The 288,358-nt window shown below is 43.2% G+C and overlaps 1 protein-coding gene and 1 non-coding gene across 2 annotated transcripts; one reads left to right on the forward strand and one right to left on the reverse strand.

Annotated features, from left to right (window-relative positions):
* The first annotated feature begins 17,179 nt into the window (after window positions 1-17,179).
* LOC126335231 (inter alpha-trypsin inhibitor, heavy chain 4-like) lies at window positions 17,180-222,904 on the forward strand. Its single transcript, XM_049998274.1, has 17 exons — window positions 17,180-17,390; window positions 120,741-120,913; window positions 140,059-140,169; window positions 140,268-140,406; window positions 154,261-154,375; window positions 157,958-158,118; window positions 165,036-165,236; window positions 169,002-169,167; window positions 175,979-176,358; window positions 196,435-196,652; window positions 199,189-199,375; window positions 201,269-201,350; window positions 203,652-203,711; window positions 211,173-211,382; window positions 214,250-214,374; window positions 214,496-214,638; window positions 222,311-222,904. Exons 1-17 carry the CDS (start codon window positions 17,190-17,192, stop codon window positions 222,378-222,380), a joined length of 2,742 nt encoding a protein of 913 aa, XP_049854231.1. The 5' UTR covers window positions 17,180-17,189; the 3' UTR covers window positions 222,381-222,904.
* Trnat-ugu (transfer RNA threonine (anticodon UGU)) lies at window positions 67,042-67,115 on the reverse strand. Its single transcript has one exon. It is a non-coding gene; the product is annotated as a tRNA-Thr (tRNA).
* Window positions 222,905-288,358: the final 65,454 nt, after the last annotated feature.

A 288,358-nucleotide genomic window follows, 5' to 3' on the forward strand; every position in this document is an offset into this window, starting at 1 on the left:
GTGGTCCTCAGTCCCCTAGAACTTAGAACTACTTAAAGCTAACTAATCTAAGGACATCACACACATCCATGCCCGAGGCAGGATTCGAACCTGCGACCGTAGCAGTCGCACGGTTCCGGACTGCGCGCCTAGAACCGCGAGACCACCGCGGCCGCCGAATCCTGCCGGGATCAGCCGCACAGTCCACGACTGCAGCGCCTTATACCGCTTTTTTTATCTCATTTTCTTGTTTATGGTTCGTTGAATTTGTTCGGGGCGGACGTCCGATGACGGCCGTTCAGGTTCTTCGTTGATACGTTCACTCAGTTTTTTTTATTACAGAGGGCAACTAACCCTCTGCGCAAACACGCTGAACTACAGTGCCGGCGACCGCTAGGCTAAACCTGCGCGGCTGAGTTTGTTCGATTTTACGAACTTTTATAAGCTGATGTCCTCATTGACTGGGCATGTATCTTTCCTTTTTGTCTTATTACCCGTTCAAGGATATTGAAGTTTTTACTTATGTATTCTGCAGACAGAACAACAGAGTAGCCTATCGACAAGGGAGCAAATGTGCGTTTTAATGGTGCTAACGTGAGAATTTCACACGCGTACAGTTTTGTAAAGGAACTGTGTAGTTTGCGAGCCAAATAAAGCAGACAACTGCCTTTCGGGAGTGTTGAGAGCGCAAAATCACGTTAACCAACTCGACCCGTGTGCCGCCGGTGTTGTGCGTCGTGACGTTGGATTTCCCGTTAGCGTTCACGTCAACGTTAGCTGCCTCGTCCCGAGTGGCGACGGCTTAAGTTAACTTCAGTATTGCTGTGCCTGTGTTGTTCAGAAGTATAATGCAATATTCCTTCAGACATGCATTCCTGAAGGAATATCGATTCGTACTTCTGAACAGCACAGACACTGCAGTATCATTTTTATCCGCTGACAATGGCTAAACTACTTTCAGTTAAATATCTCCCCTGTACAATGATATGCTTAACGAATGTACGAGTGCAGGTTGTCGACACGTGACTGACGACATAAGGAAGTTTTGGTCTGGCCGTGAGTCCAGCCCTGATAGCCTAATGGGGAATTCACTGTCCGAGGCCAAGCGATGCGGACGCAGCTGTTTACATCCTCGCCGTGGCGGGTGCCTCGCCCTTGTTTACCTAACAGCGGTATTCGCGCGCGTTACAATCAACCATAGAATGACTGCGCGACTAAAAGCACTCACCGTCCAACAACTCCCGAGTGATGAAGTGAAGATCCCCATGAAGACATGATCGGAATACAGCTGCCGGTCGTTAGTAGCGTGGTTTATGCCAAACTGACAAATGGCAGATATTGCGACAAGATCTTAAAACGGACGAAACATGGCCTCTAATTCCGGTATTCGGACTGCTACATCGGCCCAGTAATTACTGAACATACCGGCCTGGTATTATGAACGACCCGTATCTTCGAGATTCCGTTCGGAACGCCGGCATAAGACGTGATGGCCGCACTGCACCCTTATGGAAAACAACTCGGGCATGTAGCAGAGACTGGGCACATTTCACTAATATCCAGTTTAGAACGGAGTGCGGCAAGTCCGCGTTAAGCTAAAGACATAAGTCCCGTCCTACCCCTTCATTGGTGGTTGCTGGATCATCGTCGCTCAAAAGAGGAAAGGCCGCTGGACCTGATGAGATACCAGTTCGATTTTTCACAGAGTACGCGAAGGAACTTGCCTCCCTTCTTGCAGCGGTGTGCCATAGGTCTCTAGAAGAGCGTAGCGTTCCAAAGGATTGTAAAACGGCACAGGTCATCCCCGTTTTCAAGAAAGGACGTCAAACAGATGTGCAGAACTATAGACCTAAATCTCTAACGTCGATCAGTTGCAGAATTTTGGAACACGTATTATGTTTCTGGAGGCTAGAAATCTACTCTGTAGGAATCAGCATGGGTTTCGAAAAAGACGATCGTATGAAACCCAGCTCGTGCTATTCGTCCACGAGACTCAGAGGGCCATAGACACGGGTTCCCAGGAAGATGCGGTGTTTCTTGACTTCCGCGAGGAGTTCGATACAGTTCCCCACAGTCCTTTAATGAACAAAGTAAGAGCTTATGGACTATCAGGCCAATTGCATGATTGGATTGAAGAGTTCCTAGATAACAGAACGCAGCACGTCATTCTCAATGGAGAGAAGGCTTCCGAAGTAAGAGTGATTTTAAGTGTGCCGCAGGGGAGTGTCGTAGAACCGTTGCTATTCACAACATACATAAATGACCTTGTGGATAACATCGGAAGTTCATTGAGGCTTTCTACGGATGATGCTGTAGTATATCGTGAGGTTGTAACAATGGAAAATTGTACTGAAATGCAGGAGAATCTGCAACGAATTGACGCATGGTGTAGGGAATGGCAATTGAATCTCAATGTAGACAAGTGTAACGTACTGCAGATACATGGAAAGAAAGATCCTTTATCATTTATCTACAATATAGTAGGTCAGCAACTGGAAGTAGTTAATTACATAAATTATCTGGGTGTAGGCATTAGGAGTGATTTAAAATGGAATGATTATAAGAAGGTGATCGTCGGTAAAGCAGATGCCAGACTGAGATTCATTGGAAGAATCCTAAGGAAATGCAATCTGAAAACAAAGGAAGTAGGTTACAGTACACTTGTTCGCCCACTGCTTGAATACTACGCACCAGTGTGGGATCCGTACCAGATAGTGTTGATAGAAGAGATAGAGACGATCCAGCGGAGAGCAGCGCGCTTAATTACAGGATCATTTACTAATCACGAAAGTGTCACGGAGATGACACATAAACTACAGTGGAAGCCTCTGCAGGAGACACGCTGAGTAGCTCGGTACGGGCTTTTGTTGAAGTTTCGAGAACATACATTCACCGAGGAGTCAAGCAGTATATTGCCCCCTCCTACATATATCTCGCGAAGAGACCATGAGGATAAAATCAGAGAGATTAGAGCCCACTGCGTTCGCAGGTTCGAATCCTGCCTCGGGCATGGATGTGTGTGATGTCATTAGGTTAGTTAGGTTTAAGTAGTTCTAGAGGACTGATGACCACAGACGTTAAGTCCCATAGTGGTCAGAGCCATTTGAACCATTAGAGCCCACACAGAGGCATATCGACAATCTTGCTTTCCACGAGCAATACGAGACTGGAATAGGAGGGAGATCCGAGAGAGGTACTCAAAGCACCCTCCGCCACACACCGTCAGGTGGATTGCGGAGTATGGATGTAGATGTAGATGTAGATAGTCACATAGTCATATATAATGGGCAGCCTAAGACTTTTTCTGTATGTGGTAAAAAAGAGTAACATACAAAAGAATGGAACAAAAAATTGAGGAAGTGCTAGATGACGATCCGTTTTCCTTTATGACAAGTAAAGGCACCAGAGAAGCAATCCTGACGCTGCGGTTGATAATGGAAGCAAGACTAAAGGAAAATCAAGATACGAACATAGGATTTGTCGACCTGGAAAAGGCGTTCGTCAAAGTAATACAGTGCAAGATATTCGAAATTCTGAGAAAGATAGGAGTAAGCTACAGGGAGAGACGGGTTGTATATAATGCGTACAAGAGGCAAGAGGGAAGAATACGACTGGACGACCATGAACGAAGTGCTAGGATTAAAAAGGTTGTAGTCTTTTTCTTGTACTGTTCAATCTGCACATCAGAGAAGCAACGATGGAGATAAAAGAAAGGTTCAAAAGTGAAATTAAAATTCGAGGCAAAGGGATATCAATGATACGATTAGTTGATGATATTGCTGTTGTTGTTGTTGTCTTCAGTCCTGAGACTGGTTTGATGCAGCTCTCCATGCTACTCTATCCTGTGCAAGCTGCTTCATCTCCCAGTACCTACTGAAACCTACATCCTTCTGAATCTGCTTAGTGTATTCATCTCTTGGTCTCCCTCTACGATTTTTACCCACCACGCTGCCCTCCAATGCTAAATTTGTGATCCCTTGATGCCTCAAAACATGTCCTACCAACCTATCCCTTCTTCTAGTCAAGTTGTGCCACAAACTTCTCTTCTCCCCAATCCTATTCAATACCTCCTCATTAGTTACGTTATCTACCCATCTAATCTTCAGCATTCTTCTGTAGCACCACATTTCGGAAGCTTCTATTCTCTTATTGTCCAAACGAGTTATCGTTCATGTTTCACTTCCATACATGGCTACACTCCAAAAAAATACTTTCAGAAACGACTTCCTGATACATAAATCTATATTCGATGTTAACAGATTTCTCTTCTTCAGAAACGCTTTTGCTTGCCATTGCCAGTCTACATTTCATATCCTCTCTCCTTCGACCATCATCAGTTATTTTACTTCCTAAATAGCGAAACTCCTTTACTACTTTAAGTGTCTCATTTCCTAATCTAATTGCCTCAGCATCACCCGATTTAATTTGACTACATTCCATTATCCTCGGTTTGCTTTTGTTGATGTTCATCTTATATCCTCTTTTCAAGACAATGTCCATTCCGTTCAACTGCTCTTCCAAGTCCTTTGCCGTCTCTGACAGAATTACAATGTCATGAACCTCAAAGTTTTTACTTCTTCTCCATGAATTTTAATACCTACTCCGAATTTTTCTTTTGTTTCCTTTACTGCTTGCTCAATATACAGATTGAATAACATCGGGGAGAGGCTACAACCCTGTCTCACTCCTTTCCCAACCACTGCTTCCCTTTCATGCCCCCCGACTCTTATGACTGCCATCTGGTTTCTGTACAAATTGTAAATAGCCTTTCGCTCCCTGTATTTTACCCCTGCCACCTTTAGAATTTGAAAAAGAGTATTCCAGTCAACATTGTCAAAAGCTTTCTCTAAGTCTACAAATGCTAGAAACTTAGGTTTGCCTTTTCTTAATCTTTCTTCTAAGATAAATCGTAAGGTCAGTATTGCCTCACGTGTTCCAACATTTCTACGGAATCCAAACTGATCCTCCCCGAGGTCCGTATCTATCAGTTTTTCCATTCGTCTGTAAAGAATTCGCGTTAGTATTTTGCAGCTGTGACTTATTAAACTGTTAGTTCGGTAATTTTCATATCTGTCAGCACCTGCTTTCTTTGGTATTGGAATTATTATATTCTTCTTGAAATCTAAGGGTGTTTCACCTGTCTCATACATCTTCCTCACCAGCTGGTAGAGTTTTGTCATGACTGGCTCTCCCAAGGCCGTCAGTAGTTCTAATGGAATGTTGTCTACTCCGGGGGCCTTGTTTCGACTCAGGTCTTTCAGTGCTCTGTCAAACTCTTCACGCAGTATCTTACCTCCCATTTCGTCTTCATCTACATCCTCTTCCATTTCCATAATATTGTCCTCAAGTACATCGCCCTTGTATAAACCTTCTATATACTCCTTCCACCTTTCTGCCTTCCCTTCTTTGCTTAGAACTGGGTTGCCATCTGAGCTCTTGATATTCATACACGTGGTTCTCTTCTCTCCAAAGGTCTCTTTAATTTTCCTGTATGCAGTATCTATCTTACCCCTAGTGAGATAAGCTTCTACATCCTTACATTTGTCCTCTAGCCATACCTGCTTAACCATTTTGCACTTCGTGTCGATCTGATTTTTGAGACGTTTGTATTCCTTTTTGCCTGCTTCATTTACTGCGTTTTTATATTTTCTCCTTTCATCAATTAAATTCAATATTTATTCTGTTACCCAAGGATTTCTAGCAGCCCTCGTCTTTTTACCTACTTTATCCTCTGCTGCCTTCACTACTTCATCCCTCAGAGCTACCCATTCTTCTTCTACTTTGTTTCTTTCCCCCACTGCTGTCAATTGTTCCCTTATGCTCTCCTTGAAACTCTGTACAACCTCTGGTTCTTTCAGCTTATCCAGATCCCATGTCCTTAAATTCCCACCTTTTTGCAGTTTCTTCAGTTTTAACCTACAGGTCATAACCAATAGATTGTGGTCAGAGTCCACATCTGCCCCTGGAAATGTCCTACAATTTAAAACCTGATTCCTAAATCTCTGTCTTACCATTATATAATCTATCTGACACTTTTTAGTATCTCCAGGATTCTTCCATGTATACAACCTTCTTTTATGATTCTTGAACCAAGTGTTAGCTATGATTAAGTTATGCTCTGTGCAAAATTCTACCAGACGGCTTCCTCAGTACAAGTGAAGAACAGCCTAATGAGTACAGAATATAGATTGAGAGTAAATCGAAGAAAGGCGAAAGTAGTAAGAACAGCGAGAAACTTAACATCAGTATTAGTGAGCATGAAGTAGATGAAGTTAAAGAATTCACCTACCTAGACAGCAAAATAACAAATGACGGACGGAGCAAAGAGGACATCAAAAGCAGACTAGCGCTGGAAAAATGGACATTCCTGGCCAGGGAAGTCACTAGTATCAAATATAGGCTTTAATTTGAGGAAGAAATTCGTGAGAATGTTCATTTGGAGCACAGCATCGTATGGTAGTGAAACATGGACAGTGAGACAACCGAACAGAAGAGAATCGAAGCATTTGAGATGTGGTGCTACAGGCGAATACTGAAAATTTGGTGGACTGATACGGTATGGAGTGAGTTTTTGCGCAGAATCGGATAGGAAAGGACGGTGGAAAACACTGACAAGGAGAAGGGACAGGATGACCGGAGATGAAAATTTGGTGGACTGATAAGGTACGGAGTGAGTTTATGCACAGAATCGGAGAGGAAAGGAATATGTGGAAAACACTGACAAGGAGAAGGGACAGGATGACAGGGGATCTGTTAAGACATCAGGGAATGACTTGCATGATACTAGAGGGAGGAGCTGTAGAGGTAAAAAACTGTAGAAAATAACTGAGTACGTAGGCTGCAAGTGCCGGGCCGCATCAAATCAGTCAGAAGACTGACGACTCAAAAAAATAAAAAATAAAAAATAAAAAAAATAAAGGACATGTGCGCCGCAGAATTACACCGCCTTTGCACACATCTACGTGGCGCCACTGAGAACCGATGCCCTTCAGACGCCTGCAGGGCAACTTCCACACGATCTTTCACAGCTTGCAGAGACAGGACGAGACGAGGCCGACCGTTTACAACAACGACCGGCTCCACCCTGGCGATCCTGGTGCCGAATGAGATCCTGACAGACGTGAAGGTGACATGGCTCTCGATGGCATGGGTGTGCCTATTGCCGCCTTAGTTCCTCAACGTCAAGACTCCATCCCGTTGTCCGACTATGAACCATAGCCGAGCAAACATAGGTCACCAAAATTAGGCAAGAAGAGGAAGATGTCAACGATGGCGGAGTCACATGCCGATGTGACGGTTTCATCTTGGAAACACGATATTATGACGATTTTATTTCATATAGTTTGTCACCCTGTATGTGTGCATAATCAACCTCCGATGACAAACAATACGACGCAGGCGGGGTTCGTAGAAATTTAATGTTGCCTACTTACAGGAACCAGAATGTCGACAAACGGTCGCTATCACATGGGAATCCTGCGAAAGAAGCATCACGGAATACTTGTCCGTACTATTTTACTACGTGATCCTCCGGGATCTTATAAACACCCGCCATCCCCGGAACGTCACGTCCAGGTTCAACACGTCAGTGCCACGGTAACGGCTCTTACTCAGCACCGATTCGAAGGTGTAGCTCAAAAATGGTTCGAATGGCTCTGAGCACTATGGGACTCAACTGCTGTGGTCATCAGTCCCCTAGAACTTAGAACTAAGTAAAGCTAACTAACCTAAGGACATCACACACATCTATGCCCGAGGCACAATTCGAACCTGCGACCGTAACGGTCGCCTGTTTTCAGACTGAAGTGCCTAGAACCGCTCCGCCACAAAGGAAGGTGTAGCTGTCCGAGAGTAATGCCAAGACAGCGGCGCTGGAGAAACGTCCCCAGTGCATCATGTCGTCGAGGATCTCAGACGCCATCGACAGGCGCTGATCTATTCTTTAGATTTGCGTGACGACCGATGGTTGGTATCACAGGCGGACATCGCAATAGCTTTCAGAGCTCACTATCGGCACTTCTATTGCGAAGGAGATCCACGTTGAGGCACTTACAGATGTATTACAGACGGTCCATCGTACCTTTGGTGGCCAGGCGGCGAATTTCCTTTTAGCAAACATCTCCACTCTAGACATCACTGATCCGCTTGCCAAGGGGGCCCTCAATCGATCGCCAGAAACAGACGGCCTACCATTAGAACTTCATATCACCTTCAAGGACTTAATGCTGCCGCGATGGAGAGAAATCTACCATGATCTACTGCCCCCTAAGACGCCGCCACATACAGCTTTTCTGGAAGGTCGAAATATTCCGATACACTAACCTAATCCCAAAGAAAGCAGGTGTTGACAGATGTGAAAATTACCGAACTATCAGTTTAATAAGTCACAGCTGCAAAATACTAACGCGAATTCTGTACAGACGAATGGAAAAACTAGTAGAAGCCGACATTGGGGAAGATCAGTTTGGATTCCGTAGAAATGTTGGAACACGTGAGGCAATACTGACCCTACGACTTATCTTAGAAGCTAGATTAAGGAAGGGCAAACCCACGTTTATAGCAGTTGTAGACTTAGAGAAAGCTTTTGACAATGTTGACTGGAATACTCTCTTTCAAATTCTGAAGGTGGCATGTGTAAAATACAGGGAGCGAAAGGCTATTTACAATTTGTACAGAAACCAGATGGCAGTCATAAGAGTCGGGGGGCATGAAAGGGAAGCAGTGGTTGGAAAGGGAGTGAGACAGGGTTGTAGTCTCTCCCCGATGTTATTCAATCTGTATATTCAGCAAGCAGTGAAGGAAACAAAAGAAAAAGTCGGAGTAGGTATTAAAATCCATGGAGAAGACATAAAAACTTTGAGGTTCGCCGATGACATTGTAATTCTGTCAGAGACAGCAAAGGACTTGGCAGAGCAGTTGAATGGAATGGATAGTGTCTTGAAAGGAGGATATAAGATGAACACCAACAAAAGCAAAACGAGGATAATGGATTGTAGTCGAATTAAGTCGGGTGATGCTGAGGGAGTTAGATTAGGAAATGAGACACTTAAAGTAGTTAAGGAGTTTTGTTATTTGGGGATCAAAATAACTGATGATGGTCGAAGTAGAGAGGATATAAAATGTACACTGGTAATGGCAAGGAAAGCGTTTCTGAAGAAGAGAAATTTGTTAACATCGAGTATAGATTTAAGTGTCAGGAAGTCATTTCTGAAAGTATTTGTATGGACTGTAGCCATGCAAGGAAGTGAAACATGGACGATAAATAGTTTGGACAAGAAGAGAATAGAAGCTTTTGAAATGTGGTGCTACAGAAGAATGCTGAAGATTAGATGGGTAGATCACATAACTAATGAGGAAGTATTGAATAGGATTGGGGAGAAGAGAAGTTTGTGGCACAACTTGACCAGAAGAAGGAATCGGTTGGTAGGACATGTTCTGAGGCATCAAGGGATCACCAATTTAGTATTGGAGGGCAGCGTGGAGGGTGAAAGTCGTAGAGGGAGACCAAAAGATGACTACACTAAGCAGATTGAGAAGGATGTAGGTTGTAGTATGCACTGGTAGATGAAGAAGCTTGCACAGGATAGAGTAGCACGGAGAGCTGCATCAAACCCGTCTCAGGATTGAAGACCAAAACAACAACACACTAACCCACTGGAGGCATGTGATTTACATCTATTGACCCGTCACTTTACTCCTCAGAAGTTTAGATTTTTACGCGCTTCCTCGCGATGCGTTACAGACGAGTCCTGCACTAGGTCCTGTCGCCTGCACAGACGTCCATGGGAGGAGATACTATTACACAGTCAACGCTATGTTATTATAGAGACGTCATTGTCATTAAAACAGTCTGTCGACTGCAGGGAGTCATGATTTCCGTGGATTTCGATCAAGCATTCGATCGTGTAAACCGCACCTTCCTCGCGAAGATGAGGGAACGGATGGCTTTCCCACCTGCCTTCGTCCTCTTACTCATGTGCTTATTTGGTGACGCTTTGTCGAGGGTGATAGTCAAGGGACGGATGACGACACCAGTATCGATTGCACGATCAGTCTAAACATTCATGGTGGTGTCTGTTTGTTCTATATCGTGTCTCCCAACCACTTTCGCGCAACGACGCTCTGAGCGTGTTTTTTAGGGAATTAACTAGTTTGAACCTGGGACCTGTTGCTGGTAAGGAGACGCCAGACCACACATGACATGTAGAATTCAGAAGAGTTCAGTGAGACTAGCGATGATATAACCAAATACTTAATTATCTCAGCGTCAGCTCCACTGCACTCCCTGTAAAAGAATCTTAATACTAACTAAATTTAGTGGAAGGGGTTCAAGGCTTTCCTATTTTTAGTTAGCTGGTAAAATAACGCCGAAAAAGCAGTTAAGTTTACCATTGGAAATTTTATTCTACTCACCAAACATTGTTTATAAATTGCACTATTGATAAAAGGAGATGTTTTAATACAGGATGGTAAAAACCAACTGCGTTCAACAAAAATGTGAACGAATATTCCCTGAATGGGTTTCCAAGTTCTAGAATCGATCGAAGGATGACCTATGCCATATCACATCTATAATCTAGGTTTAAATTAAGTTTCACTAAAGAGAAAACTATCAAAATGGTCTACAGTGACCATCAATTATCTTTAATTACTTATCTAACTTGTCGTAAATTACAGTGGCTGATGTGACTTCTCAATAACTATATAAAAGAAAAATCATCGCGTTTTAGATCTGTTCTTCAAGTGGAAAATGTGAACACCATGAGTTTTAATTAACGATCGACACTAGTATTACGCAAAAAAGGGGGTCTAACGGATGAGACTCTGCAGTTCTGAGTGAAGCCATACGCGCTCGAAAATGCAGCATCGCGTGCGTTCATTACCTTGTCGGTGTTTAGGCAGAGTCAGGGCAGCGGCGGTCAGTACAGCTCCGCTCACCTCGCCATCTCGGAAGCAACTCCCCTAACTTCTCCTTACTACAATTTACCGAAGTTGGTTTAAAAAAAAACTATCTGGCTGTGTTTTCATCTGACCAATCAGGGTCTCAATGTTAACCTTAAGCTCTGCCTACAAAACTTCTGTCTATCCAATGAGAAACGTTATACTTTTCGTGGTGGGGCAATGTTTTTAAAGTTTGCAATGTAGCAGAGACGTGAAAAAGTCTCACGCTAAAACCTGCAACTAGTGTGGTCCTTTTAGCGTTATCGTAAGATCTATACTGTTCCTCTGGAGGGCTCTATCTTTTAACATGGGCTGGGAGGTGGTCCGTGACGTAACAGAGACGCGTAAAAGTCTCACGCTAAAACGTGCGGGTGGTAGTCTTAGCGGTAGGCTGCGACTGGGTGTCCAGTCCGTCCCTTATCGTAGGGCCTTCTAGCTTAACATGGTTCAGCTCTCGGCTTCTGTTCTCGTTTCTCCCCTCGGAACTGCGTCGGTCTCACGGTGGGAAGGTACGACATGCATTTAGGCATTCTTGTGTTAGTCTGTGGTATTCCATTTGCTCACTCGTTACTCGTATTATTTTGGTTAATTTAATGTCACGATTTATTCGGAGCTATGTGACATACTACTAGATTTGTTTATTATGTCAGGGTTTTCATGGAAGGTGTTGGATTTGCCTGACACCTTACAAGTGTTGGTCCCTTTCATCGATCGTGTACACCATCGCACTACAATCGCCTCTCAGAGATCTTGAGCGACGTTTATCAGGGATCACCCGGCGAGGATACACATTCAAATGCCGCAACTATGCAGACGATCTCGTCTTTATGTACTTACCCACGAGCATGTTCAAGAGTCAATACGGTGGACCGAACAATACGGGAGCGGTGGTGCGGGCAGCCATACGAACGTCGTGAAATCCTGCGCAATGACTTTGATGAAAGTACGGCTCCGTTCCGGACTATGGAGACTGTACGCTGTCTTGGAATCGATTTTACACGAGATACGGCCTCACCACGGCGATCAGCTTCTGGTGTCTTCTTCATAGCATCAGGTTGGGCGTTGAGTTATTGCTAGCAATGGACATGTTAAAACAGGTGCAGTTTATTAACATTTACATGGCATCCCGCATAACTCACATCTCACAAATTTTACCTAACTCTAGCGCCCTTCCGTTATTTTGTCAGTACTGGTATGCCCTCTAGTATTACGAGTAACGCTAAAATATTTCTGTTTCCTGATGACACTAGCATAGTAGTAAAGGATGTTGTGTGCAACATTGGCTCGGTTCCAGATGGAGCAGTAACTTCGCGGCTTGTAGAAAATAAACTAACACTACATCACAGTAAAACTTAGTTTTTACAGTTTCAGACACACAATTCAACAAAATCTGACATTTAATTTCACAGAAGGGGAATATGATTCGTGAAACTGAACAGTTCAAATTTTTGGTTGTCCAGATAGATAGTAAACTTTCATGAATAGCTCACGTTCAGGATCCTGTTCAAAGACATAACGCCACCATTATTACTATTTGAGCGGTATCTGAAGTATGTGATCGTTCGACACGAAAATTAGTCTACTTTGCTTATTTTCATTCGCTTATGCCGTATGGTATTATATTTTGGGGTAACTCTTCTCGTTCTAAAGGGATATTTTTGGCTCAGAAACGAGCGGTTCTGGCAATAAGTGGTAATAGTTCACGAACGTCTTGCCGACCCCTGTTCACGAGTCTGTATTTTGACACTGGCCTCTCAGTATATACATTCGCTACTGTTATTTCCTGTTAACAACATTAGCTTATTTCCAAGAATAAGCAGCTTTCACTCAGCTAGTACTCGCAAATATCAGACCAGAATTTGCATCGGACTTCGTGAACTCTTGTGCAGAAAGGTGTGCAGTATACTGCTACATTTTCAATAAGCTACCACAAGAATTCAAATATCTTAGCAGTAATCCACGCGCTTTTAAATCGAAATTGAGTTTCCTCGTCGGTCACTCCTATTCTGTCGAGGAGTTCCTTGAAACGTTAAGCTCATTCTTGTTGTATTGTTTATTCTGCTTACTTAAACTTATGGGTTGACTTTTTTAGGGTACATAAACATTTTATTTTCTTGTGTTATTACTTTTATGTTGTAATTTCATGTACTGACGCTTTCCATGACCTTGTAGATTTGCTCCTCAATTTGGTCCTACGGAACTTGACGTGTAAATACTGTGAATAAATAAATATTCAAGGTCAAGTATGACAGCGTCATACTCCAAAAGCGAAGAGGGGATCTCGCTCTAGTCAGTGTCCACGCGTGCGATACAGCTCCTTAAGTATGTTCGATCTTGAAGTTAAGCAATCACAGCCTCAACAGTATCTCTGGACTTTTCGTCGTTGAACTCTCACCTACCTCATGTCAACCGCCGTTCGCCCTGGCCCACATTGAACCAGCTCTATCATTTATCAAACTTTTCCTTATGGGCTATAGTTACGTCCATGCAGACTTTCCTCGCGCTAGGACTTCCACTAAGCCATATATTTATCACGTCTCACTGCGCGCGCACCCCAGGAATGCTGTCGAAGAACGTCACCCACACGTCAGGTGACTTTACGCGCAATTCATCAACCATACTTTACCACGAAAACAAGCGCCATCTGGTACATCGTCGTTACTGGTAAATACCCCACGCTACGCAAACCCCATGCCGTCGCCCTGGCCGACACCTTCTCTGGCTGAGCTGTAATGTGGACGACACGAACGAACACAGTCTCCTCTGCGACACGACGGCGGACGTATTGTTTCTTATTCAGCAGAAACTGGCCTTTTATCTTCGAATGTCAAAGCACATAACGATCCCCAGTATGGCCCTGTTTCCCGACGAGACGTATTTTCCATCCTCAGAGATGCCTGTAGTAAGGGTATAACTGTCCTTTATCTTTTCAGAAATGGACACTAGAAAGTGATCGATTTTTGGACGTTTTTGCTAACACAAATCCTCATAATGAGATGACACGATAAATAGCAGTCCACTTTTCCTAACCATTTTGGGAACATTTTTTCCGACCCACCCTGCACCTAGCTGTAATATCCCCAGTGACCAGGGTTGACAGGTGAAGTTACAATCTCACGGTCACCAAAGGCTCGGCATGTCTCCAACCGACGTCTTCAACACGAGCGGTTGCCGATTCGTTTCCGCACATTAGGAGCATCTGTGATTTTTTTCCTGCTTTCTGTGTTAAATAAATGAGATGACTGGTTGGTTGATTTTTATTGGGGGAGGGGGTAGGGGGAAGGGCCCAAACAGCGAGGTCATCGGTCCCATCTGATTAGGGAAAGATGGGGAAGGACGTAGGATGTGCCCTTTCAGAGGAACCATTCCGGCATTTGCCTGAAGCGGTTTAGGGAAATCACGGAAACCTAAGTCAGCATGGCCGGTCGCGTGTTTGAACCATCGTCCTCCCGAGTGCGAGTCCATCGTGCTAACCACTGCGCCACCTCGCTCGGTAAATACAAGACTTTTCTATTATTCTTTTTACACTGTATAACTGAAAAATACCCAGACAAAACTTTTCCCTTCGTCACCTGTATTCTCTATTTTCGAGTCAATGGATAATCTTAAGTTTGAGATCAAATGATGTTTCATGAAAGAACCATGATTATGTTCATACAGATAAATCTGTTTTGTTATCAGTGTTCCTAACAGAGGAATTGCATTCTGAAATGCTGGGAAACCGTTCTTGTAAGATTTAAAAAAATTAAAAAATGGTAAGGCAGCCGCTCGCGATAAGCGGTAAATCCAGGTTCGAGCCCCGGTCTGGAACAAACTTTTACCGTCGTCATTCCCTTATACAGCTGATGGTTGCGTGTAGTCGCAACTGCAAATACGTTTCATGTATTAAGGCAACTTGCTCTTGTATCAGTCTCAAAAAACGGATTTCTTGTTTTCAAATGGCTCTGAGCACTATGGGACTTAACATCTGAGGTCATCAGTCCCGTAGAACTTAGAACTACTTAAACCAAACTAACCTGAGAACATCACACACATTGATGCCCGAGGCAGGATTCGACCGTAGCGGTCGCGCGGTTCCAGACTGCAGCGCCTATAACCGTTTGGCCACACCGGCCGGCTTCTTGTTTTCATATTAAATCGATACTTAGTGTTTGTTTGAACAAAATTGTGGTTAAAAGAACTGAATTGGCAATCAGGGAGCTGTTTAAAAATCAACTTAAGGATCTCTCGGTGAGCGTCCACATTCATGTTTCTGCTGCTTTCACCTGTGGCCATCAGACCCCTGTTCGGGAAACATGTTGTACACAACTGTTTTTCAAGTTGACAGCTGTATTACAGGATACGCTTCGCAATGCTATTCTGTTTCCGTCGTATATCTTTGGTTCTGGAGCGTTGTTTTCCTCATAAACGTTTCTGTAGTTTGAGTTGCTGCTCTTTTGTCATTCTCAATTTTATTAGGCCTGTAATTTGTTTCAACGAGGTGTGTGAAGTTCTAGAGTTGCTAGAAATGTATTCTGGGTTTAGTGTAAGAGAATCACTGTTGGCCACTGATACCATGAGAGTGGCCGAAGTAAAAAGTGGGTCCTTGGTGCAACTAAAGACGCTAGAATAACAAGAAAAAAGAAAGAAAAAGGAAAGAGAAGATAAGGAACATGTAAACCAAGAAGAATAGGCAAATGGGATGTATTAGAAACAACAGAAGTGTGTCGGAGATCAAATATAGCTTTGAACTGAATTTACCGAGAGTAAAATTTTCTGATATGTTTATTTTATGCACAAAAAATCTATTTGAATTAGAGGTCTGAAATTGTTTGGGCTGTTTCGGGGCACTGTTTGGCACGAAGTAGACTGATAACACTAACGTATTATCAAGAGGAAGGAAAATACATATTTATTAATTATAAAAGCAACTAAGCAAGACAGACCGTCAGTGCATAGATTTCAACTATGGACCGGTGTATAAAAATCAAATTTACTGATTTTCACCAAAAAAAATTGAAATAAATTCAGCGTGAGAGCTAATGTGATTATATATCAAAAGGTTCAGGAAGAAATATTCCTGTTGTTCTATATCTACAGTTTTCATCCTACTAAGATTTCGTCTTTTTGGTTAGGGCCGTGTAAACTTAATGAAAATGTTATATTAATATTATGAAAATGTTATGAAAATATTATGAACATGTTATATTTATGAAAATGTTTATTTTTCCAGGCGTTCGCAGGTAAGCTGCCTTAGCAGTGCGTGACGAATGGCTGCATTCGCATAGAAATAAAAAAAAAAAAACAGGAAAAAATCAGAGGTGCTCCTAGTGTGTGGAAACGAATTGGCAACAGCTCATGTTGAAGACGTCGGTTGGAAACATGCCGAGCCTTTGGTGGTCATGCGATTGTATCTTCATCTGTCAACCCCGCTCACTGGGGACTAGCTCCAGGGTGGGTTGGAAAAAAGGTTCCCTAAATAGTTACCAAAAGTGGACTGGTATTTATTGTGTTGTCTCATTATGAGGTTTTGTGTGCAAAAACGTCCAGAAATCGATCACTGTCTGGTGTCGCTTTCCGAAAATATAAAGGACGGCCATACCATTACTACATACATCTCTGATGATGGAAAATACGTCTGGTCGGGACACAGGAGCATACTGGGGATGATTATGTGCTTTGGCACCCTAAGATGGATGTGCTTTGGCACCCTAAGATGGAGGGCCAGTACCTGCTGAAGAGGGGGACTCGGAGTGACGACATGGAAACTCCGAGGCACTGGCAGAAGAAGGAACGTCTGAGCGTCCCTTGGGCAAATGAACCGGTCCTGCCTATGTACGCGGTACACGCAGTACATATTCATCTAGCAGATTGTCACAGTAACGTGACTAGACTGTGTCGGTCCACACATATTCGAAGGAACTGGCGAAGACGAGCAATGCACTCTAAACAGAAAACGAGGTACGATCCAGAAATCGTTTCTCCAGTTGCAAAAATTTACCGAGAACCTCGCACCGTGAATTATTTGACATCACATCACCAGAAAAAATAGAAGGGGGAGGAACACTCCTCGGGCCGATGTGTTACCCATTACAGGCGCAGGACCGTGCCGACTTCAAAGCTGCCGCCGGACACGGGGCACAGGTGGCGTCCGGCCGTGTAAACAGAGCTTTCTCGGAAGATTCCCGCGGTGGCGTTCGCGAGCGCGAGGGAGGGGATGGAGGGGGGGAGGGAGAGAGGGCCTCGCCTATATAAGCTGGCCGGCGGCAGCGCGCCCACCACTCGCCGTCATGCTCAGTCGCGCGCCACAGCTGTTCTTGATCGTGCTGGTCGCGCTCGCGGCCTCGACCGCCGCCGACCAGGAGTCGACCACGATGCCGCCCGCGACCACCGCCTCCACCACCACGACGCCCCCGCCGCCCGCCACCCTCGTCGCCGTCGCCGCTACCGATGGCCCGACGCCACCCCCGCTTCCGGAGACGACGGAAGTAGTGAGTACCACTACGCTGCAATTCCGCCCTGCTCCGCGGCATTGTAACAGCCACCTTGTCCGCGATGTCGTTTCAGTTTTATCTTAAGCCTGAATTACACGAGCGACTTTCTCAATCGACTACTTGTGCCAAATGGCTTTTCTACAGCGCTCTCGACACTTCACTAGGTCGCCCAAAGGTTGTTCAAATGTGTGAGAATTGCTAAGGGACCAAACTGCTTAGATCATCGGTCCCTAAACTTACATACTACTTAAACTAACCTGTGCTAAGAACAACACACACATCCATGACCGAGGGATGACTCGAACCTCCGGCGGGAGGGGGCGCCCAAAGGGTATTAAGAGAGATGACGAACATCTGATCACGATTTTAAGGAGGTTTAAGAGATATTTGCTTGCAATATACTTCAGCTGAACAACAATGTGGTATTTTCTTGGAATGGTTAACTTAGGAGACAAAAATATTTAAGGAAATTGACAGTTTTGCTTACATTTACTCTTACATGATGCGGTACTATATTTTAGGTCACTCCACAAACCAAGACGCAGTTTTGAACAGCCTAAAAGCATGTAAACAGACTCATTTGTGGCATAAATTCAGAAATTAGTCTTACATTCAAGCGTACTAAATATATTTGTTAGGCTGTATTATGTCTTTTGAGATGTTCCACACCTATGGGAATCCCCTCATTTTTGGGTCTATGGAATGAACAATAAATCTAATCTAATCCAAACAAAACAATAATATACGATTACAATCGCAATAAAATTTAACAACTGTGCACCCTACAAGTACTTACTTAAAGAAGCTGCAGAATTAAACTCTTTGCTATTATCTTCAAAACTGATTTTAAACATAAGCTCTCATTTAATAAGTTCTATGCGGCTGCTGTTTCTCTGATCAGTCAACCTATTGTTCATGAAAGAAAAAAAAACTCTTTAGAAGCATTATGAAACGTTGTGTTGTTTGAGTCAGCTGAGAAATAACGTAACGAGCGTGTTTAAACATGAACGTCTTTGATACTGTTGTGCGAGTTCTTATTACTTCCGTCTGTTGTTCATATCGAGAAACGAGTAAACATTAACATTCCCCCTCTCACGACTCCTCTAGATGTGTAGGCCGTGTCATTCGTCCTTCGCTCCGCGGTTTCTTTCCATAGAAGCAAAAGCAGACAACACTGTATGTCGACAATAATGTCGATTATTATACGAAAACTTTTCGTGGCGTGTCGGTCATGAAACTTGTACTATCGATGGTACTTCGTGGAGTTAATATTTACAACAGTGATTTCTGACGAGATACGCGGGAGAAACATGGGTCACTAAAAGAGCAGGGAGGGCTTAAAAGGAATTGCTATAATGCGGGACTTCCCGGAAAACACGGAAGACTCCTGCATTGTTTTTCGCTTGTCACGAACTATCGTTTTCGAGTACAAATCAGAGGCAAAATTGCGTGTGTTGTACCGTTTAGCGCCTGAATAGTGAAACTGAGATTAAGAGGAACTACTTGTTTTATGAATAAATCGAAATATAGGAGCAGAAAGTAGGAACAAGCAACGATAATAGATTAATGACAAAAGTTAAATCAGTAGTCGATATTCCTGACAAAGGTCGTATGGTACACCCTCCACATGCCTGATAATTGAAATTGTCCAGGCGTTGTAAAACGAAGATAATTTTGTGTTCTCATGTAGCTGAACGCTAGTAGGAAAAATACCAAGTCCTTGTGCAACCTTTCCATTGTGTTACGGAAACAAAAAGCAAAATAGCAGAGAGCCCAGTGAATACAAGTTAACTTCCGACGTTTGCAGACGAAGCTACAGGCCCCTTGTTCCTGCGCATGCGCAGTATGCAGCATACTCAGTATTTTAGGACTCGCGACGTTGTTGGCAGCTGATTACGCGTACTTCAACGAGTATAAGACTTTGACCAGGAAGTCTCTCGTGCAAAACAGGTTTTACGAACGAGCCGGACGGCTTCGAATTGTTCGCAGATTGTGTCATTAACTGCAGAGGGACAGCACGCTGTTGATAAACATCACAAGGACGTGAAAAGCATTGGCTACTGGAGCAGCGATCAGTAGCTGGCCGTAAACCTAAATAGACGTTACCTGACGTGTGGAATAATTTGTACATTCCAGTACTGTTATGCTGCCATAAATGGAGTCATCTGTACATTCATAGCCATAGTGATAGCCAGTGTCATAAATGGAGTCGCCTTCTTTTTTGTCGATTGGGGCCTTCTGTGGACCACACAAATATTTCTAATATCCAGTTTCTCAAATAACATTTCTTTTTGTCAGAGTGTCATTGTTTACAAATTCTTACAGTTCTACTGTTTTCTGTTTTTGTTTATCATTGGACTCTAAAACCTTCTTTGAAAGGTATCGCTGTTAAGAATTTCACATTTTTCGTCTCTTTCAGATCCTACGTCATTTCTTACAACCACTTGCACAAAGGAAATTTTTTCCAGTTGACATGTTCAAAATCTGTCTCACATATTCTGATTCCATCTCCCCCAACCACATGGCCATAAGACGTTTTCTCGTCGTTGCATTTAGTTAAGTTCTTTACCGATTTTCATTATCCTTCCCGTATTCACCGTTGTCTACCGTTCCAAATAGTATTTTTCTTAGGATTTTCCTCTTTTATTTCCATGTATTCTATTCCTCCCTGCCGCGCGGGATTAGCCGCGCGGTCTAGGGCGCTGCAGTCATGGGCTGTGGGGCTGGTCCCGGCGGAGGTTCGAGTCGTCCCTCGGGCATGGATGTGTGTTTTTGTGTTCAGGATAATTTAGGTTAAGTAGTGTGTAAGCTTAGGGACTAATGACCATGGCAGTTAAGTCCCATAAGGTTTCACACACATTCATTCTATTCCTCCCGCCTCAGTCAAACGCAGTCATACAACTGCATGTACATTCTGATTCTGTTACTATAACATAATACTGTAACGTCGTTTGAGAAGAGATGTCTTATTATACACATATTTACTAAACTAAAGGGCCTATCCATCATCGCCCTTACCCTGACTTTATTAGTCTCACCATCACGGCTGTTCTTCTGTGTTAGTACACTCCTGGAAATTGAAATAAGAACACCGTGAATTCATTGTCCCAGGAAGGGGAAACTTTATTGACACATTCCTGGGGTCAGATACATCACATGATCACACTGACAGAACCACAAGCACATACACACAGGCAACACAGCATGCACAATGTCGGCACTAGTACAGTGTATATCCACCTTTCGCAGCAATGCAGGCTGCTATTCTCCCATGGAGACGATCGTAGAGATGCTGGATGTAGTCATGTGGAACGGCTTGCCATGCCATTTCCACCTGGCGCCTCAGTTGGACCAGCGTTCGTGCTGGACGTGCAGACCGCGTGAGACGACGCTTCATCCAGTCCCAAACATGCTCAATGAGGGACAGATCCGGAGATCTTGCTGGCCAGGGTAGTTGACTTACGCCTTCTAGAGCACGTTGGGTGGCACGGGATACATGCGGACGTGCATTGTCCTGTTGGAACAGCAAGTTCCCTTGCCGGTCTAGGAATGGTAGAACGATGGGTTCGATGACGGTTTGGATGTACCGTGCACTATTCAGTGTCCCCTCGACGATCACCAGAGGTGTACGGCCAGTGTAGGAGACCGCTCCCCACACCATGATGCCGGGTGTTGGCCCTGTGTGCCTCGGTCGTATGCAGTCCTGATTGTGGCGCTCACCTGCACGGCGCCAAACACGCATACGACCATCATTGGCACCAAGGCAGAAGCGACTCTCATCGCTGAAGACGACACGTCTCCATTCGTCCCTCCATTCACGCCTGTCGCGACACCACTGGAGGCGGGCTGCACGATGTTGGGGCGTGAGCGGAAGACGGCCTAACGGTGTGCGGGACCGTAGCCCAGCTTCATGGAGACGGTTGCGAATGGTCCTCGCCGATACCCCAGGAGCAACAGTGTCCCTAATTTGCTGGGAAGTGGCGGTGCGGTCCCCTACGGCACTGCGTAGGATCCTACGGTCTTGGCGTGCATCCGTGCGTCGCTGCGGTCCGGTCCCAGGTCGACGGGCAAGTGCACCTTCCGCCGACCATTGGCGACAACATCGATGTACTGCGGAGACCTCACGCCCCTCGTGTTGAGCAATTCGGCGGTACGTCCACCCGGCCTCCCGCATGCCCACTATACGCCCTCGCTCAAAGTCCGTCAACTGCACATACGTTTCACGTCCACGCTGTCGCGGCATGCTACCAGTGTTAAAGACTGCGATGGAGCTCCGTATGCCACGGCAAACTGGCTGACACTGACGGCGGCGGTGCACAAATGCTGCGCAGCTAGCGCCATTCGACGGCCAACACCGCGGTTCCTGGTGTGTCCGCTGTGCCGTGCGTGTGATCATTGCTTGCACAGCCCTCTCGCAGTGTCCGGAGCAAGTATGGTGGGTCTGACACACCGGTGTCAATGTGTTCTTTTTTCCATTTCCAGGGGTGTATTTAAATTTATTGACGCCTGAAATTTTTCCGTAAATATTGTTTATATACGTCGGGGCATATATAATATTTGTCAAATATTCTGTCTTTGTGTACAATATTGAATATTTGAAGACAAGTCTTCTTTCCTACGATTTTGCTAAAAATTCTTTTTTTTGTTGTTACCATTACTCTGTTTCCGGACTTTTTGCAAGACATGCTACAAAAACTAAACACTGAATTGTAATATTCTTATGTTTACAGTCCAGTTGTACGTGGTCATTTACTGAGGACTTTTCGAATTATTCTTTCAGTTCTCAAATCTCCTCCCCAAGGACACAACTGAACAAAATAGCCGAAAGATCGTCTCCTTGTGTAACTCCTTTTCGCACCCCGGAAGCTTCAAGTATCTCTTATTCCTTAGAGCCACTTTTGTTTCATTCGTATCTTCCTTTTCTTCTGAGTTAAACCCACTGTGGCAAAACCTATGGCAAGTGATCGTCAATTAATGGATTCGCAGTGACTTTAAATCTGGGCTCTCGTGCGCTCTGCAGTTACGGGTAAAAAGTTGTATTTTAATTGTCATTAGGCCACGTGTGAGGCATAGATTGAGAAAACTAGCCTGCCAACTGCCTACAAAATTGTGGGTAACCCCCTAATACCACACTCAATGGTCGGTGTACCAAACCAACAGCCGCTAATCATGTGTGTAGAGCTACGCGGTGACCTTAACGAACTGGTCTTCAGTAGTAGCAGTAAACTACCAGGACTCACTAAGTGAATACGAATACGAACACGAAACGGACGAATGGCAAGAGTAATGTCTTTCGAAAAGACGCGAATCATCTGTCTCAGGCCATGATTACGAAATTTTTACAAAATGTTCCCTAATTCTCAAATATTGTTTTAAAAATAGATACAAATAACGAGCTGTAAGAATGTGATAAAGACTCTTGACAGTCTGCAACTATTGGAGTTGTTTCCTTAAACGCGAAGCTTTCACTTCCATGTTACCGCGCGGGGTAGCCACGCGGTCTGTGGCGTCTTGTCGGAGGTTTGAGTCCTCCCTCCGGCGCGCGCGTGTGTGTGCGTGTGTGTGTGTGTGTGTGTGTGTGTGTGTGTGTGTGTGTGTGAACGTAAGTTAATTTGTTAGATTAAGTAATGTGTAAGCTTAGGGACCGATGATCTTAGCAGTTTGGCTCCATAAAGCCTTACCATCAATTTCCAAAACACGTCCAGGTTAGCAAGTTATTACCTATTAGGTAAAAATCAGTATACACAAAGATAAAACCAGACAAAGAGGAGTGGGAGGCAGTGTCTGAAATATGCTGGTAACGCACTATTATGATCTGTATTTCCGTCGAAGTTGTTAGTTTGGTGCATAAGTCCGTGGCGTTTTGGTTTTGCATGTTGGTATTACAGTTGCTGTGGGTTTACTCGTCAATTGTCATTATTTATTTGTAGTTCACTACTGTTACTTAAGTCCACATTTGTCATTTTGTCATCTGTAGATTGTGGGTGAAGCTGTGGACACTAGAAAAGGAGTACAAAGCGGAAAAATCGGAACATTTCCGACGTATTCTTCTTTTTGAGTTCAGTAGAGAGACGACAGCAATGGAGGCAGCGATAAACATTTGGAGCGTGTGTGGGGTATCATGACTATCGCTTAAACGCATTAATTCATAATGACTCGATAACTGGCAAAGGTGATAAAATGTGATCATTTCACCATCGTGCGACATTTTCGTGTAATGAGGAAAGTTCAGAAATTAGGTGTGTGGGTGGGTACCTCATGTTCTGAGCCAAAATCACGAAAATCTGCGTGTAACCATAGTGCTTCCTCGTCATCAATTGGTTCAAGAACAACAGCGACCATTCCTATGCTGTGTCGTTACTGATGGCGAGGAACGGTGTCTTTACGCTCGCATAAGGGAAAAAAATGGAATGGTTGAGCCTGAACAAAGTAGCTACTCTCCATACAAAGACCTGCTCGCATCCACAAACGGTTATATTATGTATCTGGTGGAATAGCAACGGTGTGATGTATCACGAATTACTTCCCCGACGTGTAACCATCACTGTTGACATTTATTGTCAATGACTGATACGTACTGTAGACGCAACCTAAGAACAACGACCCAGAAGAATACGCTAAATTATGCTACTCCACCTTAACGCCCACTCGCATTCTGCTAGACTGACAAAAACTTTTCACAAGAGTTTGAGTTGGGAAGTCATTCCGCTCCCAAGTTATTCTCACCTGATCTAGCGCCCTCAGATTTTCACCTTTTCCGCTTTCTATTGACAACCTTCAAGGAAGTTCCTTCCCGGATGAAAGTACGCTTCCAACATGGATCGGTAAGTTCTTCGCATCACAACTACGTGATTTCTACTGTCACGGGTTCGAAAAGTTGCTCCATTGTTGGCAGACTGTTGTGAATAGCGAAGGTGAAAATATTATTGACGACTGAAGTTTCTGTTACGTGTATCCCTTGTGTTTACTAAACTTATAGGAAAATGCAACAAATTAGTACTTGCGCCGAGATGTACTGATAATCATCCACCCCACTCCTTTTCCTCCAACCCCCCTCCACGCACATATGTGCTCAAATCGAATGGTGTGTGTGTGTGTGTGTGTGTGTGTGTGTGTGTGTGTGTGTCGTCGGAAGATGGTAATGTCGTCCATTAGTCATAAGAGGTTCAGGAATAGCATTGTATGACTGTGTTACGTAAGGGCCGCACACCGTTACACGTCTCTACAGCACAAGCACGGCCGACTGCGGAGCTGAAGCAAATTTCCTCGATTTCCCTGCCGACGTCACAGTGGTTCCCCGTGGCTGTTTGCCTCGTGGTGGACGCATTTCGTCAGCCTGCTGCGGACTACCACGCTTCTCAGAAAAAAGAATTAGTTCTTTGACAGATGGAGCCCATCTTCTGAACGAACACATTTAGTTGCTTTTTCTGTTGTTTTCATATATTAATTTACCAACTCCTAGGTTGGGACGATTCGGAAATAAACAGTACGAAAAACTGTTGTTTAGTACTCACTCTTATACATTTATGCACATCCATCTCATAGTCAGGTGCTTTTTTATTCAAATTTCTAAGTCTGCAAATGAGGAAAACTGCAGCTGGTTAATTATTCTTCAAAATAGCCGCGAGTATATGGCGAAAAAGACAATTAGTTCAGCCATTGAATGTATGCACAGTGCAAGCGTTTCGTAAAGTCAGTAGGCTCCAAGTAAATGGTGTAGTTTCACTGAATCATCTGTAGCGAAACTCCAAAGGATTTCTTGTAACAAAGCCACGATCAGTTTCTTCTTTTATCCTCTTTCTGTTCTTCGACGATCTCTACCGCTTGGTATATATGGCGTCGAACCCTAATTTTTCTACACTTCCTCATTCCAGCAAAAATCAAACAAAAAAATTTGTTCTTGGAAACTTAATGGACGTCTTATGTTAACGCTTTATCTTCGAGAAACTGAAAAGTGGCAAACTCTGATCCAAAACACAGTCTGATTGTAAGCCAATTCCCGTTCGTCTTCTTAAATATTCAACTACCCTTATAAAATTTTATCAGTGGAGACTTCAGGCTTAATTGTCTAGTAGGCCACAAGGTCAGAGTGTACTTCTGAGACTTTTGAATAATTTGTATAACAGCGCTTCATCCTATGACCGTATAGTAACAGATAAATGAAACTTTAGCAGAAAGCAAGAATCTCTGAATCGCACGCTATCTTATCAAAAGTATCCGGACACCCGTAGTAATGCGGAACTGAGCAGGTTATTGTCAGGACAGCCGGAGCTATCAGTATAAAATGCTCTGGAAACATAGTGTTGTCTGTACAGGAGCATTGACAGCGGAATGGTTCGGTTAGGAGCGCTCAGTGACCTCAAACGTGGACTAGTCATTGTCCCCTAAGTAATAAAGCCATAACCGACACTTCAACCCTACTAACGCTTCCCAAACTGACCCTTTCTGATGTGACAGCAAAGTAGAAACAGAAAGCAACAACCGTTCAGCCGAGAACAAGCTGACCTCATGTACTGACGGGTAAGAACCGTAGAATATCGAGAATGGCGGTTATAAAAAATCGTGTTAAATCAGCGGAAGGAATCAGTCCTGGGATTCTAAGTGCTACCAGTAACTCAGGTAGCACAGTAACTGGCTTAGAGTGTTAAAAAGAACGGAGTATTCACAGGAAGAATCGTATGATACACGTAAGTGTAGGCAGTGTCGCTGACTTCAGCCTGTTGTATGCATATACAACACGCCCTGTCCTAACGTATTATGAATTTTCCGGAGAAACGAATTCTCAGTAGGAGTCAATATGGATTCTGAATCGCACGCTATCTTATCAAAAGTATCCGGACACCCGTAGTAATGCGGAACTGAGCAGGTTATTGTCAGGACAGCCGGAGCTATCAGTATAAAATGCTCTGGAAACATAGTGTTGTCTGTACAGGAGCATTGACAGCGGAATGGTTCGGTTAGGAGCGCTCAGTGACCTCAAACGTGGACTAGTCATTGTCCCCTAAGTAATAAAGCCATAACCGACACTTCAACCCTACTAACGCTTCCCAAACTGACCCTTTCTGATGTGACAGCAAAGTAGAAACAGAAAGCAACAACCGTTCAGCCGAGAACAAGCTGACCTCATGTACTGACGGGTAAGAACCGTAGAATATCGAGAATGGCGGTTATAAAAAATCGTGTTAAATCAGCGGAAGGAATCAGTCCTGGGATTCTAAGTGCTACCAGTAACTCAGGTAGCACAGTAACTGGCTTAGAGTGTTAAAAAGAACGGAGTATTCACAGGAAGAATCGTATGATACACGTAAGTGTAGGCAGTGTCGCTGACTTCAGCCTGTTGTATGCATATACAACACGCCCTGTCCTAACGTATTATGAATTTTCCGGAGAAACGAATTCTCAGTAGGAGTCAATATGGATTCCGTAAACAGACGTCTTGTGGAATTCAGCTCGCTCAGTGCGTTCACGTGATTCAGAGGACCATGGACAACGGCGCCTAGGTTGATACTGCAATCTACAACTACGCACATACTCTGTAAGCCACCATACGGTCCCTGGCGATAGGTACACTGCACCTCTGCTAGTCACTTCCTCTCTTATTCCACTTGAAAACAGAGTAAAGTCAAGACGACTGTCTCTATGCCTCTGTATGAACCCAAATTTCTCGTTTATTTTCTTCGATGTCCTTACCCGAAATGTATGTTGCCGGCAGTAGAACCGTTCTGCAGTCAGCTTCAAATACTGGTTCTCTAAATTTTCTCAGGAGAGTTCCTCGAAAAGAACGTCACCTTCCCTCCACGGATTCCCATCTGAGTTCCCGAATCATCTCCGTAACACTTGTGTGTTGTTAGAAGCAACCGGTAACAAAACTAGCAGCTCGTCTTTGAGCTGCTTCAATGTCTTCCTTCAATTCGATCTGGTACGGATGCCAAACACGCAAGCAGTACTCAAGAATGGGTTGCACTAACGTCCTATACGCGGTCTCCTTCACCAATGAACCACACTTTCAAAAAATTCTCCCAATAAACAGGACCATTCGCCTTTGCTACCACAATCCTCACATGCTCGTTCCATTTCATACAGCTCTGCAACGCTGCTCCGAGATTTAAACGATGTGAGTGTGTCAAGCAGGACACTACTAATGCATTATCAGAATACTACAGATTTGCCTTTCCTACTCATCCAAATTAACTTAAATATTTTTACATTTAGAGCTAGCTGCCATTCATCACACCAGTTTTAACTCCTGCAGTCACTCAACGACACCTTCCCATAAACCACAGCATCATCAGCAAAGTCACAGACTGTTGCTTACCCTCTGCGCCAGATCATTTATGAATATGGATCATCGACTCCCCGAAAATGCTTGGATACTACCGCATGCTGTCGTTTAGTGTCAAGGGTAGAAATCGATATTGGAATGCAAGTAGACCCGCTGGGGAACGCTAGTTGGCGGTGAGACTGGCAACTGATCCCCAAGGTCCATAAATGTAACGTATTGCGCTAGGATAAGCTGACTGCTCCATTAGTTTTAGAGTACACTATTGGGGATAAAAGATTGGCAGCAATAACAGCCTTAGAACGCATGGAAGTATACATACGGTGGGACGTAAATTGGAACGATCAGATAAAACTAGTTGACAGGCTGAGGTTTATTGGAATAATCTTAAGGGAAATTATTTCATACACCGAAGTCGTTACAAGAGAGAGAGAATATCTAACAATGAATGGCACGGTTCATCATGGGATTGTTTGGTAATGTGAGGGTGTTTCGGAGACGTTAAACAAACTACAAATGGCTCTGAGCAATATGGGACTCAACTGCTGTGGTCATCAGTCCCCTAGAACTTAGAACTACTTAAACCTAACTAACCTAAGGACATCACACACATCCATGCCCGAGGCAGGATTCGAACCTGCGACCGTAGCAGTCGCCCGATTCCGGACTGCGCGCCTAGAACCGCGAGACCACCGCGCCCGGCTAAAATACAAACTACAATTTGAGGATAGTGAAGAGGCGTAGTCCACCATGGAGGGATTTAGTGCTGAAATTCCGAGAGTGTACAATGGAAAATGAGCCTGGCAACATCCTACTTCCTTCCAGATAAATTTCACGAACTGACCTCGATGAGAAAGTCAGAAATTAGATTTATCACCTGTCGTCCTTCCCACGCACTATTTCTGAGTGGATCAAGAAACACGGGTAAATGGTAGCGGTACCAATAGCACCCTGCGCCACACGCCGTCGCGGAGTGTAGATGTCCTGCTACAGTATTGCTGGAACAGTTGGCAGGAATGGAGCCACTGTACATGATTGCTGGCAGCAGCGGTCAAAAGAATGTACAGTCGCAAGAACACGGAGCTCCGGACGGCTACGTGGCATTACCGACAAGGAAGACCATTATAGTCGGTATATAGTCCTGGCGCATCGTACTCCATATGCAGCAGCCATTTGAGCAGCATCACAATGACACAACGAACTGTTGCAAATCGACTACTTCAAGGACAGCTCCGAGCCAGACGCCCTCTAGACTGCATTCCGCTGACCCCAAACCACGGCCATTTGCGACTTCTGTGGTGTCAAGCGAGAGCTTGCACGAGGGCAGGGTGGAGGTCTGTTATGTTTTTCTGATGAAAGCTGGTTCTGCTCGATGCCAGTGATGGGTGCTGGTTAGGAGGAGGCCAGTTGAGGGCTCGCAACCAACGTGTCCGTCTGCTAGATACACCGGACCTACACTTAGTCATGGTCTGGATTTCGATTTCGTATGACAGCAGGAGCGCTCTCACGGTTGTCCTATGCACCCTGACTGCAAATTTGTTCGTCAGTCTGGTGATTCGACCAGTTATGCTGCCATTCGTGAGTAGTATTTCAGATGGTGACTTCCAACTGGATAACGCTCGCGCACATACAGCTGTTGTAACCCAGCGTGCTCTGTGGAGTGTAGACATGTTAACCTTGTCCTGCTGGATCACCAGATCCGTCTCCAATCGAGCACATGTGGGACATCGGATGACAACTCGAGCGTCATCCAAAAATGGCATTCCATCCATGTACTGCCGGCCGATGTGGCCAAGCGGTTCTAGGAACTTCAGTCCAGAACCGCCCTGCTGCTACGGTCGCAGGTTCGAATCCTGCCTCGGGCATGGATGTGCGTGATGTCCTTAGGTTAGCTAGGTTTAAGTAGTTCTAAATCCAGGGGACTGATGACTTCAGATGTTAACTCACATAGTGCTCAGAGCCATTTGATCCATCCCTGTACTGATCGACCAAGTGCAACAGCTAGGGAACTTCATCCCACAAACTGACATCCGGCGCCTGTACAGCACAATGCATGCACGCTTGCATTCAACATTCTGCCGCCTACATCAGTTATTAATGTACCCGCGTTTCACCACTACAGTGACTTATCTCGCGCTTACATTAACCTATGACCTTGCAATGTTAATCACTTAGATATGTTACCTAGACAAATGTATTCCCAAAATTTCATTACTCTACATGAATTACATTTTGGTGTTGCAATTTTTTCCCACCAGTGTATTAAGGTGCCGTTTACAATCTTTGATGATACAGGAAAACGAAATATCCAAACGGCATCTTCAGTTCTCCCACAGCTCAAACAACTGGGGTGTTAACGACTGTTCTTACACGCTCTACATAAACGGAATACAAACCTACTGTCGAACATTTTTGTCCAGCATTTCGCACTGTCAGGCTTTTGAGAGACTCAGACACGACTCTCTTTAGTGTAAAGCGAGTAACAAATAAACGTTATGATATACAAAGGAAACAACGATTACGCTCCAGGGGCCTACAGGAAAGCTCTTCCAATTCGCTTCGGCTTTCGCAGAAGACTGTGCAGCGAACAACGAATACGACTGCTTTCCGCCTTAACTCTAAAATTGTTTTTCAGGCTGTCTCAACTCGCTATGACAAAAACAGAGGTGTACCTGACACTCAACGCATTCTCAGAAATTCACAATCGCAGATGAACTGGATGGAGCCGCTTCTTCTTGACGGAAAGAGGGAGCCATAAATGGAGAATTCCAGACTCGGCGCTTCCCATGGAAATTGCGGTCTTTGTGGCGCGCCCTTTGGGAACAGTCGTTAAAGAAGCTGTGAATAGGCTGCGGTACGTAAACGGACTGCAGGCGATTCGGAGCAGCTCTTTCGGAACTGCGGTGGACTGACCAAGGCTGAGTCACAAAGCATCTTTAACGCTGAAAACGTTCCCGGTGAAAGAACAAACGAAAGATGTTCGCATTTTCAAGGGAACAGAGCAACTAACCATTGGTTGCCTTTAGTATAGAACTCAAAGGTAACTGTCCTGGCAATTGTGGAACTACACGTGTGTCGAAAACCAGTCCTCCGGAGATGTGTTTTAATTCTTTGTTACCCCACGGATTTTGACGATGGTTTTATCCTATCAGACGTGGATTTTCACAATTGCTGTCAGGGTCCGTCTTATGACAGAGTTTTGGAGATATTTAACTGATCATGCACGTTTCGGATCGGATGTTCATCTACCATTTCATTCATGGTTTTACCGAGGAGTGACATGCTTTTATGCGCACTTGCATCTTGGAAGTCGTGGCACGTAAAGTATTAGTTTTATATGACCTGAAGATATTCCTCCAGGGTAAGAAAACGGTCATCATACAGGGAAAAACACAATAAACAGCAGAAGCGGATTTGGACGTCACTCAGTTTAATATAGACTATTTTACCATCTTTTATTTTAATTGTTTAATTGTCCTTAACATTATGTACAAGTTGTTTAACTGTGGTTGACCGACCTATAAGGTTATTTGTAGTGATTTCGTAGTATTCAATCTTAATGGCGCAACACATACTTAAATCAATTTGGAAAATAACCCACTGAGTTCGAAGCGCTCATCGGCCCTTACGGAAAGGGCTGGTCTTAAGGAGTTCAGCCAAACCACAACAAGCAAGGAATGAGTGAAGTGAACTCTTTGAAAGCCATTTGCGATCCAGTGATTTGGCTGGCAGCGAAGATAAAAACGTCCAAACACCTTGCTTGTAACCGGAACATTGTTGCGGTCATCGTCCCGTTACATTTAGAGTGAGTCGCGTAAAGATGTGAATGGTTCAAGGTATCACCGAAGTTGTAGGAATATGACAGGCTGAGAGTGGACACGAAGGATTTCCAATTGGGAATAATTTGTAGGAATTTTCAGTTACGGGATTCGCCCTGTAATGGAGGCCTCCTGAAAAGCTTGGTCGGAATCAGAAGTTTGGAGCTATTGTGAATAAACTGTTCCCTGGAAAAGAGTCAACTGCACTATTGACGCCAGAAACAAGCAGCGCCGTGAAGCAAAGTTATTAGCGATGATGATATTAGCCTTGGTTCGTTCTTGGGGTGCCCTCTTGATAAGTAACATCGTTGTCTGTGGACGTGGGCATGTGTACTCCTATGAATCTAGCGGGACTGTGTGATTACTGCATCCACGCCCCGTTAGAAATCGCTCGATCCTGCACTTGCATACTGTGGAATGCACAGGCTGACGTCACAAAGAGGAGGCCGAGCGATGCGAACTGCCATTAACGATGAAAGCAAGTGGGTCAGAAGCGTACAAGCGGACTTCCGCTCTGACCCGTCTAGTTGTTCCGCACGACTCACGGTGACCTTACCAGCGACACATCACCCACGCTCCTCTCTAGCCCGATACACCTCGTCGCTAGTGTTACGACGCAACTTCAACCATAATACATCGTGCAGCAAGAAAGGCCCTTTGATATTTATGTCGGATCTCCAGCCGGAACATAACATCATCCTTGCACAATATTTCGGCGGTCTGCTTGCCCGCCATCTTCACGTGAGTAATCCGTCGCACTAACTCGCCGCAATTGTTAGTGGCACGGCTTACTCACCTGAAGATAGCAGCCAGGTGGACTGCCGAAATGTTGTGTCAAGATAACGTTATGTTTTGGCTGGAGACTGATTATGAATATCACCAACTGCCTCGCTGGAAAAGTTTAAGGAGCAAAAAAAAAAAAAAAAAAAAAAAAAAAAGAGCCTCTGTAAACAATCGGATGATTTATCTAGAATATTATGGGTACGAGGAAGAGTTGCGCTCTACCAAAACTCCAGTTCCCTGGTACACGAATGACGTAAATGGTAGAATTACCAGTAGTATTGGTAGCGTTAACAGGGGAAAGAAACATATATGAATGTGTCAGAAAGCAACTGGGAACGATGACTTCTTTGTTTTTTTTTTTGTTTTTGTTTGTTCATTTGGTTGTTTGTTTTGTATATAATTAAATTAACTGCACATCATTCAGTGTTACTGTTGTGTACATAGTTCCGCGCAGTCAGCCCGTACACAACTTTCCCACTAAAGCGCGCCCCGCTAAGCACAACAGCACAGGCGCAGCGCTCGTCCGTCTCCGCACTACGAGATGGCGGTACCATAGAGACGGACCAAATTCTGCTTCCACCGATCCGTATATTAACGTATAACGCAGCCAATGAGATTGCTGCTAACGTAGAACCTTTTCTCCTCGCAGATCACACTCGCGCAGTGATACATGAACTCGAGAGGTATTATAACAAGTGTACAGACCTCCGATTAGTCAGTCTGCATTTGTCTGCACCATTTTGTACGAGTTCTACATTTGTCTGTACCAGTCTATAGTCAAGTTTCAGTCTGCGCATAAGATTACCTTATTCCTGTACATAGCCATGAAGATAAATGTATAGACACTTTTGTCAAGTATCAGATACATATATGAGAATAAGATTAACGTACCAATACCAAAGGAATTTCAGATTGTCAATTGTAAATAGCATCAAGAACCAAGTTAAGTAATTTTTATGCTTGATACTATTTTAATAAATGTGTGTGAAAATTATTCAAGTTTTGTTTAAAGTTTGTCACTGTCAATCTGCTACTCTAAGTGTGCAGGTGGCATTTCTATCGTCTGACCTAACGGCAGAAGATAAACACGCCACGATAAGACCACGAGACATATTGCTGACACTCGCCTACTTCGTTAAAGCGACAATTCAAATAATCTGATGGTGTGTGTACTGAAGGTCTTACAGTACGCACATCACAATTAATCAATAGTTTAGTTTATATTCTTACAGGATATAAATTACATTTTACAAGTAATAAAAATTAGTTAATCGCGTAACTTCTGCACTTTTATGTAGAGGTACAGTTTACGAGCACGAATATAAAAAGTTTATACAATTATTAGTTTGCGTTCAAAAGAGCCGGCCGAGGTGGCTGAGAGGTTCTAGGCGCTACAGTCCGGAACCGCGGGATCGCTACGGTCGCAGGTTCGAATCCTGCCTCGGCCATGGATGTGTGTGGTGTCCGTGGGTTAGTTAGGTTTAAGTAGTTCTAAGTTCTAGGGGACTGAAGACATCAGTAGTTAAGTCCCATAGTGCTCAGAGCCATTTGAACCTTTTTTTTTTCGTTCAAAAGAACGTTCTTCATCATGATCAAAGGCAAGAGCTGTTGAGTAAGCGTTCTTGATTACAGACTCTCCACTGTGCTGGAGATCTCATCCCACAGCTCCTAGAGGCAACGTACGGAAGGTCCCTGGAGGAGCGAGGCGTTTTTATACATCGGTATAAACAACGTGTCATTACCGTTTTCTATACGGGTCGTCGAACAGACGTACCAAACTAACACTATACCGCTGTCGTCGGTCTGTTGTAGAATTTTGGAACATGGTTGCAGCTAGCGTTTTGTGAAATTTCTGGAGACCGAAAACCTCCTCTGGAGGAATCAAAAGGGGTTCCGGAAAAAGCGATCGCGTGAAACCCAGATCAACGCTGTTCGTGTACGAGACCGAGAAAGTAGTAGATACAGGCACCCAGGTACATGCCGTGTTCCATAAGTTCCGGATGGCTTTCGGTACAGTTCTGCACTGCCACTAGATGAACAAAATAAGAGCGTTCGAAATATCAGACCAACCGTGTGATTGGACTGAAGAGTTTCTAGTAAACAGACCACGCCATGCCATCCTTAACGGAGGAAAATCTTCAGACATAAAAGCAACATTTGGTGTGCTCCAAAGATATGTACAGCACCATTACTTTCCACAATTTATGTAAATGACGTAGTAGATAATGTAAGTTGCAAAGATGTTTATCACGGATGATGCTGTTGTATATAGAGGCGTTGAAAAGCTAGAAAATTGTTCCCAAGTGCAGGAAGACTCATAAAGGATCGACGCTTGGTGTAGAGAATATCAATTGACCCTCAAATGTAACTTAATACGAATACATAGAAAGACCGTTTACTGTAAGTTTATAAGACTGCAGGAGAACCCCTGGAGGCACTTACTTCCATGAAATTTCGAAGATTACGCATGCAGAGCGATTTGGAGTGGAACGACCGTTAGCGGGTAAGGCAGATGACAGAACGAGATTATTGAAATAAGCCTCGGGGAACGTAATCCATCAACAAAGGAAGTAGCTTACAAAACACTTGCTCTACCAATACCTGAATGATGCTCATCAGCATGGGATCCGTGCCAGCCAATGAAGAGCAGTACATTATCGCGGACATGGTATGTCGAGCCGGCCGCTGTGGCCGAGTGGTTCTAGGTGCTGCATTCCGGAACTGCGCTGCTGCTATGGTCGCAGGTTCAAATCCTGCCTCGGGCATGAATGTATGTGTTGTCCTTAGGTTAGGTTTAAGTAGATCTAAGTCTAGGGGACTGATGACCTCAGATGTTAAGTCCTGTAGTGCTTAGGGTCTTTTTTCTTTCTTTTTTTGCTATGTCGACTACACTGGTAGACACTGCGAGAGAGAAGTTCTCCGTCACTGTGTGTTTTACGGTTAAATTTTGGAGAGCGAGCGTTCCTGGAAGTCAGCCAATATATTGCCTCCTCCTACGTATATCTCGTGAAATGACCATGAAATATATATATATATATATATATATATATATATATATATGTTTCCACTCTTAGGCTCACGGGCAATCGTGTTTATGAACCATTCGCGAGTGGAGCAGGAAAAGGGAAAGTGACACTATTTCACAAACTATTCTCCGCCATACACCGTAAGGTGATTTGGGAAGTATAGACCTAAAGCACTCCACTGAAGGAAATACTGGCCCAGGTTTGTTCATACCTTTTGAGATGCATCCTGTGTAATAAAGGCATGGTTCACGGATGTGTCGAGAGTGGGTGAAACCAACTTTCTCCCTCGTCTGCAGCAGTACTGCGCATCGTCCACGCCGTCGCCCGCTGGGAACACGGAAGAGCTGCGGCCTCGGTGCGGTGTGATATCGCGTGAAGCGATGCACGTCTAATTGAAGATGCGTGCCGCGCACCTCTCAACTGTCTGCGTGCGCATCGTGCAGACATCCCCAAGGACTATAGCAAATAGAGCGCTAGTCTTTCTCCGCGTGCTTGGTAATTTGAGCCACTCACACCGCTGATCAGCAAGACCATTGTCATTACAAAAAAAAAAAAAAAAAAAAAAAGGTTCAAATGGCACTGAGCACTATGGGACTTAACATCTGTGGTCATCAGTCCCCTAGAACTTAGAACTACTTAAATAACCTAAGGACAACACACACATCCATGCCCGAGGCAGGATTCGAACCTGCGACCGTAGCGGTCCCGCGGTTCCAGACTGAAGCGCCTAAAACCGCACGGCCACACCGTCCGGCATTGTCATTACACTGAGGTAATTTGTACCCAGGTGATTGATGTGAAAACGTTTCCGACTTGATTATGGGCACACGAAATGTAATTGTAGTTGGAGATAGACGCATGGGACATTCCATTTCGGAAATCCTCAGGGAATTCAGTATTCAGAGATCCACAGTGTCAAGAGTGTACCGTGAATACAAAATTTCAGCGATTACCTCTCACCATAAACAACGCAGTGACCGATGGCCTTCGCTTAACGACCGGTACTAGCGGCGTTTGGGTAAAGTTGTCAGTGCTAACAGACGAGAAACACTGCATGAAATAGCAGCTGAAACCAAAGTGGTATGTACAAGGAAGGTGTGGCGAGATTTGGCGTTAATGGGCTTTGTCAGCAGACGACCGACGCGAGTGCCTTTGCTAACAGCACGACATCGCTTGCTGCACCTCTCCTGGGCTCGTGACCATACCGGTTGGACGGTAGACGAGTGTGAAAGCTTGACTTGGTCAGATGAGTCGAGTGTGACGCAGACTCCACAAAGATGTGGGCCCAAATTGTCAACAAGGCACTATGCAAGATGGTGATAGCTCTATAATGGTGTGGACTGTGGTTCCAAAGAATGGGCTGGGTACTCTCGTTACGCAAACAGGTGACGTTCTACCTACCATGGCTACATTATGATACGCTTGCACTGCTATGTGTCAGTAAAGGGTGTCACAGCCGGCCAGAGTGGCCCAGCGGTTCTAGGCACTTCAGTCTGGAACCGCGCGACCGCTACGGTCGCAGGTTCGAATCCTGCCTCGGGCATGGATATGTGTGATGTCCTTAGCTTAGTTAGGTTTAAGTAGTTGTAAGTTCTAGGGGACTGATGACCGCAGATGTTATGTCCCATAGTGCTCAGAGCCAAGGGTGTCACAGCCTAACAGTCACCCACTCATCCTCCCCTCCCAGATAAAAGCACCCACCAGTTTATTGGTAGTAATGCGATCCATGAAGACCAGATGTTCAGGTCTGAGGCTTCGCATCGCTACTTTTCATTTCTTTACATTAAAGAAATTACGATTACCATAGTTTCATAGCTTTTGTTACTGATAATAACTTGACACTGGTGCCTACGAGCTGTAATTTGTACGTTACAGCACTGAAGATTATCATTATGTGATCGAAAGTTGATTTTACTGTTAATAAATAATCAAAATTACGGCCAACGCTGACTTTCCTCCAAATTGTACTTACATGGTCCTTGTGCACACAGCACTCTATGGAGTCGCCAATCTATTAAAGAAATTGTTCAAATGCAATAGAATTTTATTGCATGCAACATTTATAAGGAGTTGTTTAATAATAAATTTTTGCGATTCATGTTTTCTTCGCCATTTCTTTTATACGGCATAACGGTTAACGATACGCATCTGACCGTGAAGAAACAGAAGTAACTCTTTCTGTCCTCTTTGCTACTGACTGGAAGAAACTTTTGAAGGCTTCGTCGATTATCAACACAAAACGAGAACATCGCGCACTGTCTGTCTTGCTACTGGGGAGCAGACTGTGATAAAAACCAGCACTTTTGAGTCCATCGCCGGTCGGAAAAGACTTGCATTAGTGACCAAAACCGCAACGAGACTCTGATCCAAATGTAACCAAAAAAGTTGGGTTGTGGTCGCGTTGCAGTTCCGTTCAGTTGCGCCATTGGATACTCAACCTCACTGTTAAAATTCCGAGAGCTTGCATTCTGAAGAGTCGGGTAACATATTACTTCCTCTCACATGCGACTCGTGAAATGACGAGAACGGTAAAATGCGATCTGATAAGGTTTCTTACGTAGCATCGTTTTACTCCAGAGCACTTTTCGAATGGAACAGTGAAAGACAGGTCACCTCTGCCACTCAACCTAAGGAGCTATTCATTGTAAAATACTGGGCGCCGTCATGACAGTGTTTCAATAGTCAGTGTTTCTCGGTGCACCCACGTCTGACCCACACGTTCCACTTGAAGAGATTTCGCTGATTCCACAGAAAGAGCCCTACGCTTTGAGACCTGTTTCGTTCGTACTCACCCACGACCAATACAGCGCACTTCCTGTGGCTAACCGCAAGTACGTCACTTCGCGGACGCTGTGCGTCATACCGCCGTGTGCATGCGCACTTTCCTCCGAGGTGAGAGCACACATAACGGCGAATTTTCCGAACTGAAGCCATTTGCAAGTCTAGAGGTGATACCGGGCTTGGGTTCCCTGAGGGTGATTTAAGTTTTTCTCTAGTGTGTTTGTTATTACGGTGCCTCAACTGCTTGGTTGCTATATTGAGCTAACATTTTTTGGTTCATGCGCTCTTCGCAGTACATGTAGGACAGCTGCATCGTTATATCTGAAATAAACTTTAAAATTGTTATTTATAATTGTAAGTTGCGGTGAGAAAAAATTTTTACTTGCAGTGAGCAGTTTCGGACATAACACCCATTATCAGCCCATCGCCTTCATCATACGGACACGTAATACAACCAAAACATTTAAAAATACCCATAATCGGCAACATCTAGTGCTTTTTAACAAGAAGAATTAATAATACACTGCAGATGAGTTTGTACCTCTTACTCAGGATTGACAATTGTGGCTATTTGCAAATGTACTGGTTGTATTACGTGTCAATTCTTCCGATGAAGGCGATGATTTGAATGGACCTCGTGTCCGAAACTACTTACCGCAAATAAAGGATTTTCTTCTCTGCAACTTCGACAGAATTACAAATAATATTCTTAATAAAAATGAGTACTTGACCCATTTTTCCTTCATCATGTTGGTGGTTCATAAATGCACTCCAATGATGTATGTGACTTCATTGAGAAACCTGGAGATGATGCGGCCAATTTTTTGATCAACATCTACATCTACAAACCGAAGGGCACTTTACGGTTCGCGGTGGGTATTTCTGAAACGGATGTCTTACCCTACCCCTGTTCCATGTGCGAATGGCGTGCGGGAAGAATGATAGTCGGTAAACCTCCGTATTAGTTCTAATTTTTCGGGGTTTCTGCTGTGATCATTTCGCGAGATGTATGAAAAAGAAGTAATAGGTTGCCCGACCCTTTCCGGAATGTAGACTACTCCTTCGGAACTTAAATTGTTAATATCCGTGCTTCCAGACTTCTCTCTCCCTGTCTCCCTCAGCGTCCGAATTTGTTGACATCTCCGTAATGCTCTCACGCCGACTAAGACGATTCCATGAAGAAACGTGTCGCTTTTCGTTGGATGTTCTCTCTGTCTTCTATTCATCCAACCCGGCAAGGGACCCAGATTGATGAACAATACTCGATAATATGCAGGGAAAGTGTTTTGTAAGCCTCTTCTTTCGTAAATAAATTAAATTGTCTTTGACTCTTTCGATGAATCTCAGCCCGGCATCTGCTTCTCCTCCTCCTAATTTTGTGGTCATTTCACTTTAAGTCGCACCGGATGGTAAGTCCCTTTTTTCTTCCATTAGTATAATCGTAACCCACTACTGTACAGCTACACTATTGATAAATTACTGGAAACCGTTGATAAATTACTGGAACTCACCTAAAATATCAAGGACCATATCAAATGGTTCAAATGGCTCTGAGCACTATGGGACTCAACTGCTATGGTCACTAGTCCCCTAGAACTTAGAACTACTTAAACCTAACTAACTTAAGGACATCACACACATCCATGTCCGAGGCAGGATTCGAACCTGCGACCGTAGCAGTCGCACGGTTCCGAACTGCGCGCCTAGAACCGCGAGACCACCGCGGCCGGCTCAAGGACCATATATCCAAATCCACCTTAAGTGGAATGACCACATAAAGTAAAGTGGGGAAAGAAGATGCAATTCACCTGCTACAGAAACAGCTTACAAGGTCCGAGTTTGAAAACTGTTCATTAGTCTGGGACCTTTACCAGGTAGAACTTACAGAAGGAACAGAGAAGATTCAACGACCAGCGCCGCGTTTCCTCAAGGCATCGTTTAGTCGGCGTGAGAGCGTTTCAAAGGTGCTCAAAAACTCCAGTGGCAGACTCTAAAAGAGGCAATGTGCGACACGGAGAGGGGAGTGTTATGGGACCATTGCTTTTCACAATATATATAAATGACGTAGTAGACAGTGTCGGAAGTTTCATGCGGCTTTTCGCGAATGATGCTGTAGTATACAGAGAAGTTGCAGCATTAGAAAATTGTAGCGAAATGCAGGAAGATCTGTAGCGGATAGGCACTTGTTGCAGGGAGTGACAAGTGACCCTTAACATAGACAAATGTAATGTATTGCGAATACATAGAAAGAAGGATCCTTCATTGTATGATTATATGATAGCGGAACAAACACTGGTAGCAGTTACTTCCGTAAAATATCTGGGAGTATGCGTACGGAGCGATTTGAAGTGGAATGATCATATAAAATTGTTGGTAAGGCGGGTACCAGGTTGAGATTCATTGGGAGAATCCTTATAAAATGTAGTCCATGAACAAAGGAGGTGGCGTACAAAACAATCGTTCGACCTATACTTGAGTATTGCTCATCAGTGTGGGATCCGTTCCAGATCGGGTTGATGGAGGAGAGAGAAGATCGAAAGAAGAGCGGCGCGTTTCGTCACAGGGTTATTTGGTAACCGTGATAGCGTTACGGAGATGTTCAGCAAACTCAAGTGGCAGACTCTGCGAGGGAGGCGCTCTGCATCGCGGTGTAGCTTGCTCGCCAGATTTCGAGAGGGTGCGTTTCTGGATGAGGTATCGAATATATTGCTTCCCCCTACTTATACCTCCCGAGGAGATCACGAATGTAAATTTAGAGATTCGAGCGCGCACGGACGCTTTCAGACAATCGTTCTTCCCGCGGATCATACGCGTCTGGAACAGAAAAGGGAGGTAATCACAGTGGCACGTAAAGTGGCCTCCGCCACACACCATCGGGTGGCTTGCAGAGTATAAATGTAGATGTAGAGGTGTACAGTAGAAACTGCGAGAGAGTAGGCTACTTTCCAGGAAAAGTCGGGACAACATATTACTTTCCGCCAGATACTTCTCGCGAAATGAGCACGACAAGAAAATTCGAGAAGTCAAACAGAGACTTACACAATCATTCTTCTCACCCTCCATTCGCGAACGGAGGGGGAAATGGAGATCAGTTGATGTTATTGGAATGGTAGACACTGTCTAGTGGATTGCAGAGTATTTACGTAGATTTTGAATAGAGGCGTTGCTGTTTTCTTCCAGTTAACCTCATCACCTGGGAACAGCCTTATGGAGCGTCCGACGCTATTCACTAGATCATGCAACTTCCTTGCCGCAACATTTATTCCATTTGATACCGACTCAGCTTTTTTACGATCTGCCAAATTTGATTTATTATTTTAACTTGCTGGTCAGATGCCCTTCCTGATGCCTCCGTCGCCAAAGCAACCTAAGCATGAGGTCGTGTGAAACCTGTCTGCTAATCGCATATACTTAACTCTCGGTACCAGCACGAACGGGCCTGCTCAACGACAGGGATTTCTGCTACCACCATGGAATGTAGATTTGATGACGATCGCCGTAGTAAATCGAAACCGGTCATCGACAAATAAAAGGTAACGACTTAAATGCGACCATGACTGATTGCTAAATAATTATGTGTTCTGTGTGTTACCGCATTTTAACTGTTTATTTATTGTATTCGCTAAGGAGGAATTGCGGACCAGCCCAGTATTTCTGCTGATCCATCGTGGATACGGGACAGCGGCTTGATCATCAAAGTAGTACGTTGTCAGAAGTTGTTTATTTTGTTTACACGACCAATTTCGGCATCTCATTAATGCCATCTTCGCATCCCTATACACTCCTCGTATGGAAGTCGCTCCGAAATTCCCGTTACGAACTTCTAGGAAATGTAGAGGGGAGTGATTACATAATATTTTGAATAGGAATCCATGTCCGGAAACGTAGTTTCCGTGCTATAACCATATGAAAACAAGTTTGCTAGGTAGGTTTGCAGAAGGGTGGTCAAGGTGGGGGTTCTCCCGTCAGGTTGGCTGATATCATTTGACGTCTATCGTACCTTTCTCACCTTGTCTGTGAATATTAAAGGTGGTATGCAGTGCTGGAGGTTTGGAGGTGGTATGGATGTAGTTGTTGGTTATCCACAACATACCAGACAACCCTGGGAGTAACATCCAATGCACGCTCATTTGCTCGAGTACAGGTTGACGTGTTCAACATGATGCAGTATGGCGTCTTCTAATCCACAATTACGCCTGCTAATTGTGAAGGTACAACTTTCTCGAAGTCGTTGCGAAACTGTGGCGAAAAGGGTATGCGATGGAGTCGGACGTTGTCCTGAAGTATCTTTATGAAGGCGACGAGCAGGTCTTCCATTACCGTGAACTTCGCCTTACAGAAGGCTCAAATCGGTGTACTCTGCAAACGTGTACGATACTATGTTGCTCTAACATTCAGACACGTGAATTAGGCTTGAACCAGGTCAGAGAGGTAGGGAAGACTTCAAATGATATCAGCCAATCCGACGTAAGTACCCTCAACCATGACTACTCTGAGCACACCTACTCAGTAAACATGTTTTCAAACGGTTTGACGGAAACGGTACGTTTCTGGACATGGATTCCTATTCAAAATATTATGTACTCACTCCCCTCCACAAGTGCTAGAAGTTTGCAACGGAAATTTCCGAACACCCTGTAGGGAATCAGATATATCGTTACATGAATAACCGGAGCCATCAGTTCTTGGACTCCGTGGATTTTTTCGAAATGTGTTCTTCGAAGACTTAATAACTGTTGACTGTTGTCAAGCCATCTAAAAACGCTTACCACAAAAAATTCATGGAATCAGAGTACTGACGGCTCGGGTCACGCGTGCATCGATGTATCTGATTTTCTATACATGTAGTGCATATGGGCCTGAAGATGGCAGTGGTATGCCGAAACTAGTGGTGTAAATAAAATAACTTATGAAAACATACGAGAGTTTCGTAATTTTTCTGTGGTAAAAAGCTCTCTCAGCTAAGCGAGCATCAGAAACCCTCTAAAAATCACTCTGTTTGGCTGGCGTTTCAGCCATAGAGCTGTTTTGCGCCACACGGATTCGACCAGGACCTACTGCACCTTCCTGTGTCGTAAGGATCCGCTTGATCTTTTATAGCCGGCCGCGGTGACCGAGCGGTTCTAGGGCCTTCAGTCCGGAACCGCTACGGTCGCAGGTTCAAATCCTGCCTCGGGCATGGATGTGTGTGTGTGTTGTCCTTAGGTTAGTTAGGTTTAAGTAGTTCTAAGTCTAGGGGACTGATGACCTCAGATGTTAAGTCCCATAGTGCTCAGAGCTATTTGAACCGTTATTTGATCTTTTATAAACACTGTAAACAACAAAGTAAAAGACTTCCCGAAGTCAAGGAACTCGGTGTCTACCTGGCCGCCAATGGCTAATGCGCTCTGAATCTCATAGACGAACAGAGCGAGCTAAAATTTCCTGGGACATTAAAACTGTGTGCCAGACCGAAACTAACTCGGAACCATAGCCTTTAGTGTGAAAAGTGCTGTACCGACTTCATCCATTTTGTTCGTCTTTGGTCTCGGTATTTAGTCCGGGTTCAAATGGGTCTCAGCACTATGGGACTAAACTTCTGAGGTCATCAGTCCCCTAGACTTAGAACTACTTAAACCTAACTAACCTAAGGACATCACATACATCCATGCCCGAGGCAGGATTCGAGCCTGCGACCATAGCGGTCGCTCGGCTCCAGACCGTAGCTACTAGAACCGCTCGGTCACAACGGCCGGCATTTAGTCTGGGCGGACGTCATATGACACCCTTATAAGTTTATTGTTGAGTATGTCGCTAAGATTTTTTTTTTATTACAGAGGACAGAAAGCACTCTGACCGAACACCTTGATGGCCGAATGAACTACCGAAGCACGACTAAAGTCCTGTCGTCACAGCTTTACTTTCGCTGGTAGTTCGCCTCCTGCCTTCCAAAATTCTCAGAATTTCTCCTGCGAAACTTGCGGCGCCAGTACTCCTGGAAGAAAGGATATTGCGAAGACATGGCTTAGCCACAGCCTGAGGGATATTTCCAGGATGAAGTTTTCACTCTGATGCGGAGTGTGCGCTGATACGAATCATCCCTCAAGTTGTAGCTCATCCATGTCCCCGAATATCCTTTCTTCAGGAATTCTTGTCACGCAAGTTTCGCAGGAGAATATGTGAGAAGTTTGAAAGGTAGGAGACAGATACTAGCGGAAGTAAAATCTGTGAAGATGGCTTGCGGATGTTGCTTGAGTAGCTCAGTCAGTAAGGCACTTGTCCACGAGAGGCAAAGGTCCGAAGTTCGAGACTCGGTCCGGCACACAGTTTTAATCTAATAGGTAGTTTCATATCAGCCTAGATTCCACTACACAGCGAAAATTTCATTCTGGTGAGGAGCTGAGTTTCGTAAGGCCTTAGTTTGCGGGATTCATATTAGTTTCATGGTCGAGATTTTCGAACGAATCGTACTGAGGAAAAATCTTAACCTATGTGGCCGGTAGGCGATTTGTTCCCGGCTCCTTTTGAAGCAGAAATTGGCTCCAGCCGGTTCACCGGTGCTGCGCTGCCCGCCGCATGGCCTCGGCAGTTGTAAGGGCCGCGGTACTCGCGAACGGCCGTGGCGAGCGGTTTCCCACGGGGCCGCCAACCTGGCTGGCGACGCACCAAACTCCGTGAGAACCCGCGGCAGGCGAGCCTCCTGCTGCCTGCTGGTCGCATGGCAACGCCGGACCAGCATTCGCCAGGCGCGCCGCTCGCTGACTCAGCCGCGTCTCCCGGCAACACTCAGCTCTCTGCTCGCACAGGCATCACGAGCGACTGAAACCGTTCTCAAACTGTCTGGTGGGCATGCGCAGCTTTGCAATATTTTCGACCGTCAGAAACCATTGGGTTTACTTGAACTCAATATTTTGCGTGTTTCAGTGTTTGACCACCTGTAGCGCTAGTTGACAGTTCGGCTCTTCTTGCGTTGCTCACATGCTTCTGATTTAAATAACGAAACAATGACGCGGTACATATTTTTTTTTTTTTTTCGTGCTTAGCACACGTTCATTATAAAATGCAAGTATTTACATAAATATTTTGTTATGTTTGTAAATGTGTTGTGCCTCTCTGTACTGCGTTGTCTTTTGGCGTTGTAAGGTATTGTGCTGTTCCTTCTGCATTATGCACAGAAGCACACACATAGTGCAAAATACCACAAACAATGCGTCATAAAAGGGAACACCTACAGCCATCTATCCTGTATGGCTACCAGTTTCGTTGCCTGAATACATCATTTTCACGCCTTAACTGACACTGAAGGCCTGAAGATTGTATAATGAACGACCGAAACCGATAGCCATATGCTTCAGTCCGGAACCGCGCTACCGCTACGGTCGCAGGTTCGAATCCTGCCTCGGGCATGGATGTGTGTGATGTCCTTAGGTTAGTTAGGTTTAAGTAGTTTTAAGTTCTAGAGGACTGATGACCTCAGATGTGAAGTCCCATAGTGCTCAGAACCATATGAACGATTTTTGATAGCCATATAATAAATAACATCGAGAGGATGGCTGTAAGAGTCCCATTTTATTACATAAGCGGAAGGCCTAAGCCCCACAAACCTTCAGTCAGAAGGATGGACGTACAATTAAAGTATGAGTGATGGTATGAGATGTGTGGTTCTCTGCGTAATGGAGTTGTCACAGTATATTACAACCTTGACACAGTATCTCATAACCTTAAAAAGACAACTACAGATCAAGACAGAATGCACAGCACGCAAAATACTTATGGAAACATTTGGTCATGGCAATGAAAAATTCTCGAAACGCGTCTTGCTAAGCTAGCAAGAGTATGTAAGAGGTGCACGTTTCATTATTCGCAGGTTGAGTGACAGTTGTGATCGGCACATCAGTTGAAGCGGTGATAAAAAATTTTGACTAAATAAGTTCTAAATTATTCGTAACACCACTTTCCTCATAGACATCTCGTTTTTTTATGTTTTGATTACGGTATATGGATAGGGTGACAAATTTAATAAGCTTGTCTCATCGATTATGGCAACACAAATTTTGTTGCTGATTGACAATACGTTGCAGACAATTAGTACAAATGTTCATAAAATACACTGTAGTAAATGCCCAAACATAACAAAATCATCTAATTTGAAGAAAAAGTATCGTTGGTTTACTTCATAGCGAGCGGCTGTAATGTTTCCACTGGCTACGAGTCTTGTATGCAGCTCAACTTCGCTAATATACTCGTATGTGTAACAGTATAGCCAGTGAACCAAGTTAATGTGTGCATGTCACTTATAGCAAGGAACATAGTTTGTAGCAAGAAGTATGGTATGTGACTCCTCAATTATTGGTTCTTCTGATCAGACCCTTCTATGGCAGATGGAAAATTTATTCAATTTGAAAGACATGTTAACAGAGGATAGTGAGGTCCTTTTGCTTTTGATACTGCAAGCTTTATATATGCAACACATTACTTCAGAAAAATCCCTCAAGGGAATAAACTTACACTAGGATGTATCAAATTTTCACAAGGTTTAGATGGACCGTTCCTTCAAAAGGCTAGTAAGAACGTAGTTACTTCAACAAGAATGCTACTAGAGAGAACATAAAGCTATGCACATGCTCACGCTGATATCATTGGAGCAGGGTTATTAAGCTCTTTGGAGCCAGAATAATTTCCAATTTCCTCTGATCAGTTGAAAATAGTTGCAACCGTCCATTGGCCGTCACTCGAGCAGCTTTAACCAAGTCACAAACGACGGGAAATAGGAGAATGCCTTTCGTCGAACGCATTCACATGGTTCAAACAGTACCTCGAACGAGCATACAGAGTAACATCATCCTACAGCGGGTTATTCTCCGTCTAAACCCGAGATTCCACACTGATGTCCGCAGGTTAAGGAAACCTCACAAAAATAAAAAATCTGTCTGATGTGCTGAACATGCAAGACCGCAATGAGAAGGCCAAATTTAAAAGAACTCAAATTCGCCAACACTTGCTACAGTGTAGATGTTTTTGAAACAGTGCATACATCAGTGTGAGATGCTGTCGATGGTTTCCACAACTGTGTTAGAATTTTGCAGAAAATCCAGAGAGAATCTTGTCGTATATAAAGTATACAGTGGCAACAGTCAATACCTTCATGGCGCGATGGCCGTGTGAACGTTCCCGACGGCAGCGCCACTTAAGCAGACTACTGAAAACAATTTCCTACATTTCCTTCCCCTAAGAAGGTACAGTAAATATTCAAGAATTAGAACACGAACAGTTGCCAGCATCAGTAATTTGTGAGTAGATTCCTCGCCATAGCGGAGCAACTTACTTTCTGGTCCAGAAAGTATACCTATTGGATTGTGTATACCTATTGGAGAGTGCTGATGAAATAGCTTGATTTAAAAAAAAAAAAAAAAAAAAAAATCCAACCGCTTGCTCGACGAAAGATCTATACCAAAACATTAGAAACTTAAACAGCACACTACAACACGAAAGAAAGGAAATGGAGGTATACCACTGAATTACAGACCCATATCATTTGCATCGGCGTGTTACGGGATTTCGGAATATGAAGGAGCATTATAACCTCACTGCCCTTCTTCAACCAGTTAAACGATTTAAGAGACAATTTCAGCAGATGGTGCTGTTGTTCACCGTCTACAAAACTCATCAGAAGAGCAAAAGGAATTGCTAAACGAGATTCATTGGAAGAATCCTAAGGAAATACAATCCGAAAACAAAGGAAGCAGGTTACAGTACGCTTGTTCGCCCACTGCTTGAATACTGCTTAGCAGTGTGGGATCCGTACCAGATAGGGCTGATAGAAGAGATACAGAAGATCCAACGGAGAGCAGCACGCTTCGTTACAGGATCATTTAGTAATCGCGATAGCGTTACGGAGATGATGGATAAATTCCAGTGGAAGACTCTGCAGGAGAGACGCTCAGTAGCTCTGTACTGGCATTTGTTGAAGTTTCGAGAACATACCTTCACCGAGGAGTCAAGCAGTATATTGCTCCCTCCTACGTAAATCTCGCGAAGAGACCATGAGGATAAAATCAGAGAGATTAGAGGCCACACAGAGGCATACCGACAATCCTTTTCACGAACAATACGAGACAGGAATAGAAGGGAGAACCGATAGAGGTACTCAAGGTACTCTCCGCCACACACCGTCAGGTGGCTTGCGGAGTATGTATGTAGATGCAGATGAAAATGATTTAGACAAGATATATGCATGACGTTAAACCTGACAATTGACCCTGAACAATAAAACTTAAGATCCTCGACATGTATACAAAAAAAAAAAAAAAAAATCATTAAATTTAGCTTGCACGACAAATCACGCAAATTTAAAGGTTGCCGTCTGAGCTGAATACCAAGGTGCTGCAGTTACCTACAACTTGAATTTGAACCATCACACAGAAAATGGTGTGGGTAAGGTTAACGAAAGACTGCGATTTAATGACAGAGCACTTAGAAAATGTAACAGGTCTGCTAAAGAAACTGCGTACACTACGCTTGGCTGCCCTACTCTGGAGTACTGCTGCTCGCTATGGGTTCCTTTCCAGATAGAATTTACAAAGGACATCGAAAAAGTTAAAAGAAGGCCAGATTGTTTTCCATTTTTCCGACATAGGGAGAGAGCGTACGAGTAGGATAAGCGAAATGAGTTGACAATCATTAAACTAAGGCGTGTTTCTTTGAGGCGAAATCTTTTGATGAAATTTCAATCTGTAACTTTCTCCTTCGACTTTTAAAATACTTATGTCTCCTGAAATACAGAAAGCAATGACTATCTAAAAAAACTAAGAACTCTCGCACAGAAAGATTTGTGTTTGCATTTCTCCAGCGAGACATTCGAGGGAGGGGTGGTCGAGAAATAGTCCGAAGGTTGTTCGACGAACACACTGACAAAGAATTGTGATATAAAGAACAATTATGTAGATGAAGAATTCGACACAGTCAATCAGATTTGACAAATGACGCCATCAAGGTAGCACTACATTACCAGTATAGCGGCCGGCCGCTGTGGTCTCGCGGTTAAGGCGCTCAGTCCGGAACCGCGCGACTGCTACGGTCACAGGTTCAAATCCTGCCTCGGGCATGGATGTGTGTGTGTGTGTGTGTGTGTGTGTGTGTGTGTGTGTGTGTGATGTCCTTAGGTTAGGTTTAAATAGTTCTAAGTTCTAGGGGACTGATGACCACAGATGTTAAGTCCCATAGTGCTCAGTCATTTGAACCATTTTTTGAACCAGTATAGCGACTTGACGTCATACAGTCACACGTATTCCAAAACCACAGTACTGAGACACCAGCGGCAATATAGCGTTGGGCGATGGTGTATTTGTTATTAATTATGACAACAGAAGAATCATACGTGAGTTCTAAAGCGTTAACAGCAGTCCAGCTAGCACAGTGGCTGCACATAGGGAATTAGGGAGAATGGAATACAATGGCTGGGTACATCCCCATCAGCCACTCCTTTCTGCAGTCGTTGTGTATTGTGTATTGAACTGGGGACCTAGAAACGAAGGAGGCTTCGTCCCGCCGTAGCCCCCAGTGGTTCACAACCCCACAACAGGCCACAGCAGTCCACCCACCCCACCACCGCGCCACACCGAATCCAGGGTTATTGTGCGGTTCAGCCCCCACGAGCGTACCCCCTTGCGTGGTAGAGTAATTATGGTGTACATGTACATGGAGACACTGTTTGTTCGTGCAGCAATCACCGGCACAGTGTAACTGAGGCGGAATAAGGGGAACCAGCCCGCATTCGCCGAGGTAGATGGAAAACGTACTTACAAACAAACCATCCACAGGCTGGCCGGCACACCGGAGCACGACTCTAATCCGCCGGGCTGACCGGCAGGCCTTCCCGCTCGGGAAGCAGCGCGTTAGACCGCGCGGCTAGCCGGGCGACCTTCTGTTGTCATTGCTAAGTACCGCTCGACTGGTGTACAGAGCGACGTCGTGAGAAAGATGATGATTGGAAACAAGTAATTTTGGAATGGTGAACGTTGCCTGCCATGAGTAAAGTACGAAGGTGGTGGTGGTTGTATGGTAAGAGGCTGCTTTTCCGATTAGGGTGTGGCCCTATTATTACGCTTCAGAATGCACTAAAAGCAGAAGGAATCAACACATTTTACAGCATTACTGACCGTGCACAGGAAGGGAATAATTCGTACACTATGATGGTTCGTATCAGCATGACAATGCACCTTGTCAGAAATCTATATCTGTGTGCCAAAGTTTTATGGAGTATAACATTTTAGAAATTAGTTGGCCTGACCAGAGTCCCGAATGGCTACTTTTGGATTAATTGGAAGGTCGATTTCGCTCCATATCCTAGCGTCCAAGCTCACTACCTTCTCTCGTTACGGCTCCTCAGGAAGAATGGACAGCCGTTGCTCCACGGAGATTCAGACACTTTGAGACTTCTTAATGTATACTATTTTTATCATTTCAAACATTACAGAATTTTCCCTGACAAAGACAACTCAAACTTTATTCATTTATTATCCACAATATACAAGCCAAACTCTATCTGACTACTATACAATGACAACAGGGCTTCAAATAATTAACACAAAAGAATGGCCCTGAATTGGAAGGAATCCTAACAATAACCCATACTTTCCATAAGTCACATACCTCACAGAAAATCTTCATAACACGAACTACAGAAGGCAACAACTACAGCCAGCCAAATAAAGGGATTCTAACTACTATACGCTCTAACCTCTAGGAGACATATGGTTAGCAAAAGAAATATTTTGTTGAGAGCAAACAATGTATTTAGTAAGTTTTACCTTATACATGTGACATTCAGTTCTAAAAATTATATAGTTGTCAAAAATTCCACTACCCAAACATTACCAACTACACCCATCCTACTAAAACTGATTCTCCACGAAGGACACATGTCCAAAAAGTCTGTTCGCTGCTATTCCGTCCAACCACAGAGTGTCTTACTGAGGGCCAAGCGCTGTCAGCGATATTAATATAGTCTATAGCGCTGCCAACATACAAACAAGCTGCTTGCAATTCCATTTAAAGTGCCCTCAGTTCGTAGGCAAATGGTGGACACGTCCTATGTCAGTGCCCATTAATAATTGTCGTACATTTAACTACGGGATGCACAATCTATATACATAAAAAAAACAGCCATGGCATATTCGTTGGCTTTACCTACGCTCAACCAAATCGATATCTCCCAGCCTAATACAGACCTTTTTCGTTGCCTATATTTTATTGTTTGGTTTACAGAAAGTAGATTCTCGACTCCACAATTCCCGTGGATATGCTCATTTTGTGGTCTCTGGTTGGAAGGATTGCAGGTTTACGTATCCAGTCACTTAGCTGATATTAGCTTCATAAATAGCAAACAAAAGCTTTCCATAATGTTGGTTTTTTCTTTTAAGTGCTCAGAAACAGGCATCTTGCACCTTGCTGAGTCAATGTTGCCACCGTATTACGCAATAACAGCGAAGAATCAGAATCAGTGGCCAAACCAGCTCAAAACTCTCTAAAATGTTTCCATATTCTGCCGAGGCTGCTATTTTTTTTAATTATTATTATTCTGGTGGCTTGTAAAGTCATTGCCATAGCGTCAAACAAGCCCTATATCAGAACTGTGACGTGTTTAATGAATGAAATTGAGTTCATATAATTTTGAATTATGATGGCCAATTATATGGATATCTCAGTGCATCTGACAGACATTTAAGTCTGTCACAAACTGTCCGTTTTGTTCGCATGCTATACCGTTTAAAATGGGAGGGGAGGAGGGGTGGAAGGACTAAAAATTTACAAAATCAGAAACGTCAGAATAAAAGTCGCAAGGAATATTAATGCAATATATATCAAACGATTCCCTTTGGTCAGAGGAGTACGAAATAAATTACTCAAAACAAATTTTCGTTATTTTTTTTTTAGCACACTCCATAAATGCTCTTTGTTAAAAAAAAGACATTTCATCACGAGTGGCGACAGCTTATGCAAATCTATTTATGTTGAAACTATCGGTTGTTTTGCTACGATGTTTATGTGCTACATTTCTTTTCCAGTTCCCGAAGTTTAAAATTTCATGGATAATATAGTATAAACCAATACAACCTGATACCAAATGTCCACACAAATGAACGTGCTCCAGAACTAGAGATATGTTATTTGTCGCTTTCTCACCTACCCAAGTAGATATGGAGCATCAGTCGTACTTATTGTTGTTTTTGTGGCAATATGGGTGCCTGTTTGGAATAGCTAGGAGGAACGTAGAAAAAAAATTGTTCGGTGTGTGCCAAGATAGAGCGGCATGCCTGGAACATTTGCCTCCCTGGCCGCGTGTCGGGTTTGATATTGCTACAGCCAGCTGGAACATTCCCATTGTGCAAACATCGATTTCGGAAACAAGGGGTCTACATCCTCGCGAAAGAGTACCATGAAATATTCAGCAGACCACCAAAACGGCTCGAGGCGTCATTCTTCAGTGTGAGACCCGTGCTGCCGCATCTCCAGCGAAGGGATTATAGATGGCGCTCGGAGTTTACGTCGGCCAGGTGGCCGTAAAGCGCACCTGGACAGCGATTTAACGAGATTCACAAGAAAGGATTTTTGAAAACGCTCACGCGCGTCGGAGCTGTCGTTCGCGGGAATACAAATACACTCAGACACGTAATATCTCTCCGGGAACTATGCATCGCTGTCGTTGTTCCTGCCGGTCAGCTTCGCGTGTTCTCTGAGAAGGGACCCAAAACGGAAATCTCTCCTTTTAATGTCACGGGTCGGACTATCAGCTTGCTTTTAGATTAGTAATACAAAAAGCCTCCTCGATTGGTCATAGAGTTTTCATTTTTCCTCCGATGGACTTTACAGTTTATGTATTGTGGGTGAACATAGGTGGAGGGGTGGAGATGGAGGGATGACTGCTGGATGGAAAACTCGTGCGACATCTGGATTCGAATCCAAATTAAGCCAACCGAACTTCGTGGACTGATATATCCACTAAAGGTCACGCAGGATCTACTTCAATTTTTTTCAAAAACTAGGAGCCAAAGTTTCTAATGACTGAAGATAGAACCCCTCCCTATGGTCGGGCGAATTTCTGTCGTTGTGAGGAGATAATTTTAACTTGACTGTATACTAGACCCTTCTCAGCTATCGTCATCTGTTTACAAGCGTCGATCCCGCAAAACTTTGCTCTCAATGCAACGAACCATTGACGGCACACCACTTTAGTTTCAGATGTTCCTTTGACCATTCTATTTTGTTCTTTAGGTTCACTGTCGCTATTCACTTTAAACAGAAATGACAAGTCATGGGATGCCTCCTAACGTCGTCTCGGATCTCCTCCTACTTGGCGTAGTGCAACAACTCGACATGACTTGAGCTCACCAATTTGTTGGAAGTCCCCTGCAGAAATATTGAGCCATACTGCCTCTATACCCGTCTACAATTGCGAAAGTGTTACCAGTGTATGATTATATGCAAGAACTGACATCTCGATTATGTCCCATGAATTGTAGATGGGATTCATGTCGGGCGATCTGGGTCGAACTGTCCATAATGTTCAAACTGGTTACTACCAATTGTGGCCCGGTGACATGGCACACTGTCATCCAAAAATATTCCATCGCTGTTTGGGAACGTGAAGTACATGGATGGCTGTAAATGGTCTTCAAGTAGCTGAACATAACCATTCCAGTCAATAGTCGGTTCACTTGGACCAGAGGACCCATTCCATTCCATGCAAACACAGCCCACATCATTATGGAGCAACCACCAGGTTGCACAGTGTCTTGTTGACAACCTGAGTTCGTGGCTTTGTGGGGTTGGCGCCAACTCAAATCGGGACTCATCTCACCAGGCCATGGTTTTCCAGTCGTGGAGGGTCCACCAGATGTGGTCACGAGGCCAGGATAGGCGCTGTAATCCATGCCGTGCTACAAGCAAAGGCACTCTCGTCTTTCGTCGCTGCCATAGCCTATTAACGCCAGATTTCGATGCCCTGTCCTAACGGATACGCTCGTCGTATGTCTCACATTCATTTATATAGTTAGTTCAGGCAGTGTCGCTTGTCTATTAGCACTGACAACTCTGCGTAAACGCCGCTGTTCTCTGTCGTTAAGTGAAGGCCGGCGGCCACTGCGTTGTCCGTGCTGACAGTTTTCATGCGGCCTTAGAGTAGCCTGAAATATAGTAGTTTCGACACACTCTACACAGTGGATCTCGGAATACTGAATTTTCTAACCATTTTCCAATTGGGATGTCCCATACGTCTCGCTCCAACTACCAATAAGGTTTCAAAGTTTAATTCCCGTTGTGCGGCCGTAATCAAGTCGGAAACCTACTAATATCGCTCAGGTTTTTAATTTTCATTGGTCATCTGACAGTTTTGATGCGACCTCAGAGTAGGATTTGCAACCTACGTCCTCTGTTACTTGTTGGGCGCATTCTGATCTCTCTTTCCCTAAATTTCAAACCTCCCAGCCCTCTCTACTACCATGAAAGTTGTTCCCCGATTTCTTAAGCACATATTCTATCATACTGGCCTTTTTTCTTGTCAGTGTTTTCCATATGTTCCTTTGTTCGACAGTTACGCAGAGAACCTCCTCATTCCTTACCTCACCTGTCCACCTAATATTCAGCATATTTCAAACGTTTCGATTACCTTCCTTTCCGGTATTCCCACAATCCATGTTTCACTCCCATACAATGCTGTGCTGAAAACGTACATACTCAGATTTTTTTTACTTTCACCAGAAAACGACTCCTTGAAGTCGTGATTTAGATTTTTCGCATCCCTCTCCCCACTATAAAAAAAAGAAAAATCTGAGTTTTTAGTCTAATGACTTACGAGGTGAACAAGTGCTATAACCCGACTTCCTAGAAATTTTGCTCAGTGAAATAGGAGCGGCAATAAGCGAACTCACGTCTCGGCTTGTTCTGTGATCGGTGGTTTTTCTTTTTTTCCCCCGAGTCTGGCCTCTTCCGTGATTTCCATAAATCGCTCCAGCTAAATGACGGGGCGGTTGTTTTGAAAAGGGGACGCCGATTTCCCTCACTATGTCACAGTTGTGAAGTGTGTCTACACGGCCTGGTTATCGACTGGACGTTACTCTCCATCTTTCGTTTCTTCGTTCCTCCTTCCCCCTCTTCCCTCGCTGTGCATACCATCTGTAAGGAGGCTTAATTATTCATGTAGCGCCAGCCTACATATTTTATTTATATTTTTATTCTCTAGTAGTAATCCATAGGTCTACTAACTTAACGAATTGATAACTGAGATGTTGCTGTCGCAATTCGTATTACTATTTGTAAAATGCACATGTAATGCCACATATCGCCTAGGGTCAGGATAAGAATTCAGTTAGCCGGACTTCTCAATTTGAGAGACGCTACAGTTTTCCATTTATTCTTAACAGCAGCCTAGTAGAGAGAGAGGGCAGAGGGACGCAACCATTCGAACTTCGCCACGGCCACAAATGTATAGCTTTAAGTGGTCCTCAGGGAAGATGCAGCCACCACCCTCAAACGGTTCAAATGGCTGTAAGCACTATGGGACTTAACATCTGAGGTTATCAGTCCCCTAGACACATAACTACTTAAACCTAACTAACCTAAGGACATCACACACATCCGTGCTCGAGGCAGGATTCGAGCCTGCAACCGTAGCAGCAGCGCGGTTCCAGACTGAAGCTCCTAGAACCGCTCGGCCACAGCTGCCGGCTCTCTGGTTCCCCCGACTCGGGGCTGGACATGTAACGGGAGGCAACGTGCGGGGCGGCTTGAAAGCGCTCGTGCAAAGACGCGACGCTTACGTGGAGAAGCGTCTACTTCACTTAGAGAAAGCTGTGACTGGAATTTTTTGCCCCCGATCACAAAATAAACAAGGAATCTCACTCTTTCTGGCGCTCTGCCGAAATCTTGAAATTTCATTGGAGTGGTGGTCGCAGACTCGGCAAAACTTGGTCAGAAATTGGATGGCACTCGGAAGCATTACGTCATTGGTGGATGATTTGTAGCTTTTCCAAAACTGGAGAGAGAATGTAGAATTTCTGTTTAAAAACACTCTACCTTCTGCCATCACTAACGACTGCATTGCTGACAGCCTCGCGGGCCGCACACGCAAAGATGGGACCAGTACGTTATTAACTGACGCTCACAGCCGGCGCGCATGCAGCCGAGTTCTGAAAGTTTATTTGGTGAGATTCGGCCAGCAATGCTTTTGAATGTAATAGTTCAGGGGACGCAGTATTTGTTAACTTTGCGCAGTTATTCGTTTCACTAATGATGGCCGTACTTAGTTGTTTGATCTGATGTGCACTTTACATCTCTGAACGGTGTGAGTACACTTTTCTTTAACACTTTCATATACGGTCTTCACTTGAGCACTGGCAGTATTCATTACGTGATCCTAAAATTGGTACCAAGATCGGAATTAAACATAGCTGTTTTCTATCTCTGCATTTATTGCTATCTTGTTGCTTTTGCCAGTTGAATGCTACGACAAGAAAGGAAGAATGAATTGATTGTTGGTGTTAATAAAGATCATCCTCCTTTACCTCCTCTGCATTACTGCAGATGACCTGTCACTGAACACATTTGTTCCGTGCATGCAGTACACGTGAGGCGCCTAGTTGTTTCCACTGAACTATGTGGAATACGAAGGTTCTGTTATAGTTCACTAACCTGCTGTCAACAAGTTGATGTCCGCAGAGCAGAAAACAGCACGCAGGTCGTAGGTTCTGTGTCTTGAGGCTGAAACTGACTTTCACCGAGGTTCTGTATCACTTATTTGGGATGCCACTGGCATATTTTAATATAGCCACACGAGAAGACTACATGATCTTAATACAACACCTTCTGATACATCAAAGTACATGATCTAACACAATGTTTACGAAAATGTATCTTTACACTATTTGTGGCACGTGTCTGTGCCTCATGACTACCGGAGTGAATCTTCTAATACTGAATACTGGCAAACACATCCTGCCACAGATGACACAACTGTACATCTCGACTGCCTAATCCAGAGTAACGAACAGCCCGAAACACTTCGCGCGCCGTACCAGAAAAGGCGTGACCCGAACACTTCCGAAGTGCTTCGTCTGCATTTTCGTTAGTCTTTTGTTTTTGATTTAAATTGTTTTTAATAAAATGACTGATTGATAGTCAGCTGTTGAGAGATATTTATATTAAAAAGTGAAGTCATTCGAATGAGTAGTTTAACTAATAATAATAATAACTATAGTTTAACGTTTGGTTCCCTTGCTCCGAGCACAGCAGCCAATCACAGAGCAGTAGCATTATGCAGGCGGTCTTTCTCACGGGAATGGTACGAATCTAACGTCTATCACAGGTACCACACACCACATTTCGTCATCTATATACTTGTTGCATCTCCACCGGTGATATGCAAATTCGATCCCTGCGAAACCCTACATTTCAGCAGGATAATGGACGACCGCATGTTGCAGGTCCTGTACGGGTCTCTCTGGATACAGAAAATGTTAGACTTCTGCCCTGGCTAGTACATTCTCCAGATCTGTCACCAATTGAAAACGTCTGGTCAATGGTGGCCGAGCTACTGGCTCGTCACAATACGCCAGTCACTACCCTTGATGAACCGTGGTATCGTGTTGAAGCTACTTGTTCAGCTGTACCTGTACACGCCATCCAAGCTCTGTTTGACTCAATGCCCAGGCGTATCAAGGCCGTTATTGCGGCCAGAGGAGGTTGTTCTGGGTACTGATTTCTCAGGATCTATGCACCCAAATTGCGTGAAAATGTAATCACATGTCAGTTCTAGTATAACATATTTGTCCATACCCGTGTATCATCTGCTTTTCTTCTTGCTCTAGCAATTTTATTGGCCAGTAGTGTATAACTACAACCACCTCACCTCATAGTTGGCCCCAGAGTGGCGGAGTTTCCCGAAGTTGCGGGCAGCGGGTTTTCAGGTATGCGGGCGGGCGCCGCCCGTTACGGCCGTGGGGGGCGCCTAATACAGCTCGCGGCCGGCAAATGAATCGGCCCGGCTGAATGGACGTGCGCCCGCGGGCCACGGCCCGCCGCCCCCTTGCTATGCCGGCCGCCTGCGCGGCAATTATGTAAAGGCGATGCAAATCCCGGCAGGGGCCCGTCATCAGCAATGGTAATGGGCGCCGCCGCCGTCTTCGGGCAGGCGGGCCACGTCCGCGCGTCGCGCCTATCTGACCGTGCTGTCTCCGCCGCTGCCCCGACCTGTCCGTCTGTCCGGGCGACACTTCCCAGCCCTTGACACTCTTCGCGCCATCCCATTACTTCAAAGGAGAGCTTCGCGTTTAGCATGGGCCAGGGCTTCTTAACGAAGGCCAACTAGGCTAATTTCTCCGCGCGATTCTCACTGAGGCGACGTGGTATGCGATGCGATAAGATACGGGGGGCGATTTGCTGAAAATAAGTAGGTTGGTTCAGGATTCCTCCACTCCCTCGCATACAAAACCCTAATTTTCAAAAAATCTCCGTTTCAGACTGGAACTTTCACTCTACAGCGGCGTTTGCGCTGATGTGAAACTTCCTGGCAGATTAAAACTGTGTGCCGGAACGAGACTCGAACTAGTGACCTTTGTCTTTCGCGGTCAAGTGCTCCACCGACTGAGCTACCCAGGACGACTCACACCCCTTCCTCACTGCTTCAATTCTGCTAGTACCTCGTTTCCTACCTTCTAATTTTCACAATCTCCGTTTAATGCGAGGGCCTTACGCCACCTTACTGGGAGGGCCTAAATGCCTGCATGGTACTACTGGTAGAGGTCGGAGCCAATGTTTTGCTGCATCAGTAATCTGGAAGGTGCGAGGTCCAGGCTATATCGGGAATTAGTACGCCAGGTGGTGGATGAGTGTGCCTGTACCACCATAAGAGACGTTCAGTTGTGCAACAAGGTGTTTGATTGTGACCCGTCGATCACCTCGAATGAAAGTGTCCGTGCGTTCTAATATTCCATTAGTCACAGTTGTGTGTTGGACCGCAGACACGCTGACGGAAACCCCAGCCAACGACTCACCGTGCTTTTGTTCACTGACAAGTCTCTGTAGACGATTATCTGTGATGCTCTGGTTTTCCGCCAAAAGAAATTCAATGACAGGTCTGGACCTGGAAGCCTGGAACGCACCTGTGTTACAGGCACAATTTTGAACGCCACGTATAGAGACGTGGAAGCTGTGGGGGCTGAAGCGGAAATATTCCACGCTATTTGTATGTCCGTCTTTGTCAGGGGGTCTGGAGCAATACGGCCGTTCACTGTTGTAAGAAAATGGAACACCTGCAACCGTCCTTATGTTGGCATTTATGGTGTAGCTACCAGTTTCGACCCTTCAGTGCCCCATCTTCAGGTGTTTCTTGATACCGAAGCTGGTAGCTGCACAGTAAATGAAAATATAAGGAAGGCTATAGGTGTTTCATTTTCTTAAAATATTCAACGATGTTCCACGACAAATTCCGCATTTTTCCAACCGAAATTGGCCGATAAAATAAACGTGTTGCGTTACTTATTGAAGGCCCCTCATATGAAACGTGATGCGACTCGAGATACGACGCAAAAGCAAACCACATCGCTGTAGTGTGTAGAAACGTAGTTGGAGTGCCGTAATTGATTCACTCTGGGACGAGTTTGTTTCATTGTAAGTAAAATACATTGAAGATAGCTGTTTTAGCCAAAATCTAGATATACGAGAGTAATAAAAACTAATGGGATTGCCAATTAACAATCGACAGTTTGAACTGTTTCTTTAATAGTTATGTGATGTAGAGCTTTTTGAAAGACGTTTTCTCCATTTGACAGTAAACTGCTATTCCCTTATTTCAAGCAATCATTATTTTGGCTTCATAGCAATTGCCAAATCCAAGATGGACATTTTGTATCATTTCTGTTTACACCATAAAACGATGATAAAATCGAAATCAAGATTATGTGAAATAAATGATTAGTAACGTATAGTCAAACGCCGAAAATTTCTTAAAAAATAATGGTTGTTTGCTAATCTGTTCACTTCGAAAAATATTTGTTTACGCCGTGAGAAATCAGCATCTGCGAACCTGGTTAATGCACTGAATACACGAGAGCATGTGCAAGTATTCTTTCACAATAATTACGAGTAGAAAAGTATAGGAAGCGATCGTAAAGCAAACACTACATTTGTACGTTGGTACTGTTGCAGCGAAAATGTTGTAGTTCGATCAATTACGACCGGAGAAGCAGCACCGGCGTTCATAACAGCGCCCGCCAGTAGCTGATGCACAGGCCATGAAGTTTTGTGTTACAGTGACAGATACTGTGAGATCCGAAATCAAAATCAAACCGGCATCCAAACTCTTTGATCTGCTGGAACGTACAGAACAGTCCTGATGTCGCTCCAGGTATTTCATCTTTCTGATAGGATGAACAAGCACTTCAAATGTTTTTTATTCCAGTCTTTGACCACAATATCAAATCTTTTGACGGTGACCGGTTTCATTACGGCCTTATCACTTTAGAACATGGTGTAGAAAAAGATCTGTGAATGGTAATTACTGACTGAAACCGGTCATCATCAGAAGAATTGATATTGTGATCAAAGACTGGAATAAAAAAAAAAAAACATTTGACAGTATTGGATCACTACTCATATATGCGACTGTGTCTCAGCTGGTGAAAAAGCCTACCTGAATGACGCGGTTGTGGAGGCTGCGTAAGAGTGGATGCCCTCAGTGGCACAAAACATTTTGCACAACGGAATGAGGTAGTTTGTCAAGAGAGAGATGAACTGCGTAGGGGCTGAGGGAGATGATGGAAAGAAATGTTACTTGCAGTATCCTTCGTCTGGTAAAGCTTTATTCTTTAAAAAAAATCGATAACTTAAGTATGAAGCAGCTTGAAACGTTTGATTACTTCACAAATGAGTCAATGTGTTAAATATTTGACGTTAAGCATGTAAACGATAAAAAGTCTGTTTGTTGGACATCGCGAACTGCTGTTATTCTCAAATACTGGATGTATTAAGTCCGGGTGTTTGCCTTCAGTTGTACTGCCTCAAGAGAAATACAGTTTCTAAATGTAATACTTGTGTTATTGTGTGCCGGCTTCTGTGACCGAGTGGTTGTAGGCGCTTCAGTCCGGAACCGTGCTCCTGCTACGTCGCAGGTTCGAATCCTGCCTCGGGCATTGATGTGTGATGTCATTAGGTTAGTCGGGTTTAAGTAGTTCTAAGTCTATGGGACTCATGGCCTCTGATCTTAAGTCCCATAGTGCTCAGAGCCATTTGAACCATTTGTTATTGTGTTAAACTTTTAACCTAAAATTTTATCTCTAAATAAGATGATGATGACAGTATTTAATTTTTTAAATTCCACCAATAATTACGTAAAAAACAGAATCAAATTTTCGTTGTCCCAGGAAGGCGTTAGCCAGCCTGCAATTGGTTCCGGGAAAGTCGCCTAGTGTTACACTCGTAGATACTCCGAAAGCCGCCTTACGGTGTGTGACGGAGGATATGTCATCCTTCTCCTGCTCATCCTCCCCCACCATTGTTCAGTTCGCGTATGATACGTTGGTAGAGCTACTGTCGATAAGTTTATGTATGAGCTAAGATTTAACTGATATTTTTCGCAGCCTCGCGGGATTAGCCGAGTGGTCTGAGGAGCTGCAGTCATGGACTGTGCGGCTAGTCCCGGCGGAGGTTCGAGTCCTCCCTCGATCATGGATGTGTGTGTGTGTGTGTGTGTGTGTGTGTGTGTCCTTACGATAATTTAGGTTCAGTAGTGTATAAGCTTGAGGACTGATGACCTTAGCAGTTAAGTCCCATAAGATTTCACACGCATTTGAACATTTCTGATATTTTCGCGAGTCATATGTGGGAGGAGTAAATACGCTCTCGGAATTGTAACATTCGCTCTTGTGTTAGCCCTACTTTGTATGGGTCTAGATTGATGATAAATACTCAGTCGGCCGCAAAAATGTTTTTGTGAGCCAGTTCATTCGTGGATGAATTACTACATACACTGATCAGCCAAAACATTATGACGGCTTTCCACCGCGACGTCAGATTTCACCTGGTTGCGTTGCAGGAACGTGACGCGGCAACAAAAATATGTAAGCGGAGCATACACGGACAGGGGATCACCCCAGTGAAGATGAGCTGCGAATGTGGAAATGAAATGAACGTATGGCATTGTTGACCGGGTGGCCCTGTCTAGGGACGTTCGGCCGCCATGTGCAAATCTTATTGGACGTGGTGCCACCACACTGGGCGGTTTGTGTCTCGGTGATGAGCAAGACACAACACGCAGCACGCAGCCGACGGACGGAGAAAATTTCCAACCCGGTGAGAATAGAACCCGGTCCCCTTGCATAGTAGGCAAGCACATTACTACTCAGCTAAGCAGGCGGATTGCAAATGGGGAATCAATTGAGATAAGACACTCTGACAAAGGGCAGATTATTATCACGCATAGCCTACGAACGATTATCTCGAAAACGATGAAGGTGATTGGATGCTCTCGTGCTACTGACGTGAGCATCTACGGAAAGAGGTAAGACAGTGAAGCTACCACTAGGCGCTAAATGGTTGGACGTCCACGATTCTTCTCAGAACGTGGGGTTCTGAGGCTTGTTTCCTCTGTAATGTAAGACAGATTGTGATGTTTGGTATCTCTGGCGAAAGACCACAATGCTGGTGCACTCACAAGTGTTTCGGAGCTCACAGTTCATCGTACTTTGTTGAACATGGAGGTGCGCAGCAGACCACCCCAAAGTGTTCACCGTGTACACAACTCAGCGATCTATTATTTTCGCGAATAAATGACCTGTGCGCAGACAGCTAATACCATATACCTCCACAAATCTGCCAACAGAATCAATGATGTATTTAGTTCGAAAGGCGGACAAACAAGCTATCAAGCAGGTAGTCATAAGGGTTTGGCACACCATTGTATACTTCCGATGAATATCAGGCCGGCCTCTGATTTTATGCCCTCATTTTGCTTCACTTCGCTCTGGATGGTTACACATACGTACTTTACGATAGTTAACTGCTCCCAGTGATTTGTCGCCCGTAGTGTAATAGAACAGTAGCGGATGTCTTCGCCTATATATGCATAGTTTTGCATTTATTTGCGTTGACAGTCAGTTGCCAGTCCCTACACCAGTATTATTCAAGTCTTTCTACATTTCGTTAGTCTGCTGGCGCTGCAGCCATCCTACATGCAACAGCATCATTCGCCAATGGGCTCACGGAGCCTGCAACATTATACACTAGTTCATTACTGTAAATTGTAAAAAATAATGGCCTTACTGCATACGCATGGGGTGCTGCTGAGATTACCTTCACATGTCAGGTTTATTCATTTGCATGTACATCTACATTGATGGTCTGCGAACCACATTTATATACTTTACAGAGCGTTCTGTATTACTGAAATCTCGAACAGCGCGAGTAAGAAACGAACACCTAAATCTTTCTGTGCGAACTCTGATTTATCTTGTTATATCGTGATAGTCGTTTCTCCTTATGTAGGTTGGCGTAAAAAAAAAAAAAAAAATTCACGTTCGGAGGAGAAAGTAGTTGATTGAAATTTCGTGCCGGCCGGGGTGGCCTAGCGGTTCTAAACGCTACAGTCTGGAACTGCGTGACCGCTACGGTCACAGGTTCGAATCCTGCCTCGGGCATGGATGTGTGTGATATCCTTAGGTTAGTTAGGTTTATGTAGTTCTAAGTTCTAGGGGACTGATGACCACTGCAGTTAAGTCCCATAGTGCTCAGAGCCATTTGAACCAATTGATATTTCGTGTGAAGATCCTGTCGCAATGAAAATTGCCTTTGTTTTAATTACTTCCACCCCAAATCCAGTATTTCTAACTAAAGACAGTGCGAAAATGTTTTACTTGCCTACCGGAAGTCAAACAACGCAGTGTCAACACGAGCGGATATTTCTGCGACGCTCTGGATCTCGGGGACGAATTGGGCGATCTGAGTTTCGCAAGATCTCTCTTTGCGGAATCCATGTTGGTTTTTATGGAGAAGATTGTTGGACTTGGCAGGATAGTGATAAAGTGCAAGCCTGACAACCATGAAGTCACAGGATCGAATCCTAATAAAAAATTAGAATTTTTCAGTCGGCCTACAGGCTGGCCGACACCTCTCGAAGATGTGAAGACATGCCAGGAAAGACACGTGGTTCGGAATGTAAGTTAAACTTGGTCCTTTTTCCTCACTACCACTACTGAGGTACGATAAGCTCGCGCAAGTCGGTGAAGCGACGTCCGAATGAAAGAACTCTCTAACAGGTAGGTGAACCATCAAGTTACTTCCATTAGAAATGTGGATGCACTCATCGACTGTGATATGACTTTTAAAATGATGGAGCACAGCAATCAGTCGTCCTTTCCTTTCAGGTTTTATTAAAGCAAGTCCAACTTTCGGCTACCTTACTTTAGAGATTTTCGTCCTCCAGAAAAGTCACCGTGCCTTTCGTCACTAACTACACTTATCCAAAACAAAATTATTTATTCATAACAATGTTCATCATACAACAAAGACTCTGAGCACTATGGGACTTAACATCTTAGGTCATCAGTCCCCTAAAATTATTTAAACCTAACTAACCTAAGGGCAGCACACACATCCATGCCCGAGGCAGGTTTCGAACCTGCGACCGTAGCAGCAGCGCAGTTCCGGACTGAAGTGCCTAGAGCCACTCGGCCACAAAGGGAGGCTTCGTCATACAACAAAACCCACCACCTAACTAATGGGTCCTACAATTTCCTACAATTTCACATGCAGTTCAATATACACTAGTGTTTTATAATTCTAGTTGGCAAGCTGACTACGTGATTTGCTCTACCGGGAATTACGAGTTACACTACTATTCTACTACTCTTGCAGCGTTACAGATGGGCCAGCACAGGTATATACATACTTTCATGGCCGTATCCACCGAGCTAACCCCAGTGGGCATGTCCCTGGTATTAGGCTGGCCCTAGAAACTGTACTATCGCTGCAGGCTCCTGAAATAAAAACCTTTTTCTACTAAGTTACATCTATGGCTATCAATCTCAAACCTAGTGTAAGGCCCACCTCCCTCCTAGTCCGGACGTAGCGGATTCAGATCATAACGGCGGTCGGCCAGTCCACGCCGCGGCGGTATAGGGTGGGTGCGTAATTACGCAATTTGCTAATCTTTTACATTCATCTACTGTCGCCCAGATATTCGCTTAATATCTTGATGGAAACCTCGTTCACCAAGCCGTTAAAGATCTCAAAGGTATTTCGCTGTCTCAATAAGTGTCATTATTCGGTAAATGTCGTCGCAAGTCGGCTGCCACGTCATCCTATGCGGGGTCTGGTCTGGTGTGCCCTACAAGGCTCCACAGTCGCACGAAGGCACCGCCCTCTTCCCAAACCAACGCAGGTATGCCGGATAGAGCCCGTGTCTTGTGATGAAGTGCAACAGACCTGTGCTTGGTTGAAAATACGTGTTTTTCAATCGCTCCTAGGCATTCGGTAAAAATTTGAAATGTCCTGCGTCGCGTCCCGTCAGTCGCTCAAGTCTCTTGCCATAATTCCCTCCCTCGTCGTATGATCGAACTTTTATTCGCTACCTGAACCCCCATAATTTCTGTAGCCCTTTCAATTTTCCCCTCTTTTTACCCAGTACTAGGCCACCTGCTCCCGTATTTTAATGTCAAGTTGGCAGAGACCCATTATCATTGGCAGGTCCCCACCTGGACTTGTTCCGTATGGCCCAGTAGACCTCATCAGCATATTCCGCTGCGCTCTCCGCACAGATATGGCGGGCAAAACCGTCGTGAGCCTGTGCGCACGGACTCCGCTGCCGTAACTGACAATCGAAGCGAATATACTGTTGGGATACAATAAGATCAGATTCTGACGGTAGCGTTTCTGTCTAGCTGGCGTTTTAACAGTAAGTATGTGGATTTATTCGAAGCAGTCTTCATCTTGGCTTTCCGGTACCACTCTGATAACAAAGATATTGTGCGTTCTATCTTCGGTTCCAGATTTTCGCGGCTACGACTGCCTACCAACAGGAAGAGGTCGTCTGCGTAGGCTGTGGCTTCTAGAGTCTCTTCGCCGCGTTTTAATTTAGCTACTCTTCGCTGCGGTTTAATTCGTCCGATAGAGGCTCCATATTCACATCCAGGAAGAGTGGCCCCAGGACAGAGCCCTGCGGATACCTCTTGGTTATTCTTGTACTAACCCGTCCAGTAGGGGGACATAGCCAGACCTTCCTTCATACGCAGTAGCTTCTCAGATACCATTATAGCAGCCCTGGGCACTCCTTTTTCTCGCAAGCAGGAGAAGAGCGAAGGGTACCAGAGGTAGTCAAAGGCACCACCGATGTCCGCCGACAATATACTCATGCGAAGATGAGCCACAGAACTCGGCCGTGACGGCAGTAGTGTCAGACGTTGATCGCCGCGTCCGAAAGCTGAAGTGCCTGTCGCTCACTGAGCGAGGTGGCACAGTGGTTTGCATGCTGGACTCGCATTCGGGAGGACGACGGCTCAATCCCGCGTCCGGCCATCCTGATTTAAGTTTCCGTGATTTCCCTAAATCACTCCAGGCAAGTGCCGGGATGGTCCCTTTGAAAGGGCACGGCCGACTTCGTTCCCTAATCCGCTGAGACCGATGACCTCGCTGTCTGGTCTCCTTCCCGAAACAGTCCAGTCCATCAGCTTGGTTCAAATGGCTCTGAGCACTATGGGACTTAACATCTATGGTCATCAGTCTACTAGAACTTAGAAATACTTAAACCTAATTAACATAAGGACATCACACAACACCCAGCCATCACGAGGCAGAGAAAATCCCTGACCCCGCCGGGAATCGAACCCGGGAACCCGGGCGTGGGAAGCGAGAACGCTACCGCACGACCACGAGATGCGGGCAGTCCATCCGCTACTGACGGGCGTTGATATACATAAACAGGGACAGGTGAAAATGTGTGCCACGACCGGGAATCGAACCCGGGATCTGCTGCTTACATGGCAGACGCTCTATCCATCTGAGCCACCGAGGCCACAGAGACTGCAGGGATTTATCGCCGGCATGCTCCCCGTGGGACCCACGTACTCTACTTACAGTCCACACACTACATTCGTAGTGCCCCTGCCATTATACCCATTACTCGAAGCAGACAATCCAGAGTCCCGTAAGAGTTCAGGCAAATAGTGTGCATCAGCCGGTTAGCCTTAAACGATACGAAGATGGCATCTGTTCTTCGTATCCTGATTTAGGTTTTCTGAGATTTCCCTAAATCGTTCCGGGTAAATGCCGGGATGGTTCCTTTGAAAGGGCACAGCCGACCGCCTTCCCCATCCTTCCCTCATCCTATAAGACCGATGACCTCAATATCTGGTCTCCTTCCGCAAACAGCCCAACCCTGTCGCTCATCCCGCACAGCACTCTGTCAACTAACAGCTACATCTACATCTACATCTACATGTATACTCCGCAAGCCACCCAACGGTGTGTGGCGGAGGGCACTTTACGTGCCACTGTCATTGCCTCCCTTTTCTGTTCCAGACGCGTATGATTTGTGGGAAGAAAGATTGTCTGAAAGCGTCCGTGCGCGCTCGAATCTCTCTAATTTTACATTCGTGATCTCATCGGGAGGTATAAGTAGGGGGAAGCAATATATTAGATACCTCATCCAGAAACGCACCCTCTCGAAACCTGACGAGCAATCTACACCGCGATGCAGAGCGCCTCCCTCGCAGAGTCTGCCACTTGAGTTTGCTGAACATCTCCGTAACGCTATCACGGTTACCAAATAAACCTGTGACGAAACGCGCCGCTCTCCTTTCGATCTTCTCTCTCCTCCATCAACCCGATCTGGTACGGATCCCACACTGATGAGCCATACTGAAGTATAGTTCGAACGATTGTTCTGTAAGCCACATCCTTTGTTCATGGACTACATTTTCTAAGGACTCTCCCAATGAATCTCAACCTGGCACCCACCTTACCAACAATTAATTTTATATGATCATTCCACTCCAAATCGTTCCGCACGCATACTCCCAGATATTTTACAGAAGTAACTGCTACCAGAGTTTGTTCCGCTATCATATAATCATACAATGAAGGATCCTTCTTTCTATGTATTCGCAATACATTACATTTGTCTATGTTAAGGGTCACTTGCCACTCCCTGTAACAAGTGCCTATCCGCTACAGATCTTCCTGCATTCGCTACAATTTTCTAATGCTGCAACTTCTCTGTATACTAGAGCATCATCCGCGAAAAGCCGCATGAAACTTCCGACACTGTCTACTAGGTCATTTACATATATTGTGAAAAGCAATGGTCCCACAACACTCCCCTGTGGCACGCCAGAGGTTACTTTGTCTGTAGACGTCTCTCCATTGATAACGACATGCTGTGCTCTGTTTGCTAAAAACTCTTCAATCCAGCCACACAGCTGCTGTGATATTCCGTAGACTCTTACTTTATCAGACGACAGTGCGAAACTGTATCAAACGCCTTCCGGAAGTCAAGGAAAATAGCATCTACCTGGGAGCCTGTATCTAATAATTTCTGGGTCTCATGAACAAATAAAGCGAGTTGGGTCTCGCACAATCGCTGTTTCCGCAATCCATGTTGATTCCTACAGAGTAGATTCTGGGTTTCCAAAAACGACATGATACGCGAGCTAAAAACATGTTCTAAAACTCTACAACAGATGGACGTCAGAGATGTAGATCTATAGTTTTGCGCATCTGCTCGACAACCCTTCTCGAAGATTGGGACTACCTGTGCTCTTTTCCAATGATTTGGAATCTTCTTTTCCTCTAGAGACTTGCGGCACACGGCTGTTAGAAGGGGGACAAGTTCTTTCGCGTACTCTGTGTAGAATCGAATTGGTATCCCCTCAGGTCCAGTGGATTTTCTCTGCTGAGTGATTCCAGTTGCTTTCTATTCCTTGGACACTTATATCGATGTCAGCCATTTTTTCGTGTGTGTGAGGATTTAGAGAAGGAACTGCTGTGCGGTCTTCCTCTGTGAAACAGCTTTGGAAAAAGGTGTTTAGCATTTCAGCTTGACGCGTGTCATCCTCTGTTTCAATGCCATCGTCATCCCGGAGTGTCTGGATATGTTGTTTCGATTCACTTACTGGTGTAACGTAAGACCAGAACTTCATAGGATTTTCTGTCAAGTTGGTACATAGAATTTTACTTTCGAATTCACTGAACGCTTCACACATAGCCCCCCTTACGCTGACTTTGACATCGTTCAGCTTCTGTTTGTCTGAGAGGTTTTGGCTGCGTCTAAACTTGGAGTGAAGCTCTCTTTACTTTCGCAGTAGTTTCCTAACTTTGTTGTTTAACCACGGTGGGTTTTTCCCGTCCCTCGGAGTTTTACTCGGCACGTAACTGTCTAAAACGCATTTTACGATTGCCTTGAACTTTTAGCATAAACACTCAACATTGTCAGTGTCGGAACAGAAATTTTCGTTTTTATCTGTTAGGTAGTCTGAAATTTGCCTTCTATTACTCTTGCTAAACAGATAAACCTTCCTCCCTTTTTTTTTATATATTCCTATTAACTTCGTTATTCATGGATGCTGCAACGGCCTTATGATCACTGATTCGCTGTTCTGCACTTACAGAGTCGAAAAGTTCGGGTCTGTTTGTTATGAGTAGGTCCAAGATGTTATCTCCACGAGTCGGTTCTATGTTTAATTGCTCGAGGTAATTTTCGGATAGTGCACTCAGTATAATGTCACTCGATGCTCTGCCCCTACCACCTGTCCTAAACACCTGAGTGTCCCAGTCTATATATGGTAAACTGAAATCTACACCGAAGACTATAATATGCTGAGAAAATTTATGTGCAATGTATTCCAAATTTTCTCTCAGTTGTTCTGCCACTACTACTGCGGAGTCGGGAGGTCGGTGAAAGGAGCCAATTATTAACATAGCTCGGTTGTTGAGTGTAACCTCCACCCATAATATTTCACAGGAACTATCCACTTGTACTTCACTACACGATAAACTACTACTAACAGCGACAAACACGCCACCACCGGTTGAATGTAATCTATCCTTTCTAAACACCGTCTGTGCCTTTGTAAAAATTTCGGCAGAAATTATTTCTGGCTTCAGCCAGCTTTCTGTACCTATAACGATTTAAGCTTCGGTGCTTTCTATCAGCGCTCGAAGTTGCGGTATTTTACCAATGCAGCTTCGACAGTTCACAATTACAATACCGATTGCTGCTTGGTCCCGCGTGTCCTGACTTTGCCGTGCACCCTTTGAGGCTGTTGCCCTTTCTGTACTTGCCCGAGGCCATCTAACATTAAAAAAAACGCCCAGTCCACGCCACACAACCCCTGCTACCCGTGTAGCCGTTTGCTGTGTGTAATGGACCCCTGACATGTCCTGTGGAACCCGAGACCCCAACTCATTGTGCGAGGATTTAGAGAAGCTCTTCAACAAGGCAGTTAGGCCTGTACGGATTTGTAAGTGTTGGATCGTTGTCAGGTCCTTTGTTTATTATTACTACATTTGTGCTTTTGCAAGTGGCCCGGAATTCGTGTAGTCTACCGCCTACACTTTCCGACTCGTCCTCGTACGTCGCCCGACAGCGCTGCAGCGGATCGAGCCAAGCCGGGGCCCGGACCCATGCGCTCCGCCACGTACGGCGGCCGAGTACGTGCGCTGCCCGCCGCCGCTTTTAATATTTAACACCCGCGCCGGTCCGCCCGCGCCTACCCTGGGCGGAGCCGCGCCGCGAGCTACACGCGGCCGGCCGCACATACATACGTACAGGCACACGCGGCTTGTGGCTGCAACTCAGCTAGCAGCGCGACGTGCGCTAGCGGCGCATCTGGACCGGGCCGCCGACAGCCGTTCCATCTGAGGCTGCGCGCTCATCGGCATGCCGGCCGACGCCCGCGCCCCCTGCGGCGGTCCCACAAACTACGCCCCAGGTATTCACCGCCTGGTCGCCTGCCAACTACTGCCGTCTCTTCCCGCTGGCAGTCGCCGCTGAAATGTAACACATTATCCGTCACCGGCAAGTGGCGCTCTCCATCCCTAACCGGGAGTCGTATGTTTTTCCTTGCGGTATTGTCCACTGTGGAAACAGAACATGAATACTGAGCGGGAATTGAAGGAAAGTCCAGAATTTGTAACGTGTTGTACAGTAGGACGCCGAAGGGGAAAAACGAAATAGCATGGGACGGTAAAAGAAGAAAGAGAAGAGAAAATGTACAAGGAGTCTCCAGTAAGTTAATTAGTTACACATTATTAGGGCAGGCCAAGTAACACCGGTTGAATGCCGCACTACACTTCAAAGTAAAACAGATACGTAACGGTGGTTTTCTAAGCGGTCACCAACTCTCTGTGAACAACCCCGGAAAATACTACCAATCGTCCAATTGGCTCTGAGCACTATGGGACTTAACTTCTGAGGTCATCAGTCCCCTAGCACTTAGAACTACACTACTCACCATTAAAACTGCTACACCACGAAGATGACGTGCTACAGACGCGAAATTTAACCGACTGGAAAAACATTTTGTGATGTGCAAAAGAATAGCTTTTCAGAGCATTCACACAAGGTTGGCGCCGGTGGCGACACCTCCAACGTGCTGACATAAGGATAGTTTCCAACCGATTTCTCATACACAAACAGCAGTTGACCGGCGTTGCCTGGTGAAACGTTGTTGTGATGCCTTGTGTAAGGAGGAGAATTGCGTAGCATCACGTTTCCGACTTTCATAAAGGCCGGATTCTAGCCAATCGCGATTGCGGTTTATCGTTTGGCGACATTGCTGCTCGCGTTGGTCGACATCCAGTGACTGCTAGCAGAATATGCAATATGTAGGTTCAGGAAGGCAATACGGAACGCCGTGCTGGATGCCGATGGCCTCGTATAACTAGCAGTCGATTTGACAGGCATCTTATCCGCATGCCTATAACGGATCGTGCAGCCACGTCTCGATCCCTGAGTCAGTAAATGGGGACGTTTGCAAGACGACAACCATCTGCACGACCAGTTCGACGACGTTTGCAGCAGCATCGACTACCAGCTAGGAGACCATGGCTGCGGTCACCCTTGACGCTGCATCAAAGACAGGAGCGCCTGCGATGGTATACTCAACGACGAACCTGGGTGCACGAATGGCAAACCGTCATTTTTTTTTCGGATCAATCCACGTTCTGTTTACAGCATCATGATGGTCGCATCCGTGTTTGGAGTCATCGCGGTGGACGCACATTGGAAACGTGTATTCTCAATCGCCATACTGGCGTATCACCCGGCGTGATGGTACGGGTGTTATCGGTCGCCTCTTGTTCGCACTGACGGCACTTTGAACAGTGGACGTTACATTTCAGATGTGTTACGACCCGTGGCTCTACCCTTCATTCGATACCTGCAAAACCCTACATTTCAGCAAGATAATGCACGACTGCATGTTGCAGGTCCTATACTGGCCTTTCTGGATACAGAAAATGTTAGACTGCTGCCCTGACCAGCACATTCTCCAGATATCTCACCAATTGAAAACGTCTGGTCAATGGTGGCCGAGCAACTGGCTCGTCACAATACGCCAGTCACTACTCTTGAACTGTGGTATTGGTGTTGAAGGTGCATGGGCAGCTGTACCTGTACGCGCCATCCAAGCTCTGTTTGACTCAATGCCCACGCGTATCAAGGCCGTTATTACGGCCAAAGGTGGTTGTTCTGGGTACTGAATTCTAAGGATCTATGCACCCAAATTTCGTGAAAATGTAATCACACGTCAGTTCTAGTATAAGATATGTGCCCAATGAATACCCGTTTATCATCTGCATTTCTTCTTGGTGTAGCAGTTTTAATGGCCAGTAGTGTACTTAAAGCTAACTAACCGAATAACATCACACACCTCCATGCCCGAGGCAGGATTCGAACCTGCGAACGTAACGGTCGCGCGGTTCTTGACTGCGGCACCTAGAACCGCTCTGCCACGCCGGCCGGCAATCGTCCAATTCCTCGATGACAGAAATCCGCACCTTGGGTAAAGCCCCGGTATGTATAACATGCGTGTGACGTCTGCCTCCCTAATGTTGGCTCCTCATGGGAATTCTCATGCCTATAAATGATTAAACTGACCTCGCCATTGACAACATACACCTAGGGATTTCCATTAAAAGAAGTATCGGGTTATGGTTTTACTTCACTTCAGTTTTAACACTTCGAACCGATAATTGCTAGAATGAATTACAGTTGGGTAATACTCTGAAAAGCCAAAGAAACTGGAGTAGGCATGCGTTTTCAAATACAGACATGTAGTACAGCCAGAATACAATCCTGCGGTAGGCAACGCCTATATAAGACAAGTGTCTGGCGCAGTTATTAGATCGGTTACTACTGCTACAATGGCATGTTCTCAACATTTATGTGAGTTTGGGCGTGATTTTATAGTCGGCGCGCAAGCGATGGCACACAGCATCTCCGAGGCACCGACGAAATGGGGATTTTCCTGTTAGACTATTTCACACGTGTACCATGAATATCAGGAAACCGGTAAAATATCAAAACTCCGACATGTTGCGGACGGAAAAATATCCTGCAAGAACGGGACCGACGACGACTTACGAGAATCGTTGAACGTGTCAGAAGTGCAACCCTTCGGCAAATTGATGCACATTTCAATGCTGGGCCATCAAAAAGTGTCAGACTGGGAACCATTCAATGAAACATCATCGACATGGGCTTTCGGAGCCGAGGGCCCACCAATGTACCCTTGATGACTTCACAACACTAAGCTTTACGTCTCGCCTGGGCCCGTCAACAACGACATTGGACTGTTAATGTTAAAATGTGTGTGAAATCTTATGGGATTTAACTGCTAAGGCATCAGTTCCTAAGCTTACACACTATTTAACCTAAATTATCATAAGGACAAACACACACACACACACACACACACTCATGCCCGATGGAGGACTCGAACCTCCGCCGGGACTGTTAATGACTGGAAACATGTTGCCTGGTTCGACGAGTCTCGTTTAAAATTATATCGAGGGGATGGATGTGTACGACTATAGAGCCAGCCTCGAGAATCCCTGGACCCTGCATGTCAAAAAGGACCTTTTCAGCCTGGTAGAGGCGTATGCGGTTGGGGTGATATAGGATACCTGATACGTCTAGATACGACTGACAGGTGACACGTACATAAGCATCCTGTGTGATCACTTGCATCCTTTCATGTCCATTGTGCATTCACATGGACTTGGGCAATTCCAGCAGGATAGTACGACACCCCACACGTCCACAATTGCTACAGCGCGGCTCCAGGAACACTCTTCTGAGTTTAAACACGGCCTTTTATTTAGTTGTAAAACCGAGCTGCATCTGAATGAAGTTATTAATACTACCACTACCATTAATAATAAGTCACCCATCTGTTACAGGTTGCCTATCTAACAACTTCAAGGGGCAACAAAAATTTGATTTTCAGTATTTCATATAATTACTTACCGAATTTAAAATGATCCCATAATTACTCAAAAGGCATAAGCGTTTAACACATTAAGTCAATTACATAAGCAAAGGTAATTTCAGTTGCTATAATGAACAATGCACTGCCTGGATCACAATAGTAATCCAACCGGTATATGTACATTCATTAGAGTAAGTCAAGTATTGAGCTTAGAATACTCCCGCCTCATTTGACAACGGACAGAATGTCCATTCAACCACGTGAAGCTCTCATAATAGCTTTTCTTCGGGATGTTGTCACACTTGTTGGAATGTCAGTTATGTCGAAGTATAAACCATTTACATGAGTTTCTGCACTTGGTCATTTCGTTGCAGGTCTGTCTTGATAATTCCGAGTCGAGAAAAGAATTTCCCACATTTTGCATTTCACTCAAATCGCAGCAGACGTCCAAGCGTCGCCATTTTTGTTCGGGACTTAAAGCGAGCGGGACGAACTTTGAACACGCTTTTCTCTTCTTTCAAATGTTCTGGAAAATGTCTTGTGCACTTGATGGAGAGATATTGCGATTTATGACAGGCTGCAGCAGCATGCCCACTGCGTAACACTGCCTTCTCACAACTGAGTGCTCGATCGCACATCTGTTTTTTACAGTTGTTAATTCAAGCTGCTACCATAGTTACAGCGCTGACGTCGCTTATACGCCAGGCATAAAACAAATTTCCGAAGTTTTTGGACGGATGGTTTGTGTCTTGAGGCAGGTGTAAACCACTGTGCGCTAATTATCCGGATCATATTGATCCACTGTTTCAGAACGAGAGTAGTTCAGACTTCCAACATAATTTACACACAATTTCGAACCTTTTAGAAACTTTTTCTCTCTGTCACCTCATACGAAATAATGAAAGGAAAAGTTTATCACTTACCGTATTTTCAATGTTCACACAGTAAAGCATTTACAGGTGTGACGTTTTAATTTATTTCTTCTTCACTAATAACTCTATTCGCAGAACATTTCGCAGACAGTATCTTCGTGCACCACTAAATGTGCCTGCAAAAGTAAGTCACTGCACGACACATTGTTCAGGAGATACAATGTCATAAACGTTGCACTGTATGAAAATGAAACCGCAGAGCGAAATTTACAGATACAGTTGATGCACATGTACAAATACATGTGAAATACATTAAATAGATGAGTAATATATTGACATGTGTGTATTTGGACAAAGCCTAAGTAAAAAGCTCATCCTGACCCCCTGGAACGGTTTCACCCAAATTCGGCACACAGAGGGGAGGGGAATTGATACAGAGTGTGGAAAGGAGGAGACTGATGGAGAAAGGAAACTAGAGAGAGAGAGAGAGAGAGAGAGAGAGAGAGAGAGAGAGAGAGAGAGAGAGAGAGAGTGAGAGAGCAAAGAGATTTGAAATCAAATAAAATGTGCCCAGGAACAAATATTAGATTGAAATTTAAAAGCGTTGCAGTTAAATCTTACCAATACTATATTTGATATAAATATAAACGTAGGTTTCACAGTAAACACCCTGAAGGTCACTTGCAATAGTAACCGAAACGTCGGTAATTTTACATATGGACAATGCAGTCACAAACCCAGAAACATTTTGATTATTATAATCTTCGTTACATTATTTCTCACCTACGCACCAATAATCAGTAAATGAAATCAAATTAACCAGGAGCATTACCAAACACCGCTGTTAGACTACACATTTAGGCGTCTAAATTGTTTTGACCCACTACACACAAATTAAAGGGAAGATTCGACTGGATGAATCACTTCACGACCAACTGAAAGGCAGACAGACGACGCACAGCTACGTTTCTGGTAATATAGACATTTTATACAATACACTTCATATTAATCTGACTGCGGGAAAGAATATGTTTGGATGTGCTATTATACTGTGAAGTTTTGTTCTTTTTCGTAGTCATTTTAATGGAAACAGAAAATTTTGTGGCTAACTTTATAATCCTACCTGTTCGTATGTTACAACCATACGAAATACTGCCATTAGTCACAATCGTAACCTGTCCAGCAACTGGAAAGGTCTCTCTCATACCATGTGTACTGATGAACCCAACCGATTTACCCATTGATTTAGACTTCTATTCCCAATCAAGGTTACGTTTGCAATGACATTAAACGAGATCAGAGAGATGGGTGAGGAGGAGAGGGTAAGCAAACGGGGGGGGGGGGGGGGGAGAGCAGGAGAGTTTTAAAGAGAGGGGGGAAAGGGACATAAGGACGTAGATTCATTGGAAGAATCCCAAGGAAATGTAATCTGACAACAAAGGAAGTAGGTTACAGTACACTTGTTCGCCCACTGTTTGAATGTGGGATTCGTACCAGATAGGGTTGATAGAAGAGATAGAGGAGATCCAACGGAGAGCAGCGCGGTTCGTTACAAGGATCATTGAGTAATCGCGAAAGTGTCACGGAGATGACAGATAAACTCCAGTGGAAGACTCTGCAGGAGAGACGCTCAGTAGCTCGGTCCGGGCTTTTGTTGAAGTTTCGAGAACATACCTTCACCGAAGAGTCAAGCAGTATATTGCTCCCTCCTATGTATGGATATAGATGTAAGTATCTAATTCCCATTCATTTTTAGCAATTTCGAAGCTTTGTCGGATTCGCTGTTTAACAATACAATCCAATTAGCTTGAAGGTATTATGCACCACATAAATGTGTAGTTCAAATGGCTCTGAGCACTATGGGACTTCAGTCCGCTAGAAATTAGAACTACTTAAACCTAACTAACCTAAGGACATCACACACATCCATGCCCGAGGCAGGATTCGAACCTGCGACCGTAGCAGTCGCTCGGTACCGGACTGAGCGCCTAGAACCGGTAGACCACCGCGGCCGGCAAATGAGTAGTATGCTAACTATTTGCACACGCTAAGCAAAACAGAACCTAATGTCCAACAATAATACAAATTGCAGGAGACGACGGATAGTGCTTATGGCTGTTTCTGGTATGCGTTCCTTCATCTGATTCTGAAATAAGTCAATAGACTGGAGAACTGGCCAAAAAATACCGTGTGTTCCTGGGTTCACTATCCTATATGCAGAATGCTCTTCCGTATATGGGGCTTACATTCTTTATAAAATTGGGGCGGAGGGGGGGGGGGGGGGAGGGTTACTGTCTCTGGAACGACAGGAAAAATAAAGACGACAATACTGTAAAAGGTAAATATTCCTCGGTTTTCAACCTGACAGGCGAGATCCGGCTCGGCTAAGAGCCGGCGTTTCGTCCCGCACGCAACAGCCGGGCGCCAGCAAGACTGCGGAAGAGACGGTGTGCCGAGTCCGCGACGGCGTGCAGATCATCAGAGGCTAAATAAAACGATGCGCTAACTCGGCACTCGAGAGGTCGGGCGGCCAGGTAGCGAGAAGCGCGCATCGCGGTAGCCGGCTGGCTTTGCAGGCGCGGAGAGAGAGATAGAGAGAGAGAGAGAGAGAGAGAGAGAGAGAGAGAGAGAGAGGGCTCAAGGACGTGGGAACCCGGCGCGCATTCCTGTGGCACGGCTGCCGGCCGCTGGAGGGGGCGCCCGGAATTCTGACCCCCTGTCGCGCCCGCGCTGCCCCCACCGGCAAAAACAAAGGAGCGTGCCGCGGCAGATCGCATCTCGGGAATTCCAGGAAGAGCTCAGCTGGGCTCCGCGAAATGTGACCTTGTAGTCCGGTCCTCGGCGCTACTGCTCCGAAAGCGGCAAAATCACCGCCGGCACTCTCCGTCATCAGATCGGCTGGTCTCGCTAGCGCTTCGACGTCCGACCGTTTACTCGTGGCGTGAAAAGACTTGCATGATCTAATTTTGTACCGTATGACGAACACGGATTCTCATTTTCAAGACAAGATAGCAAAGAGGAGTACCACACCTTGAACGAAAATCAGAAAAGTACGGATCCAGCCTGTAACTAAATGACTCCTGATAGGTTAAGTGTTTTCTACGCCTATTATAGACGCTGTTGTAACTGTCACCTGCTGAAAATTCCTTATGGAGTTGCATAGTAACGCTAAATACATATTTATATGCGAGATCGCACTTTTACGTTAGAATATAACTTCACGTCATAAATTTTTCGAGAAGGAGATTGGGATGCCCTATTAGTCATCATCATCATTTAAGACTGATTCTGCCTTTCAGCGTTCAGTCTGGAGCATAGTCCCCCTTATAAAATTCCTCCATGATCCCCTATTCAGTGCTAACATTGGTGCCTCTTCTGACGTTAAGCCTGTTTCTTCAAAATCATTCTTAACCGAATCCAGGTAACTTCTCCTTGGTCTGCCCAGACTCCTCCTACCCTCTACTGCTGAATCCATGAGTATCTTGGGTAACCTTGCTTCTCCCATGCGTGTAACATGACCCCAGCATCTAAGCCTATTCGCCCTGACTGCTACATCAATAGAGTTCATTCCTAGTTCTTCTTTGATTTCCTCATTGTGGACACCCTCCTCCCATTGCTCCCATCTACTAGTACCTGCAATCATCGTAGCTACTTTCATATCCGTAACCTCAACCTTATTGATAAGGTAACCCGAATCCACCCAGCTTTCGCTCCCATACAACAAAGTTGGTCGAAAGATTGAACGGTCAACAGATAACTTAGTCTTGGTACTGACTTCCTTCTTGCAGAAGAGAGTAGATCGTAGCTGAGCGCTCACTGCATTAGCTTTGCTACACCTCGCTTCCAGTTCTTTCACTATGTTGTCATCCTGTGACAATATGCATCCTAAGTATTTGAAACTGTCCACCTGTTCTAACTTTGTTCCCCCTATTCGGCACTCAGTCCGTTTATTTGTCTTTCCCACTGACATTACTTTCGTTTTGGAGATGCTAATCTTCATACCATAGTCCTTACATTTCTGATCTAGCTCTGAAATATTACTTTGCAAACTTTCAATAGAATCTGCCATCACAACTAAGTCATCCGCATATGCGAGACTGCTTATTTTGTGTTCACCTATCGTAGTCTCACCCAGCCAGTCTATTGTTTTCAACATATGATCCATAAATAATATGAACAACAATGGGGACAGGTTACAGGCTTGTCTTACCCCTGAATCTACTCTGAACCATGAACTCAATTTACCGTCAACTCTAACTGCTGCCTGACTATCTATGTAAAGACTTTTAATTGCTTGCAAAAGTTTGCCTCCTATTCCATAATCACGTAGAACAGATAATAATCTCCTCCTAGGAACCCGGTCATATGCCTTTTCTAGATCTATAAAACATAGATACAATTCCCTATTCTACTCGTAACACTTCTCCATTATTTGCCGTACGCTAAAGATCTGGTCCTGACAACCTCTAAGAGGCCTAAACCCACACTGATTTTCATCCAATTGGTCCTCAACTAATACTGGCACTTTGCTTTCAACAATACCTGAAAAGATTTTACCCACAACGCTGATCAAAGAGATACCTCTGTAGTTGTTACAATCTTTTCGTTTCCATGTTTAAAGATTGGTGTGATTACTGCTTTCGTCCAATCTGATGGAACCTGTCCCGACTCCCACGCCATTTCAATTATTCTGTGTAGCCATTTAAGACCTGACAGTCCACTGTATTTGATGAGTTCCGACTTAATTTCATCCACCCCGGCCGCTTTGTTGCCAGGGTAAATTTGTTAGCCAAAAAGAAGAGTTCTGAATGGCCTAGTGAAATTTACTATTAAAGCAACTTAAATAAGTTTTATCTTAGTGGCTTGTAAGATAGGTGACCCTTGGTGGCAGTATGGGTCGGCCGAGAGGCGTGCGAAGATGAGCCGCGAAAGTGCGATAAACATTGTGTCCCAGTGGCGCAGTGGTTAACGCAACTCCCTACTCAGCAGGAGACCCTGGGTTCGAATCCCAGGCTGCCACACACTTTCACTCGTCCTCTCTCATTCCGCATAAAGTCCCGAGGCAGCTGGCATCAATACTCCTGTCCCTTCCCTTCCCTTTCCTTTCCTATCTCAACCCTTCAGTTTCAATTTACGTAATTAAATAACTCTGTTGGTATAGCTGGCTTGAACTGTCTACATAATCTTCTATCAGACTTTATTAAACATATCTTACACAATGAGGTCAGCCTTTTAATTAAAAGGGTGTAAATGACCATGCAATAAAGTGCTGGCGTAATCTTCCTTATATGGGACTCAAAAAATTGGAGGGGGCGGGGGTTACTAGTAATATGGAAGTAGTGAGTGAACTAGAGTATTTAGTCAGTGATCAATTCCACGTGTGGGATTCTGACGTAAGGGGAAAGAAATTACTGTGCAGCTCATTCAGTAAAGCGGTACTCATTTACTCGACCTGTTCTGTTACCCAAGCACACAAAAGCAAAATTAAACAAAAGTAAAAAAAAAAAAAAAAGGTTCAAATGGTGAAACTTCCCCCTTAGAAAACTTATTCAATTACTGTGCTGAAAATACCCTTAAGTTATTTGATTTTCAAACAGCTGAGCAAAACTGAACGTACTCAGATATTTCTCGCTTTACTTATTCTGACGATGTACCCCGGGTCTAGGGGTAGCGTCTTTGATTCATAATCAAAACGTCTTCGGTCCCGGGTTCGATCCCCGCCACTGCTAAAATTTCGATAAATGGTCAGCATTGGCGGCCGAAGACTTCCGGCATAAGAAGTCAGCCTCATTCTGCCAACGGCCTTGTCAAAGAGGGCGGAGGAGCGGATAGAGGTTCAGGGCACTCTCTTGTCCTAGGGGTGGGAAATTGCCCCTAAAGGCGAAAGAATCAGCAATGATCAACGACATGAGGATGCAGAAGGCAATGGAAACCACTGCATTAAAGACACGTAACGTGTATCCACAGGACATGTGGCCTGTAGTTGAAGAAGTGTCATGAAGATCTCTCCATTAGCAAAAGATTCTGGAATAGTCCCCCATTCGGATCTCCTGGAGGGGACTGCCAAGGGAGAGGTTACCATGAGAAAAAGATTGAATACTCAACGAAAGGATAATGTTCTACGAGTCGGGTCATGGAATGTCAGAAGCTTGAACGTGGTAGGGTAAATAGAAAATCTGAAAAGGGAAATGCAAAGGCTCAATCTAGATATAGTAGGGGTCAGTGAAGTGAAGTGGAAGGAAGACAAGGGCTTCTGGTCAGATGAGTATCAGGTAGTATCAACAGCAGCAGAAAATGGTATAACAGGTGTAGGATTCGTTATGAATAGGAAGGTAGGGCAGAGGGTGTGTTGATGGGAACAGTTCAGTGACCGGGTTGTTCTAATCAGAATCGACAGCAGACCAACATCGACAACGATAGTTCAGGTATACATGACGACGTCGCAAGCAGAAGATGAACAGATAGAGTGTATGAGGATATTGAAAGGGTAATGCAGTATGTAAAGGGGGACGAAAATCTAATAGTCATGGGCGACTGGAATGCAGGTGTAGGGGAAGGAGTAGAAGGAAAGGTTACAGGAGAATATGGGCTTGGGACAAGGAATGAAAGAGGAGAAAGACTAATTGAGTTCTGTAACAAGTTTCAGCTAGTAATAGCGAATACCCTGTTCAAGAATCACAAGAGGAGGAGGTATACTTGGAAAAGGCCGGGAGATGCGGGAAGATTTCAATTAGATTACATCATGATCAGACAGAGATTCCGAAATCAGATACTGGATTGTAAGGCCTACCCAGGAGCAGATATAGACTCAGCTCACAATACAGTAGTGATGAAGAGTAGGCTGAAGTTCAAGACATTAGTCAGGAAAACTCAATACGCAAGGAAGTGGGATACGGAAGTTATAAGGAATGACTAGATACGTCTGAAGTTCTCTAACGCTATAGATACAGCAATAAGGAATAGCGCAGAAGGCAACACAGTTGAAGAGGAATGGACGTCTCTAAAAAGGACCATCACAGAAGTTGGTAAGGAAAACATAGGTACAAAGAAGGTAGCTGCGAAGAAACCATGGGTAACATAAGAAATACTTCAGTTGATTGATCAAAGGAGGAAGTACAAACATGTTCCGGGAAAATCAGGAATACAGAAATACAAGTCGCTGAGGAATGAAATAAATAGGAAGTGCAGGGAAGCTAAGACGAAATGGCTGCAGGAAAAATGTGAAGACATCGAAAAAGATATGATTGTCGGAAGGACAGACTCAGCATACAGGAAAGCCAAAACAACCTTTGGTGACATTAAAAGCAACGGTGGTAACACTAAGAGTGCAACGGGAATTCCACTGTTAAATGCAGAGGAGAGAGCAGGTAGGTTGAAAGAATACATTGAAAGCCTCTATGAGGGTGAAGATTTGTCTGATGTGAGAGTAGAAAAAACAGGAGTCGATTTAGAAGAGATAGGGGATCCAGTATTAGAATCGGAATTTAAAAGAGCTTTGGAGGACGTACGGTCAAATAAGGCAGAAGGGATAGACAACATTCCATCAGAATTTCTAAAATCAGTAGGGGAAGTGGCGACAAAACGACTATTCACGTTGGTGTGTAGAATATATGAGTCTGGTGACATACCATCAGATTTTCGGAAAAGCATCATCCACACAATTCCGAAGACGGCAAGAGCTGACAAGTGCGAGAATTATCGCACAATCAGCTTAACAGCTCATGCATCGAAGCTGCTTACAAGAAAAATATACAGAAGAATGGAAAAGAAAATTGAGAATGCGCTAGGTGACGATCAGTTTGGCTTTAGGAAAAGTAAAAGTACGAGAGAGGCAATTCTGACGTTACGGCTAATAATGGAAGCAAGGCTAAAGAAAAATCAAGACACGTTCATAGGATTTGTCGACCTGGAAAAAGCGTTCGACAATATAAAATGGTGCAAGCTGTTCGAGATACTGAAGAAAGTAGGGGTGAGCTATAGGGAGAGACGGGTCGTATACAATATGTACAACAACCAAGAGGGAATAATAAGAGTGGACGATCAAGAACGAAGTGCTCGTATTAAGGAAGGTGTAAGACAAGGCTGTAGCCTTTCGCCCCTACTCTTCAATCTGTATATCGAGGAGCAATGATGGAAATAAAAGAAAGGTTTAGGAGTGGAATTAAAATACAAGGTGAAAGGATATCAATGATACGATTCGCTGATGACATTGCTAGCCTGAGTGAAAGTGAAGAAGAATTAAATGATCTGCTGAACGGAATGAACAGTCTAATGAGTAAACAGTATGGTTTGAGGTTAAATCTGAGAAAGACTAAGGTAATGAGAAGTAGTAGAAATGAGAACAGCGAGAAACTTAACATCAGGTTTGATGGTCACGAAGTCAATGAAATTAAGGAATTCTGCTACCTAGGCAGTAAAATAACCAATGACGGACGGAGCAAGGAAGACATCAAAAGCAGAATCGCTATGGCAAAAAAGGCATTTCTGGGCAAGAGAAGTCTACTAATATCAAATACCGGCCTTAATTTGAGAAAGTAATTTCTGAGGATGTACGTCTTTAGTACAGCATTGTATGGTAGTGAAACATGGACTGTGGGAAAACCGGAAGAGAAGAGAATCGAAGCATTTGAGATGAGGTGCTATAGATGAATGTTGAAAATTAGGTGGACTGATAAGGTAAGGAATGAGGAGGTTCTACGCAGAATCGGAGAGGAAAGGAATATGTGGAAAACACTGATAAGGAGAAGGGACTGGATGATAGAACATCTGCTAAGACATGAGGGAATGACTTCCATGGTACTAGAGGGAGCTGTAGAGGGCAAAAACCGTAGAGGAAGACAGAGATTGGAATACGTCAAGCAAATAATTGAGGACGTAGGTTGCAAGTGCTACTCTGAGATGAAGAGATTAGCACAGGAAAGGAATTCGTGGCGGGCCGCATCAAACCAGTCAGTAGACTGGTGACCAAAAAAAAAGAAAAAAACCTTATTCTGATCATCACTAAACTGACACACATTTTTAGCGGAACGCAATCTAAATTCCAATAATCTCTACAAAAGAATGGCCCTGACTAACAATTACCTATACCTTCCATGAATCACTTATCTCACAAAAATCTTCGTTACTCAAACTACTGCAATACAGCGAGCGCCACTACTGCCAGCTAAATAAAAGATTCAAACTACTCAAGGCACTAACTACTGATAGGCACAGTTAGCAAATGAAAGATTTTAATAGTGAACAAACAATGTATTTACCTTAATATATATATAATCTCAGTTCGTGACATCCAGTGTTACAAATTTACTGTCTCTGGTGGACACACGTCCAGCAGATCATCCGCTCTCAAAACTCCATCTCTCTCCCCACATCCACCACTGCTGGCGGCTCACCTCCAACTGCGCAACGCTATGCACTGTTCACATCCAACTGGCCAGTACAACAGAGAATATTTCAACAATGCCAACCATCCACAGACTGCACACAGCACAGGCAGTAACTTTCATACAGAGCGCTACGTGGCGTTACCAAAATAAATACGTACACAGCCTACTTACAATGGCTCTAGGCACTATGGGACTTAACATCATTCTGAGGTCATCAATCCCCTAGACTTAGAACTACTTAAACCTAACTTACCTAAGGACGTCACACACATCCATGTCCGACGCAGGATTCGAACCTGCGACCGTAGCAGCAGCAGCGGCAGCAGCGCGCTTCCAGACTGAGGCGCCTAGAGCCCTTCGGCCACAGAGGTCGGCAAACAAACTCCATTCGTTCATAATAAATGCAATTTCAACACGTATATACACAGACAGTCTAGTCACGTTAATCTGACAATCGCGTATGTTCGTCTTCAACTTTCAGTAATCACTCACAACCAGCAATCCCGTCTCCGGTCATCCTGATTTAGGTTTTCCGTGATTTCCCTAAATCGCTTCAGGCAAATGCCGGGATGGTTCCTTTGAAAGGGCACGGCCGATTTCCTTCCCCATACTTCCCTCACCCGAGCTTGCGCTCCGTCCCTAATGACCTCGTTGTCGACGGGACGTTAAACACTGATCTCCTCCACAACCAGCAGGTGGCAATACTAGCCTTGATGGGTATACAGTGGGTGCCGGGGTGACGTGGAATACAATGAAGTCGTTGTCGCTATGCGGAAAAATTATGACGTCCAGATGGGAATGATTATTTGCATTTCGGGCCAAGAGAAGAAGCGTTTCAGAAACGGCTGAGTGCAGCCGTGATTAAAATATATAGTGCACGGTCAAATGGCGCTATCGAAGTCGGGCTCAGAGACAACTGCGGCGCACCATGGGATGAACGACGGTTGCAGAGATATAACTGTTGAGCAGCCGACTGTCCAGATGAACCAAGAGGCTATCAACAGCATCTCCTCAACGAAAGTTGCTGTATATGGGCCTTAGCAGCAGGCGCTTGGTTCACGCATCCATGCTTGAAGGCTGGAATCTGCACCCCAATACCACAATTGGATGTCTACTGGGAGACAAGTTGACTTCTGAGATGGGTTTTTGTACCTCATTGGACAGATGGCATAAACCCTGAAACGACTGTCAGAAGAGTCTATGTCGGAGAAGTGATCGATACTGTCCAGGGAATGTTTTCTTGGTATTCCTTGAGTAATCACATCATCCTGAAAGGCACACTGGATCAACGCAAGTGTGCATCTGTCTTTGGCGACCGTATACACTCTCTACATGCAGTTCGGCACGATGGCACCTACCAGGAGGACAACGCAATGTGTCACACACCTCACAGTGTACGTGTGTGGTTCGACGAGCACTAGGAAACAAAGTCAACCGAGAATCTGTGGGACCACCTCGACCAGGGCGCTTGCGCCACGGAACTTCAACCGTGAAATCTAGCACAACTGTCGGTAACTTCCAGAACTTCACTGACTTTGTTTTTACAAGACTCGCAGCAGTTCGTGATGCAATAGGTGCTTATTCAGGATTTTGACGGGGTGGTCACATTAAGGCACAGTACAGAATGTCGTTGAACAATAAACGTGCACACACTTGGAAATGGACCAGACATTCAAAAATGCGATGACAGACCTAACGTAAGCAGCTCGCTTAGTATCTTAAACAAAGGGGCCCCGAATATGTGAACAGCAGCTGTAAGATTTGAATGCAACGCTTGCTGCGGGTCTCGACCAATTAGAACAAAGCATATTTATGATGGATTCGCGAGCACGTCGCATAATGGCGGTTTACACTTACACTTCACAATTCAAATTGCTTATTTCGCGAGAAATCAGAATCTGGGGAACACAAAAAATGCACTGAATGAATGGGAACTTGCAACTACTATTTTACAAATTAAGATAAATGTAGGAAGAGAGCTGAAGTAAACACTACAGTTATATGTTGGTACGATTGTGGGAGTTCCTCACAATATTGTCTCTCGAAGGTAACTGTCTTCCAAGTTTGACTCCATGGCTCTAAGCGCTATGGGACTTAAAATCTGAGGTCATCAGTACCGCCGGCCGTGGTGGTCTAGCGGTTCTAGGCGCACAGTCCGGAACCGCGAGACTGCTACGGTCGCAGGTTCGAATCATGCCTCGGGCATGGATGTGTGTGATGTCCTTAGGTTAGTTATGTTTAAGTAGTTCTAAGTTCTAGGGGACTGATGACCACAGATGTTAAGTCCCATAGTGCTCAGAGCCATTTAAACCATCACCAGTACCCTTGACTTAGAACTACTTAAACCTAACTAACCTAAGGACATCACACACATCCATGCCCGAGGCACGATTCGAACTTGCGACCGTAGCAGCAGCGCGGTTCCGGACTGAAGCGCCTAGAACCGCTCGGCCACCACGGCTTTGACCCCATGAGGCGAAATAATTCGTTCACAAATTAATCGTAATTATTTCTTTACCAAATTGTTCACAGTTAACCAATAATAATCACTTAATAAACGAGTAAGGGAGATTATTTTAACATTTCACTTTACATACAGCATAGTGTCCAGATAGGCACTGCTTTTTGTTTATTGAAAGTGGAACTACGTTTTATGAGTATTTTTGAAGAAGACAGACACAATACACAACTTCTGCAATTCAGCCAGTACTGTACAGAAATAAACATTCGCTCTGGCTTCAGAAACTGAGGACTGACATCGTATCTGGTGCCTTGTCGTGGTCTTAAGCCACTAAGTGTCTATCTGAGGTGTGATTCCTGAAGCGACAAACAATGTCAGCGATAGATTTTGACTAGAATATCCATCTCTTGATTTGCAGCTCCTTGTATTGGCCGTGTTTGCAGTTAAAATTTTTGGGATTTGAGGTCCGCCAGTTACGCTAAACGGCGTTTTGCTCAGTACCAAAACGTGTATCAGCACCACTGTCATCGTCAGTGGGTTTTCGTTTTTATTTATTCTGCAATGTGAACATTTTTGTTACATGATTATAAAATTATCTGTATTTTTAGTTCAAACAACAGATCGTTTCTTTTTGTAAATACCTTTACATTTGGTGAAAATCAATTTCCTGGACCACTTTTGTGTTAATTATTACACGTAGCTCGTCATCTGCAACCAAACAATGTTGAGAGGTGTTTTTTTTTTTTTTTTTTGCTGATAGGTTAACTATCTTCTAGAGTGTAATTTAGTTTTTCACGATGTTTTCGGGCCTATTTTCGTATTTACTTAAGTTTTCGTGTGGCAAGCATTTCCATTTTCCGCATCATGCTGAGATGTTGTGATGCGTACGTAGCTATAACAAGTATTTTCCACAAATAACGTAGTAAAACACTTCTCACTACACCAGAACACAGTGCGATTGTGGTCTGTTATGTGTCCCAGTCCAGTCAGTGTTCATTTGTTCACCAGAGAGTTTGGCGCCAAATTTGAATTTTATTTGCATTATATCTGTATACATAGTGTGTGTGTGTTTGTTCTGGTATAGTGAAAAGCGTTTTACTATTTTATTTGTGGAAAATACTTGTTATAGCTACGTATCCATCTCAGCATGATGCGGAGAATGGAAGTGCTTGCCACAAGAAAACGTAAGTAAATACGAAAATAGGCCCGTAAAATCGTGGAAAAACTAAATTACAGTCTAGAAGATAGGTTAACGCCCAGCAAAAATAAAAATAATAAAAAATAACTTTCTCATCAACATCATTTGGTTGCAGATGACAAGCTCCCTGTAATAATTAACACAAAGGAGGTCCAGAAAGCTGATGTTCACCAAATCTAAAGGTATTCACAAAAGGAAACGATCTGCTCTTTGAACTAAAAATGCAGATAATTTTATAGTCATGTAACAAAAATGTTCACATTGCAGAATAAATGAAAACGAAAACCCACTGATGATGGTACAGTGATGCCGAAACACGTTTTGGTACTGAGCAAAACGGTGTTTTACGTAACTGGCGGACCTCAAATCTCAAAAATTTGACTAGAATACGTGTAGTACTTACTCCGTTAGTGTTAGTAAACATCTGAACTACTAAATGCGAAAGCGCCGAAGAGGAAAAGTAGAACCAGATTTCACACTGCTCGTCTGGCAAAGATGGTGTGAATATTACGCTGACCCAGTTTCGTAAGATGTTCGCTCTTCTCCTCGCCATTGCTCCATACGTATTGGCGAGCGTTCACACAGTGAATGCAAAGCAGTTTGCTTTCAGTCGAGCGCCAAGGCACTTCGCATACAACCAGCTTAATCCCCACCTCTTACGAATATTAGCTGCTCGTCCACACGAAAAAAGAAAGCGTTGCTCAATTTCCTCGTTAAGAAAGAGCGGTTCTCTTTATAGGCCAGGTGCTGCTCTCGTTATCTTTTTACGTGCACCGATTTCCCTCCTAATTCATGCAAGGCCCATCCTCGCTAAATAAAGGCTCTTCACAGTTACAACGCTGATTCATCCAGCTACAGCTTGCTAATCGGAGCTATTATAACCACAATCAACTGCATGGTCCACTTTCTCGAAAATGTTACGATCCCCCTCTCGTTTCCATCCTTTGGAAACCACTTTAAAGCATTAAAATATGCCAGAAAACACTCTCTCATAGGAGTCGCCTCCCATGAACTGCTACACTTTCAGTAGATTTGGCACCACTTTCTTCATCCAGATGTCTGGGTTTCAGTTCTGATTTATAAATCCGAGTCTTCTTGACCCAACAAATGTCTATCAACTGTAATGTAATGAATGGAAATGCGGACTGTGAACTGAAACATTCTTGGTTCGCATCCTACTTTTAGCACGTGTTTAAACATTCATGGTGGTGTCTGTTTGTCTTATATCGTGTCTCCCTACCACTTTCGCGCAACGACGCTCTGAGCGTGTTTTTTAGGGAACTGACTAGTTTGAACCTGGGACCTGTTGCTGGTAAGGAGACGCCAGACCACACATGACATGTAGAATTCAGAAGAGTTCAGTGACACTAGCGATGATATAACCAAATACTTAATGATCTCAGCGACAGCTCCGCTGCACTCCCTGTAAAAGAATCTTAATACTAACTAAATTTAGTGGAAAGGGTCCAAGGCTTTCCTATTTTTAGTTAGCTGGTAAAATAAGGTCGAAAAAGCAGTTAAGTTTACCATTGGAAATTTTATTCTACTCACAAAGCAACCTTTATAAATTGCACTATTGATAAAAGGAAATGTTTTAATACAGGATGGTAAAAACCAACTGCGTTCAACAAAAATGCGAACGAATATTCCCTGAATGGGTTTCCAAGTTCTACAATCGATCGAAGGATGACCTATGCCATATCACATCTATAATCTAGGTTTAATTTAAGTTTCACAAAAGAGAAAACTATCAGAATGGTCTACAGTGACTCTCAATTATCTTTAATTACTTCTCTAACTTGTCGTAAATTACAGTGGCTGATGTGGCTTCTCAATACCTATATAAAAGAAAAATCATCGCGTTTCAGATCTGTTCTTAAATGGCAAATGTGAACACCATGAGTTTTGATTAACGATCGGCACTAATATTAAGCAAAAAGAGGGTGTAACAGATGAGACTTCTGCAGTTCTGAGTGAAGCCTTATGCGCTCAAAAATGCGGCATCGCGTGCGTTCATTACCTTGTCGGTGTTTAGGCAGCGTCAGGGCAATGGCCGGCGCAGCACAGCTCCGCTCACCTCGCCATCTCGGAAGCAACTCTCCTCTAACTTCTCCTTACTACAATTTACCGAAGTTGGTTTAAAAAAAACTATCTGGCTGTGTTTTGATCTGACCAATCAGGGTCTCAATGTTAACCTTAAGCTCCGCCTACAAAAATTCTGTCTATCCAATGAGAAACGTTATACTTTTCGTGGTGGGGCAATGTTTTTAAAGTTTGCAACGTAACAGAGACGCTAAAAAGTCTCACGCTAAAACGTGCGAGTGGTAGTCTTAGCGGTAGGCTGCCGACGTGGGTGTCCAGTCCATCCCTTATCGTAGGGCCTTCTAGCTTGACACGGTTCTGCTCTCGGCTTCTGTTCTCATTTCTCCCCTCGGAACTGCGTCGGTCTCACGGTGGGAAGGTACGAATTGCATTTAGGCATTCTTGTGTTAGTCTGTGGTATTCCATTTGCTCACTCGTTACTCATATTACTTTGGTTAATTTAATGTCACGAGTTATGCGGAGCTATGTGACATACTACTGGATTTGCTTATCATGTCAGGGTTTTCATGGAAGGTGTTGGATTTGCCTGACACCTTACACATGGATAGGTCTATGCACCCTTTTCCTCCCTAAGAGATATCTGACTTTCTTTTAAATCGGTATGTTCTGGAATGCTATGTATACGTGAGAGCGCTCCAGGTTCGGAAGTGAGTTTCTCCGATTTTGTGTACGTGGACGAACGAACCATTTTCCGGTTTTATCTACAAGAGAGCTAGCACGACTTACAGTAATAGATTTTAAACTTTGATTCTAGTCTAATTTATTTCACATGTTTTAAAAATACTGCTCGTAAAGAGAAGCAGTAAACTGAAGACTCTCAGGCTATCATTAAACTGCGAACTAAATTGTGAGAAGAAATAAATTTTACTTTCTGTGGAAGACTAGTGTCGTATCGTAACGTCTGTAATGGTGGTTTTAAACTAATATTGTGGTAGTACCCTTGAGTTGTTCTCCGCCTGAGACAAATTAGTTACTCGTTACATCGTTGGCAACAATGTGACAAGCTGAAATTCTTGCGTAGGATACTGTTGACAGACTAGTGAAGCCAACGATTCTTCTGCTGTATTAACCTCGCACCTTAACCAAAATATACACTCCTGGAAATTGAAATAAGAGCACCGTGAATTCATTGTCCCAGGAAGGGGAAACTTTGACACATTCCTGGGGTCAGATACATCACATGATCACACTGACAGAAACACAGGCACATAGACACAGGCAACAGAGCATGCACAATGTCGGCACTAGTACAGTGTATATCCACCTTTCGCAGCAATGCAGGCTGCTATTCTCCCATGGAGACGATCGTAGAGATGCTGTATGTAGCCCTGTGGAACGGCTTGCCATGCCATTTCCACCTGGCGCCTCAGTTGGACCAGCGTTCGTGCTGGAGGTGCAGACCGCGTGAGACGACGCTTCATCCAGTCCCAAAAATGCTCAATGGGGGACAGATCTGGAGATCTTGCTGGCCAGGGTAGTTGACTTACAACTTCTAGAGCACGTTGGGTGGCACGGGATACATGCGGACGTGCATTGTCCTGTCGGAACAGAAAGTTCCCTTGCCGGTCTAGGAATGGTAGAACGATGGGTTCGATGACGGTTTAGATGTACCGTGCACTATTCAGTGTCCCCTCGACGATCACCAGAGGTGTACGGCCAGTGTAAGAGATCGCTCCCCACACCATAATGCCGGGTGTTGGCCCTGTGTGCCTCGGTCGTATGCAGTCCTGATTGTGGCGCTCACCTGCACGGCGCCAAACACGCATACGACCATCATTGGCACCCAGGCAGAAGCGACTCTCATCGCTGAAGACGACACGTCTCCATTCGTCCCTCCATTCACTCCTGTCGCGACACCACTGGAGGCGGGCTGCACGATGTTGGGGCGTGAACGGAAAACGGCCTAACGGTGTGCGGGACCGTAGCCCAGCTTCATGGAGACGGTTGCGAATGGTCCTCGCCGATACCCCAGGAGCAACAGTGTCCCTAATTTGCTGGGAAGTGGCGGTGCGGTCCCCTACGGCACTGCGTAGGATCCTACGGTCTTGGCGTGCATCCGTGCGTCGCTGCGCCCCGGTCCCAGGTCGACGGGCACGTCCATCTTCCGCCGACTACTGGCGACAACATCGATGTACTGTGGAGACCTCACGCCCCACGTGTTGAGCAATTCGGCGGTACGTCCACCAGGCCTCCCGCATGCCCACTATACGCCCTCGCTCAAAGTCCGTCAACTGCACATACGGTTCACGTCCACGATGTCGCGGCATGCTACCAGTGTTAAAGACTGCGATGGAGCTCCGTATGTCACGGCAAACTGGCTGACACTGACGGCGGCGGTGCACAAATGCTGCGCAGCTAGCGCCATTCGACGGCCAACACCGCGGTTCCTGGTGTGTCCGCTGTACCGTGCGTGTGATCATTGCTTGTACAGCCCTCTCGCAGTGTCCGGAGCAAGTATGGTGGGTCTGACACTGGTGTCAATGTGTTCTTTTTCCATTTCCAGGAGTGTAGGTGCTCGATTTTTAGAACATTCCACTTCACTGACTTTGGATATACACTGGGGTGACAAGCCATCAGCTAGCGACATGCACATATTCAGACTGCGGCAGTATCGCTTACACAAGGCATAAAAGAGCAGTGCATTGGCTGTGCTGTCACTTTGTAAGTAGGCTGTTTGTGTTTCAATGTTGGGAACGCTGTGTAGCGCTCTCCATTAATATCTATGACAGCGCTGTGCGCACTCTGTAAGAGACTCTGTGGCTGGTTGTACTAGCAGTTGGAAGTTAGCAGTCAGCGGTGATTGCACTTGGAGGTGAACAGCCAGCAGTGGTGGAAGTTGGGAGGGAGTAGTCAGCAGTGATGGAGGTTACAGGTTAATTATTAGCAGTGTTTGAGGTTTGCAGTATCAGCGCGAATGCACGGTCTGAATGTATATGCGTCATTGAGATTTATTACTGATGATTATATAATTTTTGGACTGGTTGTCACATTCTTAAAATAATAAATTTGCTCTGCAACAAAATCTTTTCTTTGCTAATAACATGACTATCAGTAGTTGGAGCCTTCAGTAGTTATGTTTTATTTCGCTGGTAGTATCGGTGCTTGCGACATTGCTTTAGTTCATGTAATGACGATTTTTGTGAGGTAAGTGACTTATGAAATGTATTGTTAGCATTTCTAGTAATTCAGGGCCATTCTTTTGTATTAATTATTTGTAGTCAGGTTATCAATTTTAAAGCAGACAGATCGCGTTATCCTTGAATATTGTGAGTAATTAATGAATGGGAAAAGTTTGAGTTCAATTTGTCAGGGCAAATTCTGTAGGTCAGTGTTGAAACGATAAAGACAAGCAAAGAGAGAGTATGTTCAATTTCACTCAGCTATATAAGCAGAAAATTAAATGAGAAGTTACAACTTGTACTCAGGTGATTCATGTAAAAAGGTTTCCGAAGTGATTACGGCTGCACGACGGGAATTAACAGACTTCGCACACGGAATGGTAGTTGGAGCTAGACGCATAGTACTTTCCATTTCGGAGATGGTTAGGGAATTCAATATGCCGCGGTCTACAGACGATCGAGAGCAGTGGCGGTTGCATAAAGTTATCATTGCGTGAAATAACTGCAGAAATCAATGTGGCAGTTGCAACGAACATCGGTTAGGACAGTGCAGTGAAATTTGATGCTAAATTTGACGTTAATTGGCTATGGCAGTAGACGATCGACGTTAGTGTTTTTGCTAACAGCACGACGCCGCCTGCAGCGCCTCTCTTGGTTTGTGACCATTTCGGTTGTGACCTGGATGACTGGAAAACCGTGGCCTGGTCAAATGAGTCCCGATTACGGTTGGTAAGAGCTGACGGTAGGTCTAGAGTGTGCCGCAGAGCCAGCCGGTGTGGCCGAGCGGTTCTAGGTGCTTGTCTGGAACCGCGCGACCGCTACGTCGCAGGTTCGAATCCTGCCTCGAGCATGGATGTGTGTGGTGTCCTTAGGTTGGTTATGTTTAAGTAGTTCTAAGTTCTAGGGGACTGATGACCTCAGAAGTTAAGTCGCATAGTGCTCAGAGCCATGTGAACCATTTGTGGCGCAGACCCCACGAAACCATGGCACCCAAGTTGTCAACAAGGCACTGCGCAAGCTGGTGGTGGCTCCATAAAGGTGAGCTGTGTTTACGTGAATGGGCTGGATCCTCCGGTCCAACTGAACCGATCATTGACTGAGAATGGTTATTTTCGGCTACTTGGAGACCACTTGTAGCCATTCACGGACTTCGTTGCCGAACAGCGATGCAATTTTTGTGGATGACAATGCTTCATCTCAATGGGCCTCAGTTGTTGGCGACTGGTTTAAAGAACATTCTGGACAATTCGAGCAATCTTTCTGACCAGCTAGATCTCCCTTCATGAACCTGATGGAATATTTGTAAGACATGATCGAGAGGTCAGTTCGTGCACAAAAATTCTGCACCAACAACATTTCTGCAGTTGTGGACTGATGTGGAGGCAGCACGGCCCCATATTTCTGCAGGGTACTACGGACGATTTGTTAAGTGCACGCCACGTCGAGTTGCTGCGCTGCATCTGCATGTGCATCTCCATGGATACTCAGCAAATCACATTTAAGTGCCTGGCAGAGGGTTCGTCGAACCACCTTCATAATTATCTATTTTCTAATCTCGTATAGCGCGCAGGAAGAATGAACACCAATATCTTTCCGTACGAGTTCTGATTTCCCTTATTTTATCTTGGTGGTCGCTATGTAAGTCGGTATCAAAAAAATATCTTCGAATTCGGAGGAGAAAGTTAGTGATTGGAATTTCGCTAGAAGATTCCGTCGCACCGGTAAATGCCTTTCTTTTAATGATGTCCATCCCAAATCCTGGATCATTTCTGTGACACTCTCTCCCATATTTCACGATAACACAAAACGTGCTGCCTTTCTTTGAACTTTTTCGATGTACTCGGTCATTCCTACCGGGTAAGGATCCCACACCGCTCAACAGTATTCTAAAAGTGGACGGACAAGCCTACAGTAGGCAGTCTCCTTAGTAGGTCTGTTACATTTTCTCAGTGCCGTGCCAATAAAACGCAGTCTTTGGTTAGCCTTACACACAACAGTTTGTGTGTTCCTTTCCAATTTGAAATGTTCGTAATTGTAATACCTAGGTATTTAGTTGAATTTACGGCTTTTGGATTACTGATTTATCACGTAACCAATATTTAACGCGTTCCTTTTAGTACTCATGTGGATGTCCCCACACTTTTCTTTGTCAACTGCCACTTTTCGCACCATTCCGGTATTTCTTCTAAATCGTTTCGCAGTTTGTTTTGATCTTCTGATGACTTTATTAGTCGATAAACGACAGCGTCATCTGCAAACAACCGAAGACAGCTGCTCAGATTGTCTCCCAAATCATTTATATAGATAAGGAACAGCAAAGGGCCTATGACATTACCTTGGGGAACGCCAGAAATCACTTCGGTTTTACTCGATGACTTTCCGTCAGTTACTACGAACTGTGACCTCTCTGACAGGAAATCACAGATCCAGTCACATATTTGTGTGGTACTGTGTCAAAGGCCTTCTGGACATCCAGAAATACGGAATCGATCTGAAATTCCTTGTCAACAGCACTCAGCATTTCATGCGAATAAAGAGCTAGTTGTGTTTCACGGGGACGATGTTTTCTAAACTTACGTTGAATGTTTGTCAATAGGCGCTTTTCTTCGAGGGGATTCATTATGTTCAAACACAAAATATGTTCTAAAATCCTGCTGCATATCGACGTTAACGATATGGGCCTATAATTTAGTGGATTACTTGGTTCAAATGGCTCTGAGCACTATGCGACATAACTTCTGAGGTCATCAGTCGCCTAGAACTTAGAACTAATTAAACCTAACTAACCTAAGGACATCACACACATCCATGCCCGAGGCAGGATTCGAACCTGCGACAGTAGCGGTCGCTCGGTTCCAGACTGTAGCGCCTAGAACCGTTCGGCCACTCCGGCCGGCTACTGGATTCTTGAATATTTGTGTGACCTGTGCAACTTTCCAGTCTTAGGGTAGGGACCTTTCGTCGAGCGAACGGTTGTATATGATTGTTAAGTATGGGGATAATGCATCAGCACACTCCGAAAGGAACCTAATTGGTATACAGTCTGGACCAGAAGACTTGATTTTATTAAGTGATTTGAGTTGCTTGGCTACTCCGAGGATATTTACGTTACGTTACTCATGTTGGCAGCTGTTCTCGATCCGAATTCTGGAATATTCGTCGCCTTTTGTGAAGGCGCTAGGCTGGGCAAAAGGAAGTCCGACACGATATTTAGAGTTACGCCATGACTTTTTTCACCTCAGTGTAGTCCGTTGTGATCGCAAACCACGTAGGGCAGCACGTTTCATGTGATGAACCAGTTCGTTTGTGAGCCGTGCACCGACCACGCTGCGAAACGCGTCCCGTGTAAGGCCGGCCTAAGTGCCGTGGCGCCTCGGTGATGTGTGGGCGGCGGAAGGCGGTGCGCACCTCAGAGCGACCCTGCGGCCGCATCCGGGTCGAGGCGCCTAGAAAGCTGGCGGGCGCATCTGCTGCACGACTCTGCCACTCACAGCGCAGCGCGGGGTTTCACCGGCAGATTCACCTCGCCTCGGCTCGCATTGCCTCGCTGCCTCACGCACCGCCGCCGCTTGCGTAAGCGCCGTTACGCGCCAATCGCGAGTGGCTCGCCAAAGGCCGCGCTTTTCCCAGGCGGCCACGCGGCGGAACTGCAGCCGCTAAGCACTCGGCGCGCTTTCCTTATATGCGGCCATTCGGGACGCCACTAGAGTCACACGTACGAGAGCCAAGTTCTCTCTCTGTGGTCGACTGTTCGCCGAACTGCACACATCTGGAACTGAACCACTTTGACGGAATAGTAATGAGGCTACTCACGTTAGTATGCAACAAAGCTGAGGGGGTAAAATACACTGCCGAAAACAGTAGTACACCTTGAAAGACGACGTCCATGTTGTCCCAATGACTGCATATACCACATTGCGAACAGATGTACCGATAATGGTTGCATCGTCGACCGCCAACAGGTGGCGTAGTGGCATAGCTACCACAGTGCCACTGTCTACCCTTCAATAGGGAATGCTTACAGACAGAAGAAGAAATGTCGTGTGACTAGGGCCTCCCGTCGGGTAGACCGTTCACCTGGTGCAAGTCTTTCGATTTGACGCCACTTCGGCGACTTGCGCTTCGATGGGGATGAAATGATGATGATTAGGGTAACACAACACCCAGTCCCTGAGCGAAGAAAATCTCCGACCCAGCCGGGAGTCGAACCCGGGCCCTTTCGATTGACAGTCTGTCGCGCTGACCACCCAGCTACCGGGGGCGGACTCATGAACGCTCCGTGCGATGAAAACGTGTGAAGCAAGAAGGCAACCAATCCACTTGTGCTTCCTACAGCCAACTGAACGAGTTTCAAAGGGGTCAAACTGTGGCCTTCCGAATGGTGGGATGATCCTTCCGGAAAACTGCCACACAAGTTGGACGTACTGCGTCAGCTGTGTGACGATACTGATACCAGCGGTAACATGAATATTCTCACACCCGAAGATGAGGTTCTGGACGAAACTTCCTGGCAGATTAAAACTGTGTGCCGGACCGAGACTCGAACTCGGTACCTTTGCCTTTCGCGGGCAAGTGCTAGTTCTGTAAGGTTAGTAGGACAGCTTCTGTGAAGTTTGGAAGGTAGGAGACGAGGGACTGGCAGAAGTAAAGCTGTGCGGACATCGCGTGCTTGGGTGGCTCAGATGGTAGAGTACTTGCCCGTGAAAGGGAAAGGTCCCGAGTTCGAGTCTCGGTCCTGCACACAGTTTTAATCTGCCAGGTAGTTTCATATCAGCGCAAACTCCGCTGCAGAGTGAAAATCTCATTCTGACGTTCTGGACGCCTATGCAGTACAGATGCCCACCAGTATCATCATATTGTAAGGGCAGCAGTGGCAAATCTTACAGCTGCCACAGCACAGATAGGAGGGCTTATGAGCCCAGATGTGTCAACACGATCTGCTGTGAACCGGTTATAAGCAGGGGGATTATGGGCACGCACGCCTCTAGCCCATCTTCCGCTCACATCGACGTGGACGGTGCCATGAGATCACTTTGAGGATAGAGTGGTGCGTCATGATCTTCAGCAATGAAGGCAGATTCTGTCCGAAAGCAAGAGATGGTCGTCCGCGCATACAATGTAGACCTTGCGAGTGCTGTCTCGAAGAGTGCATTCGTCCAAGACCATCGGGCCGCATCCTAGGCGTTATGATGTGGGGTGTGGTAAGCAACAACTCTCGTGCACCTTCGGTGTTTCTGTAGGCGACGCTAAACATTGCTCCGCACATGCCGAATGTTGGTAGAGCTGTTCTTCGGCCGTTCTTCTAACAGGAAGGGTAAAGCTCGCCCAGCACTGCCCGTGAAACTCAACGTGCTCTGTAAGACATGAAGCAGCTTCCATGGTCAGCACTATCTCGAACTTGTCTCCAATCGAGCGTTTGTGCAATATGGTGGGACGCGAAGTGACTCGTGCAACTCGTCAGCTAACATCTCCTACAGAACTACGTGAACAGATCAAGCACAACGTATCCCAGGACAGTATTGGCCATCTTTACGATTGAGTGAATGCCAAAGTCAGCGCCTGCAATGCCGACTGTTAAGGCCACACCACGTCCTAATATGTGTGTTTCAGCACTGCATTTTTGCAACAATAAATTTTGAGTGGATTGTAAACCGCTCAAAAGGTGTATCACGTTTTTCCGGCAGTGTGTTAGTCATCTCGTTAGAACAGCGCACATGACGCTTTGGTGTGCAATAGACGATGAACAACTGGTGCCAAGTGGTCATCTGAACCTCTACCACTGGCGTGTAGAAGAAACGTTGCAAAGAGACATGAAATGGAACGAGCACATAAGGTTGGTTGTAGGGAAGGCCAGTGATAGACTTCGTTTTATATCTACATCTACATCCACACTCCGCAAGCCACCTGATGGTGTGTGGAGGAGGGTACCTCTATTGGTTCTCCCTTCTATTCCAGTCTATCATTCGTGGAAAGAAAGATTGTCGGTATGCCTCTGTGTGGGCTCTAATCTCTCTGATTTTATCCTCGTGGTCTCTTCGCGAGATATACGTAGGAGGGGGCAATATACTGCTAGACTCCTCGGTGAAGGTATGGTCTCGAAACTTCAACAAAAGCCCGTACCGAGCTACTGAGCGTCTCTCTTGCAGAGTCTTCCACTGGAGTTTATCATCTACGTAACGCTTTCGCGATTACTAAATGATCCTGGCCTGCCGCGGTGGTCTAGCGGTTCTAGGCGCTCGGTCCGGAACCGCGCGACGGCTACGGTCGCTGGTTCGAATCCTGCCTCGGGCATGGATGTGTGTGATGTCCTTAGGTTAGTTAGGTTCAAGTACACTCCTGGAAATTGAAATAAGAACACCATGAATTCATTGTCCCAGGAAGGGGAAACTTTATTGACACATTCCTGGGGTCAGATACATCACATGATCACACTGACAGAACGACAGGCACATAGACACAGGCAACAGAGCATGCACAATGTCGGCACTAGTACAGTGTATATCCACCTTTCGCAGCAATGCAGGCTGCTATTCTCCCATGGAGACAATCGTAGAGATGCTGGATGTAGCCCTGTGGAACGGCTTGCCATGACATTTCTACCTGGCGCCTCAGTTGGACCAGCGCTCGTGCTGGACGTGCAGACGGTGTGAGACGACGCTTCATCCAGTCCCAAACATGCTCAATGGGGGACAGATCTGGAGATCTTGCTGGCCAGGGTAGTTGACTTACGCCTTCTAGAGCACGTTGGGTGGCACGGGATACATGCGGACGTGCATTGTCCTGTTGGAACAGCAAGTTCCCTTGCCGGTCTAGGAATGGTAGAACGATGGGTTCGATGACGGTTCGGATGTACCGTGCACTATTCAGTGTCCCCTCGACCATCACCAGAGGTGTACGGCCAGTGTAGGAGATCGCTCCCCACACCATGATGCCGGGTGTTGGCCCTGTGTGCCTCGGTCGTATGCAGTCCTGATTGTGGCGCTCAACTGCACGGCGCCAAACACGCATACGACCATCATTGGCACCAAGGCAGAAGCGACTCTCATCGCTGAAGACGACACGTCTCCATTCGTCCCTCCATTCACGCCTGTCGCGACACCACTGGAGGCGGGCTGCACGATGTTGGGGCGTGAGCGGAAGACGGCCTAACGGTGTGCGGGACCGTAGCCCAGCTTCATGGAGACGGTTGCGTATGGTCCTCGCCGATACCCCAGGAGCAACGGTGTCCCTAATTTGCTGGGAAGTGGCGGTGCGGTCCCCTACAACACTGCATAGGATCCTACGGTCTTGGCGTGCATCCGTGCGTCGCTGCGGTCCGGTCCCAGGTCGACGGGCACGTTCATCTTCCGCCGACCACTGGCGACAACATCGATGTACTGTGGAGACCTCACGCCCCACGTGTTGAGCAATTCGGCGGTACGTCCACCAGGCCTCCCGCATGCCTACTATACGCCCTCGCTCAAAGTCCGTCAACTGCACATACGGTTCACGTCCACGCTGTCGCGGCATGCTACCAGGGTTAAAGACTGCGATGGAGCTCCTTATGCCACGGCAAACTGGCTGACACTGACGGCGGCGGTGCACAAATGCTGCGCAGCTAGCGCCATTCGACGGCCAACACCGCGGTTCCTGGTGTGTCCGCTGTGCCGTGCGTGTGATCATTGCTTGTACAGCCCTCTCGCAGTGTCCGTAGCAAGTATGGTGGGTCTGACACACCGGTGTCAATGTGTTCTTTTTTTCATTTCCAGGAGTGTAGTTTTAAGTTCTAGTGGACTGATGAAGACAGGTGTTGAGTCCAATAGTGCTCAGAGCCAATTGATCCTGTAACGAAGTGCGCTGCTCTCCGTTGGATCTTCTCTCTCTCTCTTCTATCCACCTTATCTGGTACGGAACCCACACCGGTGAGCAGTATCCAAGCAGTGGGCGAACAAGTGTACTGTAACCTACTTCCTTTGTTTTCGGACTGCATTTCCTTAGGATTCTTCCAATAAATCTGTCTGGCATATGCTTTACCGGCGATTAATTTTATATGGGCATTCCGTTTTAAATCGCTCCTAATGCCTACTCCCACATAATTTATGGAATTAACTGCTTCCAGTTCCTGATCTGCTATATTGTAGCTAAATGATAAAGGAGGTTTCTGTGTATTCGCAGTACTTTACACTTGTCTACATTGAGATTTAACTGCCGTTCCCTGCACCATGCTTCAATTCGTTGCAGATCGTCCTGCATTTCGGTACAATTTTCCATTGTTACAACCTCCCGGTATACTACTAGATTAGATGAGAGCTACATCTGCGAGATCTACGTTCCGTGTTCTATTATTGGCTAGTAAAAACATATAGAATGGACGCCATATTGCACTACAGCTTTGTGAATGAAGCGCCAACTTTGATGTAAACTTTCATACTGACAGAATATGCCGTTTCGACGCAATAGCACATAAAATGTTTGTCGAAAATACATCGTCAGCACAACGTAATCTTACTCCTGAAACGTGCTACGTTGACGCAGAAGTATGAGACTCCTAAAATTACCAAAAAAGCCACGATTGCTAATTAAAAGGCTATACAGAGACGTCATAGAGATTACTAAACACTCTAATACAGTACTTTTAAACGGAAGGAGGTAAATGTGAATCTGAATTATATATAGATTTAGCTCTCATCCCCACGTGATGATACAAACAGCGAACAACCACAACAGCTAGTCGCGCTTGAGTGTTCAAAACATGTGACGCCAAGCACAGAATTTCACTTCAGTCACCAGTTAGCCAGGGTGTGTATAGGACCGTCGAAAAAGATAAAACTTCCTTGAAAATTTTTTCCGCAGTTGAAGACGAAACAATGGATGACAGTAGGAAACTCATCCGACCACGACATTATAGCCCGGAATATTTTAATAATGCGACATTTTAGGCCGTGAAAGTTTAAATTTTCCAATTGTTCTTGTGTTTCCCGCGTTTTTGGTTTTCTATAGAGTAGAGAGAACATTTTAACTAACTGAAATAAGCCCGAACGTGCCTGCATAAAAGTTCTTTATAGTTGGCAATTTTCTGTTGTGCCTGAGGTAAAACTGACAGCATAGCCTTGCATGTTCAGCTCAGTCTGTAGTGTTAAATGACGTGTAACTGAAACATTTGGATTCCCAGTTTTCCCATTTCTTTAGATGCCTGGTTTAGGTTCAAATGTCTCTGAGCACTATGGGACTCAACATTGTGGTCATCAGTCCCCTAGAACTTAGAAATACTTAAACCTAACTAACCTAAGGACATCCCACACATCAATGCCCAAGGCAAGATTCGAACCTGCGACCGTAGCGGTCACACGGTTCCAGACTGAAGCGCCTAGAACCGCACGGCCACACCAGCCGGCCCTGGTTTAGGTTGTCCTGCTAAAGTCTGGTGTTTCGTCCGCAGTTTCCAGACAAATTTTAATGTGGTCAGCCGCGCGGGGTAGTCGCGTGGTCCAGGGCGCCTTGTCACGGCCCGCGCGGTCAACCCCCCACCCCTCCGTCGGAGGTTCGCGTCATCCCTCCGGCATGCGTGTGTGTGTGTGTGTGTGTGTGTGTGTGTGTGTGTGTGTGTGTGTGTGTGTGTGTGTGTGTGTTGTCCTTAGCGTAAGTTATTTTAAGTTAGATTAAGTAGTCCGTAAGTTAGGGGCCGATGACCTCAGCAGTTTAGTCCCATAAGACCTTACTACAAATCTCCGGAAAAAGTAGACTCTTGCTAAAATAGATAGAAACGATTTGTTAAAAATTTTGGACCTTACGTTCCAATTCGATGACTGTAACACCAGCCGTGTACGACTAGGCAGTTGCCCTGGTGGATGACGAGGTGTCAGGAATGCCAGACATTTGCCCTCGCGTATCATGTTTATTCAGGCGGTTCTGTATTTTGGCTTACAAATCAACAGTTGTCGTGTTACCTTCGAAGAAGTGCTCCGGTGCGGACTACGTGTGGGGAAAGAATTTGCGGCCGCATGCGCAGGAGTGCGGTGGTTTCGTTGCAGGAGGCGCGTGACCGACCTGCTAAGAGGTGCTCTCCCGGCTCGCGTATGCAGATCTCATTAGCCTTAATCAGTCACGCGCACTTTTGTTTCCAAGTTTGCACCAAAGCATACTGAGCAGCTAAACTTACTTTCAAAAACCTTGTTGCAAGCGCAGATAGCAAACGGTGTTGCAACAGGAGAATGCGCCAGGTAGTTCTGCCGTTAGAGAACAGTGGGGAAACCGCATACTGCTGACGATTAAAATTGCTACACCAAGAAGAAATGCAGATCATAACCGGGTATTCATTGGACAAATATATTATACAAGAACTGATATGTGAATACATTACCATACAATTTGCGTGCATAGATCCCGAGAAATCAGTACCCAGAACAACCACTTCTGGCCGTAATAAAGGCCTTGATACGCCTGGGCATTGAGTCGCAGAGCTTGGATGGCGTGTACAGGTACAGCTGCCCATGCAGCTTCAACACGATACCACAGTTCATCAAGAGTAGTGACTGGCGTATTGTGACGAGCCAGTTGCACGACGTTTTCAATTGGTGAGAGATAGGGACAATGTGCTGGCCAGGGCAGCAGTCGAACATTTTCTGTATCCAGAGAGACCCGTACAGGACCTGCAACATGTGGTCGTGCATTATCCTGCTGAAATGTAGGATTTCGCAGGGATCGAATGAAGGGTACAGCCACGGGTCGTAACACATCTGAAATGTCACGACCACTGTTCAAAGTGCCGTCAATGCGAACAAGAGGTGACCGAAACGTGTAACCAATGGCACCTCATACCATCACGCCGGGTGATACGCTAGTATGGCGATTGAGAATAAACGTTTCCAATGTGCGTCCTCCGCGATGACTCCAAACACGGATGCGACCATCATGATGCTGTAAACAGAACGTGGATTCATCCGAAAAAATGACGTTTTGCCATTCGTGCACCCAGGTTCGTCGTTGAGTACACCATCGCAGGCGCTCCTGTCTGCGATGCAGCGTCAAGGGTAAGCGCAGCCATGGTCTCCGAGCTGATAGTCCATGCTGCTGCAAACGTCATCGAGTTGTTCGTGCAGACGGTTGTTGTCTTGCAAACGTCCCCATCTGTTGACTCAGGGATCGAGACATGGTTGCACGATCCGTTACAGCCACGCGGATAAGATTCCTGTCATCTCGACTGCTAGTGATACGAGGCCGTTGGGATCCAGCACGGCGTTCCGTATTACTCTCCTGAACGCACCTATTCCATATTCTGCGAACAGTCATTGGATCTCGACCAACGCAAGCAGCAATGTCGCGATACGATAAACCGCAATCGCGATAGGCTACATACAATCCGACCTTTATCAAAGTCGGAAACATGATGGCCTCCTTACACGAGGCATCACAACAACGCTTCACCAGGCAACGCCGGTCAACTGCTGTTTGTGTATGAGAAATCGGTTGTAAACTTTTCTCATGCCAGCACGTTGTAAATGTCGCCACCGGCGCCAAGCTTGTGTGAATGCTCTGAAAAGCTAATAATTTGCTCATCACAGCATGTTCTTCCTGTCGATTAAATTTCGCGTCTGTAGCACGTCATCTTCGTGGTGTAGCAATTTTAATGCCCAGAGTTTTAGCTATACTGTTAAGAGCTGGTTGGCCATGCTAAAAAGTGAGGTAACCTCTCAGGGTTCTATGAAAGGTCGAGCTTTTCTAATGCACCTGTGCGATATGTGATGTAAGTTTGAGTACTGCAGTTGATACAAATAGTTTGTTTCCTCCAAACATTAGATCTACAGAGAGATGCTATAAAAAAAAGTGGGAAAGTGGGAGGTGATGAGGGGTGGAAGGTGACTGCACTTAAGAAAATTGGACCATTAGTGGTATCAACAAGCAAGAAGGGGGGGGGGGGGAAGCACTAGGTTCATCTCTTTTTCCCAGGAGTGTTAGCCAGATAACGGCAGAATTAAGCAACGAGCTGGAAATCGTGTGAAGGGTCTCAAGATTGGCCCAAAAAGGTAGAAATACAAGTTAGAGGGCTTGTTCAACTTGAAGTTTGAATATAAAAAAAGATATATCATCCAGTAGGTTAGTTGGGGATAAAGCCCCGCGTGGGATGAAAACTCGCACAGTTTTTGAACTGACCTTCATCGATTCAGGAGTTGACCATTAGGTGACAGGTTTGTCTTATTGTAACTTACTAGTAGTGTTCCGTGAAAGTTCGTCCCTGCAGGTCACTCCAGAGGTGAGTAAATGAGGTATATCTGTTTTTCACAACTTATACGTACTTAAAATGGTTCAAATGGCTCTAAGAACTATGGGAGCTAACATCTGAAGTCATCAGTCCCCTAGACTTAGTACTACTTAAACCTAACTAACCTAAGGACATCACATACATCCATGCCAGAGGCAGGATTCGAACCTGCGACCGTAGCAGCAGAGCGGTTCCGAACTGAAGCGCCTAGAATCACTCGGCCACAACGGCCGACTTACATGTACTTCGATTTACATTGTATGATATAACGTACGGAAAGAAGAATAACGAATTACTCGTTGACATTAATACATTTACGCTTCACTTTCGAGAGGAATTAATTCTTTCAGTTGGTCCCCAAATTTAAAAATATCGCATTTGTTAAAAATGGCGAAATGGGACTGCCTTTCTTACACTTGATAAACTACTATTGAATGAAGTGTGAGATCATTTGCATGTCATACAGGTGAATTAATATCTACATTTAAGAAAGATGAAAGAAACAACCGTGGAAATTAAAGAGTGAGAAGCTTACCCAACTCCACCTCTAAAGTATACTCCAGGATAATAAATAATCGACTTAAGACAATAGTTGATGTAATAATAAAGTAAGAACAAGCAGGATTTAGAGGAGGTCAGTCATGGACAGATAAAATCATCATTCTAAGAATGGAAACTCATATTGGATTTATCGTATTAGAAGCCTTCAATAAAGGAAACACAGCAAAACTATAGCAAGTGATGAACCTCAGAGAGTGCCCCAGTCTTCAATTCAAATACTAAAGATAATGTATCAATATCAAAAACACAAATAATATTAAATACTGGCCAAAGCGTAAGACAAGGATGTAGCATTTAACCATATCGTTTAACTTGTGTAATGACCACACCGTTAAATAATGTGAAACGCGGAAAGCCCTGGAATAAAGACAAATCAGTACCAACAGGTGTTTTACTCTTTGTGGATGTTTAAAGTCACACAAAAAAAGAGATAGTGATCATAAACTTGTAAACACTTTCAAGCAATATACCTTGGATATTTCGGTAGTTGTATGTAGATTGAAGGCTTTTCAGAAAAATATTCAGTCCATTCAAAGGGAATTATCAACAGAAAACTCGCAGAACAGATGTTTAACATCTACAGTCTAGGAGCAGATCTAAGTTGTAATAAAGCTATAGATATACACTGAAGCGCCAAACAAACTGATACAGGCATGTGTATTCAATGACAGAGATGTGTAAACAGGCAGAATTCTGCGCTGCGGTCGGCGACGCCTATCTGAGACAAAAAGTATCTGGCGCAGTTGTTAGATCGGTTATAGCTGCTAATAAGGGACGTTATCAATATCTAAGTGAATTAGAACGTGGTGTTATAGTCGACGCTCGAGCGACAGGACACAGCAGCTCCGAGGTAGCGAAGAAGTGGGAATTTTCCTGTACGACCCTTTCATGAGAGTAACTTGAATACCAGGAATCCGGAAAAACAGCAAATCTCCCACATCGCTGCGGCCGGAAAAAGATCCTGCAACAATTGGACCAACAGTGACCGAAGAGAATCGTTCAACGTTACAGAAGTGCAACCTTCCGCAAATTGCTGCAGATTTCAATGCTGAGCCATCAACAGGTATCAACAAAAAACCATCGTTATAGGCTATCAAAGGCCCATTCCCGTACCCTTGATGACTGCATGAAACAAAGCTTTACGCCTCGCCTGGGCCCCCCAACACCAACATTGGACCGTTAATGACTGGAAACATGTTGCCTGGTCGGACGAGTCTAGTTTCAAATTTTATCGAGCAGGATGGAGACAACCTCATGAATCCATGTAGCCTGCGTGTCAGCAGGGGACTGTTAAAGTTGGTGGAGGCTCTGTAATGGTGTGGGCCGTTTGCAGATGGAGTGATAAGGCACCCCTGAAACGTGACACGTACGTAAGCTTCCTGTCTAATAACCGGCATCCATTCACGTCCGTTGTGCGTTCCGATGGACTCGGGTAAATCCAGCAGGGCAATTCGACACCCCACATGTCGAGAATTGCTACAGAGTGGCTCCAGGAACAATCTTCTGAGTTTAGACACTTTCGCAGGCCACCAGACTCCCTTCACATGAATATTATTGGGCATATCTGAGATGTCTTGCAATGTGCTGCTCAGAAGAGATCTCCATCCCCTTGTACTCCTGCGGGCCTCAACGCTCTCACGGGGGGCTCACAAGCGAGCGTCAGCGCTCTCGTGGGAGGCTCACGAATGATCGTCAGCGTCAACGTGCACGTGTGGGGAGGCGGTGACTCACGATCTAGCGTTGTGCTTGCGAGTGGCTCCTTGCGATCGTTCTGCTCTCGAGCAGCTCATGAGCTCGGTAGTGTTTATCTATGTAAGACCCCCGTGAGAGTGTTGAAGCCCGCTTGTGAACCTTCCAGTGGGCGCGTTGAAGCTCGCTCGTGATCCCCCTCTCCCGTGAGTGCGTTGACTCTCGCTCGTGAACCCCCCACAAGTTCGACGCTCGCTCGTGAACGGCTAGACGCTTGCCATCCAGTTAGTTTTCGAGAAAGCTAGACAGATGATCAGTGGGGAAGGCACTGTTACGCATTCGTACGCTGATTACCTCTTGCTTAATAGCACGTTGGTCGACATTTGGTGTGCGCTTTTCATCTTTTTCTTCTTCTTCTTTTCCACCACTTCAGGAAATAAGAAAAATGCTGGCATTAATTCTTTGTTTCTACATTGAAGAGCCAAAGAAACTTGTACGCCTGCGTAATATCGTGTAGGGCACCCCGCGAGCACGCTGAAGTGCCGAAACAGAACGTGCCTGGACACGACTTATGTCTGAAGTAGTGCTGGACGGAATTGATGCCACGAGTCCTACAGGACTGTCCATAAATCCGTAAGAGTGCGACAGGGTGGAGATCTCTTCTGAGCAGCACGCTGCAAGTCATCTCAGACATCACCAATAACGTTCCTGCGTAGGAAATTTGGTGGCGAGCGAAAGCGTTTACTCAGAAGCAGCCGCCACTCCTGCGGCTGTGTCAGCCAAACCAGCTGGTGGCCCCTGCCCCTGCTGGTGCTGGTGTCGGCGACGGCGCTGCTCGCAAGTGAAACTTCCCGGCTGCGTGGGAACCGAACGTCTCTCGCAATTAATTTAATTGCCGCGGGCCTGGTGGCAGACGGCTCCAGCCGGCCTGCGCCCCAGGGTCAGGGACGCGGGGTGACGCGAGAACTGCGATTCGGGATGCGCCTTCCAGCCTCTGCGCGTCATTGCCGCTATTCGATCCACACGTCACAGCCTGCTATACGTCTGGAGCCACTGTATGCTTTAAACACTCCTTCTCGTCAGTCGACTCGGAGCTTTCGTAGCTTCAGTCGTAGGCCCGACCAGAGTCAACGTGCGGGATTTTTTCCAGCGGGCTTAGAGCTGAAAAAAAAAATTGCAGAAATGTTACTTAAATCTCTAGATCAGCGCTTCCCAACCTTTTCAGCTGGCGGACCCATGGGAAGTGAAAGCTTCTTAATGCAAGTGCCATATTCCCAATGACCCCCCATCTCTCCCCCCCCCCCCCCCCCCCCCAACGCCGAAGTATCAATAGTCTTTGGAGCTTCATGTGATTGTTCTTCCTTTGGTCGTCCTCCCTCCTCATTCATTTCAACTGGAAACTTCCCTTGCTGTGAAGGCGATGGAGAAACCGCACCCTTTAATGATCCTGACTTAAGCCACGGATCCATGTAAGAAGTAATAAACTGGTCAAAAATAGACTTATGAAATGGGTAGTGCACTGACAAAGCAAGTTTTTTAACGATGCCTGGAGCCGCAAACGTGCCAGCGAGCGCTGTGATAGGTCGACAAAGCTCGCTCCGCGCATGCGTAAAAGGTTTCAGCGCATCTAGCGCCGTGAGCCGTCGCACAAACAACCCCCGTACTGTTGCGAAACAGTCGATCAGAGAAGCCGCATTCACCGGCACTAAACTGTGTATGCGTTGTCACTTAGGAACCGCAAACGCTGCTTGGGAATACGGCCTGCAGTAAAAGTATACATGTTTCACACACGAAGAAAAATCTGATGAATTTGATTTTCACATTTTGATCCAATAATTTTACTCATTATATTACACGATTTGGTCAAAGGTGGGTGCGGACCCCCTAAGGGGCCCGCGGACCACACGTTGGGAAGCCCTGGTCTAGGTGATGGTGGTCACACACTGCTGGAGTGTGAGTGGCTGCACGGGTAGTTCGTCACGCGGCGTTCAGTCGCTTTTTGCCTCCCCACCACCAAGTTTCAGTGTTCATGAACATGGTTTCAGAGTGAGCCTTTATTGCTGGAGATACAAAACCTTTTATGCCAGAAGAGATAGAGAGGGGGGGGGGGTGAGTTTCAGAGTACAATGGGATTTCCGAAATCCGCCAAAATTTTTCTAGAAACTAAAATTTTCCAATGGAAATGTTTCGTAAACTAGAATGGTATTCTAAGAAAATTATACATTTTCAGAAACGGGAAAACTAGGACTACAACAAAATAACGCTGAAATTTTAAAAGGACTATATTATAAGATTCTAAAATTACAGCAACCTTCAATTTTGAATAAAAGTAGCTTTTTGATTTCAGAGAAAAGAGGTCCTTGAGAAAGATGAGAATAAGATCTTTCAAATAATGTACGTCAATCTAAAACAATTTTGATGGTTGCTGTTGTGGTCTTCAGTCCGAAAATTGGTTTTAAGCAGCTTTCCACGCTACTTCATCCTACGCAAGCCTCTTGATATCCTAACAACTGCAACCTACATCCACTGGAAGCTGATAACTACACTCCTGGAAATGGAAAAAAGAACACATTGACACCAGTGTGTCAGACCCACCATACTTGCTCCGGACACTGCGAGAGGGCTCTACAAGCAATGATCACACGCACGGCACAGCGGACACACCAGGAACCGCGGTGTTGGCCGTCGAATGGCGCTAGCTGCGCAGCATTTGTGCACCGCCGCCGTCAGTGTCAGCCAGTTTGCCGTGACATACGGAGCTCCATCGCAGTCTTTAACACTGGTAGCATGCCGCAACATCGTAGACGTGAACCGTATGTGCAGTTGACGGACTTTGAGCGAGGGCGTATAGTGGGCATGCGGGAGGCCTGGTGGACGTACCGCCGAATTGCTCAACACGTGGGGCGTGAGGTCTCCACAGTACATCGATGTTGTCGCCAGTGGTCGGCGGAAGGTGAACGTGCCCGTCGACCTGGGACCGGGCCGCAGAGACGCACGGATGCACGCCAAGAACGTAGGATCCTATGCAGTGCCGTAGGGGACCGCACCGCCACTTCCCAGCAAATTAGGTATCGGCAAGGATCATTCGCATTCGTCTCCATGAAGCTGGGCTACGGTCCCGCACACCGTTAGGCCGTCTTCCGCTCACGCCCCAACATCGTGCAGCCCGCCTCCAGTGGTGTCGCGACAGGCGTGAATGGAGGGACGAATGGAGACGTGTCGTCTTCAGCGATGAGAGTCGCTTCTGCCTTGGTGCCAATGATGGTCGTATGCGTGTTTGGCGCCGTGCAGGTGAGCGCCACAATCAGGACTGCATACGACCGAGGCACAGAGGGCCAACACCCGGCATCATGGTGTGGGGAGCGATCTCCTACACAGGCCGTACACCTCTGGTTATCGTCGAGGGGACACTGAATAGTGCACGGTACATCCAAACCGTCATCGAACCCATCGTTCTACCATTCCTTGACCGGCAAGGGAACTTGCTGTTCAAACAGGACAATGCACGTCCGCATGTATCCCGTGCCACCCAACGTGCTCTAGAAGGTGTAAGTCAACTACCCTGGCCACCAAGATCTCCGGATCTGTCCCCCATTGAGCATGTTTTGGACTGGATGAAGCGTCGTCTCACGCGGTCTGCACGTCCAGCACGAACGCTGGTCCAACTGAGGCGCCAGGTGGAAATGGCATGGCAAGCCGTTCCACAGGGCTACATCCAGCATCTGTACGATCGTCTCCATGGGAGAATAGCAGCCTGCATTGCTGCGAAAGGTGGATATACACTGTACTAGTGCCGACATTGTGCATGCTCTGTTGCCTGTGTCTATGTGCCTGTGGTTGTGTCAGTGTGATCATGTGATGTATCTGACCCCAGGAATGTGTCAATAAAGTTTCCCCTTCCTGGGACAATGAATTCACGGTGTTATTATTTCAATTTCCAGGAGTGTATACTCCTTGGTCGCGTTATACAATTTTTTTCCTCCACACAGTTCCCTCTATAACAAAATTGATTACTCTTTGATGACTCAGAACGTGTATGTTCTATCAGTCGATCCTTTCTTTTAGTCAAGTTCAGCCATAAATTTCTTTATTCTATAATTCGAGTCAGTACGTCCTCATTAGTTCCTCGATCTAAGTAGGTAATGGTTAACGTTCTTTTGTAGAAACGCATTTCAAAAGCCGGCCGCGGTAGCCGTGCGGTTCTGGCGCTGCAGTCCGGAACCGCGGGACTGCTACGGTCGCAGGTTCGAATCCTGCCTCGGGCATGGATGTTTGTGCTGTCCTTAGGTTAGTTAGGTTTAAGTAGTTCTAAGTTCCAGGGGACTTATGACTTAAGATGTTGAGTCCCATAGTGCTCAGAGCCATTTGAACCATTTTTTTGCATTTCAAAAGCCTCTATTCACTTCTTGTATGAACTGCTTGTTGTTTGCGCTTCACATACGTATAAGGCTAGACTCTAGACAAATATCCACATAAAAGACTTCTTACAATTTAAACTTGTACTAGATGTTAAATAATTACTATTAATCAAAAAATTTTCGTTCCAGGTCCTTGGCCACGACTGACAGAATTGTATGTTACGCAAACCTCAAACGTTTTACTATATTGCAGTGCCTTTGTTGTTAAGAAGGCATGTCCGAAGGAACAGTCCATCGTTCTTCTTAACAGCACAGGCACTGCAATATCGTAACCGTCCGACAATACCAGGAGGCGACTTCTAATTAAAATGTCCTCTCCTTAACATAATGCCTTAAGAGTACAGGTTATAGACGCATAGTTGACGACATATGGGCGTTTGGTTCTGGCTGTGAGTCGTGCGTGGATAGCCAGATCGGTTAAGCCGTACGCTACCACAAAGCGGGAAACCCGGGTTCGAGTCTCGGTTTGGCAAACTTTTCATTGTCGACATTCCCTTCCGCAGCTGGTGGTTGTCCGTATTCGCAACTGCGAATACACTTCATATATCTCAAAGTTTTTGTTTTTATCCTGAACTTTAATCCCCTCTTCAAATTTATGCTATTTTCTTTTATCGCTTGCTTAGTGTACAGATTGAATAAAGTCAGATAGGTTACAACCCTGTCTCACTTCTTTATCAACCACTGTTTCGCTTTCGTGCCCTTCCAGACTTACTGCCGTCTGGTTTCTGTTCAAGTTGTATACAACCTCTGCTTCCCTGTGCTTTATCCCTGTTATCTTCCGAATTTCAAAGACCGTATTGCAGCCAAAATCTTCAAAGCTATCTCTGAATCAACAAGAGCTACAAACATAAGTTTGAATTTCCTCAGTCTATCTTATAAGTCTCACGGTAACTATTGACTGGCGTTTTCGTGCCTTTCTTCGGAACCCGAGGTGTTCCTGCACGAGGTGGGATTCTACCGTTTTTTTTTCTATTCTATTGTAAATACTTCCTCTCAGCAATTTGCAAGCACGACTCGTTAAACTTTTGAAGTGCAACTGGTATTAGTAAATCGCAAATTTCGAGTATTTGTTATAATTAAATGTTACTGAATGAGCCGGCCGGGGATGGCTGAGCGGTTCTAGGCGCTACAGTTTGGAACCGCGCGACCGCTACGGTCGCAGGTTCGAATCCTGCCTCGGACATGGATGTGTGTGATGTTCTTAGGTTAGTTAGGTTTAAGAAGTTCTAGGGGGACTGATCAGCACAGAAGTTAAGTTCCATAGTGCTCAGCGCCATTTGAACAATTTTGTTACTGAATGAACAGTTTATTACTAACAGCCTTTCCACTAAGTAACGAGGTTTAGAAAAACTCAGCTTCGACAAGAATTCTGTAAGGTCATATATGCATGGTACAGTGTATGTGGTACGCGTATAAAGAACAATAGGAAATTTTTACCTTAGGAGCGAAATTATAGCAAGTAGGCGGTATTCCACCTAGCTGCAACAGTAACTGCAAAACTACCCATTACCCGTGTTCTGGGAAGGGAATGATGCAAGAGTAGCAGCCGTAATCTACAGAGGAAAATGCTGCTGGGAAGACCCGATCTGTTAGCTGGCTCTCACAAACGACAAATGTTCCTACGGACTGACGCGCTCTGCGCGGACTTGACGGCCCCGTTAGCCCTACAAATGAGGTTTTGTAACAGCCGATAAGAGACTCCTGTTTTCAGACATCACAAATGGATTGATAAGAAAGGTTGCAGAGTGCCAGACCGCCTTACACTGAAACAAAAGTGTTTCCAGCTGCGAACAATACCACACTACCAGAAGGCTTCATAGGGGGATAAATAATATAGCCAAATGAAAGCTGAAAACGTACTTCCTCTAGCGTTATTGAAAATCTGTCGACGCTCTTGGTCATTACATACCAGCACACGCCAGCGATAACAGAAAGCATTGAGCAGCAACAGTTAAGAGGAGATGTCATATCACACTTCCTTTTGTTCGATAATGTCTTAACACCTGACCTATCGTCCTGTTACTTCTTTTTATAAACGTTTTTTTAAATATTTCTATCGTCATAGTGTGTAGTGAGCTTCATTTCTTATCTTAGCGGTCCACCTAACTCTCAACATCCTTCTATTGTACTCAATCTGAAATGCGTAGATATTTTCATTTCTCGGTTCCCCCATAGCCCGTGCGTCACTTTCATACAATGCTGAGCTCCAGGCGTACTTTCTCAAAAATGTCTTCGCCAAATTAAGGCCAACATTTGATACTAATGCGTTTGGCCAGGAACAGCCTCTTCCCTGTGATGTTTTGCTCCGCCCATCATGCGTTGCTTTTTGGTTTTTAGCAATCTATTTTGCTTCCAAGGTAGCGCAATTGCTTCACTTTTATCTACTACAGGGTCCGAAATTCCGTTGTCGTTCATCGGTAATCACATTTCCGCCACTCCTTACTATTTTCTTCTTCCTTCGGTTTTCTTTGTTATGCTCAGTAGACTGTTGTTCAGCTCAACACGTCCTACAGTGATAGTGATAGTGATATCACTTAGGTTAGCATGGTTATCAGTAAAAGACTACATCCGTGTCTTACAACCTTTCTAATCCGTTGTGCTACGTAATGTACACTTTAAAACAAGAAAGGAAATAAAGACACACCCCGAAGAAGTAATCCGAATGGGACGAAAATCAAAAGATGTGATGTACTTGGAGACACAAAAAAAGATTACAATTTCAGAAAATTGTACGATCTATTCAAGAGAAAGAACTGCACAAATTAAGCAAGTCAATAATACGTTGGTGCACCTCTAGCACACTTGCAAGCCGTTATTCGGCTTGGTATCGATTGATGGGGTTATTGAATGTCTACATGAGGGATATCAAGCCAGATTCTGTCCAACTGGCGCTTTAGACCATCAAAATCCCAAGGTGTTTGTAGGGCTCTGAACGTAACGCTTCAAGCGTTCTGAATTGGTGAGTGATACTGCGACTTGGCTGTCAAAGATGGGGTTCGGAAAGCACAAAAACAAGCAGCAGAAACTCTTGCCGTGTGGGGGCAGATAATATCTTGCTGAAATGTAAGCCCAGGATGGCTTGCAGTGAAAATGCAAAAAAGAGCTTAGAATATCGTCGACGTACCGCTGTGGTGTAAGGGTATTGCGGATGCCAAAAAAAGGGTCTTCAGCCTGGAATATCATAGACGAAAGTAGAATTAAGACGCGATGATCAACGAAGATGTGTCTGGAGACGCTCCGTACTGCCTTGAGATACCAACCTGACTGTCGCCCGCCATACGGCCAACAACCAGTGTGTCATTTCTTTTCACAGCAGAATGTCTTTGGTTGTCATCCGCGGCGTCCTTATAGAAAGCGGTAAGCGTCAACTGGACAGAATGCCAAGTTATCGCTCAGGAGGACATAAAACAACTCTCAATCAATGACAAGTCGAATAGCTGCTTGCACAAGGGCCAGAGGTGATGGCATGTTAGATTTTCGAATACTTTTTAGGTGGTCAAATCCCATAAACATGTGCCAGTTTCCGTGAGTCTTGCTCCAGTTATCGAGCTCAACGTCAAAACTGCCTCTCTTCCGCTATAAAGTGAAATGTAATGGGTGCTAAAGCCATCTGGGACAATGTAGCTTGGAACGCTAAATGTAATTTGTTGGTGTTTTGAGTCATTTCCGCGTTGTGTCTTTCTCCTTTCTCAGGAGACTAAAATCTAGTGCACTTGGCAACAGATATTTTCTGATGACGCTCACGAGATATGAAGGAAAAAAAAAAAAAAGGTTCAAATGGCTCTGAGCACTATGGGACTCAACTGCTGTAATCGTCAGTCCCCTAGAACTTTGAATTACTTAAACCTAACTAACCTAAGGAGATCACACACATCCATGCCTGAGGCAGGATTCGAACCTGCGACCGTAGCAGTCGCACGGTTCCGGACTGCGCGCCTAGAACCGCGAGACCACCGCGGCCGGCTATGAAGCAAGCGATGAAGAAAGTCCCGGCGGAGGTTCGAGTCCTCCCTCGGGCATGGATGTGTGTGTTTGTCCTTACGATAATTTAGATTAAGTGGCGTGTAAGCTTAGGGACTGATGACCTTAGCAGTTACGTCTCATAAGATTTCACACACATTTGGACACTTTGGATGAAGGAAGATTAAGGTTTAATTCCCTATCGAAAACGAAATCAGAGACGGGGTTGAACCTCTGACTCTGTAAGTATGGGAAACAAAATAGACTGCATCCTTCCCTTGATTCACTTTAAGCAATTTAAGCGAACCTAAAAATCCAGTGCATTAAACACTGCACAGCCTCTCTGCGGTATACTTCATTTTGGAAACCTGACGCTGTAGACCATTCATAAACGCGCTGTAAACCAAATATGCATCCCGAATTTCCGGGTGGTTGTCATCTGCATTTCCTAAATGCCTTTGGCAACTCTCAATCCAGCAAAATCTTCCTTTCTACTAAGATCTTCGTATAGGAAGTCTCCACTGCAGTGAAACTGACATGTATCCAGCACCTTTGGAGGCTTCCAGAAGTGTCAGTTACAGCGCTTCGTATTTGTATTGTGGCCTCGACAGATCAGAGGGAGTTCCGTTAGGTACATCCCCCCCCCCCCCCTCGCCGCCAGTATCGCGCCGTGACGTCACACTCTGCGAAGCCGTTGTAGCCGTGTTGGCTCTGTCGAGAGAACCGAGTTCAAGCTAGCTCACAGGTTTGCTGCTTGTCAGAGCGCAGGGTTTGATGGGTAGTACCTTTACTGTCGAGTATCACGAAATCTTATACGAGATTGATGGTCACAGTCGAAAAAAGAGGGATGGGTAAAACCGGTAATAACAGGTATTAGGTTACAATGTTTAGGTATGAAATGTTGTAATCACACAGGTAAGTAATGAGATGGTAAATTAACGTAAATTTTAATATCTAATTATCAATTCATTGTTTATGTAACGAGCTTTAAGCCGGAATTCATATAACTTCCATAAGATGTTGTAATCACAACATTTTTGTCAACATCTGACTGGATATTTATGGAGCTTCATCATAGATACATGCATCATTTGCAAAAAGAAGGTGGGATTAGATTATATTAGATGTACTTTCCGCTGCAGTTGATCCATAGTGAAGAGATCCTCCAAGATGTGGAACGTGTGTGACAAACAACAATGTGCAATAAACATTTACAAAGAAAAGCAAATATGCTAATGTACCTTGCACAGATACAAAATGACATTGTTCTCGCAGATGTGGAATAAGCGAAAAATATCTTAAACAAATATTCATTTAATAGGTAATAAATAACTTGTTATAAATATAAAACTTGTAAATGCTTAATACACTGAGGTACGTAAGATAGTTCTTGGCTATTACCATGCATCATCAAATAGAAAAATCATTTTACAGCACTTACTTACAATGACTATATTACTGTACTAAAGTTGTGTGGAAGGCAGGTTGCACTAACATCCGCTTTATTCAATATGATTAGTAACATACGCGTCACTTGGCTCTAGTTAGAAATTGACCAGTGGGTTTTAAGGAGGTGACTACCAATAGATCCTTTAGGCTCCTTTCAAAGTGAATAGTTACTCTTTATGGCTCCCGGCAAGTTATCCAAAATGTCGGAGTGTGAATAGTAGACACCTTTCTAGACCAAAGTAAGTGACTCATCTCCACCAAGATTTTTTTTATTTTGATTGTTGGTTCCGTGAAATGGGTTTTCGATTTGAAATAGGTATATTTTTAATGACAAATTTCATTAAGGTGTAAATAACATATATTGAGAAACAGCAGTTAACACCCCTAGTTCCCTAAACAGGATGTTCTGCAGCCTCTTAACATTGTCTGCAAGTCATTAATGCACGACATCGACAGGAATCCTCACACGCTTTCCTGGGACACTCGTGAAGTCGTCAGTTCAGTCAAAAATTTTGCTAGATGCTTCGTGTGACCGTACTTCCTTTTATAAGCGGTGGTGTGTTACCGAGAGAAATATTTTAATAAAGGGCTACTGAATCGAGTTTGAGAGAAAACAGCTTGACTAAAAGAATGGATAGCTTGGCGGTGCACTTTCTGAATCATAAGTGGGTAAATAATCAATCTGGCAATAGAGGGTATCTGTCTTGTCTGTGCAAGGGTGGTGAGAAGCCCGCCCGCTTGGCCGTGCTGTCTAACGCACGGCTTTCCGGGCGGGAAGGAGCGCCTGGTCCCCGGCACGAATCCACCCGGCGGACTTGTCGAGGTCCGGTGAGCCGACCAGTCTGTGGTTGGTTTTTAGGCGGTTTTACATCTGCCACGGCGACTGCGGCCTTGCTCCCCTTATTCCGCCTCAGTTACACTATGTCGGCGATTGCTGCGCAAACAAGTTCTCCACGTACGCGTACACCACGCAAACATAGGGGTTACACTCGTCTGGCGTGAGACGTTCCCTGAGGGGTCCACCGGGGGCCGAACCGCACAATAACCCTGGGTTCGGTGTGGGGCGGCGGAGGGATGAAGTGAACTGCGGTAGTCATCGTGGGGTTGTGGACCACCGCGGCTGCGGCGGGGACGGAGCCTCTCCGTCGTTTCTAGGCCCCCGGTTAACATACAATACAATACAATACAATACAATACATACAAGGGTGGTGGGATGTAGTGGGAGACCATAGCATGAATGCAGTAAGTAGGCGCAAAGAGATGTAAGGGGTAACGTTCAAATAGATATGGAAAAAACTTGGCAAAGATAGACTTGCGTGGACAGGTTCATCGAAAATATCTAAGGTACGACGACGACGTGACAACATGATTCGCATTCCATCAAGAATTGAGCTGTATTTGAACTGTTTAAAATCCCTTTAGAGCAGGCATGTACAACCTTTGGTGACCCTTGTGCCGGATTCATATACTTACTTTAACTCGAGGACCGCATCGCCACGGAGGCGACTGCAGCGCTCCTAGCGCATAAGATGAAAAGTATAGCGTCCATGACGTTGCTGTTTATGGGGTAACGCACCTATATGACTGACACCCCTTTTCCAACACTCTATGCCAACAAATTATTGATAGTACATTAACATTACGTTCAATCAACCTTCAGGTCTTTACATTTACTTACGCATCGTGGACGATGTTTGTTAACTTACGATGTTTCACAATAGCTGTCTTAAACACTTCCGCTGCAGAATTTGCAGCATCTTGCTCTCTCTCTCTCTCTCTACGCTTATTCCCTTTGCGCTTAATGAAATGTGGTCCGTTTACATCGCTATTTTGTAACCATGTATGCAGCATCTAATATTTTTGTTAGTCGTTGCACTCAATATCTTTGTGTACGTCGATCCATGACATTCTTTTTAACGTTAACAGTTAACAAAGACGTCAAATACAGAACAAATATTTCTCATTCATATAACGATCACCAGCGCTCCAGATTTCTTTGACTCGTTCATAAACGAAGTTTCATGAGAGCATATAATATACTCCTGGCAAATACTATTTCGGCCGCGCGGAGTGGTTGCGCGGTTTGAGGCACAATGTCACTGATTTCGCGCCCCTTCCGCCGGGGGTTTAAGTCCTCCCTCGGGTATGGATGTGTGTGTGGTGTTCTTAGCATAAAATAGTTTTAGTTTAAGTACTGTGTAAGTCGTAAGGACTGATGACCTGAGCAGTTTGATCCCTCAGGAATTCACTCACATTTGAACATTTGCATACTCTATTCTCTTCCTGAAATCTCATTATCAATGCTGGTCTTTGTTAATGGGACATACAACATTGAGTAGCATGTTACTAATGACGTCAATAACAAGCATGGAAGGTGTTACACACTCAATGCCTGTGAACGCCCTCTCGGCCGTTAGCTGCGCTGCTGCTGCACCGGGCTGTTGCAGAAACTCTGAAATACACCAGTATCAACTACTAACACTAAATAACTCGATTTGACACTACAGCTGACATTAACGTTGCTGTCAAGTGTATGTGCCCCATGAAGTAGCAATATATTAAACAACATAGATTCCGCGATGATTAAGGATTCACGTTTGAAATCAGAGCATTCTCCTTTGTGGAACGTTATTCTTGCTCCCAAATTTTGTATGCTCAGTTCTCAACATAAAATGAACGTCAGAGGAAGTTTACTTTTGTAATGTCACTGTAGGAAATGAAGAGGTGAGTTATGGGTTTGTATCTTGTTTCCAGGAGAAACCACTGCCCAAGCCGGAGATGTACAGCCTGCATGTGGAGTCGCGCATCGACTACCGGTACGCCCGGACTGTATTCAGCAGCAGGCTGGCCAACCCCGCCAGCAAAGCCCAGGAGGTCTTCTTCAGCGTCGTACTCCCAGAGACAGCTTTCATTTCTGGATTCCTCATGTGAGTATCATAGGAAATTTACTTTCTTGGCAACTACCTTGATGACCACACGCTTGCACCACAAGCCTCTATTTCTTTCTGTGTAATGAATTCAGTTTCCATTCGGTGTTCATATCCATTCTACATCTACATCTAAATCTACATACATACACACATACACGAGGGCTGCCGCTAGAGGGCTCCGAATTGTGTCGTTTAACCTGGTGGTGTCTAACGTAACTACGTCGGTGCATGAGAAACAGCGTGCTGTAATAGTTATGAATTCAGAGTTCATCCACAAGTGGAACAACCTCTCCTTCAGGATCACAATGCCAGACCATGCACACGGTCTCTGCGGCAACTACAACGATCCGATGCCTTGGGATCACTGGCATCAGTTATCCTCCATATAGTTCAGATTGGCCCCTTCTGATTTCCATAGGTTTCCAAAATTTAAAGAACCGCTTCGAGGACTTTACTTCAATAGCGATGAAGCGGTGCAAGGAAGAGGTGAGGTTGTGGTTCCGTCAACAAAGTCAAACATTTACAGTGACGGCATCATCAAAGTGGTCTGTTGTTGGGAAAAATGTGATCCTTGCCAGTGAGACTATGATGAGAAATCAATATTCAGACGTGAAGAATAAAGGTGTAGAACGATAAAAGAGTTTATTTAATTTAAAAAGCTTGGAGAGTTTTCACGCAAAAAATTTGGAGGCCTTACTTTCTACACACCCTTGTATATTTGGCAAACCACTGTACAGTGCAGGGCAGAGGACAGATCGTATCGTTATTAGAGGTCTTATGTCCTATTCCTTTCTTGTATCGAACGATAAAAGAACGTCTGTTACACTTCCCTAACGTCTCGTCATTTCATGACCCCTACACAACGATGGTAGTAGTACAATAATCTCACAGTTCTAGAAGAGTTTCTCTAATTTACCGAACACGGTATCGTGAGGACTACTTAGTCTTTCCTCAAGCAATTTTCTATTACAGTTCCGTGAGTATTTGTTTCATTTTTACATGCGATATAACCAGCTCTTGTTATCCAAGCCCCCTTTCAATGTTTGTCATCATCTCTATGAAGGCTCTAAACGCGGGAAAAATACCCGCGTCCGTAGCCGTGGTTGCTAGTACATCTCTGTGCGCTGGCGCTTGACTCATAGGTGATCAGGTTCGAATCCTGGTGCTAGACGTAATTTTCTCTGCTTAGTATTTGACCGGCAAGAAGAGAGAGAGAGAGAGAGAGAGAGAGAGAGAGAGAGAGAGAGAGAGAGAGAGAGAGAGAGTGTTCCCCATCACCGGTCTTGGCCCCATGTCCTGGATTAAATTCCAAATCCTTAGGCAATATCTCGCATCTTGATTAATGTACTAAGCCGTAAACTATCAACTGTGTTAGAATAATACTAATAAGTAACGCAAATGGAAGATAATGGAAGTCTCACATATAATCCGTATTACTAAAGGCGGATGGAAGAGTTTTATTCGTCGTAAGAGTTCTAGGAAAATGCGCGGCACCTGTAAACAAAATAACATACGAAACGCTAGTGCTACCAGTTTTAGAATATTGTTCCAATGTTTGGAGTTCTGACACCAGCATAGGACAGGTAGCCAAACAGAAAATGAAACTGAAATCTAGAGAGACGAGATCTACATCTTCACGTTAATATGTTGTTTGCAGGTTTGAATAAAGTAATCTGTCCAGAATGACATTTTCACTCTGCAGCGGAGTGTGCGCTGATACGAAACTTCCTGGCAGATTAAAACTGTGTGCCGGACCGAGACTCGAACTCGGGAACTTTGCCTTTCGCGGGCAAGTGCTCTACCAACTGAGCTACTGAAGCACGACTCACTCCCGGTACTCACAGCTTTACTTCTGCCAGTACCTCGTCTCCTACCTTCCAAACTTTACAGAAGCTCTCCTGTGTTAGCACTGCCAAGTAATTTAAGAGGCACGTTTGAAAAGCCCGTGCAAAAATAAAAACTACTTACATGTTTGGGGTAAACCTTTTTTATTTTTCGACATAGTCTCCTTTTAGACTTATACACTTTGTCCAACGCTGTTTTAATTTGTTGATCCCTTCCGAATAATAGGAATTATCCAAAGAGTGCTAGTTCTGCAAGTTTCGCAGGAGAGCTTCTGTAAAGTTTGGAAGGTAGGAGACGAGGTACTGGCAGAAGTAAAGCTGTGTGGACGACGCGTGCTTGGGTGGCTCAGATGGTAGAGCACTTGCCCGCGAAAGGCAAAGGTCCCGAGTTCGAGTCTCGGTCGGGCATACACTTTTAATCTGCCAGGAAGTTTCAAAGTAATCTGTGTTTGCTATTTGACCTTGGATGTTGTCATGCCAATTGCCTCTGGGTCCTCGAGTTCCATGTGTTTTTCTAGAGAATGCTATACAGGGCACAAGAAAACAATACCGCCTAACTGTGGAGTTCGACAACGCAGTTTTTTTGCGGCGACATTCCAGAACAAATGTTTGACGGAGTTCTTGCCGCGTCAAATTTATATTCAGCCTCAAGATTGCGACGACTTCTCCCATCATCAGGAGATTTCAGTAGGCCACTGGATACTTTACTCATCTGGCTGATTGGCCGGATTACGTTACGGGGGTGATACGTAGTCAAAAAAACTTCCATACGGGTTAAATTTTGTACTCTTTTTTTATATTTTCGTAGTTAACTCCACATTTCATTCTTCGTGTAACTTTAGTTTTTACGCAGCTGTGCTTTTATCGAAGCTGGCTGTTTCTTCGGCATCTTTAGGATGGCTTCATATTGACCTCACAGCATCTACAACGTATTCCTATTACAGACAGGAATCTTTATTAACCTCAGTATTTCTTCCAGGCTGTATTTTGATCAGTATCGCCTACATGGTCAATGCTTCGATGTACATATTACGAAGAACTGTCTCATCTGCGGTACCGGGTCTCTCAGCTCTCAAGAACCTATGCATAGTGTAACTGCCCGTAAGCCAACGATTTCTCGACCTCATGTCATATTTATTGACATGCCGTCTAATATAAAAGCGCAATGAACTGACAACTTATCTTAAAAGATGGAATGCCTAACGAATTTAGCCACTGCTCACTGCATACGTGCAGTGACTGGTGGTTCAGTTTCGAAACTTAGCTTCGCAAAGCAGTGTTTCCCAACAAACAAGGCGCTATACTTGTGGGTTTATTTCATTTCGGTGACTGTGTCTGTCTGAAGATGAAACAATGGATTGCAGATAAACGCGGTAAACACAGATGAAATGAAAATTACCATAAAAACAACGCTTTTGGTCCAAAACAAAATCATTTACACCCGTAGTCCCACTATGCAGTTACACGATGGGTAACGCGTGGATGGAGAACACTCGGGTAGTTTTCTGACAAACGTTTCGTAAGCGTCTGGTCCTGTTAAGTTTCGGATGTCTCGGTTTCTCTTTCCTGGACGTCATGCCGTAGGCACTGACACCATAAATATGTGCGCCGTTATGCATTCTGCTTTCGTCTTCCCGCGTCCAACTTTCACGTCAGAAAAGCTAGTTGCGCTTGTTGGACACATCAGACGTTAGAACTCTCTGTAGTGAAAACAGCTTATTTGGACGTTGTGTACAGTAACCTACATTTCTGCATTGCCTAAGACCTCACACAAAGATAGACATGTATTGTACTAAACCTGTCTAATCGTCTTCACTACACAACATTTCAGCGATCCATCTGACCGCCATCTTCAGGGGCGATCGCTGATTACACTATCACTCCGGAATTGAATGAACATTAGAAACGGCAGCTCGTTCATACCCAGGGTCCAGCCTACTGCGCCTGCGAAAGAAGCTGAAGAGGTGCTCCCTGCGAAGGGGGCGATCGCACCTGAAGACGGCAGCCTAATGGATCGCCGAAATATCGATAGTGAAGACATCATATCCGGCAGCATACCCGTGAAGAGCATAAACATAGAAGACGCCGGAGAAAATCTACGGAATCACAATTGTAAATACATTCAAAATACAATGTAAGGCAAGAAAAACGATGCGCCGCTAAGAAATTATCCGAATGGGACGGAAATCGGTAGATGTGATGCACATGTACAGACAAATTGTTACAATCAATAAAATTTTCCTTGGTTTGAGACCATATTGTCATCTGTAAAATTCCGACGTTTCGGCGACTGTTGCAATACACTCTGAGGAAGGCGCCTTGCAACAGTAGCCAAAACGTCGGAATTTTACAGTTGACAGTGCGGTCTCAAACCCAGAAGAATTTTATTCACCGTGACAACGGTCGCGGAAGTCTACGTTTACAATTTATAACAATTTCAAAAATACTGGACGATTTATTCAAGAGAAAGGGCTTCACAAACTGGGCAAGTAAATAACGAGTTGGTCCACTTCTGGTCCTTAAGCAGGCAGTTACTCGACTTGGCATTGACTGATTGTTGGATGTCCGCCTGAAGGACATTGCGCGAAATTCTGTAAAATTGGCGCGTTCGATCTTCAAAATCCTGACCCTATAATGCTCCAGTCGTTCTCAGTTGGGGAGAGATCCGGCGACCTTGCTGCCCAACAAGCAGTGAAAGCTCTCACCGTGTGCGGACGGGTATTATTTTGCTGAAATGTACGTCCAGTATGGCTTGCTATGGAGGGCCACAAAACGGGGCGTGGAATATCGTCGTCATCTCATGGTTGTCGGGCCGTGTGACTGGTCGGATTGTTATCTCACCGCTGCCCAGGGCGTTTCCCTGATCATCGAGACTCAGATCAAAGCGAGACTCTTCACCCAAGACGATTCTTTTCTGGTCAATGAGATTCCGCCCCGAAGACATGCCTGGAGACGCCTCGGACACCGGTGGGATACCAGCCTGACTGTCGACGGCATACGGCCCTACTACCAGGAGTGATAGTCTAGGGTGACATTTCTTTTCATGGCTGGACCACTTTGGTTGTCATTCACGGCACCCTTACGGCATAGCGGTAAGTTGACGATCTTCTACGTCTCGTTTTATTACCCTTCATGGCAAGCCATCCTGAGCTTAAATTTCAGCAAGATAACGACCGTCCGCACACGGCGAGTGTGTCTGTTTGTCTACAGTTTGTCCGCGTGTTTACCAGTTCATACCTTGGCCAGAGAGGTCACCGAACCTCTCCTCAGTCGAGAAAGTTTAGAGCTTTATGGGCTGGGCCCTCAAACCAACTAGGAGTTTCGACGATCTAACGTGCCAATTGGACAGAATTTGGCGTCTAAGGGGCTTCAGTAATGGACTGCGCAGCTGGTCCCGGCGGAGGTTCGAGTCCTCCCTCGGGCATAGGTGTGTGTGTTTGTCCTTAGGATAATTTAGGTTAAGTAGTGTGTAAGCTTAGGGACTGAAGACCTTAGCAGTTGCGTCCCATAAGATTTCACACACTTTTTGATAATTTGGCACGATAGCCCTCTGGAGGACATCCAACGACTCTAATCTAGATTAGATTAGATTAGATTAATACTTGTTCCATAGATCATGAATACGACACTTCGTAATGATGTGGAACGTGTCAGGTTAATAAAAGATGTCTGTACAAGAAATTACATTACACAAAATATTGCATGACACTAATGATTAAGTATTTTTTTTTTTTTACTTAGTTTATATCTAAAAATTCAGCCAATGAGTAGAAGGAGTTGTCATCTAGAAATTCTTTTAATTTATTTTTAAATGTTAGTTGGCTATCTGTCAGGCTTTTGATGCTGTTTGGTAGGTGCCCAAAGACTTTTGTGGCAGCATAATTTACCCCTTTCTGTGCCAAAGTCAGATTTAACCCTGCATAGTGAAGATCAATAAATGCCAAACCGAAAAAACTGCGAGAGATATATCAACGCTTTATTGACTTGATTAGTTTGTGAAGCTCTTTCCCTTCAATAAATCTTTTTTTTCAGAAATTGTAGTTATTTGTTTGTCTGTAAGTGTAAATCACGTCTACAGATATCCATCTCATTTGGATTGTTCCTTCGTGGTGCCTCGTTTGGTCTTTAATACTGTAACTTTTTTTGTTGTTGAGCTAGTGACTTTTCTACCTTAATTCACGTTCCAAAATAAGTTTATTGACTTCGTTTCCATCAGAGTGTCTTCGAATACCAGCTGCAGAAAGATGCTAATGAAATACTCTTGAAGCAGTCACGCGGATTGCTATAACGTTAGTTGAAGCAGAAGAGTATCTGGCATTTCGGAATTATATTGTACCTTAAACCTTTTTCCCGGATTTCCGTTTGGTATACCCAGCTTAGTTCCAGTAATCACCGTCCCGTTAAATTAGTTGTCAGTAGTGTCACAAACCTAATAAATAAGCACTGCAGTGAATGTTAGAATCACATGACTAGAATATGCCATTGTTGTGTTGTTGTTCTATTCACTCAAGCAAGTGGAAAATGAGTATGATATATGTAACATTACGTCAAATGTGCTTAGTTTTTTACACGCAGAAGCATCATAAACGGCCTGAAAGGGAGCAGCCTTTCTCTCCTACCGTTTAATTTCTGCGAGCAAGGTGTTGACCTCACTACACCGGTCCAGCGATACATAATAAAATTAACGGTACCATACACTTGGTATGAATGCCGGTAGTTACAGTTCTTTCACGAATTATACTTGCAACCTGCATGTACTCCTTTACTAGTTGTTTCCGTATAATAGAAGTATGCAGTTGTGCCCACAGTTCCTGTGCTCGATAGTTACTTTCTTACACTCAATGTTAGTCACTGAGTATTGCCCCTCCACTTAACCAGTTACAGGTTCCAGCCCAATAATTCGCTTCACACTTCGTTTTTGCCGACAGGTTGCCTGCTGACTTCCTACTGACTCAGCTGTTTCGCAGACTAGTTCCCAACTTTTCAATTCACAGCGCCACTTGCCGTTCATTAAACTTAAGTTATGCACTATTAACTATTTTATATATTTCTTATTACACTGCTTCTGCGGACTTAGCTTTTCAATGATGCCTTATGACAACAATTGCATAAGGTTTTGTTTTGTTATGTTATCGTACTTCTATCCCCACTCAGAGACAAATTTCCAGTTATGCATGTCATTAACTAATTAGCTCCATTCTGGGATGATATTGCACTTTTTTCTGTACAGGCATTATGAACCACACGGAAGCATTTACGAGCTTCTTCTGCATTAATGGATTCATTGTTGCATTACATATTGCTCGTGTATTTTCTAAGACAACAGCAATGTGGTGCACTCATCTGAATTTCGACGATCGCAAATAATACGATACTTAGCAGTATGTACTTCATTCTCAAATTTTAATATTTTTACCTAACGTCTACTTATTTGTGTTATATTTTTCTGCACAGTGTTCTGAAGAAGCGGCACTAGGTGCTTGAAATCAGCAGAGATAAAATTTCTTTTGTGCAGCTGGTTGCTGATTATTTTAATAAACAGAAACAGAGTTGCTGATGACGGATGAAGTACTAGAAGGATTAGCTTAGAGTTACTTTCGGAATAACATCTCCATCCGCAGTAGATACCAAAGCTGAAGCTTTCTGTGGTATCGAGACCTGAACTCCAGAGTTTAGCATAGGCAGTGCCATACCATTTTGACACGGTTAGAGCGTTTAATATTAACGATTCCACCTTCAGCACTAAGGAAGACAACTAATTCCTTTTGCTCTACAGTTTGCACGCGATTCCTCTCGCTAATGACTCGTACCATTGGACAGGGATCTTTTTATAGGTAAGACATAAATATCACCGTTTATGGTATTTTTTACTATACACTGGTGTGCAAGACGTGAGGAGGAGAGTAACTGCCGCGTTATGTGTCACTGCCAAGTAATATGCGAGGCACGTTTGAAAAGCCCATGCAAAAATAAAAACTACTTACATGTTTGGGGTAAACCTTTTTTATTTCTCGACATAGTCCCTTTTAGACTTATACTCTTTTTCCAACGCTGTTTTAATTTGTTGTTCCCTTCCGAATAATAGGAATTATCCAAAGCTTTACTTCTGCCAGTACCTCGTCTCCTACCTTCCACACTTTACAGAAGCTCTGCTGCGAAACTTGCAGAACTAGCACTCCTGAAAGAGTGCTAGTTCTGCAAGTTACACAGGAGAGCTTCTGTAAAGTGTGGAAGGTAGGAGACGAGGTACTAGCAGAAATAAAGCTGTGAGGACGAGGCGTGAGTCGTGCTTGGGTAGCTCAGTTGGTAGAGCACTTGCCCGCGAAAGGCTAAGGTCCCGAGTTCGAGTCTCGGTCCGGCACAGTTTTAATCTTCCAGGAAGTTTCATATCAGCGCACACTCTGCTGCAGAGTGAAAATCTCATTCAGGAATTGGCTAAGTCTGCAGAATAGCTATTAGTTGCTGCAATCACCTCCTCGTTTGAATAAAATCTTTGTCCCGCCAGCCGTTTCTTCAAATAGGGGAACAAACAGTAGTCCCAGGGAGCCAAGTCTGGAGAATAGGGGGGATGTGAAACTAGTTGGAATCCTGTTTCCATTAATTTTGCGACCACAACTGCTGATGTGTGTACTGATGTATTGTCGTGATGGAAAAGCACTTTTTTGCCGTCCAATCCCCGGCGTTTTTCTTGTAGCTCGGTTGTCAAACTGTTCAGTAACGATGAATAATATGCACCTGTAAAGGTTTTACCCTTCTCCAGATAGTCGATAAGGATTATCCCTTGCGAATCCCAATAGACAGTCACCATAACCTTTCCTGGCGAAGGAATGGTCTTCGCCTTTTTTAGTGCAGATTCTCCCTCGGTAACCCATTGTTTAGATTGTTGTTTGGTCTCAGGAGTATAGTACTGTATCCATGTTTCATCCACAGTGACGAAACGACGCTTAAAGTCCAGCGGATTCTTCCTGAACAGCTGCAAACAATCCTTGAAACACTTCAGAGGGTTCCGTTTTTGGTCAAGCGTGAGCAGTCGCGAAACCCATCTTGCCGATAGCTCTCATGTCCAAATGTTTATGCAAAATATTATGGACCCATTCATTCGAGATGCCCACAGCACTAGCAATCTCACGCACCTCAACTCTTCTGTCACCCATCACCATATCATGGATTTTATCAATGATTTCTGGAGTCGTAACGTCCACAGGGCGTCCAGCATCACGAAAATTTTGAAACCACTTATAAACTGTTCTAATAGAAGGTACAGTGTCACCGTAATGTTTATCAAGCATCTCTTTAGTCTCCTGAGGCGTTTTGCCTTTCATAAAGTAATGTTTAATCACCACATAAAATTCTTTTTCGTCAACTTTTTAACCATCACTCTACTTCCATGATTCATACGAATGCCAAAATGAAAGAAATAAACCAATATGGCTGAAACTTGATGTGCGTTGTTTCCACAGATGCTACTAACTAAACATGACGTCGATACGTGCCGGTGGTGCCATCTCTCAGACTTTGTACGGACTTTTCAAACGCCCTTAGTAGCTTGATGAAACTTGGATCATGCATAAAAACAACTGCTACGGTATAGTAGAGAAGGTAACTGAAAGAAATACGGATTGAAACGGACAGTTAGAGCGTTCATATTTAAAGACAATAATTACTCTTACGTCACTGCGATTCATGATATTTTCCTGGACATGGTTCTTAATAGGGTGTGTGATCATCACTGACAGCGACGGCAGTGCGTGCTTCCAACGTTCTCCTATGCTGGTCATAAGACTGATAAGGAGTTCTTGTGGAAGGACGTTCCATTTCTCCTCCACAGCCGACCGGAGTGGCCATGCGGTTCTAGGCCCTACAGTCTGGAGCCGAGCGACCGCTACGTCGCAGGTTCGAATCCTGCCTCGGGCATGGATGTATGTGATGTCCTTAGGTTAGTTAGGTTTAATTAGTTCTAAGTTCTAGGTGACTGATAACCACAGAAGTTAAGTCGCATAGTGCTCAGAGCCATTTGAACCATTTCTACTCCACCGCTGTTGACAACTATTGGATTCATTGGTGTGCGTGGACGATTTACAACACGTCTCCGCAGACCAACCCATTCGCCAAATATCCCCTCGTTCCAAGAGGTCCACAACCCACTCTGTTCGATGCGGTCGCGCACTATCATCCACAAAAGTGAAGCGAGAACCGAAAACGCCCCGGAAAAGAGGCACATGGGGAAGGAATATGGTGTAACGTTGACCAGCGAGTGCGCCATGTTCAAAGATTTCGAGGTGAGTACGTCCATGCAACATCATGCTCCCCTGTCGTGACACCTGGGACACCAAACTCATCATGCTGGACAATGCTGGATGTATCCTCTTATGGCGAGAGGTGTGAACACGTAATGCATCCAGGAATATTGTCGAACTTGACCGTTTTGGTGGTCCAGGTTTCATGGCCTCAGGAGGTATAATGTTTCGCAAGTGTACTGATCCACAAATCTTTGAACACGGTACACACACCTGGCAGCGTTATTGTGACATTGTACTCGTTCCTCCACTTGCTTCCTTTGAGGGGTGCATTCGGACCTGGTTTCATTTTTATGGATGACAACGAGCGACCACATAGATTAGCGTAGTTGGAGAAGCTCTTGGAACGGGAGGATATTCGGCAAATGGACTTGCCTACCGGTTCCACTAATATAAATCCTATAGAGCAGTTGTGGGGTGTGGTGGGGAGTCCTATAGCAGCACGTCCACATACACCAACGACCATTTACCAGTTGTCACAAGTTTACTACTGGAAAACTAGAGCGCCATACCCCAAGAACGCCTTAACAACCTTGTGCACAGAATGGGATCACGTTGCAGGCATGCTTTGCTGTCCGTGGTGATCAGAGGCTATTAGGAATCTTGTCTCGCCGATTATAATACCCAAGGGACCATCAGAAATCGCGGTGACTTCAATGTATTAGTTGTTTTAATTAAAGTGTCATTTAAGATTGTCCCAATACGTATTTGTTTGTTACCTTCTGCGTTATGCTGTGCTGCGCTATACTATTCTGTACTGTTTGGCTCAAGATCCGTCGAGCTGTGTTACTTCGCAGTGACACGTAACACACAAGCTGCTTTCGTCCTTTCTTTTTGCGCACCAGTGTGAATCAATATTGGCTGCCAGAATCGATTGATAGATACAGAGCTGATGAGACCGTACGCGTTCTTGATCAGTTGTAAGACTGCACTATACTACGGAACAAATAACTGAATTTTAATAGCAATGAATGGCATATTTGCCACTTCAGAATATATTTTCAGGAGAACCAACAAATCAGTGATGTTCAAAGTCTTGGCGGCGAAATTGTTATATATTTCATGAAACATCTGAGTATAATTCTGCGATGAGCAATCTCACGCGAGATTAGCCCTATTAGCCTGTAAGACCGTATCGTCTTTGGTTGTCTTTCGAAGTTCGTCGGCCGTACTAATGATCCTGTTGTATTACATGCATGTGAAGTCGGTTATTCTGTTGTTCAGAACAGGATGCTGATGCAGGAATCTAAAATCACACGAAACAGTAGTGAATTGAGACTGAACCGTATTACGACGGTTTCCCAGAAAGTAATGACAGAGCCAAGTGGCGTAGTAGTTAGCAGAATGGATTCACATTCCAGAGGACGACGGTTCAAAACCCCATCTGGTCATCGAGCTTTGAATTTTCAGTGGTTTCCCTAAATAGTTCACAAGCAACGGCCAGAATGGTTTCTTTGTAAAGGACGCGGTCTACTTCTTTCTCAATTCTTTCGTAATCCGAGCTTATGCTCTGTCTCTGATGGCCTCACTGTCGACCGGACTTTAAACTTCTTCTCCCATCAAGAAGCAATGCACCACATTTTTTCTGCAACAATTAATTATTCCATAAAATGAAAATTACACACATGAAACGAGGACTTTTACTTACACACCCTATTTTTTTCACGTACCCTCCTTCCACTCCAATGGCATTCCTGTAGTGAGACACAAGGATGTAGTGGGGAGAAGGATGACGTCATTCCATCGATTGTCTCTGCTTCGGGCTCGAAATGGGAAATCCAGGTTTCATCACCTGCACAATTTGGGACAAGACCGTCCCCTTAGCTTCAAAATGTTGCAAAAACTCAGAACAATTTTTCTTCTCTTTTTTTCCTGAGAGATTTGTGTTCCACGACACGATAGCTCGTAACCCATCCTGCACACTCTTTAGAGTATCCAAGAGCGCGGATTATTGTATCCACACTTGCGTTACTAATTGACAGCAGCTATGACAACTGCCGAGTAGTAATGAGTGTACTGTAGGGCATGATAACATCACCTAGCTACAGAATGTCAAGTGTGATGGCCGCAGAAGGTCTCAACGCTCACTGCAAATTATCGATCTCCGCCAAACCGCCTTCTGACGGCCTCATCTTCTTCATCCAGCGACCAATTGTACTCCTGTCGACTGCGGATGCTCCATAGACTTGACACACACACACACACACACACACACACACACACACACACACACTTTTGAATGTTCCCCACAGTTGCTTTCCCCCCAGAGAGAAATTCAATGACGCGCTGCTTTCAACGTACGTCACTTGCAGACGCCATTTTTTAGACATTGCTATATCTACATTATCTATCGGAGGAAACGGAAATTTTGCGTGCGCTCTCATGAAATTGCAGAGAATTCGTACCTAACGTTTACCGTCGCACACATTCCGTAAGGAGATTTAGGAACAGTCATCTCTGGTGTTGGGAAGCAACTCAGAGTTGAAAAACAATAATTCGCCAGGTGTGGATGGAAATCAGATTTGGTTAACAGAGGGTACTCAATAGCAGTGGGCCCTTACTTAGCTTGCATTTACCGCGAATCTTTCGCCCAGCGCCAAGTCCCAAACGAATGGATAACAGCACAGATAACCCCTCTATGTAAGAAGACCAGTGTACTTAATAACGGTATCCTACAGAATTCTTGAACATATTCTAAGTTTGAGTATAATAGCTTCCCTTCAGACAGAAAAGCTTTGGCCACAAATAAACGCGGATTTAAAAAGCATCACTCGAGCGAAACTCGAGGTGCACTTTTCTCGTACGATCTCCTGGGAGCCATGGATGAAGGGCAAGTAGCAGATTCCTTATTCCTTGATTTATGAGCAGTGTTTTGACATAATACCCTTCTGCATAATGTTAACGAAGGACCAAGCTTGCACCATAGTTTCTCAGATAGCTCAGTTGCTTGAAGACTTCTTGTGTATTAGGACCCAGAACGTTGTCCTGGACTGTGAGTATCGTATCGTCAGGAGTGCCCCAGGGAAGCGTTCTCTAATATAAGCGTTGTCTAATAATAAATGATCTGATATATAAGGTGAACACCAATCTGCGGCTGTTTATTGATGACTGTAGTGCTAGAGAACTTATGGTCATTGAGTGGTTCTAGAACGACATAGAATGAATTAGACAGAATTTGTATTTGATATGATGAATGGTAGATTGCATTTTTTGGGGTGGGGGCCGAAGGGAGGGGAGGGGGAGGGGAGACTCGTCAAGCTTTGACTGGATTGATGCGGCCCTCCACGTAGCCTCTACAGTTCCTCTAGTACCGTAGACGTTATTCCGTGATGTCTTAACAGGCCACCTTGTCCATTCTTCTCGTCAGTGTTTTCCGTATATTCCTTTCCTCACCGATTCTTCGGAGAACCTCATCCCTTATCTTATCAGTGCACGGAATTTTCAACATTCTTTTGTAATACCGCATACCAAATGCGTTGGTTCTATTCTTTTCTGGTTTTCCCACCGTTCATTTTTCAGTACCATACAATGCTGTGCTCCAAACGTACAGTCTCATAAATTTCTTCCTCAAATTAAGAGCTACGCTGGATACTGGCACCCCTTGTGACGACTGCGGTTCTACCCTGTCACTAAGTATAGTCCAAATCAAGCCGTATCTAAATAGACGTTTCTCCAAGTTTTACTTCCCAACACAATATGTGACCGTGCATTTATCCCAGTTTAGCATAGAATAACCATATTAAATAAGATTTAAGGACATTGACAAAAAAATTTGTTTCTAACATCAATAAACAAAAGAATACCAAAGTTGAGTGATGAATCCACAATTTTACACGAATCTCATTCAAAGTAATCACAGCCCGTGTGGTTTGACAGCTACCCACCTTTGAATTACCCACTATAGAATGTTAGCACCAATAGCAAGCGAGCTTCACTGTCATTGGTCGACGTTTAAGAAATTAATGGTGGGCGCCCTTGTCCAAGTATCAAAGCATTACAATGCTTCTGGTAAATGCTACGGCACACAAATTTAAACACATACCCTCCAAAAGTTATGAAAAAATACACATGCAGCGGCAGCGGATTAAAAAAAGAGGGAAATAATTAAAAGGTAAATGGCTACTGCTAATGAAAGTCGACAGTGTCTACATAGAACACACTACTTCATGGGGAACACTTTTATTCTAAAAAAGACAAATGTTTCGTGTATGTCAGCTAAAAGGAAATTAAAATTGTTTGCAATAAACTTGAGTCTTTAAGAGGAGAGCGCTGCTTTTAAATGTTATCTTGTGTGTTGTGAAGATGGTCGGGATATCGACGGCAGCTGGCTGGTTCTGGTGAAACGCTGAGATCTGCTCCCACGGTCGTGTGATTGCAGCTGATGATTTTTCCTCGTAATCGGGCGGGCGCTGGTGTTCATTAAGCTGCAAATCTGATTACAGTGGCGTTTTGCAGGCCACCGGTTGGTCGATGTAATTGTTGTTACAGATGTCCGTATGTGCACAGTATTAATGTTTCTGGCACACACAGTTTATAAAACTTGCCGACGGCGAATTCTATAGGAAGTCAATTAGTATTATGACTGTCGCGATCGCGAAAAACTGTGCTGGGCGGGAATGTACTCACATACAATAGACAGTTCGCATACGTTCATAACGACTGTTACTGATTATAGGCGTCCGACAGCTCATCGTAACGCGAATAAATGTGTAAGTTCACAGTACTTGAGTGTACGAAAACACAGTCAAAATACAAGTGCAGTTCAATTCACAGATAAAGCTACAATACCGTCCATTCTCGGTTGCATTGTCATAGTTACTTCGTCTCACGGGACAATCTAAGTATTTACTTCGCAGTCATTCAAAACGTACATCGCTTGCCACTAAACTCAAACTCCACCAGTTCGTAAAAGTCACAGCTCCCACAGTAAAACATGTGTCCGCCTCTCTAGCTACCCAACAACACACACACGCACCCCTTTGTTGGATCGACTACCGATATTGCTCTCTCTCTTTCTCAATACTCTGGCCCACAGTTTATACAACATCAAGTAAATTACATATATCTTCACACAACTATTTTCTACCAAACTTATTACAGTAAACGATAAACACACAAAAATTAAAGCTTTCCACAATCAATAAACTCTAAACATATTTATCTAATTACAAAAAAAATAATAATAATTTCCAGTTACATATTACATCTAGAAAATAACTTTTATCTCTATATTACAGGACAAAAGAAAAAAAATGCGCTAAAACATGAAAGATATATGAACAGACGGAAAAAAAAGATATATATATATCGCAAAATAACGATGTCTCCACAACCTCTCTTCGTCAGTGCTAGTGGCAGCTTGCTAAAATGTTGGAAACAAACTTAATGCCCATGAGTATGAAAAACAATCATGTAATCATGGAATACAATACTAAAGGTGTGCTGCTTGACACCCACGCCAATTAAATACCTAAGCGTAACGTTGTAAAGCTATGTGAAATTGAACGAACGTTAGTAGGGAAGCTGTATGGACGACTTCGGTTTACTGCGAGAAATTTTAGGAAATGTAGCTCATCTACAAAGGAGACCGCGTATACAATACTTGTGCAAAACATTCTGGTCGAGTGTTAGGGATTCCCGCAGGTCGGATTAAAGAAATACATCGAAGCAATTCCCAAGCGTATTACTAGGTATCTTACCGGTAGACGTGATCAACACGCTTGTATTACGAAGATTGTTCGTAAACTGAAATCGGAATCCTCAAAGGGAAGGCAACGTTCTCTGCCGGAATACTAATCGAGAAAATTCAGCGAACTGGTAGTGGGAGCCGGCTGTAGAGCGATTCTGCCGCCGCCAACATACAGTTGGCTTAAGGACTGCGAAGACGAGAGAAATTAGAGCTCCTACCGAGATGTATAGACAATCGATTTTCCCTCGCTTCCTTTACTAGTGGAACATGAAAGAGAATGGCTATTAGTAATTCACGGTACCCTTCGCCATGCACTATACAGTGGCTTCCAGGGTACGTATGTTTTGTCGATGTAATTTCGTATTCGGACTGCTGTTGCCTGCTGAGAAAAAATTGTGGAGACACCACTGTGTGGGCGAGCCCTGAAAATTAAAATTGACAGTAATTTTAGTTTTTCATACTGAAATAAGTTTTTAAAACGACTGGCGAACTTCCACCGACACAGACTTCCCTTTAGTCTGCCATACAAGACATGTAGCAGAAATTAGGTCACGGTTAATTAGCATAGCACAGAATGTTATGGTAAAAAGAAAAGTTGTGATCTACATGAAGGTTAATTTAAACCCTATTGTGCTTTGGTCGTGTTGGAAGTGATACGCCGTTGCTTTCCTGCGTCTTTGAAACTGAGTTATCGAATCAACTGTAAGGGGGGACAGTTAATTTTAACCACGAACTGCTATGCGGAATGGCATTTTTCACACGAATAAATAGCTACGAGAGGTAACAGAAGCGAAAAATAGTAACAGTGGCTGAGGATTGATTTACGAGTCGATGGTGCCTGGTCCGGCACCTATACTCTTAGCCATACAATACATCTTAATCACATACTGTATGTTTATGCAAAGAATTTGCATCCAACGCAAGAAATACGCTTTAATGTCTGTACTGTTGGTATTTCAGAAAATCATTGTTGTCAATCTTGCAAATGCAACAGCAACTGTGGACTTAAAGCATAAACTGGTTTCTGTCATATCTGAACTGGGTCCAGTAGGTATAATAGGCCTGAGTTTCGTAGCTCACAAATTGACCAGATGCATAAAAATTTCCATGTTTACACAGTAGAACTTCTAATGCAACTCAGTTCTGTGTTTTGAATTGAGAGATACCTTTGCAATGCTTTATTGTTTGTGTAAAGATAGGTGCTAGGAGCTCTGCAATTTTATGTGTCGTTGATAAATGTCATCTTGTTGTACACCATGAGCGGCACCTCCAGACTTGCCAGATACGCATTTGGGTATGCAGCTCATCATCAGTGACATCTGACAGAAAGGACAAATTACATATGTATGCATGCCTATGTCGATAATACAGAAAGCTTCGTAGGCATTAAAGTAAAAAAAAAATATTACTTGCGTACTGCGCGAGTAGACATGAAAACGACTTGCCTGTTATTGTGTAATCTTCGATTACAAATAAAGGACTTATTTCAGTAGTGGTAAAAGTCCATTTCTGGTTGGTTCAAATGGCTCTGAGCACTATTGCACCTAACATCTATGGTCATCAGTCCCCTAGAACTTAGAACTACTTAAACCTAACTAACATAAGGACATCACACAACACCCAGTCATCACGAGGCAGAGAAAATCCCTGACCCCGTCGGGAATCGAACCCGGGAACACGGGCGCGGGAAGCGAGAACGCTACCGCACGACCACGAGCTGCGGACAAAGTCGATTTCTGTTCACATTGAGATACAGAGTCCTAAAGTTAAATGAGCGCTGAAAAATCTGCAGTTGAGATACCAGAAATATTCAAGCATGTGGCTTCTTGCTAGAGATGAACCTTTCTTTCTGTTCGGCTTATTAATTTCGGAAGCATTATAGACAGAAAAGTGGAAGCGATGGGCTTGTACCACTATTGAAATAAGCCCTTCAAATTACGTCAGGTCAGAAACTCAAAGACCGTGAACATTAGAAGTATAATCATAACCCAGTACATAAACAGGCATACATGACAACGGTAGCTTCAATTATCTCGTGGTAAAAACAAAATTTCTCACCTCAGCGGTACATAGATCATTGCATGTACATGTTATAAAACTATAAAACGCTAAATGGAATGAGAACGACTATTTTGTTAAAATACATGTAAACAAGACCATTAGACTATTTCTTTTATATGTAAGTAATATTTTTCCCACTTTGGTGTATACAATGTTTTCTTGTGTTTTTAAAATGCGTATGCAAACATTTGTTACAAAATTGACTTATTGTCGACTGGAAGCATGCGGCACTATAAATATTCGTATAAATATTTATCATGCCCAGATCGCATAATCACTGCAGTATTCACATTATCTGAGTCAGCAAATAACTGTCATCTTCATATGTGATAATGAATCCAGTCATTTTCATCATGATATATAAACTCTAGTTATATGCAGACTTAATATGATGAAAATCCTTAAAAAACGTCATTTGCTGAAACCACTAATTCTATAGTGCAGAGTCGCGCGGGGTAGCCGTTCTGTCTAGGGCATCTTGTCACGGCCCGCGCGACTGCCTCCCGTCGGAGGTTCGAGTCCGCCCTCGTGTGTGTGTGTGTGTGTGTGTGTGTGTGTGTGTGTGTGGGGGGGGGGGGGGGGTCCTTAGCGTAAATTAGTTTAAGTTAGATTAAGTAGTGTGTAAACTAAGAGACCGATGATCTCAACCAAGTGCAGCGATTACACTGTCTTAACATAATATACTGCACGTAAATATGTGCTTTTTATCATCTGTAACAGATGAGGATGATTGACTGTATGTCCGAATACTGATCTGGCAAATGGAAACCTGAGTACAGCTAACGGTGTACAGCAAGTTTCTCTTACGTTTCCATTTCTATTCTAAACGATTTTTCGCAGTAGGTTTCATCGATTTCTAGATTCTTTAATGTTGTTTTATTCTGGAACAGAGAGATATTCCCGTCTAAAGTTTTTGTTTGTTGGGTAGAATTCATCTTTCTAATTTGGCACAGGTGCTTGGCAACTATTCCATCTGAAATTCCAGATATTGCTTTTTCAGACGAACGTAACGCGATAGCTCCTCTGATGCTATGCAACTCTGTTCTTCCGCTCAATTTTATTATTTTTGCTGACTAATAGACAAAATTATGAAAGTGAAGCGCGCGAGTCTCTCTCTCTCTCTCTCTCTCTCTCTCTCTCTCTCTCTCTCTCTCTCTCTCTCTCTCTCTCACTCTCTCTGATTGTGAACAGTGGTGGTAATAGTAGAGCACGCAATATTTTTGTAATATCTTCTTGTTCCGCATGTTTCAGTGAGTCTGACGGGAAAGTGTACGAAGCTTACGTGAAGGAGAAGGAGGAAGCGAAGAAGGAATACCAGCAGGCAGTGGCTAGCGGACAGACAGCGGCTCACGTTGCTGTCAGGTGAGTAACTAGTTACAGCGAACACAGAAGCTAATAGTACATGCAGCCTCGTAATTCGTAGTTCTTAACGAATGCTGTCGCACCTTCGTACTTTCCAGTGCGCGAGACTCCAACACATTTACCGTGTCCGTAAACGTGGAGGCGGGCAGCAAGGTCACGTACAACCTGACGTACGAGGAGCTGCTGACGCGCCGCCTCGGCTCCTACAACCACGTCATCAACCTACAGCCTGGGCAGGTAGGCAACCCAACTGACGGCTGCGCGCCGCATTTCTGCAGCTCTCCTCGTGTGAAGGCGGTCCACTGAAGGCTGACCACTTTCCTTATCCTCATTGCTGGCCGTTAGAACACCACAAATGCGGTGCGCAGTAAATGTCAAATTGAGGGGAAGTGCAATAGATGCTTGGATGGCTTGTCAGCGCAATCGCACAAACCAGTTACGAGTAACGCCATTTACAATCTTGGGCGCGAGGGAATATTACACATTGGATCTACATCTATCATGAAACTTCCTGGCAGATTAAAACTGTGTGCCCGACCGAGACTCGAACTCGGGACCTTTGCCTTTCGCGGGCAAGTTGGTAGAGCACTTGCCCGCGAAAGGCAAAGGTCCCGAGTTCGAGTCTCGGTCGGGCACACAGTTTTAATCTGCCAGGAAGTTTCATATCAGCGCACACTCCGCTGCAGAGTGAAAATCTCATTCTGGATACATCTATCATAATCCGCATGTCACCTGATGTGTGGCAGAGCATACTTTCAGTACCACTATCTGAACCCTCCAACGCTCTTACACTCGCGAATAGTGCGTAGGAAGAATAATTATCGGCAAGCCTCTGTATTGGCTCTAATTTCTCGTTTTTTCTCCTCGTGGGCAATACGCGAGATGTATGTGGAGTGAAGTAATGTGTTGATCAGGTTACCATCCATTCAGAGGCTTTTGCACGCAGTTTTTTTATTTGTAAATAAGTCTTTTGGAATTTTTATTGGCAGATCTAGATTTAAGCTAGAAACCAGCCATTCTCAATACACTATCCTCTTTGAATATTCAATGAACTGTGCACAATGCCAGACCAACAGGCATTACATGCATTCACCAAAAAATGATAGAGCATTGAGAATGGATAGTTTCTAACTGAAATCTAGGTCTACCAATAAAAATTCCAAAGGACTCTCCTCTATCAGTCCTATCTGATAGGGACCCAGACAGATAGACAGTACTCAAGAATCGGGCCAACAAGCGCCTTATAAGCCACTTCTTTCGTGGATTAGTTAAATTTCCTTAAGATTATTCCGATGAATCTGAGTCTGGTATCCGCTTTTCCCACTATCTGTTTTATGCGGTCATTCCACTTAAGGCCGGTCTGGATAGTTACTCCTAGATATTTTACGGCAGATGCTGTCTCCAGCTGTTAGTCATCAATAGTGTAGCTGTATACTAGTGGATTCCTTTTGCTATGTATGCGCAATGTATTACATTTATTTACGTTCATGGTCAACTGCCAGAGCCTTCATCAACACTCTGCAGGTCGTTCTGCAAATTCTTACTGGCTTCTGGCATTGCTACTTTGGTACACAACTGCATCATCTGCGAATTTCCTTAAAGAGCATTCGAGGCTTTCTGCTAGATCATTTTTAAATATTGTAAACAGCAACGGTCCTATCACATTTCCCTGTGGTACTACGGATATTAATTTTAATCTGTCGATTTTATTCCGTTAAGAGCGACGTGTTGAGTTCTATCTGCAAGAAAGTCTTGAATCCAATCGCAAGTCTGCTCGTATTTTTTTCATTAAACGGCAATACGGGACAGTGTCAAATTCCTTACTGAAATCAAGGAACACGGCATCAGCCTGAGCGCCGTTATCCACTGCGCTGTGGATCTCATGGAGGAACAGAGCGAGCTGAGTTTCGCAGGATCTCTGTTTGCGGAATCGATGTTGATTTTTAGAGCGGAGATGTTTATTTACCAAAACGATCATAATTCTTGAGCATAAAACATGTTCCATAATTCAACAACAGATTGAAGTCAACGATATAGGTTTATAACTGTGTGGATCTGTTTTACGGCCCTTGTTTAAAAGCGGGAATGACCTACGCTTTTTCCAGTGGTTAGGTACCTTTCGTTGCTCAAGCGATCTACTATAAATTACAGCTTGAAGGGGAGCAAGTTCTTTCGCATGATCTTTATAGAATCTTATAGGTATCCCATCTGGTCCTGACGCCTTTCCACTATTAAAGGATTGTAGCTGCTTTTCAGTTCCGCGATCGGTTATCTCAATATCTGCCATTTCGACATTCGTACGACGGTTGAAAGGAGGGACAGTGTTACGATCTTCCACGGTGAAACAACTTCGTAAGACCGAATTCAGTATTTCGGCCTTTTCGCTGTTATCTTCTGTTTCAGTGCCGGTGTGGTCGCTGCGAGAATGAATAGATGATTATAATCCACTTACTGATTTTCATACGACGAAACTCTCTTTGTATATGAAGATGGTATCTGTTCTTTCGGACATGTCCGAGAGAACAGATACCAACTTCGTATAGTTAAGGCTAACCGGCCATTGACCTCCTCCTGTGCTGGATACAAACGCATTGTTCGAACTCTCACGGGATTCGGCAAGATTGTCTGGCGCGAGTAATGAGTGCAATGGGCAGGGGCACTACGAATGTAGTGTGTAGACGTTGAGTTGGGAATGTGGGTCTCACGGGGAGCGTGCAAGGGATAAATATCTGCAGTCACACTATCCTCTGTGGATAAAGCGTCTGCCATGTAAGCAGGAGATCCTGGGTTCGAGTCCCGGTCGGGGCACAGATTTTTCAACTGTCCCCGTTGATGTATATCAACGCCTGTAGACAGCTTAGGGTCTTGATTTGATTATTTCAAAATCTCTTAGAGTTTTTACTCAGGTCGGTTGAAAACATCTTACTTTCAAAATCATTGAACGCTTCTCTCATTGCTCTCATTACTCATTTAAGCTTCGTTCGGTTTTTGTTTGTCAGCTAGGTTTTTCCTTCTCTTTAATCTGAGATGAAGTCCTCTTTGATTACATAGCGCTTTTCTACCACGGCTATTAAACCGTGGTAGATCTCTCCATAGATTTGTCATTTATAAATCACATTTGAATGTTGGTTGTTTGAGAATATCGTGCATTAATAATGGGAGTAGCTTTCAAAGCACTCCTTCGACCAATGCTTGAATATTGCTCCTCAGCCTGGGATCCGTACTAGATAGGCCTGACAAAGGAGACAGAGAAAGTCGAAAGAAGAGCAGCATATTTCGTTACAGGTTCATTTAGTAAGCGTGAGAGCGTCAGGGAAATGCTCGGTCAACTACAGTGGCGAAAGCTGCAAGAGAGGCGTTCTGCATTATGGTATGGTCCAATATTAAAATTCCGAGAGCTTACATTCCTAGAAGAATCAATGTACTGAACCATACGCCCGCATCTCGTGGTCGTGCGGTAGCGTTCTCGCTTCCCACGCCCGGGTTCCCGGGTTCGATTCCCGGTGGGGTCGAGGCTTTTCTCTGCCTCGTGATGGCTGGGTGTTGTGTGATGTCCTTAGGTTAGTTAGGTTTAAGTAGTTCTAAGTTCTAGGGGACTGATGACCGCAGATGTTAAGTCCCATAGTGCTGAGAGCCATTTGAACCATTTTTACTGGTCCTCTCGAACATCGCGGCTTGCTATAATTTCGTCGCCTCTTAATATAATGATTATTTCCACTATTCGTTGCATTCCTTATTTAGCCTTGTCATGACCATTGTAAGTAAGCTTCCAGAAGATAATTATTTGAAGGTACGTAACTGTGTTTGAAAACCTTAACTTTCAAGAGCAAGTTTGCCAATTAGTCCCTAACTCGAGTGACACCTCATTCAGGCCATAATGAAACAAAAACAAACGCGTTCTTCCTCTATTTTGGTCCAGGTGTCAAGGTTCAACCTCCCTGGAGACAACTTGTAGCGTGAACGTAATTTAAATATGAAGACCATTGTATCAGAAAAATTCTAAGATGTCGCCAGACGAAGTTTCCGTTTTATTTTTACATTGTGCAAAGTAAAAGTTAATATCTACGAAATACTCATAGACAAGCCTGTCAGACGATGTGAAATTACCTGCAATGCTAGCTACAAAGCGTTTTAAATAAAAATGGTCAAAACTAGAAAAGAAGTTGCTATAATACGTACGGAAACCGTTACGTGTTGAGATATCGCTCAATTTGTCCTTTCACTCCAACCTGTCTGTTACTTAGAAGTAAATACTACGGGCAGTGCTGCATCTGTTCATGACGCAGCCAGAAACATCGTTCAGAGCTTTCTCGTAGTCAACTATGCAATCTTTCAAATACACGTGACTCCATTCGGATTGCGTCATATACATTGGTCACTCGCTCCTGTATCGCCTGCCCATTGTTTACGTGTTGGGCATACACTATTGACTTCAAATGTCCCGGTAGCCACAACTCTAACGGATTCATATCTGGTGGTCAGACAGGTAGCCATGTTACTGGACCTCCTCGACCAATCCATCGCCCACGGACCATTGAAGTTTACTACTGTCTAACGATCCGTAGAAAATGGGGTGGTGCCGCGTAGTACATAAACCACAGTAGCTACCTTCCTGCATGGGTAATGGCCACCACTTTGGATTCCGGAGAAATGAAGGAACTTACCTTAGAAGGTACTTATCTTAGAAGATAGATTAAGGAAAGGCAAGCCTACATTTACAGCATTTGTAGACTTAGAGAAAGCTTTTGATAGACCTAGAGAAAGCTTTCAACAATATTGACTGGAACACTCTCTTTGAAATTCTGAAGGTAGTGAGGGTAAAATACAGAGAGCGAAAGGCCATTTACAACTTGTACGGAAATGGCGAGGAAAGCATTTCTGAACAAGAGAAAAAATTGCTAACATCGAATATAGCTTTAAATGTTAGGAAGTCTTTTCTGAAGGTATTTGTCTGGAGTGTGGCCATTTATGGAAGTGAAACATGGACGATAAAAATTTCAAATTAAAAGAGAATAGAAGCTTTCGGAATATTGTGCTACAGAAGAATGCTGAAGATCAGATGGATCGATCACGTAACTAATGAGGAAGTCCTGAAAAGAACTGGAGATACAAGACACATTCACAAAACACATTCAGAGACATCAAGGGATCACCAGTTTAGTGTTGGAGGGAAGTGTGGGGGGTAATAATCGCAGAGGGAGACAAGAGATGAATAAGTAAGTAGATTCAGCAGGATGTCAGTTGCAGCAGTTATTCGATGAAGATGCTTGCACAGGATAGATTGACAAAGAGAACTGCATCAACCCAGTCTTCGGACTGAAGACCACAACAACAACAACAATAACGTCATAATGTTGACCAATATCGCTGGTAACTCATCAAGCAAAACTCGCTCATGCACAGTACCTATTACTTCGTTTGGTAAAATTTGTGTCCTATTAGTCTCACTAACAATTTTTGCTGATACAGTGATACTGAAACGATCCAGATTCCTCGCCTACATGACTGTTCGAATGTTTGCACTTGCCCATACGTGAGTACAGTCGAAATTTGTTATATCATCTCCTATGACTCTACACATTACATGTCACATGTAAAAGGGTCAATATCTCTACAGGTATTGGTTTTCGGATATACGTAGTTATATGAACTTCTAGTTTTGCCCATTACTACGTTCTGTAGGAGTGACACTTTGTTTTAAAACATTCTGTACTTTTACTCTGTAGCATAAACTATGACAAATATCCTCGAGTCTGTTTCTAATATAACATTTCGTTTGCCGAAGTGAAGCTTTATGTTTCAAAATAATGGAAGACACTTTCCCTAACAGACCTGCCGACTAGATAAAAACGTAGTGTTTTCTTTGCGGAGCGAGCGATCATTATCATAAATTGCTTGTTATTGCACGCTCAACAGGATCCTACAGGTTGTGTATTTGCAAATCTGCGCATAAAAAGGTGCTTGCACCAACTTTCCGGAATACCATTATGCAAACGGAGTTGGGTCATAGTTCCGAGAACGACGGAGAACGAACGATAAATCTGGGAAGATAATGCATACGTGGGACAACGCCGCAGCCTCTTAAGACACGTAAACAACTTCGCGGGTAATGACACTTGCAGTCTCTCACTTTACTACGATGTTAGCTGTGACAGAGTCTTTAATAAACACATCTTCACAGCATGTCCAACCGCAACAAAGCTTCATACCTGACTCCAGAACAGGAAAGTGTAAATTTCTGTATTCCAGGAAGAGTAAAATTAATGCTTGGCTGAGTCGCAACTAGTTCACACACATCATTTTCTTTAGGTTAGGTACCTCAGCCAGTAAGAGTTTGTCACTGGACTTCTGATTCGATTGATGTGGCCTGCGCCTGTATCTTCATCTCAAAGTAGGACTTACCCCTAAAGTCATGTGTTATTTGTAAGATATCTTCTAATATCTGTCTTCTCCTACAGTGTTTATTCTCTACAGATTTCGCTAGTACAATGGAAGCTATGCCCTGATTACTTAACACATCCTTTTCCCTGCCCCTCCATCTAACTAGTCCTTTTTAAAAAAATTGTTTTCTTGCTGATTCTGAAAAGTACCACCTACTTTTTTCGTTATCAGTCCACTTAATTTTCAGTATCCTTCTGTAACATTATACTTCAGACTCTAATTCAATTCTTTTCCGGTTTTTCCACATCCGCGGTTCACTTCCATACAATGCTGGTCTCCAAACGTACTTCCTCAGCAGTTTCTTTCTCAAGTTAAGGGCGGCGTTTAATGCCAGTAGACTTCTTTTGGCCAGGAAAGCCCCCTCTTTGGCTGTGATAATCTGCTGCTTATATCCTTCTTGTTACGTCCGTTATGCGTTGTTTCTCCTCTCACAGTAACGACTATCCCTCAGCTTCTCTGCTACATGGGCTCAGTATCCTTACGTTTGTCCCTGATCTCATCGGTGTACACATAGCTGTATCCGCCTTTCTTTGATTTACTCTGTATTTGTTCTGTGATCATTAGACTGTTCATTACATTCAACAAGTTTTGTAATTATTCGTCAAGTTCACTGCTAAGGGAACATTCCAAAGTGTCAATAAACGATGTTGATGAAATTTGGCGGTTGTTTAGAGGGGGAGGAATAGCGCAATACGTATTTTTTGTGCCCAATTTCACTTTTAAGGGATAAAACACAACCCGAAAGGTAATTTAACATTTTAGTTTTAGAAGGAATATCTTCGAAACGATGATATATAAGGGATGTTTTTCATATAAATTTAATACGTAATTAATGTTCTTAAAAACTCCGTAATCAACTTCTGTAGTAATTTGAAATTTTACAAAATACCCCACCACTATTAATTATGAAAAAAGAAAACTTTTGTTCCATCGTAAATTAAGGAAGTTTTCAAGCGACATACATCGCTGTGTAATAAAGCTGATTCCTGAACTACCATTTTTGAAGAATAAGCTATACACAATGTGCTGTCTGAGTATTTTCAACATAACTTATTAAAATAACTAAACATCCATTATTATTCTAATTATTTATTTTACATAATTTGTTTTGTTTTAAACTGCAGTTTTACGTTTTTTGTTGTTGTTTTTTAGTTTACCGTCTCACGACCTGTGTTTCGTTTAATGAAAATAAATAACTCATTATGACAGGAAAACATTACAATATTGATAATCTGTAAGGAAATGCCTAAAACATAACGGTTTTTTACACCATGCACTTCGAATAAACGAAATTGCTTCATAAATTATATACACGACGGAGTAGACAATACGAAACAAAATTCAGCAAGCTTCCAAATTTTCACGGGTGATCCTCTAAATACCCTGATTTGTGTCAGGCATAGTTCAAAAACACTGACAAGCCTTACCCAAGAGAGTTGGTTATGTGCTAGACTGCAGCTTGGTCGTACTGTTTCTCAGGTGGAGATTGACGTCATAAACATTTAACAGCTGAAAATCTTCTCACGAAGTTCTTCCAACATCGAAAGCTGTAAACGTTCCACGGCTGTATTTGTGCTGTCGAGCCCTTTGGGATTACAAAATGTTTCTTCTCTTCCGGTATGACACTCAAAACGTTTTTTCTTTCTAATTTTTTTTCCTGGGCTTTTTAAAAGAAACTATCATTGAGTTTGATCCGAGAATTCGAGAGTCTCTTTTTGAAGCCCCAAATGACCTTGACAATTCCGAAATCTGGTAAACAAGCATCTGATGAGGTCAAAAGCTATTTGACAAAGTTTTCTTTCCCAGTGAGGGAAAAATATCTCTCTTATTGTTAGATTCTTGCTGAGCTCAGTGTGAAAGAAACGTAAGAGGCATCGTACCTGAGGACAAGAAACCTGTCCGTCTGGTAATCCCAGAGGGCTCGACGGCACCGACCGGACAGAGACTCGAACTTGGGACCTTTGCCTTCTGCGGGCAAGTCTTCTACCATCTGAGCCACCCAATCACGACTCATGACCCGCCCTCACAGCTTCAATACTGCCAGCACCTCTTCTCCTACCTTTCAAACTTCACAGAAGCTCTTCTGCGAACATCAGCGCTCACTCCGCTGCAGAGTAAAAATCTCATTCTGGAAACATCCTCCCGGCTGTGACTAAGCCATGTCTCCGCAATATCGTTTCTTTCAGGAGTGCTAGTTCTGCAGGTTCGCAGAAGAGCTTCTGTGAAGTTTGGAGGGTAGGAGACGAGGTACTGGCAGAAATGAAGCTGTGAGGACGGGTCGTGAGTCGTGCTTCGGCAGCTAATATGGTAGAGCACTTGCCCGCAACAGGCAAAAGTCCTGAGTTCGAGTCTCGGTCCGGCAAACAGTTTTAATCTGCCAGGAAGTTTCATATCAGCGCACACTCCACTGCAGAGTGAAAATCTCATAAGATACTTACTACTTTCAGTTAAAAAAATACACGCATGTGAAACGCTAAACTAAAAAAACAACAAAAATGATTGTAAAGCCTATAATAACAATTTTAAACATGAATCACATGTAAGTAAAATGAATAAGGAGACTAGTAATGAATGTTTAGATATTTTAATTAGGTATGTTGAAAATACTCAGTCAGCACACTGTGTACAGCTCATTTACCAAAAATGGTATTTCAGAAATCAACTTTATTACGTAGGGATGTTTGTATCTTGCAAATATCTTTAATTTATGTTGTGATAAAAGTTTTCATTTTTCAAAATTAACTAATGGTGGTGGGGTATTTTGAAAATTTCAATTTATTACAAAAGTTTGTTACGCAGTTTTCAAGAACAATAATTACTTGTCACCTTTTTATGTAAAACATTTTTTATATATCAGCATTTCGAAGATATTCTCTCAAAACCTAAAATGTCGGATTACATTTCGGTGTTTGTTTTATCCCATTAAAAGTGAAACTGGGCAAAAAGAAATATGTATTTTCCCTTTCTACCCACCATCCAAGTTTCATCATGACACTTGGGACCGATTTCTCCCGAGGATACCAGTGTCGTCAGCGACTCGTCCAATGATATGCTTTCACCCTGAGTTTTGATCCAGCTCCTATATCGCTTTTTTTAAATTTCCATTGTTGTTTCTTTGTTTTACAGGTTGAGGAGTAGGAGATGCAGACTACATCTTTGCATTACACTCTTTTCAATTCGAAAGCTTATGTCTTACTATTTTATTCCTACTGTCCATCTTGGTTCTGGCACATTTTGTATATTACCTGTCTTTCCTTACACCGTATACCTATTTTAGAAACGATTTAAAACATCTAATGTTTCTAGGTTGAAGAATCATCTGTAGGTTTCTTGATCCCTTGTTAATAATTCAGTGAAGATTAAAAACCATGGCGTCACTGGGGCTTTAAACTTGTAGCAAAATTAAGTTTATTAACATACACAACTTTCATTGTCTGTCCTTCATGTAATTGTCATGGGGCTAGCACAGATTCATATCAACATCATTTCTACTGACAGCATGTCCATTTGGCGTACAGAGGCATCAACAGAAACTTGAGCAGACGTGCACTGGTAGACTTGTACGTCACGAAGTAATGTCTACATTGACAATATATAGCAGGTATTATAAGCAGATCGACAAATGAATGTAGAAGCATGTGTTCAAGATGTAAGCATACTAAAATGAAAACGTGGTCAGCGCAGAAATGTTGTCACTCGTCTTTTTGCAAGTAAGACTTGATAATGGCTTTAAATCCAAAAAACCTCCTGCGTGGATATTAATAATGTTTAATGTTGCTATAGGTTTACGGCCGCGGTGAATCCACAGTTTTAACCTTAAATTGATTCATACAAGTAGCTAGGAGTAACAATGCGTGTAAGCTTGAAATGAAACAATCGAACGTCAGGAAACTTGTAGCTCTTCGTTCACCTACGGGATGGCTTGCAAAATACTTACACTGTTTGTTCCAGGCAATTGATCCATGTGGAGGAAATATAACCAACTGCACGAATAAGGAGTTGCACCAAGCAAGTAAATAGAACGGGAAAAAGGTTTAAGCTACATATTGAACAACCTGAAGTGGGCGATACTCGAAAAACAAAAACATATCGAAAAATAACATTGTTTTAAATGATCTGAGGACAATCTCCAGCCTGTAGTGTGAGGGAAAAAGCATGTATGTGACTCCCACAAGCATTTGGATATAGTTTCTACTAATATGCTTCCTTCGCATGAGACCAAGGCGGAGGCATGTGCAGAGTTGATGGCCGAGGTATCGCCGGCACTAATGGTGACATTACGCTTTAGAAGCCATTGTGTCTGGCCTTATCGCTGCGTTAACACCTCTGAACGACTTCACATGTGATCAGTGATAAGGTGTCGCCATCGGAGTGAAAGCTCAATTCCTGACTTTAGAAATAGCTATGGCTGATACATACATGAGGCTTGTGGAAAGCCCATGTTCAGGATCTTGTTCAGAAACTAAATGCTGCTTCATTTACCATTAGAACAGTATATGAAATAAGTGATAGTTCAACACGAAAAGTAGTCTACTTCTTGTATTTTCATACGTTTATATCGTATGGTATTATTTTTTGGGGTAATTCTTCTGATTCAAAAAGGGTGTTTTTTGCTTAAAAAAAAAAGAGCTGTTCGAGCTATATGTGGTGTAAGTTCGAGAACTTCTTGTCGACTCCTATACAATAGTCTGGTAATTCTGACATTGTCCTCACAGTACATATTTTCTTTAATGTTTGTTGTTAGCAATATTAGCTTATTCCCAAGAGTTAGCAGCTTTCACTCAGTTAATACGAGACAGAAATCAAATTTGCATGTGGAATGCACTTTCTTGGCTCCTGTGCAGAAAGGAGTGTAGTATTCTGCTGCATCCATTTTCAATAAGCTACCACAAGAACTCAAAAATCTTACCAGTAGCCTAAAAACTTATAAGTCTCAAGTGAAGAGTTTCCTCACGGCTAACGCCTTCTATTCTGTCGAGGAGCTTCCGGAAGAGCTGAAAAATTAAGCAAATTCCAGTGTTACATTGTTGTTTTTCTTTATTTAAACTTACGACTTGTCGCCTGAATATGTTTCTTATATTTCATTTTATCTGTTTCTACTATCGTGTTATAATTTCATCTATTGACTCGTTCCATGACCATGGAGACTTCTCCTTAATTTGGTCCCACGGAACAATAAATAAATACACAAACACACACATACACACACACACACACACACACACACACACACACACACACTGGTTTTCCTCCACCTTTTTCGCAGTTCCAGATATAAACTGCCGTGAAGAGAAAAAAAAATGCAGCACCCTGCATGATAAGGTTATTTTATTGACAAGTGAGATGACAGGTAGTAGTTCATCATTTTAGGAGTGTATGATAACAAATTCAGACCAAATGAAACACACACGTCACAGTAAAGGATGCTCAAACAGTCTCATCAAAACACAGTGTACTCTCCTCGGACAACACAAGCGCGTATTCTCGCATGCAAATGGTCATAAAGGTGCCGAACGGCATTTTGCCATAGATTGTCCCTAGAATTTGTACCTTTCGCTGCAATTTGGCGATGGCCCTTGCAGGCCCTGGGGAAAAAGTAAGTTCCCAATTCATCATGTTCCGTACGTGTTCAGTTGGCCAGAGGTCTGGCGAGCTTGTTGGCCAAGGCATTGCTCTACAGCATGAGAACCATATGCTGAAAAAGCGCTCACCTTCTTGTCGAATAAATGGCAGTACCACGGGAATAATAGCCAGTGAAACGTTGTAATTGATCGCTTCCCACACCCTGAAGCCTGTGATTGGACCTGTGTCATTGGCGAATACTATCTGGAATAGGCAGATCTGGTCTACGCCGTACACGTAGACGTGAATGTCCATTACTTGCGCGCGCGACGCGCGCAACGTCAATTTTTCGATTTCGTCTTGTAAAATACTGGGATGCTTTCACACTTGAATTTGCTTTGTTTGTGACTACAAGTGGCTCAAAATTACTTGAATGTGGATCTCGGTTGAAGTACCTAAAGCGAAATGCGTCTCCTCACGGCACAGTTACAGTGAGTAAAGCTCAATCAAAGTATAAATGATGCGTTTATGAAACCTTTCCCCCGCGAATAACACACCAGTGCACTGACATTACGAATTTCACTGAAAATGATCTTCCGTATGGTATGTCAGGTGTTATTACTTATTGAGCTTCCTTTTCACGCCGGCGGAGGTTCGAGTCCTCCGTCGGGCATTGAGGTGTGTGTTGTCCGTAGTGTAAGCTAGTTTAAGTTAAATTAAGTAGTGTGTAGGTTTAGGGACTTATGACCTCTGCAGTTTGGTCCCATAACACCTTACCACAAATTTCCAAATTTTCCTTTTCACCTTGTCTTTGTTTTCCCAGCTCTTATTCTCATTTGATCCCTTTCTCACGTGGAAATTGCACTCCACTGTGGTCGAAAGAGCAGAGTCATGCAATCAACACCATACTGAGAGGAGTAACATGAAAATAGTGAGAACAGCCAACGAAAGAGCGGGCTGATAACACAGGCTGGGAAATTTGTCATAAGCATGATACCTTTTGAAACGTCGGCTGTGGTGTACACAGTAAGATGTGACCCGATTCATGCTTTTCAGTACTAAATTACTAGTCTACAGGAAAGAATACGAAATGACCCGATCTCACTCGACAGAGCTAAAGAGCATACCCAAAATTAGGGTGAAAACGCATTAAACTGTATTTTGACCTCGTCTGCATTTCATAAGTTTTGAAACGATGCCTCTCATATTTTAGAATTAGTTGTCAAGAGTGTACAAAGGGAAAACACATCTACATCTACATTCATAGTCCGCAAGCCACCCAACTGTGTGTGGCGGAGGGCACTTTACGTGTCACTATCATTACCTCCATTTCCTGTTCCAGTCGCGTATGGTTCGCGGGAAGAACGATTGTCAGAAAGCCTCCGTGCGCGCTCGAATCTGTCTAATTTTACATTCGTGATCTCCACGGGAGGTATAAGTAGGGGGAAGCAATATTTCGATACCTCATCCAGAAGCGCACCCTCTCGAAACATGGCGAGCAAGTTAAACCGCGATGAAGAGCGCCTCTTGAAGAGTCTGCCACTTGAGTTTGCTAAACATCTCCGTAACGCTATCGAGGTTACCAAATAACCCTGTGACGAAACGCGCCGCTCTTCTTTGGATCTTCTCTATCTCCTCCGTCAACCCGAACTGGTACGGATCCCACAGTGATGAGCAGTACTCAAGTATAGGTCGAACGAGTGTTTTGTAAGCCACCGTTTATCTCCCGTTCATCAAGTCAACTTGCGCATTATTGTGGACTCACTTATATACACTCATCTCTCCAACGTCCGCCCCTGGTAGCTGAGTGGTCAGCGCGACGGAATGTCATACCTAATGGTCGGCTAGGTCTGAGATCTTTCTCCGCCCAGGGACTGGGTGTTATGTTGTCCTTATCGTCATTTCATCCCCATCGACGCGCAAGTCGCTGAAGTGGCGTCAACTCTAAAGACTTCCACCAGGCGAACGGTCTACCCGATGGGAGGCTCTAGCCACACGGCATTTCCATATCTGCAATGAACACTACTGTGTGATGTAGAAAAACGATTGTGGAGACGGTGAGGAGCCAAGTGGTGTGGTTCTGTGCAGGTGGTGAGGGACCTGCACGTGGACGTGTACATCGAGGAGAGCAGCAACGTGACGACGCTCAGAGTACCAGAACTGCGCTCCGGCAACGAAGTCGAACCCGACGAGGACGCTAAACGTGAGTACAGAAACATTCTTCTAGTCTTTGCTAAGCATCCATTAATATTCGTTGAGCTACAGTCTCTCTTGAAAAATTTAGAACCGGCCGCTGTGGCCGAGCGCTTCTAGGCTCTTCATTCCGGAACCGCGCAGCTGCTACAGTTGCAGGTTCGAATCCTGCCTCGGGCATGGATGTGTGTGATGTCCTTACGTTAGTTAGGTTTAAGTACACAACTGGCCATAAAAATTGCTACACCACGAAGATGGCGTGCTACAGACGCGAATTTAACCGATAGGAGGAAGAAGATGATGTGATATGCAAATGATTAGCTTTTCAGAGCATTCACACATCGTTGGCGCCAGTGGCGACGCCTACAACGTGCTGACATGAGGAAAGTTTCCAACCGACCTCTCATACACAAACAGCAGTTGACCGGTGTGCCTGGTGAAACGTTGTGATGCCTGGTGTAAGTAGGACAAATGCGTACCATCACGTTTCCAACTTTGATAAAGGTCGGGTTGTAGCCTATCGCGATTGCGGTTTATCGTATCGTGGCATTGCTGCTCGCGTTGGTCGAGATCCAATGACTGTTAGCAGAATATGGAATCGATGGGTTCAGGAGGGTAATACGGAACGTCATTGTGGATCCCAACGGCCTCGTATCATTAGCAGTCGAGGTGAAGGCATCTTATCCGCATGGCTGTAAAGGATCGCGCACCCACGTCTCGATCCCTGAGTCAACAGATGGGGACGTTTGCAAGACAACAACCGTCTGCACGAACAGCTCGATGACGTTTGCAGCAGCATGGACTATCAGCTCGGAGACCATGGCTGCGCTTACCCTTGACGCTGCATCGCAGACAGGAGCGCCTGCGATGGTGTACTCAACAAACCTGGGTGCACGAAAGGCGAAACGTCATTCTTTCGGATGTATCCAGGTTCTGTTTACAGCATCATGATGGTCGCATCCCATGTCTGGCGACATCGCGGTGAACGCACATTGGAAGCGTGTATTCTTCATCGCCATACTGGCGTATCATACGGCGTGATGGTATGAGGTGCCATTGTTTACATGTCTCGGTCACCTCTTGTTCGCATTGACGGCACTTTGAACAGGGGACGTTACATTTCACATGTGTTACGACCCGTGGCTCTACCCTTCATTCGATCCCTGCGAAACCCTACATTTCCGCAGGATAAGGCACGACCGCATGTTGCAGGTTCTGTACCGGCCTTTCTGGATACAGAAAATGTTAGACTGCTGCCCTGGCCAGCACATTCTCCAGATCTCTCATCAATTGAAAACGTCTGGTCAATGGTGGCCGAGCAACTGGCTCGTCACAATATGACAGTCACTACTCTGGATGAACTGTGGTATCGTGTTGCAGCTGCATGGGCAGCTGTACCTGTACACGCCATTCAAGCTCTGTTTGACTCAATGCTGAGGCGTATCACGGCCGTTATTACGGCCAGAGGTGGTTGTTCTGAATACTGATTTCTCAGTATCTATGCACCCAAATTGCGTGAAAATGTAATCACATGTTAGTTCTAGTATAATATATTTGTCCAATGAATACCCATTTATCATCTGCATTTCTTCTTGCTGTAGCAATTTTAATGGCCAGTAGTGTAGTTCAAAGTGTAGGGGACTGATGATCTCTGATGTTAAGTCCCATTGTGCCTAGAGACATTATTGAAAAATTTGGAGCGTAAATATGTACATACAGGTACGTATCTCATTAGCGAAAACGGATCCTCAGTTGCACTGTGAAATTAAGATGTTTTTCTATCGTTCAGTTCAGTAGCTAACAGGGACAGCATCTTTCAAGTGTAGAGTAATGTCGACACGTTTCTGTTTAGGTACCATTCCCAACAATGTTTCAACGTCTGCTGCAGGAGTTAAGTTTTTGAACTTCTCAGCATCCACATTTAACGTTCTGCATGTATTCTATGTATTCTAACTCATCTTACAAATGCAGTATTGTGGTAAGGGCAAGCAATAACTTCTTAGGATCATTAGCAGATACAGGATCTATTAATTTCAGAAGTATCCCTTGGCGATGCAAATGCTGAGACTACTGAGGTTCCCGAGCGGCTCTAGGACACCCTATTGCAATCACATGTTACGTATGAGAAAATAGCGGAGTCTTGTCTGAACTTAAGTTTCTCCAATAGTTTACTTTTCGAAAGAAATTAGAGATGCTAGCATTTGGGTCACATGAGTGTTCTCTGATCTGTTAGCATAGTTATTGTATCCCACTAAGTAAATAGCAACATACCTTTCCTCGATGTAAGGTGCATCATACGATTTCTTTTAAGCAACCACTGCGATGTGTGGGGTATGACGTATTGATTTTTTACCGCTGATAAAAAAATTAAAAAAGTACAGCAGAGATCACACTTCCATAAAGTACAGTAAAGTCCTTTACAAACGCGAGACAGTTTAATAATGGAGTAAACTGCGTTGCATTTGCAGGGGATTTTGCTATCCTTACTAAAAAAGCGTCACTTTTGTTGTAATAGAAATTAATCTTTCAGGAGAAATAGCCAATAGGACCGGCTTAACATTCTCTGTAGAAAATTTTTTTTAACAAACATTAGAAATGTGTCGAAATTTCTGAAAGCACGCAATGGGCAGATAAAGGTTAAAAAAATTACACGTCTTGACGAGGTAGTCCAAGAAAACGGTTTAGAAAAAGGTAGTATCGCAGAAATGATATATAAAATGGAAATAGCTTAGTGTACCACTGAAAGACCTTCTAAACATCCAGAAATAAGCCATTACAGTGCTCTAGTGAAGCCATAACGTCTACAAGAAAGCGAATGTCCACCACTAAACCACAATTTAGATAATGGAGGATGGAAATTACGAAATAACAATTTTACAAAATGTAGCTAAACACATCAGAAGTAATGAGAAAGAGTAATATATTGTAGATATTGATATCGAATGCAAGTCACTAGTTAACTGAAAATAACTTAAAATATTTGCTGGCTCAAAAGTGAACTGACAGAAGTATTTAGGGGAAAATAATTGAATATGGAAGAATTACAAGGTATGAAAGTGTGAATACGTGACTGAAGTGATCAGAATAAAGGGAGGAAAAACACACTGAACAAATGAACACTGAGATAAAAGGACGAGTAAGAAATTAAAAGTGGCACGTGGTCGTTTGTTGGCTCATGCCAGGAAAAAAGTCGCTAATTTTCGACGGTGGATTAGTGTTCTGATTAGCCTAATTGTACCTAAGATCTCGACTTAATGTTCCTGCTACTTTACGTTAGTGTCTCAAATAGAATCATGTGTGTTAGTGTTTGTGTGCATATGCAGTGTTTGTGTGTGCGCGCTTTTGTGTTTTTGTGTGTGCGAGAGAGAGAGAGAGAGAGAGAGAGAGAGAGAGAGAGAGAGAGATATTTTCAGATGCGTACCACTTTGTTGAAAGCTTCTAGCCGCCAGTTCAGAACTAGTGAAGCCCAAGGACAGTGGAGAGTTCGTGGCTAATATAAAAGATGACGTAAGACCACGAGATAATCATGATCTCACTGCTGATCCGAAGCTTCTTATTTTGCAGCATGGTGATAGTTTTTCTTCCGTTCCAGCTAACGCGTTGGTAACGGTAGAGAGACCAACAACAAAGTCCGCTCACATCCACTACGCACCGACACCGGAGCAGCAGCTGCAGTCGGGGAAAGATGGGCTTAGCGGGCAGCTGGTCGTCCAGTACGACGTAGACCGCGACCCACAGGCCGGCGAGGTGCTGGTGAGTATCACACCACGATCTCGTACCCCTTAAGCTGAGGTCTTCCTCAGTACATCCTGATGCTGAACAGATTCTGACGAGCACCACACCACCTCCTAATAACTGACATACCTGGCGCTGGAGGCGCATCACCGCTTCATACATAGTATCGCCATGTGCTGGAGAGTACCGCATCACCATCTGGTACCTGATACCAAAGGTGCTGGTTCATACCACAGCAGTACCAGCAGGACTGTTGAAATGATGACTTGCGATACGGAGATCGTTAATAAGCTCCCCTTCACCTCTTAAATGAGCGCACTGATCGCTTTGTAGCCCTGTACGTGGTTTAGAACAGGGCTAGCGACGGCGTGCCAAACTTAACGCAGGCCGAGTGCGCAGGCCACGGGCGGGCTGCGGGCGAGCCAAGGTTCCGCCTGTATCGGCAATGCTCGTTCCTTCCCGGAAGTATTCGGCACAGAGCTACATTTCATTTAGTATAGATGTAGCATTTTTCGGTCGGCACATCTTCAGGTCGTCAGCGCCGTTTGCCCTTCGCTGCTAGATCGTGGTACGAAGCACGTTCACAGGTCCAGTGGATGTTTGCACAAAAGGAGACAGTCTAGAGATCTATCGTTACAAGGCGTTAAACATGAATGGGAAAGACAGAAGAGAGGGATGAGGACTCTAAATACATATTATTCAGTTGCATAAGCGATGGGTACTACAAACTAGCAAACGATATTACAATACAATGTAGAAAGAATCTGAAGAGTTAGTTGACAATGATAAAACAAAGACTTAAAACGATCCACAGATGGGTTTCATTGTTCAGAACACTGAGAAGCACTTTGTGCTAAATTTGCAGACAGGCTGCACTTGAAGATATTGGTGGCACAAATACACTCCTGAAAATGGAAAAAAGAACACATTGACAATGGTGTGTCAGACCCACCATACTTGCTCCGGACACTGCGAGAGGACTGTACAAGCAATGATCACACGCACGGCACAGCGGACACACCAGGAACCGCGGTGTTGGCGCTAGCTGCGCAGCATTTGTGCACCGCCGCCGTCAGTGTCAGCCAGTTTGCCGTGGCATACGGAGCTCCATCGCAGTCTTTAATACTGGTAGCATGCCGCGACAGCGTGGACGTGAACCGTATGTGCAGTTGACGAATTTTGAGTCAGGGCGTATAGTGGGCATGCGGGAGGCCGGGTGGACGTACCGCCGAATTGCTCAACACGTGGGGCGTGAGGTCTCCACAGTAGATCGATGTTGTCGCCAGTGGTCGGCGGAAGGTGCACGTGCCCGTCGACCTAGGACCGGACCGCAGCGACGCACGGATGCACGCCAAGACCGTAGGATCCTACGCAGTGCTGTAGGGGACCGCACCGCCACTTCCCAGCAAATTAGGGACACTGTTGCTCCTGGGGTATCGGCGAGGACCGTTCGCAACCGTCTCCATGAAGCTGGGCTACGGTCCCGCACACCGTTAGGCCGTCTTCCGCTCACGCCCCAACATCGTGCAGCCCGCCTCCAGTGGTGTCGCGACAGGCGTGAATGGAGGGACGAATGGAGACGTGTCGTCTTCAGCGATGAGAGTCGCTTCTGCCTTGGTGCCAATGATGGTCGTATGCGTGTTTGGCGCCGTGCAGGTGAGCGCCAGAATCAGGACTGCATACGACCGAGGCACACAGGGCCAACACACGGCATCATGGTGTGGGGAGCGATCTCCTCCACTGGCCGTACACCTCTGGTGATCGTCGAGGGGACACTGAATAGTGCACGGTACATCCAAACCGTCATAGAACCCATCGTTCTACCATTCCTAGACCGGCAAGGGAACTTGCTGTTCCAACAGGACAATGCACGTCCGCTTGTATCCCGTGCCACCCAACGTGCTCTAGAAGGTGTAAGTCAACTACCCTGGCCAGCAAGATCTCCGTATCTGTCCCCCATTGAGCATGTTTGGGACTGGATGAAGCGTCGTCTCACGCGGTCTGCACGTCCAGCAAGAACGCTGGTCCAACTGAGGCGCCAGGTGGAAATGGCATGGCAAGCCGTTCCACAGGGCTACATCCAGCATCTCTACGATCGTCTCCGTGGGAGAATAGCAGCCTGCATTGCTGCGAAAGGTGGATATACACTGTACTAGTGCCGACATTGTGCATGCTCTATTGCCTGTGTCTATGTGCCTGTGGTTCTGTCAGTGTGATCATGTGATGTATCTGACCCCCTTCCTGGGACAATGAATTCACGGTGTTCTTATTTCAATTTCCAGGAGTGTAGTACAATTTCGGAAGTCACACATTATGCTACTGTCAGTTGCAACTGTTCTTGATGGAACTTAACGAAGACTATGGAGACTTCATACATTACTGCGAAGTATGTTGGATAAATCAAGGGGTAAGCCTGGAATGATTTTTAGCTTTAAAACTCGCTATTGTTGAATTTATGAAGGGAAAAAATGTTCAGGAACAAAAGTTGGATCCGGAATGAATTGCAGACCTCGCATTGTAAGTGGACGTGACTGCACCCTGCCCACTGCCCACTGCAAGGCGATGAACAACTTCTTTCTGGTTTGATGGGGATGCATATAAAAATAAAATCGAGTTATGGGAGGAACACATTTTGACAAAAACAGTTTGGTTCCCTAAGATCACTGTTGTTAAAGAAAACTCGAGGGTTGAAGAATTCACTGTAGCCTTGAAAGAATTACAAAGATGGTTTCCTAAACAATTCGAGAGCACTGTCAATCTTACATCTGTTTTCGAGACCGTTTTCTATCAAAATTGAAAGCGCCCATGTGCATGTGCCGCTGTAACATTGATACATTGTTTTTCTCAGGTAGCTCCATGTATCCATAATGAGGTGGCAAAAGTGCTACAGTATTTCGATGGATTTATTTGTCTGAAAGACTTTTTATCGATTATGAAACTAAATAAATCACGATTACGTGGCAATTAGAGTGCGAAAATCTGTGAAATTCTCTGCATCTGCCCATATGCCGACAGTTTATATTAGATACATACTATGTCTTCAGCTCACCAAAAATAATTAAATAATGCAGAGATTTTTTGTTTGTGAACTGTTGTTGAGAAACGTGATATCCAAAACCAAGTCGTATAAGTGCGACTGTACTGCCATTTAAATCTGTACGATCGCAGTTCCCCCTAATTCCCACCCTCGTTCATAGAAAGTGTGACGTGGCGGTGACGGAAATGTGCAGTGAAGCTGAGTGCTATGGCACTCAAGCCAGGGCATGGCACGTGAGCCAAATTCTTGGCCACCCCTGGATTAGAAATACCAGGCGCTCATGTGATCCTCCATCACTGGCGAAAGCAGTGTTACTGAATTAGCGTCTGTGTGGCAGTCGTTTGTACGGAACCAGCGCAGTAACAAGAGTAGCTGCGGAAATGTGGGAGAATGGCAGGATCCATCGTTTTGGACACGCCCATGTCCATACTGTGAACGAAGTTGCCTGATAATTGGTGTATTATAGTGAACTGTCCAACATGTCTATGAAGAACAGGTACCATTCGCTGCAATGTAAGAAAAGTAATCGTAAAAAAAGAACTGATAGGGACAGTAAGAAGAGTGTCATGCCTTGGCAGTGAGAACGGGTTTCAAACGCGAGTGATTTTGTTGCTTTCATTGAATGCCTGAACCAGTTTCCAAATGAACATGGTCCAATGAATTACTCGTCCAATGAATTACTCGTATTTAACATGCAGTGCGTGTAATGTGTAGTTCAGGCAGGAAGTGGTTTTGTGGTGTTTTGGGGTTGTTTTTCGTACTATGACTTTGGGAGCACTCAACTCAAATTGTCCTAAACATAAACCAGGACGTTTATTTCATAATTCTGAGTGGTCAAGTGGTGTCCTTTCTTCTACATCTTCGTGATGAGCATGTTGCGGACACTCCATCTTCATAGATGGCAATAACCGTGTTTACAGGACTGTTCTCACACTTTCCTACTTTGATGAACACTTCGGCACTCTGCAGTACCTCGACTGGCCTACTAAAACATCAGATCTTAATCTCATGGAAAATGTCTGGGACTTTTTGAACTGTGGATGGAAGCAGCAATCAACGCCCATGCAATTTGGTAGCTTTATGGTTTCCAATCATCAATGAATGGCTTCAGCTGCCACAGACATGACAATTCAAAGGCTGCTTCTGTCTCAATACGTCAATAAGTATCTGCAATTTTGTAATCGTCACTAGAATGGCAGTGCGGCTTAGTGCGGTCTCCTGCCACTAGACAGCACTGATCACTTGTAACAGGTTTCAGCACTTGCTTTGCGATCTTATTAAATAAAATTGGCTGTTCTACCATTTGTGCACTAACGAAGAACCACACGCTGTGTGTTAAGAGGTTTTTTATCTGAAGGTTTACAAAGAGCTGAAATTCATAAAAGGTGTTCGGCACAGTTTGGGGATGATGTTTCAGCATGGTGGAGTTTTTGGTAGTGGACTGAACAATTCAAAAGCGGCCGAATAAGTTTTAAGGACGAGGAAAGCAGGATGTCTAGTCACATCCAATGCTGATACCAATATGGTGCAAGTATGTGGTCTGAATTTGAATAATTGTCGAGTGATTGTTGATGAAGTGACACACCAAATGTACCTGCATGTCATCATTCTGCGTTTGGTTGGTATCACCCATAACAGGGTAAACTTTGTAAAGCCAGTGCAATACTGCAGTAGGCTGCATATGTGAACTTGGTGTCTGAGTTTAATAACAGTCTCTGTCTCGACTGTGACACACCCCTTAAGACCCAATGTTGATACACTTAAATCAATGCAAATAAGCTCTCTGAAATTTGGCCCAAACGTGAGCCCCTAAGGAGGTGAATTGCTATAAAATCAATTAATAACTATATTTTAAAAACACTCGATTATGAAAAATGAGATGAAGGGAACACTGCCTGCTTTTAGTGAAATTCTAATCAAAATGAATTGGTGGTTTATTACAAAAGATTAACTTCGTACACAAGAAAACCAACAGGTCGAAAATACGAATCTGCCATGATAGACTATTAATCGATTTTAAGCTGCACATTCCGTCGATAACGTAAACAGACCCGACGGATCTGATTTTTACTATGCAGCGGTTGGTGTCCTAACTCAAAAGAGAAGAACCTCTCTTCGTACCTGGGATCAAACTGCACTGCGGCTTCAGAGTACCTTGTAAAATAATAAACTCGCACCTAAGGAACTGGTAGTGCACTGTATGCATACCAATCTCTTGTCTTCTCGATGTGAGCCAGTATGAGTTATGCAACAACCAGGAATCTCTGGATCACGCTAAGTCGTCGGCACGATGTCCAAGTGCAGAACACCAGAATGATCGCTCCCCCCCCCCCCCCCCCCCCCTCAGCGATCGAGCATGCGAAGTCGCCTCTGAGACTACCAATCCGAGTCTCTGTGGCCATGCGTCCCTGCACCCGACTCCCTATTTGCGCTAACACGGCAGCAAACGCCAGTCAGCCAAATGTTATTTGCTTATGTCCAATGGTGTGAAACTGCAATGTTAAATAATTTACCATCACGGAATATTTCAAGTAGAGGGCCAATCAGGGCACACTCTATCACAGTTTGTTGTGGGAACTCCAGGCTGATGTCAAGAGGTGATAGGCGAATCAGTGTTGAATGAATAAAACTTCCTGGCAGATTAAAACTCTGTGCCGGACCGAGACTCGAACTCGGGACCTTTGTCTTTCGCGGCCAAGTGCTCTACCACCTAAGCTACCCAAGCACGACTCACGCCCCCTCCTCACAGCTTTACTTCGCCAGTGTTGTTTATAGAGCTCAGAGTTTACAACACCCCAAACGAACGCGTGGTAACTCCACCAGGTCCCGTTCACACAGCAGCAGTTCTGGCCTCTACAGGAATAGTGTTCTCTCCAGATATTTTCAACCAGTCCTCAAGACTCAAACCCACTAGCTGGACACCGGACAGTGCCGTACGCCAGAACACAGAAAATCCCGTCCTTCTTTGAATGCAGGGCGAGTACGGCAAGCCTCATTGGAGTGTCTCTACCACTCGCGTAAGTCAGGGACTTGAGCCACTGAGTGGCGAGCGGACTGCTCTGTTACGTTGCTCTTAATGTTGCCCAACTCCTGGGTAAACGAACTGCAACGTTCCCACGAATTCGCTTAGGCGAAGCGACATCAGTTCAGACAGACAACCCCCTGCACTTTTTGTCAAACACAATACTGAGAATGAAGTTGGAGTCAGTTAAGTAAGGTGGTGCGAATCATGTGCCCCAAAGAGCTCAGCACAGTTGTATGATAACCTGTCAGCAGTTACTGGTCTAAAACAATAATGAAAAGTTAATATTTTTGAAACCAATTATCTCTGGAGTTGGCATATGGGCGCATCACTTTGAACCAGAGAGCAAGCGACAGAGCTTAAAGCGGCAACCTACTACAGGAAAAATGATGCTCATTGTTTTTTTAGGAAGCACAGTGGCGAATTCTGGAACATTACGTGGGGTAGACGGCAACATAACAGTGATATGCTTTGCGACAAGTTGAAGCAAGGAATTCGAAATAAACGCTGAGGTATTGTCAAATGGGGTTCTTTTTTTGTATGAAAACTCTCCTCCACATAAACAATCAAAACGCTTCAGAATATGTATTTCGTGGTATTGGAGCATCCTTCATACAGTTCTGATCTCGCCCTGTCAGCTTTCCCTTCGTTTGGTCCACTTAAAGGTCGTGTCAGAGATCGTTGATTCACTTCTGATGTAGAGTTGGCTTGCTGCCTCTTTGTTTTTGCCTGTTTTTTAATGATGGTATAAAGATGTTTACGCAGCGATGGACCAATTGCACTATGTTGAATTTTGTACTTTTGTCGTAATAGCCGGGTAAAATTTTGTGTAGATATATTTCAAATAACCTGTAGTAAGCTTAAGAGTGCTTGCAGGTGTACGAGGGATACTTCGTGCACTTCTTCGCCCCAGAAGACCTGCCCCCACTACGAAAGCACGCCATCTTCGTGCTGGATGTGTCCGGCTCCATGGAGGGCCGCAAGATCGAGCAGCTGAAGGAAGCCATGACCACCATCCTGGACGAGCTGCAGCCGGGAGACTACTTCAACATCATAGAGTTCTCCTACTCCGTCACGGTACGTCCGCCGCTGGGCTTTGTCCTGTCACATCAACGCATCACAATAATCAGTCTTGTCTGGGTTCGATATATTAAATAAAATGCTCTTAATGTAACTGTATCTCCAGTTAAAAGATGTCTTCGTCGAAGCATACAAGGAGTCGCCATTTCCATTAGGCTCCTGCTAGAGGATTTAGTAGGAGATTCCTAGGGTGCTTAGACACGGCCATCATGTGAGAAATGTTTGTGCTATTGACAAAAGCTTTCTAAAGCGAAGTTCACGTAAGTACACTCCTGGAAATGGAAAAAAGAACACATTGACACCGGTGTGTCAGACCCACCATACTTGCTCCGGACACTGCGAGAGGGCTGTACAAGCAATGATCACACGCACGGCACAGCGGACACACCAGGAACCGCGGTGTTGGCAGTCGAATGGCGCTAGCTGCGCAGCATTTGTACACCGCCGCCGTCAGTGTCAGCCAGTTTGCCGTGGCATACGGAGCTCCATCGCAGTCTTTAACACTGGTAGCATGCCGCGACAGCGTGGACGTGAACCGTATGTGCAGTTGACGGACTTTGAGCGAGGGCGTATAGTGGGCATGCGGGAGGCCGGGTGGACGTATCGCCGAATTGCTCAACACGTGGGGCGTGAGGTCTCCACAGTAGATCGATGTTGTCGCCAGTGGTCGGCGGAAGGTGCACGTGCCCGTCGACCAGGGACCGGACCGCAGCGACGCACGGATGCACGCCAAGACCGTAGGATCCTACGCAGTGCCGTAGGGGACCGCACCGCCACTTCCCAGCAAATTAGGGACACTGTTGCTCCTGGGGTATCGGCGAGGACCATTCGCAACCGTCTCCATGAAGCTGGGCTACGGTCCCGCACACCGTTAGGCCGTCTTCCGCTCACGCCCCAACATCGTGCAGCCCGCCTCCAGTGGTGTCGCGACAGGCGTGAATGGAGGGACGAATGGAGACGTGTCGTCTTCAGCGATGAGAGTCGCTTCTGCCTTGGTGCCAATGATGGTCATATGCGTGTTTGGCGCCTTGCAGGTGAGCGCCACAATCAGGACTGCATACGACCGAGGCACACAGGGCCAACACCCGGCATCATGGTGTGGGGAGCGATCTCCTACACTGGCCGTACACCTCTGGTGATCGTCGAGGGGACACTGAATAGTGCACGGTACATCCAAACCGTCATCGAACCCATCGTTGTACCATTCCTAGACCGGCAAGGGAACTTGCTGTTCCAACAGGACAATGCACGTCCGCATGTATGCCGTGCCACCCAACGTGCTCTAGAAGGCGTAAGTCAACTACCCTGGCCAGCAAGATCTCGGGATCTGTCCCCCATTGAGCATGTTTGGGACTGGATGAAGCGTCGTCTCAGGCGTTCTGCACGTCCAGCACGAACGCTGGTCCAACTGAGGTGCCAGGTGGAAATGGCATGGCAAGCCGTTCCACAGGACTACATCCAGCATCTCTAAGATCGTCTCCATAGGAGAATAGCAGCCTGCATTGCTACGAAAGGTGGATATACACTGTACTAGTGCCGACATTGTGCATGCTCTGTTGCCTGTGTCTATGTGCCTGTGGTTCTGTCAGTGTGATCATGTGATGTATCTGACCCCAGGAATGTGTCAATAAAGTTTCCCCTTCCTGGGACAATGAATTGACGGTATTCTTATTTCAATTTCCAGGAGTGTATTTCCTTATTTGCAACAACTAGTTTCGACAGTCTTTGCTGTCGTCTTTTGGTCTTCAAATATTTTTGTTATAAAAAATGATCAATTCGAGTTGGAACCTCAGGCCAAGTTGTCATGTTTGTGGATAAAATATAGCACATTATACAAAGATTTGTCATAAATAAAACCTTTAAATCCAAAAAGCATCTTATGCGCGTGATAATGTCCATTATGTAGTGAGCGTCTTATGCACGTGCCGGCCGCGTTGGCCGGGCGGTTCTGGGCGCTCAGTCCGGAACCGCGTAACTGCTACGGTCGCAGGTTCGAATCCTGCTTCGGGCATCGATGTGTGTGATGTCCTTAGGTTAGTTAGGTTTAAGTAGTTCTAAGTTCTAGGGGACTGATGACCACAGATGTCAAGTCCCATAGTGCTCAGAACCATTTTTGAATCTTATGCACGTGATAATGTCTATTATGTAGTGCTCATTGATGATTATTACTTCCTAAAAATCACAGTACACAATAAAGTGCACAGTAGCTCATGTATTCACGTAAACTGGACATGTTCTAATCGTTGTAGATCCACCTTAGACGTCGTAGATGGTACAACTCAACATGATTTCTCAACACGAGAAAATTCAACCAAGTACTATTGATAATGACAAGTCAGTCGAAACTAGTGAAGCCATTTAACGATTTATTTGAAAAAAAAAAAAAACCTTGAGAGTTCTTCCTCTTTGTTATGTGCATTGCCTAGTATCAGGCATACTTTACTTCCATTTTTGAGGTCTTGAGGTCTAGGTTTTTCACCCCAGATTGTGTTACATTCAGTGCTACCTTGCTTCGCTGCTGTAATTCATGAAAGATGCACATTCTGGAACTATTAGAACAGGTAGAGAGATATTGCACTTCATGAGATTCCTCAGAGTGATATCTCCCATCAGGACCCCAAATGGTCAGGTTCACCATTATTGCTATATCCATTCCGATACAGTTCAGTTCAGGCTCCTTCCATCTCAAGTTCTTGCCGCTTGGTATCCCCCGATGTGAAGCATAATCGTTTGGAAGCTCTGTGGGTTTTTTTTGTTCAGGCTTCTCTTACCAGATTGAAGTCTTCAAAGTCCACAGGAATCTCCAAATAAGGTGCAGCATCCATTGAAGTTATCCTTAAACTTTCAGGGTCTTCGTGACAACCTCTTCAGGAAATGGGACCCGTAAGTCCAGCATTGGTTTCATGCAAGCAGTTATTAATTGGCATATCTCATTTAAGGTTACGTGGCCTTTTTGAAATACGCAGATCTAGTCTACACTGAACAAACATATTCTGCTGCGGAGAAGCACAATGCCTAGTATGCAGTTCCCTGTACCTTTGTTGTAGCTCCTCATCTGCTGTTAGCCTGTTTCTTCACTAAGTTAGCTGCAACTTTATTATGGGTCTCCTCACAGGGATGTTTGTGTATCCATTAGCAGTCCATAATGACCCCCAAATTTGCCAGATCATCGGTGTGCTCCAGAGTGATGGCATTCCACATTACATTCGTCTTTTCATTCATAAGCTTCATCTGGCTTACTTCATGCCTGCCTCCCATCAGCGAGTTCATCAGTGCATCTGATGGTAACGTGGTCGTTTGCCGAAATATTATGCCCATTGAACACTGTCTCAGGCAGTTCACCCATGAATTGTTTTGACATTTTAATTTCGTTGTTTTGAGTGAAGTTGGAAGGCGCTGACTTGCGTCTTTGAGAAATTTGTTTGGGCATTTGTCCAATTTTAAAAACAGGGACTGCAGAGAGTTTGGGATTTTAATCAAGAATTTTCATGTACAGCCTGTCGAACAGGAGTTATATGCCACCATTGCCCCACGCCCTGTTGCCTTTTACTGGCGATGAAAATATTTCCACTACCAGTATTTGAGCCGTCTGACTCAGAATCGAGTGTCATCACACTAACATACACGGATATGGAGGGGTGTATCCAACCAGTTGTACAGTTCTGCTCTCTGCAGGTATCTCTGAGACATTAATACCGTACGAAATATTCCTAGCTGCAGCGACTCACTGCAGTAACCAGGTACGGACGTGTTTCATTTCAGGTGTGGAACCTGGACTCGACCAATGACAGCGCGGTCTACTCGCCGTACATCATGTACGACGACAGCGGCAAGCAGCCCAACGCAGGACCTACGCCTGCCTTCCCAGCGACCAAGGAGTACATCGCCAAGGCCAAAGACATTGTCTCAAAGATGATCGCTGGAGGAGGTAAGCGCTTCTCCTGGCAACATTCCTTCTCTGAAAGTACATCGGATGCTTCACAAAATCTTTTAGATTTCTAGTGGTTTACAGCGGACACGGCAAAGTTTTGATAAGCTATGTCTGGAACTGTATCGTTTGGATGCTAATTAAGTTTGAAGGTCAGATGATGTAAAATACCTTCCCACTCTACAGTATACACACGGGGGAGGCAAGGAGCTCCACCCTGTGTGTTTTACAGGAGCTGCTTCACGTGGCGACGCTATTGTTTGTTTGCTTTCTTGCACATGGCCCACAATCCCTGATGTGCATCCGTGGAGCACCATAGTCTACACTCCTATTTACGTATATACCAGTTTCTTGTTGTAGCCAGACATAAACGATATGTGATGGACTGATGCAATCCAGAAAATGTTCTTGATACATGTGTTGTGCAGCTCAACCATTGCGTACCATACTGTGAAGTGGGAGATTTGAAAAGTTCCGATCTTCAAATTAATTTTATATCCAAACGGTATATTCTGGACATAGGTTTCTTATCAAAGCTTTATTTACTATATCTTATTTACAATTCGAGTAGCCTGTAATAGGAATTATGAAAGTTCTGTAAGTAGAGACGTTCATTTTCGTTGATAAACATTGTTTGTGAAATCTGAAGTGGAAATTGTTTTCAAAAACACGGACTAGGATGCCGAATAGCAAGTTCCAGTGGAGTGGGACTTCTTATATAAGTTTTAATGTCTAATTATAATGAAGTTATTACAAATTAACGGTCATTGACGATGAGGAGTACAAAGAGCTAGAAGTAGAGATATTAATAATTATTTGAAATTGAACAATAATGGTCAAGCTCAATGAATGAAATTACAAGTCGGAAGTGAATGAAGAAAGGCGGAACTGGAATAAGTAACCACCCAAAAATGAAAGAAACACACCAAAAGTGATGGTAGCGTGGACGAGAAAGAGTAACCACATGAAAAAGAACATTCCCAATCGAATGATATCAAGGTGGGAACAAGACGACCTGAAGGGAATGGTGAACAATCATTACCTAGAAGACGTTTTTTTTCTTTGGGCCCATTCCTTGAAGAGCGATTCACCTCTACTACAACAAGGGACTGCGATAGGTCTGATGTTAAAAATCTTCTGAGGTGACTAGCCGAAAGCTGAGGTCGTCTTGTAGCAAAGTTTGCCTAAAGATGATGTGTACGAAACTCGTTGAAACACTGTGTCAAGACGACTCCACTACTCGGATGATCACCCGAGAAGATTTTATCAATGGAATACGCTGAGAAAGCCTGCGATCACATAAGATATAGGGCTATTCCTGTTCGCTGTACAGATTGTGACAAATGTATCAGCACATTTTGAGGGGTTGTAGAGGACATCATGAGAAACAAAGAGAAGAATGATAAATTTCGGGAGACGCTCTTCAGAGCTTAGGGAACGAGTGAGGTGGCGCAGTGGTGAGACACTGGGCTCAAATTTGGGAAGATGGCGATTCATATTCCAGTCCCGCCATCAACATTTAAGTTTTCAGTTGTTTCTCTGTATCACATAAGGTAACCGCAGGGATGGTTCCTTTCAAAGGACATAGCTGACATCCTTCCCTTTTTTCCCCAATCCGACGCTAGTATCATCAGGGTCTTCCTTCTCCTTTCTTGTTTCAAACACCAATGGTAAACGCAGCAAGAGAGGTGTTGTACAGCAGGAAGAGGTTTACTATTGAAATTCTGAGAATGTACTGTTCAAGAGGAGCCGATCAATGTGTTACTTTTTCCCACGTACATCTACAGAAATGGTCATGACGGAGAAATCAAACAAATTCCCATTCATATGAAAGTTCCACACACCAATCATGAATGGGGCAAGGAAAAAAGGAAATGACAGTGCTTGTGGTGTCACCTCAGGTGCGCCCACCTTAAAGTACCTTCCAGAGTTTACAATCTATTCATAAACTCGGCTGGGAATTTTTTTTAGCACCCACAGGGCAAGTATCACAAACTGGATGGTTAGAACAGAGTAAAAAATTTTAAAATCATACAGAGGAATAAATCGCTGAATTCTGTGTCCGGAAAATATTGGGGCGAGGCAAAATTTTAGAGCCCAAAGAAACATCCTATGTGCTCGTTAGAATGAGTTGGGCATTACCATGGCGCAAAACGTCCCCTTGTAGAGCGACGCTTTGTCTTCACAGCCCACAGCCTACGTAACATCGTTGGGTGATTTCAGTAGTATGCTCCCATGATGAGTTGCTCCTTAAGAGATCTGTTAGCGCAACACAAAAAAATTGGTATTATCTCACTGAATTACGGTCAGATCGACACCTTTTTTTTGGTGGTGATGAATCCACATGTTTCCACGTTTGCTTCTTGCCTTTGCTTTATCTCGGGCTTATAATCTTGCAGCACTCATTCGTAGTGAAACAGCTGCAACATTTTCGTTGCTGGTTCAGTATCGTGGGCTTATAATAGTACGCGAGTAATCGCTTCTGCCGACTTCTGTGAAAAGGGATACCATAGGTTATGGGTAGGCTTTGGTTAATGATGGAACAGGTTGGCTTGGATTCAGTGGTTCATGAGCAGTAGGGCCTTGGGCTTTTTATTAAACTTTTATGGCAACTACACAATGTAAAAACTTTTCTTTGCATACATTGGTGCCAGAACAATCGTCTCATTGGATACTAAAAATTCAAACAAAATCTGCAACAGGGTAACGGGCTTAGGCCTTGAAGCATTTAATAAGTTACACAACCATTAAAACAATTAATTAAATGCTCACTAGAGGCCTTCTACAGCAGAGGAGGGTATACTTAAGTATTAGCACTGTCGCCCCACCCAGCCAAACAAATGACTGCAACTGACGGTATGAAAGACTGAGAACTAAACAAATCACGATCGCATTGGTCAACAGCTCAACAGTAATTACAGTTTAATGCGAACACAGCACACACTGGAACCTAAATACTTGCCGAATACAAGCAAGACAGAACTTCACTCAAAGATCCAAAATCTCAGACTCTCGTTCGTCACTGATACCCAACGGAGTAACCAACTAAGGAGTTTAAGAGATCAGTAACACGAAGAAACTTAAGTTGATTGTAGTGTCCACCAAACTCCTTCCATTGATGAGACACTGAAAAAGAGAGTGGAACTTGAGTTTCTCCCTCTCCTTCTTGTATTCTTTCTCTGGAGAGCGCCCGACCTATGGCAGCCGGTCTGGCCGTCTGTAGTTCTCGGGAATGGATATCAGCATGTGGCCCACAGCACCAGCGCTTTTCTGTCCAGCATATGTTCTGCTCACTGTCCACCGAGGCCCTTGGGGAAGACAGGCCATGGAGCGAACATCGCAGCCTGTGACGCTGGAGGTCTTACGCGTGCCAACAGCGGTATCCAGTGGGGAGCAAGTAACTATTTTAGACGAGCTTGATAATTCTTGACAGTGTTTAAATGCATGAAAGTTCTCGATAGCATACGACAAAATTAAGACCTTTAGTGGGTACCTTTTTCGTCAAAAATTTATTTCCCATGGACCCTGCACGGATCAGAGCTTCAGTTAAGTATGATGGACAAGCCAGCTAGTGTGATGTCACATGTCCGTTGCAGGACACACATACGTCGTTGGCATCACTCTCCACTGGCAAGGACCCATTTCGCACTGACAGGCTGCTTAAAAGCTCTCTCCAAATCGAGGCGCACACCCTCTCTCCACGAGGACCCACGACCCCTTATAGTGGTGAAATTGGCCTGAGGAGAAATCGATATTGACGTATCACTTTGTCACATTCAAATTTATGTGCAGAATGTTGAAAACTAATCCATAACTGACATCACTTTCTTCATTTCCGCCTCAATTACGATACGTTGGTCTTCGAGCATCAGTTTTGCAGTTATGTCTTCTTCAGAAAGAAGGTCTGCTTCTGTTCTGTATCATTTAGACTTATTTGAGTATATTAGAAGTGTCTGCACAACCTAACCAGTGCACCAGATAATGGTGCATTGTTGACGTACATGTCCATCAACAGAGCATGGATTGTTACAGCGTTGTTCGCCTTCAAATGCGTGAATTATTACCACGCAGTACTCCGGTTTGTTTGTTTTTAGTTCCTCCAGCAGCATGCGGTGGAACTGTGGTATGGGGAGTTCAACGTTCAACAGGATTCCAGATGTATACCTCCAAACAAACAAACAACGAATTGCTCGATTTAATTTAGGTTGCGCAGCTGCAAAAACTCTTTCTCCAACTAATATTTTGGCCGAACACCTTTTGGCTATCTCTTGAGTGAGCTGACAGACTGCAGCTACAGCTCTCGCACTCCTCATTTTAATCACGAGACCATATCCATGCTCTCGTCGCCATGGAATATACAAAGGTCAGGGATCCTATTCAGTGGCAAAGAATTCTCTATGAACCAAATCTGTGGTCATACATTCAGTCTATGTTGGGGTATCAATGTGTCAATAAGATCTGCACTGTAGCGACATTTTTGAAAGCTTCTTAAAGAAATCAGAGTCGTCCATACTTTGTATCGACTGAAACCGCCGTCTCTACTACTTAAATCCTTCGCCAAACAAAATCCCACTTCTTCCTTCCTCACAAAGTCGCAGAATGACGAACTCAGTGCTAGAATTTCGTCATTGTCATACAGCATAGAGTGGTGACCATTGTCAATGCAGTGCTCTCCCACTGTGTATTTATTGGCCTCTAAAAGTCGTGTGTACCTTCGGTAATAATTACAACTTTATGATTACCCTTTATAGTAGTGTGTAACTTACATCTTCCTCAAGTAAACAAGAAAGATACAGGGCCATTTCTTCCGGGACTAGGATGGAAAAATTTTAGGCACGGCAAAGGGTGGAAAAATTAATTTCAAATAAAACAGTGAAAAAAACTGAGATGAGGATAAAAATGAGGAAAAATTAAAACACCAAATTGTTTTCAAAACTGCATGGAACAGTTGTTTAGTAAGTCTTTACCTAATTTGATGAAAGTAAACACGTTGCCTCTACCCGCCTCAAAACTAAAGCAGCTACTACTGATTACAAAACGCAAAAAACACGACCCTGACTCTTCTATGTTGAGCACAAGAGTGGGGCTCATGCACTGGCTTGCAGTCGTGTTTTAAGTTGATACCATACATCCCTCTGTCCCTCTCTTCGTTTTTGCCCCTACAGATCGTTTGTTCTGAGTCAGATGAATTGAGGACTATCCCCAGAAAATGAGGACATCTAGTCATCTTAGTTTGATGATTAAAAGTATAACAGGAGCTGCAGATTGCTGTGCTGCTGTATGTTGGTGAAGGTGGAGAGGGAGGATATTGGGAAGACCAACTGTAGTAAAAAAGACGGGACATCATTTTTAAATTAACACCTAGCAATGGCCCTGAGAATATGTTGTTGTTGTTGTTGTGGTGGTGGTGGTCTTCAGTCCTGAGACTGGTTTGATGCAACTCTCCATGCTACTCTATCCTGTACAAGCCTAGTCATCTCCCAGTATCTACCGCAACCAATATCCTTCTGACTCTACTTAGTGTATTCATCTCTTGGTCTCCCTCTACGATTTTTACCCTCCACGTTGCCCCTTGATGCCTCAGAACATGTCCTTCCAACCGATGCCTTCTTCTAGTCAAGTTGTGCCACAAACTTCTCTTCTCCCCAATCCTATTCAATACTTCCTCGTTAGTTATGTGATCTACCCATCTAATCTTCAGCATTCTTCTGTAGCACCATATTTCAAAAGCTTCTATTCTCTTCTTGTGCAAACTATTTATCGTCCATGTTTGACTTCCATACATGGCTACACTCCATACCAATACTTTAAGAAATGACTTCCTGGCACTTAAATCTATACTCGATGTTAACAAATTTCTCTTCTTCAGAAACGCTTCCCTTGCCATTGCCAGTCTACATTTTATATCCCCTCTACTTCGACCATCATTAGTTATTTTGCTCCCCAAATAGCAAAACTCCTTAACTACTTTAAGTGACTTATTTCCTAATGTAATACCCTCAGCATCACACGATTTAATTCGACTACATTCCATTATCCTTGTTTTGCTTTTGTTGATGTTCATCTTATATCCTTTCAAGACACTGCCCATTCTGTTCAACTGCTCTTCCAAGTCCTTTGCTGTCTCTGACAGAATTACAATGTCATCAGCGAACCTCAAGGTTTTTATTTCTTCTCCATGGATTTTAATACCTACTCCGAATTTTTATTTTGTTTCCTCCACTGCTTGCTCAATATACAGATTGAATAACATCGGGGAGAGGCTACAAGCCTGTCTCACTCCCTTTCCAACCACTGCTTCCCTTTCCTGCCCCTCGACACTTATAACTGTCATCTGGTTTCTGTACAAATTGTAAACAGCCTTTCGCTCCCTGCATTTTACCCCTGCCACCTCCAGAATTTGAAAGAGATTATTCCAGTCAACACTGTCAAAAGCTTTCTCCAAGTCTACAAATGCTAGAAACGAAGGTTTGCCTTTTCTTAATCTAGCTTCTAAGATACGTCGTGGGGTCAGTATTGCCTCACGTGTTCCCATATTTATACGGAATCCAAACTGATCTTCCCGAGGTCGGCTTCTACTAGTTTTTTCCATTCTTCTGTAAAGAAGTCGCGTTAGTATTTTGCAACTGTGACTTATTAAACTGATAGTTCGGTAATTTTCACATCTGTCAACACCTGCTTTCTTTGGGATTGGAATTACTATATTCTTCTTGAAGTCTGATGGTATTTTGCCTGAGAATATATCAGCAACAAAAAAGTATGGTTATTTCGTAAGGTTGTGTCAAGTTTTGCACACCATCTTCTTGTACAGGTACCAACATCGATGGCGCGCTGAAGACAGCTCTGGAAGTGACGCACGACGGTCTGGAGAATGTGACGCTGGAAGGTGTGCGGCCCGAGCCACTGGTAGTCTTCCTGACAGATGGAGAGCCCACAGTGGGAGAGTCGCGGCCCAGCAAGATCTTCGCGGCCGTCAGTGAGCGCAACGAACACCCATCTGCCGCCATCTTTTCTCTAGCTTTCGGCGACGACGCCGACCTGCCCTTCCTCAGAAGGCTCTCGCTGCGCAACGCTGGCTTTGCCAGGAAGATCTACGAGGCAGCTGATGCTGCACTCCAGCTCAAGCATTTCTACAAGCAGATCGCTTCGCCGTTGCTAGCCAACGTCACCTTCACCTACCCCAAGGGACAGGTAAGAAATACTAGGGCTGCACAAATGGTACTACTGTAGTTCGGATGGCCAGAGAGAACCTGTTACACAACAGATTACAATATAGCATCGAGTGCTGCTCAAACAATTTCGTGGCATGTGAAGCGTGGTGTACACAAGAGGGAACACAAGGGAATAAGAATTCTCTAGTGTAAACACTGGGCAAGCACGAGCATAGAGCATCGTTCATCTTTAATTTGCATTCAGTAGCGTTCACTCACGTTCTGTCAAAGGAAGTTTGTACAGGATGACAAGTATTGAAGCATACAAAAAAAAGTGAATTAGTTACAAACATATGCGTGCACACAGTTTGTTCATGGTGTAAACGTCACTTCAGATATTCAGATTCAGGTTGTGACATATTCGATATGTCTGCCGTCATTTGCGATGATGTGGCGCACTTGAATAACAAAATTCTGCATGACCCACTGAAGTGTAGGAACATCAATGCTATCGATGACCTCCTGAATGTTTTCGGCTCAGCAATGATTTTCAGGTTATTGCTGTGTACCTTGTCTTCAGTATATCCCCACAAAAAGGAGTCACGTCCGGAGAAAATTGCGGCCAATCGAGGCCCATGCCAGTGGCCTCCAGGTACCCCAAAGCCAGAATGCGGTCGCCAGAGTGCTCCTCCAGGACATCAGTTTGAACGTCTTAAAGCAAACCGCCCAGAAATTGACAATTTTATTTCATATAGTAAGATCATTGTCCTCTGTTCCATGTTGGCTTTAGCTAGATGCATGCATGATTTTTTAAAGATGTTTTCTCATGATTTTTTTGCGTAAATAATAAAAGTGACAGAAGACATTCTGAAGTGACTTTACGATGTCTTTACAAATCATATTTTTATGGCAAAGAAAATAATGATCCTATTTCCTCGAATTAATGTGATAACGTCATTTTAAAGCGAAATTTACTTATTTCATGATAAAGATGTAAAACGAAATTTGTAAAGAATATCATCATCATCATTTAAGACTGATTATGCCTTTCAGCGTTCAGTCTGGAGCATAGCCCCCTTACAAAATTCCTCCATGATCCCCTATTCAGTGCTAACATTGGTGCCTCTTCTGATGTTAAACCTATTACTTCAAAATCATTCTTAACCGAATCCAGGTAACTTCTCCTTGGTCTGCTCAGACTCCTCCTACCCTCTACTGCTGAATCCATGAGTCTCTTGGGTAACCTTGCTTCTCCCATGCGTGTAACATGACCCCACCATCTAAGCCTATTCGCCCTGACTGCTACATCTATAGAGTTCATTCCTAGTTTTTCTTTGATTTCTTCATTGTGGACACCCTCCTGCCATTGTTCCCATCTACTAGTACCTGCAATCATCGTAGCTACTTTCATGTCCGTAATCTCAACCTTGTTGATAAGGTAACCTGAATCCAACCAGCTTTCGCTCCTATACAACAAAGTTGGTCGAAAGATTGAACGGTGCACAGATAGCTTAGTCTTGGTACTGACTTCCTTCTTGCAGAAGATAGTAGATCGTAGCTGAGCGCTCACTGCATTAGCTTTGCTACACCTCGCTTCCAGTTCTTTCACTATGTTGTCATCCTGTGACAATATGCATCCTAAGTATTTGAAACTGTCCACCTGTTATAACTTTGTTCCCCCTATTCGGCACTCAGTCCGTTTATTTGTCTTTCCCACTGACATTACTTTCGTTTTGGAGATACTAATCTTCATACCATAGTCCTTACATTTCTGATCTAGCTCTGAAATATTACTTTGCAAACTTTCAATAGAATCTGCCATCACAACTAAGTCATCCGCATATGCGAGACTGCTTATTTTGTGTTCACAAATCTTCATCTCACCCAGCCAGTCATATTTTTTTCAACATATGATCCATAAATAATATGAACAACAGTGGAGACAGGTTGCAGCCTTGTCTTACCCCTGAAACTACTCTGAACCATGAACTCAATTTACCATCAACTCTAACTGCTGTCTGACAACCCATTTAAAGACCTTTAATTGCTTGCAAAAGTTTGCCTCCTATTCCATAATCTCGTAGAACAGACAATAACGTCCTCCTAGGAACCCGGTCATATGCCTTTTCTAGATGTATAAAGCATAGATACAGTTCCCTGTTCCACTCATAACACTTCTTCATTATTTGCCGTAAACTAAAGATCTGGTCCTGACAACCTCTAAGAGGCCTAAACCCACACTGATTTTCATCCAATTGGTCCTCAACTAATACTCGCACTTTCCTTTCAACAATACCTGAGAAGATTTTACCCACAACGCTGATTAAAGAGATACCTCTGTAGTTGTTACAATCTTTTCTGTTTCCATGTTTAAAGATTGGTGTGATTACTGCTGACATTCCACTGTATTTGATGAGTTCCGACCTAATTTCATAACCCCAGCTGCTTTATTGCACTGCAATCTATTGACCATTTTCTCCACTTCCTCAAATGTGATCCTATTTCCATCATCATTCCTATCCCGTTCTACCTCGAAATCTGAAACATTGCTGATCGTATTTTCACCTACATTGAGCAACTCTTCAAAATATACCCTCCATCTGCCCTAGGCATCCACAGGATTCACAAGCAGTTTTCATGACCTGTCCAAAATATTTGTCATTTCCTTCTTACCTCTCTTTTGAAGACTGCTAATAATGGGCTTAAAATTTTGTTCCAAGATTACATGTATGAAGAGAAAGGGAAGAGAGAACAGATTCCTCAACAGGACAGAAATACTTCTTATCTTTAATATTCTGCAATATCTCTTTAAAGCTTGATGCCAATGAGTGAAAGGGTTTAGCCAGGACGAGGTGTTTTTTGAGTTATCAGACACAAGTATTGCCAACTTCGACTCTAGGCTTCTTTCAAGACGAAATGTTTGGAATATTGTTCTTAAGACTGGCTGGGAATCCCACCCCAGCCTGTCTCCTTATTTTTCAATGCTAATATTCTTGGAAATCCCTAATGACATCTAGTGGCTGCACAGCTGACTGCACAAAGCGTTGGTGTGTTTCTGCGTCTTGGTACTGTGTGGGAATTAAATCTTGGGACGTTGACTCTGTAGTTCTGATCGGTAGCAGTCTGCAACAGTCGGAAGACTTCGTATTGTAGTGATCCGTATATGTTTGTTGCCAACTTCTCAACATCTTATAAGCCATTTTTAACTGCATTGCCATCTGCTTTGTTACTGAGCTGTAATGTTACTGTTTGTGTTACGTTGCGCTATTTTCATTGTGATCCTTTTTTCTTAAAAGAGTGCTCATGTGATTGCTGGCATATTGCAGTGTTAACTTCCACTCCAGTGCAGGAAAGGAAGCAGATTATCAGGAGCTCGTGGAAGCTCAAAATACGTTTTTGTTGCCTGAACTGCATACTTACAATATATGATGGTGGAGTTCGTTTTCCACCGCATCTTATGTCCCCCGCAGTGTACCCTATACAGTCTCCCCGTAACGTACACGCAACTACCGCTCGCCGAACACCAAGTTACGTAATCCGTTCATCGTAAGAATAAACCTGATGTAAATATTGCACTATGTATTCTTCCGCGTTTGCTGGAATTCCGTTTCACGTGGAACTGCAGCAAAGCTGTCTCTAGTAACGGCAAGTTGATAATACAGGTCGTTTTACACAGTGCGTTACGCGCATATCGACTTAGAAAAAATATAGGACAACAGCTTTATCGGCGCATTTCACTGGACAGCACTGGCCGGTCAGCTCGTACAGCTAGCCTGCTGTGATGTGGGCTGCTGCTGTTAAGAAGTACCGTAAAACAGGCGATCAGAGGAGCAATACGGCTTCGAATGTGATTTAATTTTTTAGCAGAATGAAATGATACACTGCAAATCTACCACAATACGCTCTTTTGACGACTAGACGAAAACCGCAACGCGTTATCGTTTCTAGCTAATGTAATATTGTAATTAAAAACAAGAATGATGAAAATTGCTGACGACCACAGGATAATTTTTCTGCATAATCTTTGTGTACCGTAAGAGTATTGAAGGATTTCACCGTGTAGTTAAATATTGAAGCTACTGATGGTATTACAGTCAGTCGTCTGGCAATCTCTTAGCTCCTTCCTTATCTGAATCCGAGAAATACATTGTAGTTCTGGAAGTGTCACCGCCTACGTTGATACGAGTCTATCAACAACAGAATCCACGAAGCCGACCAGGCGCAGCGTTTTCTCTTCTTCTTTTATGACGAGCCGCTCTATATCTACATCTACATCTACATCTACATCTGTACTCCGCAAGCCACCTGACGGTGTGTGGCGGAGGGTACCCTGAGTACCTCTATCGGTTCTCCCTTCTATTCCAGTCTCGTATTGTACGTGGAAAGAAGGATTGTCGGTATGCTTCTGTGTGGGCTCTAATCTCTCTGATTTTATCCTCATGGTCTCTTCGCGAGATATACGTAGGAGGGAGCAATATACTGCTTGACTCTTCGGTGAAGGTATGTTCTCGAAACTTCAACAAAAGCCCGTACCGAGCTACTGAGCGTCTCTCCTGCAGAGTCTTCCACTGGAGTTTATCTATCATCTCCGTAACGCTTTCGCAATTACCACCAGCGTTCGGCAGTGACGTGCGAAAAAGCTGCGTGTGTTAGTTACAGTACGTCTGGCAGTTTTAACAGTGTTGTTACTTATTGGGCCAAATCCCTCAGTTTGGCTCCAGATCATTTCTGTTGGGTTCATATTGCAATGGTACAGTAGCAAATGTAAAAATGCAGCATTTGTATGATGTGCTCGATGCTGTGAAAATGGTTGTTTTTCATTTTTCCCCGATACTTAGCCACCTCTGTGGTATAAAACGATGGACATAGTCAAGGGCGTACCCAGGATCTGAACTAGGGGGCGGGGAGGGGGAGGGGCAGTTCATAATAGACTCTGGAAACAAGGACTCGAGACATCATACAGCACTTCATATTAGATAAAACAGTAAACCAGTGAAAAACTGCTTTTAATAAACATTTTGAATACAAGAATGCACTTGTACAATCCGAGAAAACATGCAGCATTTCTTATTAAATAAAACAGTAACCCCCCCCCCCTCCCTCCCCCGCTGCCCCTCGTTGGATACGCCCATGGACATAGTCCAAATAAGGAGGATTAGGTTTTTCATTTTTGCTTTAAAAATTGAATTGTTATGTTTTCTTAATTTAAACAAGTTTTGTGAACAGTCTTTCATAAAACATTGATAATCAAGAAATTGTATTTGAAATGGAAACAGGAATTTCGGATCTAATATGTAACTAGAAACAAGAAGACGTGCATTATTCATAAAAAATTATGATGAGTATTATAATTACGAGATGTAGGTATTTCAAATTGAGCGAGGAAAAAAATTGTACTAAAGACATTTGAACCAACGTAGTAATATGCACATTTGACGCGGGTTTTATTACGCTACCGACTACGCTACACGATCTAAGTAGTTCCATTGAAGATCGAAGTAGTTCCATTGAAGAAGTGCAGTATATACAGTGCTGGGAAAACTTCAAAGCCGATTATCTCCGTAAATTTATGAAAAACATTAAGAACAGCTATTTCTCGGCACTACTTAACCGTTTCCACGGACATTCACTACGGAACAGAAAGCAGCCTAGCTATTTTCATACTGCGCCTTAGCAGCGCGACAATCAGAGCACAACGCTGCAGAGGCTGTAACTGTACACGATTTTTGAAATAAAACCTACGTAGCTAAGCGTGATTAAGAGAAACGTTTATGTCTGTTAATATATTTGAATATCTTAAAGTTTCATTTAACGTAACTTAGTAATAAGATATCTAATATATAAGTAGGACGTACTTCCAAGAGAGTAAAAACATCAATGTACGTGTGCTACGGCTTCTGATCGATCATCGCGTTTGTGTTTGTTTACAGCAGGTTTATTCTTATGGTGAACAGATTATCGTTTGTGAGTAATAGCGAAGATGAGTCATTCAAGTGCGGTGCACAGGAGAGCTAAGATGCACTGCAGTGTTAAACATTTTGATAATGAAGATTTATACGTTTCGGAAAGCAATGTTTTAAAGTGCAAATTTTGAACTGGAGAAAACCGATACTGATCCAAAACACAGCTTTAAAAATAAGGAAAATTTAGAACATTAAGTAAGCACTTCAACAGTGAAATGGCAGACTACAACAGAACTGTTGTCAGATAAGCAAACGAAAAGATAGAATTCCTTCATGAAACTGCGATGTTACTCAAAGCCAACATCCTGCTGGATAAGTTGGGCGACCGTGTAGTTCAGAAATGGCTTCAGATGCACCAGGTATAAACTGTCTGTCAATAAAACCTCACTGAAAGGAAAAAGAGGGTTTCGAAGAACTTTCTGATACTTATTTCTCTTTTTGCTGTTGGTTAGGATCAAGAGATCTTCCCACAACCAACCAATTAAGGAAACGATATGTCCCACATTGTGCAAACGAAATAGTAGAAAGCATAAAACAGTCTTCAGAAGGGAAATCGGAGTCTGCAACGAAACCACTGACTCTTCAGGCCGCTGTGTGTTCGCAGGATTGATCAGAACACAATATCTAGTATCTTAACAGGAAATATTTTTGTTTAAATGTGCGCAAACTCCAGAACGTGTTCTCAAGTGATCCTGCTTGCTTAGCTCACTTTTGAAATTAACCATGAGAAGGTAAAGTACGAGGTGCATTCAAGTTCTAAGGCCTCCGATTTTTTTTTTTGTCTCCGGACTGGAAAGAGATAGAAACATGAGCATTGTTTTAAAATGAGGCCGCGTTCATTTTCAATATGTCCCAGAGATGGCAGCACCGTACGGCTGATAGAATTTTACAGCCAGCGGCGAGAATGAGAACTGTTTTAAATACTTAAAATGGCGACGTTTTCCTTACTTAAACAGCGTGCAGTCATTCGTTTTCTGAATTTGCGTGGTGTGAAACCAATTGAAATTCGACAGTTGGAGACATGTGGTGATGGAGTTATGGATGTGTTGAAGGTGCGTTCGTGGGTGCGACAGTTTAATGAAGGCAGAACATCGTGTGACAACAACCTCGGGCTCGCACAAGCCAGTCTGACGACATGATCGGGAAAGTGGAGAGAATTGTTTCGGGGGATCGCCGAATGACTGTTAAACAGATCGCCTCCAGAGTTGGCATTTCTGTGGGTTCTGTGCACACAATCCTGCATGATGACCTGAAAATGCGAAAAGTATCATTCAGGTGGGTTCCATGAATGCTGACGGACGACCACATGGCTGCCCATGTGGCATGTTGCCAAGCAATGTTGACGCGCAACGACAGCATGAATGGGACTTTCTTTTCATCGGTTGTGACAATGGATGAGACGTGGATGCCATTTTTCAATCCAGAAACAAAGCGCCAGTCAGCTCAATGGAAGCACACAGATTCACCACCACCAAAAATATTTCGGGTAACCGCCAGTGCTGAAAAACTGATGGTGTCCATGTTCTGGGACAGCGAGGGCATAACCCTTACCCACTGCGTTCCAAAGGGCACTATGGTAACAGGTGCATCCTAAAAAAATATTTTGAAGAACAAATTCCTTCCTGCACTGCAACAAAAACGCCCGGGAAGGGCTGCGTGTGTACTGTTTCACCAAGACAATGCACCCGCACATCGAGCTAACGTTACTCAACAGTTTCTTCGTGATAACAACTTTGAAGTGAGTCCTCATGGTCCCTACTCACCTGACCTGGCTCCTACTGACTTTTGGCTTTTTCCAACAGTGAAAGACACTGTCCGTGGCCGCACATTCACCAGCCGTGTTGCTATTGCCTCAGCGATTTACCAGTGGTCAAAACAGAGTCCTAAGGAAGCCTTCGCCGCTGCCATGGAATCATGGCGTCAGCGTTGTGAAAAATTGGTACGTCTGCAGGGCAATTACATCGAGAAGTAACGCCAGTTTCATAGATTTCGGGTGAGTAGTTAATTAGGAAAACAATCGGAGGCCTTCGAACTTGAATCCACCTCGTAAAGTACACAAGCAGCAAGACGCAGTCAATACCTTCACTGCACAGTGCCGATGGTACTGTTACCAATGACTGTGCCGCTAAAGCGGAGTTACTGAACGCAGTTTTCCGAAATTCCTTCACCAGGGAAGATGAATGGAATTTTCCAGAATTTGAAACACGAACACCTGCTAGTATGAGTTTCTTAGAAGTAGATATCTTAGGGGTTGCGAAGCAACTCAAATTGCTTGATACGCGCAAGTCTTCAGGTCCAGATTGTATACCGATTAGGTTCCTTGCAGATTATGCCGATACAATAACTCCCTACTTAGCAGTCATATACAACCGCTTGCTCGCTCACCTATAGATCTGTACCTACAGATTGGAAAATTGCACAGGTCGCACCAGTGTTTAAGAAGGGTAGTAGGAATAATCCATCTAACTACAGACCTGTATCATTGACGTCGGTTTGCAGGTGGGTTTTGGAGCATATACTGTATTTAAACATTATGAATCACCTCGAAGGGAACCATCTATTGATACGTAATCAGCATCGTTTCAGAAAACATCGTTCTTGCAGAACGCAGCTAGCTCTTTATTCGCACTAAGTAATGGCCGCTATCAACAGGGGATCACAAGTTGATTTCATATTTCTAGAATTCTGGAAAGTTTTTGACACCGTTCCTCACAAGAAACTTCTAATCAAGCTGCGGGCCTATGGGGTATCGTCTCAGTTGTGCGACTGGATTCGTGATTTCCTGTCAGGAAGGTCGCAGGTCATAGTAATTGCACGCAAATTATCGAGTAAAACTGAAGTGGGCGGGCCGCGGTTGTCTCGCGGTTCTAGGCGCGCAGTCCGGAACCTTGCGACTGCTACAGTCGCAGGTTCGAATCCTGCCTCTAGCATGGAGGTGTGTGATGTCCTTAGGTTAGTTAGGTTTAAGTAGTTCTAAGTTCTAGGGGACTAATGACCACAGCAGTTGAGTCCCATAGTGCTCAGAGCCAAAACTGAAGTGATATCAGGTGTTCCCCAGGGAAGCGTCCTGGAACCTCTGCTGTTCCTGATCTATATAAATGACCTGGATGACAATCTGAGCAGTTTTCTTAGGTTGTTAGCAGATGATGCTGTACTTTACCGTCTAGTAAGGTCATCCGAAGACCAGTATCAGTTGCAAAGCGATTTAGAAAAGATTGCTCTATGGTGTGGCAGGTGGCAGTTGACGCTAAATAACGAAAAGTGTGAGGTTATCCACATGAGTTCCAAAAGAAATCCTTTGGAATTTGATTACTCGATAAATAGTACAATTCTCAAGGCTGTCAATTCAACTAAGTACCTGGCTATTAAAGTTACGAACAACTTCAGTTGGAAAGACCACATAGCTAATATTGTGTGGAAGGCGAGCCAAAGGTTGCGTTTCGTTGGCAGGACACTTAGAAGATGCAACAAGTCCACTAATGAGACAGCTTATACTACTCATTCGTCCTCTGTTAGAATATTGCTGCACGGTGTGGGATCCTTACGAGATGGGATTGACGGAGGACATCGAAAGGATGCAAAAAAAGGCAGCTCATTTGTATTATCACGTAATTGGGAACACAGTGTGGCATATATGATACGCGAATTGGGATGGAAGTCATTAAAGCAAAGACGTTTTTCGTCGCAGTGAGATCTATTTACGAAATTTCACTCACCAACTTTCTCTTCCGAATGCGAAAATATTTTGTTGAGCCCAACCTTCATAGGTAGGGATGATCATCAAAATAAAATAAGAGAAATCAGAGCTCGAACAGAAAGGTTTAGGTCTTCGTTTTTTCCCGCGCGCTGTTCGGGAGTGGAATGGCAGATAGTATGACTGTGGTTCGATGAACCCTCTGCGAAGCACTTAAATGTGAATTGCAGAGTAGTGATGTAGATGTAGATGTAGAAAATTAAACAAGACTCAAATGCCAAACGAACGAAATACGTAGTAATAAAGTGATTGTCATATTTATCATGAGAATGAATTACAGCAGCTAGATCCGACTTGGAAATTGTACCATGAGACGTCACTAGATCTCGGGGCGATAGAAAGTTCGAGAATTGGACAATCTTAACGGCAATTTTTCATTTGTTAATTAGTTGTTGTTATTACGCATGATCTACCTCCTTGAGGACATTTCAGTTCATGTTTCAGTTATTTTTATAATTGAAACCCAAAGTGCATTAAAAACATTAAGACAGGTCGTTGGTAGTACCAGCGAGAGTCCATAGATTGAAAGCTAATCAAGATATCGAACAGAAGCCGATATATTCGAACTGTGATGTAAACTGTTCAAACAGTTCTAGTCATCTTCAAACACAGCCTTAGTTTGCATTTCCTGTGCATCCGTTGATGTAGAGAGATTTTTTCAAAGTATAATTTCAATGGGTTAGATGGCGCAGCAATCAGTCATAGAACTAAGTTGCTTTAATATGACATTTATAGTCACAACGCAGATCAGATTTCGACCTGTGTCAGGTCATTATTAATGCAGTGCGGAATAGTAGCAGTTGTTAGTGCTCAAGTGAATGCTTACGTAGTTCAACCATTACATAATTTCATTGTTAACAACCAGAGATAACTAACGAAAGAGAGCTCCAGGGCCTGCACATGTTCGATATTTATCGACAAAAGCACTGCCAGCTTCAGAATGGAGAATATTGTCGAACTGTCAGTGTTTGACTTCAAAAGTTCAGTGTGTATTGACAATGCTAACGATATTTTGAGGTTAATCAATATTGCTTATCAATATTTCTAGTTATGTCAATACGCAGCCTCAGAAGGTCAGTACATTGATAGTTCGACAATATTGAGAGCGTGGGAGGGCCTCTTGTGGTAACTTTCTCAAAGTAACGTGGTGTAGGATGACCCAATTATGATTGTGATCATAATCGGGATTGTAATAATAGGATTTGATATTTATTTTTAACTTGTATATCCATCATTTATGTGAATAATTCAGAACTACAATACCGGAAATGATAAATTTTAGAATTCCTTTAAAGCAATATCTACAACGCGAAATTTGGTATCCTCATTAATTCGTACAGAAATTAATGCGGAAAAAAAATTGCCTCTAGCGCAAGGAATTCAAAAACCTTTCATCTCCTATCGTCTCTGTGTCTGTTGAGGACATGAGTAGTGTAATGGAGTTATCTGAAGAGAGTTTTGTTACTGGTACCTGAATATAGATATCATTCTTAACTGATCCAAAAGATCCACAACATAAATTCCAAAGGAAAAGAAACTTTTGGATAGGGATCTGGGTAAGACGTTAAATTTATTAGATGCATTCGTAAGGTTCGAACAGATAGAATAAGCACAAGCTTTATATTTCTTTTTATTAACAAGGACAAGCCCAATAAATGTCCGCCAAACTTAAACAAGTGTGTATATGTTAACATTACGCTGCTTAAAATTAAAAGTGTATAAAACACCTGATCATTCTTATTGGTTGTTTTAATGGTACCGGTAGCTGTAATTACGTTAGATATTTATGATTACACATAAAAATATTTTCCCTGATATCAAGCAGTCCTTCCTCTAGCAAACTATACACAGATTTTCACAAGTAGCCATTGTAAAAGTTGTACAGTTTTGTCAACCATAATTTGACGCTTTCTTCCTTATACATACTTCAACAAAATCCTTGAAGTGCTTTGCATATGTCACTGCTGACATTAGTGTTCTGATTTTAAATTTCTTCCACAATTGCAATGAGAATCCATTGAAAAGCATCAACCAATGTACATTAAAAGTTTTGGGATAATATTAACAAAATTTGGATCTGCAAATCTGTCAGATTTCTACATATTTTGCGCTCGTGTACAAACTCTGATACCAAAGAAGTATTTTCTCATGGCTTTTGCTTGCTTCATCATAAAAGTGCACTAAGCATACAAAATGATCCTCTCTGAATATCAAAGTTTTGCATTGTGGCTGTATGTAGGATATATCCCATGCTCCAGTTAGTGACACAAAAAATAAATAAATAATACAGCATTATAGGGTACCTTCATTACCATAAGTTCTCTTCCATTCCATCCAGTGTAAGTAAATAGTAGCAAACGCTAGCAAATTGTTTGTTTACTTTCCTTCGCTTGAGTTGTTGAAAACCAGGCCTGATTCATGCTGAGGGAGTGCAAGCAATGCATGAAAAGTAAGTCAGTCACACTGACAAGCTACAGCTCTCCTTAAAATTTAGCAGTTGTGCAAAGTCGAAGTTTGTTGTGATCACCACTCACCCTAACAATGCCACTGGCCACCATGCTTAAGGCTTCAGTATCAATGAATGCAGAAGTGACACAGAGTTAAAGACTGAAGAAATATAATGTATAATTGAGTTTGAAATCATTTTATTTATTGACATGTTAGACGCTTAAAACACTGTGTCATCTCTTAGCACCTGAGAAACATTTAATATTCCTTCTTCTTTTTATTATGCCTTTGTTCTGCATTAATACAGTCAGCATGATTGTTAGTTTCAGGGGTGGCCGAATGCTCTCCCTGTCACCACTCTATGACCCCCCCCCCCCCCCCCCCCCGCCTTCCACGTGGGGGAGAATGTGTACCCCAGCTGCCTGCATGCAATGTTGTTAATGTTAAAGTGGACAAAGGTTTTCTAAGTGTTTGGAAATTGTGTGACTGAGATAGCAATTTGGTACTAGATTGGCATTCAATTAGTGAGATGTGGGGAAACCACCTAAAAGTGACACTGAGGCTGGCCAGCATTTCGAGCTGGGATGCCGCGGGCGAAGAGTATGCGTACTGATGCGACGGGTGTGGCGGATCGCCGTCAGGCGGAGCTTGCTTCGTCGGCAGCCCCATCCGGCCCCCCACTTCCAACGACCATTCGCACGACCATGGACACAGCAGGGACTTCAAAAAGGACCAAGACTGTCGCAGCCGGTGATGTTACATTGCCGATAACCACCATCGGCACCTCCACTATCACCACCACAACCATCACGTCCACAATCGTCTGCCCTCCCCTGCCACTCCCGGTTGCAGTTTCATTGATGCAGCCATCAATGAAACTGCACCTAGGGCCAGGAATAGGGAAATCTGCGCATCAGGGCCCCCTTCACGTGGGACAAGCCCGCATGCGACGCTTACTAGATCCCGCTCCCCCCTCCCCCCCCCCCCCCCCCAGACCACACTCGACATGCCGGAAATAGAGGACGCTGTATGCGTCCCACAACAGCTTCCAGCACCAGAAGAAGATGTTGCGTCGTCGTTGATCTCTGACGCAGACATACAGGAGGGGCTGCAAGAGAAACTGATCGTCCTCCGTGATGCCGCAGAGGAGGGAGGCTGGCAGGTCGACAGTGCTCGGCTGCAGGCCCTCCTCTTCCCCAATATGACTGCCGTGGTCGACGACAGCGATGGAGTTTGACGACGACCATCGGCGCCCGGTCGCTGAGCATCGGAAGCGGCAGTTAGTCTCGTCAGACTCCGAGGCCACTCAGCCTGCCGAACGCGGGCTGACCAAGAAGAAGAAGGCCATTACTGATGCGGAAGGCTTCCAGGTGCCACACAAAATGGCACCCCGCTGTCAGTTCACCACGTCGCTGACAGATGTGCCCATCAGTAATACATTTGCTGCTATTGATGGCACCGCAGACACCCCCCCCCCCCCCAAATCCTCCTCCTCCCCCCCCACCCTCAGCCACCCCCTGCTCCCCCACCCATCTATATTCAACACAAAGGGCCCTATAAAGAGCTCGCAGACATCCTGCCCCTCACACGGACTACCCCTTCCGTATAAAGTGGTCAGGAAACGACAACTATCGACTGTCTGTCCAGTCTCCCTCCGACCTTGCCAAGACGCTCATTATACTGAGCAAGCTGAAAATAGGTTTCTCCCCCCCCCCCTCTCCCCCCCATAAGGACCATCCGCCTCGTCAGAGGGCTTCCCATGGAGTACTCTGACGATGACCTGAGGAAGGCACTCGCATCATTAAACATCACCCCCACAGTCATATCGCGCATCATCTCCCCTCGAACCTGTCGCCCCACTCCTCTCTTCTCCGCCTCCGCCCCTGACACGCCGGAGAACCGCCACCTCCTAACCCTCTCGCTCCTCGATCACGCCAGTGTGACGATCGAGAAACCGCGCTCCAGGAGGATGACTCTGGTATGCAATTGGTGCCAGGGACTGGCGCACTTCGCGGGTGACTGCACCCGTGAGGTGCGTTGCGTGAAGTGTGCCGGTGGACACGCCTCCTCAGAGTGCTCTAAACCCCGAGACGCCCCCCCCCCCCCCCCCACCTGTGCCCGCAGTGGCAGGAATCACACGGGCAGTTACATGGGCTGCCCAAAAATTAAATTATTCAGGGCGAATCGAAACAGAGTTGCAAGGCCATCGGCGGCGACCCGCGGGGGCACCAGTTATTCTGGTGCCCTGGTGGAATCGGCGCTGCGGGCTTACTCCCAACGTGTGTCTCGCTCCCATCCCGCCCCTCTGGGCTCCTACCCACCCACCCTCCTCTCCATCCCCATCCCACCCCCCCAGCAGCCTACCCACACCTCCCCACCCAGCAGGCGTTAAGCACTGCTTCCCCCTCCCCACAGCGTGTGTCACGCTCCGCTGTTCCTTCCCCACCCCACCAGTAGGTATTAAGCACTGCTGCCCAACTCCCCACCCCGGTACAATCCCAGCAGCACCCTATCCCAACCCCACCCTCTCTTCCCACCCACTTCAGCGACCTCATCAACAATGTTGATGAGGCACTGACCTTGGCAATCTCCACCACTTTCCACTCCCTCCTTCAAACCATCCCGCACCAACTTGCCACTGCCCTCTCCCAATCCATGTCCCCCATCACCACCACCACTCCCGTTCCAACCAGTCATAGCTGTTAGACATCACGGACTGACAGCCATGATCTGGAACGCCAACGGCCTTCCCAAACAACAGGGCGAGTTCCGACAATTCCTCTTAGATGAGGAGGTTAATATCTGCCTTGTTGCTGAGACGCACCTCAAACCTGGTGTTTTTGTCCGTGTAGCAAACTACTCCTGCTACAGGACAGACAGGCCCACCGCCTATGGCGGCACGGCGGTGTACGTACGTAACTCCCTCTGTCACCACCCCATTCCCCTCCCCCAACTTAACACGTGAAAGCCACTGGCGTTGTTGTCTACACGGTGAGGGGTCCTATCACATTTGTGGCTCATTATAGACCACCTCGAGGCCTTCTTGAAACACCAGACTACGAGGCATTGCTGTCGCTCGGCAACGACGTCTTCGTTGGCGGTGACTTTAATGCCAAACATGCTGCCTGGAATAGTAGACTAACAAACACTTCTGGCCGTCGACTTCTCCGCGTCACTGAGCGGCACCATGCCCGCATGACCCCACCATATACCCCACTGGAGGACGTCCCGCAGATGTCTTAGACATTGCAGTGGTGAAAGGTCTACCGCTACCCACAATCCCTGCTGCCGATCAAACTGACGCAGATCGCACCCTCATTCACCTCACCACCACAGCCCTAGATGCTGCAGCAGCAGCGACCCCTCACCGTCCACCCCGGCCCCCAGACAGTCTGCGTCCGCTCCCCCCCAACATTCTTGCTCTCATCACAGAGAAAAACCGGACCATCCGAGAATGGCAGCTCACTCGGAATCTGGCAACCAAGCGCCTCATCAATAGACTACAGTGCCAAATCAAGGCTGCGGTGCAGGACCACTGCAATCAGGCATGGGAAAACAAAATCTCTGCCATTGACCTGAGTGACACGTCCGCTTGGCGGCTCACAGAAAGCCTTCTGAGACGAGAGCAAAGGATTCCCCCCCTCCAGGTCGGCAATGATTGTGTCCGAACCAGACGCCAAGGCAAATGCCTTGGCTGATGTCTTCGCACGCAACTTCACCCCGGTCAATGACCCCATTGACCCCGACCACATCCGCCTGGTAACGGCACGCCTCCCACAATTCCTTGCCGTTCAGGACCTTGAGGATGAAATCACCCCCATCAATGAAGAGGAGGTTGAACTGCAATTGCGGTACCTCAAATCCAAGAAAGCTGGCGGCCCCAATAAGCTGACGAATGCCCTCGTCAAGCAGCTACCCCCAGCTTCTATTCCCATCCTGACGGCCACCTTCAACAACATCCTCACAACCAGGCAATATCCCACTGCCTGGAAACATGCTGAGGTGGTCGCCATCCCCAAGGCTAGGAAGGATCTTCGTTCCCCTGCCAGCTACCGCCCCATCAGCCTCTTGCCCGCCATTTCCAAGGTGTTCGAGAGACTGTACCTTAAACGACTGCTCATCCATATTGCGCGAGAATGAGTCCTCCCTGATGAGCATTTCGGCTTCAGGCAGGGACACGCAACCACTCACCAACTCCTGCGCCTTCTAGAAGAGTCACCGGACGCCATAGAACGTAGGGAGTACTTCGGAGCCATACTCCTCGACGTGTCCAGAGCGTGTGACTCGGTCTGGCATGAAGGGCTGCTCTACAAATTATTTTCCCTTGGCTTTCGAGTGTCTCATGTAAGGCTAATAGCCACATACCTGGAAGGTCACACCTTCAACGTTAGGATCCCTGATGGGAAATCTACACGACGACGCATGAGGGCAGGAGTACCACAAGGCAGCATACTTGGACCGCTACTCTACTCCCTCTTCACAGCCGATCTGCCCTCTGCGCTGAGGGTACATTTAGCTCTCTACGCAGATGATACTGCACTCTTCTCTCGTTCTCGGAGTGCGGCAGGTCTACAACAGCGTCTCCAGGGGGCTACAGATTCCGTAACCGATTGGGCTAGGACGTGGCGTCTGGCATTTAATCCCTCCAAGACCCAAGCCCTTATCATCTGCCGACGCCATATTCCCATTTGGCTCCCTCAGGTGATGGTCCTTGGTACCCCAGTCCCCTGGACTCGTTCTGCGAAGTACTTGGGTGTTACCCTGGACCAGCGCCTAACCTGGCGCCCCCACATCGATGACGTGCGTCGTAAGGCAATGGGGCGGCTCTGCCTGCTCTACCCTCTCATCAATCCAACCTCTTCACTCCCCACACACCTTGCTGTTAGATTGTACACCTCCCTTGTTCGTCCCATCCTTGAATATGCGGCGGTGGTGTGGGGCAATGCTGCCCCCACCCACGTCCACTGACTACAAACCTCCCATCCTGGAGGAGTGCTTTAACATAAACACTTATCCTTGCAGTTAAAAGTATTAAATATTGGTCAAAATATTAATATTTCTGTCAATTCACGCACTCTAATGGTCCCTCTCACTAAGAGCTTTCTTAGAGCGTACCAGCTGTACATTACTTTGTCTATGAACAATAACTTTTTATTTATTCTTTTGGGGGTGTTTACTGATTTAGTGGTTTAAACAACACATCCTTCTTTAGAACTGACTAAATCATACCCATGCAGTTGTGGGGCAGATGATTATATTAATCGTATTGTCCATAGTTTGTTTGCTGCAGAGTCTAGGAAAGTGTGGAGAATGGTTTCCCACTAATGTAAAGATATTATTAGCAACTAAGGATTTGGCAATATACAGAAACAAATAACAAAAAGCTGTGTGTGTTGATGCTAGACAAATGTAAAATGCCTAACTTTCTTTTAGTGTCTGATACTGCAAGAAGTAAATCCTGAGCACTTCCTAACAGGTTTTGTCTATATCACAGTATGCTTATTCCATATGGTTGCATTTTGGCCATAGCTATCATCAGACCAAAATACAGATTGTATGTACATTTAAATACCTTTAAAGTTCAGTTCTGTTGTTGATGCAACACATTATATCTATGCTTCTGTTTTTATTTTGATCTGAGGAGAGTTGTGACTAAAATGCAGCACTAGGAATAATCCAGGCTAATTGTGTGCATAAGTGCCAAGAGTGATACCCAAATTCCATAAATGTCTCCTGTCATATGTATTTGTTTCTATACAGAACTTTAATTTGGCCTCTTGGCTCTGCTTCTGCCCTTTTCCAGTGTAGTACATGGGGTGACCATCTACCATTAACAACCATTGTGTTTTATTTCTTTTTTTAGTCTGCTTGTGTCCCCAAAAATTCATGCACTGTACCATCCATACTCTAGTATTGATACCAAGTGATGTTGCAAGGGTGAAGAAACTATACTTCTATTTGGGTGATGTCTCTTCATGATAAGCTTTCAGGACATGCAAACATAGATTTCCTGTGATTTTCACAAATCACGTAAGGTAAATACTGAGATGATTCCTTTTGAAAGGACACTATCAATTTCTTTCTCCATTCCAGTCTTAGCGATGCTTTGCAAACCTTCATGTTTTATAATATATTTGTGTTTGGGTCATTCTCTTTGTATACGTTTATAACCCTTCCTAACATAAATCATATTTCTTTGAGTCTGCCTGTTCTGTTTAGCTATCTGCATATTTAATCATACCAGTCCCAACTGAGTGAGTCACAATGATTGTTAATTTCACACAATGATTTTAATTACGATAATGCATAATACAACATTTTGGACTATAAAACAGTATTTTTTGTGATTCACTCTTTTGTCCCATCAGTTATTTACAACACTTGTGAAAGCACACTGCAATATGAAACAAAAATCAATAAGTTGATAATAAAATACAATAATTGCTCTGGGATAAAAGAAAATTAAAGAATTTGCACAATTAATTACTGTGCATGCAGGTTAAACAAGATGCAGGCCAGTCTAGGATAAGACAAGTATCATAATATGGAAAGAAGATGGTGGAAACCACTGTATTTAGTTGGCTGAATAAGTGTATCAGGCTGCTGGCACAAAAGCTTTACTTCACTGTAGCGAGCTCATACACAGGCATCAACAGCTTTCACAGCAGTAAGAATAGTCTGCTTCATTATCAGGCAGAGTTCATAAATAAAGTGGTTGCGTCCAGGGAAGCATCAATTAGATCAGAATACAACATGAGCTGACTCATAGAGAATAAGTACGCTCGTGGCCACAATTGCTCATGGCCACTTGGGCATAAATCAGCCAACCATATGATCTCACATGATCAGCCAGCCCTCGCCAGACACAGATGTAATGAAATTTGTCAACTGTTCCACATAGTCCATTAATACATTTTATGGGGTTGCAAGAATATCATTATTTGTAAAATTAAATGTTTAGCCTTTTGTATGGTATAGCTGGTTGGAGTTTCCAACATGCATGTTGTTTCATTTTCATAGTGTTTAAGAAAATTCCATTGTATACCATCAGACAAATATGCATAACAGTGAAGGTTAAACATTATCAGTGATAACAGTAAACTAACATCGTAAGCCATTTTAGATGCAATACTCTATGAAGTCTTCTTTAAATCTTTCCAGGGATTACACTATTCTACTACTTGCAACCACATTGCTGCTGCAAGTTTTCTAATGTCATCTACCCTTCTTCCATTATAATTTTATGGGCACTAACAAAGAACATCCCCTGACAACCTAGAATCAGCTCACTTTCTTACCTGTCCTGCGTACCTCAATTCCATTTTCAGTTAATGGGACATAAATGTGCTATAGCAGTAAAAGAAGAATGAAAGTGCAGTATTTGTGAGTTTTTAACAATCAGGATTCTACAATTAATGAACAAATGAATCTGCTGGAATCACTGTTAAAATTAGGATGCAGAACATGTAATAAATACATTGAACTCTGATTTATCTTGTATTTTAGCTATCATCATTAATATTTATGAAAATAATCAAATTTTGAAAACATAATGCGATTGGATCTACTCACCAGGCAGAGACAGGAGAACACATATATAAAAGGCATTAAAATTTGCAAGCTTTCAGTCAGTGGCTCCTTCTGTCAGAATGGGTGAAGGGAAAGGAAGAGAGATGAAGGAAAAGGACAGGGAAGGTTTATGAAAAGGGGTAAAGTTTGGAAAAGGCATCCAGGACCCTGGGTCAAGGGAGAGTTACAGGATGAGATGAAATGGAAAGGGGTCTCTTATTTGGGGTCCAGTAACTCTAAGGGTAAATTGCCAGCCATTAAAATTATGCTTGCTAAAACTATCCAGCATACTTTTAGTATGGATTAATGCTGTGAAACTATTTTTATTACCTATCTTGGTTTTTATTTTCTTGTAATTACTTTATTTTGTACTTCCTTACAGATAGAGGAGAACTCAACAACTCGTGATCACTTCCCTGCGTTATTTAGAGGGTCAGAATTGGTGGTAGCAGGGCGCCTGGCTTCTGCAAATGGTGAAAAACAGTTGACTGAAGTATCTGTCTCAGGAGATGGAGCTGCAGGAGAGGCACACTTTCACAAGCTGCGTCCTCTGTGGCTAGTTCCTGAGCCTCACCCTGATGATTCACCAGGATCAAAGAGGTACTGACTACATAATTTGTAAGTTCCTGACAACTATATTATAAGTAAACAAGCGGTATGATGTTTCAAAACCTTTTGTTTCAATATTATGACCATCATTTAGAAAAAAAAAAGAAATAGTTTTTCACTGTCATTATATGACATAAAGTCCCATGATTCATTATTTAACTAAAATGGGTTTGGTTTCACACGTAACAGATTAATTACAGTATTAGAGTAGTTTCAGAAGTAAGGTTCTGTCACAAAGAAAAGTGCAGACAAAATAATTTGCTAATTAAGAGAGTAATATTGCAAAATGTGGATGAAACACAAGAAAGAAAAGAGAGTAATGAAACTAACTTGTAAAATGCTGCAACATACCAAACTGCCACACATTTCAAGTCCGTTTAAAATCTAGTGCTGTTTGGAAACTTCGTCAAAGTATGTAACAGACTTGGTAGTCAGGGCAGCCACAACCTGGATATGTCATTACGAAGATAAGACCGCTTCACTGTAAGTACTTTATTTATAAGCACAACCAGTTTCGGAGCAGAACACTCCAGATATTTATTGCTAATGGAATGGCTGTGTTGTCGATATTATTACAATTTATCATGCAAATGATCCATGGAACATAAAACTCAGTATCTGAACAGCTCTGTAATTAAATTCCCAAACGTTTCATCATTCAGTTTATCCTTATATTCAGTCACGATACTGTACAGGTGCTGTCATAACGGGTAGTCTGTATGGCTGTTTAACTGGTTTTAATCATATATTTGAGCTTTATTTATATGCTTTACCACTGATTATTTATGTAATGAGGTAATCCACTGCTCTGTTAATGATCATAGCAACTTCTGATTATGAAGTGAAAATGCCTGCATGTATATCAGTTTAATGGACTATTCATTACACCGTGAAAAGTTGAAAATGCTCATGGCTGGGACAGTACTGGTCTACTTATAAGTCTCACTACAAAGAGTTTTTCCCTGGTTTATTCACTCATTTGTGAATGCTGTTGAGGCAGCACAAGTAACAGATAACAATATCGCATACAAATAAGATGTTAACATAATTTTACAATGAATCAAATTTTCATGTTGCACATTCCCACAATCTGTAACTGTGAGAGAAATGATTCTAGATCAAGACAATGCTAGATTTAATTTTCATCTCACTAGCTTTCTGGACAGCAAGAATACCTCCAGTCATTATCAGTCAAAATATTTATTAGTCAAGCATTCTAGTGACATCTTGGATATTCAGGAATCCAACCGGGTGTCCGCGTCGTTCTCGCATGATATTTCAACAGCGTGCCTCGCTGTCAGTCCCAGGTAGCACCTGAAGAAGACAGCGAGGCACGCTGTTGAAATATCATGCAAGAACGATGCAAACATCTGGCTGGATTCCCTAATATCCAAGATGTCAACAGATCGCTGGGAAAGCACGAAGAATGACAAGCATTCTATTGTTACTTAAGCCCACTGAAGCTTAAAATTTCATCTTCCCCTTCAGTATTCGCACGTGGAACATTTTTATTTATAATTATAGCTACCAATTCTGCTTTTTGCCTGCATCATTTGACACAATTTTGATAAACTGCCTTTAGGTCTTTTAATTTCTGCAATTTTTAACATTAGAGATGCTACTGATACTGATTGCTGTCAAAGCACTTGGACAAAGTAGGTAGATTTCGAACAGCTGTTGTGTTTTTCTCACTCTAATAATCATAATAAATCTTGCCATAAGCTGTAGGTGATTCAACATCGAAGTGCTTTTGAAGTGTTTGAACTGTAAACTTTGTGTGGACTATATCATGTGAAACAGCCTCCGTTAGACAGTCACTTTTCAGCCAGATTGGATGGAAGTGCAACTACTGGTGGCACCTTGGCACAGGAAAATACGATTATGCTTTGCACTTTGTGAGGCAAGCATTAGGACACAGGCAGGCATAGCCCTTTTTAAATGATTATACAGTGAAGGCTATAGATAAGTTCCATGACATAGTGAGTTATCAGAAATATGAGGAATGGGATTTTCAAATGACCAAATTGATGCTCCTTTGACTGCAGCAGAGTGTCACATCTGTAAAATTTATGTTTTAATACTAAACCCATTTGATTTAGCATCCTTGGAAGACTCTTGCTCCACCTTCTTGTTTGCTCTAAACCCAACACATGTTATATGTATACTATATGATTTCATTGTCAGCTTGATGTCAGTGCTTTCAGCAAACTCATGGCAAACCTTGTAGTTTGCTGTTAATGAAACAGATGGGGTTTCAACATATAGCCTATTATTTCACTAGATTGTTCATATTCATATTTTGCTTTAGGAATATGTAGCTGTTACAGAGAGCAGTAAATGCTATGAGTCTCATGGGTTAAACTAATAGATTAAAGGTACAGTCAGGTGCTGCTAACTGCTTTTTCCCCAGATTCTGACTAAAGATTAAATTCCTAGGAACTTTGTTGCATTAGATATTTTAAATATTTTCTCAATTGTGTTCAACTATGGTGAAATGTGACATACGGCAATAAATGCTCCTTTACAGGCATGCCCCTTCTCTGGAACGTCTATGGGCTTTCCTAACAGTGCAACAGCTGCTTGAGAAGGTTGCTGTGGCTGGGGCCCTGGATGAGACACCTGTATACCCATGGCAGGCACCAGACCATGACGACAAGAAGTTGGACAATGCCACAGCAGCAGCCAAGGCCGAGGCACTCAAACTGTCACTACAGGTGTGTTATGGATAGTACAGCAGTTTTGTTTTATGGTTGGTGAGTAGGAACCCTGGTGGAATAAATGAAAACCTTGAGGTTTGCCGATGACATTTTAATTCTGTCAGAGGCAGCAAAGAGCTTGGAAGAGCAGTTGAGTAGAATGGACAGAGTGTTGAAAGGAAGATGTAAGATGAACATCAACAGAGCAAAACAAGGATAATGGAATGTAGTCACATTAAATCGGTGATGCTGAGAGAATTAGATTAAGAAATGAGACAGAATAGTAGACGAGTTTTGCTATTTGGGAAGCAAAATAACTGATGATGGCCAAAGTAGGAAGGATATGTAGACAGGTAATTGCAAGAAAAGTGTGTCTGAAGAAGAGAAATTTGTTAACATAGAGTATAGATTTAAGTGTGAGGAAGCCCTTCCTGAAAGTATTTGTGACTGTAGCCATGTATTGAAGTGAAACATACATGATAAACAGTTTTAGACAAAAAGAGAATAGAAGCTTTAGATATATGGTGTTGCTGAAGAATGCTGAAGATTAGACAGGTAGATCAAGTAATTAATGACAATGTACTGAACAGAATTGGAGAAAACAGAAATTTGTGGTACAACCTAACTAGAAGAAGGGACCTGTTGGTAGAACACATTCTGAGGCATCAAGGGATCACCAGTTAGTACTGGAGGCAAGCGTGGAGTGTAAAAATCGTAGAGGAAGACCAAGAGATAAATAAGGTAAGCAGATTCATAAGGACGTAGGTTGCAGTAGTTACTAGGAGATGGAGAGGCTTGCACAGGATAGAGTAGCACAGAGAGTTGCATCAAAACCAGTCTTTTGACTGAAGACCTGAACAACACACTGCAACTATGACAAACCTTGCTTGTTTGCATCTTGTCACCTCACCCCTCACCCCCCACCCCCCACCCAGCCCTTCTCACTCTTTTTGACCTTTTCATCACTGACAGAATAAGGAAATGTTCTTTGTTATTTTCCTCATTTCTCAATGCTGCTGATTGTTGTTAAAGACTAAAAATCATCATTATTCATGGCCTGATTTTGTAGGTTCTTGCAGGGGGCTTCATGGAACTAATATCTGGCGCAAAAGGAAAATATTTTAGTTATAAATGGAAGTTGAAGGCTTATGACACAGAAGGAAGTTTCTGAGGAAACAGCATGTAATTATATGGAAGAGACGGTAAAGGTGTAACTGAGAAGACAAAATGCAGGAAATCTTCTGCCAGAACCTTAGGAAAATAAGAAATCAGATAAAGCAATAGGTGATACAAATGTATATTCTCTTGGGAACAACTGAATGACTCATTCCAGTAACTCATACCTAATTTCCCTTCACTTTTCTTTTGGAGTAACAATGAACCTGTGACCTATCTGACTATTCAATCTGCTGTTATGCTTCTTCATAACTACATCTTTGTTCTGATGTATTAAAATCATAAACTAATTAATACCATACATTCCAAGTGTTCTTTGAAGGAAGACACTGTCCAATTTTCATTTTTTAAAGTTAAGTTTTAGCTTCTTCATCAGTTTAAAAATGGATGAAATGTAGAAAGTCTGACAACATGGTTATAGAAATTTGAATTACATACACTAATTTGAAAACTCTGACAGCCTGTTTTCACGTACACAAAATGTATGGCAAAACTTAGTTTTTCCAATGATAAATTATATTTTACTGAAAATTCAAATTTTAGTGACAAATAAATATTTCTTTACTGCTACTTCCATTCATCTCATAACTACCAGTGAATTTTCTGTCAGCCCCTATCAGAATTCTCATTTATAAACCTGACTGAGTAAATAGGTAAACTGAAACAGGATGTGCAATTGTGTTCCTTAAAATTTTAGCAACTAGTTAAAAATTTGTTTGTTTTTGTTTCTTGCAGTATTCATTCGTCACTAAACTGACATCTCTGGTAGTAGTGAAACCAAATCAGACATCCAATGTGTCGGAAAGTGTGCAGCCTGGTAAGTAATGTTTGAACAAGCTGAGGACATAATAAATATAGTTTGTGTTAGAGCTGACAAGTAATGGTCTCTCTCTCTCTCTCTCTCTCTCTCTCTCTCTCTCTCTCTCTCTCTCTCTCTCTCTCACACACACACACACACACACACACACACACACACACACACACACATTGTTCATATACCATTTATTAATTTACTAGGCTACCTTTTCATTATAAAGAACTGTAATCATAACCTCCACCTTCTTTTAATTTACAGAAAGACTTTTAGATCTCATAATTTTGCTGTACTACTACTCATTTAAAGAGTTTTCTTGATCTTTGCAATTGCAATGTAGGTTAGTTACATCTCTCGGCAGGTTGTTTCTCAACTTTTACTTACTTTTTTGAGCCATTTTGATGATTCTTTTTTTGCTTACCCACAAAATCCCTTCTAATTTTCTCAGTTCTTTTCCAAACCATTGTTAACTTTTTGAATTATAGTATTTAGTTTTCATTTATTTATTCTGGAAAGGGTTTATATTAAAATGGTACTAAGCTACTATTTCAAAGTATTTCCACCTCCTAGTTCTTCCTACATGGAAATCAAGCTCTACCTTCCAATAAAATATGTTACATATTGTTTAACTGAACATAATTTACTTTAGTCATTTTAGCTCCCAAATAGAATGGTAAACATCAGTGAAAGTGTGCAGCATCCAGGAATTTTCTTGAATTTTAAAACTGAGATCATCCTCCCATTGACAACAAAGACATTAGAGACAGAGCACAATGCAAGAATGGTTGGGATAAGAAATTGGCCATGGATGTTTTGGAGGAACTATTGTACCATTTGCCTTAAGTAATTTAGCGATTTTTGGAAGATCTAAAATGAGTTCACAGTCAAGCATTTAAACACTAATCCTCCAACATAAGTGTCAAGTTTTGTAGCCATTCTTCCATTCAGGCAGCAATTATTCAAAAGGGATGGCATTGCCCTCAAATGTTTAAAATCTGCTACACTCGTAAAACAAATATCTTGAAATAGATTTTCCCTGTGTTACCTGACCTGTCAAGATGTATGTTTGCAAATTGAGTGCACTGAACATGGGTTTTAGCATTGATCACTATTTACTTGCTGGGCAAATGAATGAATCATTTCTGTGAAACCTCTCACAGATAAAATTTCAAAAGTTCTGACTTGTTTTACTTTTTGATATTAAGCCTTGTGTTATCAATATTTGCAATAATAAAGTATAACAAACTCAGTAATTAATTAATCTGTGGTTCAGCACACTATAAAAATAATTTTAAGAAGTACCTTACTAAAGCATGTAAACAATATTAAAGATAGCCCTTAACATTTCTGCCATCACCCTGTTATGTAAATTCACACAAACTATGGCAAGGAACACAGAATAAATTTGTTCACTTAGTCAACTAAATATATATTCACATTTACCTGATCAGGAACAACTTTTCAAGTGCATTGTATTCAGGAACATATTCAGGTTCTTTATTATTCATCCATACCATCCTCATAGTCATAAAAAAATCATCCCTGAAATGCATTTCCTGCACGAAGATTCCGCACGTTACTACTAGTTACTACTATTGGCAGCTGTGTTTCCAGTATTTATATGCACACATCCTGGCAGTGCCCATTAGTGAGAATCTAAAGTTAGAGCTTACGCTTTCATTTCTCACTTTATCATGGAACTATTAGTTACTGTGAATAATGCATCTCTCTTACCCTGTTGCATGTGATAACTCTGTTCTCATCAACAGTAGATTACTATTGTTTATGGCAGAAGCCTTCTATTTATCTGACACATTTGTTGTACTAGAGGCACATTCATTTCCAAAAAAATGTAAAATTACAATGAGGCCAGACCATTGCTCACCTTCAGTATGAAAAACAGTTATGTTCTTTCCTTGGTGACAAAAGGAGGATAGACTGGGGAAGGCTGTAGAGCATGGGCAGGTCATTCAGACCCAAGGTTTTCATGCATTTACATCTTTTGCCTCCCCTCACTCTTATCCTGACAAACTGGCTGCTCCTTTCCTACCTGCCCCAACCTACCACTCTTTCTTTCCTGACACTAAGCACTGGCCATTCATTCTGCCTCCTGTTTTTTACATTAACTGTATAGTCATTCATGTTCCTTTTACTAGCATTTACTTTGGAATACTGCTAAATTATATTAAAATAAAACTATGAATCATAATATATAAGGGAAACATCTTTTGCTTGGTTGGGGGGGGGGGAGGAAAGCATTTCTTTCTTGTCTGTTATGTCATCAATGTCTCATTTTGTTTCCAGTTTCATCATCCAGTGGAAGCTCAAACTTTGCTAGCCCAGCTCTTATGTTAAGTGCTTTTGGTGAGTATGAAAGAACTGATTTACAAAAACCATTGGTTTCATTTAATGTGTGAGTATGACATCTGTCTCTGATACCTGCATGTTGTTGGTAGTTCTTGGAAACTACAAACCATCACATTTTGTTAGATTAAGAAGTGAGGTAATTGACATGAATCATCTTTCACACCTTTTGTCATAGCTTTGTGTGGTATTATCGATTATTGTAGCTACATTCACCCTGTTTTACACTGAAAGTATATTTGGGGAATGTGATTTTAAGTATATGGTTAGTCTGAAAAGTTGTTGGGTATTCAGCCAGATGGCATCAACCAAATGGCCCATTTCAACAATGACACTTAGCCATTCTTAGAACAAAAATACATCTATAGAAATATAAAGACATTTTATTTTTGTGATTTTTTTTTTTCATATTTGTTCTCCTCACATACAGTTACATATTTGTATATAGTGGCATCTCATTAGTATTTCCATCATTGCAACATTTTCACTTGTAGTACATCCATTATGGAAGTCCCAGTCCCAATTGCATTAAGTACTGGTTTAAAATGACTTGCTTTTGTATTCTTCCTCCCAGCTTACCATTTCCAATTTGGCAGTTGGTTGCTGCAACTTTGCCACCGAGAGTTCTGGGAAAGGTGGGAGTAGGAAGTTTGCAGCCATGGGGTGAGGGAACACGCGGGGAGGCAGTTCTGTTTAGGGCCAGCAGCTTTGTGCATCAAACAGATCATTTTCTGTTGTAGAAATGATGCATGGGAATAGTTTATATAGGTTGGCAGTAGCTGTCAAAACTTCAGAATTCTGCAGGCGAGTACTAAGGAAAGGCAGGTGTGAAGTGGATAAACATTTATTAGCATGTAACGCAGTTGATGGCATTCTTTGTCCATGTTCAGCAATTGATTGATTCTTTCTGTGAGCATTTTTAGTTGAATGGTGGACAAAACTTTACTGATGAGGCACGTGGATGTTGCACAGAAACTGAATATTCCTCCATCAATGTTAAATGCAATAGTGATCAAATAAAAACTGAAGTGGTATGTTTGGAAGGAGGACACAGCAAATGAAAACAAGTGTATGACAGTCAGTTTCCAGAACTGGAAAACGTAGCACTAAAGTGGATCAAAGACGCTCAAGCATTGAATATTTTGATTGATGGTTTTATTATTCTTGCTAAAGCAAAATATTTGGCACAGAAAGTTGGACTCACAGATTTCATATTAGATTTAGCCAATTTTGACACATTTTTGCTTCTTATATACTTAAGCATAAGTTTTAGAACTTCCGGGTGTGATATTCCAAATACGTTCCTGAAAAGGCAAATTTTGAATTATAATTTATTGTGATTGCATGTCAGGAAGTGTGATCACTTGCTACCCCATATCCTTAAATTTGGTACCCTTAATTCTGCATTTCACCACAAAAAAGAAAAAAAAATCATTACCAGATTCAAACAATGGAAAATCCTGTATGGAATGTAACAATATTATGACAGTGATATTGCTACTCACTATATGGTGAAGATGCTGAGTTACAGGTAGGTGCAACAAAAACACTGTCAGAAAGTGAGCTTTTGGCCACCCAAGGTCTTCATCATAAATATGTGTGTGTGTGTGTGTGTGTGTGTGTCTTGGGTATGTTTTCCCACTTATCCCTTCAAAAATGTACTAATTAGATCCCAATATACTTCATAGCGCACATCAGAAGGTATGTTACACTATTATTAATAATAGTATTGTTATTACATCCACATATTTAATTTGGAGGGACTTGGTCAAGGGAAGGAAGTCAGTATACAATATGGTTCTTAATGTGCTGTGGTCTATTATTCTTCGATCCCTCTTCCGTGATGTCTTAACAGATGTCCTATTATCCTGTCTCTGCTTCTTGTCAATGTTTTCCTTTCCTCACTCATACTTTGGAGAAATTTCTCATTCCTTACCGTATCAGTCAACCTAATTTTCAACATTCTTCTTTAGCACCACATCTCAATTCCTTTGATTCTCATCTGTTCCAGTTTTTTCTCACAGTCCATGTTCACTACTATGTAATGTTGTGCTCTGAACATAAAGTCTCAGAATTTTCTTCCTCAAATTAAGGCCTATATTTGATAATAGTAGACTTTTCTTAGTTAGGAATTCTGTTTTTGCCAGTGCTAGTCTGCATTTTATGGCGTCTTTGCTTCATACATCATGGGTTATTTTTCTGCCTAGGTAGCAGAATTCCTTATTTTCATCTACATTGTGCTCAGCAATCCTGATTTTAAATTTCCCACTGTCCTCATTTTTGCTACTTCTCATCACTTTTGTCTTTCATTGATTTATTCTCAATCCATATTCTGTACTCGTTAGACTGTTCATTCTCTTCAACAAATTTTGTAATTCTTCTTTACTTTCACTGAGGGTAACAAAGTCATCAGCAAATCTCATCATTGATATCCTCTTACCTTGAATTTTAATTCACTGTCGAACTTTTCTTTTATTTCTGTCATTGCTTCTTTGATGAATAGAGTTAGCAATAGTGGTGAAAGACTACATCCCTGTTTTACACCCCTTTTAATCCAAGCACTTCTTTCTTGGTTTTCCACTCTTATTGTACCATCTTGGCTCTTGTACATTTCCCGTCTTTCCCTATAGCAGATCAGTATTTTTCTCAGAATTTTGAACATCTTGCACATTTTGAAATACTTTTTTTCAGGTCAACAGATATCATGAATGTATTTTTATTCTTCTCTAATCTTGCTTGTGTTATCAGCTGCAATGTCAGAAATTTCTCTCTGGTGTACCTTTCCTAAAGCCAAACTGATCACCATCTAACACATCCTCAGTTTTCCCATTCCTAAATATACTTATTTGGTGGTAAGGAAAATTGTGGCAGGATGTAAATAGTTTGAGCAAAGCAGATCACTCACTGAACAATAGAATCACTGAGGATTGGTAGAGAGAGAAAAGGGTGGGAAGTGGAGGAAGGGTTGGAAAGGGGTACTTAGTAGTGGGGAGGGAGGCAGCAGATATGTGGGATAGGAATGCAACATACAGGATCTGGAGCTGCTAATTTCGGACAGTGCAAGGTGGTGACATGGAGGCATGGTTTGTGAGGGGGGGACAGGACAAAGGAAGGGAAGACTGTTGGGTAGAGGGTCTGGGTGCAGTGAGTTGGTGGAAACTGAGGCCAAGAGGATTACAGGAGCAAAAGATGTGTTGTAAGGGGAACTCCCACCTCCATAGTTCACAAAAACTGGTTGTAAGGTTCCAGAGGGTGTGGGCTGTAAAGCAGCTGTTGACTTGAGCACACTGTGCCCAGCTGTGTGTTCCATCACTGGATGGTCATCTCTGCTCTTGTCCACAGTTTGGCAGTGGCCATTAATTCTCGTGGACTTATTCCCTAGAATATCCTAACAGTATTTAACAAGAATATTTATCATATTTTTTGCAGTGGTTCATGGATCATATCCCTAATCCCTTTATATAGGTTAAACTAACCAGTTACAATCTTAGAGACATATCTAGATTCCTTTAACTCCTTTATCTTTATCTGTTGTGGATACCAACAAAAGAAATGATCTAAAGTTTTTCATGTTTATGGACTTCATGATAGATCATTGCACTGTACATTTCATGATTCTCATTGGTGGAGATACCATCTGCATAGGACAAGTCATTACCCTCGCAGGTGATTCTACCTGTTCCACTTCATACTGTTGTATAAAAATACTTCTAGGTGTTCAGTTGATATGTTGCAGTCCAGAGAATTGTCACTAATGGCTAGAATTGGGACCTATGGTATTTTTCCTCCATTTTGAGTACACCCATTTACATTTAATCCATATTTAAGACAAGGTGCCACTTATCATATCAAATAAGCTTCAGGGGTGTTGCAGCATTTGGTAATAATAAAAGTATTCTACAAAAAATTAGCACCAAGAGTATTATGTTTAACCGTGTCTAGCAAAAAATATTGAGTGTAGCTATAGCAATCTATTCCACCATGTACTCTTGTTAATCACTGCTGCATATTGCATTCAGTGACCATATTGTTGTATGACATATGAGGGGTGATCAAAAGGTAGTGGGAATTTTTTAAATTTTGTGGCCTTCATTAATCTGATTTCTACAGCTTTTTTTTATAATGTTGGTACCGGTACACATGTTCCTGATGTGTGTTTGCATTTTCATCTGTTTTTAATATTTGATTTATTGTTGACAGGTTATATCTGTTTCCATGTGTTCAGTGAATTTTTAACTGTGGAAAAGCTGGGTCAAAGAATTTGGTTAAATTTCACGTGGAAAAATGGAATAAAGTTGAAGCACAAAATTTTAAATGTTGGTTGAGGCTTTTCATTTGAGTCAAAGAGGATTGAGATGATGCTTAAGGCAATGACCATTCTGGATAGCATATCAATTACTGATGACAGTGTAATGTAATTGAATATATTTTCAAAAAGTGACTATTTTCACTGATGACAGTGTGGAAGAAGTAAAGAAAGGTGTTCTGAAAAATCATCAAATCACCTTCAGAGGGGTTGCAGATGATGTCTTTTGGCTCATGTCAAGCTACTTCTTTGGATGTTTTGGGCATGAAATATGTAGCAGCAATGTTCTTTCCAAAATTGTTGAATTTTGACCAAATACAATGTCATATAGACATCACCCAGGAGTTGCTGAAAGAAGTCAACAACAATTACTCCTAAAGAAGGTGACAAAACATGGGTGGGGATTGCCTGAAAAGCCAAGACCAACAAAAATTGGACAAGTTCAATCACACGTGAAGGTTCTTCTCACTGTTCTCCTAGATTACAATTGGGTAGTGCATCAGGAGTTTGTTAGTCATACGGTCAATAAGGAATACTATGTGGAAGTTGTGCACCATTTGTGTGAAGTAATCCAAAGAAACCAACCAAAATTGTGGCAAGGCACTCATGAAAATTGTGTCGCAATGATGCTCCTGCTCACACCTGAATGCTTGTTCATGATTTTTTGGCAAAAAAAAAGCGTTATGTTGCCTCAGCCCACTGTATTTGCTGAACATGCCCCACACCCCGGTGACTTCTTTCTATTCTTGAGCCTGAAGAGATCCATGAAAGGATATCATTTTGCCAGCATTGATGAGATAAAAACAGATTCGCTGGAGGAGCTGAACACCATAACAAAAAAGAGTTCCAGAAGTGCTTCCAAGGCTGGAAAAAGGCCTGGATCAAGTGTGTTATATCGAAGGGGGATTACTCTGAAAGGGATGAAGTTGATGTTGAATAAATCAGAAGAAAAACAAAAATTCCTATTACTTTTTGATTTCATATTGTATGTGGGGAGATGTGACACCTAACACAGCGTGAAAAAACTGCCATGCATATGCTCCACAGAAGTAGTACATACAATATGTACTGAGTGAGATATAGGCATCTGCAAGGGTTACTGCCTCCCTCCACCTCCCCCTCTAAAATCTGGAATCTGGAGATAAGGTTTCTTACTCATAATAGTATTCTGTCAAATTTCAGCAATGATTGTGTGTGACTCTAGTCAACTGTGTATCTAACATTCCTAAATGTGAAGGGAAATATTGTGACTTTAAGGAGGACTGTAAAATTTTTTCACTCTGTTGATCAGAAATTATGTCCATTGCTTATTGCAGCAATGGTTTTGGTACTGTTTTGTGGTCAAAATGGGTGGAAACCGTTACAGAACTGTGTCGTAATAGTGTCAAAAAACTATTGAAGTGCAGAAAGGAACCAGCCTCTACAATCTGCATTGGCATGTGTATTCAGATTTCGGTTCCTAGTGTAACACAAACATGGTTGCAGTAGGTATTTATCATTCATCCCCAACTTCCATATGGATGCTACCTCCCCATCAAGTGCAGTGGATACACAGTAGTAGTTTACCCTTCATCTGTGGACATAGATCTACATCAGCTTTCTGATTGTACATTCTGTGTTAGGCAATAAAATTACTGTAGAATACAGTCATGCTGTAATCCATGGAGCCAAATACATCAGTCAAAGAAAAAAGAAAAAAAATACCATTTCATGGGCTAGGGGGAAAGGAAGAAAAGAGAAATTTCAAGGTTGAAAAGATTCATCCAGTATTATGGCCCTGAGTTAGACTTTACCCAATTGACTCAAAAAATTTTTCTCAGAAAAGCATGCTTTTTTCATTCATAGTTATTCCAGTATAATTTAAAGTATGTAAATATGGAAGTAATGCTGTAAATCCATGAACATGATCAGCTGTGGAATTCTGTCTGCAAACAATGTCATCAGTCAGATAAGTGTTTTTTAAAAGTTTATCCCTGTTCCTCCACTTCGAGGTACGTTAGAGAGATGTTGTTTGTTCTTTATTTTTGTTGGCATTCAAGAGAATTTTCTCAGTCATTCTTTTTTAAATTTAAGATGTTTAAATTTCATTGCCAACCTAACATTATTGGATTGTGAATTACTTTTTGTGCACTATTTTCTAGCTATATTTCTTAACTTGTTGGTTTTTAAAATAGAATTTCCACATGCTACTGAAATATGATAGCCACTTGCATTATGAAAGTAACCTACCGTAAAAGTTCCAGGGGAACAACTGTCAATTGTTAGAGATAAGATAAATTTTGTACACATGCCACCAGTATTAGTTCTTGGCGAGGGACACATTTTCAAACTCACCAATTCAGTTACATGAAAAATGGCAATTTTAGAATGTGGCACCCTCTTGGATAAATTTCTTTGATTGCCCATGTAAATGGGATGATGATGATTTAAGCAATTATAAACAAACTTCTGTTGCAAGCAACATGAATTTTAATTGATGAAACATAGAATAAAGCACAAATGAAAGGTTACTATGCTATTAGCTTTCAGAATAGTCATTCATTGAAAGAGGAGACATTGTTTGAGAAAATGTGGCCATTAAAACTGTTGCACAGCGAATTTGCTAAAGACCTTGTAAGATGAACTAGGGCAGTAAAAGAAAGAAAGAAATCCTTATTGTAATGCATATTTCAACTTTTCTAGTAAGCTACCTTGAAATGAGCTGTAGTTATGTTCATCAAAAAATTCCTATTAATTAGTAAGATTGTTGTCTTGTGTTTAGAGTCTTGATCTTGAAACTGAACTACTATACAGCAAAGCTTCAGTAACAGTCAGCTGCATTACAGAAAATGCCATCCTTACAAAGAAATGTGTTGCTCAATGCTTCCTATGGATAACACTTACTTATTACCAGTTGTGCTGAAATATGGTTTCAGCAGTGTTTTTAATCAGCAACAGACCCACTCTAGTTTTCTCTATAAAATGGAGATCTTCTTTAAGACAGATATACAAATAAATTTAGTAGATTAATACTTACTATGAAAGCTTCTACACTTGGAGATGTGATGCATATTACTGAGGCTCAAATGTAATTGTATAATAGCAAGTTCTTTATTTAGGAAGAAACATGTAGATGATTCTAAGAACTGTAAGGCTCTGTCTTAATTTTCCAACAGCACCTGATCGTTTTGGGCAAGCAGGGGCTCCTGGTGCTGCAGGTCTTCCAGGGCCTCCATCATATGCATTTGCCGGGGCTCCCGCATTAGGTATCCGGCCAACACAAGTTAACAGACCACACTATTCTACTACAGTTCATGGGCCCCCACCTCCACCACAACCATCAACAACAATGGCAGCAACATCAACTACTACTCATAAAAGTGCAGGTAACAGATGTTCCTACTAATCTGTGCAATGTATAGGCATTTAATTTTGTGGTCGTGTTATTATTGATTATCTTCACACTTTTTGTGTAACAGCTCATTCAAAAACCACTGGTTGCAAGCACACCATGAATGAAATTAATTGTTACCTTTTCTAAGCTACGAACAGAAAAATAATGTTGCCTTTGCTTATGTTGCTGCTTTCTGATTTTCCATGTAGTTTAATTTCTTATATTCAGTTTATAGCTACAAGAATGTATTTAGGAAGCAATAAAGGAAAGCTAGGCGAAATATGGAAAAAAATTAAAACTCTGAGAGAAGAAATAAAAGCTTTGCTGTTTGCCAGTGACATGTAATTTGCAGAGATTGCAAAGGGTTTGGAAGAACAGTTGAATGTACTGGTTGATGTTATGAAAAGAGGTTATAAGACGAACTTCAACTAAAGTAAAATGAGCGTAATAGACTATAACTTAATAAATGAGGTGTTGCTGATATAATTAGGCTGGTGAACCCAACAATGCTTCACCATTGTATGGGAATTGAATATATGTCCTAATCTCTCCGCCCCCCTTCTCCCAGCCCATATCATTGTGCTCCCTCTCTTCTCTTTGTGCATCACCTCCTCCTGTCCACTCTTTCTGAACATCACCTCCTCCCTCCTCATCCCCCTCATCCCCCTTCTCTGTCCATCTCCTCCTCCACCCCCACCCCCCAAATCCACTCTCTGTCAATCTTCCTCTCCTCCCCCTCCCCCCCCCCCCCAACCTTCAGTCTTGTTTATTGTTATTGCTGTTGTTGCAAACAAAACCTGGATTGATAATAGAGTTCACTTAAAATGAGTGGGTAAATCTGTTAGGGTCATGGGTATGTGGAGTGCAAGAGAGACACCTCCAGCTGCTGGATCTGTGTGAGTAGTAACTTCAGTGACAGTATTTATAAAAGTTTAATCTGTGAACACAGAATTCCTGTATTCTGTTAGAACAGACTGCAAAGAACATAACAAAATAGCATATTGCTGAGTATACAATTCTTGTTTAAATTTCATATATGGAAAAAGAAGATATATGAAATATAAAACTTCTCTAATGATTTAAATGCCCTGCTATTGAAGTTAAAACTGACTGTGGGAAAGAAAAGAAAACTGTACATTTTCACTGCACAGCATTTTCTTTCTCAGTCATATTTAACAGAAAACTTCTACACTGCTGCATAAAAAATGTAGCTTATGTTTAATAGAGTAACATGTTAAAATCTAAAATAAATAGGTCAAGAACTTTTCTAGATTTTTGGTAACACAGAATATCTTGTGTTTATGTAGTAGTGTAGGTTAGAAAAAGGCACACTAAACCTACTTGATAAGTTTGCTAAGTGAGTATTAAAACAACTGACAGCTAAAGTTGAAAGGATGTAAAATGCAGACCAGCATTAGCAAGAAAAGCATTTTTTGGAAAAGAGATTTTTTTAATACTGAAGTAAATATACATGCTAGGAAGCTTTTTCTGAAGGTGTTTAGAGTTTAGCCTTGTATAGAGTGAAATGTGAATTATAAACAGTTCAGGCAGGAACAGAATAGAAGATTATGAAATCTTGTGCTACAGAAGAATCTTGAAAATTAGATGGTTAGATCAAATAACTGATGAGGAGCTACTTAACTGAATTAAAAAGAAAAGGAAAGAGATATAACTTGATGGAATCAGTTGACAGGATACATCCTGATGCATTTCGTGATCATCAGTTTGTTAAGAGCAAGTAGGAGGAAGTGGTTGAAAATTGTAGACGGAGACCAAGGCTCGAATACAGGAAACAGATTCAATTGGGTGTAAGCTTCTACAATTATGTATAGGTGAAGAGGTTTCCATAGGATAGAGTAATGTGGAAAGGTAAGGTTGCATTCTTTTCAGGGAAAACTATTGATAAAATTTAGGGGACCAGATTTGAGGCTGACTACTGCCAACATACGTTTAGTGCAAGGACCATGAACATAAGATAAGAAAAATTATGGCTTGTATGAGGCATATAGACAGTCAGTTTTCCCTCACTATATTTGCTAGTGGAATGGGAAAGAAAAGGCATAGCAGAAGTACAGTGTACCTTCTGTCATGCAGTGTGTGGTGGCTTGTGGAATATTTATGTAGTTGTAGATGTAGTTACTGAAATATCTTCTTTGCAGTGAAAATGTGCATTGTTTTTATACTGATTACTGAATTACTGGATAGCTCTTAAAAATAAATCAATTACTTGCCAATTTGTTGGATGTTTATCTATGAAGTTTTGACCATAGCTATTGGATTGACAGACAATATTGAGTGATACGGAAAATGTTTATGCCAAGTAGGAATAGGTGATATCCAGAAAGCAGTAAATTTGTTCAGTTCCATTCCAGGAGATTCTTCTATCAAAAGAACAGAAAGGATTGGAAAAAGAATACAAGTAGCCAAGGATATAGGAAAAGTCACACATGACACTAAGCAGGGAAATGGACTGTTAGAACTGGACAGTATTTGAAAACATGAGCGCTTACAACTTGCAGACAGTGAGCAAATCAAAGATGAGGAAGTTTGTCATGAATGCACTCAAAAAGTGTGGTGATGGCGGTTGTGGCAATAGTGGTAGTGGCAACCAAATCACTGAAACTACTGCTAAGAAAACTAGAAGCAACATGGGGTTCATATAAAATCCAGTAAATAACATATGTTGTGAAAGTGAAGATGAAAGCAGCATTTAAGCCTTTGTTAGAGATTGTGTGTGGTACCATTATGAAATACTCCTTGAAATGCTTTGCTGAGGGCTAAAATCAGTTAATATCTAAATTTAAATCTCTCTTCCAAAAGTTTAGTTTGGTTCATTTCTGAAGTCCACAAATGTTGCAGTTGCACCACACGTCATCCCACAGGAAGACCTGATGTGGCTCAAAAGTGTCAAAGTTGGCAATGACACTATCAATCTACCAAACATTTCAGGCAGCATGGAGACATACAAGCTTGCAGTCACAGAGGTGAGGATAAATAACCTTCAGAAACAATGTGTCATTATTGTAATTTCTAAATGTAATTATACATTCTTTAAAAGTTATCTTGTTAAACATCTATATCAAGTTTCTATCATCTTTTTTACAGGCAAACTTGGAACATGAAGTATGTGTTGGACATGATCCTGAGATATCTAGCCATTGCCGTTATTTGAAATACTGTGCACTTGATGTATTTGCATCCAATTTGACATTATATTACAACACTCCATACTTCTGCTCTATCAATGGGTAAGTATTAGTAAAAACATCATTATTGCATTATTGAAAATATCTTTACTAATTCAGAAATGTGATGGAATAAGCTTATCTGGAGCATCTGGGGGAAGCACAAGTACATGATGTGCTACATTGAAACAGTAATTTACTTACTTTTGTAACTGTTTCACTACTAAATAATCTTAATAAGTGGTGACTTCACTTTTTCATATGTCAATTCCTTTTTCCCCTCATTGTAATCCATTCCTCAAATTTCACCTACTTACATGTGTGTTGTTCTTCCCATCTCTGCCCACTCACTTTCTTCCATATACCCCTATGCTCATTCTCTCTCCCATCATCTGCTTGTTATAATTTTGCTATTTCTTTCATTTGCACATCTTCGGCAGAAGTTACACTGCTTTGTTTCAATCCTAAATAACTGGAACATGTCTCTGTTGCTCTTTTTATTCCTGTTTCAGTTTGAAATGTCAGTTTTCTCTTAGTACGCACTGGAGTGACAAATCACGGTATAGTGATATGAACATAATTTTATCCTTTTTGGCTAGGGAACTTCACAGCTGTTTTTATAAATTTCCTACATTGTAATGAAAAACAAAGATTCCATGACTTACCAAGCAGGAAAGCGCTGGTAGATAGGCACAATAAAAAACCACACAAACACACACACAAAATTTCGAGCTTTCACAACCGGCGGTTGCTTCGTCAGGAAAGAGGGAAGGAGAAGGAAAGATGAAAGGATGTGGGTTTTAAGGGAGAGGGTAAGGAGTCATTCCAATCCTGGGAGCAGAAAGACTTACCTTAGGGGGGAAAAAAAGGATAGGTATATACTCGCGTGTACACACACACACACACACACACACACACACACACACACACACACACACACACACACACACACACATGGTAGTACATATGCACAAGGTATGTGAGAGCAGTGCATTGGTGGAACTGTGATTCACATAAAAATCTTCCAACATGATAATGGCCGCACAATGGGAATCAACAGACTTGGAACATGGAATAATTGTAGGAGTTAGATGTATCAGTCAGATCAATTTTGAAACCACTAGAGAATTCAGTACTCTGAGATCCACAGTCTCAGGAGTGTGCCAAGAATATCAAATTGCAGGCGTTACCTCTCACCATGGACAACAGAGAGCAGAAGCATTTTCATAGAGTTGTCAGTGCTAACAGACAAGCAACACTGCATGAAATAGCCACAGAAATCAATGTGGGATGTATGACAAACACATCGATTAGAACAGTGTGGCAAAATTTGGTGTTAATAGGCTGAAGCCACAGGTAATGTATTTGCCAACAGCACATCATAACCTGCTGCACCTCTCCTTAGCTTGTGACCATATCAGCTGGACCCTAGATTACTGGAACACCAGTTTAATTGGTAAGAGCTAGTGATAGGGTTCAAGTGTGGCACATACTCCACAAAGCCATGAACCCAAGTCATCAACAAGAAGGCAGTGTGGGAGCTGGTGATGGCTTCATAATGGTGTGGAATGTTATATAGAATGGACTGGGTCCTCTGGCCAAATTGGGCCAAAGATTGACTGAAAATGGATATGTTAAGCTACTTGGAGACCATTTGCAGACATTCACAGACTTCATATTCCCAAACAATGATGGAACTTTTAGGGATGAGAGTGCTCCATGTCACTGGTCGAAAAGTTTTCGTGACTGATTTGAAGAACATTCTGGACAATTCAAGCAAATGATTTGGCCACCCAGACTGCGTGGCATGAATCTCATCAGACTTTATGGGGCATAATTGAGAGGTCAGTTTGTGCACAAAATCCTGCAGAAGCCAAACTTCCATAATTATGGATGGCTATAAAGGCAGCATGGCTCATTATTTCTGCAGGGGACTTCAAACAACTTGAGTCCTTGACACTTCACTACACTGGGCAAAAAGGTGGTCTGATACAATATTCGGAGGTTCCCATGACTTCTGCTACCTCAGTGTATGTTCGCTTTATAGTTCTCTTGTTTTCTATACATTTATCTTCATTTTTTTTCCCCTTTCCACATTAATATGTGTGAAACATGACTTTCCGACTGGGCTGGGTCAGAGCTGATGCAACCATTTCCTTTCCACTCATTTTCTATCTCTTTCTGTTTTCAAAACCATTAACCCCCACAGCTTTACATAATTATAATAGAATACAGTGCAACATCTAGAAAAGTAACATGAAACTGCCAAATAAAATAGATTAAAGTAGTTGCTTTGACTCTGTAAAATGTAAATGAGCTGTTAAGATACCCCTGGATATAATATGCATAGTAAAAATAACCAGTGTAAATATTTTATTTCAATGTAGAATGGTTCATAAGAGGAATGTTTTTGTTAAGTGTGACCAGTTTCACATTAAACAAAATGTCATACTAAAACAATAATATTACTACGCCTTAATCTACATTAAAGATTCCAGCATTGATATTTCAGCCATGGCTGCATGGCCATTTTAACATCATTGACATGATGCTGACTACCTAAATGGTTTTCTTCTTTTTAATGCAAGAACAATTGACAATCACTGGGTGCTAGATTGGGGCTCTATGGATGGTCATGAAGTTGTTCCCAGCCATATAAGACTTCCACCTTCATTGATCCATGTGTGAATGGGCATTATTAGAAAGCCCCCCCCCCCCCCCCCCCCCGCAAAAAAAAAAAACAAAAAACAAACTCTTTACTGAAGTACCATGCCTTAACTGAGCTTTCTGCATATACTGTTGTATCTATTGTGGTGTAACGTAACATACTCTTGCTTTGTCTCCAGTGATAATTTAGCATGAAACTTCACCATTTAAGGACGCTTTTTTTCTTTTTTTTTTCCTTTTTTTTTCTTCATGCCAGTGATCATTTTTAGCACACAATGTGAGCAGAGCTTCGAATAGTTTACACATTCTATAACAGTTTCATAAATAATCATTCTTGAAATTTGAAGATTCCTTAATTAGCATCAAATTGCAAAACTTTATTTTTAATTTATGCATTAACTTTCTGAACTAGTCACCACACATGTTGATGAACATTAATATAACCATCTAACTTACTTTCTTATGGCCCATATTGTTTTCTCCATGTTGTTGTGGTGCAAGCCCCTTCATCAATGAATGACTACTGCAACCTACATCCTTCTGAATCTGCTTAGTGTATTCATCTCTTGGTCTCCCTCTACGATTTTTACCCTCCACGCTGCCCTCCAATACTAAACTGGTGATACCTTAATGCCTCAGAACATGTCCTCCCAACTGGTCCCTTCTTCTAGTCAAGTTGTGCCACAAATTCCACTTCTCCCCAATTCTATTCAGTACCTCCTCATTAGTTATTTGATCTACCCATCTAATCTTCAGCATTCTTCTGTAGCACCGCATTTCAAAAACTTCTATTCTCTTCCTGCCCACACTGTTTATCGTCCATGTTTCACTTCCATACATGGCTACATCCCATACAAATACTTTCTGAAAAGACTTCCTAACATTTAAATCTGTATGTGACGATAACAAGTTTCTCTTCTTCAGAAACACCTTCCATTGTCATAGCCAGTCTATATTTTATATCCCTGCTACTTTGACCATCATCAGTTATTTTGCTCTCCAAATAGAAAAACTCATTTACTACTTTAAGTGTCTCATTTTCTAGTCTAATTCTCTCAGCATCACCTGAATTAATTCAACAGCAGTCCATTATCCTCATTTTGCTTTTATTGATATTCACCTTATATCCTCCTTTCAAGACACTGTCCATTCTGTTCAGTTGTCCTTCCAAATCCTTTGCTATCTTTGACAGAATTACAATGTCATTGGCAAACATAAGAGTTTTTATTTCTTCTCCGTGGATTTTAAATCTTATTCGAGTTTTTCTTTTGTTTCCTTTACTACTTGCTCAATATATAGATTGAATAACATCGGGGATAGGCTACAACCCTACTTCCCTTTCATGCCCCTTGACCCTTATAACTGCCATAGTTTCTGTACAAATTGTAAATAGCATTTCGCTCCCTGTATTTTACACCTGCCACCTTCAGAATTTGAAAGAGAGTATTCCAGTCAACATTGTCAAAACCTTTCTCTAAGTGTACAAATGACAGAAACATAGGTTGGCCTTTCCTTAACTTATCCTCTAAGGTAAGTCGTAGAGTTAGTATTGCCTTGTGTATGCCATCATCTCTACAGAATCCAAACTGATCTTCCCCAAGGTTAGTTTCTATCAGTTTTTCCATTTGCTTGTAAAGAATTCGTCTTAGTATTTTGCACCTGTGACTTATTAAACTGATTGGTAATTTTCACACCTGTCAACACCTGCTTTCTTTGGGACTGGAATTACTATATTTTACTGGAAGTCTGAAGGTAATTGACCTGTCTCATACATCTTGCTCACCAGAAGGAAGAGTTTTGTCATGACTGGCTCTTTCAAGGCTATCAGTAGATCTAATGGATTGTTATCTACTCCCAGGGCCGTGTTTTAACTTAAGTCTTTCAGTTCTCTGTCAAATTCTTCATGCAGTATCATATCTCCCATTTCATCTTCATCCACATCCTCTTCCATTTCCATATTACTGTCCTCCAGTACATGGCCCTTGTATGGACCCTCCATATACTCCTTCCATCTTTCATTTTCTCTTCTTTGCTTGGAACTAGTTTTCCATCTGAGCTCTTGATATTCATACAGGTTGTTCTCTTTTCTCCAAAGGCCTCTTTAATTTTCCTGTGGGCAGTATCTATCTCACCCCCTAGTGATATATGCTTCTACATCCTTACATTTGTTCTCTAGCCATCTCTGTTTAGCCATTTTGTACTTCCTGTTATCACATTTTTGAGGCATTTGTATTCTTTTTCCCCTGCTTCATTTACTGTGTTTTTATATTTTCTCCTTTTGTCAATTAAATTAAATATCTCTTCTGTTACCTAAAGATTTCAACTAACCCTCGTGTTTTTATCTACTATATCCTCTGCTGCCTTTGCTGTTTCATCTCCCAAAGCTATCCATTCTTCTTCTACTGTATTTCTTTCCCATGTTCTTGTCAACCATTCCCTAATGCTCTCTCTGAAAATCTCTACAACCTCTGGTTCTTTCAGTTTATCCAGGTCCCTTCTCCTAAAATTCCTACCATTTTGCAGTTTCTTCAGTTTTAATCTACAGTTCATAACCATTAAATTGTGGACAGAGTCCACATTTGCTCCTGAAAATGTCTTACAATTTAATACCTGGCTCCTAAATCTCTATATTACCATTAATCCTTCCAGTGTCTCCAGCCCTCTTCAGTGTATACAATGTTCTTCCATGATTCTTGAACCAAGTGTTAGCTATGATTAAGTTATGCTCTGTGCAAAATTCTACCAGACAGCTTCCTCCTTCATGCCTTACTTCCAGTCCCTATTCACCTACTACTTCTCCCTCTCCCCCTTCTCATACTATTGAATTCCAGTTCCTCATGGCTAATAAATTTTCATCTCCCTTAACTATCTGAATAATTTCTTTTATCACATCATACATTTCTTCAATCTCTTTGTCATCTGTGGAGCTAGTTGGCATATAAACTTGTACTACTATGTTAGGCGTTGACTTAGTGTCTATTTTGTCTACAATAATGCATTCAGTATGGTGTTCATAGTACCTTACCTGTGTTCCTGTTTTTCTTTTTTATTCATTATTATACCCGATGAAAGGATTGGACATTCCATGCTCCGATCCTTAGAGTGCCAGTTTTGTTTCTCCTGATAATGATGCCCTCCTGAAAGGGGGACTGTTCTAACTCCAGAATATTTTACCCAAGAGCATGCCATCATCATTTAACCATATGGTAAAGCTGCATGCCCTTGGGAAAAACTACGGTTGTAGTTTCACTTTGCTTTCAGCTGTTCGCAATACCAGCACAGCAAGGCAGTTTTGGTTGATGTTACAAGGTCAGATCAATCAGTCATCCAGACTGTTGCCCCTGCAACTACAGAAAAGGCTGCTGTCCATCTTCAGGAACCACATGTTTGTCTGGCGTCTCAACAGATACCCCTCTGTTGTGGTTGCACCTATGGTATGGCTATCTGTATTGCTGAGGCACTCAAACCTCCCCACCAACAGTGAGGTCCATCGTTTTTCCATAAACTTCACTAATCTTCCACAGAATTTTAAATACCTTTATATAAATAAATGAACGTGAATATTTCACACCAACTGGAATTTTCAATTAACATGCATTTTATACAAGCACAAGCAAATGCAGACACAATGAATGATTCCACTCAAGGGCACCCATGCCTGAAGGTGAGGGGGGGAGGGGGGTGCTGCTTCTGCTCCCTCCCCCAGCTCCCAAAGAAAGAAATAGATAATTATAGTGTTGTCAGGTGCTTTCTTTAAATGATTTAAAAGTTTGTATTATGTAGGTTTTTAACAGGATCAGAACTGGAACTCTCTTATGGCTACTTAAAGGTCACCAGTCTTCCAGGATATTAAAAATCCTCTATACCCCCAGGTCTAGGCCCCATGGTAAAGAACTTTATCTGTAGCCATTATTGAAAAATTCTTCAATTGAGTGTTACGGGTGCTGTGTAAAACCCTGTGCACATTGCACTTCTTCAGGCAGTGTGTTGGACATTTTAGACACTAGACAGTCTGGTATTTCTCATGTTGCTGGCATCATATATAAGTATTTCTTGTCTCACACTGAGTTTAATATATCCTTGCAATCTGCAGTGCCCCCCCCCCCCCCCATAATAGGAGCCCACAATTAATGCTGCTATGAAATAATGCATAGCTCACTGCTATAAGGAACTGGTCATGTTAATACACCCCTTGGTCTCATCAGAAGGTGTATCACATGGGAGAGCTTGGGACACACACACACACACACACACACACACACACACACACACACACACACACACACACCCTGGCATCCAACACTGCTGAGGCTCCATATCAGATGATGTATTTATTCTTTGCTCTTTTCCATACTGTTTTGCAAAACCACTTCTTGATGTTTTCAAAGAATACTTCTTTTGCTAGTAGAACTTGTGCAGCAGTATTTCCTCTAACAAAAGGGTGGTGTCATCAGCAAACTGTAACATGTTATTACAGTCATAATTAAGAAACAGGAGAGGTCCTGTGATGGATCCCTTGACATCAAGCTTCAGTTTTGGCTCTTCAATAGTTACCATGAAGCAGGTCTTTAGCTGGAAGATCAGAAACTATCCTCGTGCAGTCCCTGAATATTAGGATAATGTATTTTAATTTATTTAGCTTTTGTGTATAACACATCTTCCCTTTGCTAGGTTTTTTTCTTCCTTGTGATTTGCCTCCTGGACTCATCTTGGGAATTTGTGGGAACATGCTATCAAATTTCATTTTTCAGGTTTGGAACAGACTTTCATATGAGTCACTGGCTGTCATTCCTGCAAGTTTCTGCTGCCAGTTTACTCCAGACAGTTCTGCTTTCACTTCATTTAGTCTCTCTGCTTTAATAATCCTTCTAATGAATATGTAACTTGAGTGCTATGTGCTTGGTTGCAATTTACTCTTCTTTAGTGACTTGTATAGATACCTAACATTATGTCTGTTGCACTGAGCATTTTTCATACTTTGTTATTGGTTATTGGTTGTTGATGTAGGAAGTTGAAACAACAATAATTTTGCTCACTGTATTTCTGAGTAATGAAATGTCTTCAACAGGTATGCTGGTGTGTGCTGTCCTGATGAGCTTCAAGTTTCATCCACAGAGTCAAGTGTGGCAAGTTCCTAATATGAGGATTGTTATTGACAATCCTTTTTCTAGATTTTTGTACAGTACTTGAATACTTCATGCATAAAATAATATTTATATTTATACATGAAGTAGTTTGATATTGAGGTCAGTAAACTCTTTCCCACAGAGATGACATTCACACATTGGATGTTACATGACCAAGGATGTTTGTATATTGTCAGTGTGTTAAAAACCAATTGTAAAAAGTTGTAATGGGCATTACATATGCAATATATTTATTTTATTATGTAATTTTATTTCTGTTTACTAAGATACAGTTACCTATTTTGTTGTAGAAATGATAATCAGGTTTTCTGAAACAGAAATTTCCATGAACTGTATATCTGGTTATTGCACACTGAATTATAGGATGCCATTGTTTCAAATATTATCTGTTGAATATTGATAGCAGGAACATATATTTAGCCTATAAAATATTGGTTTTACAAACACATGCTGTTCATTTACATAGGTCTGGTGATCTGAGTCAATGTTTTACAAATAAATTTTTATATTTCTTACCAAGATTTTTCTTCCTTCCTATTACTAAATATCCAAATGTCCAATTAAATGTACTGCAAGCTTACATAATACATTGCTGTAATACTTCCAACAGACATTTGTGCTTACATAACAATAAACATACTACATGACATCTTGTAAAGAAAGAGTTGTGTGTAAAATATCAGTTGAGAGATTCATCAGTATAAGGCAGGAAAAGTGTAAATATGTCTGTTAAAGCAAAGATACTGAAGCTGTCGTAGGACAATTGTATCATCATTGAACATCAATTGACATACTTTATCACAAGGTGAAAGAAAAATGCTACAAAATTAATAAACATTCTATTATTACTTATTTAGAAGCATAAACACAATACACATTTATGAAAGCTGAAAGTGACTCTAAAGCATTTATAACATGAAATATGGTTTGTCAGGGTAATACAGTATAAATCAATAGGTCAAAACATAAAAAATACAACACACATCACACATAACCCACTTTATGAAGATAGGACAGGTAGTCTTCCATCATTTGCCTTAGTGATCTAGAACAATCATGGAAAACCCAAATCAGGATGGCCAGACACAGCATCTCCATCCTTGAGAGCATGAGCTCAGTGTCCTAACAACTGCACTGCCTCTTGCAGTTAGACCCTATTGTATAATGTTCCTTGATTTACAAAGAATTTATTTCTGGTAACTTGCAAAATAAGACATAGCTCCATTCTTCATTGTCACACGCATGGAGAACACCTACTGATGGCTCCTGGGTTGTGAAGACACTGCTGTCCATGTTGCACCAACTCCCCTCTCCATTCCTGCCATATTCAACTATGCTCCTTAGTTCATCTGAAAAATGGAGTCAGCAAATATTGCTGTCATGCAGTTTACATCTTGATACACAATTTCCCTGTGACAGCAAGAAACCATGATCACATAGTGAAATGTGACAAGGTGTTGTAGTTATCTCATTCCATTAGTACCCACTGCTTTGTTCACTAAGTAATCTTTAACTGTGTAGTATACATTCCTTATGAAGAATGTTTTGGCTATCTATGTATTTTAGTAATCTTTTTCATTTCTGTTGGCAGTTTGTCATACAGTCTTATCCCCTGACATAAAATGTTGTTAAGAGTTTTTAATTTGGGAAAATGTAATTCCAAACTGGCACTTGTTTCATGATTGTGTGTAGAACTGTTAGAAATATTTATTATTGTTTCCATAGATTCGCAGACATACTCAGTACTCACTTGGCATAGTAATGATATGCCCCCCCCCCTTTCCTTTAACAATGACCCTCCTTACTATTACTTCAAGTTATTTTTCTAATGACCCTTTTCTGCAGTTTAAGAACTGTGTCCTTTTTCAAGCCTTCAATCCCCATAAAAGAATCTCGTAAGGTAGTAATTGAGTGTACATAGGTGTAGTACATCACCACAAGACATTGACTGGTCTGCCATGGAAAGGGGGGTGGTGTCACACACCCAGACTTGCCAATGCCTTGTGGTGATGTACTGCACCTATGTACACTCAGTTATTATCTATGAGATTCTTTTGTGGGGATTGAAGGCATTAAAAAGAGACTGGAAGACAAGTATGGGGAGAAGATGATAGGACATAGGGGATGGAAACTATTGGGTGGAAGGTGCGATGGCGGTATGTTACCATAGGCTGAGGGTAGGTTAATTATGGGAACGGAGAATGTGTTATGGGGATAGCTCCCATCTGCACAGTTCAGTTGGTTGTGGAGGGGAGGATACAGGTGGCTCAGAAGTGAGGCAGCCATTGAAATCAAGCATACTACACTCAGCTGCATGGTGGTCTATTTTGCTCTTGGCCACAGTAGACCACCCGGGTCTTTGCCATAGTTGGGCAGCAGTAGGTCATCCTGTGGCACAATATGCAACATTCAATAGCATCTGCTATTGAATTATGCTGTCTCGTTTGCCAGAAAGTAGTTAACTATTTTAGTAAGAATGTTGGATAATAATGCCTATTACACTTAAACTAAAGGAGTGGAAAAGTTGGTAACAGATTTCCAGCAGTCACTATCCAGATACTTCAGTTATTTATATATACTTTTGATCTACTTAAGCTGAAAGTTAGTAATTGGGTATATTTTCACATATGAACAATGTTAATGAAGTATGCTGTTACTGGTTTTTGTAAATAGCACAGTTTTTAAGTAAACCAATCATACATTTAAATCCATTCATCCAAAAGAATGCTAAGCCCTGAATTAATATTAAAAATGTCTGGTGCACATGTCACATAAGTGAAGACTTGATGATATTTGAAAAAGAAATAAAAATTGTGGGCAGGGGGGGGGGGGGGGGGGGGGTAGAAAAACATAGAATCCATCTGCTTTGTTACAAACAGTACACTGTAAAGCATAATCTCATGCTGTTCAAAGACTATAATTCAACTTTGAGCTGGTGTACTTTATTTTTAATAAACTGTGCATATTGATGATTAACATATAATTCAGAACAAATTTCCATGTAACTCTGCACTGCGTGTTCTTGGTCAGAAATCAAAAATGCTCTCACAGATCATGTTGTGTGCGGATGTGCACGTTCATGCACATATCCCCCCCCCCACACATACACACACACACAAAAACAAAATCACACTTGAAGAAAACAGCGCAACCATGTATATATAAAGTTGAAACTCACCTTTTGTTGTATCGTTTTGGTCAAGTTTGCACTGTTTCCTAAGTTAAGTTTTTCCAATAGCTTTCATATGTTAATTTTCTCTGTTGTCTCTTAAGTAAAAATGATTTTGTGCTGTTAGTAATATGTAAACTTTCATGGCTGGAACTGTCATGATTAATAAAATTCTTTTTCGGGCTATTATGCCGTGGTCTGATGGATTTCGCATTGTAACCCAACATTTCGTGCCCATCTGCGGAGGACATCTTCAAGGGGGTTCGTAGTCAGTAGTGAGACAGTGTGTGTTTCGGAAGTTAACAGAAGCCACGAACCTCCTTGAAGATGTCCTCCGCAGATGGGGACGAAACGTTGGGTTACAATGCGAAATCCATCAGACCATGGCATAATAGCCCGAAAAAGAATTTTATTAATTTGTGCTGTTAGACATAAATATTTATTAGCTGACTGGTAGATAGCTAACAAGCTTATACATTAACCAAACAATGGAAAATCCAGGATGAAATGTAACAATACGAGAGAAGGAAAGTTGCTACTCACCATACAGTGGAGATGCTGAGAAGCAATAGGCACAATAAAAAGATTCATACAATAATAGCTTTCAACCATTAACTCCTTTGTCAGCAGTAGACACACATACACACACTGACACAGAAGCGCAACTTGCACACACATCCGCAGTCTGAGCTGAAACTACACTTATACATTGTGTTACTTTCAGCAGAGTTGGTGATCAGTAGATTTTACAGAGTGAGTTCCACTTTTGTGTAGTCACTAGTCATAAACATTTCAAGTGCCTTTTGCCTCAGAAGTGCTTGAGGTCTTTGGAACACATCCAGTATCAAATGATTAATTACAATAATAATTTCAGATACAGGTGTTCAGAAAAATTCAGTGTAGGTGTTAAAATTAGTATAAATGTTGATGTTTCTTCTAAATAAATCAAATGTTGTAGTATGAGTGCTTAAATATGTAAATATAATTTTATGAGCTCTTTTGTCAGTAGTGCATGTATTTAGACTAGCATATGAGGTTTTTTGTGAGCTAATCAACATTACATTTTTATTATACATTTCTCAAACCTGTGGTGTTTCTCATTTTATTTAATTAATTTGACCATATCTAATTAAAAGTGGAGTTTTGAATGTTGCATTGAGGCAACAGTTGCTTTGAATATCTTATTTATGATGCAATATAAGTCTTACTTATGTCAAATACTCCTCAGTCTAATAAATTTGATGAAAAGAGAAAGTTTTACCGGATTCTCAATCCCCTGGCCTTCTAGAGAACACAGATTTCACAGATGGTAAATAGTTTGTGTTATATTAAATACTTTTAATTATAGGTTGCTTGAAAGCGGTTGTTGGTCTTATACGTTGGTGGTTTTGAAGGTTAATTATGAGTTGTGGTTTATAATAGACTAGAATGACTATCATTGTGCTTGCTCTTAGTTCATGTTGTTTTATCACATAGTTTCAATCATGGTAAGAATTTTGGCTTTTCATTATATGTCACTAATTGCAAAAGATCAATTCGTCTGTTACATCAGTAAGTACTTGTCATCATCTCAGATAGTATTGAGAATGTTGTTATTGCAGTTACAAATGTTAATCTTTAACTCATAATGAAAACTTGTCAACTGTGGTTACCAGTACCAAGTTTGATAGATTTTGCAGCTCAGTTCTTGATTTGATTATAAAATACAGGATTCAATACCATGTGAAAAGTGTTGCAATACCCTCTTATTCCACTATGGTAGGAATTCTAGCAATTTTTCCAAGGTTTCAGTTAAAATTGCTATAATTATTTTGCTACCATATTTGATCTTGCACAAATTAGGCATGTTCCTTTTTCCTAAATTTCTTTTGTGAATATGTGTAATAATTGTACTTAGAATAAAAATGACACAACTATAATTTTGAAAATATAAAATGTAATGTTGAAATAGATGATTAGTTGAGAGAGAGGTATTGAAGGTTCAAAGAAACTTATGAAACTTCAAGTGGCACTATTTTTGATGATGTGGCTTTTGATATAAGGGCATTACAAAATGTATTCCATACTGTTGTTCTTGAATTTCTGACCTCCCTTCAGCACTGTTGGTTTCTTGGGGCTACAGTGGTGGAATTTTGATCATTGCTGGTGTCAGGTGGCTTCTTTCATCCTCTTCCTTTTTATTCCATTGGATTTGGTTGGTGAATCCTCTTCAGGGGATGATCATATCTCTGTAGCTAATGTACAACACAATACACTTTTTGTTCCTATAATATCTTGTAACATTGGCTAAGTGTACTTTCTCAGTGTTTGTTTGTTTGTTTGTTTGTTTGTTTGTTTGTTTGTTTGTTTGTTTGTTTGTTTGTTTGTTTGTTTGTTTGTTTGTTTGTTTGTTTGTTTGTTTGTTTGTTTGTTTGTTTGTTTGTTTGTTTGTTTGTTTGTTTGTTTGTTTGTTTGTTTGTTTGTTTGTTCATGGGACCTTGGTGGTCCATATAATGTACATAAGATGCTGGACACCATTTAATACAGTATTGTTTCTATCATTTTAATATTGTTAATCTCTTATGGTTACACTACTTATTACTTGCACATTATTTGTATTTGTTCAGTGGTTACAGTGTTAATATAGTTTCAGTGGGTACACTATTATTCATGATGGCACATTGTTATTTATCAAAATACTCTTTCAGACTGCAGAAGCAATCAGCTAGGTATGTCTTTACTGCAGCTTTGAACCCTGCTATGTTATTTATTAATTGTGAGTTACTTGGTGGTTTCCTGAACATCTTTTTCCCAAGGTGGAGAACTCCATTTCGGCAGAGCTTAGTTTTTGCAAGCTTCATATGGGATTCATTTTTTGCCTTGTGTTGTGAATGTGTTCATCTTCATTTTTGAGGAAGAGTGTGGGATTTTCAGTTACATACTGCTGTGTGAATACTATGGTTTCATATAAATGTAAGGCATGGAAGTGGGAGGATTCACAGTTTTCTGAAGCATGACTTGCAAGATTTTCTGTGTTTGGCACTTTCTATGATTCTTCTGATTCTTTTTTGGATTGATGGTGTTTGGAGAAGCTTCCCAAAAAATGGCTCCATACTTCAGCATTGATTGGATAATTGCATAGCACACACTTTTTAGGCAGTCTTTACTAGAGTAGCTTTCAAGGTTTCACATCACATAGCAGGGCGTGTTCAATTTTTTGCTGATATTGTCAATATAAATTCCCCATATCCACAGCCCAAGAAACTTTGTCAGGTCAACTCTATTTACAGCTTTGTTTGACAACTAAATATTTACAGTTTCTGGAACCTTTTCCTTAACATAATGGAAGTTAACTGCACAGTTTCTCCTTCATTCTGCTATGCTATCCATTGTCTTTGTTATGTTTTCTTCTAGTAAGTTTTCTGATTTTTCAGAGACAAGAAAGCTTATGTCATCAGCAAACTGATAAGCATTTTGACACTGTATTTTGTTTGTAGGTCATTTACATATAGGAGGAACAGTACTGATCCTTGGGAACACCATTTCATGTCTTGGTAATCGGAGTAATGGTTTGTGATTTTGTTGCAGTCAATATGTTGTATTTCCACTGTTTGTCCTGACCCAGTCATTAGGTGGGCCTCTGATGCCTAGTTGATTTAATTTCTATAGGAGTGTTTAATGTTCTATAATATTGAATGCTTTTGACAAGCCAAGGCTTACACCAGTGATATAATCACCACTCTCCACTTTCTTGTAAATTTAATTAGGTAATTAGTAGACAGCATTGTTGGTTGAGCAGTTCTTCCTAAGCCCACATTGTGCTGTGCATAGGATTTGATATTCTTCCATAAAGGCTGTGGGTCTTTTGTGGAATTTATGAGAAGCCACACAATAGGGCAATTGGCCTGTAATTGATAACTTCTTCTGTGTTTCCTTTTTTCGTAGATTGGTTTCAATTTTGCTACTTTTGGAAAATAAGGTAAAGTACCTTATACTAGTAAACTATTGCATAAACATGGTAGTGGTTTTACAATGCATTCAGTACATCTTTTTATTATTTTTATCAGGTATACCATCTACTCCTGAGGACTGTTTCATTTTTAAGGTTTTTATGATGAACAGGATTTCTTCTTCTTTCATTGGGTATAGATGGAATGAGGCAGCAGAGCTGTTGATCTTAAGTGGTGATGCTGTTGTGGTTTGGTTACTTGGAGTAATCTTACTGATTAGTTGCCCACTTATGTTTGTGAAATGGCTCTTAAAGGTATTTGCTACTTTCCTTGTCTGTTATTTTCTCTCCCTCTTGACATAGTATGATATTGGCATTCCTGGTAGTGACTACCTGTCTGTTGTTTTACAACTTTCCACGTGGCTTTGGTCTTGTTTCCAGCAGACTGAATGTATAGGTCATTTGTCTTCATTTTTGCTTCCTTGACAACTTTTTTAAGTATTGTCTTGTATTTTCTGTAATAAGCATGAAATTCATCGCCTACCTGCTGTATCTTTATATCATCATATAATTTTCTCTTTGTCTTTCTTGAGATCCTTATTCCAGTTGTTACCCAACATCTGTTTCTATTATTAGAGCTCAGTCTATGTTTATTTATTGGGAATTCAGTTTCATAGTACTTGCTAAATATTTCCATAAATCTGTTGGACTTTCCTCAAGTGCTTCTATGCTCATATACTGCATTCCATGTTTCCTTAGCTAACAGTTGTCTGAAGGTGTCTATTCTGTTCGCTTAGGATTGTTCTTCTTTGACTAGTTCTGTTGACATTGTGGGTTTAGGTATTGGTATTGCATGAAAATGAACATACTGTCCACTATGGTCACTAAATCTTGTTTTTGTGGTTCCAGTGTGGAAGTATTTTTTTCTGCATTTATGAATATTTGGTCAATAGTGATACTCAAGTTTTTGTAATTCTAGTGGGAGAGTTTATAGTGGCCTGTAAATTATACCTTGAAAGAATGGTTATGAGATTTTGTTTTGCATTTGAGTTTTTCTGGATATTTATGTTGAAGTCACCATGTACTATTAGATTTTTCTTGTTAGCCATGAGTTTGCCATGTCCACTGTCTAGTTTCTGTAGGAAAATGTGTGTCCTCATCTGGGCTTCTGTACAAGCAATTTATTATTTTTAGTGATGTTATTTCTACAGCTGAAATTTAAGTCTTTCTCTTTTCCCAATATCTGTAAAGATTTTAAGCAGTGATGTTCAGTGTTACTTCTAACAAAAATGAATATCCAACCATCTGCAGAGTGTGTCCTATGGAATGATAAGAATAATGTTAATCCTGGTAATTTTGTGACTACTAACATATTACTACTCCACCAACGTTCACTTAAACATATAACAGAAGCTTCCTTGAGATCATCTGACAAGAGTATTTCGAATTTGTTGATTTTATTCAGAAAATGTTGAACATTCTGATAAAAGAGCATGCATTTTGTACTTCTGTTAGGTTCAGGCATATGTAATTGGACTTTCACCACTGATGTCTGATTGGTCTTCTTTTTGGAGGCCATAAAAAATCCTTGATCCTTGTTGATGGCAATCTTTTAGGGCTGTTTTGCTTTCTGACACTGATGTCTTTTTTCCTGTAGCTGTGGTTGTATTTTTTGACATTTTTGTTTTGTTCCCTGTAGGTGTCTCTTTTCTTTGTTTCTTCATAGCTGCACAAGTTTCATCAAAAACAATTCCAAAATTACATTTTTTAGGTTTGCTCAAACAGTTGCTTAATATGGTTTTTGTAGAGACTGGTTCTATAACAGTTGGTTTTCTTACAGTGAGGTCAACATCCTGTATTAATTTTGCTAGCATTTTAGCAATGAGTGATATCCCAACATTGTTATAATGGTGTTCATGTTTCATAAACAGTTCTCTTGATATGGGAAGTTTGAAGAATGTCACACTATGGTAGGCCTTTCATAATTTTTTTCGAACTGTCTATTTTTTCAAGCACCAAATTTATGTAAGAGTTATACTGCAGGTTGTATCTGTGTGGCATGCTAGTAACTACAATGTTGGGCATTTCGAGAGCATGTAGGTTTTAAGTACTGTGTAACATGTTTCCCCTCATTCTGGCAAACATAATTGCTACCCCCATAATTGTGGCAGTATCATTCTTAGATAACTTGTTTAGTGAGTTACCAGATTTTATCATCTCAGTCAAAGGTGCATTCGATTTTGTTATTCCTGTAGCCCTTTTTTTTTTTTTTTTTTTTTTTTTAACTACTTGCTGACATTATCTCGGCTACGTGCACTGATGGAGCTGTGTTTGCGAATTTTGCAGAGCAGGTGAGGTTTGGTTGTTTTTTAGAAAGTTTATTCTTTGGCTGCCAGTTTTTTCTTCATATAATACACTGTAAATTTTTCCTGCCACAACTGTTGATGATATATTGGCTGTGTTAAATTAGTTTGCTTACCACTATTTTTTTTTTTGTGGGCCTATTAAGCTTTATGCTTTTCTTCATTTGTGTTTACATTCTCTTTTTCTTGTTCAACACACACACTCCTGTTGTTACTAAGTGTATTTACTGTTAATAGTTTTAGCTCATCTTTTAGTCACAAGTTATGGTTTACTAGCATTTCCATGACGAATTGTCCAGTATTTAAATCATAAGGTTTTAACAACTTGGCTACGTGCATGCACTATTCACTGTCATAGTAACCAGAATTTTTGGAAATTAGACACTGGATGCAGAAAGAATGAATCCATACATTGGTTTCAGCACAAATTCAGAAACCTTTTATCACAGTTCACCACATACATGGCAAGATACACCCATGTTTTTGATCTTAGGGTGGGAGCCTGTACAATGAGCACCTTGACATGATATGATATTTAAGCTATTATTTAAACTTAAAGACAATGTTATCACTAACTATGAGCCACTGGAACTTAGATTAGATAGCTGTATGCACTACTGTTTTTATTGAACACTGCCTTATTCACTACAAATCAAAGCCTAATTAGGAGCCACATTATGGCATGTCTAATACATTAGCCATCTTGTCTTTTTGTATTGTTTATTGTTATATTGAGGGCCCATATTTCTTCTGTCATGTTTGCTTGTCTTCCTTTGTTCGTGAAAGTCTCTCTCTCTCTCTCTCTCTCTCTCTCTCTCTCTCTCTCTCTCTCTCTCTCTGTGTCAACTGATTATTTAAACTTCACAAAAATGCAATACAAACTATTGTGCATATGTCATCTGTAAACAGACTTCAAGAAACAGGCATCCTCTCAATGAAATCCTACCCCATTTATTTTCAGGACAATAAACAACATTAACTATTGCAGCAAAAAACTTAAGACAATCATTATTTTTCACTATTGATTTTTCCAAATACAGTTTTAATACAATAGATTTAGCACCTATACCCTGCAATTTCTTTAAATAAATTCTATGTCTTGTTCTAGCAGAGAGAACTGGGATTATTCTTTTAATATGATATTTGTTCAGCAATATTTTAATTAAATGGCAGGACTAGCTGGCTTCAGAAGCTACAGAACCCAGCCATGGATACAATATTTGATCTGTTCAGCCCACAAGTGACTGACAGGTTGTGATTTTACACATAACTAAACATATTTCTGTTATCAGATTTCTTAGATGGGAAATAAAATATTGAAGATGGGGATCACAATCTCCTTCAAAGTGACCTATTAGTTGTAGTGCATTACATATTGGTTTTATAGTGCATTTTGTAGATTTGTGGACATGTTATTAATAAAGTGTAACTGGTTAACCTTTGATGCTATTCAATTGTCAGGATGAGCATTACTGCAAAGGCATTTCATTCTAACGCATTATGTCAGGGTGAAAAACACTAAATAAATTACTTTTTCTCTCTTAACTATATGTGGGCAGTGTGGGTTCTTCCTTGGCTCAGGTATAAGGTAGAATGAAACAGCATTTTTACATAAGATAATTTTTATTGAAGATTTGTACAATGGTTTCCTTACTGGATTGTTCCGGCTGGGAGAGCGGCAGCTGTGTCATTTGTGAAGCCTTCTGCTGCGGCAGCGGCGGTGTCTAATTACGCCTGGCGGTGTGTATCTCGTGTCGCTGTTTTGCCCAGCTGACTGGAGACGGGCATCGCGAGGTGGCCCGTTTAATTATTGAGAACAAAGTCGTGAATCAGATGGTGATACCTTGAATGTGGTGTCCCAGGGTTTCTCTTCTCTAAGCGGCCACGTGTGTCATTGTTGTGCGTCGGCCAACAGAGCGGGGGAAGGCCAGTGTCTTCTGTGTATGATTTAGTCTCTTCCTGCATGACGGTCTTCAGCACCAAAACTGAACTGAAAACTACTCTGTTGGGACCACTGCATCTCGCGTATTTATTTACTTCAGCTCACTGAAGGTGAATGACTTCATGGTCATTGCCTCTTCTGTCACGTTGAAAAGCTTCTCAAAGAATCTTCTTAATGTCGGTCATTGGCTCTTGGAATGTAGGCGAGGTCCTTTGATCACATGTGACAATTGAGACACGTGAGCTGGTCAGGTGATGCCCTGACGGCTGAATTGACAGCGTCTGCTTATGTGGGGAGGGTGATGGCTTCTCCTGAACATGCTGACTTCACGGTCATTGCCTCTTGTGCTCTGCCCACTATTTGCCAGTGCGTAACTCTTCTAAACTAAACTAAACTAAGTTTTTCATTTATTTTATAATTTCTACTTCACTTCACATTGATTTCACTAGTTTATTTACCTATCTGAAGTACCACTCAACATTCTGCCACTCTTTGGAGAAATTCGCCCTCGAATTTACCACTCAACATTCTTCCACTCTTCACACGGCAAAAGCACTAACACAAGCAATGAAAACTCTCAACTTAGATGATTACACATGCTTCACATTAAGTATGTTGAAAATACTTTATCACTTTACTAAAGCACTGTACGCTCATGAATCACATAGTTCACATGTAAATCATTATAATAAGTGTAAGAAATCTTGATGACAATGAATAAACAAAAATAGATTTTTCACTTAAAAAATTACATAGGAGCACCTGTTTAATATACCCTATCTTAATGCAAGAATATCTATTCTACAGTATTGTTTATTTTAATATTAGACTGTTTAATAAAGACTGAAGTACAATAAACAAAATTAATACACTAATGCTCAAAAGTAACCATTTAAGTACATTAGTTAAGAGTGTGATATCCAGTTAACAGGGATTTGATGAAGTGGTACATTATTATTTGGCTTACGTGTTTGTCTTAAGTAAAATAAACTGTACAAAGCGGAAACAACAACACAAAGGTTCCAGGTATACCCATTCCTAGCATTATAATTCTAGTTTTGTGTTCACTTTTTAACTTGTTTTTCTTAAAAAATAAACCATTATCATTTATTAATTATTTACATTTGTATTCTATCCATAGTCTACTATGATTCAACTAGGACTTTCGCACCCTTAGTTGAAAATTGTATGGTGCCATGTCTGTATTTGTGCTGGCGTGGCCACTCTTTTTCCTTTTCAGGCACTTCCTCCACCCTTCAAAAAAGCAGACACTATTGTTGAAGGAATTACATCTGGAGCACCCTTAAAAGGTTTTGAACGACTTGCATGGACAATAGTAGTTCGGGTGGGCAGTTGCAGTTTAACATTGACTGGTGACGTGAACTTAATAATTTGATAAGGACCTCTGTAGTGTGTTACTAATTTCTTCATTTTTCCTTTCATAATGTATGGGGTTGACAGCACACCCACTGACCAATTTTGTAATTTGGATATTTAGCTTGGGCATTGCCTAATCTTTCCTGTCATTCCAAAGCCTTTGTATTATATTTTTGAACCTTTTTCCATACATCCTTCATCATTCAATGGAAATCTTTTACTGTTTCTCCAATTTTTCCATTTTTCTGCCTGATTACATCCAAAGAGGACGGCATTTTTCTCCTATAGACCACTTCATAAGGTGACAAGCCAGTTGCTTCATCCGTTTTGGCGTTGTATACCAACACGATTATTGGTAAATATGTATCCAAATTAGAATGTTGTTCGTTAATATAACAACTAAGCATCTTGCCAGTTGTCCAATGAACTCTTTCTGTGCACCTGTTGCACTGAGGGTGTAATGGAGTTGTGTGTAATTTACTTATTTTTAGTAAGTGGCATAGCTGTTTCATTAATTCAGACATAAAATTAGATCCCTGATCTGTGATAATAGCTTCAGGTACGTCAAACTTAAATATCCAGTTGTTAACTAAAGCTGGGGCAACTGTATTTGCTTGCTGATCTGGGAGACTCACCATAGCTAGATAGCATGAAAAGTTATCTATAATCGTAAGAACATATTTATTACCAGCAGGTGTTTTATGAAATGGTCCGCAGATATCTACTCCGCAGATCTGAAATGGGCAGGAAGCCTCTGTAAGGGTATTTATAAATGAGAAAGTTCAGCTTGTTCTGCGCACGCAATGCAATTACAAACATACTGCGCAACATCCTGCTTTCTGGTTTGCCACCAAAATCGCTCTGCTAAGCGTCTTTCAGTTGTCCGCTGTCCACTGTGTCCTGCAAGGATTATGATCGTGGGCTTCTACCATTACTTCTTGTCTAAGGTGTTGGGGAACAACAATTCGCAGTCAAAGTTGTGTTTTATGGAATAATACACCATCTTCAAAGCAAAATTATTTTTGAGTTGTGTATTTTTTGCATTCTGTATCTTCATTTGTGCCTTTATCCAGTCCTCAGTACCTTGGCCTGTTGCTTCCAAAAGTGCTATTTTCTGACTTAGGCAATCTGCATTCATGTGTTTTTTGCCTGGTTTATGTATAACTTTGAAATCTATTTCGGAAAGACATAGGGCCAATGGGTGAGATGACTAGATGGATCCTTTAACCCAAGTAACCATTTTAAAGGTGTGTGGTCTGTAATACCCTTGAATTTCCTACCATACAAGTAGCATTTAAAGTATTTGATGCCATAAATAACACTTAACAATTCTTTCTCCATTGTTGAATAGTTGCTTTCTGCCATTGTTAGTTGTCTCAAAGCATAGGCTATGGGGTGTTCCACATCATTAATATTCTGACTCAAAACAACTGCTACTGAATGACCACTTGCATCACAGGATAAAATAAATTCTTTATTATAATCTCGATAGGCTAATACTGTACTGTGTGTTAACTTATCTTTAAGGGTTTGAAATGCTGATTCACAATCTTCAGACCAATGAAATTTTGCACCCTTTTTCAAGAATTGGGTTAACGGTTGGGCAGCTTCAGCAAAATTTTGAACATATTTTCAGTAATACGATGCGAGACCAATGAAACTTTGTTACTTCCTTAACACGTTGTGGTGTTGGGAAGCCCTTAACTGCCAAAATTAATCAAAGATCTGTTTTAATTCCTTTTTCACTAATGACTTGCCCTAGGTATGTAACCTCTGTCAATGCAAAACTACATTTTTTCATATTTAATGTTAATTTAGCTTTTCTAAGTCTCTGAAAAATGTTATGTAGATGCACAGCATGTTCATTAATGTCTTTGGAGAATACAATAATATAGTCTAGATATAAACAACATTGCTGAGTTTTGAGTCCTCGCAATACTCCATTAAGTAGTCTTTGAAAAATTGCTGGTGCGTTTTTCAAACCAAAAGGCATTCTTTTAAATTGCCAGTGGCCTCCAGGGGTAGAAAATGCTGTTTTATGCCTATCTTCAGGTACAACTTCCAATTGATGATATCCGCTACGTAAATCGATTGTTGAAAAGTATTTACTGTTACCCAAACTGTCAATGATATCTGTAATGTTTGGAAGAGGATAAACATCTGAAATAGTTTGTTTGTTAAGGTGTCTGTAGTCACAACAAAATCTATATCGTTTCGTACCATCAGGAGACTTCTTTGGAATAATTACAATATTTGAATTATAAGGCGAATCAGAATATTCTATAATTCCATCTTTTAGATGCTGTTCTAAAAATTCATCCAGTACTGGCTGTAAGTAATACAGAACTCTATAAGGCTTCCTATAAACTGGGGGGCTATTTCCTACCGGGATCCTATGCTGAGTGATATCTGTTGCTGGCAGTGGACCTTCTGCATTAAATAAATCTTGGAACTCAACTAAAACTGCTTCCATCGTGTCTATCATTTCCTTTCAAATGCTCAATCTTCTGGCGTAATGCGGTTTTGTAGGCATCTGGTTTCTGACCGTCAGTAATATCTGACCAAATGAAATCTTCTTCTTCAAAAAAATACTGACTGTAGCTACTAATACTCCCTTATGCAACTCTTTGTCCTCCACTCCGAAATTTTCAATATGTACCAGTACTTTTCTTTCTCCCTCAACATCTTGAACCCGTGCAACACTTCTACATACAAAACAATGTGATACATCTAATTCCTCATTTTCCTCTAATGGCTCTATTAGACGTATTATATCTGTAGGTACCTCGGGGTCAATGGTCATCCAGAAAAGTTTTCCTGGGTCAAATGGTATCTTATCCCACAAGTCAACCTTCATGGATGTTGCATGCAGTGTAATTGAGTTCACCTTCTGATTGGGGAAATCGTGCGGCAGCGGGCCCTTCGCAGCGGTGTCACCTAGCTGAACACTATTCCGCTAAGTTCTACAGTTTGCTGTCTGAGATTGATTTTAGCGTGATGTTTATTCAGTTACCCTTGTTACCACTTCTACATTTTCTTGAAATTGTACACTGTGAATATAGAAAATCAATTATGTACATCCTGATGACTTCACTGTACCTCCCCCTACCCCACTCAATCTACACCTTGGAGGGTCCCATTTCTTTTCTCCAATGCATTCATTACTCACATTTGATATGTTTTCACCTGTATCCACCAGTATGCTTGCCTCTTTATCCTATATGGTAGCAGATAACCAGCATTCCACCGTCACATTCGCCTTAATGGAATGAAATTTTATTGGCAACTCCTGGCGGCAGCTCTGACATTCCCATTTGAGTTTAACTGATTTTTATTTCCAAAAACTTTCTTAGACCAGCATTCCTTGAATATGCAACTTATTCTTTGACAATTAGTGCATTGAGATTGTCTGCAGTTTTTCACTGTATGTCCCTGTCGATCGCACGTAAAACATCATACTGCTGCTGAAAATACATTTCACTTCTCCTTGTATCTGGTGGCAATGTCTATTTCTTCGAAAGTTGTCACTACAGATACAGCTTCCGCAAAATTTTTAGGAAGACATTCTATGTACAGAAAACCGATGCATACAGATTTATATCGAAACACATGCAGTTTTCAGCACCCAGCTCAGAAGAGAGCTATGCTGAGTACCTTAATACTATTTTGAACAAGGATCATCTCGGCTCCGAGATTAACCATCTGACGACGGTATTCATAAAAAATGGATATTCCGATGATGATACCAGATCTACTCTGGCGAAGAAACCAAGGAAGGATGCTGTTCGAACAGATCAAGAGGACCAACACATCACGTGTCTACCACTGTGTGGTGTAACGACTAGCAAGATTGTCAAAGTCCTGAGCCGGCAGGGAATCAGACCAGTCTTCCGGCCAGCCAGGAAGATTAAGGAAATGCTGAGACCCATAAAAGATAATCGTGGCCTGAGAATAGCGGGAATTTACAGCATTCCTTGCGTGTGTAGTAAAAATTATGTGTGCCAGTCTATGAGAACTGTTGGCGATGGCTGTGTGGAACATCAGTGTCTCCTGAAAAACAGGTATCTAGAAAAATCAGCGGTGGCTGAACACAGTTTGTTAAATGAAAATAAGATTTTATTCGATAAAACAAGACTACTTGCTCACGCTTCCAACTATTGGGACTCTGTCATCAGGGAAGCAGTTGAAATTAGACTCTGTGAAAATAATTTCAACAGAGACTTCAGTTATGCACTCAGCAATGCGTGGAAGCGCGCAATTGATAAAGAAAGAGCGCAGAGGGAGACTTCTTACATTTCTCTCAGTCCTCCGCCTGTTGCGATGGATGGCGCTGCAAGCAACGCTGGATAAAGCGCGAAAACAAAATCTATTGATATAGAGGCCGCCACATCAGTACGCGCCGGTTTCACCGTGACGTCATCCAGCCAATGAGAAGCCGCCCACTGCTTATAAAAGCGGAAGCCTCACCGCTCCACGACAGTCAGTTTTACCCCTGACGAAGATGACGGAGATGGTCAGCAAAAGCTTGGGATTGTATCCAAATTTGACGCGGCAAGTAAACCGAGAACTTCTTATGCACTTCAGACTTTTTCTCCTTCGGCAACTCCTGCACCTCCCTCACTGTACTATTTAAGCTCCTTATATTTTCCTCATCCGCGGTTCCAAACACTGTTGTCAGCAAATTTTCCCCCTGCATCCAACCACCCTCGTTTCCTGCGAACGAGACTTTGCGGGACCACTTCCCTTACTTGTTGGAGCTGCCTTCTCAGCTTTTCGTATGAGAGCTTCAATTCCTGATACTCGTTCCGTATGTCTTGAAACAACCCCTCCTTCCCTGTGACCGCCTGTAGCGCCATAAACCTATCCTGTAGCGTCTGTACATCATTCCTAACTCCCCATATATCATACGTGAACACAATTGTCCACTTGCGCCTTGACAATACCACATGTAATTGTCATGCATACAAAATTTCCTTATTTAGTGGTTGCACCTGCAACATCTCCCCCGCAACAGTGTAGCAGTACCAGACTGACGAAAAGTTTCCGGGGCCACATCCTGGCACGGCACCTGAAGGAAAAGGAAGCAATGTCAATCGCTCCCTTCCTTACCACGTCTAAAACACACAAATGACAAGTAAAAACTACACATGAAACTTCCTGGCAGATTAAAACTGTGTGCCCGACCGAGACTCGAACTCGGGACCTTTGCCTTTCGCGGGCAAGTGCTCTACCAACTGAGCTACCGAAGCACGACTCACGACTGGTACTCACAGCTTTACTTCTGCCAGTATCCGTCTCCTACCTTCCAAACTTTACAGAAGCTCTTCTGCGAAACATGCAGAACTAGCACTCCTGAAAGAAAGGATACTGTGGTAGAGCACTTGCCCGCGTAAGGCAAAGGTCCCGAGTTCGAGTCTCGGTCGGGCACACAGTTTTAATCTGCCAGGAAGTTTCATATCAGCGCACACTCCGCTGCAGAGTGAAAATCTCATTCTGGAAACATCCCCCAGGCTGTGGCTAAGCCAAGTCTCCACAGTATCCTTTCTTTCAGGAGTGCTAGTTCTGCATGTTTCGCAGAAGAGCTTCTGTAAAGTTTGGAAGGTAGGAGACGGATACTGGCAGAAGTAAAGCTGTGAGTACCGGTCGTGAGTCGTGCTTCGGTAGCTCAGTTGGTAGAGCACTTGCCCGTGAAAGGCAAAGGTCCCGAGTTCGAGTCTCGGTTGGGCACACAGTTTTAATCTGCCAGGAAGTTTCATATCAGCGCACACTCCGCTGCAGAGTGAAAATCTCATTCTAAAAACTACACATACTCTATTACCTAATAACAATAAATACATGTTTCTTTCCGAGGACACTTAATCTACTTATCCCTAGACCTAAGTGCGTAAGGAACGTTCCTCTGCTGTTCTTTTAGCTTCGATACCCTCACACCCTTTGTTACTGCTGGAGGAATCTGCGATAACGCATCCACTTAAACGGCTTAATCCTACTCACATGAACTACTGACGACTTGGTTGCTAACTACATCTTTACGTTCACTGGAGATACTGTTTCATTTACCTGATACGGTCCAGAATATTTCGTCAAAAAGTCTTCATTTTATCCGTCGGAACATAAGGTTTAGCCAACAATACCCATTGACCAATTCTGAATTGTGGCATTTTGCCTGTTCTTTGCCCAATAATCTCTTGTTTCTCCTAACTTTAGTATTAGTATGCCGTACCCTTTGCCAAATCTCTCTGTTTCTCGGCGAAAATCTTCACTGACTCAACCTGTGAACCTACCTGCGGTTTGAGCACATCAAATGGTGATGGCATTTTCTGGCCATAAATTACCTCATACGGAGAGAGCCCCGTTCCTGCATGAACTTTCGTGTTATATACGCTTGTCAACAGATTTAAATACACGTCCCATTCCGTGTGTTCTGAATTTACGTAATGACTAGTCATCTTAACGAACGCCCTATGAACCCGTTCTGTTCGTCCATTCGACTGAGGATGAAATGGGCTTGTCCACGATATCTTAACTTTCAATAAACGGCAAAACTGATTCATCAGCTCCGACATAAAGGCACTACCCTGATCTGTAATTATAGTATCAGGCACACCATACTTCAGCAACCAGTTATTTACTAAGGCTTGAGCAACAGTGCTTGCCTTCTGATCTGGAATAGCTATCATTACCAGGTATCGGGAAAAATGATCTAATATTGTTAACACGTATCGATTACCCGCTTGGGTCTTGTTAAATGCTCCGATTACGTCTAATCGGATGAACGCGAACGGACGATCCGCTTCAGGTAGTCTCTGTAACTGAATTTTCTGATGACTTAATCTGCTCTCTGCGCACACGGTATACAATTTTGCACATTCTGCTCTACATCATTGCCACGTGTCTTCCACCAAAACCTTTCAGCTACCCGTCTATCAGTAATTCTTCTACCACCCTGACACACAATACATGGTCGTGCGCTTGTTTCAACACTTCTTCCCTCAGCGACTCCGGTACTACGACGCATAGTCCGCTCTTCGTCTTCCTGCAAAGTAACCCATCCTGCATTTCAAACTGCGATTGCGTTCAGAACAATTGACACTGTCAGTGACTTGCGCCTTTATCCACTCCTTCTCACTTACGCCCACAACTTGTACAGCTGCTATTTTTCTACTAAGCGCATCTGCATTCGCATGTTTTACCCCTGGTTTGTGAATTTCCTCGTAGTTAAATTCACTTAGTTTCAGTGCCCATCTCGTTAAACGACTCGAAGGATCTTTCAACCCCAACAACCACTTCAGTACTGTGAGATCTGTAATCACCTTGAGCTTACGCCCATATAAAGAACAGCGAAAATACGAGATACCGTAAATCACTGCTAACATTCCTTTCTCTGTAGTTGAATAATTCTTCTCTGCCTTATTCAGTTGCCTGGAAGCATAAGTCACTGGATGTTCCTGTCCATTAACCCTCTGAGAAAGATAGTATGAACTCTTGTTCGAAATCGGGAAGTATCAATACTGGGTCTGATGTCAGTATCTGTTTAAGCTTCTCGAATGCCTCCTGACACAGTGCTGTCGATTCAAACTTAACACCTTTCTTTAACAATCTCGTTAATGGATGTGCAATTTCCGCGAACCCCTTTACATATCGTCTGTAGTAATTACATAAACCGACATATTGCTGAAGTTGTTTAGTGGTCTGTGGTACTGGAAACCACGCACAGCCGACGTTAGACGAGGATTCGTTCTTACCCCATCCTGACTGATAATATGCCCAAGATAATTTATTTGCGTCTGAGCAAACCGACATTTCTCGACATTAAGCGTAAGATTGCCGCTCTTAGCACACTAAATACTTCGTTCAGTCGTTCCACATGCTCTTCTATATTACTCGAAAAAGTAACAATATCATCGAGGTATACCACAGCAATCTTCGGTTTCAGTCCCCGAAGCACACCATCTAACAGACCCTCGAAAGTAACAGGAGCGTTTCTTAACCCAAATGGCATTCTGCGATATTGAAAGTGACCAAGGTTTGTTGTAAAGGCCGTCTTATGTTTCCGTGAAGTTCAGTATTGGATACGCATCTGTCACAGTTCGTGCGTCCAAAAACCGATAGTCATAACAAAACCTATACTTTTTAGTACCGTCCAATGACTTCTTAGGAACTACCACTATGTTGGCAGACCACGGGCTTTCACTGTTCTCTATAATACCGTCCCTTAGCTGTTCATAATAAATTCTTCCACTAGTGGTTGTAGGTGTTTTGCTATCCTGTATGGTTTTCTATAGGCCGGCGGACTATCGCCAGTCGGTATACGGTGCTGCGTAACAGGAGTTGCTGGTAATGAACCTTCTCAATTGAACAAATCTAAATACTCTAATAACAAAGCTTCCATAGCTTTCCGATCACCATTCTCCAAATGACGAATCTTATCACGTAGTAAAGATGCCTTGACGGTTTGCTTGACGTTATAATCACCTTGGGATTCACCTATATCCTCATCGTCGAGTATCTCCAAACTTGATACCACTAAACCCTTTGGCAGATCCATTTCATCTGCTCCAAAAGTATCTACACTGATCGGAATCATCAGTTCCCCATTTATACCCGTTACGCGCGCAACGCTCCTCCTAATAAAACAATGCATTTCATCCAATGCTTCATTGCCCTACAGATGCTCCACCACACATAGTCTCTGCTGTGGTACATCGGTACCTACTGACAACCAAACTAACTTCCCTGTACCCGAAGGCACTTCGACATGCGTAATCATCTTTAATGCCCTTGTACGCGGTTCAATTGATGACATCTTAGCAACGGATGCACCTCGCGACGTAGAAACATTTACAGCTGTTGTACCTATTGAAAACAAGTTTCCACTAAGTTCAACTGTACGCAGTGAAAGATTAATTTTGGCATGGTGTTTATCGAGGAAGTCCAGTCCGAGAATCACATAATACTCTTGTCCCACAGTTGGCAACACTTCCATTTGCTCTCCAAACTCTACAGTTCCAATCTTAAAAACGAGCTGTGTTGTACCCAATGATTGCAACTCATTATTCCCTACCCCAAGTGATCTATACCTTGGAGTACGTAGTCTTCTCCTACCCACGAAGTCTAGATTAGCAACAGATACATGTGCCCCTGTATCAATCAAAAACTTACATCTGTTACTCCTTACAACACCCATCAAGCAACAATCCATCTCTGTACTAGTTTTCACCGTACTTCCGCTTACCGGGAATGTCTTCCGGCGGACGAAAACCTCCCGTTCCCGTTTAACGTTTTTTCCTGTTTTTTCCTGTTTATTCCCATTACCATTCTGCTTACGACACTCATTCGCCTTGTGGCCGTAGCGTTTACAAGCATGGCACTGCGGCTGTCTGCTTTGAGCCTTCACGGGACCTTTCCTCCCTCAACGGTAACAATTCCTCTCCAACGCATAGATGCGTTTATCATTGCGAACCCTTGTTGCAATGTCGATCTCCTGCGCATGTGTTCCAATACGCAGTGGTGCAGCTAAATTCCCAGGATTGTCCATCCTAACCCTACGAGAAAATTCTGCAGTAATTCCCCTGAGAGCCCTCGATGTATTCCTGTTTCCTGCCTCTCGTAGTAATAAACGATCCGCATCAGCATTACCCGATAATTCATAGGTCTGCGAATTAATTTTCGTATCCTCTCTGGAAAAAATTCCACTGTCTCATTGACCTTCTGTGTCATATTAGCTAACTTCTCCCTGAAAAATCTTGCACTATTCTGCTTACGATATCTTTGCCGTAACCCATCTGCCAATTCTTCAAACGTGCTCGCCTTACTAAGCGTCTCATGGTACATCACGAACGTCTTGGCTTCCCCTGCAAGTCGCAAATTTGCCATACGTAACGTAGTTACGTCCGACCAATTGCTCATTGCAGCTGTTGCCAAAACATCGTTAATTAACGCTGTGACATCCTCTGTTGTTTTAGCCGAGAAAGGCGTGATCAGGTTAGCTACTGAAGGATATATTGCAAGTTTGGACATTGCTACTGACTTGCACTCACTTGAACCTGTTTGCGACTCTTGCGCCAAACGCAAGGTCTCCATTTGCGTCATTAATTCTACACGACGTAACTTATGCTGCGCATTCTCTTCTAACAATTTTGAGACTTGCTCCGTCAGAGCAGCTATACTCACTTCAGTACTAACGGATCTTGTTTCGGTATGATTTGTGCAAACTACCAACAACTTACTGTATACAGAATTAACTCCTCAGATCAATAATTACACTAGCTAGTCAACTCCTTTGTCACAGCTGAGCACTACACACAAGAAGACAAACAAGACTCACAATGCACAACTAAACAAAATTAATTCTTCCCCCTTGTTATTGCCCAGCGACACTGTCTATAACTGTGCGCTGCGTGACTAAACCGTCTACAAATTGAACATTCTACTGGTACAAACTTTGTGCATGGCTCCTCATGCCCCGTTAAATTACACACAGTACATCTGACTGGAACCAAGTACGTTTCCCAACTGTTTCCCTTAAACTCAGATCAATCTGCTGTTTCCACAGGTCTCACAAAGTGCACTCCCAACAAAGAACGTGCATCCAAAACTATTAACAAAAATCGCCTCGTGCACTTACCACAAGGCTGCGTAGAGTCGACAGTTCTGGCCGGAACTCTGTGGTCAGTCCTGCAGTGGCGGTGTCGGCGACTCCAGATATCAGGTATGCAGGCCAGTGCTGTAATGGGCGGTTCGAACACTTCTGACACCAAATCTGTAGGCGCCCCGATGGTCCCGGTCGCCTACGGTGGACTGGAGGCCGAGCGGTGACCTCTCCAGTTGTCAGGGTGCTAGGAAATGACTGTGGACGCGTCAGAAACGCCAAAGAAACATTATCAATTCATGACAGCTTTATTCCTGCCGAGTACAATGTGGCCCGCGTAACACAGGCTGGCTGAGCTTGGTGATATCAACGACCGTCTCCGAGACCTCACTGACTCGGAGCGATGACACCAGCTCCGGGCCGCACCAGTCTTGCTAGCGCAGCGCCGCGTGCTGTGACGCAGCAGTGGAATTCCCTTACTTCGGCCGCGCGTGGCTGGCGGCGCCCACCTGGCCGGGCAGCTCGGCAGCGGACAGCAGGCCGCTGCGCGTAGGAGGCTCTGGGTTCGAGTCCCGTCACTGTCGGCACTAGAAGCGTTTTTGTAGTGCGGAGTGTACTCTATCCCACCCCCTCTTCTTCCCTGCTCCTCCTGGTGGCTCGTCCGCGGTGGACGGGTGGAACGGGCTGCAATCCCTCAGTGTCGTCGGCTCACCCGGTTGTGACGGCGGATGCGCAGGGCCTAGGCCCCACACGATCTCGACGACAGCTCACTGATGCGGTCGGCATTGGTGGCGAGCGAGTCTGCCGCAATGTCTGCTAATCCTGGGTTGATGATTGACAGCGGCAGCAGAGAGGACCAGGGCTGGTACTGTCCCCTCACATCTGCTGCTGGATGGGCCGCCCTTACTGCAACATCTCATTAATAAAGATCAACATGTCGATCACTGAGCTGAGCGCTACGCAGCGACCCAGTACATATCTAATTGCAAGTCTAACTGAGAGTGCCTTGTTACTATCAAAGCTGGTGTATTTAAAGGAAGCACGAATGACGTCCTGACATCATGCTCATTTGTAATGAACTCATTCGTCCCACTTATACTGCTGACTTATCTGTCGTACTCGCACCTTAGGTGTTCTTGTGACAGAGTTACGTGTTGTTACGGCAGACATACGCGAAGTTGTGAAATGCAGTACAGCTGACGCTACAACTCTAACACAAACACGTGTGATAAGCAATTCTCTCTCGCCTGTTGAGTGTAACCGGGCCATTGCCCCTGCGGGACGACACATTCCAATACGTGTGCAGTCCTCTTACCTCTTGGTTAACCTACTGCCTCTGGCTCTCAGCATAGGCAACGAAACTTTGACAATATTCCACGTTTCCAAACTCTTTACTATTCCGAGACACTACAATGTGGGCAAGAAGGAGCTGCAACCGCCCCCCCCCCCCCCTCCTCCCTCCTGGCCGAGCTCTCAGGAAAAGGAAAGAAAATGTAGTGCATTGAGGTGTTATTTATTTCAAGTTTTTAACATGTTAAGATTTAATTTTTTTTGTGACTACTTACAAGTATCTGTCTTACGAGGTATGGTCAAAAAGGAACGGATTTTTTTTTTAATTTCACCATCTTTATGTATCCGTTTTATGTTTGCATTTTTGGCTGTTTTGGATATTCAGTTAGTTGCCAGTCGAAAAGATTATACGTATTTTCGAGTGGTTGGGGATTTTTTATTTTCGAAAAGTTGGCTCAACGAAATTGCATTAAATTTTGGTTGAATAATGGTATAAAGTGCAACATCGCAAACGAAATGTTGACTTTTGGCTGTCAGCGAATCTACTATGAGCAAGACAAGATTTTACCTGTGGTATAAATGTTTCAAAGAGGATCGAGAAGGCGTTGAAGTCGACGACCACCCTGGATCCCTTTGCTCATAAATTACTGACGACAGTGTGGACGAAGTAAAGAAAATGATTCTGGAAAACGACCGAATCACCATCAGAGAGGTTGCTATTGATGTTGGCATATCCTTTGGCTCATGCGAAGCAATTTTTCGGATGTTTTGGGCTTGAAACGTGTATCATAAAGTTTGTTCGAAACATTTACAATAAACCAACATGGACTGTTCTTCGTTCAGTGTGCAGAAATTCGTGGAGCGATCAAAAACGATGTCGCGTAGACATCGCTAAGGAATTGTTGAATGAAGTGGACAACGATCCGGCTCTCCTACAGAAGGTTACAACAGGCGACGAAACATGAGTATATACGGATATGACGTCGAAAACAAGGCCCAGTTGCCCCTATGGAAATTGCCTGAAGAGCCAAGATCACTTCGATCACATGAGAAGATTCTTCTCACTGTTTTCTTCGATTACTATAGTATAGTGCATAGAAAGTTTCTGCCTTATGGTCGTACGATCACTAAGGAATACTACCTAGAAGTTATGCACCAGGTGCGTGAAGCAATCCCAAGAAAACGACCGGAAATGTGCCAAAACGACTCGTGGAAACTGCATCACGATAATTCTTTAGCATAAACAAAAACTCCTGTTACTTTTTGATCAGACTTCGTATCTCCCATATTTTATTTAAGAGCGTGTTTGAAACAGAGGCTGTCAAGTCATTCTATATGGTTTCTTACACTGGTGTAAGAATAGAATGATTTTGTAAATGATGATTCCGCTTTTCGTTCTACTCACCGAGGTGATGTAAAAGTTTAACAAAATTTCGTTTATTTATCGTTCGTTTTTTAGGGCACGCTGACAGGTGGTTGTTGGTTTTATAAACATACAGATAGAGAGATCATTTGCAAGATTTCACGTATAATGAATGTTTCTATTGTAGGTCTACCATTTATTCTACGTTGCCCTCCTCTTGGAAACTGCGAGCAGCAAAGTTGTGCCACAGAGTCTCACATTCATAGTGGCGCTGCCCTGTTTGAATTTCCGTGGTTTCGTCGCTTAGAGGTACGTTGCGCAGGGAGTTTGACTGCTTACCTTCCCGCCAACAGCAGCAGGCGTATGCAGTGACTATTATAAACTGTTATGGCATTGAGGTAACACAAAACTTTGTCCACATGTGTAATTACTCATTACCCTTAACCACGAGCATAGGCATCCGTAAGGAGGAGGCGGAGCAGGTAGGGAAGGAGAAGGGAAACTTGCCCCTCCTGGAATCTGGGTGCAAAGTTCTTACTCATTACAGAATTATGTCGAATTTCTAGCAAAGATTGCGACCTTATGAAACCGCAGATTAATATTTCCTAGCGCGACGGGAAATACGGTAACTACAGCAATGATTACGTCTTGGGATTTTACTTTTTTTCACGCCATTCAGGAGAAGTTGTGCTGATTCTGTGGCATAGTGGCAGTTTTGACGCTGTTTTGCAGTCAGGGAGGATGCAAAACCTTACACAACAGCCCTGAAGCAATGTTACCAATCTTGTTGTGTTTGCCTCTTCCTCGTACGGCCCTCTTCAGGCTGCAAAAAGGAACCGATCCAGTATCCTGAAGCGCGGATTTCAGTACAACATGATTGTGACAGCAGTGTACATACGGGTCACCTGTCCCCAAATTCCACAAGGATGCTTCCTTACTGTACAGTGGAATCTGTTTAGTAGTTTGCCGTTTGTCTGAGCATAGAGTAGTAAAACTACGGTAGGCTGCTGTAGAGTATCGTCAGTGTAGACTACGGTAATTACGCTAGTGCTTTGGTCAGTGAAGGTAGTACGAGCATTACCTGTCCATTACGTGTACTGCATACCTATCAGGCGTTATTCCGTAACGATGGCATTCTTTACTTATGCAATCAGTGTCTTACTTGATTCCCATAGAACCAGATACGGTGAACTGACTAGAAACTGAATGAGGATATACAGGGTTATTCAAAATTAACTGTACACACTTAACGGGTGTCACGCACGCCTTAAAATAAGAGTAAAATGCAAAATAAATTTTGTCTGAAACTGCGTTGTTTACAAGATTGCAGCGCAGGGAGGGTCACAAGTGCACCACAAACAATACAAAAATTAATTCTTGCTGATTCAAAAGTAACTGTATGCACTTCGTGAGTGTACTGTATGCATCAAAATAAGTGTAAGATGTTAAACAAAGCTTTTTCTAAAATTGCTTTGTTTCAGAATTATGTTGTTGAATAGGGATCATAAGTGCAACACAATCAGCACAAAATTAATTCTTTGCAGAAAGCAACGTCACGAAGGGACGTGACATTCAACACAAGGACATACCGCCCATTTACCCAAGAACATGTTCAAAATGATGTCCATGTAGGCGGAAGATAGTGAAGTGCTCGACATCCTACTGCGCCCGGAATGCTGCAGGCTCGGTTCATCTTATTCTGCACAGTAGCACAGTCGTTCTCAGTTCGCTGCTGTAGTTGTAGCAGTTGCGTCACGACATCTACATCTACCTGGTTACTCTGCACTTCACACTTAATTGTCTGGCAGAGGGTTCATCTAACCATTTTCATACTACTTCTCTACCATTCCACTCTCCAATGGCGCGTGGGAAAAAGGAACATCTAAATCTTTCCGTTAGAGCTCTGATTTCTCTTACTTTATTATGATGATCATTTTTTCCTACGTAGGTGGGTGTCAACAAAATATTTTCGAATTCGGAAGAGAAAGTTGGTGATTGAAATTTCGTAAATAGATCTCACCGCAAAGAAAACTGCCTTTGTTTCAGGAACTGCCACCCCAACTCGCGTATCATATCAGTGACACTCTCACCCTTACTGCGCGATAACACGAAACGAGCTGCCCTTCTTTGCACTTTTTCGATGTCCTCCGTCAATCCTACCTCGCAACGATCCTACACCGAGCAGCAATATTCCAGCAAAGGACGGACAAGTGTAATGTAGGCTCTCTCTTTAGTGGGTTTGTCGCATCTTCTAAGTGTTCTGCCAACAAAGCGCAGTCTTTCTTTCGCCTTCCCCACAATATTATCCATGTGGTCTGTCTAATTTAAGTTGCTCGTAATTGTAATTCCTAGGTATTTAGTCGAATTGACAGCCCTTAGATTTGTGCGATTTGTCGTATACACAAAATTTATCGGATTTCTTTTAGTACCCATGTGGATGTCCTCGCACTTTTCTTTGTTTAGTGCCAATTTCCACTTTTCTCACAATACGGAAATTCTCTCTAGATCATTTTGTAACTGGAATTGATCGTCTGATGATTTTACTAGACGGTAAATTACAGCGTCATCTGCAAACAATCTGAGGGGGCTGCTCAGATTATCACCTAGAACATTTATGGAACAGCTCCACCACGGCATTAAAGGTACAATTCTAGGAGGTGCCTACAGCTGGAAATCTGGGACCAAGAAACTGGGTTTTCACGTCCTATCTATTCATCGGGATAACCAACATATCGGCGCCTTAAAGGAGGTGCATATCCGCGTATTCACCGCCTGAGTACGCCAACGTACCATCCACAACGACTGCAGTCTATGACCAATGACAGAATGAATGTATGTAGTACGTCTGGTGATGCTACACTACAACAGCGCCATAAGTGTAAAATGGATCACACCGCAGTCAAGTGAACAAAGGCATTTCGTGCCAGAATCAACCGAGCAAAGTAGAGGGACGTACAAAGCAACATTATCCGATATGCAAGCGAACACGACTATTTAAAATCCTGTACTGGCCCATGATGTAATGACATTACGCGTCGAAACTCGTAAGTAAAACAATTTCAGACGAAACTTGATTTAACATTTTAGTCTTATTTTTATGAGTGCGTTGCACTCACAAAGTGCGTTCAATTACTTCTGAATCACTCTGTATAAAGGGCCATGTTAGCCACGGAACATTTTTGTTTTACATAGCTGTCCTCCTGCTTGTTACTTAAATACAAACAGTATTTACAGAAAAAAGTGACATTGTCAATATTTAATTCAGAGTGATAAATAAAATATGAAAAATGGAAAACAAAAATATATCGAACATCGCTTCAGTACTTCATCGAACTTACATGAATCACGTTTCTGTTATCCGTAAACAGTTTCAGCTTTTATAAGAAATAAGAGAAAACTCTTGCTTTTGATTATGATGACAAACAATCTATTGAGTATAAAATAACAACAAAAATTATGTAGATTTCTATATGTTTGTAGATGTAAATTGTACTTGCATCAAAAGTAATTGCTTTAGTTACATGAGATCGGAAAAGTTACGTCATCAAATAGTTTTATTATATTCTGTAACTATATAAAATACACAATGGAATAACATCGAGTTATGCGCGGTTCTAATTACGTGCAAAACAAACAAACAAACAAATAAGTCTTGGCATGTGTGCGAGAATTGTTTGGAAATCGTATGATCTCACGATTCGGTAACATTCCCCCCCCCCCCCCCCCCCCCCCCCCCCCCTAGATCGCCAGATTTATCCGTTTGTGATTTTTGCTTGTGGGGCTACCTCAAGAGCAAAGTCTACACGACATGACCAAGAACCCGGGATGAGTTGAAAGAGAGAATTCGGGATGAAAATTCAAAGTATCCCAGCTGAGATGTTGCAGCGGTCAATGAAGAATCTTAACAGCAGATTTCGTGAATGTATTCGTACAGGAGGACGCCATCTAAAGGATGTAATTTTTTTTAAATATGTTAAATGCCATCAATGTTTCGTAAATGGTAAAGTTGTAAGGTTTTAATTACTATGATGCAATTTCTTTCCTTCATCACTTCTAATTTATTGAATTGTGGAAATGTTCCCGTTTTTCTGCGTCACCCTATATTCCAAACAGCTTTAATAAAAGGCGCAATCAAAATGTTCAAATGGTTCAAATGGCTCCAAGAACTATGGGACTTAACATCTGAGGTCATCAGTCCTCTAGAACTTAGAACTGCTTAAACCTAACTAACCTAAGGACATCACACACATCCATGCCTGCGGCAGGATTCGAAAAGGCGACCGTAGCAGCCTCGTGGTTGCGATCGTTGCAGTAACGTATATGCAACGTAGCACGACTCCACTGTGCGTATGTAACCATCGACGTGTAGACAAGAGATTAGTGTGGCATTTGTGTGTTTCCGAGGTGCATTTGTAAATGCGGATTTTGAACTATGACGACGTTGTTACCAAGAGCTTACAAACAAGACCACCAGCCGTAATTCTTTTCCGCTGTGGAAAACAGCAACAAGAGGTGTAACTGCTTCATGATAACCCACTTCGCCCTGCCGCAAATGTCGTAACGCAGAAGTTACGCCAACATAATGGGAAACACTCAAGCACCAGCTCTCTCGTCCTGACCTCTCCCCAAGCGGTTATCACGCCTTCGGTCCCTTTAAAAAGACCCTGAAGGGTCGACGATTCCTCTCGGGCAAGGATATGCCGCTGGCAGTTACGGTCTTCTTCACGTAGCACAAGGCGGTGTTTCTCCAAACAGGTATCTTCAACCCGGTGCGTCGGTGGGATGATATCCTCGATGCTTACGGCAATGTTGCCTGATTGGCTTACGCATTCTCGATTGTACCGCCTCCGAACAGAAACTTTTTGATCGCTCGTTATATTGGGTAGGTGCTTAAGTTCGTAGCGTTTTCCCACGAGTTTAAGTAACTGTTCTTGAAAGAACAGATACCACTGATGACCGTGCAGCTTCTCTAGAATAAATGATAATTAATTGAAACCCTCAGCTTTCGACAGGTGCAGTTGACACACCTTAATGGAGACAGCTGAAAATGTGTGCCCCGACCGGTGGCTCAGATGTATAGAGCGTCTGCCATGCAAGCAGGAGATCCCGGATTCGTGTCCCGGTCGGGGTACACATTTTCAGCTGTCTCCATCAAGGTATATCAACAGCACCTGTCGGCAGCTGAGGGTTTCAATTAATTATCATTTATAAGAGATACACACAACATTCTCCTCCACCATTCACAAGTCTGTCAACACCGGGGTAGCTTTTCGATTCCGTGACTGTAGAAATCATATGCTTTTGAGGCGAGAAATGGTCGAGACATGTTCGGAGCTCATTTCAATCCATAAATAAAGTTTCTTGAAGATCGTTCGATAGACAGCGGGAAAGGTGAAACTGTGGGAGCACAAGATCAGGCAAATAAGGTGAGCGAGGAATGACTTACCAATCCAACTCCTGTGTAGCCTTTTTTGTTACTCTAGCAAAATGCGGGCAGGCATTATTATGGAGTAGCATCACCTCACGCAGCTTCCCTGGTCGTTGTTCTTGGACTGCGCCTGCAAGGAATCCTAGTTGTTAACAATGAACGTCAGTATTGATGGTTACATCTCGGAGAAGCAATTCGTAGTACACCACACCGTTGATGTTCCACCAGATGCATAAAATTATCTTTTGTGCATACGTTCAGGTCTTCTTTTCCGTGTGTTAGCATAAAAACACCACTTCTCGTCACCAAAATCGTACAGTCACAGATGCACATATGCCATCTGCTGATTTTTGTGATTTTTAGCTTACAGCATACGGTAGCCATGCACCCGATTTTTGAAGTTTCCCCACTGCACCCAAAAGTCGCACAGTGGTGGAATGATGGCAGTTCATTACATTTGTCAGTTCTTGAATACTCTGACATGGAGCATTTTGCATTAATGCGTTTAAACGATCATCATCAAACCCCGAAAATGTTTCAGAACGTGGAGAGTCACTAATCTCCAAACGATCCTCCTTAAAACGACTAAACCATTTTCCTGCAGTGCTCTGTTCAGTGGTATTGTTCCTGAACACGGTGCAAATTCTCCTGGCCGCCTCCACTGTTGTCACCCTTCCATTGAACTCAAACTGAAAATGCTGTCGGAAATGTCCCTATTTCTCCACTTGGCACTCGGTTTTCTAGAATCCACAGCTGCACTCACTATCTCCAAATGAGAAAATGAAAATATGGAAACTCACGTAGCAACTGTGATCTACAAATAAAAAAAAACGATAAATAAACCCATAGCAACTGGAATACCAAGATGCTAAAAAAATACTACTAACTTGCGTACCAACATAATAATACGTTTTTCTCAATGTTTACAGCCTGTTACTGTTCGATGAAAAATCATTCCGTCTGTCTCAGATTTGTAGTTTTCGTTTCATTCACATTATTGGGCTATAAGCATTTTTTTAAAAATATATTCCAACTTCATTCCATAGCTTGTTAGGTACGCTGGAATTAGTCATATAACGATGAATTTTTAAATCTTTCAATGAATAAATTTTCATCCTTGTTCATATTAATAGCATGAAAACATGTACTTTGCATGTACAAGTGAAAGTGCTTTACGGTTAGCTATTAAAATAATCTATTTCAAAAATGATAACTGGATAACAATCAATCGTTTGACGTAAAATAAGCTTTCTGCACTTCATGTCAGATTTAGTTCAAGCGACACATGTTTTCAAACTCGTCGAACATATTTAAAAATAATGAAAGTTTAAGATTTTTTGCCCTTCTGCAAAAATTCTGCGGATGCCCATAATCACGAGTAGGTTTTCCGTGGTCCGAGAAATACACTCCTGGAAATGGAAAAAAGAACACATTGACACCGGTGTGTCAGACCCACCATACTTGCTCCGGACACTGCGAGAGGGCTGTACAAGCAATGATCACACGCACGGCACAGCGGACACACCAGGAACCGCGGTGTTGGCCGTCGAATGGCGCTAGCTGCGCAGCATTTGTGCACCGCCGCCGTCAGTGTCAGCCAGTTTGCCGTGGCATACGGAGCTCCATCGCAGTCTTTGTCAATGGTAGCATGCCGCGACAGCGTGGACGTGAACCGTATGTGCAGTTGACGGACTTTGAGCGAGGGCGTATAGTGGGCATGCGGGAGGCCGGGTGGACGTACCGCCGAATTTCTCAACACGTGGTCTCCACAGTACATCGATGTTGTCGCCAGTGGTCGGCGGAAGGTGCCCGTGCCCGTCGACCTGGGACCGGACCGCAGCGACGCACGGATGCACGTAAAGACCGTAGGATCCTACGCAGTGCCGTAGGGGACCGCACCGCCACTTCCCAGCAAATTAGGGACGCTGTTGCTCCTGGGGTATCGGCGAGGACCATTCGCAACCGTCTCCATGAAGCTGGGCTACGGTCCCGCACACCGTTAGGCCGTCTTCCGCTCACGCCCCAACATCGTGCAGCCCGCCTCCAGTGGTGTCGCGACAGGCGTGAATGGAGGGACGAATGGAGACTTGTCGTCTTCAGCGATGAGAGTCGCTTCTGCCTTGGTGCCAATGATGGTCGTATGCGTGTTTGGCGCCATGCAGGTGAGCGCCACAATCAGGACTGCAAACGACCGAGGCACACAGGGCCAACACCCGGCATCATGGTGTGGGGAGTGATCTCCTACACTGGCCGTACACCTCTGGTGATCGTCGAGGGGACACTGAATAGTGTACGGTACATCCAAACCTTCATCGAACCCATCGTTCTACCATTCCTAGACCGGCAAGGGAATTTGCTGTTCCAACAGGACAATGCACGTCCGCTTGTATCTCGTGCCACCCAACGTGCTCTAGAAGGTGTAAGTCAACTACCCTGGCCAGCAAGATCTCCGGATCTGTCCCCCATTGAGCATATTTGGGACTGGATGAAGCGTCGTCTCACGCGGTCTGCACGTCCAGCACGAACGCTGGTCCAACTGAGGCGCCAGGTGGAAATGGCATGGCAAGCCGTTCCACAGGACTACATCCAGCATCTCTACGATCGTCTCCATGGGAGAATAGCAGCCTGCATTGCTGCGAAAGGTGGATATACACTGTACTAGTGCCGACATTGTGCATACTCTGTTGCCTGTGTCTATGTGCCTGTGGTTCTGTCAGTGTGATCATGTGATGTATCTGACCCCAGGAATGTGTCAATAAAGTTTCCCCTTCCTGGGACAATGAATTCACGGTGTTCTTGTTTCAATTTCCAGGAGTGTAGGACGTGGTGAACGGGCTTGGCGGGTAGCGGCGCTTCCCGGCGCTCCAACCCCCGCTTGTACAATACGTTTAGAGAATATCCTTGCTTGGATCGCAACTTGCAGTGAGCACGAACTTACGAACTTAACTGAGATTCATGAAAAATCAGGAGCACAAATGTGAAAATGCTGCATAACAGCTTTTGTCAACCCATGCAAGGAATACTGCTCAACTTAAATGTTTCCAATAGTTTCGGCTTTTTTATTGTTTATTTTAAGCAATTTTTACCTTGCGTTCCTTGAACACAAACCACCGTGTCTGAGCTAGCGCGCTTCAAACTATATCTGAGAGAATTATAAATGAAATAAAAATAGATCTCAAGCATATATCACACTGGCGTTATACACTGAAGCGCTAAAGAAACTGGTATAGGCATGCATATTCATATACAGAGAGATATATGTAAGGCAGAATGTGGCGCTGAGGTCGGCAACGCTTGTAAAAGGCAACAAGCGTCTAGCGCAGTTGTTAAATTGGTTGGTGCTGCTACAATGGCAGGTCATCAGTATTTAAGTTAGCCTGAACGTGATGTTATAGTAGGCCCAAGAGTGGTGGGACACAGCATATCCGAGGTAGTGATGAAGTGGGGATTTTCCCGTACGCATATTTCACGAGTGTACCGTGATTATCAGGAATCCGGTAAGACATCAAATCTCCGACATCCTGCGCTGGGAAAAAATCCCGCAAGAACGGGACCGACGACGACTGAAGAGAATCATCGTTCATCGTGACTGAAGTGCACCTGTAAGGTGTCAGGCAAATCCAACACCTTACATGAAAACCCTGACATGATAAGCAAATCCAGTAGTATGTCACATAGCTCGGAATAAATCGTGACATTAAATTAACCAAAGTAATACGAGTAACGAGTGAGCAAATGGAATACCACAGACTAACACAAGAATGCCTAAATGCATGTCGTACCTTCCCACCGTGAGGCAGACGCAGTTCCGAGGGGAGAAACGAGGACAGCAACCGACAGCAGAACCGTGTTAAGCTAGATAAGGGAGGGGCTGGGCACCCACGCCGCGAGCCTACCTGTACGACTATGCAACCCGCACGTTTTAGCGTGAGGCTTTTTCGCGTCTCAGGTACGTCAAGGATCACCCCCAGCCCATGTTAAAAGCTAGAGCCCTCCAGAAAAGCAGTATAGATCTTACGATAACACAAAAAGGGCCACTACCACCCGCAAGTTTTAGCGTGAGACTTTTTCGCGTGTCTGTTACATTAGGATCACTCCCCAGCCCATGTTAAAAGATAGAGCCCTCCAGAAGAGCAGTATAGATCTTACGATAACGCTAAAAGGACCACACTAGCTGCAGGTTTTAGCTTGAGACTTTTTAGCGTCTCTGTTACGTTGCAAACTTTAAAAACATTGCCCCACCACGAAAAGTATAACGTTTCTCATTGGATAGACAGAATTTTTGTAGGCGGAGCTTAAGGTTAACATTAAGACCCTGATTGGTCAGATGAAAACATAGCCAGATAGTTTTTTTTAAACTAACTTCGGTAAATTGTAGTAAGGAGAAGTTAAGAGAGTTGGTTCCGAGACGGCGAGCTGGATGGCTGCTGCGCCGGCCGCTGCCGCCCTGACGCTGCTTAAACACCGACAAGGTAATGAACGCACGGGATGCCGCATTTTTGAGCGCATAAGGCTTCACTCAGAACTGCAGAAGTCTCATCTGTTACACCCCCTTTTTGCTTAATACTAGTGCCGATCGTTAATTAAAACTCATGGTGTTCACATTTGCCACTTGAAGAAAAGATCTGAAACGCGATGATTTTTCTTTTATATAGTTATTGAGAAGCCACATCAGCCACTGTAATTTACGACAAGTTAAATAAGTAATTAAAGATAATTGAGGGTCACTGTAGACCATTTTTATAGTTTTCTCTTTTGTGAAACTTAAATTAAACCTAGATTATAGATGTGATATGGCATAGGTCATCCTTCGATCGATTGTAGAACTTGGAAACCCATTTAGGGAATATTCGTTCACATTTTTGTTGAACGCAGTTGGTTTTTACCATCCTGTATTAAAACATTTCCTTTTATCAATAGTGCAATTTATAAGCGATGTTTTGTGAGTAAAAATAAAATTTCCAATGGTAAACTTAACTGCTTTTTCGACGTTATTTTACCAGCTAACTAAAAATAGGAAAGCCTTGAACCCCTTCCACTACATTTAGTCAGTATTACAATTCTTTTACAGGCAGTGCAGTGGAGCTGACACTGAAATCATTAAGTATTTGGTTATATCATCGCTAGTCTCACTGAACTCTTCTGAATTCTACATGTCATGTGTGGTCTGGCGTCTCCTTACCAGCAACAGGTCCCAGGTTCAAACTAGTTAATTCCCTAAGAAACATTCTCAGAGCGTCGTTGCGCGAAAGTGGTAGGGAGACACGATATAGTACAATCAGACACCACCATGAATGTTTAGACACCCCCTCCGAAAATTGCTGCAGATTTCAATACTGGGCCATCAACAGGTGTCATCATGCGAACCATTCAACGAAACATCATTGATATGGGCTTTCGGAGCAGAAGGCCCACTCTTGTAGCCCCGCTGACTGCACAACACAAAGCTTTACCCCTCGTCTGGGTCAGACGGTTGTTGACTGGAAACATGTTGCCTGGTCGGACGAGTCTGGTTTCAAATTGTATAAAGAGAATGGACGTGTACGTGTATGGAGACAATCTCATGAATGCATGGACCCTGCATATCAGTAGGCTGTGGAGGCTCTGTAATGGTGTGGGGCGTCTGGAGTTGGAGTAATATGGCACCCCTGAAACGTGACACGTACGTAAGCTTCCTGTTTGATCACCTGCATCCATTAATGTCTATTGGGAAATTCCAGCAGGACAACTCGACACCCCACATATCCAGAATTGCAACAGTGTGGCTCCAGGAACACTCATCTGAGTTTAAACATTTACGCTGGCCACGAAACTCCCCAGACATGAACATTATTTAGCAAATCTCGGATACCTTGCAACGTGCTGCTCAGAAGATATCTCCACCCCATCGCACTCTTACGGATTTATGGACAGCCCTGCAGGATTCATGGTATCAATTCCCTCCAGAGTATTGATATGGATTTCCATTAGGATATGCTTAAAGTTAATTTTTTTTAAAGACAGGTTAAGAGATGTTTATCCAAATTTCGAAATAGCTTTGAGGATGTGCTGTTTGAGACTTTCCCCGACGTAATAAATGCTTCATTGGTTTACGGGTGTCGCGACGGATAATGTTGTGGAAGCCACACATTATTCTAACGAGACAGCTGCTCGCCTTCTTCTGGTGCTTACTGATGTTTTTCTGCAGTGACTCGCCAATGTATACGCTGATTCGCTATAAAAGGCGGTCAGCCAGAAAATTCTGCTGTGGCTAAACACTGTCTTGACACGGAACACTGCATGAGCTACGAAGAGACAAAGATCCTTTCGTCCGCTTCCTCGTACTGGGACTCCACCATTAAAGAAGCAATCGAAATACATATGAGTATCGACCTGGTTAATAGAGACATGATATTTCCACTCAGAAAGTCATTGGAACGAGCACTGGCGTTACAAGGCACCGTCGGCCGCAGACGAACGAATTCGAGTCAACACAGACGGGGAATCGGAGTCTGCACAATTAAACTGGGCGCCAACACTGGCCGCGCGAGCGCTGGGCCGCTATTTGCGGCTACGCTTTTCCCGCGTCGCGCACGCGAAGACTGTGGCCCGTTTCTTACGCAGGAGGCATCGGATGTCGCCGTGTTCTATGATTCGTCTAGAATGATGTTACAGCCCCACCCCTTAGCGCAGGCGCTTTTCTAGCGAGTAAGCGTATATATTGTGAGCTAGTGCAGCAAAACGTCAGTAAGCATCTGAAGGTGACGACTTGTTGAAATACTGTGCAGCTTCCACAACATTGTCCGACCCGACGCCTGTGAACCAATGTAGCAGCTTTTGGGATATTTATGACAACGCTGGTGACTGCAGTTTCTTATGAATGCAGTTTTAGCCAATGAAATAAAACAAAACAGTGCTTAATTTTGATTGTGGGCATCTGCAGACAGTCAAATTCTCTTTCTCCGCACACTCCGCTCTAGACTGAAAGATTCATTTTGGAAACAACTCCGAGGTTGTGGCTAAACCATTTTTCATCGATATCTTCCGCGAGTGCTAGTCCAGGAACGTAGATAGAAGAGTTTCTGCGGAATTTGGAATTAGGATAGAGGTGCCAGTAGGGTGTTTCGTATCTGTGTATCTGTCGCTGAGAGTATTTCCCGCGAAAGTCTAAAATTTCGTGTTCGAGTCACAGACTGTCACACAGTTGTAACGTGCAAGGAAATTTGAAACCGGTGAACACAATCCGCTGCAGAGTGAAAGAATCATTCCGGAAGCAATACCCCAGGTGGTGGTTACGCCATCTCTCCACAATATCCTGTTTTGCAGGAGTTCTTGTCCAGCAAGATATGCAGGACTGTCTGTGTAAAGTTTCGATGGTAAGAGAAGAGGTATAGGTGGAGGTAAAACTGTGAGTGTAATTATGAGTTCTGCGTAGTTAGCTCTATTAGAAAGTAAGGTTAGAATTTGAGATCCAATTTGTTACATAGATTTCATCTGCCAGTAAGTTTCAACTCCAGTCACTTTCTCTTGGGATCTCCAACACAGTCCTCGAGAATCGATACTATTATTTTCACCAAATGCGCTTGGCCCCAAACATATAAAAGTGGCAGGAAGAGAACCCTCTACAACAGAAATAGTTTCTGTTACGAGGTGGCTTACGTGCTTCACATTAATGCGTCACATTAATGTGACCACCTGTCAAAAGGCTGAATAACCACCTTCTGCAGTGCGGACACCTGTGCGACATGCAGGAAGAGGGTCATTGAGGTTCATGTAGGTACTGACAGGATGTGAATCCATGCCAACTCCAGTTCCTTGGCCAACTGCGATAGGTTTCTCGGTTCAGGATACTTAGCGCGAGCAGCCCGATCGAAGTGGTCCTGCACATTCTCCATTGGTTTAAATCTGGGGAGTTTGATGGCCAGGGTGCTATTCGAACTACGCACGCACATTGCGAGCTGTGTGACATGTTGCATTGGCATGCGGGCAGATGCTGTCGTGGCAAGGGAAACTAAACTGCATGTAGGGATGGAAATGGTCCCCAAGGGTAGATGCTTACTGTATTGATGCATTGTGGCTTCCATAATGGGGAGACGGCCCTGGAAATGCCCTCCAGTCTGGACTCTACCAACGGCTGTTGCAGGGTGTTTGCTATCGGAAGTTTCATATCGATGGAGCATAAAACGTGATTCGTCTGAAAAGCCCACCTGTCGCTAGTTAGTGGACGTCCAGCTGCGGTATTGGTGTGCAAATTCCAGCCTCAGCCGCAGATGTGGCGGAACCGGCTTATAGTATTTCGTGACATTAATTACTTATAAATGATATTTCAGGTAGATCAAATATATACGACAGCTGTCCAGAAAGGAGGTTAAGATCGGTCGAGAAATGGAAACGACTATGAAAATCCGATAAAGCTTTGCAAAGATGTGTTGGGCAGTGTCTCTAGTATGACTCTAGGTAGAATTATGTCGCTCCTTTCATTCCTGAGCTCTTAGTGAGCGCGTAAATACACTCCTGGAAATTGAAATAAGAACACCGTGAATTCATTGTCCCAGGAAGGGGAAACTTTATTGACACATTCCTGGGGTCAGATACATCACATGATCACACTGACAGAACCACAGGCACATAGACACAGGCAACACAGCATGCACAATGTCAGCAATAGTAGAGTGTATATCCACCTTTCGCAGCAATGCAGGCTGCTATTCTCCCATGGAGACGATCGTAGAGATGCTGGATGTAGTCCTGTGGAACGGCTTGCCATGCCATTTCCACCTGGCGCCTCAGTTTGACGAGCGTTCCTGCTGGACGTGCAGACCGCGTGAGACGACGCTTCATCCAGTCCCAAACATGCTCAATGGGGGACAGATCCGGAGATCTTGCTGGCTAGGGTAGTTGACTTACACCTTCTAGAGCACGTTGGGTGGCACGGGATACATGCGGATGTGCATTGTCCTGTTGGAACAGCAAGTTCCCTTGCCGGTCTAGGAATGGTAGAACGATGGGTTCGATGACGGTTTGGATGTACCGTGCACTATTCAGTGTCCCCTCGACGATCACCAGAGGTGTACGGCCAGTCTAGGCGATCGTTCCCCACACCATGATGCCGGGTGTTGGTCCTGTGTGCCTCGGTCGTATGCAGTCCTGATTGTGGCGCTCACCTGCACGGCGCCAAACACGCATACGACCATCATTGGCACCAAGGCAGAAGCGACTCTCATCGCTGAAGACTACACGTCTCCATTCATCCCTCCATTCACGCCTGTCGCGACACCACTGGAGGCGGGCTGCACGATGTTGGGGCGTGAGCGGAAGACGGCCTAACGGTGTGCGGGACCGTAGCCCAGCTTCATGGAGACGGTTGCAAATGGTCCTCGCCGATACCCCAGGAGCAACAGTGTCCCTAATTTGCTGGGAAGTGGCGGTGCGGTCCCCTACGGCACTGCATAGGATCCTACGGTCTTGGTGTGCATCCGTCCGTCGCTGCGGTCCGGTCCCAGGTCGACGGGCACGTGCACCCTCCGCCGACCACTGGCGACAACATCGATGTACTGTGGAGACCTCACGCCCCACGTGTTGAGCAATTCGGCGGTACGTCCACCAGGCCTCCCGCATGCCCACTATACGCCCTCACTCAAAGTCCGTCAACTGCACATACGGTTCACGTCCACGCTGTCGCGGCATGCTACCTGTGTTAAAGACTGCGATGGAGCTCCGTATGCCACGGCAAACTGGCTGACACTGACGGCGGCGGTGCACAAATGCTGCGCAGCTAGCGCCATTCGACGGATAACACCGCGGTTCCTGGTGTGTCCGCTGTGCCGTGCGTGTGATCATTGCTTGTACAGCCCTCTCGCAGTGTCCGGAGCAAGTATGGTGGGTCTGACACACCGGTGTCAATTTGTTCTTTTTTCCATTTCCAGGAGTGTATGCGAGAGCTATATCTCTCTCTCTTTCTTTTTTTTTTTTCTCGCGAAATTGAAACCACAATGAAAACCCGATGCTGCTTTGCGCACACTAGTTGCGAAGTGTCTGTAGTATACCGGTAACATCGCACTTTTCATTTCCAAGTACACTTGGAGTACTTAACCCTCCGTTAACCCTCCGTCGGTCGCACCTGTGCGAAAAAAGCACAGCTACAGTCTTTTGGTTGGCTCTCCTGCTTAAAGGCGAATAGTGGCGCCCCTCCCTAGTACCCTCCTGGCTCGGGAAGGTGTTACCGACCTCCAATCATTGTTGTCGCTACGTCATCATGGGAGCCGGAGCCAGAAAGTGGCCAAAACAGTACATTGCGACCAAAGATTTCACTCTTTCTGAGGTTCGTATTTTGAATTTTTTTCTTACATTCATCTTTATTCGTTATATTTCATGAGTTTAAAAGGTTATTTTGTCGTATTTCTAGATAACAATGGTGTTCCATGAAGTGTGCGAAATGTGCACATTGCGACTAGAACCCGTTATGGCGAAACTAATTTATTTCGTTTATCCTCTGTTCCAGATTTCTGGACAATTTGCTGAAGAGAACGTTCGATCTGAGGAACGAGAAAGATGTCGAGGAGGTAATAAGACTTTTGACAGCTGGTAACGATGAATACCCAGTGATAACAGAAGATTTAGATCAAGAAATAGATATTGCGTCAGAAGAAGGGGTTGAAGAAAGAAAAGATGATACGGTTTCTGAGCAAGAGTTTACTGACAATCTTGACGATGACGAGACTTGTGATACTGAAGAAGACTAAATGGACCAAGAAGCCACCGAGTAGGGGAAGGCGTAGAGGACCAGAAAATATTATCACTCACCTCCAGGAGTCGTAGGAGCAGCTAGACTGACGAAAACTCCAGCTGAGTGTTGGAATCACTTTTTCACTGATGCCAAGCTTGAAATGATGGTGAAATACACCAATCAGTATATCGAGAGCATCAAGGGGAATTTTGCTCGAGCGAGAGACATTACGTCAACAGATACGACTGAAGTTCGAGCGTTTATTGGTTTACTGTACCTTGCAGGAGCCTATAAGGGAAATTGACAAAATTTAGAACAGCTTTGGGCTCGTGAAAACGCTGGAATTGAAGAATTTGGCCTGGTTATGAGCCTAAGACGCATTAAAACCTTGATCAGGTGCCTTCGCTTTGATGATCGCAATTATCGATAACAAAGGAAAAAAATTGACATGTTCTGTCCTATTCGTGAAATCTTACAAGTATTTGTCGAGAATTGTCGAAAGAACTATTCTGTTGGAGAGAACGTCACCATCGACGAAATGCTCCCAGATTTCAGAGGAAGATGCTCTTTTCGTCTGTACATCCCTTCGAAACCCAATAAGTATGGAATCAAACTGTTAGCCCAGGTGGATGCAAAGATGACCTACACGTACAACTTGGAAGTGTAAACTGGTACGCAGCCTGAAGGTCCTTTCAAGGTGAGCAACAAACCACCTGACGTCCTCAAACGAATGGTTCAGCCCTTACTGGGAAGTGGACGAAATATCACGTCAGACAACTGGTTTACCGACTTTGTGCTTGTTGATGAGCTCAAAAGCCATAAGCTCACCTAAGTCGGTACGGTAAGGAAAAACAAGAGAGACTTACCTCCAGCCTTTGTGAATGTGAAAGGAAGGAAGCAGTATGACAGTATGTTCGGGTTCAACGACGGTAAAAGTCTGGTCTCGTACATTCCAAGAGAGAAAAAAATAGGTTCTCCTCGTTTCTTCCCTTCATAAGGACGATACTATTGATTCTTCATCTGGACAGGTCAAGAAGCCAGAGATCATAACATTTTACAACTCCACAAAAGGTGGAGTGGATACTGCAGATCAGATGTCTTCAACTTATGATGTACGTAGAAACAACAAGCGTTGGCCAATGGTAATCTTTTATTCGCCGATGAATTTGGCTGGGATCAACTCTCTCCTCGTCTATCTTGGCAATGATCTTGAACCATTTTTCAGGAGGGTGTTCCTCAAAAAATCTCCAAGAGGTTCAGAGGAGGAGCCAGAAGAGGTATGGAATCCCCTCCAGTCTCCAAATCCGCCTGAGGAAGTTCAACCCCAAAATGAATTTTGATAATGATGACCATAAAGATGAACCACCCTTCAAGAGGCATAGGTGTGTACCTTGCACGACTGAAACTGGTTTGAGGAGGCTTCCGTGTCTAGGTGTCTGTGTTGCGCCAAACAGATAGACTATGCAATAAACACGCAAACGACGTCTGCGATGAGTGCAAAGTTCCATTCTTCCAACTTTTTCTGAGGAGCCTACTCCTCCCAGAATACGGAAAGCAAGTAACTTCCAGTAAAAGAGACGTGTTTCACAGTATCAAGGTTTAATGAGAAAAAAACCTCTTATTTACTTGTGGTAATAAAAATTCATTTAGACAGAATTAAGCACATTTAAAATTACGTGAACCTTAGCAACCCTCTCCTGCTGATAAATTCAAACTATCTGATTAATAACATTTATGACTTTGAAAATTATTTAAATTAAATTTTTTACGTATTTCGGCCTTGGCACACATTTTCAAAGGCAGTGGTTTTTTAAATATTTACTGAATTCTTTCCCGGCGCTAGCTATGGGACACAAGACTGTCTCTGTTAGCATAAAATGGTTAAATATTGCCAAGCCGACCTGAACGTTTAATCATCATTGACAAAACACACATCACTGTACGTTAAAGTTATTTGCTTTAGAAATTGAAACAACCAACAGATTAACAACTTCAACGTTAATTATCCGCCTATGAATGCACAAATGTAAAACCAGTAATAAATTCAGTCAGCCTCAAGATCGCTGTAAAAGAAAAATATTTCGTAATTCACTGCTAATTTTACCTGCTCCCGATTTACGGGTTTGGTTAATTTTATAGCGGAACAATTTTTTTAAATGTGCCGCCGCTGCAAATCGTTCGGTCGCGGCACAACCCAGCAACACCAACGATAATCGCTAAAAATGCTGAAAAGTCTTTAAAGAAATATTATAGATGACATGGACAAGCTAATTTACTTTATTAATACACAATTTTGATAAATTATAATGTATTTAGGCCATAACAGTAATTAAAATTACACACCTTTATAATTTCTCCTCTAATGGCGGCTAAAGATAGATACAGACAAAAGAAGTCTACTCATTCATATAATGCTACGTCACAGGTTCCTCTCTCTCTCAGCTCTCGAGGAAGACGACAAAGAATGCACATTATGTAGTGCTTTTTATAGTATTGCTGATAATGAATATCTCTTTGTAATCGTCTAAGTCTATGGGACTGATGACCTCAGATGTTAAGTCCCATTGTGCTTAGAGCCATTTGAACAGTATCGAGACTGAACAAGTACGCGTAGCTTTAAGGTTTGCACTTTATAGCCCTTGTTTAATAGACATTTTTTCCTGTTTTTGCTTAAGGAACCTGTCCCCAAATTTTTAAAACATCGTTCTGGAGCACCCTGTAGCAGTGGCAGTCAAATGACAGAAAGAGTCGGAAAAAATTAATTAAACTATTTATTATTTCAAAAGAAATCGCCATTTTTCCATACGTTTACCCCAATGTAAGGCAAGATGGGCGGTGCCAGACTGTAGCGCCTAGAACCGCTCGGCCTTCCCGGCCGGCACAGTCGTGTTTCTGTAGGCAACTGCAATCATTTTTGCATGAAGGCATTCTTCATGGAAAAATGATTGCTGTTGCCTACAAAAACACGACTGTGGCCTTCATGGAAAAATGATTGCAGTTGCCTACAGAAACAAGACTGTGCCGGCCGGGAAGGCCGAGCGGTTCTAGGCGCTACAGTCTGGCACCGCCCATAGTGCTCAGTCATTTTTGAACCACGACTGTACCCAGGAGTCCACCTCTTTGTCCAGGCAAACGAGCAGCCACGCATGCCTATTTTCACGGCTCCAAAAAATGAAACTCGCTTGGGAAGTGTGGGTCCGTCCATGTGTTACCAAGGCTGTTTCGACTATGCTGCAGAAGTTTCGCTAGGAAGCCCTTACACATCTTCCATACAGCCTCGATCTGTTCTCATGCGATTTCCAAATTTTTGGAGTACTAAACAAAAACATTTGTCGCCATTGATTTGCTTCGGACGAAGAGAAGAAAGGCCTGAGAACAGCCATTGTTCCGTAGGCAACCACAAGCATTTTTCCATGTAGGCACGGACCACCTTGTCTCACAGTGGGATAACTATATTAACAATTACGGTGATTACTTTAGAAGTAATAAGCAGTTTACTTATTTTATTCTTTTTATCTGTCTCGTTTTCATTTGACTGCACCTCAATGTTCACTGTTTACTTGCATGGCTCTGCCTTTAAACACTGGTTAGCCCTAAACCCAGTGGACAATGACTAACGTCAATGTGTGGTTTGGCTTCTCTTGGCGGCGACATAGATGAGTCCAGAAATACTCGTTGAGGCACTGTGCTGACACTGTCTAACGATTGTCCAATGATTGTGTCGAGGTACTTTCCTCTGAGTAGAGCCGCATGCCGGTTATATTCATGTTTGACAAATGGCTGTCCACTTGGGAATTATTTGTGTGACGTAAGCGGATGCATAACATGGTCCTTGTCATGTAAGTCCTCTCCGGAGTCTAATATAAACTTCACTGGAGCGCCAAAAAAAGTGGTGTAGGCATGCGTATTCAAATACAGAGATATGTAAATAGGCAGAACACGGCGCTGCGATCGGCAACGCCTATATAAGATAACAAGCGTCTGGCGCAGTTGTTAGATCGGTTACTGCAGCTACAATGGCATCAACATTTAAGTGAGTTTGAACGTGGTGTTATAGTCGGCGCACTAGCGATGGGAGACAGCATTTCCGAGATAGCGATGAAGTGAGGATTTTTCCGTACGATCATTTCAGGAGTGTACCGTCAATATCAGGAATCCGGCAAAACATCAAATCTCCGACATCGCTGCGGCCGGAAAAACGTCTATCAAGAACGGGACCAAAGACGACGGATGAGAATCGTTCGAAGTGACAGATGTGGAGCCTGTTATGGGGCCACTGATACGTTTAGATACGACTGTGACAGATGACACGTAAGCATCCTGTCTGATCATCTGCGTCCATTCATGTCCATTGTGTATTCCTATCGGCTTGGGCAGTTCCAGCAGGACTAAGCGACACGCCACATGTCCAGACTTGCTACATAGTGGCCCCAGGAACACTCTTTTGAGTTTAAACACTTCCGATGGCCGTCAAACTCCCCAGATATGAACATTATTGAGCGGGTCTGGGATGCCTTGCAACGTGCTATTCAGAAGAGATCTCCAACCCCTTACGGATTTATGGACAGCCTTGCAGGGTTCATGATGTCAATACCCACCAGCACTACTTCAGACATTAGTCAAGTCCATGCCACTTCGTGTTGCGGCACTTCTGCGTGCTCGCGCGGGCCCTACATGATATTAGGCAGTTGTACCAATTTCTTTAGCTCTTCAGTGTATATTGCACACGTGTCGTAGGCAGTTCAGCAATCTCCTATGTGGGCTGTGTCCTGTGTCTTCTCGCACATACAGCGGCTACTGTTGGGAGAGATAAATTACCATCTCCAACATTTTGGATACTAGCAGCCTTGTTTGTCCACTGATACAGCGGGTTTTCACCTATCTCTGAAAATTCGGCTGGTTGGACGAAATTACAATGACGTCTGATTTTGTCTTCTGGATTTTTACATTTTTTCATGCATTTATTACATCAAAATGTTTAATAATTATAATGTTCACATTAACTGTTTCTTGTTTTGATTGTGTCTTCAGACGTGATTAATCTATTTTCAGCATCGTTATAACATATAACAATTCGAGTTAAGCTCTTTGAAAAACAGGAAGTCGTATAAACTATGTAAATGTGTAATACATCATTTGGTCACTCACTAAAAGAGACTGAAATTAAAATGTTGTCGTGTGCTATTCACAAAGAGATTCTGGAAAAGATGGGGAACGGGAAGTAGGGGGGTGTTGAAGAAACGGAAGCTGATGCCAAAGGCGAAGCTGTGATAACAGCTTAGTCACTTTCCGTTATGTTTGCTATAAGCAGTTAAAATGGGGGTAAAAAGCGCTACTGTGAACATTTTAATGGTTAAGCGATCTTGACGCAATAAATTATTATATAAACTTTTATATTGTGGCATAATTCCGCTTGGCAATATGTCAACTGTTTAAAAAATTAAGAACATAGAACACATTTCTGGTCAGGAGATCTGCAGTCGATTATGGTCATGAGCGGATCTGATTCACTCATAAATTCCAGCGATCTTACTGGGGCCGGCCATGTTATTTGATTTTAGCGATTTCAGCTACTTTTCAGCCTCACTATTATTGATCCTTAAGGCCGTGGTTTCTTGTTGGCTTCCGCATTCTATCGCGTTGACCATGCAATGTTTCTCATTCCTGGAGCATAAGAGTGCCCCATCTTCCTTCCACTCATCAGCCCTCCAAGGGTATATTGAGAGTTGAACGGAAGGTCTCTGTTCATCTAGGGGGATTCTTGTTCCCTACATCGTTAGTCGTTAGTATAATATATGTGCAGACGTTGCTTCATCTCTACTATGAGAAGATGATGTCAGGATTTTCCGCTTTTTTTTTGGTCTGAGTTGGTACTGGCATTTACTGGGTCCTCCAGTAAGGAAGTCCATAAGGTCCCGCTATGGTTTCAAAAAGTAATAACTCGGAGATTGTTGGAGACAGAGAACCGCGGTTTCTTGTAAAAAGTTTGGCAGCTCTTAATGTGTTTTTTATTTTTTATTTATTTATTTTTTTGTTTTGTTTTTGCCTTTTGTTGCAGATTTAACTTGCACTGCATCAAAATAGCGACAGACAGGATAAGGCGAATATGTCAGCCCGTGTGCAGATTCCAAATCTGTGACAACGATAATGCAGAATAATTGGATGGGAGGGCACCACCAGCAAAAAAGTATACCGACGTGGCTGAAAGGCTTTATATAGAAACAGCCAGAGTCAAAGACCTTCCTCGAAGTGGACTTGAGCTGCGTCTCACTCACGTGTTCATAGAGCGCAGTATGTTTCAATGCAGCCTCCAAAAGTCAACTGCCGGAAGCAAAATCAACTGTTCATAAAGTGTTACATAAGCTGTTACATCTTTTTGGGTACAAAATGCGTTAGAATTGCAGCCATACGATCGTCCCCTGCGGTATACTTTTGCGTGTTCCATTCTGTCAAAGATTAATACTGTTTTCAGCTGAAGCTTCGATCAACATTTATGGACATGTGAATCGCCACAATACTAAAATTTGGGTCTCCCAAAACCCGTATAAGACATAAACATATCCGCGAGAGCACGAAGCTCCCCTAGTGCTTAATAGGGAGATATGGCCAATGTTCTTGAGATAGGAAACCATAATGGGAAATGTAAACTTGGACGCGCTCGAACAAATCGAAGAGCAACAGCCGTCCATCATAGTCCAGCATGATGGTGCACCACCACATTGGAGTTTGGAGGTCCAGGATGTGCTGAACGGCGCATTTCCTGAGAGATGGATGGGTCGTGCTGGACCTATGGCACGGCCCGCGCGCTCTCCCAATGGTAAGCCATAACACTTCTTTTTGTGGATCTACATCAAGGATCGCGTGTATACAACACTAGTCGCTGACATTGCTACCCTTTTCGTACGAATCAGTTTAAGCAATCAGAATTGTCGACACGTACATGGACAGAACTCGAATGTCGCCTTGATGTATACGAGTGACGAGTGAGGCACACATTGAACTTCTGGCATGACGGGAAAAAGAAAACTCTGAGAGCCACTAAAAGTTTTACAACAGACCGCGATATTATTTCTCTAAAAGTCTCCAAGTTAATACTAGGTGTTCAAAAAGTCTCTCCGCAGTGCAGTATGATTGTTAGCCGAGCGTGCCGCATACCTCAGTGAATATACCGAAATGAAACTCGGTGAAATGCAAGTTATTAGTTTATTGAATATTCATTTTTACTTACAGATTATCACATTAAATGTTGAAAGTGACCCCCCCCCCCCCTGTTGTTGAATACACAATTCAATTCGTCTAATCGTGTTTCCAAACACAAGCTGTAACGTTTCTTCTGCGACAGAAGCAGCGAAAGTGAATATTGCAGTTTTCAATTCATCGATGGATTTTGGGCGGTTTTTATAGACAGTTGCTTTCGCTGCACCCCAGAAGAAAAAGTCAGCTGGTGTTAGGTCAGGCGATCGTAGAGGCCAAAGTCCCTGTGAAATTATGCGATCACCAAAAACATCAGCAAGCAGTGACATTGAAACGCAAGCTGTATGCGCGGTTGCACCATCTTCTTGGAAAAAAAAACCGTTCAGTATTTCACTTAACACAAGTTCTCCTATGAATGGGTAGAGAATATCATTGCAGTATCGTTGTGCATTTATTGTTTCGTTGAAAAATATGGGTCCCCACAATCCGACGTCTAGAAATTGCAATCCAAACTCCTATTTTCAGAGATTGAAGTGGTTCCTCATGAATACACAATGGATTTTCAGTACTCCACATATGAGAGTTTTGCGAGTTCATGTACCCGGATAAATGAAACCACCCCTCATTAGTGAAAAACGTTTCATTAAGTATATCCCATTTCGTTGAACGAGCAGTACTTTTCAGTTCTTGCTCGACTGTCACTGTGTATGGGAAAAGTTCTAATTTTTTCCTTACAACTGTGTGGGCTATTCAGACACTAACATCGATTTCCTGGGCGAGTTTTCTTACTGACTTGTTCGGTCACATGGACATTTTATCGGAAATCTGGAGTACTTTATCCTCAGACAAAACGTTAGGAGGACCACTTCTCGGTGCATCTGTCACTGAAACCGTACTTCGAAATTTGTTAATGAAATCTCGCACAGTATCACGATGTGGGAGTGTAGTCTCCGGGAAAACTGAATTAAATGTCTGACAAACTGAAACTGTGTATTTACCGCCCGCTTTGATCAATTGTTCGACTAAAAACACACGATCTGCAATGGTTAGCATTTTAACAGTGACAAAAACGAACAAAGGAACTAAACTTAAACGTTCACGTCAACACGTAACGACACACACCAACGATACTACTGCCGCTGGCTGAGATAAACGAAACAGTGGAATGTTGGGAGAGTCCACTTGAAGGGAAGTAACCCAGGCAGGCGAACAATCATACGGAATGCGCAGCTAACAATCATACGGCACTGCGGAGAGACGTTTTGAACACCCAGTATTTTCTGGAGTGATACACGATTTTATGGACATCTGTGCATCCGGAGAGGCGTTGAATATGGAAATGACTTAACTGCTGGACAATTTTTGTTCTCTGAGGACGCATCGGGTATCACTACTAGTTTAACAATCTGAGAATCTGCATAAATAAAGATGCTGGTTTCGTGGGGAGTAATATTTCGGAGTTAAGCGAGTTAAGCCAACACCAGGTGACAAAGAAGGCCATGAAGTGAGAAGAGCTAACCTCACGGCATTTAGCGTGCGCGTTGAGGCAACGGAGCGACTTGTCGGTAGCCACGTTTGTCGCCATTCTGGCGATGACGTCAGTAGCGATAAACATAGTAGTATCCCTTATTCATGGTTTCTACATCCGGTGCCCAAGGCCGGCCTACGTGTTACTCGGCTGTTGTCTGGCCTGGAAAGAGTATGTAAGTTAGCTACGCTGGGAGCGGAGTTTTTATAATTTCTAATGAAAAACTGAGAAGCTGGCGAAGATCTGCGGAGGCCGGATCTTTCATTTCAACTATGGCTCAATTTCTAACACAAATTCCCTGGGTTGCTCCTGTTTTGACGACCACATACAAAGATTACGCTACCATGAAAGTGTGCCACAAGGGTGTGTCCCCTCCTCTATATATTTTGCACTTATGATACGCCTAAGCCACCACGCCCTGCTCACCTCCATTGGTGTGCTGAAACATTGCATTTCTAGGCTTCTGCCCTACACTCTGGAATTCCAACAATATCTCGAACTCCACCTTAACCGGTTTACTTCCTGACGTAAAATTCTCCCAAAACTCAGGCAATGATTACGGAATGATCTACAAGCAGCTTCCATCCCCATGGCTTAGCTACCCATTTAACCTCCCAGTTCTGCCAACCAATATATTAAAATGTCGTACACTCAGACTTGAGTGGCAACGAACATTGAAACTTCACTTATCAACAGTCGTCCAAGAGAAATGACCAAGGGAATGACTGGTAAAATACAATATGTACAAGAACCAAGAAGACACAATAAGACTGGAGGGCCAAGAATGAAGTGCTCGGATTAAGAAGGGTGTAAGACAAGGATGTAGTCTTTCATCCCTACTGTCCAATCGGGTCATTGAAGAAGCAATGATGGAAACAAAAGAAAGTCTCAGGAGAGGGATTAAATTTAGTCAGCGATAAAATTTGCTAATGACATTGCTATACTCAGTGGAAGTGAAAAAAAGCATAATCTATTGAAACAGTCTAATTAGTACATAATGTGGAGTAAGGAAACCTTCAAAAGATCAAAGTATTGAGAAGTAAATGAAATGATAATTAAATCGACACCCTAGATGTAAACAAGTGTTTATATACATCATTGGGGACCTGTTGAAAACGTGTGCCCCGACCGGGACTTGAATCTGGGGTCTCCTGCTTATATGGCAGACGCTCTATCCATCTTTTTTGGATTGGTCTCATTCTGTTCGTTAGTGTTCGTTGTATTTGATCGAGGCGGTCGTTCCATGATTCTTGTTAGAGTTCATCGTTCACCTATGAACTCAGGTTTTTTTTTTTTTTATTTATTGCAGGGTGCTGCTTACCCTCTGACCGAACACTCTGAGCTACCGTGCTGGCAGTCATCTGAGCCACCGAGGGCACAGAGGATAGTGCTCCTGCAGGGACTTATCCCTCGCACGCTCCCCATGAGACCCACATTCCCAACATGTCCACACCACTACATTCGTAGTGCGCTTAATAGATGATTGCCCATCACACTCATTACTCATGGCAGATTAAAGTCCCGTATCCTCTGTGCCCTCGGTGGCTCAGATGGGTCGAGTGTCTGCCATGTAAGCAGGAGATCCCGGGTTCAAGTCTCGGTCAGGGCAGACATTTTCAACATGTCCCCAATGATGTATATCAACGCCTGTTTGCAGCTAGGGTGTCGATTTAATTATTATTTCATTCTAGAGAAGCTGCACGGTCATCAATGGTATCTGCTCTTTCGGGAACAGATACTACCTTTACGTATTGGGAAGTAGCAGGAATGAGAATGAGGAGATACATAGCACCAAACTGTGATCATGAAGTAGACCAAGTTAAGGAATTCTGCTAGCTTTGAAGCTCCATAACAGAAGACACAAGGAGGACATAACAAGGTGACTAGCACAGGCAAAGAGGGCACTCCTGTACAAGCCAAGTCTAGTGGTGTCAAACATATACCTTAATTTAAGCAAGAAATTTCGGGGAATGTAGATTTGAAGCACAGCATTATGTGATTGTGTGGTAGCGAATCACGGATTGTGGGAAAACAGGAGCAGAAGAAAATCAAAGCGTTTGAGCTGTGACGTTACAGAAGAATGTTGAAAATTAGGTGGGCTGATAAGCAATGAGGAGGCTTCTCGCAGAGTCAGCTAGGAAAGGAATGTAAGCAAAACACTGACAAGAAGAAGGGACAGGATGATAGGACATCTGTTAAGACATCAGGGAATTACCACCGTGGCACTAGAGGGAGCTGTAGAGAGCAAAAACTGTAGGGGAAGACGAGCTACTAACGTTACTACCCGTCCATTATCCTATTCACCTACGAAACTTCGATCGGAACTATCCTCCTCTATGACAATGTTCTTTGGATATCCACTTCAGCAACATTGCACCAAGCCCTCCAAATGAATAAACGACGCACACAGCGTCCTTGCCTTCGGCATCCGTTTAACTTCACCGACGTGGACCCTATACCATCTCATCAAATTTAGCTTTCCCGACATGGATCCTTTACCATCTCATCAGATTTCCATCTCTTCAAATGGTTGAAATGCCTCTAAGCACTATTGGACTTAACATCTGAGGTCATCAGTCCCCTAGACTTAGAACTACTTAAACCCAACTAACCTAAGGACATCACACACATCCATGCCCAAGACAGGATTCGAACTGTGACCGACGCAGCAGCGCGGTTCCAGACTGAAGGGTCTAGAACTGCTCCGCCACAGCGGCCGGCTTTCCACCACTTCTCTTTCACAATGAAAGCGGATGGCAGACTTCTGTTCATTTGTAGGAGACTGGGAAAATGTAGTCAGTCCGCGAAACAGACTTCTCCCAAAACACTCGCATGTCCGATCATAGAATGTTTATCAAATGTGTGGGAGCCTTAGCATTTAGGACAGGTGGTATCGAACGTATAGAAGGAAGGGAGCTCGATAGGTCACAGATTTGAAACATCCTCGCATATTAAATCTGTGTGCCGGGCAGGGACTTGAAATGGGACGTTTGACTATTGCGAGAAAGTGGTCTACAGACTGACTTTTCCAAGCACGACTCACGACCATTCCATACAGCTTCACTTCCGCCAGTGTCTCATCTCATTCATTCATTCATGCTGGTCACAGGTCTGTTTGACCCATACGTGAGAGTCAAGCAGGTGCCGAAAGACCTGTTCTCGCATGCGCTTGAAGATAAGCACCAACTGTCCTGCGAAGCTTATTTCCCAAAAAGGCAAGAACCAGCATTAAGTGGGCCTTTTAGGAAGGTACTAACTCCTTCTACCTATCTCTCACGCAGGAATCGTGAATACTAGGTTAGTTACAGCACTCACAGAGGCATTAAGCAATCATTCTTACTGTACTCCATACCGTGAATGGAACGGGAAGGTGCCCAACATAATGGGAAGTACCCTTCACCACGTACTTCACAGTGGTTTGCCAAGATGGAGATTTCTCATGGTACTTTGTAGCACATATTTGTTACTCTCCGCCAGCGTCTCTCGAGGTAATGGAGCAGACTGCGAGGTTCATTGCAAAAGTTATGGCAGCTATTTTTTGTCTCGAAAATTGTAACGAATTATAAAGTTTTGAAATTTACAAATGGAAGATTAGTTCGTATGCAAACATTACTTGTAGGGAGATAGATAAAAAAAAAACACACACACACACACACACACACACACACACACACACACACACATCGTCATAGATATATAACACGAGAAAAAAGACGAAACAAATTTTGATTTTTCAGACTTGTTGTAATATTAATGCATTAATTTGATCTGAAAGCGGTGCTGATATTCAAGACAATAAAAGCGGGTTAAAAGCTGTGAGCTATCTGAGAAAGTTAACCTTGCATTACTGAGCAACTGTTTCACCAGGTATCCAATCTAGCTTACCAAATTCCCAACCAGGCTAACATTAATTATAATCTTTTATTTGTCATGTTACAACAACCGGTGATCTATATACAAAAAGAAAATTTCAATAAAAAGAAAAAAATCAGTTTATATTTGGACATTTATTTTAACATTGATCATTGTTCTGTAAAAATTTCAGCCTATTGAACTTGATTCATAACTAAACTGGAGCCTTATTTAGGATTGTGAAAATGAGAGTTTGTAATCTTACAGAACACATCAAATATGGAGCCAAGATTGGGAGACTGCATACAACACTGCATTCATAAAATAACACACTAAGAATGTTGAAACATATAAAAGAGGAAATTAACCACAACCAACCGATTCAATTTTCCCCCAAAGAAGTTACGTTCATAGCGCAATCCTGTCCGTCATGAAATTACCACACACTGGTATACTAAATTCATATTAACTCTCTGTGAAATCTTCCTGAAAAGAGTAGCTGAGGGCTACTTTGATGATTACACCACATGCTTCACGCGGTCAACTTGGTTTACACAAAGAGTGTAACTCCACAATAATTTTGATAATTAAAATAAATTAGATCGAAACACAATTTACAAAAGAAAAACCTCGAACTGGTTACTATCGTCTTACTATTAACCTGATGGGTCAAACAACTGTATAATCACGTGGTACTGGCCTCACAAAGTACACCTCACATGGGTTGAACAGAAAGAAAAGTTGCTATATTGAAGAATATTGTCAAGACAAGATGTTATAATCTCATGCACATTCGCATTTATGATTGATGATCTTAGTTAGATTTAGGTATCATCAACACGTGGTCCCACTTTACTCACAAAGTAGTGACAAAGCAACTACTGGAAGATATTCTGAACATCACACTCGAATTACACTGCGTTGCAATTTAAGATAACATTAGATATTTTAGATCTAAACCTGAAATAAAGGTGATTAAGTTTTCAGTTAGGCTGAACATAAGACAACAATTGCCCTACGGACTTGACAGACACGCGCTTAGCTGGAGATCTTACCACTTCAGACGCTCGCCGCGGACAGACTGCCCATGGGCCCCTACCAAGGGTGCTTCCAGATACAAAACGGAAGTGACCAGAGAGACAGCTTCCTATACCAACATGACAAGGGATGGACATGACCATACTAAGAATAGAAATCTCTTTGCTTTTATAAAGCGTAGCTACCTGTTCCGACGTTGGTCCTACTGTTCTCTAGCAGACAGGCTTGTCTGCTACCATCAAGATTGCAACTAGAAATACAATTGCTCATTCATCCTTTCACACAGAAGGGAAGGGGGATGACTGTATCTTATCACATACAGTATATAAAAGAAAGCGGATGTAGGTTCCGTATGAGACTGTGTGACATGAATTACATATAAACTGTGTTTTAAAGTGTAGTAGTGTGACAGATCGTTCTTGATTATGTGTAAAAGTAACACGTTCCACTGTTTAGTCTTCTCCCACATAGTCAGAAACACCACAGTAAATTTAGAAGTGGAATAAATGACAACAGTTTTAAGAAATTAACATGAAAGGAATCCAACAGAGACCTTTCATTGTTTAGCTGTCAGTTGCAAGAGTTTAGAATAGTGCAGCGCGGGAACAAGGCCCTGTGGCTTCATAGAGCCCTCGAAATAGCTCCCAGCGAATCCACCACAAAGCGAGCGCTGTGGTAGACAAGAGCGAATCGTCGGATCTCACGCGTCAGTACTGTGGCAACGTCTTCACGTGTTCGAAAGCGTTTTCCACGCAATGGCTTTTTCAGTTTTGGTAGGAGGTCAGACTCACAAGGTGATAAGTATGGGGAATATGGTGGATGCTCCAGTACTTCCCATCCCATTAGAGATGGGGGATCCACTCCTGATTTGATTCATAGAGTTGAATCTTTCAAAGGAGTGAACAATCAGTGATTCAGAAAAAAAGAACGGTAGCTCCAAACGTTTCCCACAGCAGAGAGAGAGAGAGAGAGAGAGAGAGAGAGAGAGAGAGAGACGGAGCATATCAGCGGGCCTCTGCTGGCCAGAGCACACTGCACACCACACAACACAGCCAGCGCCGGCCTCTACCCTGCTTCTGCCTTGGCTGCCTGCATTGTGCAGTGCCCCATTGGATTTTGGGTTTCACATATGCCGTGCCGTCTCTGTGCTTCCTCTGCCGCATGCAGTGTCTGGACTCTGGCGCAGTTTAACTTAGCACCGCACTCCGTCGGCGATCGATCGTTTCAGTCGCATGTCCTGCTCTCTGGGCAGTTGATGCGAGCAACAGGACAGAGAGCCTCCTAGCGGAAACATAAGAACTACTTGCAACAACCTGCTCCCAAGAGAACGGTCTCTGAGCGGCTGACTGGTGGCCCTTCACCGCTCCCCCCATCCTCGAAACTCGCCCGCTCAACGCTCATCCCAGCGTTCTCGACTCTAGCCAGAGCATTGAGCAAAGCAACTCAGGTGTCACTCTTGTCTCTGCAGTCTTAGCTCACACAGTAATACAGCTCGCGGCTCGACCTTCTTGACTCAGTGTCTCTGCATCGGAGTTCATCTCTACTGGATATTGTTCTTCGTAGTAATACCGCTATGTATATTACATTATTATGTTATGTATACATCGTTTTTAGTTTATTTTTATTTGTTTAAACTGATCAGATTAGGTTCCTGACGACTCCTATTACTATAGGATTTTTATTATGGACACTCGAATTTACGCTTTAATTACGAGCGAACCGATAAATGTATCGCAAAATGTGATACACCAATATTTTCCTTGTTTTATTCTGCGTAAGGCTATATGCAGCACTTTAGTCTTACAGTCAAATTTATATATTTTTTTTCTTATTCTGGTACGGATTTTTCGATTTTAGGCGTCTTTGGAAGGAAATGTTCATTTTAAAAATATATGGCTTGCGACGTATTTGTACGAGGTTAATGAAATTTTAATACATTATAGCCAAATATGTTGTTAATGTAAATCTCAAGTTACAACATTTTCCGATCACCGAAAAAACTCCGATAGCGCAAAGTAAATCAATAATCAAAAACTTTGTCGTATCACGGAAATTTCAATAAACAATACAAAATTCTTACTCATTATCTGTGTTACTTCAGAATAGGATCAAATAAGTCAAAATACAGGTATAGTACTGGAATAAACCAAGTTTAAAGAGCAATGTGCCTTCCATTTATTTTCTATTGTGAATGAGTTGTGAGTCATGAAAACGAGCTAGTTCATTTCAGGGAGTGAACAGTTCTGATCCAATCTCTGAAAAGAACAGTTTTGCTTATCTCTAATCGCCATCACATGAACAGATTGCACACATACACTGCTGTATGGGTTATCGAGTTGTTCTGAAAAATTTATGCATCATGTAGACGTTCAGGACGTTTATTCTGAATACTTCGAATGGGACAGTAGTACAGCGCATTAACTGTTTGTCCATGTGGGAACGAAATATCACAGAATCACTCCCCTAATTACATGGGATGATCATTAACTTGACAGGAGAGGAACGGCGACGAAATTTTTGCTTGCATCGTAACCTGGATGACGCCATTCTGTGAACTGGCGTTTCGGTCGTGGCTCATAGACCCTGCTCCATAATTCATCTATGGCTCTGATTGTCGCAATCATATTGTCTCCCTTGTCCTCGTAACGCACTAGATGCACACGATACGAGTAAACTACGTAATGGAATGTCGTGTGGCTAGGGCCTCCCGTCGGGAAGACCGTTCGCCTGGTGCAAGCCTTTTCAGTTGAACCACTTCGAAGACTTGAGTGTCTAAGGGGATGAACGTGCCCTCTTTTCCACTTCCTTTAGTGCACGAAATATCTACTTTGCAACTTTGAGTCTGTGTCGCTCGTCGCGTAAAATCCTGTTGATTGTTGTCGTCTCTTTACCGGTATGGTGCAGTAATTTGCATCTTCTGTCAAGCATTGGAAGATATGGGTGCTAGCACAGACCGTACGCACACTGACGGGCCGTCCGGACCAGTGCTAGGACTTCATATTTTCACAAATATTAGGAATCCGATATATCGATATTTAAGGAAGTATCTTTATCGGCACTTGATGTATCGAAGAAAACTGTCGGTGTATTGATATATAACGGGAAGAAATATCGACGTACCGACCGAACAAACTATCGGCTGAAATTTGTAAATCTGCTACGAGATTTAGAGCTGTGTATTTAGATGTTGATTTAGTGTTAGATGTTCTGTACATCAAAAAGCTAGTTAGAGCAAGAACTGAAAGGAAAACGATGCATGTTCATACTTGGCGATAACCACTTTGCTAACAATGTTAACTACATGTAAGTTGCACAACAAAAAATGCCCGATGGGACTGTCGTTCGATTTCGACACATACCGGATTTGTCTGGAACACTTCATGCCGGCTTCTCTGTTTTTTTTTTTTTTCATTTCTGCAAACGCCAGTGAAATAGTAGGCGTAGCGTCAAAATTGCGGGATGAAGTTAAACGTTACAGTTTCTGTTGGTAGCGCCGAGCGCTGATTACATAAGCGTTTCCCTCACACGTCTCCCCCCACCGAAAAGACCAATTGTGTCGTTTAGATTTTTATATAACAGTTTCAGCAACTATTTTTGGAGAATGCAGATGTGAATAAATAGCACACTACTTGCATTTTTAACGCAACTGGTGTCCTATTTCTTCACATCGGATAGTTATTCAATTCACATTACACCCCCCCCCCCCCCCCGCACTTCCCTCCTGACCCTGTGCAATCAGACTTCTTCTTTTTGCCATCTATACTTGCTTCACATAGTCGAAGACAAAGACTGAAGGTGATGAAAGCTCACAAAGTAGTAAGATTCCTACAAAGAGTGAAAGTAAAATTATGTTCTACTACAATTTCAAATATTTACCGAAAATTGCGAAAAAATATAAAATAAAAATATCAGCACTCTATACTGTCACTTCAATATCAATACATAGGTGAAAAAATATCACCGACGTATCGATATTTTATGGAAGAAAAATCGATATAACGATATTTCATCAACAGCCCTAAATTCGGCGTTTCTCGGTCGCTGTAGCTGTGCCACACCTAAATGCACCTGTCCTGCGAGCAACCGTTCGGTACGGTAGAACAACATTTCCTACAGCTTCCACAAGCTCCTCATGACATTGTTGCGCATTCCTTCAACGGAAAACAGCACTCTTTACTCAAGAGCGCTGTCGAAGTCGGTTACGCCGGCCGCGGTGGCCGTGCGGTTCTAGGCGCTTCAGTCCGGCACCGCGCGACTGCTACAGTCACAGGTGCGAATCCTGCCTCGGGCATGGATGTGTGTGATGTCCTTAGGTTAGTTAGGTTTAAGTAGTTCTAAGTTCTAGAGGACATATGACCTTAGATATTAAGTGCCATGGTGCTCAGAGCCATTTGAACCATTTGAAGTCGGGTACCATCCATCCTGCATGGCTGCTAAACTCACGCTATCGTCTCTCTTCACGCATTGTTCTCCTGGAAGGTACTACCATGTAGCGTCGCGTCACATTACTGTGGATTCCTGGGAAGACTTCTTGCGATAGTTCGATTCCCGCGCCAGCGGCCGTGATCTAGAATTCCCGGCGAGAGGCGCCTTCTACGGCCGCTTCGACTGAGAGGTGGCTCCGGGATCGATCGCCCCCGAGCTGCTGGCAGAACCTTCCGGAGGTGCACGACGTGGACCTTCTCACTGCTACAGAGGCGGCTGATGAAGGGTGGCTGCAGTGTGGTGTTCCGTTGCACTGGTCGGGGCACATGGGCGGTCAACTGATCAGTTCCAGTCATTCCACCAGGAAGGAGGTACACGGCTCGTGTTGTCTGTAGTTGGAGTCCTCCCTCGGCTCGGACATGGGTGTGCGTTTTGTACATAGCGTAAGTTAGAGTAAGTAGTGTGTAAGCCTAGGGACCGATAACCTCAGCAGTTTGGTCCCGTACAACTTACCAAAAATTTCCAATTGTCCGTAGTCCGACCATGCCTAGACGGTCAATACCACGGTTCGATCGCGTCCGCACTGATAGGGCTCTCAAGAAGGGGAAGTGTCCAGGCGTTTCGCTGTATGGTGGTGCAACATGCAGTTTGTTGTTTTCATGAGCAATAAAAAGGGCGGAAATGATGTTTATGTTGATCTCTATTCCAATTTTCTGTACAGGTTACGGAACTCTCGGAGCCGAGGTGATACAAAACATTTTGTGATGTGTGTATTATTTATTTCGAAACGCAGGAAGGTGAATTCAGTGCGTAAAGATTATCTGTGGGGCCTTTCAAAATTGTTTATTCTAAATGCTGGAAGAAGAACCCAGCACATAATCTGAAAGTTGTTCTGTTTGATTCCAAGTACGCTTGTGTCATGCTGGATCATAAGCTGCTGTCTTAATATTAGTTGTCCCTTAAAGGTGAAGGGGCATACAACTTTAAACTGATATTTTCATAGTTTTTTGATCTTAAAGTTGTATTAAAAATACATTGCTTGATTTTAAATTTGTTTTATCATTTCTCTTGTAAGGGTAATTGGGGGTTCACCTCCTGAAATAATTTTTGTTTAAATATTTGTGTGTAATAAAAGCATGAAACTTTGTTCATTGGAATGTTATTAAGTATGCCTGTGAACACCAGCACCACCAATATATTCCTACATCACACTCCTGATGCCATGGATGCGCGTAGTTTGTAGTTCACTATTGTGTACTGTTGCAATCAACAGTAAAACACGTTTTAACGACAAACTTTTTTTTCTTATACAGGTTGAGTCACAAACTATTTCCACCAAGAATGACTCCGAAAGTATGATAGGAGCTGAAAAGTTTCTGGTACAAAAGTTGCATGGAACAACGTGGGCCATAATATGACGTTGGCTTTTTGTTGCTGGGTGGGGTCGTCTCAGAGATACGAAGGTCAACATTGTTTTTTTTTTTTCAAAAATTGGATGCTACAGTTTGGTACTTATTTTCTAATAGTGGGCTATAGAGACGAATCCAATAATGTGTAACAGTAAGGTCTTTGAAGGTCAACGAAGGTCAAAAACGTGGCATGAACGTCCATTTACAGAAGGTGTTCGAAGTGATGACCACTGGTATCGATGCAGTGCTGCAACCTTCTTATCATGGATTGTGTGGCATTCCTTATCACGTCGGCACTTATCGAAGCACATGCACTGACAATTATCTCTCGCATATATTCATGTGTAATTGGAAAGACTTTGTAAACAATGTCTTTTACGAATCCCCACAAGAAAAAATCCAGAGGCGTCTAGTCTGGCGAAAGAGCCGGCCACGAAACATCTCCTCTGCGTCCAATCCAACGATTTGGGAATTGTCTCTGCAATTCATTTCTAGCCACCAGCCATAAATGTGTCCATTTCATTTCTAGCCATCAGCGATAAATGTGCCGGACACCCATCGTGCTGATACTACATTCTATTCCTTATTCGTAAAGGTATTTCTGCCAATAACAGATCTTATGTTTCTTGCAAGAATGTGGTGCACTTCCTACCATTAAGATTCCCTTCGATGAAATAGGGGCCTATAATTCTGTCCTCCAGAATCCCACACCATACACTCACCGACCACGGTTTTTGGTGTGCAACTTGCCGCAGGCAACATGGATTTACAGTTGCTCAGTAATGTATATTATGCAAATTAACATTTCCATGGTTCGTGAATGTAGCCTTGTCAGTAAATAAAATCAAATTAATAAATGTCATTCCTCTGAATCTCAAGCAGAGTCCACCGGCAGAATTCAGTGCGACGCATAAAATCCATATCAGTTAATTCTTGGTGGAGACGGATACGGTAAGGATGATATTTATGGCGATGCAGAATACGAACAACACTACTCTGGCTCATGTCAGATTCCCTTGCGATTTGACGCGAACTAACACAAGGACCTCGAACCACAATGGCAAGAGTACCAGTTTCCGTTTCCCCGTTAGTAACTTTCCTTTGCCGGATATGTTTACGATGCGTTAAAGATCCAGTTGTTATCAGTTTACCATACACATATTTAAACTATGACATTTAGGGAGAGTACGTTGAGGATATCTTTCAGCGTATAAGTCTCTAGCTCTCATTGAATTTCGTTGGTATTCTCCTTAAATGAGAAGCACATCGACTTGTTCTTCGAAGGAATACATCATTCACATTCACTTGATTCGATGATACTTGTCTTAGCGGTCCTATTAGTGTTGTATTGTGAAACCGTCGAGTGGTCTTTACACGTCAGTGGCATGTTAGATGGATACGCTGTATTCGGCGAATATGTACTATTTGCACTATATACGAGAGAGAATTGTCAGAGCATGTGCTTCGATAAGTGCCGAAGTGATAAGGAATACCACTCAATCCATGATAAGAATATTGTAGCACTGCATTGATACCAATGGTCATCATTTCGAACACCTTCTGTAAATGGACGTCCTTGAAACATTTTTGACCTTCGGTGACCTTCAAAGACCTTACTGTTACTCATAATTGGATTCGTCTCGATAGCCGCTATCAGAAAATAAGTACCAATCTATAGCATCCCATTTAAAAAAAAAAACGAAAATATCCCTGACACGACCCCACCTAGCAACAAAAAACCAACGTCATATTAAGACCCCCGTTCTCCCATGCACCTTTTGTCCCACAAACTTTTCAGCTCCTATCATACTTTCGGAGTTATTCTTGGTGGTAACAGTGAATCACCCTGTAAATCTTTATGTAATGTTTACATATGAACTAACCTTCCATTTACAAATCTCAAATTTTTTTAGTTCGTTACGATTTTCGCGACAAAAAACTGTTTTGCAACGACCCTAGTATTTGCGAGGAGCGGTGTAGAGTCAGTTCGACCAGGGTTCAGGATTTACACAAATCGATCGACGCAGAATGGCAACACGGGTTTAGAACATTGTCTGCGCGCTCTGCTCCCAGTCGCTTGTGAGGTGGTGACACCAGCAGGCGCTTCGTTTGCCGCTTGATTGGCCTAAATGGAAAAGTGGTCCTGATTCTCGACTGGCCATTCTTCAGCAGGGGTTACGACTGACACAGCGACGGCGACAGCGACAACGGCCATATCATCTAGAACACCAATTCTCAAAGTGAGCTCTGAGGCTCCACAAGGTCTCTGCGAGGCCTTCGCCAAAAACAGTATCAAGCTAAAGAAGAAAGCACATCATGTCTTACTGCACACTGAGACAAACAATTTTATAAATATCGTGTCAGTGCTGGTTTTATAAACGGCATCTTTTCCCTCATTGTTTAACAGCTGAGAATAAAGCGACCAGTAGCATAATAAAACTGCAATAATGCTGCGATCAAAATCTTCAAACAAAAGAATTTAGCTTGTACGAGTAGGAATGTAGCAGTACTCGATACTCGTCATTACACACGTACACAATGGCTGTCCAGTCTCTCTCTCTCTCTCTCTCTCTCTCTCTCTCTCTCTCTCTCTCTCTCTCTCTCTCTCAATCTCTCTCTCTCTCTCTCTCTCTCTCTCTCACACACACACACAGACACACACAGACACACACACACACACACACACACACACACACACACACACACACACACACACACACACATACACTCACACACATTCACTGACCGTTCTCTCGTCTGTAATCTGTGCAAAATTACTTTAGGATTGACACTGTGGACGGAAGTGGTAAGACGGGGGAGGGGGGAACTCATTCGGCAGGTTCGCGCCACTTTCCGCCAGTACCAAGCTACTTGCAGCTGTAGCTAATCACCGAAGTTGCCAAGCCTTCGTCGCACACAACACTTCCTGCCTGTAATGGGCTTCAGTCGCACCTACCTTGCTGTCCTGAGTAATCGTTGCGCCCTGAGCCTTTCTGTGTGTTCATTTTTACGGTTGTAGAAGTCATTTTTTTGTTACCTTTATTTATTGTTACCGTTATTCTTGTGTGGTCCTGAACGATCTCAGCGTGGAGTTCGTCGAAGTTACAGGTAGAAAAGTTCAACGTCGTTCTCTTGGCCAGGGGACCGCCATAGGAAGGCAGTCAGGAGAACCGGTTTACGCGTTACGTGGGTACTTTGAGAATGAAAAAATGGTGGTCCGCTGCCCTCCGTTACCAAAGTGATCGACAGAATTGCTGCAACTTTGAACACAAAAACACAGGCGTGAAGATTGAGAAGAAAACGTTCCACGAAGGAAAGGAAGATGAGAACCATCGAAACTTAATACCCCTGGGAAAAAAATGCCATATAGATAAGCGGATTAGCAATATCGATTCGTTTGAAGAGGATGCGATTCGTCGTCATGTTTATTATCGCAAGAAGGAACTTCCGAGGCTCACAATAAATCAGGATTTTTTCAAGGCAGTCGCACATCCTTGTCCATAGTTTAATACAACCTTGGCTTTGACTTCGAATGATTAGTTCATGATGAATTCGTGCCCACAGGGACAAACTGTTAGTCGACGGTACTATCGGGTAGTGTTGCTATATTTGCAAGAAAATGTGAGAAGGAAACGGCCTGAAATGTGGTGAGACAATTCATGGCTCTTGCGTCACCATAGCGCAACCACACTTTCGTCCCTGTTGGTGCGTGACTGCTGCATAAAAAACGAAAGCGCTGTGCTTTTCATCCTCCATACTCTCCAGACCTGACCCCTGACACCTCTTTTTATTAGAAATGTTGAAAACCCTGTTGAAAGGACGAAGATTTACAGCGATGGAAGGAAATTCACAGACAGTGCTTTGCACGATCCAGCAAGAAGCGTACCAAGACTGCTTCAGGAAGTGGAAACGGTGTTGGGAGCGGTGTATCAATTTTGGAGGAGAGTATTTCGAAGTAGACCATGCACAAAAGTAAAAGGTAAGCTTAGAAAATTTTTGTCGACAAAGTTCCGGAATTTTTTGAACACGCCTCATAATGTTTATCTCATGTCGAAAATTCGGTAACGTCACGAGAAAATGCACTTTTCTTAATCTGTTGCGCAGTGTAACTCCTTCAGAACACGTTGATACAGTTTGCATGTTTATGACGTGAATAGTTTGCCTGTTTCAGCAATTTGAATGAAATGTAAGATTACACCAATGTTTCGTGCCAGACGTGCAAATTCTGATCCGCGCCTCCACATTTTCCTGCCGAAATATCAATCCTAAAGTAATTTTGGACATAACATACAGGTATGAGATCTTGTTCAATAGAGGAGAACTGTTTCACACTGGCGAAGATGAACAAGAGCCCATAGCTCCTCAAG

The sequence above is a fragment of the Schistocerca gregaria genome, chromosome 2 (assembly GCF_023897955.1).
Source record: "Schistocerca gregaria isolate iqSchGreg1 chromosome 2, iqSchGreg1.2, whole genome shotgun sequence".
Classification (NCBI taxonomy): domain Eukaryota; kingdom Metazoa; phylum Arthropoda; class Insecta; order Orthoptera; family Acrididae; genus Schistocerca; species Schistocerca gregaria.

Coding starts and splice junctions, on each gene's coding strand:
- LOC126335231 (XM_049998274.1), top strand. CDS start 17,190: ATGCTCAGTCGCGCGCCACAGCTGTTCTTGATCGTGCTGGTCGCGCTC. Junction 140,170..140,267: donor GCGGCTCACGTTGCTGTCAG/GTGAGTAACTAG, acceptor CGTACTTTCCAG/TGCGCGAGACTCCAACACAT. Junction 158,119..165,035: donor CACAGGCCGGCGAGGTGCTG/GTGAGTATCACA, acceptor GAGTGCTTGCAG/GTGTACGAGGGATACTTCGT.